Here is a 244,935-nt window from a genome sequence, read left to right as displayed (position 1 = left end):
TATGCCTATACCGCTTGTCAAGAAGAGTTCCCAGAACCGTTTACAGAGATATATAAACAGATAAAACGGCCATTCTTCATGAAGAGGGGGCTTCACGGGGGTGGGGACTTTTCTCTCTCCAGCACTTCTCTCTCACTCTCAGCCTGACCTTCCTCGCTGGATGGTCGTGAGGATAAACTTGATCATGCACGTTGCTCTAGGCGCCTTGCCGGTCAGGGTTATTGGAAGTCACACACCAACACGGAGGGGGGGGGAAGGGGGGGGCTCTGGTGACCAAGCAGCACGCTGGGCGACCTCGGCGAGTCTCTGGTCCCCACCCTAACCCTAACCCTGACTCGCAAGCCTCCCTGGCAGGGCCGTGGCGGGGCGGGCAGCTCCAAGTTGGGGGAGGAGGGGGAGCAGCTTGCGGAGGCCGCGAACCAGGGCCCGATCCTCATCCCCCGACGCTCCAAGGCAGGCCCCTGGGGGCCGAAGGCCGGGCGGCGGCACAGGGGCCCTGGAAGGGGCGAGGCGGCTGCTTGCTGGTGAAGCCCGACTCGGCCTGGCTTCATCGCGTCCTGCCAAGGCCCGGCGAGCGTCGGAGGACTGAGCCAGCCGCCGCGAAACCAACTCGGGGCCTGGGAGCGAGGCCAGCCCGGGGCTGCAGCCCACGTCGGAAGAGGCGCTCGGCGGGCGGGGGGCAGCCCCCTCCTGCTGGGGCGGCTCTCGGCGGGGCCGGGCGGAGCGCCGGCTTCGGGCAAGGCTGCGCGGGGGGGGGGGCGCGCTACCGGCTACAGGAGGACGGCGGCGCCCCCCCCCGCGCCCCATTGCTGCGATGGGCACCCTGTGGCGGCCGGGGGGGCCCGCGGGAGGAGGCGGCGGCGGAGGGGCGCGGGAAGCCGCCGAGGGCGGGGGCTGATGCTCGGAGCAGCGGGCGCTCTGACGGGGGCGGAGGGGGGTCCCCTTCTTCGGGGCGGGCTCCTGGCGGGGGGGGGGCTGCTGCTGCTCCCCACCCGCCCTTGCCGGGGGGGGGGGGTCTCCCTGCGGGCAGCGTCCGGACGAGCAGCGGGGCGCGGAGGCGTCCGGCCGGCCGGAGCGATACTTGGCGCGGGGGCGACCCCGGCGGCGGCAGGAGCAGCAGCGGCAGCCAGCGGGAGACCCGGCGCCGGGCGAGGGACGGGTGGGGGCAGGCGCGGCTGCTGCTGCCCGCGGCGGCTCCGGATAGCGCGGGGACACTCCGGGCCGGGAGGGTGGAGGACGGCTGCGTGCGCAGTGCCGCTCCGGGCAGCCTGAACCGCCACCGCCGCCTCCTCTACGCGCAGGGGGGCGGGGCCTGCCGCCGGCACCGCCCCCTCCCGGCCACATGCTCGCCATAGGGGCTTCCCCCGGAATCCCCTGAGGCGCGCATGCGCCCTTTCAGGCCCCCGCCGGCCTCCTCCCACGTGGGTACTCCGAGCGCCGCTCTCTGCCTACGTGTCCTTCTGCCAGCGTGCCCCGGAAGTCCCTCCCCCGCCGCTGCGACGTCTCGGTTTGAATACGCTCTATTCCCTCCACGGCAGGGTCTCGCCCCGGCGATTGGCCTTCCTGGAGCCCGGTGGGAGCGGCTCCGAGGACCGCCCGCCGATTGGCTCTCCCACGCGAAGGGCGGGGCTCTCTTGCGACCTACGCCTGCGCGGAGGGGCCAGGAAGCCTCAGGCCCCGCCCCCGCCCCGCCCCCTTCAGGAGCTCCAGGCGCCGCGCCGGCCTCTGCCTTCCTCCTCTTCCTCTTCCTCTTGGCCGCGAGAGACCCTCCAGCTGCCTCGCCTCGCCTCGCCATGGCCGCCTCTTCCTCCTCGTCCGCCGCCGCTGCCGCCGCCGCCTCCTCCGCGGGACCCTCCGGCGCCAGCCCGGTCCTGCAGCGCGGCATCGTCAAGATGGTGAGCGAGGAGGGCGCCCTGAGCATGTGCAGAGCGCCTGGCTGAGGGGAGGGGAGAGGAGCGCCACCCCCCCGCTCGCCCGGGGGAGCCCAGAGGCAGCCCGCGATCCTTGCCCGGGGGAGGGCGGACGGGCCGGCCGCTGCGCCCGCTGCCCCTTCTCTGCAGGGAGCTCGCTTTTCCACAGGAGCCAAATGCCTGGGCGCCTTCTAGGCAGCATAAAGAACGAGGAGCTGGTTCTCTGCCCCAGAGGGCCTGCAGTCGCCAAAGGGAGAGGGGTGTGTGATGTGCTGGGCCGCAGAGGGGCAGCTGTGCCATCCGGGCAGCCTCTGCTGCGAAGGGTGCCCCTCTTTCTCCTCCCCTTAGCAGGGAGACTGGGTGGGCCTTGGCGTGGCCCCAGGGATGCCCGGCAGCCGCCATGCTCTGCTCGCCCTCGCCCTCCTCCCGCCGTTGGCCAAGACTTGGGGCTGTGCCAGTGAGGAAGGGCTCCTGGTGGGGCCGCGTGGGGTCTGTGAGGTGCTGGGCTCCCCCGACTGGGGCCCCCAAGGCCCGGCTGCCCTAACTGGGCCTGGCTCTCTTGGCCTGCTGTGCCTCTGCGGGGCTCAGGGCAGGCTGCGGAGAGGCTCCAGACGGTGCAAAAGGGGGCAGCCCAGACGGTGCCCGGGACCTTCCGGCCGGTGTGGGGAGAGGAGGACATGCGCCCCTCTCCAGGGTGCGGGAGTGCTTGGCGGCCCCTTCTGCCTGGAGGGCTCAGGCTGGAGAGCCGCCTAAGGCCGCCCTTCTCGGGGGGGGGGGGCGGCTCCCCTCTTGCCTCGGCTGCCCATCCTGGCCGGGGTGGAAGAGCAACTTGGGAAAGGAGCCCAGAAGCACCGCTGCTCTGCTGGGCAGACTCAGCAGCCGAAAGAAGCCCTCTTGGGGCGGGGAGTCAGCAGCCCCTGGGCATCCCCGTTTCAGGGATCCCGGGCTGCAGCTGGATCCAAGCCCCTCCTCCGCCCAGGGAGCTGCAGCGGTGCCAGGCAGTGAAGGTGTTGGCCATGCTTTGAGGGCTCCCGTGGCCTACGGAGCTGGGGGGGGTGCTGGTGGGAGTCAGCCGTAGCCTCTGCCGCCACGGGGCATCCAGTCTCTTGCAGGCTGGGGGGGCCTTGCTGCAGGGGCTGTCTGCTCCGGCAGGACCTCCCTGTGTGTCTTTGCCAGCTGGGCAGCAGGGCAGCGTCCCCTCCAACTCCCCCAAGCCATTGCTGCTGGGGGGGCTGGGAGTTGGCGGCGGCGGCGGCAGCCTTGGGAGCTCCCTGTCCGAGGGAACCCTGGAGCAGAGCCTTTGCAGCAGGGTCTGGTGCCCCTGCGCTTCCCAGGAGGGCCGGGACTGCCCTGGCAGAGTCCAGGGCTGGGGCTTCCCACGAGGAGGAGGAGGAGGAGAAGGAGCCCCGGCTCGCGTGGAGGAGGACGAGGAGCAGCAGCAGCAGCAGCCAGGAGCTCTGCTCTGCGGGAACTGCAGCTTGGCATTGCTGGGGCTGCCCAGGCCGAGGAGGAGCCCATGGGGGCAGGGTGGGGGGGGGCGCCGGGTTGCTGTCCTGCCATTCCGCACGCCTCTCTCTTGCGCAGGCCGTCTCCTCCGGGAGAGCTCAGGATCCAGCTTGGCAGCTCCTGGCCCTCAACTGGGGGGAGCCGGAACATCTGAGCAGCGGCTTGAGGAAGGGCAGGAGGAATGTTGGCTGTGGGCAGCCAGCTGGGCTGACGGCAAGGAAGGCTGCCCTGGGCCCATCCTGGAAATCCGATTCGGGGGAAGGAGGACTTCGGCGGGTGGAGGTCCTTGGGTGCTGAGCGCTGCTGAGCTTGTCGGGCAAGTTCAAGGACTCTCCCCAGTGGGTTCTCTCCTCAATCTGTTCCGCGGCTGCGCTGCTTAGGTACTTGCAGCAGCCTTGAGCTTCAGCATCTGACAGCGCTCTGGGTGCTTCAGGCGTTGCAAGCTGAACCCAGGCAGAGCATGCTTGGGCTGAAGGGACTATCGGCAGTTCCGATGGCAGAAGTCGAAAGCCTCTGGCCAGCACTGGGCCTTCTGCTGCAGGGCCTGTTCTGTGCCATCCCCGCTGGGCTGGCAGGACACAAGAGGTCAGCCTGAGCAAAGAGGCAAAGAAGGGGCTTCATCCTTGTTGGTGTGGCGGGAGGGCCCGGCCTGCTATGCCTCAAGGCAGGGAAGCGGGAGGAAAGCCCATCAGAGAGAGCCAGCGTGGTGTAGCGGCTTAGAGTGCCGGACTCGGACCGGGGAGACCCGAGTTCAAATCCCCATCCAGCCATGAAACCAGCTGGGTGACCCTGGGCCAGTCACGTCTCTCTGAGCCTAACCTACTTCACAGGGTTGTTGTGAAAGAGAAACTCAAGGATGTAGTACACCGCTCTGGGCTCCTTGGAGGAAGAGCGGGATAGAAATGCAATAATAATAATAATAATAATAATAATAATAATGTAGGACTCTCTGCATACATGCAACACTTTTGACCAGCAAAGTGGCCAGATTTGCAGATGATACCAAACTCTTCCGGGTAGTGAAATCCAAAACGGATTGTGAAGAGCTCCAAAAGGATCTCTCAGACTGGGGGTGGGCGACAAAGTGGCAAATGCGACTCAATGTTGGCAAGTGTCAAGTGATGCACATTGGGACGAAAAACCCCAACTTCAAGTATACGATGATGGGATCTGAGCTGTCGGTGACGGGCCAGGAGAGGGATCTGGTGGGGGTGGGGGTGGGGGTGGGCAGCCCGTTGAAAGTGTCGTCTCAGTGCACGGCAGCTGTGAAAAGGGCCAATTCCATGCCAGGAATCATTAGGGAGGGGACTGGAAATAAAAACGCTGATACAATAATGCCCTGATGCAGGAGTGTAGCCAAGCTGGCGGTGGCCCGTGTGCGGCTGCCGCAGCCCGGCTGGCCCCTGCCCCCCGCGCCTGGCCTGACTCCCTCACAGCAGGGGCCCTGGTGCCCCACTGTTCAACTGTCCCAGACCAGCTCCTGTGCGCCTCCCATTCCTCCTCCCACCCTGACCAGCCCCAAGCACAGCACAGCGCCCCACACAGCAGCCCAAACCCACTTGCGTCCTCCACCCGGGCAGCCTGGCCCAGCCCCCTTCAAAGTTGATGGAGCCGCTGCCGGGACCGGAGGCAAGAGCCAACCCCCCCACCCGCCTGCCCGCCCGCCCCCTCCTGCTGGCCAGTGGCTCTGCTGCCGCCTGGGGGCCTCAGTAGCACAGGCCTGGGGGCCAGGGAGAAGTCCAAGGCTTGACTACAAGCCCGGCTAGTCCCAGGGAAATGGAGAGCACTGGACTAACTGGCTAGTTGGGTTGCGGCTGCCCCCAGCCCCCTTAGGAGCTCTCTTACCGCCAGAAGAGTAGGGAAGTCACGGATCAGTCCTGGGCTTACTCAGAAGTCAATAGAGCTTACTCCCATGTAAGTGCATACATGCAGCTTCAACTACATAGGCGTGGGCGGATGACGGCCTCCTCGCCTTTCCTGGGAATAATCCCTATTGAACTCGGTCAAACTTACTTCTGAGTAAACCTGCCTGGGACCGGGTTGCTGCTGGCTCCTTGCGGCCCAAGTGTCATCTCGCCTTCTCAGGATCGGGTGGGTCCTCCTCGCATGCCTGCCAGCTTCCCCCGCCCCTCCCCACCTGCCGCTGCAACCCCCTAGCCCCCCCACCCCATGTCTGACGGCAGACGCGGGGGCGTGTCTGGGGCCGTGCTCACGGCCCCTGATTGGTGGGCGGCCCGGGTTCTTTGAACCCTTTCGCCCAATGGTGGTTCCACCCCTGCCCTTATACAAACCTATGGTGCAGCCACACCTGGAGTACACTGTACAGTTCTGGTCATCATATCTTAAGAAGGACATTGTAGAACTGGAGAAGGTGCAGAAAAGGGCAACTAAGGTGATCGGGGCCTGGAGCCCCTTCCTTCTGAGGCACGGCTACAGCAGCTGGGGCTCTTTAGTTTGGAAAAGAGGCGACTAAGGGGAGACAGGATAGAGGTGTATAAAACTATGCACGGTCTCTCACCACACTAGAACCGGGGGTCATCCCATGAAATTGAAGGCTGGGAAATTTAGGACTGACAAAAGGAAGCCCTTCTTCACACAACACGTAATTCATCTATGGAATTCTTTGCCACAGGATGTGGTGACGGCCACCAGCCTGGATGGCTTTTGGAAGGGCTTAGATCAGCGTTCCCTCTAACAGGGAGTCCCAGATGTTGTTCACGACACCTCCCACAATTCCCAGCCGAAGGCCTTTGCAGTTGGGGGTTGTGGGAGTTGTCGTGGACAACATCTGGGACTCCCTGTTAGAGGGAACATGGGCTTGGACCAGTTCGTGGAGGGCAGAGCTAGCAGTGGCTACTAGTCGGGTGGCTATAGGCCACCTGCAGCCTCTAAAGAGACCTTTGAATACCAGTCTCAGGGGAGCAACGGCAGGAGAGAGGACAGGCACGTGCCTCTTGCCTGCGGCTTCTCAGAGGCATCCGCTGGGCCACTGGGGGGAAAGGATGCCGGACTGGATGGGCTTCCTTGGACTGGATGGACCTGATCCAGCAGCGCTGATCTTACGGGAGGCTGCTTGGGTGCCCCAGCCTGCAAACTCTTTCTTGGGCAGGGCTTCGTCTGTTGCCCGTTTGCCCTGAGACCCCTGGAAGTGGGGGGCAAAGGGCTCCTGGAACGACCCTCCCCTTCATTGTCTGGTGCTGCTGGCCATGGATGCCGCTCACGTGGCCAGCCCAGCTCTCAAGAGCCGGCCACAGCTGCTGCAGAACGGAGCCGCCCAGGGGGCGGAGGGGCCCTGCCACCTCCGGAAGCCCCACTCAGGTGCGGGTTCCCCCCTTACGGCCTCCCTAGTGGTGCTGCAAGGGCTGTTCATGGAGATCTCTGCGGCGTTTCTGTTTCCTCCAAGTCATCTTCCAGCCTGAAGTGCACCCGGTGAGTGTGTGGGGCTGGCCTCCCCCCAGGTGGCACCCAGGCTCAGGGAAGCCCCAGGAGGATCTTCCGGCCCCGTCCTTGTTGGGCCTTTGGAAATGGATGGGGATTGTCCTGTTGGGGGGCCTTTCCGGGTGGGCAGTTTGTGCCTCCTGCCCAAGAGGTTTGGGCTCGGCTTTGTGGTGTCTCCTGCTGTGTGTTGCTGAGCAGTTAGAGGAGGGGTGTGTGTGTGTGTGTGGTATTTTTAAATATAGTTGTGCCCTCTTTGGGGTGTGGTGCTTTGGGGTCAAAAAGCAACTTGTGCCTGGTGGCGCTCCCGGCTCCTTTGTGGCAGCTGCTCTTGCTGTCTCTCCTCCAGCCCCCCTGCCCCCCCCCAATCCAGCAGAGTCTCCCTGGGGAGGGGAGGGGCATGCCTCCTCCAGCGGCCACCTCAGGAGGTCTGGCCAGCCCCACTGATGCCCCTCAGACTCGTTGGCTCAGCATTTGGCAGAGAAACCGGCTCGCCTCCGTTCTGGCTGCTCTGACTGCAGCTCCGATCCCACTCTGGGGCGGGATTCCCCCCCACACAGCCCCAGCTGACCCCGGTGGCGGCTGCAGCCAGAGGCGGCTGGCAGGCCTCCGGAGAGGACCTCTGGCTTCCCACCCGGGTGCCCGGCTGAGGGGGTCCAGGGGAGGGAGCCTTGCCTGCTGCCTTCAAGGGGGCCCAGCTCCCGGAAGCGCTCCCGTCCCCAGCCCTTGGCCTGTCTGTGGTGCCGTGTGGTGGCAGGGGAGCCCCAGGCATCTGGCTCCGGGGGTCCCGGGCAAGGCCCCCTCCCAAGGCCAGGTCTGGGGGTGCAGGCAGTGGCGGAGGGCTGCTGCCTTGAGGCCCTCCTGCTGGGCTCCCCAAAAGCCTCTGGCTGGCCACTGCTGGAAACGGGGGGCTGCTAGACCTGCTGGGGCGCGGGGGGCCGGGGGTGGGGGGCACTGCTCTGGCTGTGCTTCATGCTCTCTCTCTCCCCCCCCGCCCGCCTCTCTCCACCAGGTTCTCTCGGGCTGTGCCATCATTGTTCGAGGCCAGCCGCGTGGAGGGCCACCTCCCGAAAAACAGATCAACCTCAGCAACATCCGGGCTGGGAACCTTGCGCGCCGGGCAGCTGCAGGACAGCCAGATGCCAAGGACACGCCGGATGAGGTGGGGCTGTTGGCGCGCTGGGCCCCCGTCCCTGGGCCGAGAGGCGAGAGCTGAAGCCCCCTCGTCTCCTCTGGCCCTGACCCAGAGGCTTCCAGTCTGCCTGGTCCAGATGCCCCCTCCCACCCCGTGGAGATCCCTAGGGATGGGGGGTGCCACCCAAAGCCAGCCACAGAATGGCGTGAAGCTTCTGCTGCCTGATCCAGTTGGGGTTGCCTGTCCTTGGCAAAAGAGCGACCCACGGTCTGCTGGGGGGAGTCGTGGTTGGGGCCGACTCCCTAGGCGCGGCTGCGGCTTGTAAATCTTCCCACCAGTTCTGTGAAGGTCGCCGGCTCAGTGTCTCTTCCGCAAATGCTGCTACTAAAGACATTCCCCGCTGGACTTGTGGTAGCAAGCATGCCCTGTCCCCTCTGCTTAGCAGGGCCCGCCCTGGTCTGCATTGGAATGGGAGACTACCTGTGTGAGCCCTGGAAGAGACTCTCCTTAGAGGAGGGGGCCATTCTGGGGAGAGCCCCTGCCCGCTTGCATGCAGAAGTTCCCAGTTCCCTCCTTGGCAGCATCTCCAGATAGGCCTGGGAGAGACTCCTGCCTGCAGCCTTGGAGAAGCCGCTGCCAGTCTGGGAAGACAATATTGAGCTAGATGGACCAAAGGTCTGACTCAGTCTATGGCAGCTTCCTGTGTTCCTCACTTTAAAATACAGAGAAGGCCCGAAAAGCTACACTCAAAGCAACCCCAGTCATGCTGCCAGAACCCTCCAGGAAACGCTGCCTTTTGTGCCTGCCACGTGGAGGGCTCCTAAAGCAACAGCCGGAGAGCAGGGACCCAGAAGCTGGGCTTGGGGCTCTGGCCGGCTCAGATGGAGACACGGGAAGTTGCCCTTCTGGGACCGGCCCCTCGGTCCTCCTGGCCCTGCCCTGAGCTTGGACAGGCCGTGACTCTTCAGGGTTTCCGTCAGAGGGAAGCCGTCTCCACCGTCTGCTCCGGGAACCCCTGGGGCTCTCTGCTCCCCCCTCCTGCTGCTCTGCCGTCTTGGGTGGCTGGTGGGAGTGAGGCACCCTCGTGTGCCGGTGAAACCCAGCCCCCTCCCCTCCCCTCCCCAGCTGACCCGGGGGGCACGGAGGGGCGGCAGCCCTGAAGCGGGATCCAGACCCGGTGGCGCAGCTGGGAGCGGGCGGCCCATCCGGCCAAGTTCTGGGGCCTTGGGCTGATCTCCCTTCAGGCCCAGGCTTGCAGCTTGAGGTTGCGGTTGGCCTGGATGGCTCCGTGGCCCACAGTACCTCCTGCATCGAGACCCTTGCCGTGCTCCGGGTCCCGTCTGCTCTGGCTTCCTGCTCTGTGTTCTAGTGGGGCCACCTGGGAAGACTCTCCGGGGCGGTTTCCGGGCAGAGGTCCACGTTCTGGCTCTCTCCGTTGTGAAGCATGGACCCGTTTGGGCTCCAAGGTGGCCTGCAGCTTCTGTGGAGACCAGCCGGTTTCCCGAGGTTCCTCTTGGTGGGGTGCCCCAGTTGTGGAACCCGTGTGATGCCCCCATTTTTAGGCACCCAGTCCAGACCGGTTTGTTCTCCCAGGCCTCTGAGAGTCTTGCCTGTTTTCGTGTTGCTTCGGCCTTCCAGCTTCGTGTTCCTCGCTGGTGCTCTTTGTAGCTTCCTGTAGCCGAGAGAAGAGAAGGGCTTGCCTCTCCTGCTCCCAGACCAGCGAGCTGCTCAGCCTCTTCTGGCCTGGGGTGTGTGCCGGGGGTGGGGGGCTTGTGCAGCAGCGCAGGGAGGGGCCGCTTGACCGGTGCGTTTCTCTCCACTTAGCCCTGGGGATTTCCAGCCCGTGAATTCCTGCGGAAGAAGCTCATCGGGAAAGAGGTCTGCTTCACAGTGGAGTACAAGACCCCACAAAACCGGGAGTATGGGATGGTGTACCTGGGAAAAGGTGAGGCTGGCAGGATGCACCTCCGAAAGGGGCTGCGCCGGAGGGGGGGGAGGATCCGAGGGGGGGCTGGAGCCCCTTCCCCATGGCAGGCTGTGGCGGAAAGGCTACCAGGGTGCCTGGGGGTGTGTGTGTGTGTGTGGGGGGGGGAGGCCGCCTCGAGCCAGGGGTCATCCCGCGAAACTGACAGGAGGAGGAGGAGGCGGCGGCGGCTGGCCGAAGGGGGCCCAAGGGCCTCTCGTGCCATCGCTGGCCTTGGGATCGACGCTTGGGATCTTCGGTGGAGCTGGGCTGATGGAAGAGTAGGGCGCAACTGGGAGTCTGTCCTCCTTTTGGGTTCCCAAGTTAGAGCGAAACCTGCCGAAGAAGTGAGAGGCAGTTGCCTAAGAAGCCCCTCCGGACGTCAGCGGGGAGCTGCCCGTCTTCTCGCCTTGGCTCCTGCGCGGTAACGGCTTCCAGCCTGGGGTCAGGATCTCTCTTTGGCAGGGTGGCCCGAGCCGCTGGCAGCCTCATGGAGACACTGAAGCCCTCGGCTGGGTGGGTGGCATCTCCAGCGTGCAGAGGAGGGCTGGCCAGCCCCAGCTGAAAGCCAGCAGACTGGCCGGCGTAAAGGGAGCCCGGAGGCACAGCCCTGGGGCGAGGGAAGTGAAGGCGCCCAGGTGCGGAAGCCTGGCCGCCAGGCGGAGCCAAGGGGCTTTTGGGGCTTTTGGGCGTTGGGGGGCCAGGCTTCTAGTCCTCTTTGCATGGTCTAAATTGTTTCGTTTTTGTTGTGTTTCTTTTTGTGAACTGCCTCGAGCCTGGGAGTCAGGCGGCATAGACACATTAAAGAAACAAATGTCTAGTAGTCTGCACAGTTGGCAGAAAATGCGCCCTGGCGTCTCGGAATAGAGGCCAGGAGGCAGCCCTGGCAGAGGAGTTAATAAAGGCTGTGCTCTTGGCTGAGATGGCGGTGCCTGCCGTGGGCCTTGGCCGGGCCCTGTGCTTGCGCCCTGTGCCACGTCGAGCCGGGGCTGGTGCGGTTCTGGGGGCCGGGTGCAGGTGTCCCTAACGGTAGCTGGTGGGTGAGGGTCCAGGCCCCTCCTGTGCCAGCCGCCTTGGGGGTTCGGGGAGGCGGGCTCTGTTCCTGGGGTCTTGCTGGCCCGCAGAGGCCACTGCCCTGGCAAGGCCTGGCGGCTCCTGGGCTGTGCTGCTGGGGAGGCTCTTTCTGGAGCACCCTGCCACCGCCCAGGAGCTTGCCAAGCAGGGTCTACCCTGCTTTGCATTTGCACAGGGGGCTCCATGTGTGAGCACTCGAAGATGCTCCCCTGAGGGGCTGATGGAGCCGCCCTGGGAAGAGCCCCTGCCTGCCTGCTTGCGTGCAGAAGGTGCCCAGCTCCCTCCCTGGCAGCAGCATCTCCAGATATGGCCAAGAGAGACTCCTGCCTGCAGCCCCGGAGAAGCCGCTGCCAGTCTGGGTAGACAATGCTGAGCTAGATGGACCACCAGGGGTCTGACTCGGTAGAAGGCAGCTACTTATGTTCCTCAGAGGGATGGGAGTTTCTGCAGCCGGAGGGAGGGTGGGCTGGTCGTGTGTCTGGTGCGTGTGCGCAGTATTAGCGTAGGGAGCCAGTCAGCAGGCACTTGATCTGGGGTGTGTGTGTGTGTGTGTGTAGCCAGCTTCCTTGGGAGGGAGACTCCAGTCTGCAAGTGGTGGCGTCTTCCAGCCATTTCTCCCAGAAGCCCACTCGCCAGAATCTGCCTTGGTTCCCGCAGTCTCCCCTGGCAGAGAGATCCCAGAGGCTCCCGGAAGGGCTGGGCCGCCGAGATAGTTGGCGGAGGGATTCTTCTCTTGCGGGAAGCCCTTGGCTCCTGGCAGACACAGACCAGCACCCTCCTTGGCTGAGGTCTGTCTGAGCGCCCGCCAGGCGTGCTTTGCTCCTTGGCCTGGGCATGTCTTCCTTCCCCTGTGACCAGTGGAGGCCCCGTCCAAATCGGGACTGACCCCGTGGCGGCAAGGGGTGGGCACTGAGCCCTTCAGCCCAGGCGGCAGTCCGGTGGCCCGACGGACTTGTCCTCTTGCTAGGTGGCCAGGAGCCTGTTAAAAGGAGCCTCTTCAACCTAAGAGGTTGGGCAGATCCAATCGGACTGAAATGAAAGGGGGCCATTTTTGTTTTGTGGGCTGGTTGGAGTGTGGCTGGGCGGGGGGGGGGGGCGCGGACTGCTTCCTCCCGCTGCCGGGAAAGGCTGCCTCTCCCTGCTGTGTGAGTCTTGGGGCCCCGTCCTCTCCCCCACCGGCTGCGCTGCTCCTCGGCCCTCCGTGGATGGAGGCTTGGCCTCCTCTGGGCTGGGGCGAAGCTGAGCAGCCCAAACCTTGTCCTGGGAGGAGGGTCTGGGACGGCCTGGTCTGCGGAGCAGCATCCGGCTGCGGTGAGGAGGGGCCCGGCGGGAGCCCAGGTCAGGCCGCGCCAGTGCCGGGGGCCGGGGCAGAGCAGGGGTTCCCTCTGTGGCTCCAGGGCCCCGACACTGCAGGCGCCTCCGAGCAGCTCTCGGGTCTGGCCTGGGGGCCGGTGCCGCCGGGCGTCTCCTTGGAGCAGGAGCCCAGAGAGAATCCCCCTCCCTGCTCCTGCTGAGCCCCAGAGTGAGCCCCTCCTGCCCTTTGGCTTCTCGGCCTTGTGGGGCCCTCGCTGGGGTCGTCCCGCTGCTGCTGCTGCTGCTGCGGCGCTTTCTGTCCCGGCCCTGGGAGTGGCTTTCTGACTGGCACACAGCATGGCTCCTGCTGCAGCCCAGGGGGCCTGTGGGGCGGGCTGCGGCTGAGTGGGGAGTGGAAGCTGGTGCTCTGCAGCTCTGTGGCTGCCTCTTCCAGAGCTGACGGACATCAGGACAGCCCTGCTGCAGGATCAGGCCCCCCTCCAGGAGGCCCCTCCAGGCCAGCCTCCTCTTTCCCACATGGCCCCCCACCAGATGCCGCCTCTGGGGAGCCCCCAGGCAAGAGGGGAGGGCAGGCCCCCTCCTCCCCTGCTGCCACTGGGATCTTGCCTTGGAGGCTGGAGGGGCCCACAGCCACCAGACCAGCAGGCATTGATAGAGCTGCCCGCCATGCATCCGTCTACGCTCCCTTTCACGCCGTCCTTGCTGGTGGCCGCCACCACACCCCGTGGCAAGGAATTCCTTAGATGAATTATGCGCTCTTGGCGGTCCTGAGTTTCCTGGCGCCCAACTTCCTGTTGACAAGCTGTGGCAAGCAGCCTCTTGGGGCCAGATGGGCCCCCGAGGGGTGAGTTGCTGATGGGCTGGGAGGCCTCTCCTCTTGTGGTGGCAGCCCCTGCCCCTGCTGCCTGGTGGCCGCTTCCCCAGAGAGGAGGGCTGCCCTCCTGCCCCCCCCCCCCCGTGCCCTTCGCCTGAGTGGCGGCAGCAGCAGCAGCAGCGCTTCCCGAGTCCCTCTTCCTGGCAGCCTCCAGGCTGGGCGCCCGGCTCCTCCGGTCTGAGCTGGGGCCGGCTGAGCGGTGGGATGCCTGGGGGGCTGCCCTCCGTGTCCGTGTCCCACTGGGTGGCGGGTCTGCAGATGGGCTTCTCTGACACGAGCAGAGATGACGGCGAAGCCGGCTGGCCAGCTGGTGCTGCTGATCTTGGGCGGAGGTGCCGGTTCAGGACAGAGCGCCAGAGTCTTGGGCTGAGGCCAGGGCGAGCTCCCAGTCCAGCGCCCCCGTCAGCCATGAAACTCACCGCGGGACTCTGGGCCAGTCACTCCTCTCCCAGCCTGGCCCACCTCGTAGGGCTGTTGAGGCTGGAGCAGCCTCTGGGCTCCTTGGAGGGAGAGCGGGATCCCAACAGAACCAGACGTGCTGCTAAGAACTTCTGCCTCCTTTCCTTTCACGGTCATCTGAAGGGCTAATGGCCGTCCGCACGAGTTGGCCCACTCCCGCCTCCAACTAGGAGAGGAGAGCTGGTCTGGTGGGAGCAAGCAGGACTTGTCCCCTGAGCTAAGCAGGGTCCACCCTGGTTGCATATGAATGGGAGACTTGATGTGCGAGCCCTGCAAGATATTCACCCCCTCAGGGGATGGAGCTGCTCTGGGAAGAGCAGAAGAAGGTTCCACGTTCCCTCCCTGACAGGGTTAGGGTTAGGGAGAGACTCCTGCCTGCAACCCTGGAGAAGCCGCTGCCAGTCTGCCTGCCCCCCTTTCCTACGCAAACCCATCGCTAGGATGGAATCCAGGAGGCAGTTGAGGAATTTGCAGGGGCCAGTGGTGGTGGGGGGCATTACGACTCCGGCCGCCAAGGGCCGCTTCCCGCCTCGCTCCCGTCTCTTGGCCGTGGATTGCTGAGGCCCGGCTGGCCAAAGGGCTCTCGCAGCCCCTCCGCTGCCCGGGGAGAAGCAGGCGGAGTGTTGGCAGCCAAGGGGGTGACTCAGCCCCACGGGCCAGCTGAAAGGCAGACACAAGGGCGGGCGGGCGGGGGGAGCCCTTGGCCTGCGCTGGGCAGCCCTGGCTGAGGACCCGAGGGCTTTCTGGCCAGGGCTCCTTGGGGAGGGTGCCTGCCTCCTGCCGGGGCCTGGCTCTTGCGGATCCTTGGCGGTGCTGGGCGGAGCCCTTGGGAGGAGAGGCCTGGGCCCTTGGACAGCGCCCAGGGAGCTGGGGCTGAGCCACCCGTGCCCCGCGGGAGGCGGTGGGGGCTTCTGAGCCGCCTTTGCTGGCTCTCCTTCCCCCCCTCTGAGTGCAGGCTGAGTTCTGCTCTGGGTGGCCGTCTCAGGGCAAGGCGTGCGCCCCACTGCTTCCAGAGAGGGGACACTGCTGGCCTGGCCTCCCGCCCAGGGCCCCTGGCACGGCGGCGGCGGCGGCGGCGGCTGCTGTCCCTGCTCTGGGCGGCCAAGCAGGGCAGAGGGGAGCGGAGCCCGCCGCGTCTGACTCCTGCCTCCTTGTCTCTCCAGATACCACCGGGGAGAACATTGCCGAGTCGCTGGTGGCCGAAGGACTGGCAAGTCGCCGGGAAGGGATCCGTGCCAACAAGTGCGTCTGCTTCCGCGGGGCTGCTGGGTCTCCCCGGCTGAGGGCTGGGGGCGAGGTGGCGGGGGGGGGGCGCAGCCTGCCCAGAAGGCTGACCGCTCCTGGCTGGCTCTGGCCTTCCAGGCCCTTCTCCCCGTTCTGCCCCGTGTCCCCTCCGGCTTGGTTCTCCGCCCACCCTCCCTGGCGGGGGCCGCTCAGTGCCGCTCGCGGCCTTCCTGGGCCTGAGGTGGCTTTGCCCAAAGCAGCTGGAGCGGGCGGGTGTGTGGCTTGCTGCGGCTCCGGGTGGGGGCAGGGAGTCTGGGGGCAAGGGGGCTCTGCTCGGCCTCACGCCAGCCCCGGCCCCCTTCCGCCCTCCGGGGAGGCCTCTCGGGGTGCAGCTGCTGGGCCTTCCTCTCCTCGCTTCCAGCCAGCAGCCCGATGGATGTGCTGGCCTGGGAAGGGCCCGGCAATCTCCTTGCCAGGCCTGCCTTCCGCCTGGGCGGGGCTGCCTCTGGCGGAGGTGCCCAGGCAGGGGGTGTGCGGCTGGGCAGCCCCTGTGGATCGTGGCCCAGCTCTGCAGGCCGGACGTCCAAGGCTGGAGGCCTGGCTGGAGCTGAAGCGCTACCCCGGATGCAGCCGCTGCTCCTTGCTTGCCCGGTGGTGCTGTTGGTATAGGTGGGGCTTCGTAGACGGGGCAGCCCCACCGCCTGCTTGAGGGAGGGGACATGGCAGCTCCCCAGCGAAAGCAGCAAGCGAACGGTCGCTGGACCCTGAGGAAGGCCGGCCTCTCCGCTGCCCGCCCCCCTTGCTGTCCTCCAGGGCCCCAGAAGGCCTCTTCCCGCCAGGGGGATGGAGAACGCGGCTTGCTTCCCTGTGTCCAGCAAGGGAGGGGGCACTGCCCGGCTGCAGGATGTGGGGCAGAGCCAGGAGAGGCCTTGCTGGAGGGGCAGGCCGGCTTCGGGCGGGGCTCGGGCCACAGCTCTGGGTTCCCAACGCGCTTCTGCCTCGGCCTCTTTCCTAGCCCCGAACAGAGTCGTCTGGCGGAGCTGGAGGAGCAGGCCCGGCTGGCCAAGAAGGGCATGTGGAGCGAGGGCACGGGCTCCCACACCGTCCGGGACCTCAAGTACGCCATGGAGAATCCCCGCCACTTTGTGGACTCCATGCACCAGAAGCCTGTGAACGGTGAGGCCTCTGCTGGGGAGGGGGGTGGGGGGGTGCCCTTGGCCCGGCCGGCAGGCTGTGAGCAGAGGCAGCTCTGGCTGCTGGTGGGGAGCTGCCCGGCCGCGAGCAACCCTCCCCCCCCCGTCTCTCTCTCTCTCCTGCAGCCATCATTGAGCACGTCCGGGACGGCAGTGTGGTCCGCGCCCTCCTCCTGCCCGATCACTACCTGGTGACAGTCATGCTCTCGGGCATCAAGGTGAGCTTCCTGGCGCTGGCGCTGCAAGGAAACCTGGGCAGAAGGGCTGGGCTCCCCCCGTCTCCCATCGCTGGGGTGGGCCTTGGAGCTGCTGGCGTCGCTGGCCGGCCTGTGTGGCTCTCGCCCCCTGGAGCAGCAGCAGCAGCGGCTGCGGGGGCCCCTCCCCCCTCCCCCCAGGGCCATGCATGCCTGTGTGGGTCCCAGCCTGCAGGCCTCTCCTCTCCACAGCGGGGCACACTGGCCGTGCTCCTGAGGCAGCCCCCGCTGTGTCCCTCCCTCAAAGGGGGGAGGGAGAGGGGTTGGCTTCCCAGTTGCGGCCCCCCTCTCCTGCCGGGGCCCCTGCTGAGGGGCCCCTGCCCTTCCTGCTTGTGCCTTTCCAGTGCCCCACTTTCAAGCGGGAGGCGGACGGCACGGAAGCCCCGGAGGCCTTTGCGGCAGAAGCCAAGTTCTTCACGGAGTCGAGGCTGCTGCAGAGGGACGTGCAGATCGTCCTGGAGAGCTGCCACAACCAGAACATCCTGGGCACCATCCTCCACCCGGCAAGTGGGGGGCGAGGCTGGCTTGGCGGCCATTGCAGGGCTCGGGGCTCCCCACGAGAAGAGGGCGGGCTGGGGAGGGCGCCGGAGCCTCGGTCTCTGAGGGTCTCCCTCTCGGTGCTTGGCTGCAGAACGGGAACATCACGGAGCTGCTCCTGAAGGAAGGCTTTGCTCGCTGCGTGGACTGGTCCATCGCGGTCTACACTCGAGGGGCCGAGAAGCTGCGGGCGGCAGAAAGGTAGCTCTGGGCTGCAGCCAGCCCCTGGCCACGCTCGAGCTGCCCCCTGGCCACCGTCTCCTCCGCCCGCCCCTTTGGGGGCAGAGCTGCCAGCCGGGCCCCCCCCGGCCGTGAACTCCGAGCCTCTGCCCCCCAGCTGCAATGTGGGCTCCCCAGAAGGCACCCCAAGGGCCCGGCCTGGCCTGGCGGAGGAGGGCCGGGCTGCTGGGCTCTGTGGCAGGAGGGCCGCCCTTGGCCTGTGCTGCTGCAGGGCGTGGGCAGGAGGCTGGGCTGGAAAGCCCGCGAGGGCCGCTGCTCAGAGCCCGGCCGGGCCCCAGGAGGGGCCCCTGCCTTCTTGCCCCGCGGCCTCTCCTGGGCACCAAGTCCTGGGGCATTCGGTCTCCCCAGAGGCAGGAGCCCAGCCAGCTGCTCTGCTCCCCTTCCTCGGGCTGAAATCTCTTTCCCGGGCCAGAGGGTGCCCAGCTGCAGACTTGGCAGTCCTCTTCCTCCTCCTCCTCCTCCTCCGCCACTCTGTGCGGGGAGGCGGGAGGGAAGGGGGGTCCCCCCGGAGGCCTCGTGGTCCTGCTGGTGCAACTCTGCATGCAGCTGCCTCTCTCTGTGTCCCCCCCCCAGGTATGCCAAAGAGCACAAGCTGCGGATCTGGAGGGAGTATGTGGCTCCAACCGCCAACCTGGAGCAGAAGGACAAGCAGTTTGTGGCCAAGGTAAGGGCGGGGGGGGGGGGCGGGCGTGTGTGCGTGTGTGTGCGCGTCTGTGTGTGCTGGGGCCGGGCCAAGCTGTGCTGATGCAGGGAGAGGGGTCGCCCCCCCCCCCCCCCCCGCGCCCACCTCCTGGGCCTCTTGCAGGCTGGCCCTGCTTCGCCTGCCACTGGATGCTGGTGGCTGCTTGGCCGCGGCGCTGCTCTCCCGTCGGCGGGCCTGGCCAGAGGACCCCCGCGGCTGGGGGCAGATGCTGGGGCTCTGGCCGGCCTCCTGGCCTGCGTCTGGGCACTGGGTTGGCTCCCTTGCTGCTCCCGACCTGCACCAGAGAAAGCCGCTGGCCTTGGGGTGGGTCTGCTTCTTCGCGGCGGGGGTGACTGCCGACGGGGCTGGTTCCCCCCCCCCCGTGCCTGGGGAAAGGGCTGGGGAGCGCTCTCTGGGTCCTCTTGAGGAGCAGTCAGTCGCAGGGGCCAGGCAGGGCTGGAGAAGGGATTCGCCCTCCCCTCCGCCCCACAGACTACAGGATGGCCTTGTCTGGAAGGGCCGGGTTTCCCTGCAGATGTGTATGCATTTTGGAACATGTAGTATTTCCCCTCGCTGGGAGGCTTTGTGTATTTGTGTAACGTCTGTTTTCTAATATGCACGTCAGTTCTGGGGTGTCTGTGGGTGCGTTTTGGGAAGAAGCTGTCATTCCGTCTCTGAAGTTCTGGTTCCAGAGGGGTTGGCTGTGTGGGGTGTGCAGATAGGAGCATAAGACGGGAAGTGGGTATTGGAGGGGTGTGTGTGTGTCTCCCAGCCTGTCCCGCCTCCCCCCCCCCCGGGGCTCTGGTTGCTGTGAACAGGCTGCCCGCCCACCCCCGCTCTTTGCAGGTGCACCAGAAGCAAAGGTAGAACGGAGGGTCCTCCAATCATGTTTCAGTTGGCATCTTAAAATTGGTTGAGGACCCCACAGCCTTGAGAGCTGTCCTCTCGCTGGCCAGAAGTCCCCTGCTAACGGAGCTAAGGGTGGTTCTTTCCGTTGAGCAGGGAGAGCAACCAGCCCTATCCAGCCCCAGCACAGCAGCCCTCCAGTGGCCGCTGCTGGTGGTTTGCAAGCCTTTTGGGGGAGAGAGCCATTTTACCCGCTTTATTTTGTTTGTTTACCTTCTTTCTATGTAAACTGCTCTGGGAAACTTGGTTGAAAAGTGGTGTCTAACCATTTGTGGCACTGCAGTCTCGTCCATGAGACTAGATGAGCCCTCTGCTTCTCCAGGTGAAAGTCCTGCAGCAGAGCTTGGGGGAAAGAGGCAGGCCTGGCGCTGCCCCCCCCCCCCCCCGAGCGAGAGCCCTCGGCGGGCAGCAGCGGAGCCTCAGCACCCGGCTCCAGGCCAGCCGTGGGCGTCTGCAGCGCTGCCCCTGCCTGCACATCCCACTGGGCACCTGCTGAGGCGATGCCGTCTCCGTGCAGCGGGAAGGAGGCTCACTTGTGGGGAATCGCCCCGCCTCACTCGGGGCTCCCCAGCTGGCTGGCTTTGCACCTGCATCTCCCCCCACCCCGCCCCACCCCGGAATTGGGCCCTTCCTGGCAGCCTCTCCAGGAAGGCAAGCTGGGCGGGGTGGCAGCCTGGCCTGGCTGTGGGGGTGTCCTGCCCAGCAGCCTCCCTTGGCGAGCGCTAAAGGCCAAGCCCGGCCTTGGGGGGGGGGGAGGGAGGGAGTGCAGACCCTTCTCGCTTCAGGACCAGGACTTGGCTGCCCGAGGAGGAGGAGGCGGCCAGTCCTGGGCGGGGGCCTCTGCGTGTGTCTCTGGCTGTGCGGGGGCCTCCTGCCGCGGCGGTAGCAGCTCTTCCTGCTGCCCAAGTCAAAGGGGGGGGGGCTCCGGGGCAGGGCTGGCGAGGCCCTCATGTGCGCTCTCCCTCCTCCTGGCCCGGGGCGGAGGCTCCCTCGCCTGTGCCCCTCCCCGGCTGGGCCAGCGAGGCTGCCGCTGCGCTGGGGCCGAGGAGCCCGGCTTGGAGCAGCCGAGGGGCTGGCGAGAGACAAGCTCCCCCCTGCCCCCCCGGGATGCCTGGGGAGCTGCAATGGGGTCCCCCCAGCCCGATGTCACAGGGGCGGCCCGAGGTGTGAGGGGACTCCCAGGAGCCACTGTGGGCCATCCCCGGCTGCGGCTGCCTGCAGTGGCCACCAGATGGCGGCCTGGGCCTGCCTGGCTGAGCGCTGGGACAGACCCCGGGCAGTGAGGGAGCAGGCGAGGTTGGGGTGCAAAGGCCCCAGCGAGAGGCAGTGTTGTGCGAGAGGGAGAAGAATGTATCTCTCTCCACTCTCTCCAAACCGTGCATGATTTTGTACACCCCTATCCTGTCTCCCCACAGTCGTCTTTTTTTCTAAACTAAAAAGCCCCAGGTGTTGTAGTCTTGCCTCATAAGAAAGGTGCTCTAGGCCTCTGATCATCTTGGTTTCTCTCTTCTGCACCTTTTCCAGTTCTACAATGTCCTTTTTGAGAAGTGGTGACCAGAATTGTCTGCAGTACTCCAGGTGTGGCCACACCATTGTTTTGTATAAGGGTATTATAATATTAGCCGTTTTATTTTCAGTCCCCTTCCTAATGATCCCTAGCATGGAATTGGCCTTTTTCACAGCTACTGGGCAATGAGTCAAAACTTTTAAGGAGCTGTCCACCACCACCCCAAGATCCCTCTCCTGGTCAGTCACTGACAGTTCAGATCCCATTAGTGTATATGTGAAGTTGGGGGTTTTTTTGCCCCAAATATTTATCATTTCACACTTGCTTACCTTGAACTGCATTTGCCATTTTGTCACCCACTCCCCCAGTTTGGAGAGATCTTTTTGGAGCTCCTCACAATCTGTTTTGGATTTCACTACCCTAAATAGTTTAGTGTCACCTGCAAATTTGGCCATTTCACTGTTTACCCCGACTTCTAGATCATTTATGAACAAGTTAAAGAGCATTGTGAAAACTGTCCATTTATTTATTTATCTCCTCTCCATGGGAGAGAAGAGTTGGTCTTGTGGTAGCAAGCATGACTTGTCCCCATAGCTAAGCAGAGTCTGCCCTGGTTGCATATGAAATGGAGACTAGAAGTGTTTGCACTGTAAGATATTCCCCTTAGGGGATGGAGCTGCTCTGGGAAGAGCATCTACATTCCAAGTTCCCTCCCTGGCAGCATCTCCAAGAGAGGGCTGAGAGAGATTCCTGCCTGCCACCTTGGAGAAGCTGCTGCCAGTCTGTGAAGACAATACTGAGCTAGCTAGACCAAGGGTCTGACTCAGGATATGGCAGTTTCCTATGTTTCCTATGTTCCTACTTTCTGTTTCCTGTCCTTCAACCAGTTATCGATCCACACATGAGCCTGTCCCCTTATCCCATGACAGCTAAATTTGCTCAGGAGCCTTTGGTGGGAAACTTTGTCAAAAGCTTTTAGAAGTCCAAGTATACTATGTGAACCAGGTTACTTTTATCGACATGCCTGTTGATAATCTCAAAGAACTCCAAAAGTTTAGTGAGGCAAGATTTGCCCTTGCAGAAGCCAGGCTGGTTCTCCTTTTCTTCTCTACTAGCTGACCCCGCACAGCACATCTGTGCATCAATACACTGCCCCCTAACCTCCTGCCCTCCCTCCCGCTGCCGCGCCTCCTGCCATCCCACCGCCATGCCTCCTCTTCAGCCCGCTGGCGGCCTCCCCGCCATTTTCGGGCAGCCACTGCCGCCGCCCCTCAGCCCGCTGCCCAACTCCCTCCCTCCCTGTCATTTTCAGGTGGCCATGGTGGTGGCTCCTTCTCAGCTCCCTCCCTCCCTCTCTCCATTTCCGGGCGGCAGCGGCGGCTCCTCCTCAGCTTCCTCTCTCCCTCCCCGCCATTTACAGGTGGCCACCGCTGCAGCTTCTCCTCAGCCCGCCGGCTCTGGGGCTGGCAGTTCCCCCTTCCCCCGCACCTTCTCGACCGCTCAGCTGCCCCCGTCGTCTCCTCTTTCTCCTGACCGTGGCCAGGTCCACCGCGGCAGGGTGGGTGGGCCGGCACCATTGCCACCGCTGCCTCCATTACCCCGTGGCCGGACCCGGCTGTCATCTTCCAAGGTCCTCCCGCCCAATGCCAGAACTCTTGCAGCGCATCGCGAGAGTTCCGCCGCCAAAGCCTGGGCATGCATGCTGGTTATGATAAATAAGTATATAGATAGATGCTTAATAATTTTGTCCTTAAGTATGCTTTCTATCAATTTACCTGGCACAGAAGTTAAGCTAATGGGCCTGTAATTTCCTCGATTCCCCCTGGATCCCTTTTTAAAAATCGGAGTTATTGGCTACTTTCCAGTTCTCTGGTACAGAGCCTGACTGTGTAAGGACAAGTTACACATTTTTGCTAGGAGATTAGCAGTCTCACATTTGAGTTCCTTCAGAGCTCTTGGGTGGGTGCCAGCTGACCCTGGCGATTTGTTAATTTTTCGCTTTTCAAGACAGTTTAGAACATCTTCCCCTGTCACTTCAAATCGGCCCAGTTCCTCAGCTGCTAAACCTGAGAAGTTCAATTCTAGAAAGGGTATATGGTCAGTATCCTCTGCCGTGAAGACAGATGCAAAGAACTCATTCAGCTTCTCCGCAATCTCTTTCTCAATAATCTCTTTTACACCCTCATCATCTAAGGGTCCAACCACCTCCCTGGCCGTTTTTTTTACTTCTAATATATTTAAAGACGTTTTTGCTATTCCCCTTGACACTTCTAGCTATATGCTCCTCAAACTCTCTTTTTGAATCCCTTATTGTCTCCTTGCATTTCCTTTGCCAGAGTTTATGTTCCTTTCTGTTCTCTTCATTTGGCCATTTTTACCAGTCCCCTCATTTTTGAGAAGCCTCCTCTTCTGAAGTCCAACGCATCAGTTTTGGACTTCCTTGGCAATGCTCCACTCACAGATAAGCTGGATTGGATCACACTATGCCTACTGTGCCCCAATGACTCTACAACTCTAACATCTTGCACCAGGTCCTGGGCACCGCTCAGGATTAAGTCCGCCATATCTCTGGTTGGTTCCGCGACTAACTGTTCTAAGGCACAGTCATTTAGCATGTCTAGAAATTTGGCCTCTCTTTCATTACCTGAATGTGAATTTACCCCAGTCTGTGTGTGGGTAGTTGGTCACTCATTATTACTGCCCTGACGCTCTTTGACACCTCTCTTATTTGCTTCTCCAACTCCAGGTCACACTCAGCATCTTGAGTCAGAGGGCGATAGCATGTCCGGAGACGCACATTTCCTTTCAGTCCTCGTGTTGTCACCCATAATGATTATGTGGAGGACTCTGGTCCGCCTTGGTTTTCTAGCTTGTTGGAATCTATACCTTCTTTGATGTACAGTGCTACTCCCCGCCCAATCTTCCCTTCCCTGTCCCTTCTGTAGAGTTTAGGAATAGCAGGAATAGTAGTGTCGCACTGGTTTTCACCATTCCACCAGGTTTCCTGATGAGAGGAGAGCTGGTCTTGTGGCAGCAAGTAGGACTTGTCCCCTTAGCTAAGTAGGGTCCTCCCTGCTTGCATATGAATGGGAGACTAGAAGTGTGAGCACGGCAAGAGATTCCCCGTAGGGGATGATGGAGCCGCTCTGGGAAGAGCAGAAGGTTCCAAGTTCCCTCCCTGGCAGCATCTCCAAGGTAGTAGGGCTGAGAGAGAGATTCCTGCCTGCAGCCTTGGAGAAGGTGCTGCCAGTCTGTGAAGACAGTACTGAGCGAGATGGGCTAAGGGTCTGACTCAATACATGGCAGCTTCCTATACTGCACCCACTATATCTGTATTTTCTTTAGTAACCCAGCACTCCAGCTCACCCATCTTTGCTCGGAGGCTTCTGGCATTGGTATGTAGACACTATATGCCAAGTCCCTCACCTGGTGTTGGCATATGCTGTCCCCCTTCCCATCCTTTCACCTATTTGGCAAGCTGCCCTCTGTTTCCTTCTGCTCAGCTCCTGGCTCTGCTCTGTCCCCTTCTGGTTATCCGAAACATGTGCACCTTCACACTTTAGGGGATTTTGCATGCCAAACCAGATACCACCCAGTTCCTGTTGGCAACCCCCCAGGTGTCATTTTAAAAGCTGCTCTGTGACCTTCTGGATTTTAAGGGCCAGCAGCCTGGTGCCATCTTGGCTCCAGTGCAGCCCGTCCCTTTTGCACAGGCTTTGCTTGCCCCAAACTGTATCCCAGGGCCCAGCAAATCTAAACCCCTCCTCCCGGCACCAACGTCCCATCCACGCATTGAGACCCCTCCGCTCCGCCTGTCTCGCTGGCCCTGCACGTGGAACAGGGAGCAACTCTTGGCAACTGAGCGCATGCCCAAGGATTCTGCCCCTCAGGCAGCAAATTTATTGTTGGTTGGTTGGTTGGTGTTAAATTTGTGTACGGCCTTCCATTAAAACAATCCCGTACATGCAACGCTCTCTGCAGTACAATAGGAAGCACCCCCTCCCCTGCTGGCATTCTACATTCATAATTGGTTTGACTGACTATTTAGAGTACCTAGGGCTTATTCACTTGAAGCGATGCACTGGTTGCTGTTGTAAGCTATTTAAAGGTTTTAAGCCTGTCCTCCAAGAAAATTACAAAAGTTGGGTAGCACTCACCTTTATTCTTGTGCTGGGTGTATCCTCTGATGAATGGGACCACAGAGTTCCCTGCCAATCTCCCACTAAACTACTGCAATGTTCCTTTGATATCTGTTTGCCAACCCCTGTTGGCAAAGTTCCTAGGAGCAAAGCGCCTTTGGTCTGAGCCTTGTATTGAAGATCTGCAGGCAAAATGACTGGCCTCAGGAATGTGACCCCTCCCTCGAGCTTGGGAGGTCACTCACCCAGAATGAATCCTCCACTCAGGTTTACTTCTCAGACAAACACTTCCAGCCAGCCAGAAATCAAACCCTAGAAAATTACTAGCCCTGACAAACTTAGCTGCTCCTTGCCCCCCCCCCCCGCCCAGCGATTGATTTACTTATTATTTATTTCCTTGCTGTGTTTCCTTGCTTGATATCTTCTTTAGGAGAGAAATCTCCTCTTTCTTCAAAATGACAGATCAGGCTTGGACTATAAGAACACAAGCACAGCCCTTCTGGATGAGGTTAATCTAGTCCAGCATCCTGTTCCCCACAGTGGCCCACCAGTTGCCTATGAGAAGCCCACAGGCAAGAGGGCGGCATGCCCTCTCTCTGGCCTTTTACTCCCCTGCAACTGGTATTGAGAGGCATCAGGCCTCTGAGGCTGAGGTTGGCCTATAGTCACCAGACTAGTAATCATGGATAGATCTGTCCTGCATGAATTTGTCTAAGCCCCTTTTAAAGGGGCTTAGACAAATTCATCCAAGCTAGTGGCCATCACCACACCCTGTGGCAGAGAATTGCATAGGTTAATTACGCACTGTGTGAAAAAGTACTTCCTCTTGTCGGTCCTAAATTTCCCGGCCTTCCGTTTCATGGGGTGACCCCTGGTTCCAGTGTGGTGAGAGAGGGAGAAAAATTTCTCTCTCCACTCCATGAATAATTGTATACACCTCCATCATGTCTCTCTGTAGTCTCCTCTTTTCCAAGGTAGAGCCCCAGATGCTGAAACCTAGCCTCATAAGGGAGGTGCTCCAGGCCCCTGATCATCTTGGTTGCCCTCTTCTGCACTTTTCCCAGTTCTACAATATCCCTCTTAAGATACAGTGACCAGAACGGTACGCAATACTCCCAATGAAGCAGCAGCAAAGATTTATTTAAGGCCATTGTAATACTAGCATTCTTATTATCCCTAGCATGCAATTTACCTTTTTCACCGCTGCCACACACAGAGTCGACAGTTTCAGTGAGCTATCCACTAGAACCCCAAGATCTCTCTTCTGGGCAGTCACCAGATCCCATCCATGTATTAGTGATGTGGGGGTTTTTTTTTGGCCCCATTGTGCATCACTTGACACTTGCCAACACTGAACTGCATTTGCCATTTTGTCTCCCACTCCCTCAGTTTGGAGAGATCCTCTTTGAGCTCCTCAAAATCTGTTTTGGATTTCACTACCCTGAATAGTTGGGTTCTCATCTGCAAATTTGGCTGCTTTGGTCATCCCAACTTCTAGATCATTTCTGAAAGAGCACTGGTCCTAGGACTGATCCCTGGGGGACCCCACTTCCTACCTACCTCCATTGTGAAAACTCCCCATGGGTCTCTCCCCTCTGTGTCCTGCCTTTCATCTAGTTACCAATCCACTTACTCCATGACTGCTAAGTTTACTCAAGAGCCTTTGGTGGATGATGCAGGTGTGGAGGAACCTCTGTCTGTCCCACTTGTGTGATGCCACATGTAGAGTATCCTTACTGATCTCAGCAACCCCTTGACATCAGTTCTTTGCCGCTGCCACCAAGTTAGACTTTACATTTTTCCTTGGCAGTGTCTGTTGAAACAGCCCTTCAACCTTTGCTGTAAGACCAAATCACAAAAAACCCATGCAGCAGAATCTTTTAGAAAACAAAACAGTTACTATTTGAGCATAAAGGAAGAAATAAAGGGGTGGGAGAAGCGCATCCAATGAAACCATCTAAAACCGGACCCTCGCTTAGAGCCGAGGCGCCTGTGTTGGGTGGCTGGCCGGTGCCACTGCCCTGTGTCGCTTCCGCCCCCGCCTCTGGGCACTCCTGGCCTTCCAGCTCCTCAGTCTTTGGGCCACCTTTGGGCTGCGTCTTGGGAGCAGGGTGGGCCATGCAAAAGAGATGCAGAGGGGCCAGGTGTCGCTTGGGCCTCCTGGGCTCACAGGCCCTCCAGCTGACGCTGCCTTGTCTTCTGAAGGTGAGGAGGGCGACACCGGCTCTCTGCGTGGCGCCAGGCACGAGCTCTCCCTGTCTCCTCGGCTTAGCTCAGCAGCCTGTTCCCTTCAGAACGATTAGCCGATCCCCTGCCTGGATCTTTGCTTCCTGCCACGGTGCGCCTGTTCTGCTTCCTCTCCCTTGTCACTTCTGCTGAGGGCGGCTCTTTTCTGCCATATGCTCCCCGGAGTCCGTGGCCAGCTCCCCCCTCCCTGGGCAGCTGCAGGGACTTGCCTGATAGGCTGGGGGGGCGTGCGCAGTGGGAGCACTGAGGGGCGGGAGCAGCCTGCGCCTTGCCCTCCATCCCGGTGGGGGTGCAGGGTGAAGACCTGGAGCAATCCATGATCCTAGCCCGCCGCGCCGTTTGTGGCACATGCAGCCGGGTGGCAGCCCCCCTCTCCCCTCCCACAAGTCTGAAGGCTCTGCATGGCCCTCTTGGGGGGGCCTCTCTCCCCTCCCTCCCGCCTGCCGCTTGGCCCCCCAGTGTGCCCCTCCTTGGCTTGCTTGCCGCACGTGACCAGAAGGTTCCAGGCTTGCTTCCGTGTGCCCTGCCGCATGTGCCCGAGAGACCCTTCTCTGCCGGGCCTGCTCCTGAGCTCTGCCTCGGGAGCTGCTTTCCTGCCTGTGCTGCTGGGGGCCGCAGGGGGGCCGGCTTCCCCTCTGGCCACGGCGGAGCATTTGGGCGGTGCTTGGGCGGTGCTGCCTGCTTCCCCCTTCGGCGGCTTTCTTGCCGTGGCTTTGCAAACGAGGAAAGGCAGAGGCCAGTGCTTGAGGAAGACCCCGTGCAAAGGCCCTGGGTAGGCCCCGGTTTGGCGCCGCTTGCGAAGCCGGGGCAGGCGTCACTGGAACCCTTGTCAGGGCGAGGGAGCTCTGCGGGAAGGAGCCTCCCTTGGAAGGAAGGGGCTCTGCCAGCCCTCCTCGCTCTCCATGGTCTCCTCATGAGGCAGATGGTTCCTGGCAGCGGGGAGGGCAGAGGACCTGCCCCGGAGCCCCCCCCCCCCGTCCTGCTCCCGACTGAGCCCAGCTGTGGGAGTGGAGGGGTTTGCTTTTGGCTTGGCTGTGACCCGCTCATGAAGCCGGACTCTTCCGCTATGCCATGAAGTGCGAAGGGGAGCGAGCATGGCCCCCCGACCCAGTGCTGCTGGGGAAGGCGGAGCACTCCCGGCAAGATCAAGGGGGCTCCTTGCACTGGAGGAGGAGGAGGAGGAGGAGGTTGCCTCCCTCCCTCGGCAGGAATCGGAGCCCCTCAGCTGCAGGGCAGTGCCACAGGCATGGGCTTGGGAATTACGGGCTTCTACGGTGTCGGTCCTTGGGATGATGGACGTGGATTGAAATCCTCGCTTGGGCAATCCAAGGCTGCAACGCCACCTCTCCAGCAATACTGCTTCTGAGCAAGCAAAGGCCATTGGACGCCTAGTGCGTATGACCCCGGGTCAAGCCTCCTGAGGTGATGGGTGGGAAGGAATAGCAGGGACGGCTGGGGGTGGAGGACTCCTCCCCAAGAGGGGCTTGCACAGCCAGATGGAATGTGGCAGAGCACGCCTGGCAACTCCTGCCTTGGCCGGGAAATTCGGAATTGGGCACAAGGGCTCTCGGGTCCCGGTGCTCTCCGAGAGGGAGAAAAGTTGCTCCTCTCGCTCCACGGCCTCTGCACCATGCCTCGTCTGACAAATCTGTCTCTCCCGTCACTGCTGCTTAGCTGCCTTCCCCCCGAATGAAAAAGCCCCGACCACGGCTGCCTTTTCTCCCAGGGAAGGCTCTCCAGCCCCCTTCTCACGCTGGCTGCCCCTTGGGACTGGGACGATGCGGGCCGATGGGCCACAGGAGGGGAGGGCATCGCGATGCTGGCCGGGGCTGGCTTTCCATTGGACCCCTAGCAAGGATTTTGCCTTCCTCGCTGGAAGCCGCGCACTGGGTTCACCCTTTTCATGGCGCGCTCTGCCAGGACTCCAAGGTCCTCTCTTCCTCCGGCGTAGTCTCTCCCTGCTCCAGATCTCCTCCTTGTCTCTGGGGAGCTGGGGTTTGTTGCCCCAGCATGCAGCGCTTGGCTCTCCTGCTCTGAGCTTGTTGGCCATGTGTTGCCCATTCGCCCAGTTGAGAGCCACCCTTTGGAATCATCCACAGCCGACCTGATGCCGGAGTCTTTATGAACAAGTTACAAAGCACCACTCCCAGTTTCGCTCCTGGGGAGGGGGCTGCTGCTGGCTTCTCTTGCCTGGAGGGCCCGGCCATTGGTTCCTGCTCTCCATGTGTCGTCCCGCCCCCCCCCCCCCCCCGTGGCTTATATGGAGACTTGTTTCATGGCAGGAAGGAAGGCAGGCGGTTTGTGCCAAGGGCCTAGGGCAATGGGTTCTCCAGCTGGCGAATCAGCCGGCCTGTTGGCTGTGCCTTCTTGTCATCCTGTGGTGTGGGGCAGCCCCTTTTTTGACTTGGGCTCCAGGGAGGCATAGCGCAGTGGCAGTCCTGTGCTCCCCAGAGGCATGATCCGGTGGGCCACTGAGTAAAACAGGAGGCTGGACTAGATGGGCCTCCTTGAGGGGCCTGATCCAGCAGGGCTGGTCTCAGTGGGGAATGCTGGTGCTCCCTCCTCTCCCCTGCAGTCTCCAAGGCCTGTCTCCCCCCCCCCGCCCCCGCCTCCACTCGGAGGCCATACTTCTGCCCTCTGCTGCAGTCTCATTGTGTGTATATGATAGATGGATTGATTGAATAGGTGCCGTCAGGTCGGTGTTGACGCTTAGCGACCACATAGATGTGTCCACTGACTGTGGGGTGGCTATTCCAGTGGTGGTGGGGAATAGAGGAAGTAAAGTGGGCAGGTCAGCGCTTCGTTACAGGGGAAGGCAAGTCAGAAATCTATTAGCTGTTTCCCCTTCTGGCTGCCCTGCAAGCCCCTTGACCTTGGGGAGCAGAGCCAACCTCCCACTGACTCTCACCTTGCTCCTCTGTAATGCCAGGTCGGTCCAGACTAAAGCAGAAACCAACTTCTCTTTTTTTTTCCTGTCTCTCTTTCCATCCTCAAGGTCTTTACAGATGTTATTGTAGTATTGCTCCTTGTCTCTTCTAACAGCTTCCTGAAATTCCCTATTAAGTTCCTTGCTGAGGTCTTTATCTTTCTTGACTTTGGTTTCTCTCCTCTTCTTGGTAATTTTCACCATCTGTACTGACATCCATTTTGCTTTCTTCTGTTTCTTTGTCTTTGGCAATCTCTTTTTACATTCGCCCGTAACAACTTCTTTGATTTCATTCCCCAGTTCTTCTGGTTCCCTATCAGTGAGGTTCAGAACTTCAAAGTGGTTCCTGATGCTCTCCTTGAGTACATTCAAGGAGAATGGTGGGTACATTCTCAAGATCATATCGTGGAAACTGGATAGCTTTGTTTTTCTGCTCTAGTTGTTGGGGCATAGACTTGAAGAACTGTCATGTTAAAGGGTTGTCCACGAAATCTAATTGATATTAGTTGGTCACTGACTGCATTGTACCCAAGTACTGCCATTGCTATATCCTTTCTGACTATGAAAGCAACAAGGTTCCTTCTTTGTTTTTTGTGCCCTGAGTAGTAAACGGTATGATTTTCTGACTGAAAGTGTCCAATTCCAGTCCATTTTAATCTACTGATGCCCAAGATGTCACTCTGTAGTCGATTCATTTCATCTTTCACTGTGTTGAGCTTTCCCATATTTATGCTTCTTACGTTCCACATTCCCACTGTAATTCTGTCTTTGCAGCTTCGGATTTTCTTTTCCCACATGGCAACATCAGCCGCTAGATGTCCAAAAGGCTTTAGCCTAATTGCATCATAAACACCACTGGGACTCTGAGAGATCCTCAGCTCTTCCTCAGTAGCATGTTGAGTGCCGACCTGAAGGGCCCATCATCCGGCACTACATCGACAGTCATTACATTTTGTCTGTCCATGTGGTTTTCTTGGTGAAATACAGGAGTGGTTTACCATTGTCTTCTCCTGCGCAATATGAAATGATGCCTTTGTCCTCACTAAAGTAACCATCCTTCTTATATCGCTGCTGCTCAATATAGGTGCCTGTTTGCTTTAGCTGGGCAGCTGGGATGACCTTCATGCCTTGGGTGATCCTACTGGGAGTATACCTCCTTGGTGTACTTCGCTCATCCCTCCTAGGAACACCCCCCTGCCACGAGGCAGCATAGCAGGACTTGGGGAGGGTATATGAGGGAGCATGAAAGGCAATTGGATTGCTGGAGAGTTTTCTTTTAACCCTCAGAGAGACTCATCATGGTGGTGCTGGAGTTCAAGAGAGGCAGTGTTGCAGCAGAGCCCTTTTTAAAAACTGGAGTTACGTTAGCTACTTTCCAGTCCTCTGGTACAGAGCCTGATTGTAGGGACAAGTTGCATATTTTTGCTAGGAGATCAGAAATTTTACATTTGGGTTCCTTCAGTATTCTTAGGTGGATCTCATTTGACCCTGATGATTTGTTAATTTTTAGTTTTTCAAGACAGTTTCGAACATCCACTTCCGTTATCTCAAATTGGCCCAATTCTTCAGTCTTTAAGTCTGAAAAGTTCAGTTCCAGTACAGGTATATGCACAGTATCCTCTGCTGTGAAAACAGATGTGAAGAACTCATTCAGTTTCTCTGTAATCTCTTTATCCTCCTTAATCATTCCTTTTGTGCCCTTGTTATCTAAGGGTCCAGCTGCCTCCCTGGTAGGTTTTCTGCTTCTGATATATTTAAAGAAGTTTTTGTTATCCCCTTGACCCTTCTAGTTATATGTTCCTCAAACTTTCTCTTTGCACCAGCTAAATCTGGGTCACTAGAAGGCTGTTGTCTTCATACCTTGCCTGTGGGCTTCCTGGAAGCATCTGTCTGGCTGTTCTGGGAAGCCAACCAGATGGCCCACGGTGGTCGAACTCAGCTGCAGGGCTCTTCTTCTGACCCAAAGGGGCAACTTGCATAACATACAAAACACATGTCCAGCTCGGCTTAAGTTTAGAGTAGATGTGCAATCAGACTGAAGTAGGCTGAATCAATCCAGCAGGCTTATCTTGCAGGTCATAATTTTGATACTCTGGAGAGAAACCCGAAGCCAGTCCTAAAACCCAGCTCTCAAGGACAGGCATGTGGCTTGTCGGCTTTCCTCACTTCCGGCCCTGTGCCCGAATATAGAAGGTCCCGTCCCCCCCCCCCCCCGCAATGTGCTGTACAATTGCGGGCACATGAATTTGAAATGTTTGGGCTAGTATCTAAATGCTTGACAGTTTCTGCAGATAATTCTAGAAGGGTGGAGAAGCAAGATTCCTCTTTGCTGAAGCCATCTGACTCTTGCTCTGTGAAGCTACTCGTTTTAGGTTTCTTTTAGCATTTACGTGAATTGCTCAGTCCGTTTAAAAACTTGTATCAGCTACACCCTAGTTCTCTGGTAAGGAGATGGATTTTAATGTGTTCTATTTGAGTCCAAAACTTTATCATTTGACTTTATCATGAGTTCTTTAGCTACTCATCTACCCTCAGTGCCTTATTAGTTTTAATTTGTCAAATTTAGTTCTGCCTTTCTCCCCAATGCTGCTGTTTGAGCAGGTCCTGGTACTTGGAGGAAGGAGGAGGTCCTGTCCTGGGCTGGTGCTTGCTGTGTGGTCTGGCAGCCCCACTGAGGCTGCCTCTGACCATGGGCTCTCTCCGCTCAGAGCCCATTCTGAGCCCATTCATTTTAGCCCGTTCCATCCCTCACAAACGTGCCTGAACTTTGCTCAAGCTATCAACAACAACAAACATTTATATACTGCTTTCCAACAACCGTTTCCAAAGTGGTTTACACAGAGAAATAATAAATGTTTCCCTTTCCCCAAAGGGCTCGCAATTTAAAAAGAAACATAAGATAGCCCCCAGCAATGGTCACTGGAGGGATGCTGTGCTGGGGACCGAGAGGGCCAGTTACTCTCCCCCTGCTCAGTAAAGAGAATCGCCACATTGAAAAGGTGCCTCTTGGTCCGGTGAGCAGGAGAGTCACTGCTTCTTGTTGCATTGTGTGGTAAAACAGGGACTCCTTCTTCCTCCCTGGCCCCAGCAAGTGTCTTTGGGTGACCCAGAATTCACTGGATCCCCAGACCCCCCAGAAGGGCCACGGAAGGACACCTCCTTCCCTGCACAGTGAAGCCGTCTTCTGGAAAGGCCTGCAGGCAGCTGCTCCCAGAGGACTGCTGGCTCAGGAAGGAAGGTGCCTCCCTAGAGATTCTTCTGGGGGGTGGGGGGGGCAGAGGAAGTGAGGCAACGGAGCCCCAATTGCTGGGCTAAACAGTGAAGATGTGATTTCAATTAGAGACGGTGCTTCACTTTAGAGAACTATTTGATGTTTTCAATTTCAAAGTGGCCTCTTAATGCTCCTTTTCCAATTCTTATCGCACCATTTTAAAATGCTTATGAAATGCTTTCTGAAAGCTTTTGGAATGACTTTGTTTTACAGTAAATTACTACAGTAAATTGCCACTTCAAAGTGTTCTCTTCAAAGTGCAGTCAGCTCTCGTTGCTTTCCTAGGCAGTGCAGATACCTCGGTGTGCTGACTGCCAGCCACAGGCCGATGAAGAAGGCCATGTAGGCAGAGAGAAGGGAGACCCGCTCTGCCCCCCCCCCCACATGGACCGCATCTCGTCCCAGGTGTCAGGGGGTGTACAGAGAACAGGAGTTGCCCTTGGCTCAGAGGCGAGGCTCATCCACCTCCATTAGTGGCCTTGGCAAATAAAACAACAACAACAACAACAAAACACAAACGGCCAGGTCTGGAAAGTGTTCAGCCAAGAGTTTGTTGAGAACTCACATGTGAAACTTGCTGATCTTCTAACCAAAATACAAAATGTGTCCCTAAAATCGGCCTCTCTACTAGAAAACTGGAAGGCAGCCAGTCTAACATTTTAAACAAAAGATTGGCTGGATCCAGAAACGCCAAGCCAGGTAGTGGAGTGTTGTGCAGTCCATCATTAAAGGTCACTTTGTTAAGCATATTGAAGAATAAGCCTTGCTGAAGAGCAGCATGGCTTCCACAAAGATAGGTCCTGCTCGACCAGTCTTTTGCAGTCCTCTTGAGTGCCAACAAGGATGTGGATGAGTGTGAGCCAGTTGACATTCTGCGCTTGGACTTTTTCAAAGGCTCCTTCGCCCAAGGTTCTCGAATGAACTTGGCAGCCATGGGATAAGGGGGTGTGTTCTCTTATTGGGTTAGTAACTAATCAAAGAACAGGAAGCAGAAAGTAGAAACAGACATCACTCTCAATCGAGTGGGACAAGAAATGGGGTCCTTGATTGCTTCTTGATTGGGACTGGTGCTTTGTAGCTTGTTAAGAACATAAGAACAGCCCTGCTGGATTGGGCCCAAGGCCCATCTAGTCCAGCATCCTGCTTCACACAGTGGCTCAGCAGATGCCACTTGGAAGCCTACAGCAGGAGTTGAGAGCATGTCCTCTCTTCTGCTGTTTCTCCCCTGCAACTGGTATTCAGAGGCATCCTGCCTTTGAGGCTGGAGGTGGCCCTCCAACTAGTAGCCGTTGATAGACCTTTCCTCCATGAAGTTATCCAAAACCATTCAGGTTGTTGGCTGTCACCACATCTTGGGGCAGAGAATTCCACAGGTTGATTATGTGTTGTGTAAAAAAGTACTTCTGTTTGCTGGTCCTAATTTCCCGGAAATCAATTTCATGGGATGACCCCTGGTTCCAGTGTCATGGGAGAGGGAGAAGAATTTCTCTCTATCCACTTTCTCCACACCATGCATGATTTTACAGACCTCTATCATGTCTCCCTGCAGTCGTCTTTTTTCCTAAATTAAAAAGCCCCGTTGTAGCCTTGCCTCGTAAGAAAGGTGCTCTAGGCCCCTGATCATCTTGGTTGCCCTCTTCTGCACCTTTTCCAGTTCTACAATGTCTGTTTTTAGATGTGGTGACCAGAATTGTACGCAATACTCCCAAGTGTGGTTGCACCATAGTTTTGTATAAGGGCATTATAAGATTAGCCGTTTTATTTTCAGTCCCCTTCCTCATGATCCCTAGCATGGAATTGGCCTCTTTCACAGTTGCCATATATTGAGTTGACACTTTCAACGAACTGCCCACCACGACCCCAAGATCCCTCTCTTGATCAGTCACCGACAGCTCAGATCCCATCAACGTATACTTGAAGTTGGGGTTTTTCGTCCCAGTGTGCATCACTTTACACTTGCCAACATTGAAGCACATTTGCCATTTTGTCGCCCACTCCCCCAGTTTGGAGAGATCCTTTTGGAGCTCCTCACAATCTGCTTTGGATTTCACTACCCGAAAGAGTTTGGTATCATCTGCAAATTTGGCCACCTCGCTTTTTACCCCTACTTCTAGATCATTTATGAATAAATTAAAAAGTACTGGTCCCAGTACAAATCCCTGGGGGACCTCACTTCTTACTTCCCTCCATTGTGAAAATTCTCCATTTATACCTACCCTCTGTTTCCTGTCTTTCAACCAGTTAGCAATCCACACATGTACTTGTCCCCTTATCCCATGACAGCTAAGTTGTTTTTCAAGAGTCTTTGATGAAGAACCTTGTTGAAGGCTTTTTGGAAGTCCAGGTATACTATGTCAACTGGATCACCTTGATCCACACACTTGTTGACACTCTCAAAGAACTCCAAAAGGTTGGCGAGGCAAGATTTACCTTTGCGGAAGCCATGCTGGTTCTCTCCCAGCAGGGCCTGTTCTTCTATGTGCTTTACAATTTTATCCTTGAGGATGCTTTCTATCACTTTGCCTAGAATGTATGTTAAGCTAACCGGCCTGTAATTTCCCGGATCGCCCCTGGATCCCTTTTTGAAAATCAGTGTTACATTTGCTACTTTTCAGTCCTCCGGTACAGAGCCTGATTGCAGGGATAAGTTGTACATTTTAGCAAGGAGGTCGGCAATTTCACATTTGAGTTCTTTGAGGACTCTTGGATCGATGCCATCTGGCCCTGGCGATTTGCTAGTTCTTGGTTGCTGACAGCCAGGGGCATCTCATTGGGTTATCCCTTCTAAGGAGCTCCAAGCTCCTCAGCGTTTTTTTGCTCTCCTTTTACCAGTTTTCCCTCTTTTTTCCTTACCTCTTCACTTTTTTACCTCTTGCCTTCTGTTTCTCAAAACAAACCAAAGAAAACCCACACAAAACCAAACCCTTTAACACTTCTCGCAGCTTCTTGCCTTTGCTTTCCACCTCCCCCCGCCCCACTTCCCTTCTTCGCTCCTCCGTTTATGGAGCAGCTGATTGGGGGCAGAGAGGCAGTTTTGGTCCCCAGGGGGCCAGCTCAGCAAAGCTTCGGTCTGGGCTGTTCCCGACCCTTCCAGGGTCCGCCTCTTCGGCCGCAAGCCTTGCCACCACCGCCGGACCCCACCAACTGGAAGCTGGAGCGCTCCCCTGCTGAGCAGCGCCTAGCTGTTCTGGACGCTTCAGAGCCTCCAGAACGCGCAGCTGCACAAACAGCAGCAGGAATCTCGGCCGCTATCTCCCCGCCCGAACCCCCTGCTGCAGCTGCGTGGGTGCCGGCCGCGAATCCGCCTCCCACGAATCCACCTCCCGCGTCCCACACTGTAGAGCCCTCTGTCCGTCTCCCGCCCCCAGGCCGCGAGATGCGCTCGGTAGCGGCGGCCCGCAGGAGAGCGGGGATAGAGTCTCCGAAGAGACTGGAGGAGATCTGCTTCAGGAGGCGTCCGGTGGCATACCCCCCACCCACTTCAGAAGAAAAAGGGGACCGGAAAAAGTGTGAAATCTGCTGCTACCTCCCCGAGCCTAGCTTCCGGGGTAGAGGCTGCCAGTCAGAGCCCAGTATGTTCTCTGCCCAGAACTATTCCACCCGAATGGCAAGCCTGGTTTAAAATCGCTATAAATGATACCGTACTCCAGGTTAGGCCACCCAAGAGACCTAAATCCAAGAAGTCTAAGCGCAAATCTAGAGACAGGTCACCCAGCCCTCAACCCGTTGATAGCGCATCCATTCCACCTCCGCCTAAGAAAGCTAAGACCAAGACTAAACACTTGGTACCAGTCATTGCCGTTCCCCAAGATACAGACCCTCACTCTTCTGAGGACTCTGACCATGAAGGGGAACCCCAGCGCCCTGACCCTGACTCAGATGCAATCCCAGACAAGGAGGAGGGCGAATGGTCAGAGGGGCAGGAACCCACATCGTGTCCCAACGACTATTTGTGGCAGAGGATTACTCCCCTCTGATGACAAAAATCATTAAGACAATTGGACTACAGGCCAAGCCCACACAAGAGCAGGAAACAACTAAGGGGGACTTAGTTTTTCCCAGTGCAAAGGCCAAGGATTTCCTCCTGCCTCTGCCTGAACTATTCTCTGACGTGGTGAAAGAGCAATGGCTTCTGCCCACTCAAAATCGCAGGCCCATGGCCACAGCCAATACATTCTACTCTTTCCAACAAAAAGCATCTGACGGGCTTAAAACGCCTAGTGCCGATGCGCCCATCGTACAATTGGTGTCCGGTTCCTTGGTGCCAAAGGACGGTGAAACATCACTTCAAGATCTAGGGGACAAGAAGGCTGAGCTTGCATTTAAAAGAGTACACGATAACTCAGCCTTGGTGACACGCGCTACCTTGACCGCCTCTATGGCAGCCCGCGCCTCCCTGCTATGGGTGGATGAGTTACTTAGTAACCCACCTTCTGATCCGGCCCGCATGCGCCAACAACTCTTAAAAATTCAGAAAGCCCAGGCATTCATGGCAGATGCAGCCTTAGATGCCATTCCTTTCTCTGCCAGGATATCCGCAGCCTCAGTGGTGGGCAGGTGACAGTTATGGCTAAAAAACTGGCAAGTGGACTCAGCATCTCGAATCAACCTCACCTCAGTACCCTATGACTCTTCTAAACTTTTTGGGGAATCTGCCTTGCAGGACGTGTTAATTGATAAAGCATTCAAGGATGCTCCAGGCCATTCAGCACCTCCTGGAAATCAAGGCCATCGAGCCAATTCCTCCTCAGGAGGAGGGCAGAGGGGTCTATTCTATTCTGTTCACCGTGCCAAAAAAGGATGGATCCACAAGGGCGGTCCTGGACTTAAAACGATTAAACAAATGGGTTCGCAAGGACCACTTCCGCATGGAGACCTTAAGGTCCATAGCAGAAGCCCTGCTCCGCCACGACTTCCTGACTTCGATAGACCCGAAGGAGGCGTACCTTCACATCCCAATACACCCGGACAGCAGAAGGTATCTACGGTTCAAATACGCGGGCCGGCACTTCCAATATACAGCACTGCCGTTCGGACTCTCGTCCGCCCCCCGCTTCTTCACAAAGGTCCTCGCCCCACTGATGGCACGCCTGCGCATGCAAGGGATCAGGGCCTCTGCGTATCTCGATGACTTGCTCCTGCAATCTCGCTCCAGGACAGATGTCCAGAGGGATCTAGAGGCCGTGCTCTTAGCCCTGGATCTCCACGGGTTCACCATCAACTTTGAAAAGAGCCACCTGACTCCATCTCAGCAAATCCATCATCTGGGGGTCATGATAGACACGGCAGTTGCCACCATCTCGCTGCCCACAGACCGGCGGTTAACCATCCTGACGGAAGTGAAGCAAGTCCTGGCAGCCAAAAGGACTCCTCTCAACACTCTGGCAAGACTTCTAGGCCTGATGGTGGCCACAATAGAGGCGGTGCTGTGGGCTCACTTCCACCTTCGCCACCTTCCGTGGTTCCTCCTTCCACACCAGCAGGCGGTCGCCCAGAAATCCAAACGCCTCCTCGACCTACCAGCTCCAGTCAGGTCATCCCTCAACTGGTGGCTGACTCCAGCACACCTCCTGTGTGGAAAACCGTTCCTGGACCCCCCCCCCAGGATCATCATATCTACAGATGCCAGCGACCGGGGTTGGGGAGCCTAACTTCAGAACCTCTCCGCCCAGGGCCTCTGGTCTCCAGAGGAAAAGGCCCACAGCATCAACTGGAGGGAACTCAGAGCCGTACGGCTAGCTCTCCAGGCATTCCAGCCATCGGTTCAAGCGAGGCACGTGCTGATAAAAACAGACAACACGGCAACCAAGGCCTACATCAGCAAACAGGGAGGGACTCGATCCCGCTCCATGTTTCAGGAGGCGACTCTCCTATTATCTTGGGCGGAACAACACCTGGGATCCCTGATTGCCCATCACATGAAGGGGGGACTCAATATGGTGGCTGACTGGCTCAGCCGTTTGGACATCTCTCCGGGAGAATGGAGTCTCCACTCGGGAATCTTCCAGCAGATCACGGAAAGGTGGGGTACCCCAATCCTAGACCTATTTGCATCTCCGACCAACACAAAACTACCAGCGTTCATGTCAAGGTTCCCATGCCAGGGCGTGACCGTGACCAACGCAATGTCAACTCCCTGGCTGGTAGGCCTATTATATGCCTTCCTGCCGACCCCGCTCCTGGCGAGGGTGCTACGCAGGATTCGCATCACCCGAGCGGAAGTCATTCTCGTGGCCCCATTTTGGCCCAGGCGTCCTTGGTTTCCAGAACTACTGCACCTGGCAACTGCTCCACCCTGGGAACTTCCTCCAGTTCCCGACCTGCTGTCACAAGGACCCGTCCTTCACCCAGATCCAGCCTGGTTGCGTCTTGCCGCTTGGAGACTGAGCGGTGCCTCCTCAGGAAGAAAGGTTTCTCTGACGTGGTCCTGAGCACTGTGCTGGCCTCCAGACGACCTTCAACGGAGAGGGTCTATCCATACACTTGGAGGATGTTCCTATGCTGGGCGTCTCGACATTCCATACCCAGGGGCTCAGCATCCATCAGACATCTTCTCCAATTTCTGCAAGACGGCCTGGAGAAAGGCTTACACCCTAACACTCTGAAACGTCAAGCGGCATCCTTACTCCCTCTTCTGGGGGGCACGGAATCCCAGATAGCCCAGGCACAAGCTGACCTTCGTCGCTTTCTGAGGGGCACCTCCCTCCTCTCCCCTCCTACCGTCCACAGGTTCCCATCCTGGGACCTGCATATAGTGCTACAGGCCCTCCAGTCTCAACCTTTTGAACCTATTTGCTCCATTCCTATACGAATACTGACTTTTAAGCTGGCCTTCCTGGTGGCCATCACCTCGGCCAGGCGAGTTTCGGAACTGAGGGCCCTATCTCTGAACAAAGCCTTCTGCATTTTCCTCGAAGATGCAGTACGACTCATCCCGGACCCCTTCAGGCGCCCAAAGGTGACATCCTCATTCCATCTCTCACAGGACATATTCCTACCTTCATTCTGTCCTCGTCCAACTCATCCCACAGAGAAGAAATGGCATAAACTGGACGTACGCCGCTGTCTCAAGGTTTACATCAGGCGCTCCGACTCATTTAGAACCTCAGATGCCTTGTTTGTCTCCTTCCACCCACGCTCTATGGCAGGCCTGCTCAACTTAGGCCCCCCAGCTGTTTTTGGACTACAACTCCCATAATCCCCAGCCACAGTGGCCAATAGCCAGGGATTATGGGAGTTGTAGGCCAACATCTGCAGGAGGGCCGAAGTTGAGCAGGCCTGCTCTATGGGCTCAGCAGTTTCGTCTGTGACAATTGCAAGGTGGATAAAAGCCTGCATCTCAATAGCTTATGAATCTCAGCGCATCAGACCGCCGGCATCCATAGTAGCGCACTCAACGAGAGCGGCGGCAACATCGGCGGCCTTTTCTACCAACGCTTCCGTCGAGGAAATCTGCAGAGCGGCCACGTGGGCCTCCGCCTCAACATTCACCAGGCACTAGAAGATTGATGAATATGCTTCTGCTAGAGCCGCCTTTGGGAGACGGGTGCTACAACAGGTCCTTCCATGATCAAAGGTCAGACCGCCCCCGCCCATATTGGCTAGCTGTGGTATGTCCCAATGAGATGCTCCTGGCTGTCAGCAACTGAGAACGGAGCGTTGGTTCCACTTACCGTGAAAGCTTCTTCTGGTGGTTGCAGCCAGGGGCATCTCGGCCCACCCGGCTATGGCGCTCTGACCTAGTATCGAACAAGGACCAGGGTGCTCAGTTTGCAAACTGCGGGGAGATCGACCTCATGACTCGCTCCCAGCTGCATGTTTATCTTTTTTCTTTCTTGAAATTCTCCTCAGAATGCTATCCTAGTCCGCCTCTCGGCCCGAAAGAACTGGGGAGGAGTTATCCCCCTCGGGCTCGGATAGGCGGGACTTGTTTTTTTCTAACCAATAAACTCTGTCCTGCCTTGGAGCTCCTTAGAAGTGATAACCCAATGAGATGCCCCTGACTGCAGCACCCAGAAGAAGCTTTCACGGTTAGTGGAACCAACGCTCCGTTTTCAGTTTCTCCAGACTTTTTAGAACATCATCTCTTGTCACTGCTATCTGACTCTGTTTGCCTCCACCCCTAAAAAGCCTGTTTCAGGAACAGGTATATGCTCAGTATCCTCTGCTGTGAAGATGGACGCAAAGAACTCATTCAGTTTCTCTGCAACCTCCATATCCTCCTTAATAATCCCTTTCGCTCCCTCATTGTCTAATGGTCCAACCGCCTCCCTGGCAGGTTTCCTGCAACTGATGTATTTAAAGAAGTTTTTATTATTCCCCTTGATACTTTTGGCTAAATGTTCCTCAAACTCTCTTTTTGCCTCCCTTGTAGTCACCTTGCATTTCTTTTGCCAGAGTTTTTGTTCTTTTCTGTTCTCCTCACTTGGCAGGCCTTCCAGTTTAGGAAGGAAGTCTTCTTCCATTTTATGGCTTCCTTGTCTTTACCTGTTATGCATGCTGGCATCCTCCTGGACTTTATTTATCTATTTATTTATTTTTGAAATTGTATACTGCCTTTAATTAAAAACAATCCCAAGGTGTTTTACAAAAATTAAAAAACATACAATAAAATGACAATAAAAATAATAAGCTAAAAATATAAAACAAATCTAATTTAAAATCTATAAAATACAAGCATAAAAACCATACATGGGTAAAAACACATAGAAGCAGCAATAGAAAACAATCATGTAAAAGCCTGGATAAAAAGCCAAGATTTAACAAGCTTTCTAAAAACTGTGATGGAGTCCGAGGAGCGAATGGCCACTGGGAGAGCATTCCAAAGTCTGGGGGCAGCAACAGAGAATGCCCTGTCCCGAGTGCACAACAGCTGAGCCCCCCTCATTGTCGGGACCCGGAGCAGAGCCCCCTCCGATGACCTCATCAAGCGGGCAGTAACTCTTGGGAGCAGGCAGTCCCTCAGGTACCCCAGGCCCAAACCATTAAGGGCTTTAAAGGTGAAAACCAGCACCTTGAATTGGACCCGGAAATGAACTGGCAGCCAGTGCAACTCTTTCAGAATGGGTGTGATGTGCTCCCACTGGGCAGCTCCCGATAAAACCCTAGCTGCCGCGTTTTGCACTAGCTGTAGTTTCTGGATATTCTTCAAGGGCAGCCCCACGTAGAGCGTGTTACAGTAATCCAGCTGTGACGTGACTAAGGCATGGGTAACCGTGGCCAGATCTGCCTTCTCGAGAAAGGGACGCAGCTGGTGCACTAGCCGAGGCCGTGCAAAGGCACCCCTGGCGACCGCCTCCACCTGGGCTTCCAAAAGCAGAGCCGGGTCCAGTAGTACCCCCAAGCTGCGTACTTGCTCCTTCAAGGGGAGTGCAACCCCATCCAGAACCGGTAAAATCTCCTCATCCCAATTGGCTCTCCTACTGACCAACAGTACCTCCGTCTTGTCCGGATTCAATTTCAGTTTATTAGCCCACATCCAACCCATCACGGTCTCCAGCCCCCGATTCAAGGAGAGATAGAGCTGAGTGTCATCTGCATATTGCTGACAACTCAGTCCAAGTGCCCGGATGACCTCTCCCAGTGGCTTCATGTAGATGTTAAACAGCATGGGGGACAAGACCGAACCCTGCGGGACCCCACAGGCCAGCGGCTACACAGCCAAGCAGTAGTCCCCCAGCACCACCTTTTGGACCCTCCCCCCAAGAAATGACCAGAACCACTGCAACGCAGTGCCTCCTACTCCCATATTCGAGAGGCAGCCCAGATGGATACTATGGTCGATGGTATTGAACGCCGCCGAGAGGTCCAGCAGAACCAACAGGGACACACTCCCCCTGTCTAGTTCCCGGCATAGGTCATCCACTAGAGCGACCAAGGCAGTCTCAGTCCCATATCCGGGGCGGAAGCCAGATTGAAAAGGGTCCAGATAATCCATATCATCCAAGACCCTCTGCAGCTGGGACGCCACCACACGCTCTATCACCTTGCCCAAAAAGAGCCAGCGTGGTGTAGTGGTTAGAGTGCTGGACTAGGACCGGGGAGACCCGAGTTCAAATCCCCATTCAGCCATGATACTAGCTGGGTGACTCGGCCAGTCACTTCTCTCTCAGCCTAACCTACTTCATGGAGTTGTTGTGAAAGAGAAACTTAAGTATGTAGTCCACCGCTCTGGGCTCCTTGGAGGAAGAGCGGGATATAAATGTAAAATAATAATTTTTAAAAGGGCAGGTTAGAGACCGGTCTATAGTTGTCCAGGTTGGAGGGATCAAGGGAGGGCTTTTAAAATAATGGTCTTACCACCGCCTCCTTGAGGCACGGTGGCATCCTGTCCCCTCTCTGGCAGCTTTTATTAGCCATGAAGGGCAAGGGTCAAGAGCACACGACTTAGTGGTACCTTTCCTCCTTTTTGGTGTACATTCTAACTGGGCTTCTAGTATTGTGGTTCTGTGTAAACTCCATGCATTCTGGAGTGAAGTGACTCTCCTGGTTTTCCCTTTCAGCTTTCTTTTCACCAAACTCCTCATTTGGGAGAAGTTCCCTCTTCTGCAATTCAGTGTTAGCCTTCTTGGGTGATTCTCTCCCCGCATGTATGCTGAATTTGATGGCCCTGTGGTCACTGTTCCCTAAAGGGTCGATGACACTGACGTCACCTACCAGGTCCTGGTGCCACTCAGAATTAAGTCCAAGGTTGCCTTCTCTCTGGTCGGTTCCAAGACCAGCTGTTCTAGGGCACAGTCATTCATTCAACGTATCTAGGAATCTGACCTCTTTGGCATGACCTGACTGTGAATTGACCCAGTCTATGTGTGGGTAATTGAAGCCACCCATGATTACTGCCCTGCTGCTCCTTGACGCCTCCCTGATTTCCTCCTGCAACTCTTTGTCACGGTCAGCGTTTTGATCCGGAGGGCGATAGCACCTTTCCCATTGTTCCTACATGATCTTGTGTCAGGGTGAGCAGTGACGACAGTAGCCAAGTCTGTGGATAATTCTCAATGATTCAGGACGGTGAACACCCAGGCAGGCTCTCTCCTAGTTGGGTGGAAAGGGGACAGAATGGGAAACGAAGGTCACTGTGCATGTAAAGATGCCCATTTGGGCCCAAACTCCTCACCTCACTTTGACGCTGATGGGGTGTGAACTAACCAGGCAAAGGAACAGCGAGTTGTGCTGGACAGCCCAATGAAAATGTCTACCCAGTGTGTAGCAGCTGTGGGGAAAAGGCAGATTCTGTGCTGGGGATCATTGGGAAAGGCATCAAGAATAAAATTGCCAGTATTGTAGTGCCCTTATGCCAACCTCCGCTGCATTTTTTTAAAAAAGGGGGATGAAGAACTGGCAGAGTGGGGGGGGGGCAGCAATGGTCAGGAGGCTGGAGCACCTTTCCTGCAAGGGAAGGCTAGAGTGTTGGGGACCTTTTGGCTTAGGAAAGGGGAGGGAGGCCTGTGAAACTCCACGCCTCCATGGTGTGGAGGGGCTGGACGGACCTTTTTCCTCCCCCTCTCATGGCATTGGAACATTCGCAAATGGATAGAGGGGAGATTCAGGACAGACAGGAAGAGCTCTGCACACAGAGTGGAAGAAGCCCAGCCGGGGATGTGGGGGTGGCGGCGGCCACTAGCTGAGATGGCTTTCAAAAAAGGCATGGGCTTGGGTGCCTGCACGGAGGAGTGTCATGAGGGCAATATGGAACCTCCTTGTTGAGAGGCACTCTCTCCCAGTTGCTGGGGGTGTCAGCGAGAGAGAGCTCTGCCTTCATCTCCTGCCCGTGCATTTCCCAGGGGCATCTGGATGGCACCTTGCTCTGCTCTTCTTCTCGTGGGGACTTCCGTGCTTTGGTTCTGGAGGCACTGGGTGTGGGGGTGCTGGCCCTGGCTGCTGCTGCTGTTCTGCCCCACAAATGGGCCGCTTTCCCTGCCATAGCAGCAGCCCAGTCCGGCCCAAACGCCTGTCTGAAGTCTGCCCGTCCCTCTGCCTAAGCACGTTGGAGAGATGGCTGTGCCTCCTGGGGCGCCAACACGGAGAGCTTCCGTCAGCTCTTCCGCTCTCCTCGCTGGCGGTTGTCAGAGGCTTGGAAGAGTCTTGAGCTATTTCTGGCACTGTGGGAGAGTGCGGAGGCTTGCCAGAGGGGCTGGCTTCTCTGGCCTGATGGGGAAGCGTCCTGCTAGGGCCGGGGTCTGTGCCAGCTCTCCGCACCTCAGAGGCTTCTTCGCCTGCCTGATCCCCCCCGCTGGCAAAACGTGGTGCTGGCTGCCTCCTCCTCCAAGGGAGCCGCTCGTGGGTTGGCGCTTCTGCTGGGTTTCTCCAAGTCAGCCTCAACTTTGCAAGCTCCGGAGAGTTCCTTCTGTGCTTCGGCCTTCACCTCGAGTGCTTTAGCCACCCCTCACGGGCCAGGTGCTCCTCCCCTGGAGGTGATCCCTGGCGCCTGGGAGTGAAGCCAGGCATGAGAAGGGGAGGTCAGTCGCAAGGGGCAGGCGAAGGAATTTGGGCCAGCCCATGGGCACGGGGGAGTAGCTAGTGCTGCACCTGCAAGCGGGGACCGTCACTGAGCCCATGTGTGTGTGTCTCTGTGTGTGTGTGTGTGTGTGTGTGTACACACATGTACTAGTGAGGCTCTGAAGTGCTTCCTGGGTTCCAAGATGGCAAGCCAGGTGCCCTGACTCAGTGAGCCTTGGGGTGGGGAGGGCGGGAAAGGGTCCTGAGCTTGGCCCCAGCTTGCTAACTGGGCTGCTTCTTGGGAAATGGGTGGCCCCTCTGGATCCTGCTGAAAGCTGTCCCAGGAAGAAGACACCCTGCTTCTGCCCTGAGTGTCCCACCCTCCAAGGGGCTCAAGGCGGCGCCTTCGATTTGCAGCCGCAGCTCTGCGGAGAGAGGGAGATGTGCCCCACCTCTGGCCCTTCTGCGCAGCACTGTCAGCAATTGCCCTCTCTCAAGTGGCATGGCGTTCCCTGGGAGGCCTGAAGGCTGCTGCTGCCACCGCCGCTGGGTGTGGGTGAGGGTCTCGTTCGCTTCACTGCTTCAGCTTGTGTCTTTGGGGATGCCCGTGGGTTCAGACCCACTCTTGTCGACCCAGGGCCTGGAGCTTTAGCAGGAGAGCACACCCGTTGCACACATCCTAGCTGCAGAGAGCTCGGACGGACTCCTCTGCCGGAGCCCCTGGAGGGATGCTGCCGGTCGGCACGGATGAGTCAGCCGAGGGCAGGTTCATTGAGTGTTCCAGCAGGCTTTTCAAGTCCACAGATCTCTGTCGTGTGGGACCTTCTGCCACTTAGGTGCAGCTCCACCTTGCTGCCTTACCAGGCTGTGGCCGGGCGGGGGGCCCGACTGGAGCTTTGGGGTCTGGGAATGCCTCTCCATGCCCATCAGGGCTGGTGCTCTAGTGTCAGCTGGTCCTGGAAGCACAGCTTCATGCCTGGCTCCTGCTCCTCTTATCTTCTCAGGTGATGCAAGTGCTCAACGCAGACGCCATTGTGGTGAAACTCAACTCTGGGGACTACAAAACGGTCCACCTTTCCAGCATCCGTCCGCCTAGACTGGAAGGCGAAGGCACCCAGGTGAGATGCCCAGCTGAGGGGTGTTGGGGGAGTGTGTAGGTGGTGAGTTGGGAGTGCCCTGTCCTTGGTACCCAGCGTGGGCCCTTGGCTGTTCCTGTGGTTTGCACACCATCCTGTCACTTCTGGTGGGGTGGCCACTTGGTGCCAGGTGGTCGGGCTGAGGGCGGTGCGTCGGTCGTGTGTTGCGTGTCGTCGTTGTGGGAACTGGCGCCTTGTCTTGGATCCCCCTCTTGTTCCGAAGCGAGTCTGTTTTCCGGTTACTGCTAACCTGGTTGAGGTGAAGGGTCCCTCGGCAGCGCCTTGCTGTGGGGGCCAGGGTCTGAGTCTGGCTTCGGCTTGCAAACACCGGGAGGTGAGCAGACCTTTCCGCAGCAGTCTCTTGTGCGTCGCGGAGCTGCGAATGCATGTTAAGCTCCAGGCCACATGGATGTTGAAACGGGGGATGGAAACTGGGAGGGGCTTCCCTGTGTTCAGTTCTCAGATTTTTGTTTATTTTGCATATTTATTTATAAATGGCTCTTCTGCAAGAAAAGGACCCATTGCGGTTTAAAATAATGAAACTACAGTAATAGATACACAAAGAAATAGGACTGCATAAAGCGTGTGTTGTTGTTGTTTTTTAAAAAGTCGGGGCTGTGTTGAGCGGCAGGAAGATGAAGCGGCTGCAGGCGCCTGGCAGGAGGGGGTGGCCGCTTCCCGGGAGCAGCTTGACGGGCCTTCTTGGGGGAGTCCCTTCGGCCCGTTCAGGGCCGCCCCGGAAGTCCTCCCCGCAACCTTGCAGCTGGCGCTGGGAGCAGGCCTGAAGGGCGGGGAGAGAGCTTGCCCTGCAGGGCCGCCCCTCCTCTCCAGGAGTGAGGCTCTCCCTGGGATGCCTGAATTGGCCTTTCAGCCATGGGGCTGGCGGGGGGCGGGGAGTGTCTGTCCGGCTCTTGGCAGCGCCGCACAGCCCCACGGTCCAGGATGGGCTTGGTAGCGGCTCCCGTGTCCAGTAGCATCTCTGGCCTGGCCTGGGGTGCCTCTTCTCTGCTCTGTGAATTCCCCTTGGATTAGGACCGTAAGGCTTTTGAAACCCAGGCCCCCCCGGGGAAGCCTCCTGTGAACCTGCAGTCCTCATGGAATGCACAACCGAGCGGTTTCTCTTGCCAGCTAACTCTGGTTCCCCTTCTTCCCCGGAGCGGGCGGTGGGAGGAGGGCAAGTCTGGCAAAGCTGGAAGGATGTGGCTCTGTCCGCCACCGCACAACGTTCGGTAAATAGCATCATGGACTCTCAGGAAGCTGTTGAGACATGGCTGGCTGCCTCTGGGTTGGCCAGCAGGAGTGCCGTTTTTATGTGGGAAGGGGCTGAGGACTGTATCCTGGGAGGGGCCGTGGCTGCTGCCAGCTGCTTTGGGGGCCGCGGTGGTGGAGCTGTGTGCCACTGTGCCTGGCTTTGGCCTTGGGGCTCTTTGCACCAGCTGGGGGCTGTGCCTGGACTGGACGGGCCTGGCGAGGCCGGGGTTAGCAGGCTCAGCCCCACTTGTCCTCTGGGATGTGGGGCTTTGTGAGTGATAGCCACGGAGAAACCTCCTGGGATTTTCCTTGGTGCAGACAGAAGTGGCCTCGGGCTGCCTGCCTTGATGAGACTCTGATTCTTGGCTCTGGTGGTGTGCACAGAACCGCGGAGGTGCGGTTCAGTGCCGGGAGCTGGTGGTTCTTTAAGGGCGGGGGAGGGTGCACTTACCCCTCCCACCGCCGTCCCCTTTCCGGCGCTCCGTTGTTAGTGAAAGCCATGGCGGGGGGGGGAGCGTACCTCCCTGCTGCCCCTTTCCCTGTTTGTGGCCGGAAGTAGCACCTGCGCTTGCGCCCGCGGCACCCCTCCATGGCGTTCACTAAAAACGGAGCGCCGGGGAGGGGACGGCGGTGGGAGGGGTAAGTGCACCCTCCCCCGCCCTTAAAGAACCCCGCCCCCCACCTTTGAGCCGGTTTGGAGGCCTCTAGAATGGCCTCCGGACCAGTTTGTGCACATCCCTAGTCGGATGGAGCAGATGGCGCCTGGGCACTGCAAGTGTGTTGGGGAAGAGCCCCCCAGGGCTCCAGTCCCCAGTGCTGCAGTTTCTTCTGAGGAGCGCGGAGGATCAGGTGCAGCTGTTTTCGGACCAGGGAGTTGAGGGTGGCATATGCCATTCAGGGGGGACTTGTGCTCCAGGAAAGAGTGGAGGGCAGGAGGGCAGGGCCACATAGTGTGAGGTGCTAGCTAGGAACATTGGAAGCTGCCCTCTACCGAGTCAGACCCTTGGTCTATCTAGCTCAGTATCGTCTTCACAGACTGGCAGCGGCTTCTCCAGGGTTGCAGGCAGGAATCTCTCTCTCAGCCCCACTATCTTGGAGATGCTGCCAGGGAGGGGGCTTGGAACCTCGATGCTCTCCCCAGAGCGGCTCCATCCCCTGCTGAGAGGAAGCGCTTCCAGTGCTCACACTTCTAGTCTCCCATTCAAATGCAACCAGGGAGGACCCTGCTTAGCTAAGGGGACCAGCTCTCCTTGGCAGAGGACAGCAGGACAGGCTACCTCTGGTTGTCCCAGATCTGCCTTGTTGTGGCTGTGCGGAGTGCACGGCGCACCCAGTGGTGTCTCTCCAGGGTGGATTCTCGCCCCTCTCATTCTTTCCCCAGGGGCCTGCCAGGATGCTCCTGCTGCCGGCAGCTCTGAGCCACTCCTGCTGCCCCCACTTCCGAGGGCATTTGGTGGCACCTGCTCCCTCTTGAAGGTGTGGAAGAGTAGCTGTCTATCCGCCCTGTTGCTCACACGAGAGACGGATCTCCCTGACAACTACTGCTACCACCAAGTAGACCTTTGGCGCTCTAGGCTGAGTCTAACACAACAGCCTTTCATACTTCTGTTGCAAAAACAAGCTTTGGGGGCGTGATAAAGCCTTATAGGCATGGGGTGGAAAAACAGAAGGTACAGTTTTTCTCTTAAAGATCATCAAGAAATTTTACTTGGTAATTAGTTCAATTAAAAGTTGGAGTTCAGTACTAACAACATCCACCACCATCAACCAAAAGAGCATAGGGACCAAACAACACGTGGTCAAAATTCACCCCCTAACCTGACTCCCTCTGAGCCCCAACTCCAGAGTCCTTGGTGATCACCTTTAGCATCGCTTTTCCTCAATTCAGCCTCCGATTCTGTTCTTTCCCAGTTCTGTGTGACTTCAGCTCTGCAGAGATTTCACCTCTCTCTCTGCCCGCACTTCTTCAGCTCTGTAGTCTCTCTCCTTTCCAGCTTGGACTGCAGCTTCAGCCGACTTGGACTCTCTTCTTCAACTCTTCTGGCTTTATCCAGGACTCTTTCCAGCTCCAGCTTCAACTCTGGCTGGCTGACTCTCTCTGTGTGTAGATACAGTTTTTCAAACAATCCAGTTAGTACAACTCCAAGTTCCCTCCATAGACCCTGCCAGTTAAAATAAATTAACAAATAAAAATACGTCGGGACTTGCAAGCACCCAAATCCTCTTTACAATCAGGAAGAGAGCCCTGGGCCTCATTCCTTCCCACGGGGGCTATTTGAGGACCAGGTGCATCCTGGCTTGGCTCGCTGGTGGCCGAAGCGCACAGTTGAGGGAGGCCGTCTGGACGTCCACCCGGGAGGCCTGGGTTCTCGGGCGGCTGCAGGTCCCCACCTGGGTGCCTGATGGCTGAAGCAGGGTGGCCTCGACCAGGCGGTCCGCTGGCACCCTGGCTGTGGGCCCTCGTGCCGGGGGACGATGGAGCTGTCGTCCGGCCAGAGCGGGAGGGCTGCCCTTTGAGGCCCCTGGCTGAGGCCTTGCTTCCTTGAGTGCAGCTTCCCCTGAGATGCAGAAGGCACACGTTGCGTGACCGCATGCCCAGCTCCCCACGTGGGTGTTGCTGGCCAAGGGCCCTTCCCTCCCGGCCCTGGCCTGATCCAGCAGGGATCTCTTCCCTACTGAGTGGTGCTTGCGTTCTCTCACAGAGGCTTGAAAAGCGGCGACAGGAACCTGTTCCGAGAGTGACCCCCTTCATGGCCTTGGAAGGTTCTAACTCTGAAAGGGGTGGAAGAAGCCCGGGTTGAATAAACAGAGCAGGGTCAGAGGACCGGGAGCTCCCCCACTTCTCCTGGGGGGAGGGGGGAGGGGCTTGGCCTGCCCTTGCCGGGGGTGGGGGGTGCCGTGGTCCTCCCTTCCTTGGGGCTCAGCAGCCGCCGCCTCTGGCAGTCAGAGTGGGCGCTGTGCCTGCGTGCACCAACCCCAGGAGCCGGAGAGTCATATTTCATCCAGACTCCATTAAGCTGCCGTCATGGCTGTCTATTCCCTGCTCTGTCATCTGCTGATTAGGGAGATATTGATGTGGGTCTGGGAGCGCCCTCCGAAGCAGAGTGGCACGTGTCGTGCCTTGCCTCGAAGGGCCGGCTCTCTGCTTGCAAAGCTCGGCCTTGGGCCGGTGGCTTCTGCTGGGCGCCCAAGTGCTGCAGTGATGTCCAGCCGCTGGCCGGCCTGGCCGTGCTGCTGGTGCACCGCGGTGGGCTCCTTTTGCTGGGTGCCGGGTGAGCGGGGGCAGCCCTGGGCTCTTTCCGGAGGCGGCGGGTGGGTGGGCGGGGGGGAGGGAGGGCACGGATGCCGGGCTGCCTGCCACAGCCTCAGCCGGCCGCTTCAGGGCTGCTTCTCCTGGTAGGCTTCGCTCTTGCTACGGAGAGAGCCGGGACTCCAGGAGGCTGGCTCCTTTCTCCAGCCACGGTGACGGCTTCCAGACCCCTCCCGTGGCTGGCTCTCCAAGCAGCGGGAGAGCAGCCTTCAAGCGGCCCCTGGGCCGGGCGCTGGGCTGTGTGCATGCTGGGGGTCTTGGCCTCCCTCGGCTAGCATCCTCACCTGGTAGCAGCTGCCGCCCCCCTCCCTGGTGCTGGCCGTTGTGTTGAACCCACGCTGAAGAGGAGGGTTGCTGCTCGGTGCTGTTGGCCTTTGTGCTGGCTGCCGAGTAACTGCCTTGGGGGCTCTGCCTCGTGGGGAAATGGCCGCCTGGGCTGGGACCTGCTGGCGGGGGCGGGGGGAGGAGGAGGAGGAGACTGCCGCCGCCCTCTGGCTTGGTGCCTGAGGACACCTCTGGGGCCTGCAGCACCACCCTGCGTCTGGCACGTGCTGCTGGGCAGAGAGCGGGCCATTTCTTCTTCTCCGGGTGGGTGTGGCTGGCTGGGGTGGGTCTCACGGTTCTCCCCGTGGGCACGAGAAGTGGCGGTGGCATTGGCAGTGGGTCGTCCGCATGGGGCTGGGGCTGGGCTTGGTCTTGGCCCTTCCCCAGCTCCATCCCCTCCTCAGCCTCGCTGCTGAGCCCATCCATGCATCGCCATCTTGTGGGCTTTGTGGTGCTCCAGCAGGAAGGCTTGAGGTCCTCTAGACAGCCTGATGGGCCAGGTGAGCCTCCCGCTTGGCTTCAAAGCGCAGGAGGGAAGGTTCAGCCTGGTGCCCCACGTGGTGCCGGCTGGGCTCCAGCACATGGGGCAGGCTGTCTGCTTGCTTGCTTGCTTGCTTGCTCTCCCGGAAGCGCTCTGGCTTCCTCTGTCGCCCTAGCCTGGCCCCTCCCTCCCCCCCCCAACTGGAGCTTTCTTGGAAGTTGGGGGGGGGCCCTGTTGCTCAGCAGTGGGGAGAGGGGCTGGGGAGCCTTTTTGTCTTTCTGCTGGGGGGGGTGCGCTGGCCCAGGTTCTCTCAGTCCCTCAGCGGGGCGCTGCCTTGGGAGGGATGCTGCTGCCTGTAGCTCCGTGTGACTTGTGTCCTCATTAGTCTCTTCTCTGAGGACAAAGCCTCCAGGCTTGGCGAGGGAGGGAGCCACTGGCAGGGGGAGGAGGCAGCATGGAAGGGGCATCGGGGCTCCCGTGCAGCCAAGATCAGGACCCCCCCACTCCCTGGGGGGGAGGAGGGGCTTGGCATGCGCTCGCCAGGGGCATGTTGCTGCGGCCCCCCTCTGGAGGCAGCTGAGATGCGGGGCGCTCTGTCTGTGTGCGGGGGGGGGGCAGCCACGGGTTCCGGATGATGAGCCCGTGTCCTCCTTGGGCTGGCTCCGTCTGGTCTCTGCTAACTTTCCTAAGTGGATCCCCTGGGAGGCCCTGCCTGGCTGCGTTCCCAGCTTGGCTGCCAGAGCCCTCACTCCCTCCTCCAGCTCTTGGCCGCCTCTCTCCTCGCCCGCTTGCCCTGTGCTTCCGTTGCCCCCTCTCAGATGGGGGGGAGGGCTAGAAGGCTGTGGGGCACGGTAGGACCCAGGCATCCAGTGGCCCTTCAGGCTGCTGTTGGATCCTGGGGCTGGCCAAAGTGGGGAAGGGGCAGAGGCACGGCAGGTGCAGTTCCATGCTGGCATGTGGAGAGAGTGATGCACGTGGGGGCAGAAAAGACCCCAACTCCACATGTATGCTGAGGGGGTCTGAGCTGTCGGTGGCTGACCAGGAGAGGGATCTTTGGCTCAACGTGCGGCGGCTGTGAAGAAGGCCAATTCCATGCTAGGGGTCATTAGGAAGGGGGTTGGAACGAAACATGCTTGTACCGTAATGCCCTTGTGCCAATCAGTGGTGCGACCCCAGCTGGAGTTCTGGTCACCGTACCTTAAAGAGGACATGGTAGGAACTGGAGAAGGTGCAGAAGAGGGCAGCCAAGATGGCCAGGGGCCTGGAGCACCTTCCTTCTGGGGCAAGACTGCAGCAGCTGGGGCTCCTTAGTTTGGAAAAGAGGCGACTAAGGGGAGACATGATGATGGAGGTCTATAACATTGTTTTATGGAGTGGAGAGAGATAATTTTTCCTCCCTCTCTCACAACACTAGAGCCAGGGGTCACCCCATGAAGCGGAAGGTTGAGACATTTCGGACCAGCGAAAGGCGCAACTTCTCCCCACAGTGCATCCTTGATCGATGGGATTCTCTGCCGTGGGATGTGGTGCTGGCCACCCTCTGGGATGGCAGGTCCATGCAGTCCAGACGCCGCCTGCCACAGATGGGGGTCTGGGCGGGTCTGGCACGGGGTCCCAGCGCCTCCTGCAGGCTGCCGCCGCCGGGGTTGCCTGTTGCTTGGCTGAGCAGCTGTTGCCCACAGCGGCATTAAGTGGTTTGCAGAGCAATGAAAGATTAACGAGATCCCCAGCCACGAGCGGATCAGCGCCTCGTCTTAAGTAATTGCGTTACAAGGATCACAGGAAGCCGTCTGTGTAGCGTGTAAGAGAGCTGATGGTTGCGGCCTCCGATCTGACACGCGGCGCGCCTCCGTTGGCGGAGCACCGCGCTGTGGCAGTCGGAGTGCTTCTCGCGCGCGCCGGCTCGCTCTGTGCCAGCCTGCCCGGCGCTTCGGGGGCAGAGGAGTGAGGCGAGGTGAGCGGCTCCCCAGCAGCAGCAGCAGCAGCAGCAGCATCAATATTTAACTGGAGGCAGAAGAGCTTTCCAGGAAGCAGCGGCACGTGGAGTCAGCGTGTTCTGGAAACCTGTCCGTGCCCCGGAGGCGGAAGGTTCTCTCTGGTGGAAAAACGATGGGCTTGCAGGACTCTCCGGCCGCCTCCCTCCCCCCTCCCTCCCCCTCCCCGTGGCCAGCTGGGGGGACTCTTCGGCTTGCGCCTGTGGCCTCTCTGCTGCCCGTGGAGCTGCCAGGCGGGGGCAGCTGAGCCCTGCGTGTGAGTTGGCCGCCCACTTTGCCCTTGGGCAGGGGAAGCTTCCTGCCCTTGTTGAGAGCCGCCTTCAGTCCTGGCCCCTGGGCCACCTCTTGACTGCCCCCCCCAGGCAGCCCTTCTGGGGCAGCGGCTGGGCTTGCAGAAGGCTGGGGGCAGAAATGCCCGGCCTCCAGCAGAACGCAGCCCTTGCGGCTCACCTGCTCCCTCAGGGTCTCGGGGCCACCCGAGCGAAGCACAGGGGATTCCCGCGGGGGCTGCGGGCCAGGGACCAGGGTTGGTGGGAGGGACCATCTTCTGGGATCATCGCCCGCCCAGCTCCGTCGGTGCTTTGGCACTGACCTCCTTCTTGGCAGTGGCTCCGAGTAGGGCGGGGCCGGAGTCAACCCCCTGGGTGTGTCTGGGAGGCAAAGGGCTTTGCAGCACCGCCTCCTGGTCTGCCCCCCGGCGCGTGCGCTGGACTGGCAGAGCCCCCAGGCGCCTTCCCTGCGGCAGACGCGGCTCTTCCATGGCCAGCGACCGGGGCACACAAGTGCTTGCCTCGGAGGGAGCCCTGCTTAAGAGGCTGGGAGGGCGCAGCAGCAGCAGCAGGAGGCCGCCGTCCGCCCAGACGGGCAGGCCTGGACCAGAGGGAAGCGGGGGGGCCCGGCCGTGCTGGCCGCTGGGGCGCAGTTGGAGGCTGCTGCCCCACAGGTGTCGGCCGCCGGCCCCTCTGGCCCCTGGCGTGGTTTCCCTGCAGGCAGCTGGGCGTCCGGGCCTCCCGGCAGCTGCTGCCAGATTCCCAGGCATCTTCTGGCCAGGCAGGCTGAACGGAGAGCGGGATGCCTGGGGCCTCGGGGAGGCGAGCAGAGGCAGCCAGAGGCCTGACCTACTTCAGGGGGAGGAGGGGGGAGCTGATCTGCAGGCTCAGCAGCCTCTGGGAGGAGGAGGAGGGCTGCGAGCCTAGTCAGGGAGGCTGCCTGCTCGGGGAACTGGGATTCCAGAACGGCGGGCAGGGGCTGCCCTCCCCTTCTTTGGGAGGACAGCCAGCGGGCACTGCAGGCCGAACAGCTCCAGGCGCTGGTGGAAGGCTGGCGCTGCCGGAGGGAAGAGAGAACTGCCCGCTCCCCCCACCCGCCCCCACCCCAAGCACCAGGCTTCAGCACACCGGAGGATGACAGTGGTGCCCTGGGGTCTCTGGGGTGGGGGCGTGTGTGTGTGTGTGTGTTTGGACACGGCGGGGGGTGGGGTGGTTGATCCTCCAGGCTGGCTAGTTCCTTGCTTCGGGCAAATGAACCTTTGAAGCTGCCTCCTCCTGAGTCAGGCATTGGTCCAGCTGGCTCAGGGTGGTCTGCAGTGAGTGGCAGCGGGTCTCCAGGGCTTCAGGCAGAGCAGGGGCTTTCCCAGCCCTCCCTGGCACTGCTGCCAGCAATTGGCCCCGGGGCCCTCGGCATGCCGATGCTCTCCCACGGCTTAATAGCAATAGCACTTACATTTATATACCGCTCTATAGCCGGAGCTCTCTAAGCGGTTTACAATGATTTAGCATATTGCCCCCAACATTCTGGGTACTCATTTTACCGACCTCGGAAGGATGGAAGGCTGAGTCAACCTTGAGCCCCTGGTCAGGATCGAACTGGCAACCTTCTGGTTACAGGGCAGCAGTTTTACCACTGCGCCACCAGGGGCTCTTAAAGACGCCTCCCTATGGCGCTGCCTGGTCCTCCTGGTCTGTCTGACTCAGTACGGTTCTGGTGCTCCAGGCTTTCAGCCAGGGGCAGGGCGGGATGGAGTGTCGCCTCCTCCTCCTCCTCCTCCTCCTCCCTTTTATTTGAAATATTTCCACCCTGCCCCTCCTGCTCAGGGTGGCTCACAACATTAATATACAGCAGATACAATATGAAAGAAGGCTAATAAAGTTAAACAAGTTAAGTTCAAACTAGCTTAACCCGCACAAAGCATCAGTACTTGATGGCGCCAGAGCCCCCCTCAGCTCAGAGATCTCCCCACCCCGCCTGAGCCCCACTCCTGCTCCTCCTCCGCCTCCCCCATCCCTTGACGCCACCCCCCCCACCCCTCTTGGTCGTGGCTGCTGCAGCGTTGCTGGCGCCTATTGGCCAAGCTGCAGCCCCCAATCCCCTGAGACCTCCCCACCCTCACCCGAGCCCCACTCCTGCTCCTCCCCACAGCAGCAGCAGCAGCAGCAGCAGCAGCACTTGACCGGGCCCTTCCTCACTGCTGCCGCCATGGCCGCTCGTTCCCCTCAGGCCCCGGACAGGCCCGGGCCCATCTCTTGCCCCCACCCTCCCTGAGGTAACAGATCTTGTTCATCGTGTTTCCTCATCTAATTCACACCACGGCAGCCTCCTTCTCTTGAAGGGGGTCTTTCCTCCTCACGGCCCATCTCTCCACAGACCCCTGCCCACTTTCCTTTTATATATACAGATAGATTCCTCTCCTCTACAATCAAGCACATCTTCTGCCCAGTAACAGTTACATTCCAACTGACCTGAACCATCACAGGCTCCTCCTCCCTATCTGCATATGGAATCTCCACTGCCCAATCACCACGGTGCTTCTGCTCTCACAGGCTCCTCCTCCCTATCTGCATATGGAATCTCCTCTGCCCAATCACGATGGTGCTTCTGCTCTCGCAGGCTCCTCCTCCCTATCTGCATAGGGAATCTCCACTGCCCAATCACCACAGTGCTTCTGCTCGTGAACTCTTGCAAGAGCTGCCACGCACGGGATTAGCCACGGGTACACCTTAGAGAATTATTGATAGATACCAGGCTAAAACCACATTTAAAATTATATATATATTTTAAAGTTTCAAATTAAAAAGTTAATCTTATTCCTCCTTGGAGAGGCTGGCTGGTTTGAATCTGGGGCCTGCTGCAGGCCAAGGAGGGTCTCTGCTACCAAACGGCGGCCCCTTCCCATGTGAGGAGAATGAGTGACTCCCTCAGCTGGCTGGTCAGCTGCTACCAGAGTGCTAGGCTCTCTCTCCACTTTGCTGCGGACCAGGCTGAACTTGCAGCAGCAGCTGAATAGCGAGGCGGGTGGGGTGGGGTGGAAGGCAGGCAGGCAGGCAGGCAGAGGTGTGTGTTGCGGTTCAGGGTCACAGGATCCTGGGGCAGAACGGGAGTGCGTGTGGGTCCTGGCTCAAGGGCCTGTCTTGAAACACCTTGGCTTCCCTGCCTTCTCTCGCTTGTGTGCTGGAGCTCTACGGATACTCAGTGCTTGTATTGATGGAAATCCTTGCCGTTTTCTGAAGGCGTGTTTCAGTTTTTCTTTGTTTGTGAGTTTTTAACCAGAAACTAGTCTCTAGTATCTCCAGAATTCTTTGTGTGTGTCTCTATGTGCCATCAATTTTGTGTTCAGTTTGTAGAGCTAATATTGAGTGGTTTGTAGGTTTTTCACATTAGAGTTGGTGAGCATTTTGAGAGGGAGAGGGAGAGGGAGAGAAAAGAATATTTTAAAAAATAAACCCAAGCCAGGGCCAAATGCACTCCTGCTCTGAAGGTATCGGGGAGGCTTGTGGCTCGTCCCCCTTAAGCATAACAGGGGGCTTGTCGTAACCTCTTCCCTTCCACGGTGGGCAGACCATGCTACTGTTTCTTTATGTCGGGCGTTTTTCCGAGAGAGCGAGATCTCAAAAAGTGCAGGATTTTTTAAAATTGAAAGCATTCCATAGATCTGGAATTGAATGCATACAGTGCCACGATCCCTCTTGACACCCTAAGGGAAGAGTAAGCCATTGGCTTCCATGCACAAAAAGCCAGGAAAGGGTGACAAGGCACAGCAGCAGCAGCAGCGGCAGTCGGAGCGGGAGGCAGAGCGCCCCCTTCCCTCCATGGCAGCAGCATGAGTCAGGCTCTTGGGCATCTGGGCCATAACATGCTGTCTGGGTCCTTGCTTTTTCTTGGCTAGTAACATGGGAGCCTTGGGAGGCCTGGCCTGGCCTAGCTGGCATGGTGGTCAGTGTCCGGCTGTGGGAGGGGCAGGTGCACACTGCTGGATCTTTCGGTACCATCAGTCATGGTGTCCTTCCGGCCCGCCTTTCTGGACTGGGGCTTGAGGGCTTTATTTCCCCTCTTAATCCAACCCAGGTGAGGTGGCGGCACCCCTGAGCAAGTCCTGGGGTTGGTAACGGGCAGGAATGGCATCCAGCTTGGCCCAGGCAGGTTAGAGTAGGTGATGGCAAGGAGACTGGTGGGCCAATGAGCTGGGGAAATACTCGACTTGGGCAGGGTTCACTCTGGGTTGGTAATTTGGATGGTGCTTCTGGATCTAGCACAGCTTTGGCGTGGCCATAGATGGCCAGTGGTCTGGAGTGCCTTTCCCCACCTTCAGTGGGATTATCCACTGTACCCAGCGCTAAAACAGAAGAGACCTGGCTGCTGCCATCACTGGTGCCTTGGTGGACCTCCAGGTATTGGACCAGATGGTTGGCATGTGCTCTAAGTGGGGCTGCTGTTGATGGTCTGGAAATGAGATGGTCCAGAAGGTTCCCAGAATCACATTACGTCTCTCTTTAAACCACTGCACTGGATCCTGGCAGGTTCCTGGGTTCAATAAAAGGTGCCATTTTTTAACCTAAAATGCCGTAAGTGGTCAGGGCACATCTCCTTCCCCCCACAACTCTTGAGACAGTCAGTGAGACCCCACTCATGGGACCTTCTTTGGGTGCCAGATGGGCATCAGCCAGGAGCAGGGCCTTGGTGGCTGCTCTAGGAAGTTCATTGACCACGTTCACCTGCACCATACTGGAGGCAGCTATTAACTTGATAATGTATATACTGCTTTTCAACAACAACAACAACAACAACAACAACAACAACAAGTCAAAGGAATTTACACAGCAAAAGGAATAAGATGGCAGTAAGAGATCTTGCCCCCCACCCCTTCAAAGACTTTGAGGAGCATATGGCTAAAAACACTTAGACCAACAATAAAGAGTTTTTTATATTGGAATCGAGAAACTGGCCAGAGAGGGAGTTTGACCACTGGATGACAGGGGAGTTGACAGTATGCCAAAGGAGGATGAGGAGATTGCAGAGAAGCTGAATGAATTATTTGCATCTGTTTTCACTACTGAAGATATAGGGCAGATACCTGTACCTGAAATGGCCTTTTTGGGAAGGGAATCTGAAGAATGGAGGCAATAAATGTCTTGATTGGCTTTCAGGAGAGCCCTCAAAACCTATCTGTTTGACCTGGCCTTCCAGGGTTTTTAAATGGTTGTGGATGGCTCTAATGTTGTAACCTGGTTTTTAAACTGTTTTGAATGTTTTAATTGTTGTTTTATGTGTTTTTATGATCTCTGTTTTTAACTGTTAATTGATTTTAATTGTTTTGTTTTAATGTAAATGTAGAGATGATAAAAGATGACGTTCTAGGTCTTTTTGATAAACTAAAAAGAAATCCACCCGGCAGTTCTTAAAGGAGTTCAGGGTGAAATTGCTGACTTCTTAACTATGTAACTGGTCCCTAAAACCAGCCTCTGTATCTGAGGACTGGAAAAAGGCCAGTGAAGTTCCAGTTTTTAAAAAGGGATCCAGAGGGGATCTGGGTAACTACAGGCCAGTCATTTTAAGGTCTGTTCTGGATAAGTTGATTGAAGGCAATATTGAAGAGAAACCTATCAAGCTTATGGAAGGGCAGGCCAAGCTGAGGAAGAGCCAGCAGGGCTTCTGCAAGGGTCAGTCTTGCTTCACTGACCTCCTACACAGACTGGCAGCGGCTTCTCCCAGGGTGCAGGCCGGAGTCTCTCTCCGCCCTCTCTTGGAGATGCTGCCAGGGCGGGAACTTCGAACCTTCTTCTCTTCCCAGAGTGGCGGCTCCATCCCCTATAGAGGGGAATCTCTTGCAGTGCTCACACTTCTACTCTCCCATTCATATGCAATCAGGGCGGACCCTGCTTAGCTAAGGGGAAAAGTCATGCTTGCTGCCACCAGACCAGCTCGTCCCAGCCTCAACGGGCTTGATCCGGCCAATGGGCTGGCAGTTTGATGCCTGGGTCCTACACTTTTAAAAAAGTGTCTATAAGCATATAGATGGCGGTGGTCTTGTAGACCCTGGAGACTTGGACACTGAAAAAACTTTTGACAGCCTCACCTGAGGCCCCTGAGCAAAACTCCGCAGCCATGGGAGAAGAGGGCTGGATTGGCCACAGATTCAAAAGCAGAAAGCAAAACATAGCAGCCAATGGGCATTTTTCTCATACATGGTCTGGAGTTAGGCTTGAGCAATCAGGTGGCCAAGTTTGCTGATGACACCAAGTTATTCTGGGTGGGAAGAACTCAATAGGATCGTGAAGAGCCCCCAAAGGATTTCTCTTACCTATGTGAACAGGCTTTAGAACGGCAAAGAAGATGTAAAGTGATGCAGATTGGAGTGACCTGCCAGGAAAGGGATTTTGGAGTCATGGTGGAGAGCTCACTGAAAATGTTGACCCAGTGTGTGGCGGCTGGAAAGAAGGCTGATTCCCTGCTAGGGATCCTTAGGAAAGGAGCTGGACATAAAACTGCCCATTGAGTCATGCGCTTCCACAAATCTATGGTGCCACCTCACCTGGCATCCTGTGTACAGTTCCGGTCACTGCGCCTTTCGAAGGCTATTGTGGAGCTGGGAAGCGTGCAGAGAAGGGCAGCCAACATGAGTGGGAGGCTGGAGTGATAAAAGACCAGAAGGTTTGGGTCTTTTTCGTTGGGGAAGTGGGCGGGTAACGGGGGCACGATAGAGGAGTATAGAATTATGCACAGTGTGAAGTTTTTCTCCCCCTCTCATAATATTAGAAGCTGGGGTCATCTGCTGAAGTTAAATGCTGGGAGACTGAGGAAGTAATTCTTTTGACGCGTAGTTAAGCCGTGGAGCTGGTTGCTGCCAGATGTGGTGATGGCCGCCAGTCTAGATGGTTTTACGAACATAGCCCTGCTGGATCAGGCCCCTCAAGGAGGCCCATCTAGTCTAGCATTTTGCTTCACACAATGGCCCACCAGATGCCTCTGAGAAGCCGACAGGCAAGAGGGGAGGGCAGGGGGTGGCCACTGATAGACACAGTCTCTATAATTCATAGTCCATGAATTTATCCAAGCCTCTTTTAAAGCCATCCAAGCTAGTGGCCATCACCACATCCCATGGCAGAGAATTCCATAGATGAATTATGCGCTGTGTGGGGAAAGTATTTCCTTTTGTTGGTCCTAAATTTCCTGGCTTTCGGTTTCATGGGGTGACCCCTGGTTCGAGTGTTATGCCTTCCAGCAGCTTCCTATATTGCTGTGGCCTGATATAGTACCTGAGGAGATTCAAACTGGTAACCTTCTGCTTGTTAGTCAAGCATTTCCCTGCTGCGCCACTCTCTCCACTCCATGCGTAGTTTTATATACCTCGGTCCCGTCTCCCCGTAGTTGCCTCTTTTCCAAACTAACCCCTCTTAAAAGAGATTAGACAAATGCATGGGCGTTAGTCAGTGGCTAGAGAGCGGTCTATTTCCATCAGGGTCAGAGGGGGCATGCACCAGTGGTAGCGGGCAGCTTATCTTGGATCTGCCTGATTGGCAGGATGAGGGATGTGCACGGAATGGGGTTTGTGTTCCGTTCCGGGATCTGAATGGGATGCAAATGCCTGGAACATCCTGTCGGAACAGCTGGGCCAGCCGGTTCGGACAGAACGAGCTTGGAATGTTCCTTGTGTTCTCAGCACCACTTTTGACTCCCGGTGAGGGGCAGTGTGGGAGGGGAGGTCCCTTCAGGAATCATGACCCGGCTACCGCTCGTGCCTGCCAGTCCCTACGAGCACCGGTGCCCGACCCGGCATCTCACGCCAAGGCTCTCCTGACCTTTGGCGTGGTGGTGCTGAGCATGCCAACGGCTGCCGCGTGTCTGCAGAGGCCAGAGGGGCGCTGTAGGAGAGCGAGATGCTGGGTGGGGTGGCCCTGCTTGCTGGTGTGAGCGGTAACTAGGTAATTATTTTGAGAAGTATCTCCTGCCGCCCCTCGCTGGGAGGGAAGACTGGCACTCGGGACACTCGGCACGTGCCAGGCTGGAGCGGGGTGGCTCCGTGCTGTGCTCGAACCAGACCCTTCATTTGGAGGGCGTTCTGTCTCCAGCTCAAAGCACTCGACGTGGTCCGTCTGCGCGTCGGCATGTCTGGAGCTCGCGACCTCCTGCCCCTCCCTAGGCAGGATGCTGGGCTAGGCGGGCCTTTGGCCTGATCCATCCGGGCTCTTCTTCTGTCCTTCTGGGTCTCTCCCCACCTCAAAGGTCACCCGCAGCAGCCCCCGGGAGCCGACACTCTGCTGCGTTTCGGAGGGACCTCCAGCTCCACGGATTGACAGATGGCGCTTGGGTCCGTTGTGCTTGGAAGTGTGTTCTGCTGCTGGTGTGTGTTGTGCTTGTGCTTCAGGTTTTTAAAAATTCTTTGTAGTGATTTGAATTAAAATTGAGTTTCAGGATTTGATTATTGCCATCTTGAGCAACTGTTCAGGCGGAGTCATTCCATAGCCGAGCGAGAGCGCGTGCCAAGCCCCGTCCAGATGCAGGGCCAAGGCATGGCTGCCTCCTCGGGAAGGAAGTGGCCCTGCCTGCAGCAGAGGTGGAGCTGGGCCCTGGTGTGGCTGGGCCTGCTGTGCTTGGAGCGTGGTTCGTGGCTGGTCGGAAACAACCGCTTCCTGCCTCTCCCTCTGCTGCGCAGGGAGCGTGTGAGGCGCCCTGGACTCTTGGGGTGCTCAGCCGTGCGTCGGCGCCTCATCTGAATGGGGCCTGACTGCCTTTTGCTTGGCAGTCCATTTCCTCGGCTGTGGGAGCGAGACGGCCATCCTGTCTGCCACTCTCTGCTTTCTGCGCTGGGACTTAATTTTCTCAAAGGATCAGCTTGTGCCTTCCAGCTTCATCAAAGTACATCCATCCCTTTTCGGGAAAGGCTGAGAGAGACTGGGAATTACAAGCTGCAGTTCCAGAGGTGACCTGGCCGTGACTCGGGATCAGCAGCGCTCCGCCCGTTGCCAGCTCGGAGCCAGGAGGGGAATCACGCCGGGCCCCGGGTGAGCTCGGGGCCTCTTTCCGCTGCCCTGACCTCTGCCAGCGGAAGGGGGGGCTGCAGTCGGCATGGGTCAACCGGGCGGGAGGGGCCGAAGTCCTTGCGCTCGCTGGCGGTCCCGCTCCAGCGCTTGGCAGGGCTGGCTGGCTGGCTGGGCCCTGCTGTGCGTGTCCCAGGGAGGGAGGGGTGGCCGCTGTCGCTCTGCCCCCTGCAGCCTGCCCTCTGCCGGGACGCTGGAAGTGGGCCCCAAGGCTCGGGCAGTTCAGGCCCGCTGCTTCCTGAGGCACCTTTGACTGAGCGTGGGGGGGTGCTGGGGGGGGGGTGACTTCCCTGACCCCTGGGCTAAAACAAGCCGTCTTCTGACTTTGTAACTGCTGGCCTGCGTTCAGCGTGCTGAATCCCAGCCCCGCCACAGCCCAGGTGTTCAGGGCCCGCTGGTGTATCCAGGGGCCCCGCTCTGGGCCCTTCCTGGCCAGGAGGGCTGTTGCAGCCCATTCCTCGGGGCTTCCAGAGACCAGAGAGCCAGCCTGGGGGCGCTTCCTGGCTGTAGGAGCCGCGGAGTCCCGTCCCCCCCCCCGGCCCCCATGCTGAGGCCAGAATCTCCCAGCTCCGGGCTGAGGCTGGCCACGTCCGGGCGAGAGCGAGAGAGACGGCCTGATCCTGTGCGGGGCCCCAGCTCGGGCCCTGGGGGCGGAGTTCCATGGAGAGTGGGGGGGGGGTCAAGCAGCCGCAGGGCTGTGCCCCCCCTTTCCATATGGCAAGACGCTGCTCCCACCCCCCACCCCCACTTTTGCCTGGAGTTCAAGCCAACCAGAGCAAAACCAAGAACTGCTGCATTGGGGGAAAGATGTCAGGTCAGCGGCAGTTTTCAAAGAAGCCCCCCTGGACCTTGAGCTTGGGCCAGTCGGCCGGGATGAGGTGGGCTGGTCGCTCCGCGGAAGCGCCTCCGCTCCACTTGTGGGAGCCCCCGGGCTCCATCCCTGGCGGCAGCATCTCCAGGAGGGGCTGGGAAAGGCTCCTGCCTGCAACCTGGGGAGCGGCTGCCAGTCGGGGCGGACAGGACTGGGCTGGACGGGCCAAAGGCCGGGCTCCGGGCTTGTCAGGCCACTTCCCCTGTAGGCTGCCATGACCTTGGGAGGAAGAGCGGCTGGCTGAGGGCCGTGCTTGGTGCTCCTGAGGAGATGGGCTGGACGTGCCGGAAGCTTCTGCTCCCCACACGCAGCTGGGTGTGCATGCGTGTGCGTGTGCGTGCGTGTGCGTGTGCCTTTCCGGTGCCTCATGGCCCGCCCACCCCGGCCTCTGGGAGTGTGTTTGCCCTGAGGGGAGCAAGGTGACCACAAGGACCTTTCCCGAGGGTTGGGAGTCTCGCTCCCCTGCCTGCCCCCCAACCCCTCCGTTGACGCTGCTGAGCCACAGGCAGGTCAGGCCAGGTGCCGCCGCCGCCGCCGCTGCTCCGATGCGCAGTGATGGCCGAGGCGTGGCCAAGAAGCAGCCCAGAAGAGCCTCTGGCGGTCCCCAGAGGGATGGTTGGCGGCAAGCGGCGGAGCCACAGGGGCGGCTGCTTACAAAGCCCCGAGTCCACCCCGCCCAGGAGCTCTCGAGAGCGTAGCTCCCAGCCCCTGCAGAGCCACAGGGGCAGACCTCGGGGCCCCCACGGAGCCCCTGTCCCTGTCCCGGGGGGCTGGCCCAGCACCCACCGCTCGTCTCTTGGGGAGAACCTGGGTGGCTTTACCAAGAAGTCCAGGCTTCCGTCCACCCCCGGCCCGCTTCGGACCTTTGGCGATTGCAATCAAGTTGTCGTTTCCATCTTGCTCAATCACTGTTTCCTGCCAAATTGATTTCCGCTTGCAGGTTTCCTGCAACTGCTTCTTCTGTGTTTCACAAGATGGCCCGCTGTGTCCACGGGGCAGCTCTTCCTGCTTGCTCAGCCTGGCTGCCAAAAAGATCTGAGCTATCTATTCTCCTCTCCTCCTTGTCTGTGTCAGCTCCTGCCGTGGCTGGTGAGCAGAAGGGATCTCTGCCAGAGATGTGTGGCCAGCGAGGAGGAGGAGGAGGAGGAGGAGAGACTGCCAACTGGTGCTCCTAGGAGCAAGGGCAGAGTCCCTCCGCCATCGGAGGGTGGAGGCCCTGCTTCTCTGGAGAGAGGCAGTGAGGCGTGGGAGGAGAAGCATCACGTCGGCATGGCTGCTTTGTCCGCTGGAAAACACACTGCAGTTTTGACACACTTCTGTCTCGCACCAGAGTTGGCCTTTGTTTTGGGGCAGGCAACCTGCACTCACAGGAGTTCAGCACATGCTCTGGATCTGTGCTAAGCCAAGGGTTGGGCCGCCGGGAGCCGGGGTGTGTTGCTGGTGCCTGTGTTTCCTCGAGTTGTGGGTGCTGGAGTTTCTGCCGGGCAGAAGGGGGCCGTCCCTCCGGGCCAAGCGACTCGCCTCACAGCCTCTCCCCAGCGGAGGCACGTTTCTGTTCCGCTTGACGATGGCGCTCGTCTCCGATGCTGGGCTGTTTCGTCGGTTGCACTGAGCCACCGGGCGCACATGGCCGCCTTCTGGAGCTCCCTGCCCCGCCGTCTCCCGCTGGGTCCTCTCGCTTGTCCTGGGGCGGGGGAAGAAGGCGCCCGCTCTCGGAAGTGCTGGGGCTCCATGAGGCCTGCTCCCAAACCCTGCCGCGCTGATGCTGCCCGGTGCCGGCAGCCACACCACCACGTGTCCTGGGTCCACGGTGGCGCCGGCGTTTTCCTCTTGGCTGTTGCGTCTCCCACAGAGGGCTTTCCTCACTGGTGGGATGGCTTCCCGAGTCCGGCTGCTGTCCCTGGCCTGGGCTCCCAGCTGGCCCGTGTGGGGGCTGAGGCTGCCAGGAGCTGTGCTCCTCTGCTGCCAGGGCTGGCTGGTGGCTTGGACGGGTGGGCGGGCGGCGGCGGCGGCGGCGGCTGCTACTAGAACAGGCTTGCACGGCTGCTCCTTTCTGCACGTCACATTGGCTGGTGCGCGTGTCCTTTCCTCCTCCTCGCTGCTTCCCTGAGAGCGGCCGGAGTGGTTTTCCAGAGAGCAGCTGAGCCGTGCGAGCTGCATGCAGATGTCAGCCGGGCCAATTAAGAGACCTCCGAGCCTGGGCTGCGAATTGGCCTTTCAGTTGTAACTAACACACTCAGCTCAGCATATGGCCGTGGACTCGGCTGCGTGAGAAGACCGGCGGGGGTGTGTGTGCGCGTTTGATCTGGCTGCCCCTCCCCAAAGTTTGCTTTGGGGTGCTGAAGGGAAAGAAGGGGGGGGCTTCCCAGCAGTTTGCAGAGTTTTGCACGTGCCCCGCCACTCCCCCCCCCGCTGTGGAGGCACTTTGGGTGTCCCCCTCTGCTGTCGTAGGCGTGCTGCTCCTCTTCATATTGAGGGGTGTGGGGGGGGAGGTGGTGGTGGCTTGGGGGTCTTCTAGTCCAACCTCCTGTTCCGTGCAGGGAGATTCCTCCCCACCCCCCACCAAAGTGTCCACAGGCATCTAGATGGGGGTGATCCAGTAGACACTGGCGACCTGGACGCTGGAAAAGCTTTGGTCAGAGTCCCTCACCTGAGGCCCCTGAGCAAGCTTAGCAGCCACGGGAGGAGAGGACCCGTCCCCTCGTGGACTGGCTGCAGATCCAAAAGTAGAAAGCAAAGCATAGCAGTCAGTGGGACTATTGATCGGGGGACCCCAGGGATCAGAATTGGGACCGGTTCTTAGCTTACATAAGGACCAAGGAGGCCCATGTAGTCCAGCCTCCTGTTTCACACAGTGGCCCACCAGGTGCCTCTGGGAAGCCCACAGGCAAGAGGGGAGGGCCTGCCCCCTCTCCTGCTGTGGCTCCCCTGCAACTGGTATGTAGAGGCATCTTGCCTCTGAGGCTGGAGGTGGCCCACAGCCACCAGACTAGTAGCCATTGAGAGACCTGTCCTCCATGAATCTGTCTAAGCCCCTTTTCAAGCCAGCCAAGCTGGTGGCCATCACCACGTTCTGTGGGAGAGAATTCCATTGATTGATAAAGCGAATGCCCAGCCTTCAGTTTCATGGGATGACCCTTGGTTCTAGTGTTGAGAGAGGGAGAAGGATTTCTCTCTGTCCTCCCCCTCCACTCCATGCATAATTTTATGCACCTCCATCATGTCTCCCCACAGTCACCTCTTTTTCCAGGCTAAAAAGCCCCAGGTGTTGTAGCCTTGCCTGCTAAGGAAGGTGCTCCAGACATACCTGATCATTTTGGTTGCCCTCTACTGCACCTTTTCCAGTTCTACAATGTCCTTCTTAAGATATGATGACCACAACTGCACATTGTACTACAAATGTGGCCAGACCATAGATTTGTATAAGAGCATTATAATGCAGGAGAACCTTGTTAATCATGGGTGCAGCACCTGCAGTTTCATGTATCCGTGGTCAGGTAATGGACACCAGACGGTATATGCAAAAACAAAACAAAAAACCCAGCAAAAAAGGGTTAAACCCGTGTATCCGTGGGTTGGGGGTGGCCGGAAATGACCTCAGAGGTAATGTCCGGACACCATTTTGACTTTGGGAGCCATTTTATGGCTCATTGCTTTTTTTTAAAAAAAAAGGGGGAAAAGCCATTTCCGGCTGATTTTTTTCCTCTCTTGGTGGGCATCTTTGGACTCCTTCTGGGCAGTGGAGCAAACAAGGGCACTGTATTTGACCCGTTTTGTCCATTTTGGGGGGTGATTTGGGGTGGTGTGGGAACCTAACCTCCAATTTGCATTCACTAATGCCCCGTTATTCGTGGATTTGCTATCCGCACCCCCCACCCCCGGAATGGAAAACCTGCGAATAGTTTCCGTTCTTTTCCAGTTCTGAGTGATTTCAACTTGGTGCCAGCAATTCTTCAGATCTGTAGTCTCTCTCCAGACTTCACCTTCCAAATGGAACTGTTGGACTCTCTTCTTCAGTTCTTTCTTCTTGATACGGTGACCAGAACTGTATGCAGTACTCCATATGTGGCCACACCATAGATTTCTATAAGGGCATTATAATATTAGCATTTTTATTTTCAGTCACCTTCCTAATGATCCCTAGCATGGAATTGGCCTTCTTCACCACTCCCATGCACTCAGTCAACACTTTCAACGAGCTGTCCACCATGACCCCATGGTCTCTCTCCTGGTCAATCACTGGCAGCTCAGACTCCATCAGTGTATATGTGAAGTTGGGTTTTTTTGCCCCAATAAGCATCATTTTACATTTGCTTACACTGAACCACATTTGTCATTTTGTTGCCTACTCCCCCAGTTTGGAGAGATCCTTTTGGAGCTCCTCACAATCTGTTTTGGATTTCACTACCCTAAATAGTTTAGTGTCATCTGCAAATTTGGCCACTTCATTGTTGACCCCAACTTCTAGATCATTTATGAACAAGTATAAGAGCACTGGTCCCATGACTGATCCCTGGGGAACCCCACTTGCTACTTCCCTCCATTGTGAAAACTGTATTTATACCTACCTTCTGTTTCCTGTCCTTCAACCAGTTACCGACCCACACATGGACCTCTCCCCTTATCCTATGACTGCTAAGCTTACTCAAGAGCCTTTGATGGAGAATTTTGTCAACAGCGTTTTGGAAATCCAAGTATCCTATGTCAACTGGATCCCATTTATCCATGTGCCTGTTGACACTCTCAAAGAACTCCAAAAGATTAGTGAGGCAAAACTTGCCCTTGCAGAAGCCAGGCTGGTTCTCCTTCAGCAAGGACTGTTTTTATATGTTTAACAATTTTTTCCTTAAGTATGCTTGTAGTTTCCGGATTCACCCCCTGCCTCGGAACCTTTCTTGAAAATGGGAGTTCCATTAGCTACTTTCTAGTCCTCTGTTACAGAGCCTGATTGTAAGGACAAGTTACCTAATTCTGTTAGGAGATCAGCAATTTCACATTTGAGTTCCTTCAGAACTCTTGAGTAGATGCCATATGGCTCTGGGGATTTGTTCATTTTTAGTTTTTTGAGACAGTCTAGAACTTCCTTTCTCGTCACCTCAAATCTGCCCAGTTCTTTAGGCTCCAAGCCTGAGAAGCTCAGTTCTGGAGTGGGTATATGGTCAGTATCCTCCGCCATGAAGACAGATGCAAAGAATTATTTCTGCTTCTCTGCAATCTCCTTATCCTCCATAATCCCTTCTTCCTCCTCCTCCTCTGTGACGGCCCTTCAGATATTTGAAGACAGCTGGCATCTCTGGGATTTTCTGTGTGCCAAGCAGCTGCTGTTCTGCCGCTGAGCTAAAGGCTCTTCCCACTTCATGGGCACCTTCTGTCAGGATGCAGTCCCAAATGCTGGCTTGGCATTTGCTTGGTCATGTGTGCAGCCCTCACAAAAGAAGTGCTGGATAGGGCTGATACTCTAAGATGATTGTGCTGGGGAGGAAATAGATTCAGGGCAAAGCAGGGCAGCAGAGGGCTTTGAGCAGGTTTGTTTCTTGGCAGTAGAAGGTGGCCCTGGTTCCCTTGCAGCGAGCACGTTGGGGGCTGTGGAGGAATAGCTGTCCGTTCCACTGTTTGCCACCAGATGTGGAGGATCTGCCCACACTTCCCCCATCTTTCCCCAGGGGACTGCCAGCATGGTCCTGTTGCTGGCAGCTCTGAACAAGTCCTGCTGCTACCATTTCTGATGACATTCGGTGGCATCTGCTCCCTTTTGAAGGATAGCATCCTGTGGTAGGGTGTGGAGGAATAGCTGTCTATCCCACCGCTTGCCACCACATGTGGAGGATACAAACATGAGACATGGATCTCTGACAATTAAAAGTTTAACCACTGCCAAGCAGACTCTGAGGCTTTTGGCTGCGTCTACTTTCAGACCTCTGTTGCAAAAACAAACTTTGGTAGAGTGGTCAGGCCGATAGGCCTGGGTTAGTGTAAACAGAAGCGACAGTTCTGTCTTTTAAAGATAAACAAGTAATTTCACTTTGCTAACAGTTCAAATTTAAATCAGAAGTTGCTTCACAAGTTTAGTTCAAGGCACCATTAACCAAAAGAGCACAAGGAACAAACCAAATATGGTCAAAAATGCACCCACTCGACTGAGCCCTAACTTAGAGCCCTTGATGATCACCTTTAGCAACTCTGGCTTGTTCTTTCTCTTGTCCTGGTCGCAATACAGGCCTGGGGTTCAATCCAGCCTGGTTCTTCTGTGATCTCAGCTCCTGCTGCAGCCACAGCTCTGATTCTCTCAGCTTGGACTGGCCTCAGCTCCTTCAGCTTTCTGACTCCTGATCTCCAGCTGCACAGCCCTCCTGACCTCTTCCAGGCTTCTCCGAGTCCCACTGCTGAAGCAGCCCCCTATATAGACACATTTTTGCCCCAAAAGTTTTCCAAACAATCCAGTTAGTGCAACTCAAAGTTCCCTCCATTTTTTCAAAATTTCTCTTCCCTCCAAAATTTAACCGCCAAACTGAAATTCTAAATGTGAAACTAAAAAACAGCAGGCCTGAACTTCTTTTTTTCCCCCCATGCATAGGGATTTGCAAACACAGAAATCCTATTTACAATAATGCAGAGGTTTTAGGAATATCACTGCAATTCATGTATAACACAAGGGTTTGGGCATATTCATGCAACTTCCCGTACTGGGGCTTCTTTACAGAAGACCGAGGTCTAGGCTCCGTCCCTCTACAGGGGCCTGGCGGGGACGGCTTTGCCATCTGGCCAGAAACCGCTGCTGATGTGAACAGACAGCTGTGCCCTGTGAGCCACTAGGTGTGGAGGGGGCCCGGGCAGGGGGAGAGGCTGCCCCTCTCTTGGCAAGGACAAGGGAGGGAGCTGTTGACCCTTGCCCCATCCCACTCCCGTGGGGTGGGCCAGATGCTCTCCTGAGCAGCAGGGGGCCTCCACCTTCCCCGCCGGGGAGGGTGGGTGGGTTGGTTGGAGAGGCAGCCTGGGCACCATGGGGTCCGGGCTGCGGAGTGCGCCTGTGCCCGTCCCTCTGTCTGGACTGTGCAGGAGGAGGACAGAAGAAGCCCAGCCGCCCTCTTGGAGGGGGGGGGGGACGGCTTTTCCTTCAAGCTCCTGCCTGCGGCTCCAGATCCCCCTCTTCCTTCTGCGGCGGTTGGAGCCCCTCCAGGCACTCTGTGCTTGAACCCAAGAGACGACAAGCCTCTCCTCCTCCGGGTGGCCCGATGCCATTTGTGGCAAGAGGCTCCTGCTGTTCCCAGAGGCCTTGCCCGCCTGGCCTGGCCTGGCCTGAGCAGCGCAAACCTCCACCCCTCCGGCTGCCAGGCTGAGCGCCGCCTCTGCCCCTTCAGGCTCCCCCTTGCAGGGGAGAAACTGAGCCCTCTCCTTGCCGCTCTTGACTGCCTTCCTGCCAGCCTGCTTGCAGGGGGTCCCTCCAGTGGAGCCCTTCACAGTGGAGTGGGAAGCAGTTTCCCGACTGGGAGGGCCTTGGCGGCCGGGGACCTTTCTCAGGGAGGTCTGCATCTGGCAAGCAGGGGGGGCCCCTTGCGGGGTTGGGGGGGGCTGACCCACGGTCTGTGTGGGGTGCGCTTCCTCCACTGCCACCGCCGCCTCCTCCTCGCTTTGCTGCTCCCGAATCCCCGTCCCTGAACTCCCCTTAAGCAGCTCAGGCAGTTCCCAGAAATGTGGCCACGGCTGCACCTCACTCTCCACGGTCATGCCGCTTGCAAACTCATTATCTTAAGCTCCCTCATCCTGCCAGCTCATCACACGCCCGGTGCTGCTGCTGCTGCTGCTCCTCGGTGTGCCGCTCTGCTGTGACGTGAGCGGAGCTTCCAGTAGTCTGGAGAGGAGGAGCGGATGGCGGCGGCGGGGGGGGGGGGGGGAAGAAGAAGTATCTGGTGGCTGCTGCTGCCGCTGCCGCCTCGGAGTGGTGCCTCTTGAGCCTCGGGGAAGGGGCCCGGGCAGGTGGGGTGGGGCAGGCGGGTCCCCGTCCCCCTTGGGGCTGGGAGCCTCTGTGTGATTTCTCTGGCCCGGGAAGGAAGCTTGGCCGGCGCTTTTGCCAGGGGGCTGCACTTGGACGTTGTCAACATCCATCCATCCATCTCTCTCTCCCCCCCCGCCCCCTCCTCGTAGCTGTCAGAGACTGGAGGTTTTTCTTGGCCTGCGGCTCAGCTCTGAATTGAGTTGGGGTGATGTGTGTGTGGGGGGGGGGGGGAGAGAGAGAGCTGGATTTGGAATGGATGGTGGCAGGGGGAGCTGAGCAGCGCAGCCTGGGCTGGGGATGTTGGGAAGCCAGGGTGGCCGCAGGGTCGGAGGGCAGCCAGCCCTTCCCTGTGCCTGGCGCTTCCCCCAGCACCTCCGACATCCCAGGACGGGGCCCTGGCTCCTCGCCTCCTACAGCAAAGCAAAAGGGGCGGGTGGGTGTCGTGATGGTCATCGTCGCAGTGGCGGGCTGGACTGGCTTGGGCAGCGGATGTGGCCGGGGCGGAGAGAAAGGGGTTGTTCTCTGAAAGGCAGGTGGGGCTCAGGGCTGCTTCCTAAGGGTGTGTGCATGCACTTGTGTGTGTGTGTGTGTGTTGATGCGCACTCAGTTACTTTTAGCTCCCGCTCAGGTTGCATCCGGAAGGCCCCGCTCGGGCTGCACAGGGGACATGCTCACGGCTTTCATGCTGCTGCCGCTCAGCACAGGACGCCTTCTGCACACAGCTGAAGGAAAGAGGAGAGGGCGCGCACGGGTGGGGGTTGGCTTCCCAAAGGGCTTCTCCCCCCTTGTGAGCGAATTGCGGGCTTCTTGGAGACGGAGGGAGACGCCCCCGCCTGCCCCACCTGGATGCAGGGAGCCCATCCTGCGGAAAGACCCAGCGGCTGGGAGTGGGCTGGGCTCTGCCAGCCCGTCTGGCTTTCCTGTGCAGCTGGCTTGTAGTCCGCTCGCTCTTTGTGAAGTGGAGGTGGCCCCTGGGTGGGATGCCGGTCTGTTCTGGGCAGCCCCTCAGCCTTCCTGGGCTTTGGGGAGTCTCCCCTCTGGGCTGGCGGTGCTGACGTCCCCAGATGGGCCACGGGGTTGCCGGGGTCGGAGCAGAGGGAGGCTCGACACGGCCGGCCGGCTTGGGGGAGCAGCACTGAGGCTGGCCTGGGCCCCCCTCGGCTGCTTGTGCTGCTGCCGCCACCGCCGCCGCGTTAGCCCTGGGAGGCCGGGAGGCCACCCGTGGCGCCCGCATCTCCTTCCGGAGGCCCTGCCCAGCGGAGGCTGCTGGCTAATTGGCTGCGGTGCTTTCCCTGGGCGTCCGCCGAAGTGGCGGGCTCTCTGGCTGGCTGGCGGGCTCCCTGTGGGATAACGAATTGTCATGCCTCTGCTGATTATCTAACAAGTTGGTACAACGTGTAAGGCAAGCTGACAAGACAAACAACTCCATTAATTGGAGGCGGCGGCTGCTGCTGCTGCTGCTGCTCAGGCCCTGGCGGGAGGAGGCCGCGGTGGACACAGCCGCCAGGGGGCCCGTTGCTGCCAGGACGTGGCAGGAAAGAGCAGGGCAGGCTTGGCGTTGGTGGCAGGTGCTCTGCTGCCCACCAGTGCCTTCCTGGTGCTGAAGAGGGGAGCTCCGGCCCTCCCCTTGCCCTGGTGGGGGCCGTGCCAGCTTGCCTGGGCCCCGTCTCTTGGGGGTCCACTCTGGGTGAGCGCGTGTGTGTGTGTGGGGGGGTGTCCCCGCTTGCTCATCTGACCAGTCTCGGCCTGCCTGGGCGCAAGGGACCCCACCCCCACCCCCACCCCCGGGGGCTTGCCCAGGGTGACAGTGCCACGGTGTCCCGCTGCTCCTTTGACTTGGCCTGGTGGCTGGGGGGGGGCACTGGTGAGCGGAGCCCCTGGCTCCCTGGGGGGTCCGCTGGTTGCTGCTGTCCCCGTGGAAGGGCTGCCGGGGAGGTCTCCCTCCAGCCACTTGCCGCGAAAGGAGCCCCCGTCCTCCGGCTGGCTTCTGTGTGGCCCCCTCTGGCCTCCTTAGCCGCACGAAGCCCGCTTTGGGGGGCGGGGGGGGGCGGCGCAGCATCCCGAGGCTCTGCCAGCATCAGAGAGGAGCCTCCCCGTCGGACGGGCTGCGTCTCGTCCTGGCAGGAGCTGAAGGGCATCCGGGCCCTGCTGGGTGGCTTGCTGGCCTTCGGCCTGCTCATGCCTGCTGCTTGGGATGACTAAACGTGGTGTCCAGTGCAGTGGCCCAGAGGCCCTTCCTCGGCCAGCTGGCATGGAAATCCGGGCCTTGCGCTTCCACCCCCCGAACTGGCTGTTGCCGGGAGGGTGGAGACCAATGGCCTGTGCAGGGCGGGGGCTCCTCTGGGCCTTGCGCTTGCCCCGGCAGCCAACCCCAGAGCAAGGCCGTGGCCCCGCAGGAGAGCGCCAGGACTGGGAGGCGTTGGGGTGCCGATGGGTGGGGGCACAGCAGGCGCTGGCACCAGCCCTGCCCAGTGGGAGGCGCCTTGGCAGTCTGGGTGGCAGCCCTTGCCTGGGCCTGGGCCGGGAGACTGGCCGGCAGGGCCTCCGGCCAGCGCCGTCCTCCTCGGACTCGGCCTAGGCTGCCCCGGCCCCCACCCAGCGCTGCCTGGCCTTCCCCAGGGGCCAGGCCTGCTTCCCTGGCTCTTCTGGCCGCTGGGCTGTCCAGGAGGCCTCTCCTCCTTGGCGTGGGGAGGTGCTCCTGGGGCCGGCCGGGGCCGGGCAGCTCCTGGGCCCTCCTGCCTGACAGAGGTTCTGGGCCGCTGCCCGGCCCCTGCCTGCCTGCTTGCTGCTCTCTGCGGGGGCCGCACAGGCTGCTAACATGCAAATCTTGTTAAAATGGCCGGCTTGCAATTAGCAGACTCCGGCAGGGAGCCTATTTTGATAATGAAAGAGATTAAGGTGGAAGTTCTGAGTTTGGGGTTTAGCACAAGCAGCTGATTTTCTGCTTTTTAATTGGACTTTGCTAATGAGCTTCTAATAAGTCCCGAATGTGAAGCAATCTTTTAGTTTGTGGACATTGAATCTCAGAGTTCCGGAGTGGGAAGGGGTCCTCGGAGGCCATCTAGTCCAGCCCCCTGCTTGATGCTGGGAGTCCAGGGCTAGAGCATCATCCCCCGCAGAGGGCTGTCCAGTGGGGGAGATTTCCCTCCGCCCCTGACAACTGGGATCATTGCCAAACTCTTCTTGCCATCAGAAGATTCTCCTCAGCTGCAATCTGCATTTCTGCCACTTAAACCCATTCTTCGGTCTGGTCTGCAGGCTAAACTGTGCCCGTTCCTTCAGCCTTCCCTCCGAAGGGCTGCCTCTCGCCTCCCGAGCCGCCTCCGTGGCCGCCCTCCTGACCCTGCCCCAGTTTGTGTCTCCTTCTCAAAAGGCAGCGCCAGAGCTGGCAAAGGGGAGAGGAGGCCGACTCGTGAGCTGGGAGCTCTTATTCTGCCTGAAGTCACAGGAGGGCGACTGGTGTTGATATGCTCCTTTTCAGCAACCAGAACGGGTTTTCAAGCAGTTTACACTGCTTTATCGGAAATGGTTCCCTGTCCCAAACGGGCTCTCCGTCTTTCTCTTCAGCACCCCACTGGGCCCATGCGTGCTCTCCTGGACCCGCGAGGGACAGTTGCGTTCCCCCCACCCCCCCAACCTAAGAGGGCCCCCTCTTTTGAAAGGGCCCCCCCTCCAGCTAGCAAGGGTCAGGCCACCCTCCTGTGCAGCTGCTGCATCGCCCTGCTGTGACTCAGGCTCACCTTGTGGTCAACTCCAATCCCATCATCCTTTTCACATGTACCACTGCCAGGCTAGCTCTCATCCTTCTCAACCTGCACATTGGGGTGCTTTTTGGGTTTTTTTTTGCAGAACTCTGCATTTGTCTCTGCTGAATTTCATTTTGTTAGCATTTCAGCCCAGTTTTCCATTCCATCAAGGCCATTTTAAATGTTATCTCTGTCTTCTGAAGCATTGACTCTCCCTCCCAGTTTAGTGTCGCCTGCAAATTACACAAGAATTCTTTCATTTATTTATTATTTATTTATTTGATTTCTGTTCCGCCCTTCCAGAAATGGCTCAGGGCGGTTTACATTAAAACAAAACAATGTTACTTAACAATTAAAAACAGAGACTATAAAACACCATAAAACAATTAACAGTTAAAACATTCACAACAGCTTAAAAACCCTGGAAAACCAGGTTACAGCAAGTTAAAAACATTTATGATAAATTAAAAACCCTGGAAGGCCAGGCCAAACAGATAGGTTTCGAGGGCTCTCCTGAAAGCCTATAATGAATTCAAAGTACGGATTTCTGCGGGGAGTGCATTCCACAGCCCAGGAGCAGCTACAGAGAAGGCCCACCTCTAAGTCGCCACCAGACGAACCAGTGGTAATTGGAGATGGAGCTCTCCAGATGACCTCAACATGCAGTGGGGATCATGCAGAAGAAGGCACTCTAAGGTAGCCCAGACGCAAGCTGTTCAAGGCTTTAAAGATAATAACCAGCACTTTGTATTTTGCCCGGAAACATATCCGGCAGCCAGTGCTACTGTTTCAAAACAGGCATAATATGGTCTCTCCGGGTTGCCCCAGAGACCCAATCTGGCTGCCGCATTTTGAACTAACTAAAGTTTCTGAACTATGTACAGAGGCAGCCCCACGTAGAGCTCATTGCAACAGTCAAGCCTGGACGTTACCAGCTGATGCGCCGCTGTTTTGAGATCGTTCTCTTCAAGGAATGGACGCAGCTGTCGAATCAGCCGAAGCTGATATAAAGCACTCCTGGCCATGGCCTCCACCTGAGATACCAGGGTGAGGCCTGGGTCCAGGAGTACTCCCAAGCTCCATACTTGCTCCTTCCAGTGGAGTGTAACCCCCTCCAGCACAGGAAGATCTAACTCATCCCTTAGTTTCTGAACCCCTACAATGAGCACCGTCTTGTTTGGTTTCAGCCACAATTTGTTATCTCTCATCCAGCTCATTACCGCCAGGAGGCAGGCATTTAGGGAATGAATGCCATTTCCTGTTGATGAAGATGAAAAGGAGAAGATGATTTGGGTGTCATCAGCTTACTAATAAAACGCAGCACCAAATCTCCTGATGACGTCACCCAGCGGTTTCATGTAGATATTAAAAAGCATCTGTGACAAAATGGAGCCTTAAGGGACTCCATATAACAGCTCCCGTTTTGAGGAGCAACTGTCACCAAGCTCCACCAACTGGAATCTACCCGAGAGATAGGAGTGGAACCACTGCAAAGCAGTACCCCCTATCCCCAACTCCCTCAGGCGATCCAGAAGGATACCATGGTCGATGTTATCAAGCACCGCCGAGATCCAAAAGAGCCAACATAGTCACATTCTCTCTGTCAATTCCACAGTACAGGTCATCCATCAGGCCGAACAAGGCTGTCTCAACCCCATAGCCAGCTCTAAAGTCAGTCGGAAATGGGTCTAGATAATCATTTCCCTCCAAAACCTCCTGGAGCTGGTTGGCCACCAACCTCTCAATCACCTTGCCCAACCATGGGAGATTGGAGATTGGCCTATAATTATCCATTGCCAAGGGGTCCAGGGAAGGCTTCTTGAGAAGCGGTCTAACCATTGCCTCCTTTGAACATGGAGGCACCCTTCCCTCCCCCAGCGATGCATTTATGGTATTAACTAGGCCACCTCCAACAATCTCCCTGCTAGATAGAAGCAGCCAAGTTGGGCTGCTTCATCTCAGTTAATTGAGAAAAATGTTGAGTGCTCAGTGCTGGCTCCAGGACAGAGCCCACCCTACTCAAACCCTCCCTCCAGTTTAATGAGGAGCCACTGATGAGCCCATCCTCCCTTCTCCCACCTTTGGAAAGAGGAGGTTGGCTGGAAATCTGATGCTTCATGGCATTTGTCTCCCAACACACCTTTCAGGGTTCCTTGTCTTCTCTTAGTATCATTTCTTGCTTCCTTTTTACTTGTTTATTTTACTGTCAAGATTTGTATAGTTTTAATGCATTTTATTAAAAACAAACAAACCCCAAGGTTACAGTATCTTTAAAACAATACAAATATTAAATTTCAAAATTAAAAATAGTACAAAGTTAACAGTCACCTTCAGTGGCACAGTAGGAAAATGCTTGACTAACAACAGAAGGTTGCCGGTTCGAATCCCCGCTGGTATGTTTCCCACACCAGCGGGGCAACAGTCCTTTTCTCATGAGTAGGCAATGGTAAACCCCTCCTGTATCCTACTAGAAGAAAACCACAGGGCTCTGTGGGTGCCGGGAGTTGAAATCGACTTGACGGCACACTTTACCTTTACAAAGTTAACATATGCATAATAAAACATAACAGTATTTTTTTTTTATTTTTGCATTTTTATACCGCCTTTCATTAAAAAATAACCCCAAGGCGGTTTACAAAAGTTAAAAACATACAATAAAAACATCATGCTAAAAGTATAAAAACATATAAAAACAGGCATAAAACAATACAACAGATAAAAACACCCACAGCAGCAGTAAAAACGATTATGTAAAAGCCTGGGTAAAAAGCCAAGTCTTTACAAGCTTTCTAAAAGCCGTGATGGAGTCTAAGGAACGAATGGCCACTGGGAGAGCATTCCAGAGTCTGGGGGCAGCAACAGAGAAGGCCCTGTCCCGAGTGCACGACAGCCGGGCCTCTCTCATTGTCGGCACCCGGAGCAGGGCTCCCTCAGATGTCCTTGTCAAGCGGGCAGCAACCCTTGGGAGCAGGCGGACCCTCAAATACCCCGGGCCCAAACCGTTTAGGGCTTTAAAGGTCAAAACCAGCACCTTGAATTGGACCCGGAAACGAACCGGTAGCCAGTGCAGATCTTTCAAAATGGGGGTGTATCCAGAGCAGCAGTAACACAGAACATAACACTCATCTAAAAGCCTGGGTAAAACCCCATATTTTTATTGGCTTTCTAAAAGCCATTATGGAGCAAGGGATGCCCGCCTGGAGAGCATTCCCACATTCTGCTGCGGGGAGACCTGGCAGAGCTTAGGAGAGCGTTCCAAAGCCTGGGGCAATGACCGAGAAGGCCCTGTTTTCCTCATCGACGGCACACGGAGCAGAGCCCCTCCAGATGACCTCACCAAGCAGGCAGCAACCCTTGGGAGCAGATGGTCCCTCAGATATCCTGGGCCCAAATCGTTAAAGGGCTTTAAAGGTCAAAACCAGCACCTTGAATTGGACCTGGAAACAGTGTTCTCTCTAAAGAGATGATAAACTGTCCGTAAAAACTGAAAACTAGCAAATCGCCAGGACCAGATGGCATCCCTCCAAGAGTCCTCAAAGAACTCAAATGTGAAATTGCCGACCTTCTTACTAAAATATATAACTTTTCCCTGCAATCAGGCTTTGTAACACCGATTTTCAAGAAGGGATCCAGGGGCAATCTGGGAAATTACAGGCCAGTTAGCTTAGCGTCCATTCCAGACAAATGAATGGAAAGCATCCTCAAGGATAAAATTGTAAAGCACAGAGAAGAACAGGCCCTGCTGGGAGGGAACCAGCATGGCTTCCACAAAGGTAAATCTTGCCTCACAAAGCTTTTAGAGTTCGTTGAGAGTGTCAACAAGTGTGGATCAAGGTGATCCAGTTGACATCGTATACCTGGACTTCCAAAAAGCTTTCGACAGAGTTCCTCATCAAAGACTCCTGAGAAAACTTAGGAGTTGTGCAATAAGGGGACAAGTACATGTGTGGATTGCTAACTGGTTGAAGGACAGGAAACAGAGGGTAGGGATAAATGGAGAGTTTTCACAATGGAGGGAAGTAAGAATTGGGGTGGTCAGCTCGTTGAAAGTGTCAACTCAATGTGTGGCAGCTGTGAAAAAGGCCAATTCCATGCTAGAGATCATTAGGAAGGGGACTGAAAATAAAACGGCTGTTATAATGCCCTTATACAAAACTATGGTGCGGCCACACCTGGACTGGAGTACTGCGTACAATTCTGGTCACCACATCTAAAAAAGGACAATGTAGAACTGGAGAAGGTGCAGAAGAGGGCAACCGAGGTGATCAGGGGCCTGGAGCACCTTTCTTATGAGGCTAGGCTACAACACCTGGGGCTATTTAGTTTAGAAAGAAGATGACTGTGGGGAGACATGATAAGAGGTCTTTAAAATCATGCATGGGGTGGAGGAAGTGGAGAGAGAGAAATTCTTCTCCCTCTCACATAACACTAGAACCAGGGGCCATCCCATGAAATTGATTGCCGGGAAATTTAGGGCCAGCAAGCAGAAGTACTTTTTCACACAACACATCATCAGCTTTTGGAATTCTCTGCCACAAGATGTGGTGACAGCCAGCAAGCTGGATGGCTTTAAGAGGGGTTTGGATAGCTTCATGGAGGAGAGGTCTATCAACGGCTACTAGTCAGAGGGCTATAGGCCACCTCCAGCCTCCAAGGCAGGATGCCTCTGAGTACCAGTTGCAAGGGAGTAACAGCAGGAGGGAGGGCCTGCACAGAGCTCTTGCCTGAGGGCTTCTCAGAGGCATCTATCTGGTGGGCTACTGTGAGAAACAGGATGCTGGACTAGATGGGCCTCCTTGGGCCTGATCCAGCAGGGCTGTTCTGATGTTCTTTCATTTTTGTGTGGAAGGAGTTTTGTTATGGGTGGCAGTTTCAAGGCAGTGTGGGCGCACATGCAGTCAGAGTGGGGCCTTCCTGATTTCACCTGAGCAGGATCTAAAATGAACTGTGCGGACCTCCAAAAACGTGTGAGTGTGTGCACGCCTTGGAGGGAACATTGCCTGGAAACCAATTGGCAGCCCATAGAGCTCTTTCAGAATGGGCGTAATATGATCCCAATGGGGAGCTCCGGTCAAAATTGTTTTACGGTTGTTGTCGTCGTTGTCGTTGTTTATTACCCAAATTCATATGCTGCTTTCCAACCAAACAGTGGCTGCTCCTGTACTGTTCTGTTTTTCTTAAAGTTCTGTTGTGTTGTGTCCGTTTTAACTAAATGTTGTCCCAAGAGTCCTTGAAGAGTGGGAGCTTCATTCACCATTCTGAACACAATCGATCCGTTGCACCCAGGATCTCTTGTGGTGGGCTGAACATTTTCTCTCTCTGCACACACCAGGCATAACTGAATCGGCCTCTGCCATGCCCGTCTCCTCCTCGGCTGCCTTTCCCCTCAGCGCTTTGGCTGCCCCTTGTAGGGGAGGGGGCTGCAGCCTCCGGGGCTTTTTAGAGGCTGTCTCTGAATTGTCTGAAGCAGGAGGCGGATCGGACAGGTGGGCCTTGGAAAGGTGCAGAAAGAGGCCAGCCCTCTGGGGCAGCCCGTTGACCCCCGGGCCGAAGGCTGCCCCTGAAGATGGGGCTTGGGGAGAGACAAGCAGGGCTCCCCTCTCCCCTCTGCTCCCTCTGGGGCGCCCTGGCTCTACGCCGGTGGAATCCTGGGTGGCTGCTGCTGCTGCTGGTGCACTGGGTCAGGAGCGTGTGCCTTCTGTGGGCTGGCGGGGAGGGGCTGGAACTGGCCACCAGTGCCTGCTCAGGTGATGGGAACAGCCCTGGCCACCTTCGGGGACTGCTGGCTTCTCCGAGCTGCCTTTTGTCTTGCTCGATGGATCGCTGTGGCTCAGTCCAGAGCCACCCGGCTTCATCCCTGCTAAGTGGCCTGGAGGGCAATCTCCCGTTTAATCATGACAGGCAATTCATATCCCCGTTTAAAGTGAGCTGGCTTGTGGGAGTCCCTGTTGGCAGAAGCAGAGAGGAACCAGCTCCCCCCACTACACACACACACACACACACACACACAGAGCCCGCCCGCTTGTGGCTGCAGCATCCTTGGCCTCCATCGGGCGCTGCCTGGCCTGGCTTTGGTGCGTCCTGCCCAGTAATGACTGCTCTGAAGGGCAGCAACTCCCCAGGGTTGAGGGGTCTCTGTGTGTGTGTGTCCCCCCATCCCATTCCAGTCCTCCTAACTGGAGATGCGGCTGTGTGTTGAGCCGGGAAAGACCTGCTGGTCCCGGGCCAGGTGCGCTCTTCTTCCAGCTGCAGCTGCCGCTAGAAGTCAGACCTAGGTTTGGGCGGACTGGATCCTTGCGGGTTCTGCTCGTGGATGGCACAGGCCTTGGTGTGGCCTTGGTGACTCTGGCTGGTGATCAAACCAGGGTCTGATTGACAGAGATTCTCGTCCTCCGGTGCTTCTCTTTCTGCACGTAGGTTTGGATGGGTGTGTGTGTGTGTGTGTGTGTGTAGGAGACAGGACTTCCCTTAGTGTCGCCTTCCTCGCAGGAGACAGCTGGAGACCCCAGAACAGCTTCTGAGAGTGTTTCCGAGCTCTGTGAAGACCTTTGCTGGGGGTGGGCTTGATGCCCCGTGAGAAGAATGCCGCCAGTGAGGGGATCTCTAGAGCCCTTGAAGCAAAGATTCTCTGGGAAGTTGTGTGTGAAGGTCTCAGGTCTGCTGGCTCTCTTGCCGGAAAGGTGCCACTAGGCAAGCCTACTCATGAGTAGTCCCATTGACCTCGGAGGGCTTGCCTCTGTTGGGGCCCCCAGGGCTGGCTCTCTCTCTCCCTCCCTCTCGGGGGATTTGCAGCCTTCCACTTGAGCGCAGTCTGTGCCGCTGGTGCCAGGTGGGAGCATAGCCTCCTGCCCGCAGCGCCTGTGCCGCCTCTTTCTTCGCCCTCTGCGCTTCCCCTGAGCCAGGCAGGGAGTCCTGCTCTGTGAGGGGCCCGCCTGCGTGGGAGGACTTCCTCTGAGCTGCCTCCAGAGCCGGTGGCGGGCTGGATAGAGACCCAGGCCTGGAGTGGGGGCCCTGGGGCAGCTGAGCGGGGGCCAGTTGGCCGGCTGGCTACGGCAGCGCATTGGCCTGAACAGAGGCCCCTTGCCTGTGGGGCGCTAGTAGGGCCAGAGAGAAAACCGAGGAGGAGGAGGAGGAGGAGGAGACAGGCGGCTGGGCCTGGCCCCAAAGCCGGGAGCCGGGGGTGGGTGGGTGCCGCTGGGTGCCCTGCAGGGAAGCAGAGGGAGGGGCACACTTGCCAGGAGGGCGGCGGCGGTGGCGGCAGCGGCAGGGGTGGGGAGCTGGGGTGCCCCCCTGGCGGCTGGCCGTCCTCAGAGGAGTCGCGCTGCCAGGTGTGCGCCGGGGACGATGCGCTACAGCCAAGCAGCGGAGGGGATGGAGCCTGCTGGGAGGGGGGGCCCCTCGGGGAGCCTGGAGGCGGCAGCGGCGTCTGGAGCAGGCTGAGCCCCGAGAGAGCCCGGGAGGAGGGAGGGGGTGCTGGGGCCCACCCCCAAGGGGCTCCTGAGGGTGCCAGGAGGCAGCGCTTGGGCCTGACTGGCGTGGCCTGTGTGCCAGGCTGCCAAGAGCCCTCCTGCCCAGCCCCGCCGGCTTGGGCTTTGGTCCCGCTCCTCCAGGAGAGCCCCCCCCCCCGGTAAGGCCAGGCTCTTGTTTCTTGGAGCCAGGCTCCTGCTGTGGCCTTGTGAAAGTGGAGGGTTGCTGTGGGGCTGCTCCTTGGAGACCAGGCACTCCTCCGGGGGTGTGTGTGTGTGTCTGCCTCCCCCCCCCACCGCCCGCTACCCCCAGCCTGCCAGGTTGCCTCTTTCTGCTGTCTCCTCTAGGCTTACATCTTCATCTTGTCACTTTGAGTTGATTTGTTATGCTAATTACTTAACCACTAATGAGCATCCTAATTAGCTGGTGTGCAAGATGGGGAGCTCCCCACCTGCAAGACAGCCTGCCAGCCTCCTCAGGGCCGTCTCTCCCCTTTGCCCAAAGCGGGTGGCGGGCAGGCCCAAGGCAGAAATGCTCCTGCCGGCGCTGATGGGGCATTCTTTGGGCATGGCGTCTTCCGACAGCCCTGTGAGGCCAGGAGCACGCCAGGAAGAGCTGGCGGCTGGATCGGGCCCCACCCCTGCCCCCCTTTCTCACCCTGAGCCCCCGGCCGTGCCCTTGCGGCTGCCTCTGTGGTGCTTGGGGAGGGGCATGGCTGGCACTGGTGGTGGGCACTGCCCTGCTCTCCGTGGGGCGCGGGGCTGGCTGGGGCGGCAGGGGCGGCGTGTGCACAGGGCCTGGCGGGTGCTAGCCTTCCACCCCCTGTGGCTCCACGTGGCTCCTCCTCCGGCAGCCCCCACCCAGGCCACGGGGGGCTCAGCGGAGGCCACGCCTGGGCCGGCTTGGGCCCGGGAGACAGAGGAGCAGCTGCCTGCCTGCGCTCGAGTGCCGCTTGGGGGCCCTGGTGCCCCCCCCCCCCTTCACGGGGAGTGCTGCTGGTGCTGGGAGTCTCCAGAGAGGCTCTTCCCGGCCGCCTGCCTGCTCGGGCTAATCTTAATTGGATCGCAGGCCCCTCCAGCCTGTGAAAAGAGCCCTTCATAAGCTGCATCTCCTAACTGTTGCTTTGCCTTGGACATAAAACACCGCCATAAATTGGGTGCTTGGGGGGGGGGGGGCGGGTGGAGAGGAGGAGTGCCTCAGTTCTTCTCAGGGAGGGGGGGCGGCATTTGCAGGGGGCCTGGCGCAGGATCTGGCCTTCAGACCACCTCACACCCTGAACTGTGGCTCAGGGTCCCCCTTGTCCCCCTACAGGCACCTCAGACGCGGGGCCTTGAGGGAGGGCCCTTGGCCAGGCCAGGGAGAGGTGGCTCAGGGGATCCAGGAGGGTGCAGAAAGGGCCGGCCGCGCGTCCCCCCACGCTTGCAGCCCCTGAGCTCAGGGCTGGTCCTTCTCCCAGGAAGGGGGCCAGTGTTGAGAAGCAGCCGGCTGCTCCCCTTCTGGTGGGTGTGAACTCCCCGCCCCATCATTTATGTGGGTTGGGGTTGAGCCTGCCCAGCCGGCCACTGGGGCTGCCCTCCTTGCCCTGGCTGGAGGGAGACAGAGAGCCACACGCGGAGGCCTAGCCCACTAGCCGGCCCTTAACTGTGGTGGCCACCAGCCCCCTCTCTTCCCTCAGTGGTCCTCGTCTGGCCCCCAGGCAGAGGGCTTCTTAGGAGGGCGAGGGTAAGAGACAGCCGACAGCGCCAGCCCCCTTCCCCCCCCCCGCTCGAAAGGAGACCTCCACTGGGGAGGAGGAGGAGGAGGAGGAGGAGACCTGGGTGGGGCTGGGGCACCTCCTCGCCAGAGGACTGGCACAGCTGGCCAGTGGGTTGGGGGGGGCGGGGGGGGGGAGGCCTGGCCTGCTGCTGCTCCCGGAGGCCACTTGCCGGTCCCTTTCAGAGGAGAGGAGAGAGAGAGAGGCAGCACCAGTCACGGGGCCGAGGGTGTGGCGTGGCGCTCTGGACGTGCTCAGAGGGGAGAGCCGCCTCCTTGCAAGGCGGGAAGCGGAGGGCCTTGGACCGATAGGGGGGTCTGTCTGGTGGCAGCGGGGGGGGAGGGGGCTCATTGCTGTGAGAGTCCCCGAGGGGCTGTCCTGGTGCTGGAGCCCCCCCCCATTGTGGCTCTGCGGCTGGTTGGCTGTGCCCGCCAGGCCTCTTGCCTGGTATGGGGCGGGGCCCCTCCCTTGCTGGCTCCTGCGTGGGGGTCCTGCTCTGGGCGCATGGCAACCCCGTGGGCGCCTGGGTCCCAGAGCGGCATCGTGTCCCTGGGTCGGGGCTTCTGTCGATGTGCTGCTGCCTGCATCCTCCCCCCCCCCCCCCGCGAGTGAGCAGGCCCCATGGATCTTCCTCCCGATAAAATGTCTGACAACGCCCCCCCCGCCCCCGCCCCCGCCCCACTTCTAAATAAAACTCCTTTGTTAAAGTGGGTCGTTTTCCTCCTCCCAGCCAGTGGCAGCGCAGGCTTTCGGAGTGGGGGGGGGGGGCGGGCGATGCGTTTGCTTTCCCAAATGGCCGCAGAGGGCCCGGGAGGGGAGGGTGGGAGGGCGGGCGGGCTGCACCCCTCCTGCGGCCGGCTCCCCCTTGGGCTGCGCTGGGCGGGGGGAGACACCCCCCCCCCCGCGAGGCCTGGCAGGCAGAGATGTTGGCTGTTCGGGGAATGGAGTCTGACAGCGGCTGCCTCCCGCCTCCCTGGCAGCCCGTCCGCAGCATCGGAGCTTGATGAGAGCTGAGCAGTTGCCACCCCGAGGAGACGGGGGGGGGGGCGCTCTGCGGCTGACGCGTCCTTGGCCCGGGGGCCTCGCGCCGTGCGCAGACAGGCCTCTGCCCGCACTGCTGCTCTTCGGCCTGTCGCAGCCGGGCCGCTGGGCTGGGTGGCCCGCTGGCGGGAGCAGCAGGCTTCCGAGGGGCGGCGCCCAGCTCCCCCTGCACAGCCACCCCTTGGAAACGGGGGCTTGGGGGGCGGGGGCGAGGGCAGCTGGCCAGGCTGTGCCCCACCCCCTGCCCCAAACGAACCCAGGATCCAGCGGGACTTGGGACTCGGCCGCCGCCAGTTCACTCTCCCCAGCCCCCCCCCCTCCTCCTCCTCACGCCTGCAGCCTCCCGGCCGGAAGAGCCGCTCGTCAAGGGGCTGCAGCGCCTGGTGCCTAGTGGGCGCTCCTGGCATCGGCCACTCCAGGAACGTGCAGCCCCTGAAGCCCAAAGGAACTGCATTTCCCACCCACTCCTGCTGCCTTTGGGGGCGGGCCCAGGCCAGCGGGAGCAGCTTGAGGAGCAGGCTGCTCCGGCCAGTGAGAGCCAAGCAGGAAGTCAGGGAGGGGCGGGGCCGGGCGGGAGGAAGCTCTCAGAACCCCTTTTTGTTTGGGGTCGAGGGGGTGGGAGAGGGGTGGAGGGCAAGGCTTGGCCAGAGAGAGAGGGGGGGAAAGCGGGAGGCTGGGGGAGAGAAAGAAGGCGGTCTGGCAAGGGCTGGGCAGGGCGGGAGCGGGAGCCCACCATTGGCTCTGCCTCTGCACATCCCCTGCCTGGCCTCCCCGCCACTCTCGGGCGCCACCAGCCGCCACTGGACGCTGGTGGCGGCGGGGGCGGCAGAGCCAGCTGCCCCTTGCTGCTCTCCCGACATCTGGGTGGCGAGGAGCACCGGGTGGCTGCAGGGCGTCACTCCCCCGATTTCCGGGAGCGGAGGGAAGCCTGGAGGTGCTTTCCAGCCAAGGAGCTGCAGAGAGACCCTCCCTCCCTCCCTCCTTCCCTCCCTCCGGGGGCAGCGTTTGCGAGAGACCCGCCTGGTGGTGCGGCCCAAGTGCTCTCCACGCCCAGCTCCTGGCTGCAGACCTGAGTCTTGGCTGCCACCCCTTGGCTCCTTCCTGGCCGCCAGTCCACCAGCACAGGGCACGGCAAGCCCCGCAGAGGGCTAGTCGCAGCCCTGGCTAGGCCACGGCCCGGTCTGCAGAGGTGTGTGGCGGTGGCCGGGAGCCATTCCTGGCGGAGGCTGCAGCCAAGCTGTGAGGTGGAGGCCTCGCTTGGCAGGCAGGTGCGGAGGGCGCTCTGGAGAGGTGGGCGGGCGGGCTGACGGCATCCTTGCTGCTCGCCCCCGCCCCCCCCCCCGCAGCAAGCTCCCTTTCTCAGGACCCCCAGTGTGCAGTACATAAGGAAGTTTCCAAGCTGCTGGGGGAGCTTCCCTCCCTACAAAATGGCGCCATTGAGAGCCTGGATGGAGCAGTTGAGCAGCCCGGCTGGTCCGGCAGCCGCCAAGGAGAACGGCGACTCGGCTGTTGCAGCACCCCAGGAGCAGAGGGCGGGCACTGGGCCCCTGAGAGAGGGAGAGGCCACCTGTGTGGGTCCTCCACCCCATTGCAGACCAGGTGCGCAAGGGTGGGTACAGCCCTGCCCAAATTAGGGGGAGCCCCCTCCCCCCCCCCGCGGCAGCTCTCTCTCGCCTGCTCTTTGGAGAGAAGACTTTGCTCCAGCAGAATGGCGGGAGAGGAGAGGGAGAGGAGAGGCCTCCAGCCTCCTGTGTCAGCTCTGGGCGCCAGAAGCCGCCTCCAGCAAGTGGTGTAGCCAGTGCCCATTGGCTGCCTAGGGCTGCTCGAGGCGGAAGGCCGCCAGCCATTGGCTGACGCCACCCTGCCCCACCTTCTGGCCTCTGCTTGGCGGTGCGGGTGGAGTCTGCCTCCAGTGGTGGCCTCTCCTCTGGCAGCCGCAGCTCCCTGGCACGCGCTGGCTCTCGCTCTCTCGCTGGCGCGCTCTGTCTCCTCCGGCATCTGACTCGTCCGCTCTGCCTGCTGCATTTGGGCAGGACGGCTGGGGTGTCCGCACTTGCCGCCTGAGGCCGTTGGCTTGCCTGGCCTCCCGAGGGAGCCGCCCCTGAATGCAGCCTTTGGAGAGTGGTGGGATTCTGGCAGCTGCCTGGCTGCTCGACTGGTTCTCCGTGTGTGCTTGCGCAACCTAAGCACATGCATCCAGATGCTTGAACAGCTGCCCAGAACGCTGCCTTGTGTGTGCTGCTGCCCCCACCCACCCACCCCGGATAGGAAAGATCGTTTTTGCCGGCCAGCAAGAGCGTCTTGAATGGCGGCTGACAGGGAAGCAGTTCAGGGCAATCTGTGCTGGACTCTGACATGTCCCTCTTACCTGTCTGCTGGCACAGACCACGGAGCGTTGCCTTCTTCTGGGGACCACGGAGGGCCTGCTCTTGAGAAGCCTCCCGCAAGGCTGTTGCCCTGGCCTGCCTGCTCTGGGCGCTGCACCCCGCCTGCCTCTCGGGACTTGGGGAGCACACACTGCGTGAGCTCTTGCGGGAGGCGCGCTCTGGCAGTGGCCGGAGGCGGCTGTGTCTGCTCGGCAGAGCGTTCCGTTCCCAGGCACTGGGGGGGGGGTGCTGCTGCTGCCGCCGCCGCCTGCCTGGCTGCTGGATCGGGGCCATTTCGGGAGTTGGGGCTTCTTGGTGTAAGGGTGCAGGATGCTGCTTCCAAAGTGAGTTCTGCGCACTGCTGAAGGCTGGCGGGGGGGGGGGGGCGGGGGAGGCGGGCGGGCAGCGCCACTTCTGGGGCGGACAGGCCCCTTGGGGAAGGGGGCTTGGGAAGGAAAGCCCAGCGAGGCGGGCAGGGCGCAGGGCTGTCTTCCCAGGCTCCGGACGGCAGCAGGACTCTTCTTTGCAGAGGGGGGCGCCTGGGTCACTTCCGCGCCGGTGCCCCTCGAGCATCTTGGTGGCACTGGGGCCAGGCCCAGCCTCTCAGCAACCTCCTTCCCGCTGGGTGAGGGTGAGGGCCGGGCCTGGTGTGGCCCTGCCCTGGCTGGCCGGCCACAGTCCCCAGAGTGACCCTTGTCTGGTGGTGCGGCCCGGTGCGCTGCCTCCGCTCGGCAGGGCAGCAGCACAGATCTGTCCGGCCACCTCCAGGGACAGGGGAAGGTCGCTGGTGCTGAAGTGTGGCCTGCAACCTCTCTTGGATTTGGGGGAGAAAATATGTGCCGCCTGCGAGAGGTCAGCGGGGAGGCTCTGCGTCTGGAAAGCCCCGGGAGGCTGCTGCTGCTGAAGGGCGGTCTCGTGCCTGGCAGCAGCATCACCCAGCCTTGCTCAGCGATGGATGGCCTTCTGGGGCGGGGGGGGGGGGGGGGCTTGGCAGCCGGCTGGAGAGCGGAGAGGCTTCCGCCTTCCCAGCCAGCCTGCGGAGGATGCAGGAGAGCGGGGAGGGGAGCAGCTGGCCGGGGGCCTCCCGCAGGGGTCTCCAGCCAGGGCTGGGTGGGCTCAGCTGGACGATGGGGGCTTTCCCGGGCAAGAGGCCTGGCTGGGCCTCTGGGGCGGCCCCCATGGGAGCGGGGGCAGGAGCAGGCTGCCTGGCGCATTGGCGCTTCGGCAGAGTGGCCCTCCTGGGCAAGCAGCCGCCCCCCCTCTTGGCCCAGGCTTGGCAGGCATGCAAAGAGGCTTCTCTGGAGCGGGGTGTGTGTGTGTGTGTGTGTGTGTGTGTGTGTGTGTGTGTGTGTGTGTGTGCGCTGGCGGGGAGGAATTGTCTGTCTCCTCCTTGCTTCTGCCGGTTCGCCTGTTTGTCTTCTAAGCAAACTGGATCTCCGTTTGGGGCAGGTCTTGGTGAAGCATGAAGGCTTTCGAGTGAGCGTTGATGGAGGACACCCAGGGCCCCCCCCCCCTCCCCGCCTGCCTGGCTCTCAGGACCGTCTTCTGGAGGCAGCAGCCAGGTGGGGGCCTTTGCAGCGGGCAAGAGGATCCTTGCGGGAGCTTTGGGGGTCCACGTTTCCTGCTGCAGAGGAAGCTGCCTTCAGAGCCCGGCCTGGAGATGCTGCCACGTTGGGGACGAGCCAAGCTAGGCTGGCTTCTCCACGGAGGGGTGCAAGCAGGACTGGCTGGACGGGCCGGGAAGGGGGAGTCCCAGGGAGCCTGGCTTTCTCCCCCTCACTCGCTGCTCCTCTGGGGCTCGGATGGAGACTCTTCCTGTGCTCCCGGGGCGGGGTGTGTGTGTGTGTGTGTGTGTGTCACAGGCAGTTTGCTCCCAAGGTGGGCTTGGCCCTCCAGGCTGGGAGAGGCAGGAGTGGCAGGTCCTGGCTAGGGGGGCCTCCTCCTCCGCCTCCTCCTCCTGCTCCGCTCCTGCCTGCCTGGTGCTGGGGCCCTGTGTGCTCCCAGATCCTTGGGGTGGCCCTCCGCTGGCAGGCTCTCTCCCTTGCAAGGGGGCTTCTTGGCTGTGCAGCCATTTCCCGGGGCCGGCGGCCTCCTAGTGTCCGAGCTGTGCAAAAGAGCAGCTGGGCCAGGGCCCTGCCTGTGCCCGGAGCCAGTCCCTGGCTGCCGAGAGCCCTTGCCACGTGGCTCATGCGGAACTGGCGTGTGTGGCGCACCAGGGCCAGGGCCCCCCCCTGCGCCTGGAGGCTTCCCGTGGGAAACACAGCCACAGCCACAGCCACAGCCCCCCCCCTGCATCCAATGCCTTGCTTTCCACCTGCAGCATGCAGAACAGGAATAAAGAAAGGAGGGCCCTGCTGGACCCCCGCCCCCCACCCCAGGTGCACCCAGCAATCTGTTTCCAGCAGTGGCCACTCAGAGGTTTCCAGCACCCTCACCGGCAGGGCACGGAGACAGCAGCTCTCTGCTGTGTTGGGCTCCCAGCCTCTGGCATGTAGTGGCAGACATCGCACACACAGCCCAGCAGTAGGCTTGTGTGTGAATTTGTCAAATCCCATTCTAGCCATCTGAAGTATAGGCCGCCACCTCTTCTTGTGGCAAGGAGTTCCACAAACGAAATCTGCCTGTTGTGAAGAAGGGCTTCCTTTTGTCTGTCCTGAACCTGCTGGGAGTTATTTGCACATGGCTTCATGCCACGGGAGTGAATCTGCTTCGCAGTAGATTTGAGGCATGTTGATTCGTGGGCTCCACTTGCGCTCTAGTCGCCCACCCAAGCGCTTCAGCCCCCGCAGCTCCTCAGGGGCCCTTTGTGCAGCAGGTCGGAAGGGACGCTCTCAAATTGAAGAAAGTAAGTGTACAAAAGCGAGAAGCAGCCGGCTGCTGGCTGGTCCCCTGCAGGCCTTTGTGGGGATGCTGCCGCCTGTGCAGCAGAGTTGGAAGCTTCTCAGAGGACCACTTGAGGGCCCGGGATCTGCCCGTGCAGAGGGAGGCGGGGAAGCCGGCCTTCTCGGGGGGGGGGGGGGTCCGGCACGGGCTGCATGCTGCCGCTGCCCCATGGGGCAGATGCTCGGCAGGCTTCCCAAGGCGTGGCTGGCAGCACGGAGGGGTGGCCTGGGTGCCTGGCGTTGTGGCCCGCATCGCTTTCCAGTGGGGCATCCTCAGCCGTGCCCACTGGCAAGTGCCGCTCCAGAGCTGGGCCTGGCTTTGGCTTTCTGGTGCAGGGCTTCCTCTCCCCCCCCCCGCCCCCGGAAAAGAACAGCAGGTGGGGCTGAAGTGCAGGGGCCCGCGGCATGTGACGGGGCGTGGCAGGGCCTCCAGCTGTTAGGGAAGGGGGTGTGATGGGGGGGATCCCCTCAGGAATTGTTCCAGTGGCAACAACTGCTTGAAAAGAAAGCCCCCTTGGAAGCTCTTTTCGCTTTCCGCCCGAGAAGCTGTTGCTCCTCCTCTCTGTGCATCTCCTCCGTCCAAGACTCCCCAGTATGCAGGTCAAGAGAGCTTTGCCTCTCGGCCGTGTGTGCCTGAATTACCAAGCAGGCAGCCTTCCCGGGACTTGGCACCGGGCATCGGCTTCCTGCGCTCTGCAGCCGGGCGCTTGGCTGCTCCTGCCGCGGGGGGGGGGGGGCGAGGCTGCCGGCTGCCCGGGGACCCGGGAGGCCCTCGCAGCCCCACCTCGGGGGTGGGTGTCCATGCCCATTGGACTGGGGCCCCCGTGCCGGGGGAGCTCCCTCAGCCCACTCCCGCCCTCCCGTTTCGCTCCTTGGAAAGGGCAAGCTGCGCTTTGCTCTCCTGCCGGAGTCGCATCCGTGTTCTGCGTCCAGCGGAAGGGATGGGAGACACACACGAGCAATCAAGGGACAGACAGGCTGAAACCTGCTTTCACTTGGTGCAAGTGCGGGATGGGATCTTGCGGACTCTGACGGTGGCTGGGGAAACCGCCCCGTGCGGCTCACACGTGCGAGGAGGCTCTCTTGGCCGAGCCCGCCTGGGGTGCGGAGGAGTCCGGCTTGACGTCCTCTGCAGCCGCGCTGGCCCAGCTCTCTGGGACGCTCCCCCCCTCCTGGGTGCAGAGGACGGAGGACTGCGCCTGTCCACACCGGCGAGCTGAGCGTGGGGCGGGATTGCCGCTCCTGGGGCCTGCGGCAGGACTGCCTCTTTTGCCCGTCTCCTGAAGTCTGCCCACCCTTTCTAAACGCCGCTGGCATGAAGCCAGCCTTTGCGTTGCTAGGGGGCCGCTGGTTTGTTCTCTGCCTCTGAAGGATACCCCCCAGCCCCGCTCCGTGTGGGGAGACTCCGCCAGACCAGCAGCCCTCCGGTCCCCCTCGGGGCTTAAAGCAGGAGAGTGAGGAAAAGCTTCCTTGCAAACGTATCCCGCCCGCCCCCCCCCGCCTGCGCCTGGCTGCTGCCTCCCAAGCCCGAGGGGAGAAGCAGGGCTGCTGGCCCCCCCTCTTGCTTGCGTCTGAGGCTAGCCGTGGGCACTGCTTCAGCTTTCCCGGCCCAGCCGGGCGCTGGGACGCCTTTCCAGGTTTCGGCAGCCCTCGGGGTCTTGGGAGCTGCTGTGCCTGGAGCCCTCTGCTGCCGGGGCAGGGCTGGCCTTCGGGCGCCACGGAGCTCTGCCGTGGCCTGGAGTTCAGCCTGCAGCCCACTGGAAGGGCCGCTTCCCCTCTCCTGGAGGCCTGCCTGTGCGAGGCGGAGGGATGCAGCAAGAGCGGGGATGGGGGGGGCAGCCCGGAGGGGAGCTGGCTGCTTCAGTGGGCTGAGGAAGGATTCTGCCTGCCGGGGGGGCGGGGGGGGCTGGGCCAAACTGGGCCTGTCTCAGCCACGCTGAGCGGGCGCAAAAACCCACCGCCGCCTTGCCGATGGAAATCCCAGGGAGACCTGCCTGACGCCAGCGGGCCTCCAACTAGTGGCAGGGTCCTGCCCCTGCCCGGCCACTGCAAAGAGCTGGGGGGGGGCCTGAGGAGGGCTGGGGGGCCTCTCCTCTGCCCAGGCAGGGTGCCGTGGTTTCGAGCTGGGGCACTGAAGTGGGGTGGGGAGGCGGAAATGCATCGGCCCTGGCGACACGCACCCGCCACCCAGTTGGCCCCCGGTGGTCTTGATGGAGAGGCTCCTGTTGGGTGACCACAGGCAGGGCCACGATCTGTGCTGCGTCTTCATTTGTGTCCTTGTCCACCTGTGAGGGAGGCTGGGCTGGGAGAGCCAGGAAGCACAAGCTCCGCACTAACCACTGTGCCACGCTCTCCCGTTGGGCCTTGCGGCTGACGGCATCTTCTTGCTTCCCCTGCCCCAGGACAAGAACCGGAAGCTGCGCCCGCTCTACGACATCCCCTATATGTTTGAGGCCCGCGAGTTCCTCCGCAAGAAGCTCATTGGGAAGAAGGTGAGCAGGGGGGTGGGGGGGTGGGTCTGGGGGCTGCCGGGGAGGGCTCATTGCAGAAGGGGGGGGGGAGGAGGAGGAGGAGGACGTGTGTGCGGCTCCTGGAACGGCTCTTGTCGTTCCTCATTAACAGTCCGTGGGAAGGCGATTAGTGATAAATATTTCAGTGCCACGAGGTTTCTCTGTGCCGCGGAGTCCGTGGCGCAGTCAGCAAACGGGCAGCCCAGCCTCTTTCTCCCAGGGCTTGCCGGCCTGTCCTTGGCGTGATGCTCCTCCCGTAATCTTCCCTGGCAGCTCAGCTCTGCCCTCCGGGGCTCGTGTCTCTCCCGGTCAGTGGCAGAAGCCACGTGGCCTCTTCCTCCCCTCGAGGGAGTGGAGGGCCGGGAGGGGTGGCCCAGGGAGCGCTGGCCCCCGACCCCGGGCCGTTGCTCAAGCAGCCTGCCTGTGAGGACTTGGGTGGGCCCAAGGGGTCAGGGACCGGTCCCTGCGGACTCCCCTCGGCCCCGCTTTGGGCAGGGACTAGTTGAGTAGATCCCGCAGACATCGTGTGTCCCCAGCTCAGCAAAGCGGTGGACAAAGCCCACCTTGTTGACAAGCTGCTGGAGCAACGGGGGCCTGGTGAGGCTTCTCTTGGGTGGATTCACGGCTGGTTGAACGAGGGCGGCGGGGGGGGGGGGGGCTGGATGGCTGCAGGACCTCCTGGAGGGAGGTGTCGAAGTCGAGGGCGGGGCGGGGCGGGGGGGCCGCTGTCCTGGGCACTGTGCCGGCCAGCATTGTCATGAAGGACTTGAGGAGGGGGTAGAGGGGATCCCTTCCCGAGCTGCAGCTCTCGTGCAGCTGGAACCGGGGAAGCGAAGACACAATCCCGATTGAGTCCCATCTGGAGAGGCTCAAAACTGACCAGATGAAGTTCAGCAGAGGCCAGAGTCAAGCCCCGCCTCTGGCTAAGAGGCATTAAGTGCACAAGCGCCGGATGGGTTGCAGCTGAAGGTGAGCCGGCAGCGTGACGCCGCTGCGAAGGAAGCCAAGGCAGTCATGGGCTGCATTGCCAGAGGCACGCGGGCCGATCCCGAGAGGCGACCCCTCCGCTCTCGTCTGCACTGGCCAGACCTCCCTTGGAGTACGGAGTGGCCTGCCGGGTCCTGCGTTTGAAGGAGGACGTGGCTGAACCGGGTCGGGTCCAGAGGAGGGAGGGCAGCCCCGATGGAGGAGGGGGGCTTGGAAGCCAAGGGCTGAGGGGGCTGGGCGTGTTCAGCCAGGAGAAGAGAGCAGGCCCTGTGAGTTCAAGCGCACGAAGGGGGCTCAGCTGCCTGCAGAGGTCCGAAGGGTCGCTGCCGCCGCCGCCGCCGCGCAGGAGGGCGAGCTCCCTTGCTCCGGAGGGCTGGACTCGGCCCGCTGGGCTGGAGCCAGAGAGCAGATCTGCCCCCTGCACCGGGCGCTCTCCTTGGCTGGGCTGGGAGACAGTCAGCCCCCCCCCCCCCGCCCTGTGCCTCAGAGGGGTGTGTGTGTGTGTGTGTGTGTGTGTGTGCGTGCTGCGGGTAGGGGGAGGTCCTCTGCCCTGGATCCCTCCGGGGGTCTGAAGGTGGGGGGGGCCCTGGGGGCAGATTCCAGCCACTGCTCGGGAAAGAGCGGCAAGGCTGCTTCCCGCGGTGGGTGGCCGGGGCAGTGCTGAAGGGGATGGCTGGGGGGGGGTGTGTGTGTCTGTGTCTCTCTTGGTGACGGTGGGCTGCCGCTGCCCGCCCCCTCCTTTCCCAAACGTGCCCTCAGGGCAGGAGGCAGCCCCAGCCCCCCGGCTTCTGAGGGGCAGGCGCAGAGCACGCATGTGTGTGTGTGTGTGTGGGGGGGCTCCCCGCCTCTTATCGGGGCTTCTTGGCCTCCTGCCTCCGCCTTTGCCCGCCAGGCTCAGGGCCGGGCTCCAGCCTGCGGCTGTCCTGTTGGGTGCCTGGGCCAGACACCATGGCTGCCTCTTCGCCCCCCCGCCCCCCCGGGGCTTCTGCTCCTGGCATGTCGCTTGCTGCCCCTCCCGGGCGGGGTGTGTGTGCGTGTTGGAGCTCCCCCCCCAAAAAGCCCTTGGCGGGGGGCGGCTGCTGCTGCTGCTGCTGGGGGTCTGGCCGGGCCGGGGGCGAGAGGCAGCCCCCTCCGCCGCCACCACCGCTGCCCTTCTGGCGGATGACCTTGGCGGGAGAGGCGGGCCGGCCCTTCCTGGCAGAGCCAGCCTGGGGGGCCGCCTTGGAGGCCGCAGGCCTTGCTCCAGAAAGACTTCCTCTGTCAGCACCACGTTCTTCACTTCAGATTAATTTGATTGAGTTAAGCGATGAAAAAGCCCTTTACGCTAATGATCAAAACGGTCCCCGGAGGCCGGGGCTGCCTTCTGCTTGGCAAGGACAGGCTGAGGCACCCATGGGGGGTGGCGGGGGGGTGGCGGGGGGGGCTCCTCCTTGCCATCTCGCTCTCTGCTGCTGCTGCTGCTGCTGCCGCTGCTGCTGGGATCGATCTGCCCCCTCCGGGCCAGAGTGTGGTTGCTGAAGCCGCGGCCCTGAGCCCCACTCCTTCCCGTGGGTCAGGCGGCCCCTGGGAGGCCCTTCCTCTCCCCATGCAGGGCTGGTGGCTGGGAAGGCCGCCGGGCCTTTGGGCGCTTGCCTCCCTCTGGGGTGGGGAAGGGCTGGCTCTCCCGGACCCAGCAACGCTCTCCCGGCATCCTGGACTTCCTTGCCGCTTGGAGAGGCAGCCCCCCTCCTCTCTCTCCCGCAGTGGTGGCTCGGCAGGGCCCCTCCCAGGCTGGGCAGGGGGCTGGCTTCTGGCCCCTGGCCCCGGAGCGTGTCTGTGGCCCTGCGCAGTCAGCCGCTTCCCCTGACTCGGGGTTGGGGGGGGAGAATCAGAAGCAGAGCTCCATGCCCTGCCAATGCGGATGGTGCCGCTGAAAGCGAGTGAGTTTCTGGGCCTCTCAGGTGGAGGGTTTGGCCGCAGCCTGACAAACCTGACCGAGGAGGGGCCTGGAGCAGCCGTCCTGGGCCGGAGGGAGGCGGAAACCCCGAGGGGGGCCTGCAGGCAGCGGCTGCAGGAGAGCCTCTGGCTGGGGCTGCCCCTGCGCTCAAGGCCGCCGGAGCGTGGCGAAAGGGCAGGCAGGGCAGTGCCGCAGGGCAGAGACGGCTGGGGCCGCCTGGGATGATGCCCAGGACTGGGAGCTTGCAGATCAAGCCGGGAGCTCCTTCAGGAAGGACAGATCCAGCGGGAGGCGGAATCAGTGCTGCCTGTCAAAAAAGTGCCCACCTGTGCAGAAACCCAAGAGAGTGAATTGTGCTAGCCCCGTGGGGAGCATCGGGGTGAGAAGACGGGGAGCAGGCAATAAAAGCCACATTGCCGTTGGCGCCTGCCGGGAGAGGATCTGGACGGCTTCCGGGAAGCAAGGGCGGGCTCCAGCTGCCCTGCCACGTGTCGGGAGAGACACAGACGCCACGAAGCCCCGGGGCTCCAGCAGACTCTGGCAGGCCCTGCTGGCAGCGTCCCCCTTCAGCAGGTGGAGGGAGCAGTGTGCCACTGGCAGCCCTGCCCTGATGCTCAGTCCTGGGACTTGGGCAGGGCGGTGGGGAGTGGCGGTAGGATGCCGCCTGGCCAAGCAACGGCTTGCTTCATGCCACCGTCGTGGCCACGGGCGGGAGTTGTCTTCTCTCGGTCTTGCTGAGGGGGTGGGGGCAGCTGGCAAGTCTGAAGGCCAGGTTTGGCGGGGGGGGGCAGGAAGTGGGCGCTGCCGTTGCGGTGGGGCCCAGGCAGGCAGGCTGTGTGCAGCCAGGAGGCTGGTGGCTTGCTTGCTGCCTGCCTGCCTGCCTGCCACCCGGCCTGGGGACGTGGTCCCTCCTGCAGCTGCTCTCTCTGAAGCCACGGCCCAGCGCAGGAAGCCGGTCCTGGCTTGAGCGGCTTTTCTTTGTCCTCAGGACAGGCTGCCGCAGGCAGGGAGGGAGGTGCAGAACTGGCTGGGGAAGCGGGAAGGGTGAGACCAGTGCAGGATGCGTGCCCGGCTCCTGGCCGGATGCAGTCTTGGGGTTTCCCAAATGCTGCCGCCCTCCCGCTCCTGCTCCCGCTCCGGCTCCTGCCTTGCTTGTGGCTTGCAATGAGGAGACTCCTCACCCCGCCTGCTGACGGCACCTCAAAAATGCCGCTCTCTATTCGACTTGCTGCTGGAGAGCAGAGCAGCGACCTCCCCCTAGAAGAGCTTCCTGGCTCCTGCCACCTTCCTTCCTTCCTTCCTTCCTTCCTTCCGTGTGTGTTTGCATGCACACGCAGTTTCTGTTTGTTACTGACAGTCTGCAAACTTACTGGCAGTTGGCAGAGCGAAGCGCAGTTGCTCTCGTCGTCGCCGCTGAATGCCGAGGCTCTCCCTGCTTTCTGCAAGCCGGGCCCTTCTCCTTCTCCTGGCCAGGGCCGCCTGGGCTTTCCCCCTCGGCCTCTCTTGGCAGAGCTGGGGCCGTCCTTGGGGATCGGGATCCTGGAGGCAGCAGCGCCTCGGAGGCCAAGAGCCGGAAGCGGAGTCCTTAGACGGAGCCTCTGCTCCGCGGCTTCACTCTGGTTCCCAGGCCCGGCCTGCAGAGGAGTCCATTCCTCCTGGCCAGCCGGCAAGCCGGGGCCTCCCTGGCCACGGAGCCCGGGGCTTTCTTCCTAGCACAGGCGCAGCATCCACGGGGTTCTCCGCCGGGCTGTGGGCAGGGGCGGGGCGGGCGAGGCCGTGCCCATCAAGGGGGCGGTGGCTTGAAGCCTGGGGGGGGCAGCATGGTAGGAGGCCTGCGGGGCCGGGGGGCAGTGCAGAGGGGCAGCCGGGACTTGACAGGAGACGGCCTCGGAAGTGGTAGAGGCATCCCTTGCTTAGGGCTCACTCAGGGAAGAGGCTTGCCTGGTCCAGAGTGGCAGGCAGGGAGAGGAGGGCGCTGAGGAGACGGGCGGCAGGGCAGCCAAAGGAAGGCGGAACTGGTGGCAAGTGGGGCGTTGGGATGATCCCACAGAGCAGCGCACTTAGATGGTAATGAATTCTTTTTAAAAAGGTGAATGAGGCCTTGATTGCTGGCACTTGCTCCTTTGGGCTCCTGTTTGCTTGTGATCCTGCTTCCTGTTCGTCTTCTCAGCTCTTGACTGGGCTGCATGGCTGGTGCCTCTAGGAGCCCTCTCTGCGTCTCCTGTTTAGGTCTCCCTTTGGAAAATTCTGCCTGTTGTCATTGGCTCCAAGTTTGCCAGGTGAATTGACTAACAGGAGAGGAAAAAAGAGAGGCCTTTGTGCCCCCAAAGCATTTTACCCGTTCAGAGGCATCTGTAGGATATTGGCACGAGGTCAGAAGTGCCAAGGGGTCCAAAACGAGATTGGGAAGCAGCAGCAGCAGCAGCAGCAGCAGCAGCTCCGACTTCCTGGCTTCTTTGGGAAGGGAAAACATGAAAAAATCTTGGGGCACCCAGAAGAGCTGCGCCTGCGCGGGCTCAGAAGCGCCTCTAGGCTGCTGTCTGCTTCCGCAGATGCGCGCATGCCCTGCCCTCCTCCTGTGAAGGGAGATGGTGACTGATCAGTCGATCAATCGGTGTCTCCCGAGGGTCAGACACAGACGGGTGCAGAGGCGAGCCATCGAAGCCGAGGTCAGCTGGCCCTTCCTTACCCACGCGGGTGTGCAGCCAAGGCACAGGACCTCTGTGGGGCACGGGCGGTCCCGGGAGCCCCAGTGCAGAAGGGGCGGCTGCTGCTGCTGCTGCTTCCGAGTGGGGCTTCCAGGCCCTCCCTCTGGAGTCCCTGCACCAGCGGGGTGTGTGTGTGTGTGTGTGTGTGTGTGGCTGGGAGACTCGGGCAGGGCAGGGATTGGCCGGGATGGGCCGGAGGGCCCCCCGGGGGCGGATCCCAGGCCCTTCCTTTTCCGGGTGTAGGGCCGAGAAGTTCTGGGACCCGAGAGAGCAGCGTCCCTGATCATGGCAACGATGAAGACGCCACTGCGGCAGGGGCATAGATGTCGTAGGGCCAGGGGAGACCGTTGTCTGGGGGCCCACCGCCATGGGGGCCCCCCCGAGGCAAGTCGCCTGACTGACTCCCCCAGCCGCTCCCCCGCCCGGGCTTCCTTCCGTTGTATTCATCCTCCGAAATGGATGTGAGTGCTGAGACCTGGAGCCACCAGAACAGCCGGCCTTTCTCCAGGACCGTTCAGTGACTGGCACCGTCCACAGCCCTGGCCGTCTGCTTGTGTGCAGTCGGGCATCTGGGGCGCCACGTTCCGCCTTAGCTGCCAGCCTGCCCTTCACCCAGCTCCGCTGCCTTCTCAGGGCGGGGCTGCCTGCCTGAGCTGGGGAGGAGCTCTGTCTCATCCCGGCTCCCTGCCCTGAAGGATGCCCCTTGTCTGGTCCCGGGGGGCGCAGAGGCAGCGCAGGGTGGCGGGGCTGGACTCGGAGTGCGCGCTGGAAGCCGGTGGCCTCTCCAGCCTCCCCTCCCCTTCTGTCCGGAGGGCAGCAGTGGCCGTCTCCGGCACCTCCGCGGGGCCCTGCCGGCTCAGGCTGGAGGGCCACCACCACAGCTCGCATCCTGCCTTGCACAGCAGCAGCCGCCACCATGGCCAGACCTGCCCTCTGTGACCGGGTCCCTCTTGCGCCGCCAGGGGGCGGGGCGGGGGGGAGGTTTCTCCAGTGAGCGGGAGGAGAGGCCGGAGTGGGGAGCCACGGGGCCCGGGCCCAGTTCTCCTCGGGAAGGGACCCTCATCCCCTTGGCCCCTGACGTGAGCCTGGGAGGACTGAAGCCAGCCCCGTGGCCTTCACCGGCTTCGGCACTTGGGCGCCTCCCCTTGGTGCGATGGCAACCCCTCCTCTTGCCGTTCTGGGTGTCGGCCCCGAGCGGCAGCGGCAGCGGCAGCCGAGCTTCTCCTCCCTCCCTGAGCAGAGGGGCTCCGGGCAGGGCGCCCTCTGCTTGCCCCCGTGGGGCTCAGCCCCTTGAGCCTGGGACCTGGCAAACAGAGGAGGTCCCCCAGTGGGGGCGGCTTTCTGAGCAGGGAGCGAGCTGGGGGCGGGGTGGCGTCAAGTGGCAGGTGGGGCCGAGCCCTCCCACCCGCAAGCCCTGCAGAGCCCGCTTCCCCCAGTCAAGGGGGCCGGGAGCGATGGCGGAGGAGGAGCTCTCTCTCCACCCCCACCAGCACAGCATCCGTCCAGGGGCACGTGGGTGAGCCCTTTGGGGACAGGAGACCCTCTTGCTTGCTGGTCCGTGTTGGGCGCAAGCTTGGGGGCGGCCTCTCTGGCACAGCCAGCCCCACTCCCTCCTTGCGGGCCGGGATCCACGGCTCTCGCCTGTGGCTGTGGCAGCGGCAGCAGCAGCAGCAGGCCACAGGCACATCGTCATCAGATGGGCCGCCAACCCTCCGCCTCCGGGCAAGATGAGCCTGCGGTGCTTGGGCCTTGCACACCTCCTGCTCTTGGCCCCCCGCAGCGTCCACTTGCTTGCGGCCGCTGCGTCTCCCCCCCCCCGCCGCCGGATGTGATGCCCGTGGGAGGGGGAGGCTCCGTGGACATCCCCTCTTGGGGGTCCTGGCCACACCCCTCCAGGGCTCCCTCTCCGGCTCGCCTCCTGCCGCCTGCCCGCTTCCGGGCTGCAGGTGCCCTCACGCCTGGGGCCGCTTTGCTCAGTTCCTGCCGTGGAGCTGTGGGGCCGGCAGGAGGCATTGAGCCGGGTTGGGGTACTCCTGGGCAGCTGGCTGGCAGCAGCCTGCCCTTGCCCCCCCCCCCCGTGCTGGGGGGCCAGCCCCAGTGACTCTGCTCTTTGCTTGCAGGTGAATGTCACCGTGGACTACATCCGGCCAGCCAGCAGCGCCACGGACACGGTCCCCGCCTTCTCGGAGCGCACCTGTGCTACGGTCACCATTGGCGGCATGTGAGTCCTGGGTGTGGGTCAGCTGAGGCCAGGGTGGTGGGAGAGGAGGGGTCCTTCTCCTCAGGCAGCAAGGCGGGGTGGGGGTGGCGGGATCCGTTGCGGGGCCTTCTTGGTCGTGGCCTGCTGCCCTCACTGTGGGGTTGGCTCCTCCCAGATGGATGCCAGGCAGTGGCGGCGGCGGTGGTGGTGGTGGTGGTGGTGTGGCCTCTCCGAGGACTGCTGGCTGCCCTCGAAGGGGTCAGGTGGCTCCAGTGACTTGGTTGGCTTGTGAGGTGCTGGGTGGCGCTCAGCTCCTGCAGGGCCCTTGGCCTCCGAGCTCTTCTCCTGGCAGGGCTGAGGCCAGGCAGAGGCCGCCGCCCTGGGGGGACCCGGAGGTGGGGAAGGGCTGCGCTCGCCTCTGCAGAGGCCCTTCTGGGTGGGAGAGCAGCTCTCCTGCCCTTCCTCCCCCCCCGCCCCCCCGCTGGGGGCTGCCCTGAAGCCGCCAGGGATGGGGCTGAGGCGCCCAAGAGGCCCTCTGGGCTCTTGCAGGCAGATGGGGGGGGGCTCTGGTGCCCTCAGTGGGGCTCCCCTGTGCGGGGTCTCTGCAGCGGGGCAGCCCTCAGGTGCTCTGCAGACAGCCCCGGGCAGCTGAGGTGTCCCTGGGTGTCTTTGGAGCCCCCCCCCCGCCCCGCACTCCCCTGCAGATTAAGCATCCTGCTGCTCGGCTGGGCGACCACACAGCCCCAGACCCACTGAGGAGGATGCGGGGGGCGGGGGGGGGGGCTGTGCAGGGGGCCCTGGACTTCGGCCTGGGTCGGGGCGCCCCTGGCCCTGAGGGGTCCTTGGCTGCAGCAGGTGCCCCCCCCCCGCCAGTAGCGTGGCTCTCCCTCCCGGCCCCACCCCGCCTTGCCCGCCTGCCTCCTCTTGCTGTGCCCCTCGCCCCTCCCAGGCCTGGTTTCCCAAGTCAGCGGAGGGAGGGCCTCCTGGCTGAGCACTGCTCTGGGGCTGCCCCCCCCCACCCCCCACTGGGGAAGTGCTGCCCCCACCCCCTTCTCCTCCTGCTGGGGGGGGGAGGGCGGAGCGGCTTCCCCCCCCCCCCGCTCCTGCCGAGTTTCAGCTTTGAGCATCAGCACAAACTCAGGGCAGAAAAGCTCCAGGAGCTGATAAGCTGCAGACATCACTTTGCAAGCGGGAAATGTGTCATACTTCAGCAAACAGCATCCAAAGTGCCTGGAGAGCCTCTGCGGCGGCGGCGGCAGCAGCAGCATCTCGCTGGGAATGGAGACTCAGCATTCCCCCCCTCCCTCCCCCCCCCCCCCGCAGCTCTCCTGTTTGCTTAGCGTATCTGCAGACACCGCTAAAAAGCTTTTCTGCTGAAAAGGGGGAAAGGCAGCCCCTGGGGGGAGGGGCCTCCCTGGCCACCCCGCCCAGTTGCTAGCCACCTGCCCGGCCCTCTAAACAGGCTCCAGGTCTGGATGGGCAGCAGGGCCCCCCCCGGCAGGGCTGGGGCTGCCTTGGCGGGGGCTGTCCTGGGCCAGGGTGGCTCCAGAGGTGGGGCGAGCGCCCCCTCCCATCCTGCCCTGGTGCTTGCCTTCCTGTTTGGTGTGTTTGGCAAGCAGGCGAGTCTGTCTGTCTGTCTGGGGGGGCGGGGGCGGGGGCAGTGATTGGCGGCTGCCCCCCTCCGTGCCCGGGCAGGCTTCCCTCCCGCTGCCACATGGGGGCTCCCAAGGGCCCAGCCGCTTCCTGGGGGGTGCAAGGCCTGCAAGCCGGCCTCTCCCCCTCTGGACTGGGGGAATCGGCAGGTCCTGCCCTGGTGCCCCCAGGCCCATCCTGCAGGCCGAGTCCTCGGGGCAGACCTCCAGGACCCAGGTCAGGGGAGCGCTGTCTGAATGGCCACCCTGCCTGCCTGGAGGGAAACCTGCTTTGAAGTCCTTGGATCTGGCAGCCCAGAAGGCCACCTGCCTGGCGAGGTCCTGGGGGTGGGCATGGCCAGCTCCCTCCCTCGGGGCCCCTTTGTCCTGCCCCCCCCCAGTGCAGGGGACTCAGGTGCTTCTGCAGCCTCCCTTTCTGGCCGTGGCTCCCCCGCCCCCCCCCCCCGCCGCCCGTGCACAGCTTCCGAGCTCAGCCCAGTCTTGGCGGCAGCTGGCCAAGGAAGGAAGGAAGGGAGGTGGGGTGGCCCCGTGGGCTGCCGGTGTGAGGCCGCCGTCTGCCTCCCGCTTGCCTGCAAGAGGAGGCGGCTGCTTCTTCCTGCCTGCCTGGCATTTTGCTTGGCGCCTCTGCAGCTGCTGTGCGCTTTCTCTTGGCCGCGGATTCCCTCCTTTGCTGCTGCTGCTGCTGCTCCTCCTCCTCCTTCTCGCCCGTCTTGGCCCAGCCTATTTCTGGCTCCCGCTGAGGCCCCTCGTGTGGGTGTCTGCCGGTGCCACCAGCCCTGGCTGCCCCTGAGCTGCTGCAAGCACAGAGCCCCTGGCAAAAGCAGGCCGGCAGCGGGCCTGGCCTCCAGCAGGGGAGAAGCCCCTTGGCAGGGCGGCTCTTTGGGCTGTCTGCTTCAGCTTTGGGGCCCCTGCAGGGCCTGCAGGTTGTGCTCCCCTATAGTGGAGGGCAGGTGGGCTAGAACCAGCGGCCATCCCACAAAACTGACGACTGGGAAATCTAGGACTGACAGAAGGAAGAACTTCTCCATCTAGCCCGTAATTAATCTACGGAATTCTTTGCCGTGGGATCCGGTGATGGCCACTAGCCAGGATGGCTTTAGAAGAGGCTTAGACCCAGTCATGGAGGACAGGTCCATCAAGGGCGACTAGTCTGGATGCCTCTAGGGCACCTCCAGGTCCAGGGGCAAGATCTCTCCCCATCCCAGTTGCAGGGGAGAGAGGGCAGGCCCCCTTCGGCTCGTGCCTGTGGGCCACTGTGCAGAGCAGGTTGCTGGGCTGGATGGGCCTCCTTGGGACGGATCCAGCAGGGCTGTTCTGCTGCTGCTGCTGCTGCTGCTCTTGCAGTCCTCTGGGATGCGGTGGCTCAGCTGTGGAGCACCGTGCCACCCAAAGGCAGGGCTGCCAGGAGAGGGGCGCTATGGGTGGTGTGCAGCAGACCCGGGGTGGATTCTGCAGAGTGAGCAAGGCTTGCTGGGCAGCCAGCCCATCCCGGCTCACCCAAACTCTCCAGGCGACTGGGGAGTCCTCCCCCAAGCCCCGGGCGCTCCTCCTTCTCCCGCAGGGTGAATGGGGCCAACTGGGAGTGGGGCGGACTGTGTGGGCCCCCTCCAAGTCCCACGGCTGCAGTCCCGGAAGATCCTGGTCTCTGAAGGCTGTCGGGGGCTGGCGGTGGGGCAGTGGCCAAGTTTGGGGGCCGGGGAAGAAAGCAGCTCTGAGAACCTCTGGTGGAAGCTGCTTCCAAGGCCACAAGGTGGAGAGGGCAGCTCCCCCGGAAGTGCCCTGCTACAGGCCCCCACACTGTGGGGAGGCTCCCCAAGGCCAGCCCCACTGTCTCCCCTGCAGTTGCCTTGCAGAAGGGGGCCTGCTGAAGCATGTGGAGGCGGTGGGGGGGGGGCAGGGCCGAGGCTCAGGGGGGCCGGGGCGCTCTCTGCCTTTCCCCACCTGGAGCTCGGGGGTGGCCTTCCAGCCTGGTGCCCCTGCTGCTGCTGCTGCTGCTGCCACCAGGGCTGCTCACGGCCTCTCCCCTTGCCTTGCAGCAACATCGCCGAAGCCCTGGTCAGCAAAGGGCTGGCCACCGTCATCCGCTACCGCCAGGACGACGACCAGCGCTCCTCACACTACGACGAACTGCTGGCTGCTGAGGCACGGTGAGTCTAGGGGTGGGGTGGGGGGCAGGAGGGGCCTCCGTGGGGCCAGGCAGACCTGCTGGCTCCCAGCAGCCCACTGGCCTGAGTAGGCCTTCTCTCTGGCGTCTGCTTCTCCTTGCCACGGCATGTGCCTCAGGGGGATGTGCTGCTCAAAGCCCCAAGCAGACCCCTCCCAGCAGTGGGTGCTGCTGCAGGGGAGCCCAGCCTCTCCCCCAGGAAGTCGGGCAGCAGGGGGGCAACAGAGGCCCAGACCCAGGCCCAAGCCAGGCTGTTCTGGGTCTCTGGCGGCTGGCACTGCCGGGGATCTCTTCCCAAATCCTGGTGCCCCCAGTAGGCAGGCTGTGACTGGTCAAGCTCCCTAGGAAGGAAAATCAGGAGAGTCACTTTGCTCCAGAGTGCATGGAGTTTACTCAAAACCACAATACTAGAAGCCCAGTTAGATTGTATACCCAAAAGGAGGAAAGATACCACTAAGTCCAGCAGGATGCCAGCATGGCTAACGGGTAAAGTCAAGGAAGCCATAAAGGAGAAGAAGACTTCCTTCCAAAATGGGAAGGCCTGTCCAAATGAAGAGAACAGAAAGGAACACAAACTCTGGCAAAAGAAATGCAAGGTGACTATAAGGGAGGCAAAAAGAGAGTTTGAGGAACATTTAGCCAAAAGTATCAAGGGGAATAACAAAAACTTCTTTAAATACATCAGTTGCAGGAAACCTGCCAGGGAGGCGGTTGGACCATTAGACAATGAGGGAGCGAAAGGGATTATTAAGGAGGATATGGAGGTTGCAGAGAAGCTAAATGAGTTCTTTGCGTCCATCTTCACAGCAGAGGATACTGAGCATATACCTGTTCTTGAACCAGGCTTTTTAGGGATGGAGGCTAAAGAACTGAGTCAGAGAGAAGTGACAAGAGATGATGTTCTAAACTGCCTGCAAAAACTAAAAACTAACAGATCACCAGGGCCAGATGGCATCCATCCAAGAGTCCTCAAAGAACTCAAATGTGAAATTGCTGACCTCCTTGCTAAAATATATAACTTATCCCTGCAATCGGGCTCTGTACCAGAGGACTGGAAAGTAGCAAATGTAACACCCATTTTCAAAAAAGGATCCAGGGGCGATCCGGGAAATTACAGGCTGGTTAGCTTAATGTCCATTCCAGGCAAATTGATGGAAAGCATCCTCAAGGATAAAATTGTAAATCACATAGAAGAACAGGCCCTGCTGGGGGAGAACCAGCATGGCTTCCGCAAAGGTAAATCTTGCCTCACAGACCTTTTGGAGTTCTTTGAGAGTGTCAACAGGTGTGTGGATCAAGGTGAGCCAGTTGACATAGTCTACCTGGACTTCCAAAAAGCTTTTGACAAAGTTCCTCATCAAAGACTCCTGAGGAAACCTAGCGGTCATGGGATAAGGGGACAAGTACATATGTGGGTTGCTAACTGGTTGAAAGACAGGAAACAGAGAGTAGGTATAAATGGAGAGTTTTCACAATGGAGGGAAGTAAGAAGTGGGGTCCCCCAGGGATCTGTACTGGGACTGGTGCTTTCTAATGTATTCATAAATTTTCTAGAAGTTGGGGTAAGCAGCGAAGTGGCCAAATTTGCAGATGATACCAAACTCCTTGGGGTAGTGAAATGCAAAATGGATTGTGAGCAGCTCCAAAAGGATCTCTCCAAACTGGGGGAGTGGGTGACAAAATGGCAAATGCGGTTCAATGTTGGCAAGTGTGAAGTGATGCAGACTGGGATGAAAAACCCCAACTTCAAGTATACGCTGATGGGATCTGAGCTGTTGGTGACTGACCAGGAGAGGGATCTTGGGGTGGTGGTGGACAGCTCGTTGAAAGTGTCGATTCAATGTGCGGCAGCTGTGAAAAAGGCCAATTCCATGCTAGGGATCATTAGGAAGGGGACTGAAAAGAAAACAGTTAATATTATTATAATGCCCTTATACAAAACGATGGTGCGGCCACACCTGGAGTACTGCGTACTTACCACATCTAAAAAGGACATTGTAGAACTGGAAAAGGTGCAGAAGAGGGCAACCAAGATGATCGGGCCTAGAAGTACTTTTTCATACAACGTGTAATCAGCTTGTGGAATTCTCTGCCACAAGATGTGGTGACAGCAACAACCTGGATGGCTTTAAGAGGGGTTTGGGTCATTTCATGGAGGAGAGGCCTATCAACAGCTACTAGTCGGAGGGCTACGGGCCACCTCCACCCTCCAAGGCAGGACGCCTCTGAGTCCCAGTTGCAGGGGAGCAACAGCAGGAGGGAGGGCCTGCCCTTAGCTCTCTCCTGTGGGCTCCTCAGAGGCATCTGGTGGGCCCCTGTGTGTGAAACAGCATGCTGGACTAGAGGGGCCTCCTTGAGGGGCCTGATCCCCCAGCAGGGCTGTCCTGATGTCCTTATGGAGGGCTGAGGCCTGGCTCCTGGGGCTGAGAGCAGTCTCTGGCTCCTGGCCGCTCCTGACGGGGCCTTTCTGGGGGTGGGCGTGGGGTGCACAGTCCTGCAGCCAGCATGGCCCCCCAGCTGCGTGCTCCAGACTGCTCTCCTTCCCAGGTGGGTCCCCAGCTGTGGGGGGTGTGTGTGCGCCTCTTTCGGTCTTGCAACAGGCAGGCAGGGGCCCCTCTCTGGGCTCTTGCGAAGCGTTGGAGGCGCTCAGGAAGCAGCTCAGGGCCCGCTCAGGCGGGGACGGATGGAGACCTTTCCCCCCCCCCTCTCCCTCCTTCCATCTGACTCCAGTTTGGGTTGCCTGCCAAGGCCGGCCTCCCATGGGACATCCACGCAACTAGGGCCCTGTGGTGGCTGCAGCTCCTGCTGTCTTGGGAGGCCTGGCCGTGAGGCTGGCCGGAGCGGCTGGGCCTTGCAGCTGGCTGAGCTGGGGGGGGGGCTTGCCCTCTCTCTCTGGGCCCCCCCCCCGCCAGCTCCCCTGCAGGTTCTCAGCCAGCGGTGTGCAAAGGGCCAGGCACCCCCTCCTCAGTAGGAGCCCCGGTAGCCACGTGACTCTGTTGATGGCTCCGGCCTGCAGCTCAGAGCCAGCGCCAAGGAGGCCCCCGCCTGTCACGGCTGGCGTGGGGGGCAGCGTGCCAGTCAGCAGGGCTGGGGGGATGCTGCAGGCGGGGCAGGGCCAGGCCAGGCAGAGCCCGGCCCGGCCAGACTGGCAGCCTTCCAGCCAGGCCCGTGCAGCGGGCTCCTTGCCGCGGAGGCTCTGCAGAGGGAAGCCGGGTGTCTGTGTGCAGCTCAATGGGCCTGCGCCAGAGGAAACCGCCTCCCTTGGCTCTCCTTGAAGCATGAACACAGCCCCCCGCCCAAGGGCAATATTGCACAACACGGGGGCGCTGGGATTTGCATGAATTATTCTGGTTGCAACAGGTGGGGGGGGGTGTGGGGGGGTGATGCAGCTGGATGAGGCTGGTCTGGCAGGTCTAACCCGTTCCTGGTCTAACCCGTTCCTCTCCTCTGGGCTGACAGAGGCCTTGGCCAGGCCTGGAAAGGCCACTTTTTAACAGCAGCCGCCCGAGCAGGATGGGGCCTTCAGGCGCAGGGCTCTTTCCCAGCCCTCCTGGGAGATGCTGCCAGGGAGGCTCCTCCCTAACCGGCTTATTCTGCAACCCCTGCTCGTGGCTGCTGCTTTCTACAGGGGCTTTAGCCTCCAAGGCAGCCTCCCGGGTGGGGTGGGGTGGGGTGGGGTGGGGTGGCATTGCCTGCCTGTACATATTGCCCGGTGGGGAGAATGCTTTGGGCAGCAGGGACTTCCGTGGTGGCGGGAGGCGGCGGGCAGGGAGAAGGGCTCCAGCTGCCTTGAGCTGCACATGGGGCGGGGGACGGGGAGAGGCTGTGGGTCTTTGCAGGGCTGGTTTCCCTTGTAAAAGCCCTGGTGTGTGGGTGTGTGTGTGGGGGGGGTCCGGAGTGAGAGGCTGGGGTCCACAAACCCTGGGCCCTTACTGGCAGGGCCTTTGGCGGGTGCAGAGGGGAGGGGGCAGAGGGGGCTTGCAGGTGGCGGGTCAGTGGCGCTGGCCAATGCCTCCTGCCCTCCAGGGCCCTTCCTGAACCATGATGCCGCTCTTGCTTCCAGGCTCCATCTCACTGAAGAGTATACCCTGGAAGGAGCACATTTCCATGAGAATTGGACACGCTGCATTTAAATGTTTCATGCAATTGAGAAACGTTTCTTGCTTTTGAGTCTCCCTGTCCTGTTAATTCCTCCTTTTTTTGTCTGTCTATCCATCCTATTTCTCTACCGCCCGACATGTGCATCTCTAGGTGGTGTACATAAGTTAAAATACAACAAATATAAAAACCAGATAAAATGATTAAAACAATTACGACATAAAACCAATTAAATGTAGTTAAAAGCCTGAGAAAACAGGTGCATCTTAAGGCATTTTTTAAAAACAGCCAGAGATTGAGAAACTCTGATTTTAACAGGGAGTGCATTCCAGAGCCCTGGGGCAGCCACAGAGAAGGCCTGGCCCCAAGTAGCCACCAAATGTGTGAAAGTAAACCCATCCAAAACAGGCAGATTTTAATTCTCTGTTGCGTTCCCACAGTCAGTACCTCCATCTTTGTTATCCTTCATCCAGCTCATTACTGCCTCTAGGCAGGCATTTAGGGAAGTTATGCCATTTCCTGATGAAGCTGACATGAAGAAATAGATTTGAGTGCCATCAGCATATTGATAACACTCTGCACCAAACCTCCCATGATGATCTCCCAGCGTTTCATGTAGATGTTAATCAACATCGGAGACAGTATGGAGCCTTGTAGGACTCCATACATCCGGGAGGCCCCACTGCTGCCCCCCCCCGCCACCTCTGACATTTCGCCACCACTAGAAGGATACCATGAGAGCCAAAAAGATCGACCGAATAACGGTCCCTCTGTCAATTCTCAATTGGAGATCATCCATCAGCCGACCAAGGCAGTCTCCACCCCATAGCCCACTCAAAAGCCAGTTTGAAATGAGTCTAGATAATCTGTGTCCTCCAAGACCGCCTGCAGCTGAGTGGCCACCACCCTCTCAGTCCCCTTTTGTGAAGAGAACAAAGCCATGTAATTTCCGGGCCTGTGTGGCACTCAGGAGAACAGGCAGATGTTGCTAATTGGGGTGAACAAGCCCCAAGGAGGGAAGGGGGCTGCTGCTTCCACCCCGGGCAGCTGGGGGTTGGCTTCTGGCCCCTTCTGACCGTGCTCTTGCTTTCCCCCCGGGACAGGGCTATAAAGAATGGCAAAGGATTGCACAGCAAGAAGGAGGTCCCAATCCATCGGGTAGCTGACATCTCTGGGGTAAGGAGGGCTTTTGCCCAACCACGCCTGGCCGGTGGGTTGCAGATCTCCGGAGTCTGCAGAGGTGTTTGAAAGGGCAAAGGGTTGTCCTGCTCCGAAATGTGCCCGGGGTGGGGGTGGGGGTGGGGGTCAGTGCACCGCCCCCCAGTCAGATCTCCAAGTACTAGATTCCAGCTGTGACTTGTCCTACCAAGTGGGTGCGGATGCCTCTCAGACTGTGAGTGCCTTCCCGTGTTGGGGTTGGTGCTTTGGGGCGTAGACGCTGGAGCGGGTGGGCATCGCCTCCTGCTGGCCTCCCTTGTGGATTTCTGAGCGCCGCCTGGACTCTTGTCCTTGGTTCTGGGCTTGTGCCTCCCCCCAGGTAAAGCCCCCTTGAGGAGGCTGGCGAGGCTCCTGCTGAACCCAGCCCTGGCGAGGGGCACCCATCTCTTGCCAGGAGTCCTCCGTGCTGGTGGCGTCGGCCGTGGCCCGAGAATCCGAACCTCTCTCGGCGACCTGGTCTTGGCTGCCAGCGGGCTCCTTCCGGTCCCTGCCTTCCCTTCCTGGGCCGGGGTGCAGGTGGGGTTTGGGGGAGTGGGGTGGGGTGCCCCACAGACCCGGCGGTGCTGCTGCCCTGCCCTCGGCGCTTGGGTGGCCGCACGGAAGCCCCTCTGTGCCATGCCCTGGCCCTGGCCCTGCCGGCTGGGGCCGGCTGCTCCCTCAGGGCCCAGCCAGCCATGGCCGGCTGCTCCCTCAGGGCCCAGCCAGCCATGGCCGTCTTGGTTGCAGCATCCTCTCTTGGGGCGCCCCCTGGGCCAGGGCTGCTGGCTGGGGCCGGGGGGGGGGGGGAGGTCTCAGGCACTGGTCCCTGCAGTCAGCTGGGGGGGGCGGGGAACCTCCCCATGGTTGGTGTGTTGTGTGCACAGAGGCTGTGCGGCTTCTGCTTCTCCCTGGAGTGCTGGCATGGATGGGGGGTCGCATGGGTGGGCCTGGCACGGCAGCTGCCCCCCTGCCGGTGCTGCCTCAACCTGGCCTTTGGAGCCAACGCTTGTCCCTGGGGGGGGGGGCTCTCGCCTGGTGAGCGGCCCCCGGCGGAGCCTTGGGGGGGGGAAGGGGCAGAGGAGCTGCAAACGCTCCTGCCCGGCTGGCAGGTCAGCAGCCCCTGCTCCCTGGTGGGCCCCCTGGTGACCCCGCTGCGGCCCCGGAGGCGACTGGGGCGCTGAGCCCCGGCCCGCTTGGCGTCGCCTGGCAGGCCTGCGGCAGCTGAGCTCAGTCGGAGTGAGCACTGCTGGGGGCGGCTTCCCCGCTCGCAGACGGAGCTTCTGGGCCTCGTTGGCAGCAAACCAAGCCCGCCCCCAGCGCCTTGAGTGGCGGCGGCGGCGGCCGCTCCCTGCTGACCCCTCTGCCTCTTGTGGCCACGAAGGGGAGGGGCCGCCCGCCTGGCCGGTCTCAGCGGCCGCCCCCCGAAGGCCTGCTGGCCTGCTCTGGAGCAACGGGCTCAGAGACTGAAATCCGGGCCGACTGAGCTCAGCCCCCGCCTGGCTTGCCTCGCCAGCCCGAGGCTGCTGGTTCTCCGAAGCCCCGCTGGTGTGTTTCCCAGACCGGGGGAAGCCCCTCCTGGATCCTTCCCAAGACAACTCCGGGCGCTCGGTGGGCGCCAGTCGGTCGCTGATGGCGTGACGGCCGGTCTGCCCGCGGTTGCTCACGTCCCGCTGGAAAGGCTGCTCTTCCTGGGGCAGCTGAGCGAGGGCCGCAGTTGCAGGGAGAGGGAGAGGGGCCCGGAGCGCACGCCCTGCCCGGCCCCAAAGCCCTTGCATCCTTGGCAGGGCGCCACAGAGGAGTCAGGTTCGGGTTCTGACCCCCACTCCCTTCCGGCACAATGTCCTTTCCCTCTGCAGGCTGAGAATGGCGAGGCTGCCTTGTGCCTCCTGGCGGCGCCCCCATTTCCCCGCCAGCCTCAGGGGCCCCCGCCGGCCCAGCGGCCTGGGGCTGGTGCCCCCTGCCCGCGTGCGGTGCTGCCTTGGCTTTGTGGCCCTGCGGTGGGGAGGGCCGCTTGCTCCCACTGGCCGGAGGGAGCAAAGCGTTCTCTGGGCACAGAGCTGCTTGCCCAGCAGGACAACCGCCTGGCTCCTCTGCCGGATTGTGCCCACAGGCTGGAGCCCCCAGGAGCCCAGAGATGCCTCCCGGCCGGGCCGAGCAGCACCCAGCCGCCACCTGCCCCCTGCCCTCTTGGCAAGAGGTGTGGCCCCAAGCAGGGGGCCTGGGGGCGGCGCTGGATCTGGGTCGCAGTGCAGGGCGGGATTGCCCCCCCCCGCCTGCCGCTGCTGCTGGGGTGGGAGGAGCCCAGCCGGAGCCTGAACCTGCTGGCTGCTAGATCAGCGCCTGGAGCTCCCCACGGCCACGCTAGAGCCTTGGTCTGGGGGGCGGGAGGCTCTCTCCCCTTTGGGGTGCAACCCCCACCTCCCGCTCTGAGCTGGGCCCTTCGGCGTGCCGAGCAGGGGCTCCTCCTGTCTGGCCCCCCTTCAGCCCCCAGGCCTGATGGGGGGAGCTCTCTGGATACCCTGCGCTGGGCCCCCCTGCCAGAGCCGCAAGGGACGGGGCAGAGGCGCTTCTCTCCCCCCCCGCCCCGCAACCGCTCTTCTCCGTTAATCAAATTGCGACTGTGTGGAGGTTGCCACTAATTAGGAGCCTTCAGCAGCCCCCCCCCCAGTTTTCGCTTTGCATATGTAAGTGGTTGCTGGTTGAGCAAGGCCCCCGGCCCCCCGCAGGGCAGAGGGCACCCGCCACTGGCTTCCTGCAGGCCTTCCGGAGGGGCAGCTGCCTGAGGCAGGGCTGGAGGCTCCGGGGCAGGAGGGGGCGGGCTCTCCGCAGGGGCCCCGGGGCCACCGCTGGGCCCCGCAGAGGAGCAGCCATCCGGCGGGTCCTCCTCCCACGGCACCCCCCCCCGCGTGGGGGTGCTGAGGTGAGCGTCTCCTAGGGCGGCCCCCCTGCTGCGAGGCCGGCGGGCCTTGCCCTCCTTGGGGGCTGCTGGCCTCCGGGTCTCTTCTGCCGGCTTGCCTCTGGCTTCCTGGACCTTGGCCTGCGGCGGCAAGACCCTCGTCCCTGCAGAAAGGCCCGGCTGGTGTGGCTGCTGAGGGCAGCCGCCCAAGGGGGCTGGCCCCTGGGGTTGGAGGAGGGGCTCTGCCTGGGCTGGGGCAGGAGCCCTTCTCTGGCAGAGCTTGTGGCCGGGCTTGGAGGGGGGCGAGGGGGGGTGCAAGGCGGCCTGCCAGCCCAGGCCCGGCCCCCCACTTCCCTCGCCGCAGGCCGTCTGGTCAGGGGTCCCTCCGGGGACTGGAGCCAGCCGGCCTTTCGGCAGAGGCGGGCCAGTCCCTGCGGCTGCAGCCGCTCTCTCTTGGCTGGCTCCCCTTTTGCCGTCGTCGGCGAGAGCCAGGCCAAAGCCCAGCCAGGAGGCTGCCCGGCCCTTCCCGGCTCACCCCTGGCGGGACAAGCCAGCAGCCAGCACGACCAGCTGGCCATCTCGGTCCCTGGGGGAGAGGCAGGGCCTGGCTGCCCTCTAGAAGTTGTGGGGGAGAGGAGTCCCCGGCGGGGGGGGGGGATGCCTTCCAAGGAGGTCCTTCCTGGGCCGTCTGCTCGGTGCTCTGACTGGGGGGGGGTGCTCTCCCCCCACCAGGAGTGGGGCAGAGTGCTGCCGGCCCCAGCTTGACGGTGTTTGCAGAGCCCTCTGAGGAGGCAGGCTGTGGGGTCCTGCTGGGATGGCTGGATTGGGGCCGGCACAGGTGGACATCCCTCCCTCAGTGGCTGATCAAGCTATGGCGGGCATGGGAGGGGGCCGCGGGGGCCCACGGCGGAGTCTCCCCCCCCGCCCCGCCCTGCCCTGCCCCCATCTCATTGGCCGTTTCCACTCACGGGTGGCACAAAGGGGTCAGCCCCAAGAAGAGACCCCGCCAGGGGCAGCTGGTGTCTGCTTGCGTGGCGGCTTTGGGGAGGGGCCTGTCGGCTGTGCCCACGGCAGTGGGGAAGAGCTGGGCATGGGCCAGCTTGGGGAGCAGGCCGGCTCTGCAAAGGGCGTCCTTCTGCTCTGCCCCGGACTGGGGCAGACGGAGGCCCCTCGGCGGGTGTAGTGGGCACCGTCCCAGCCAGGGCCCTGGCAGCCAGCCGGAGCCATTGCGGTGGGGTGTGGGCCTGGTGAGGGGGCCTGGTGAGGGGGCTGGCAGCGGGATGCCCCTGACAGCTCCCCCTCTCCTCCCAGGACACACAGAAGGCCAAGCAGTTCCTCCCGTTCCTCCAGCGGGCCGGCCGCTCAGAGGCGGTGGTGGAGTACGTCTTCAGCGGGTCCCGTCTCAAGCTGTACATGCCGAAGGAAACCTGCCTGATCACGTTCCTGCTTGCAGGTGAGCTGCCCGCGGCTCTGCTGGTGGGGCGCCCCACGCCGTGTGGGGAGTGTGCAGGGCCACGGCTTTCCCTGGCAGTGGGAGTGGCCCACAGCTCCCCTGCCGCCACGGCAAATGCCCACGGGAGGGAGGGGGTCATTCCAAGGGAGCAGGCCACGTGCCTCTGGAAGGGATCTGCTCCCTGAGTGCCCAGCGGGGTTGGCAGCCAGCCGGGGTGGGAGCTTCAGGGCTGGGCTTCCCGCGTCGCTTCCTCAGGAACAGGCTCCGTCCCACGCACACACAGGCAGCTGGGCAGGTGGCCGGGGGGGGGGGGGGTCCCGCTGTGGGGGCGAGAGGGAGGTGCCGGAAGGGGCACCGGGGAGCATCTGGGGGCAAGCGGGGCCTGCACGGGGGGAACGGCAGATGCTTTGCCGCAGGCGCAGGAAGCCGCTGTGAGCAGCCACGAGCTGGAGAGGGTCGGGGGCGTCTCCTGGCGGGTTGGCCGATCCCTGGATAGAGACCCGGTGGGGGGAACTGGCCTGCAGGGCGGGGGGGGGGGCAGCGGCCTCTCTCCTCTCCTCCCTCTCCGGGCGGAATGTGTGTGCTTCTGGGCGGCGGCAGTACCCGGGCAGGGCCCTGTGCGCCCACCCTGTGCATGCCGAGGGGGCCTTCCTGGTGCGGCCGGAGCGGGAGCCAGCATGAACTATGCGCACGCCGGAGAGGGGACCCTGGGGGTGTGGTGGTGGCCCGGGTTGGCCGATGATCCCAGCCCCAGACGGGAAGTGTCAGGAAGCTCCAAGGAGGCCCCCCTCAGGCTGGCAGGCGGGGCTGGACGTAAGCGCCAGGTGAGGGCCGCTGGCCGCAGAGACACCCCACCGGGGGGGGGGGGTCCGAGGAGGCAGTCACTGGCCAGGAGAGGGTCTTGGGGCTGTGGCGGGCAGCTGCGGGGAAGCCTCGGCCCAGGCTGTGGCGCTTGTGGAAGAGCCACCTTCCATCCCGCGAGGGGTGGCTGGGAAAGGAAAGGAAAGGAAAGGGGTGGGGGAGAAAGCACCCCCACCCCCCCGTCCTGCCCTGCCCTGCCCTGCCCTGCCGCCAGTGCCGAGTGGGGTTCTCTTGGTTGCTCTTGTGGCGCTGGGAAAGGGGCAGAAGCAGGAAGCCGCCCAGGCGATGGCAGGCGGCCAGAGCACCCCCTTCCCCTTGAGGAGAGGCTGCAGCAGCATCGGGGGCTGAGGCTGGTGGACGGAGAGGCGGCCAAGAGCAGGTGGCTGGGAGGAGCCGCAGGGCTCAGCTGCGGACGCTGGCCCAGGGCGTGAGGAGGGCGCGGCTGAGCCATCCCTGGGCCAAGGCCCGTCCAGGCCAGCAGCCTGCGAGTGGGGGCAAGAGGGCCCCCCCGCTCCCTGGTGGCGGAGTCTGCCCGGAGTGCCTGGGTGGGGCGTTTGGCCAGTCCCGGTCCAGAGGAAGGGAGGTCGGAATCTGCCTTCTGCCAAGTCGGACCGTTGGCCCAGGGGTCCACCTTGGCATCCGGGGCGTAGCCAGGTAGGCGTGGTGGGCCCAGAGGCAAGGCTTTAAAATGCCCCCCCCCCCCCCGCTCACTGAAGCTCAGCTCATGAAGTCAAGAAATCTCAAAGGAGGCTGAAGAGTGGTCACCAAAAGCATAGTAAATACACACACACACAACACCTATGTGCCACAACAGATCATCCTAAATTGTTTTTTAAAAGGTTTTGTAAATGGTGGACAATGCAAGTCACTGAACGGTCCTGGAGAAAGACCTGCTGTTCTGGGAGCTTGCCGTCGGCGAGAGCCAGGCCAAAGCCCAGCTGGAACATAGGAACATAGGAAACTGCCCTATGCAGAGTTCAGGCCATTGGTCTCTCTAGCTCAGTTTTGTCTTCACAGACTGGCAGCGGCTTCTCCAAGGCTGCAGGCAGGAGTCTCTCCCAGGCCTATCTGGAGATGCTGCCAGGGAGGGAACTGGGAACCTTCTGCATGCAAGCGGGCAGGGGCTCTTCCCAGAGCAGCCCCCTCCTCTAAGGAGAGTCTCTTCCAGGACTCACACAGGTAGTCTCCCATTCAAATGCAGACCAGGGCAGACTCTGCTTAGCAAGGGGGACAAGCCATGCTCACTACCACGAGACTAGCCAGACACACCTGGCCCTCTGGGGGTCTGTGAGGTTCTTGGGCCAGTGCTTGTGGAGGGCAGGGCAGGCCTCTGCCCCGCTCCCCAAGTCTGGCACAGCTCCCGCTTGCCCATGTAGCCAGATGCAGGCCATGGCCTGGCTCCTGTGGAGCTTCCATGGGTGGCCAGCCATGAGTTCCACCCCCCCTCCGCTGTTGGTGGGGGTCCTCCCTCTCCTGCAGCCACCGGCCACTTCCCGCTGGGCTCTCTCCCGGGCTGGCTGTGGGTGTGCTGAGATTGCAGGCAGCCCGTCCCGAGCCTCCCTGGTTCTTACCAGCCATGTGTGTAATGTGGACACATCATCCCGGAATCTTATTTATAATTAACTAGTCCTAAAGTCAGCAGCAGAAGACAAGAAAATGAGACTCCTCGTTCCAGAGCCTCTGATATTTTAAAATTTTAATAAGCACTAAAACTCCCACTTAAGGTAAAAAATAAATAAGAGATGCTGCTGCTGCTGCTGCAAAAGCAGGGCAAACTCCGGATGCCTCTGGCCGGGGAGGATTCTCCTGGCTTCCCTGCGAGGAGGAGCTGCAGAAGCACACAGTCCTTGTGTGCAGGCAGCTGCAGGGCTGATGTTGCTATGGGAGGGCGTGTGTGTGTGTGTGTGTGTGTGTGTGTGTGTGTGTGTGTTGCAGTGCTGAGCTGGAGCTTCCCCACTTCGTTTAGGGGAATTTGTGCTGCTCTGTCCTTTGAGTGCTGGGTGAATGTGTGTGTGTGTGTGTGTGCGCGCACACTCGTGTGGTGCTGCTGCTGCTGCTGCTGCTGCATTTCTGCACGTTCCAGGATCCCCTGCAGGAGAAAGTGGAGGGGGGGCCGCGAGGAGGGGGGGCCCGCCTGGTCTGGATCAGCTGCTGCTCCAGGCAGGAGGTTTGGGGTGCGAGAGAACAGCCTCTCCTTGTGTCTGAGCCTCTGGGCTGATTCCTCTCCCTCAACAAAGGGGCACAATTAAGGACCCCATTTCTAAGTGGGAATCCCACTTGATGATGATTGGGGGGGCAGGGGGGGCACTTAACGACACAACCAGTGAGTGTAATTGCGTTTCTGGCGTCCTGGTCCTTAATTATGCAATTAGTGGGGCTGTGGAGACTTAGGAATTTGCCTTGCTTTTGTAATTGAATTGCAGTTTTATGGAGATCCAGAAGGGATCGCCCCCCCCCCCGCCCCATCCCACACACTCCCCACCTCTGCATACTTTCTCATGCCAACCGGCCCCAGTCCCAGGATGGGGGGGGGAGGAGAGAGGATTGTTGCAGCCCCGAAATAAACGGGAGGTGGGCTGGGCTGGGGACACGGTTTGGTCTTCAGTCTGTCCTTCCTGGGGAGGCCGCGCTGGGGAGAAAAGTGTGGTGCAGCTGTCAAGGAACAGCGTGTGTGTGTGGGGGGGGGGCCCTCCATGGGGAGGGGGCTCTCGGTTTCCCAGCCCCGGGGTGGATAGGGGCTAGGCAGGGCCCCGCTGACGGAGGAGGGGCAGGGGGGCAGGGGCAGCTTCCCCATACGGAGGAGGAGGAGGAGGAGGAGGAGGATGGCGGCGGCCCTGAGGCCTCCTCGGCTGGCTGGCTCCCCCCTGCCCGCTCCGGCCCTCCTGTGGCCTTGCCCACTGCCCAGCCGCCTCGCTCAGACCCCGGGAGGCTCCTGCTGCTGCCGCCGCCGCTGCTGCTCCTGCTGCCTCTCTCCTTGCTCCCCGCCTCCGCCTCCCTGCCCAGCCCTGCTGCAATGAAGCTCAAGGCCAGGCCACCGAGGCATTTGCAGAGGCTTCCTCTTGCCTCTGCTGTGTCCGGAGCTAGACTGTGGGCTTCCTGGGGCAGGGACCTGTGTCCTCTTCCCTGGAGCTCCTCACCAGCGGTGCCTCCCAGGGCCCCCCCCCGGACCTCCGCCGGGGGAACCCAGGCAAGGGGGGGGGTTGCAGCCGGGGGCCCTCTCAGCGGACACGGCCTCCTGCTTGGCTGGGTGCTGCTTTGGCCCTGCCTGTGCAGGGCCTGCCCGCGAAGCAGCTCCCCACACAGCAGGCGCCGTGGGGGCGCGGAGGTGGCGCTCGCCGCCTCTTGCGCTGTGGGGCTAATTTTGGGCTTGGGGAGCGGCAGGGGCTGCCCCCGGCCCTGGGAGAGGCAGCTGCCGGCCGGGCTGCCGCCGGTGCTATTTCAGTCCCGTTGCCATGGGAACCGGCTCTGGGCCCTGCTGCAGGCCTGCCTTCACCTTGCCGATGACGGGGAGGTTGGACGGGGGTGTGTGTGTGTGTGCGTGCACGGGGGGGGGGGGCTTGCGCTCCCCCCACCCCTCCCTGCCAAGAGCGCCCTTGGGCGGTAGTTTAGCCTCACGACCTCCCTGCAAGGTAGCTTGGGGGAGCCAGCCGCGGTCCAGCTGAGCCTGCTTGCCAGGTGCCCCTCCTCCTCCTCCTCCTCCTCCTCCTCCTCACCCCTGCGGTGCAGGCACCGTGTGGCCTTCATGGGGGCGGCAGTGGCGGCGGCGGCAGCAGCAGTGTGAACCCCCCCCCCATCCCAGGCAGTGGGGTGAGCGCAGCCCCGCTGGAGCCCTGGGGTGCCTGCCCAGCCTCCCTCCGCGCAGGGAGCTCTGCTTCCGGCCCGGCCCGGCGGCTGGGGGCAGACGGTGACTCCAGAACCGGCTTCTCCTCCGTGGGTGGAGAGAGCCAGGCTCACCTCCCTGCTCAGCCCCACAGCTCACCGGGGAGGCCGCGGGCCGGCGGTGGGTCTCCCAGCATGAAGCCGCCTTACAGGGCTGCTGTGAAGATGATCGGGGGGGGGGGGGCGGGGGGGAGGAGGGCAGGACAAGCCTTGTGTCTGGAGGGAGGGAGGGTCCCATCTGGCCTCCTCGCCGCAGGCTCCCTTGGGCTGCTGCCTGGGATTGGGCGCCTCCAGTCCTCACCCCACTGACCTTCTGGGGGGCCCTATGCACCCCTTCCTCCTCCTCCTCCTCCTCCTCCTCCTCCTCGTCCTGTGGGGCATTGGCCTGTGCCCCCCCCCGAGTCCGGAGCAGGGCCAGAGATGGGTGTCCAGGAGGCGGGCCGGCCGGCAAGCATCCCATTCCCCAGCATAGGGGCTGCTGGCTGGGGGTGGGGGTGGGGGGGGCTGAGCAGGCCCATTGCCAGCCCCCCTCCCCCAGCGCCTTCTCTGCCCACCCCCACACTTCGCCCGAGGCTCTCTAATCAAGCTGTAGCTGCCAATTATGATCTGAAGAGCAGGTAATGAGCCCGTTAGCACAGCAGGGAGGGGAGGGGAGCTCCGCTGTTGGTATGGGGGGGGGGCGGGACTGCTCCTGCCTGCCGAGGGCCCCAAGGGGAGCCGGCCTGGTGTCTGCAGGCGCCCCCGCCTTCTGGCCCCCAGCGGCCCCCTTGTGGCAGGGCCTGTCTGGGGGGTGCCAGCCTGGCTCCATCCATCCTCCTGCTTCCAGGCCCGGGGAGCCCCCTCCTCCTGATGGCCCGAAGGCTCCTGGCCTGTGGGGTGGGAGGGTGCCGGCGGCCCCCGCAGCAGGGCTGGCGGGCGCGGGAGAGAGGGGGCCCTCTCCGGGTGTGCCGGCTGCGGGGCCCGGGGAGAGGCTGGGCTTTGAGCCTGCTTCCAGACCAGGGGCCCCGGGCTCTGGGAGGGGAGCCGGGGCCCCGGCAGCAGCCAGGCATCCGGGCCTGGCGAGGTCTGAGCAGTCCAGCCACCGCTCAGCCCGGGCCTGGCCACCTGCGATGGCCCTCCGCTCCATTCCAAGGGGAGCGGAGGAAACCCGTCTCCTTGACCGCTCTCGCTCCAGACCAGACATCACGTGAGAAGTCTCTGCCGCATCCCCCGCGGAGCCAACGCCCTCCCTACGCGCAAGACCCCAAGCGCAAGCACCGGAGCCTTCCCCTCGCCGGCACGTCCGCGTGCTCTGCAGGGTGGCTCTTGAGATGCACCACCCTTCCAGACGGGGCCGCACCGCAGACGGGCATCCGGGCACTCTGGGCTGTGCCGGTGGGGGGCCTCCGTCCCCTTTCCTGGTGATCCCAAGCAGGGAGTCCGCAGCTGCCACAGTCGGGGTCGGGATTTCCACTGTGCTGTCCATGACCCCTTCGAGCACCTGCCTTCTGGTTAGTCCCCACCAGCTCAAGAGGGCAGCTGTGTGGGTGTGAAGCTGGGCTGTCTTGCCCAAACCTCCATCCCGTGACGCTCACTTCTGCCGTGTTGCAGCTGCCAGCATTTCTGCCCCGTCGGAGACACCCTTTCGGGGCTCTCTGCAATCCAGTCTGGTGTTCAGCACCCCAACGCGTTTGGGATCACGGCCACTTTCCTGCCTCCTCTGGCAGTGGGCACCTTTCAGGGGCTGAGCAGTGTCACGGTGGGTTCCATCGCTTGCCGTGGTGATCGGTGCACCCCCTCAGGGTGTGCAAGAACTGAGGTCTGAGCACAGGTTTGATGCCAATCTGGTTCGGCGCCATGGGGAGGGGAGGGGCGAGCAGGAGCTTTGAGGAAGAGGAGGCGGCCAGGTCTTTCCCGGCTCTCCGCCACACCATGCAGCTTCCTGTCCCAGCACACGTGCATGGTTAGCATGTCGGTGTCATGCGCGGGTACTAGGGACGTGTACCGCCCGAGCAGGAAGCTGCAGGGGGCAGCAGAGAGCAGGTAAGGACCTGCTCTCCTCTTCCTGAAGGCCCCCACCTGCCCCTCCCCTCCCCATGGCGCCTCTGCGGATCCTGCCCACCCTTATGCGCCCCCCCCCCGGGCCCAGCCATTGTCGTCTCGTGGTCTTCCCACGTGGACATTGAAGGGCTGGGGAAGCTGCTTCCAGGCCACACCTGGTAGAAATAGATCCAAAATAAAACCCTCTGTCCAAAGAGGAGAGCTGTCTGACTAGCCCCCCCCCCATCTCCAGTGGCCAAACTTGCATCACACAAACTGAAATGCGTCTTGCACATTGTGAGCCGCACAGCAGGAAGGGTGGGGCAGGCCAAGGAAGAGCCCCCTGGGTGCCTGCCAGTCTCTGCGCCTCTGATGGCCCACCGGGTGGCTGCTGGAGGGAGCCGGGGGTCTGCCTTGCTGCTGTTGACCTTGTCCCCAGGTAGGGATCGTTGGTCATCCCTACCATCATTGACCATCATTGGTCATTAGGTCACTGATGAATTGCCCAAGTCATTGTGCATCCTCTTGCCGTTAGCCAGTCCTGTGGGAGCTTCTGGACAGTATTGATTGGGGGGGGTCAGCCAGAGGCCTTTGTCAGGGAGTGGGAGGGGGGCCTCCCCGCGAAAGAGCCCCTCCCACCAGAGCCCTGCTGCTGGCAGGGTCTGGAGGGCAGAGTCCAACCATGGCTGCTAGTCTGGTGGCTCTAGGCCATCTCCAGGCTCCGAGGCAAGGAGGCTCTCCACGCCAGTTGCAGGGGAGGGGGCCTGCCCTCTCCTCTTGCCCGTGGGCTGCTTCTCGGAGGCGTCTGGGGGGGGGCACTGTGGGCCTAATCCAGCAGGAGGGCTGTTCTGGTGCCTGCTCTCTCTCCCCCCTCCCCCCTTGGGGCTGGCTTCTGTGCCCCACTGCCAAGCCCACTTGTGGCAGAGGCACTCCGCCTGTCCCTGCTTCTCCAAAGGCCCTCCCTGGGCTTGCTCCGGCCAGGCTGGCTCTCTGCAGCCATTGGAGCCCCCACCTCCCCAGGTTGCTTCCCTGGCTTGGTGGGGTCGGGGAGAAGGAGGCGGCGGCCACGACACCCTCCCGCTCCAAGCAAGAGGGCATGGCGGGCTCTACCCAGCCGGGTGGCTTCTGTGTGTGCCCGGAGGAGCCGGTGCCTCTCTCTCTCTCTCTCTCTGGCCTGGCTCTGCCGTGACCTGTGCCTCAGTGCCTGCTGGACTGTCAGGGCCCGTTCTGGGGGCCGCCCCGCTCTTGGCCGCCCCCCCGGCATCGGAGGGCCTTCCAGCTGTGCAGGGCCAGGTCAGCGTGATGCCAGAGCCCAGCCGCCTCCTGCCGAACGGAGAGCAGCTGCAGCCCAGCGGGGTGGGGGTGCAGGGGGGTGCCACACGGGAGTGGGGCTGCATCTGCCTCCAGGGCCAGCACCCACTGGCGGCAGGGGCCCCGCGGGCGCCGTAGGAGGCCAAGAGGGCAGGAGCGCTGGGTCCAGGCAGGCAGGCGTGTGGGAGAGTGTTGCTGGGCTCAAGTGCCCAGCATCCTGCTTGATGCTCCACACCCTCCCGCTGCCCCTTGGTTGGGGGCTTGCCCGTTTCCTGCAGTTGGCAGGACAGTGGCCCTGTGACCCGGAGTGAGGCTGCTGGGAGCCAGCAGGCTCTGAGTGTGCCAGGCGAGGGAGGCGCCTCGCTGACCCGCACATGTGCTTGGCCGGGCAGCAGCAGCAGCTGGCAAGGGTGCCGTGGGTGTGTGTGTGTGTGTGTGTGTGTGTGTGTGTGTGTGTGTGTGTGTCTGGCTGGGGGGTTGCGATGGTGGGGGTGGCGAGGCCGCCTGGCAAGAGCTCTCCCGCTGCCTCTCTGCTCTTCCCACATCTCCTGGGACTCCAGCACTTTAGAATTTTGCTTTCCAGGAGAAGCTGTAACGTTCCTGGCAATGTGGAATCTTGGCACTGGGGGGTGGGGGGGGGGAGCCACTTTGGGGGAAGAAAAGGCCAGAAATATTGGAGAAATCCGAAATAGCTGTGCAATGCTTATTTTCTTGTTGACTCTGAACATTAATACTTTGAGAGTGTAAAATGTCTTTTATGTATAGCTTTCATTAGCACCTGAATTGTACCATTTGATTTTGTCATGACATTTGAAATTTTAGTGCTTTAATTTTAGTCAGACAATAATACACTTTGTATTGGAGATGGAGCAGCAAGCTCCTGTCGCCAGAGACAGCTGGGCACCCCAGTTTTTGCTAGTTCGGGAAAGCGGGGAATCCCCAGCAGGGAGAATGGAAGCCCTCCACGCCGTAGGAAGGGAAAGAACAGGCTGCAGGGAGGCTGCGCGTCTTCCCAGGCAGCAAGCGTCTCCCGCAGCAGCTCCCACCCCAAGTGTCCTCCTGCTCGCTATGAAGAAGGAGCCAGGGGCACCCACCTCCTCTCCCTGAAGCAGGCGGCTGTCTCATCTGGCCGCGTCCTGCCATCTCCGGGGCTTCTCTCTAGTGGCAGTCGCTTCCTGCCGAGAGAGCACCGATTGCTTCTGGCTCTGAACTTGGCTTCTGCTCCAGGCCCCTCGTGCTCTTGTGGGCTTAGACAGACCAGTTTCTCTCGTGTTTTGCAGAAGCCAGAGGAGTCTGAAGTGAGCAAAATCATTGGGGAAGAGAACCTGCCTATTGGATGCAGTTGTGTTGATTGCCTAAAACCGTAGATGGTCTTGCGTAGCCTTCGGAAAGCATTCGGAGGGCAGCTAAAAGCATATTTGAGAACTTTGCCTTTTAAAAACATGCACATGCAAACCCCACTCACCATTCCAAAAGAGAGAATATTGCATAAGGGGATTTGCCCTGGGGCTTCCCAAAATGTCTGTTTCCCCCCATTAGAAAAATGGAAAAAATGCTTTGGGGTGGGGAACTCCCCCACTCGGCTTTTCTGTCTGCTTTCCCTCCATCTCTAGTCCAGATAGAAGCTTCCCGAAGCCAGCAGGGTTTTCTCCCAGTGCGGCCACAAAGTGAGCCACGAGTGGGGAGACCGGGGATTGCCCCCAGCTTCAGGGCCTTGGCCTCAGTGATGGAGCCCTCCTGGTCTGGACGGGGAAGACGGTGAATCTTCTGGGGGGGTGGGGTGGGGGGGCAGAGAGAGGGCTGGAGGGAGCCCGGCTCCGCTCCCCCATCCCAAGGGCACTTGGAATGGTCTCACTGGGCAGATGAGCCCAGCTTCCTGTGAGCAACTCCTCCTCCTCTGCCCCAGGCTTGTTTTCCGGCCACGCCCGCTGCCTTGTGAGGGATGGAGGGGGCAGGTGGGAGCTGCTCCTGGCGGCGTCCTGGAGTCGTGGCCGCCTTTGTCGTGAGGCGCTGGCTGTGTGGCCAGGTGGGAGCTGCCTCCTGCGGAGGGGCCGGGGCGGCAGACGCTCCCCTCCCTCTGCAGTAAGACCTGCCCGCAGTGGTCTGGCTGCCCCTCCAGGAGCCCTGCCTGGCCGCACCTGAGCGCGGGGCCTTCGGGCCAGTGTTCCTGGGCAGCGGAGGGGGGGGCTGGCCGGCCCCTGCCCCCCGTCTCCAGCAGGGAAGCTTTCGGGGCAGCAGCCCCCTTGCTGGCCGGCTGGGCTCTCTGTCCTCCCCCATGGAGTCCACAGAGAGCCCCCTGCCCCCGAGGGTGCCGTGCTTGCATGCCTGGCCGCGGAGCTGGGAGCAGGCCGGTCTGTGGCGGAGTTGTCCCGAGGGCCAAATGCGCTTGACTCCTGGGCCAAGCGGAGAGGGGAGCAGCGTGAGGCCGCCTGCCGCTCTCCGTGATGGGGAGGGGGCCTCGCCTTGAGGGCTGCCTGCCTGCCAGCTGCTTGCTGCCTCCGAGATCACTTCATGGTGGGGGGCTCAGCGTTTGGTCCAATGGCCCTGCTAATCTTTTTCATCGGTGTGCGGAGTGAGTTCTGTTCTGGGCGGCAGTCTCCGGGCAAGGAGTGTGCACCATGTGCCTCCAGAGTGGGGCCTTCCTCATTCAGCATCGGAAAACTTGTGAGCGCACGCACGTGCACACGCCTTAGGGGGAGCAGTGGGTGGTTCTCCCTCGCACAAGCACATGTCCCGGCCAGAGCCGGAGGGGCCCCGAGCAGCCCTTTCCCAGACTGCAGTGCAGCCTGTACAGGCGTGGGGTGGGGTGGGGTGGGGTGGGGTGGGGGGCGGCCGGAGGCGGCAGAGGCCTGCTCAGACTCCGCCAGACGGTTTGTATTTGGCTTTTTGCTTCAAATGCTTGGATTTGCTCTCAGCAACTCCCAGAGATCGCTCTGCATTGTTCTCTTTACAAGCCTGCCATTGTTAGGACCACTTCAGAGCATCCAGCTATTACTGCAGCAGCAGCAGCAGCAGCAGAAACGGCAAAAGTGCCCCCCCCCGCGTTGGTCCTGCCCAAATGGTTCATGTGCACACTTCTGGGGAAACCCCTAGCATTTCCCCAGGGGGGTCCTCAAGGGGGCTTTGGAAGAGGGAGGCACAGGGCGCCACGCCTTGGAGAGCAGCCGGATTCTCAGGCCTTGGCAGCCATTCCGTGGCAGCTCCCCACGCGCCCCCACACCCCCGCGGTCAGGTTGGGGCGGTGGCTTGGAAGGGGGCTGCACTCCTCGCGGTGCTGTGCTTCCAAGGCTGCCTCGTCACATCAGGGCCTCCTGGGGAAGCCCCGGCGCACCCCTTGCAACTGCAGCCCCCGGCTCCTGCCGCTCAGCGCCCCTCCCAGGACCCCACCGGGCTGGATCCTTCCCACCCAGTGTTGCTCTCCCCCGCTTGAGGCACGCAGCGGCCACCCGGAGGCCAGCGATTTGCTGAGGAGGCGGCACCAGACCCTCCCCGCTGCTGGCACTGCAGCAGGCTGGGCTGCTCTGCGGACGGCTTCCGCCGGAGACGTCGCAGGGCAGGTGAGCCGGGCTGGGCCTGCCGGAGCTGCTGGCGCCACCGCCCACCAGGGTGTCCTTGTGGACCGCCTGGCAGGGGTGGGGTTTGTAGCACCCGACTTCAGTGCCTCTGAGCCTTCCTGGTGGCAGGGTGCCGGAAAGTGGCGCTGGAGGGCTCTTGCTTGACCCCCTGGCCGCGGTCTTCTGGCGTCCGGCAGGGTCGCGTCCTCCGGTCACCTTGGCATCTACGCTGTGCATGAAACTGCTTTCGGAGGATGTTGCCCACGTGCCGACCCCACCCAGTGGCATCATCTCGTGCCGTTCCTCGCTGGAGAAGTTGGCCAAGCGCCACCTCCAGGCACGATGACCCTTGGCCTTTGCTGCTGGCCCTCCTCGGGGGGGGGGGCAGGATGGAAGTGCCTCAGGGCTCTGCCTGCAAGAGGCTTCTTTCTCCCATTTGGCTGGGCTTTTCCTTGCACTGCTTGGAAAGGGGCTGAGGCCTGCGGTGTGTGCGCACAGCACACAAGGCCGTCTCCTCCTTGCCGTCCAGCGAAAATGCTCCCGCCTCCACTTCCCCCACTCGCGGAGTCGGTGCCTCCCGGCTGCCCCTCGGAATTCCGCTGGGCAAGTCACTCCCGAGGCTGGGCAGGTTCTGATGACCTGCCCACAGCTTGCGGGGAGATCCCAGGCATTGAGCCATGCCCACTTCCACGAAGCATGCTGGGAGAGGAGAGCTGGTCTTGTAGAAAGCTTGACTTGTCCCCTAGCTAAGCAGGGTCCGCCCTGGTTGCATACGAAAGGGAGGCTAGAAGTGTGAGCACTGTAAGAGGTTCCCTTCAGGGGATGAAGCCGCTCTGGGGAGAGCAACCAGGTCCCAAATTCCCTCCCTGGCAGCATCTCCAAGAGAGGGCTGAGAGAGATTCCTGCCTGCAACCTTGGAGAAGCTGCTGCCAGTCTGTGAAAACAATACTGAGCTAGATAGACCGATGGTCTGACTCAGTATATGGCAGCTTCCTAGGTTCCTATGAGGACTCAGGGTTTCCCTGACGACTGCAACACTCTCGTGTTGATCTGAGATCTGAACTCCGGTTGCTTTTGTTTAACTGTTGGGAGTTTGCAGCACTGAGCTGGGAACAATGAAGATGTCTGGCGGCAGGGGAGCTGGGGGGGGGGGTGTCGGTTGGTTGCAAGAGCCCGCCCACTGGCTTTGGACTGCTGATGCCCTTGCAGCGGTTGGGGAGGCAGAGTTCCCTGCGCTCACCTATGGACCTGGTGAAGCCATCTCATCTCCCTTTCTGATAGCGACTTCTTTAGTAGATCATCGGGATGCTGTGGACATCGTATATCTCGATTTCAGCCAAGCATTTGACAAAGTCTCCCATGGTAGCCTTGCTGAACAAGCTGGTAAAATGTGGGCTAAATGATGCTCCCGTTAGCTGGATGCCCAGCTGGTGACTCCTCACGAATGGCTGTACCTCCCTCCCTGGAGGCAGGCAGGAAGTGGACCTCCAGGGGACTCTGTCCTGGGTCCTGGGCTCTTTATCTTTCATAAATGACTTGGTGGAGGGGGGCGGGGCTTGACACATTTGCCGAGGAGACAAAGCTGGTGGGGGCACAAGACAGAATTGAGATCAAGCTGGACAGGCTCAGATATTGGGCTAAAATGAGCAAGATGAAGGTCAGTGGAGATAAAGTTCTGCTTTGGGGTTAAAAAAAAAAAATTAGATGCACAAGTACAGAATGGGGGAGGCCTGGCCTGGCCTGGCCGGGCTAGATGTGAAAAGGCTCTTCTCTTAGTGGACAACAAGTGAACACGAGCCAGCCGTGTGATGCAGCTGCTCAAAAAGCCAATACAGTCCTAGGCTGTATTAACCAACGCATTGCGTCCAGATCTTGAGAAGTTGCTGTACTGGCCCGCCCTCACTTTGGAATATTGTGACCGTTTCTGGGCAGCACATTTTAAGGAGGGGGGGCCTTGGTATACTGGTTTGAGAGGAGGACGGTCTGGAAGCCCAGCACTGTTGGGCCGGGAGGAGGGGAGAAGACTCCGGGCAGAGGGACAGCCGCCTTCCCACCTCGGCGGGGCTGATGCGCAGCAGGAGGAGGAGCCCGCTGGTTCTCACGCTGCTGGGGGGGACGACGCAGGCTAGAGAAGAGGAGGAGCTGCTGGAGAGAGGCCAGGCGGGGCCGCCCCTCTCTGTCCGGGCTGGGGTGGCTGCTGCCCCTCCCCGGCCCGGCCCGGCCCCAGCCCCGGCCGCCCATGTGCTGGGGGGTGCTGCGCAGGGAAGGCCGCCCCAGCCAGGACCGCCCCCCACCCTCCCGGCCATTCATATGTGGCAATGCTGCGGGTTGCGGCATTTCTGCTGCACAAAGCACTTTCCCTCTGATTTATTCACCTCTTTCTTCCCAGTGCTCTTTTCTCTCTCTCTCTCCATCCAGTCCAAGACAACTCTGTGCTATATATATCCCCAGCTCAGAAGCAGCAGTGCTGTCTGGCATGTGTGCATGCGCCCCCCCGACCAGCCGTGCAGTGGGATATGCAGCTCTGCCGGGGAGGGTGCTGAGTGCACGGAGGGAGCCCCTCTGTAGGGCTGCTCCTCCGGATCTGGGCCCCCGGGCTGCTCAGAGCAGCTGCCCTCCCCGTGAGCCCCCGCCTGGCTCTGAGGACAGGGGGGGCTGGGGGCCGCTGGTGCCTGGCTGCCTTGGCCACGGGCCTCCCCTGCCGCTTGCTTGCTCGCTCTCTGGGCAGAGCCACGGCCCTTCTTCCAAGGAGAAGGGGAGTCGCTGCCTGGAAGGGCCAGAGGTCTGGGCTCGGGGCCTCCCCGGGGCGGTCTTGGCTGCTGCGCCCCGCTCCTCCCCCCGCTGGCCCCTGGCCTGCTCCTCTCTGCGGCCTGCTCCTTGAGGCCCTCCCAGGCCAGCCTCTGGAGCAGGAGGGTGGGAAGGCGAGGCTTCTCCAGGCAGAGGAGGGCCCCGGGGCGCAGGCCAGGCTCCGTGCAGTGGAGACCCGCTCCGGTTGAGTCGGGAAGGTCCCACTCCCGAGGCGCAGGGCGTGCACACACTGCCCCGATCCTGCCGCCCGCAACGAAACTCCTTCTGCACGAGCGCGAGGCTGAAATGACCTGGCAGGCCCACCCGCTTCCCAGACCGGGAGCCTCTGCCTGCTTCTCAGAAAAGCCCCTGAAGACACACCTGTCTTCTCAGGCTTTGCCTGCAGATTAATTCTACACTCTTGAGAGCTTTTTCTCCCGTGAAAGTCTTTTGTTTGTTTCCCCTTGACCTTGTCATTTGGTTTGCGTTCACCGCCTAGAGGTGCCTGTATCAGGCGGCGTACAAATGTGATGGACGGATGCCCAGCAGGATGAACCGCAGGCAAGGTGTGTGGGGGGGTGTGTGCTTTGCTGGGCGGGGCCAAGGCTGGCCCTGATCCATCCACAGACAGCGGGCGCCTGAGGTGGCCTCGCCTCCTCCCATGCAGGCCAGGCAGGTGGAGTGCTGGAGCTTGGCCTGGGTCAGGGGGGCGAGGGGGGGTCCTGAGACATGAAGCATTCCCTAAGAATCCTGTGGGCCAGCCCGCCCCGAGCAGAAGAGGGGCGGGGTACCAGTACTTGGCATGCAGAAGTAAAAGAGGACCTTTGCGGGAGGGGCTGCGTCAGTGCACATCTCCGCCCCGGAAAACCCCCCTGGGGCACCGGGAATCTGGACACCCCCCGATTGACAGTGTTGCCCAGTCCCGAAAAGTAGGTCAGAAGCCAGAGAGGGAAGTTGCGGCGATGCCGGGCAGCCCCGCCAGTGACCTTGGGGGGCAGAGCGGGCCCCTTTGCCCGGCCGGTCGCCCAGTCATCTTTGTCTGTCTCCTGCCCAGTGTCCTCAGTCTCTCCTCTTCTCCGTCTCTGGGCGGAATGGGCTTTGTTCTGAGCGGCAGGATCCAAGCCGCGTGTGCGCCTCCGGGGGGCGGGGGGGGCGGCCTTCCTGGCTCAACCTGGGGGGGGGGTCTCAGTTGAACTGAGCGGACACCCAACCGCCTGGGAGTGCGCCTTCGAGGGAGCACGGCTCCTGCCAGGTGTGTCTCTAGGTGGTGCACACAACTGAAAACACAACCAGTTTTGAACAGTTCCACAGACGAGAAGAGTTCCAACTCCCACGTGGGAGAAGAGCAGCCCTCGTGGCTGGGCGGGGGTGGGAAGCAGCCCTGGCTCTGGACGGGCCTCTGGGAGACCCAGGTTGCCCTTGGCGCCTCCACCCCCCCCCCCGCCGGCTTCTAGCCCTCCCGGAGACTGCAGCTCAGCGCTTGCCAGGCTGGGCGCCATACGCCTGGCGCCGTTCTCTGCAGGGGCGGGGTGTGCTGCCAGCAGGGGCTGGTTGGGTTGTGGAGGGGGCTGAGGGGTGTGCCCTTGTCTGGCCTTTGGGCCCCAGGCTCCCCCTGCGTGGCTTGGCCTTTCAGCGCGGGGCAGGCAGGCCATGGGCAGGGTCTGGCCCCCGCTGGTCACACACCGCTCTCCCCAGCCCCCTCCCTAAGCCCCGGGGAGGCTGACACCGCCTCTCCCCTGCCGCCTTTCCGTGGGGGGGGGAGGAGAGGGGGCTGGCATGAGGGCTGTGCCAAGGCCTCGGAGGCAGCCCTGGAGGCTCCAAGTGGCTCCAGATGGCCCCCCCGGGCGGTGGTTGCAGCAGGGGCCTGCCCTCCGGACGGAGGCTGCCCAGAGCGCTCCCCGCTGAGCCCAGGCACTGTGGAGAGCGAGGCAGCCCGCTGGGCCGCGGGGCTGAGGCTGCTGCGGAATGGGCCGCTCTGTGGGCAGGGGTGGGAGGCGGTGAGCCCTTGGCCCGAGCCACGCCCAGTAGGGCCCACCGGGTGCCGTGGCTAGAGTGCCGGACGGGGAAGAGCCGAGGTCAAACCCCTGCGCAGCCGTGAAACCGGCTGGGGGTCTCTGGGCCAGTCACTTCTCTCTCCGGGGGGCTGTGGGGAGAAACAGAGCCTCACGCCCTGCTCTGGGCCCCGAGGGGGAAGAGCCGGGATACCATGGGGAGAAATCCCGAAGGAGATGGGACGGGGCAGTGGGCAGCCTGGCCAGAGAGGGCTTGGTGAAGCACCCAGCGCTGAGGGGTGGGCAGGGCCCTGGAGGCACTTGGAGGGCGGTGGCGACCGTGGGCACCCCTTGGATTCCTGGGGGGTGGGGCTGAGCAGGGCCACTAGAGGCTAGTCCGGGAGTCTTGGGGGGGGTGTCTGTGAAGTGGGTTCCCACCCACCCACAGCAAGTGGCAGCCCCCCCCCCAATGCCTGGGTCTTTAGGGAAGGTTTGTTGGGTCAGGGAGGCCACTCCAGGCAGGAGGGCTGGGCTGTCCGTTTCGCTGGCCTTCATGGTAGCCCCTCTGAGGGCGGCTGGGAGCAGATCTCTGAGGGCAAGCTCTGGGTGTTGGGCCACAGTGTCCTGTCTGGGGGTGGACTAGATGCTCTCCTGGGGTGCCTCCTCCTTGCTGATTCTGCCGCTCTGGGCTCTCGTTGCTGTTCTCCCACCACACTGGAGTCACATCTGGGGGCCAGAGGCCGAGGCATGGAGGGGCCTCTGCGGAGGCAGGGGTGCCCCCCGGCTTGCCCGTGCACGGAGGGGGTGCTGGCACGTGGCTGGCCCACCGGCAGTGCCCCCCCGCCCTGCTGGCTGCCGTGGGGCGCCTCCAGCCTCCGAGGCAAGAGGCCGCTCCGTCCCAGGGGCAGGAGAGGGGGCATCTGCTGGGGGGCCACTGGGGGGGCGGGCAGGAGGGCCTCCTTGGGCCTGGTCCTTGCGCAGGGCTGTGCTGACGCTGCCTTCCCTCCACAGGCATCGAGTGTCCCCGGGGAGCCCGGAACCTGCCCGGCCTGGTCCAGGAAGGGGAGCCCTTCAGCGAGGAGGCCATGAGCTTCACCAAGGAGCTGGTGCTGCAGCGAGAGGTAGGGGGGGCGGGGGCGGGGGGGAGGCAGGCGGCCTCTGGGGCCCGCTCTTCTCGCTCGCTCCCCCCCCCAGCTGGCCAGTTGTTTCTAGTGCTGTTTCTGTGCTCACACAAGGCCCCGGAGGGAGGGAGGGAGGGTGGGCCTGTCTCCCCCCCACTGCTGGGGGGCTCTTGGGCCCTGCTCCGCGGTGGGCTTTTAGTGTCTGTGGGGCAAGAGGGGAGGGGGTCTCGTTGGGCTGGGGCTGGGCCTGACCCGCCAGCAGCCTCCGATGACCCAGGCCTGGGCCCCTGACCTCCCCACTGAGGAGCAGCCCCCCACGGGCCGCGGTGGGAGGGGCCTGGCGCTGCTCTCTGCCTCTTGTGAGCCCTTTGCATGACTCGGGGAGGGTCTGCTGGCAGGCCGTGTCTGGCCATTTAGTGCTGGGGGGGCTCAGCCACCCCCCTTCAGGGGGTCAAGGAGGCCTCCATGTCCTGGTTCCCTGCCCCCATTGGTGTGTGTGTGTGGGGGGGGCACATTGCCAGGATGCAGACCTGCCTCCCCCACAGGGCTCTGCTCACCTCTGGGGGTGGAGGAGCAGATGGCCCCACCTTTGCTGCTGCTAGGAGGGAGGTGACACCCACATGCTGAAGGGCTCTGGGGGCTCTCTCTCTTCCCCCTCTCCCCACTCTGCCTGAGACCGTGCAACTCTACCTGAGGAACAGCCAGCCTGCAGGCAGTGCATCGCTCAGGCAGGGTGGGGCGGGGAGAGGGGGGGACCCCCCACCAAGCTGCCTCCTTTGGCGCCCCCCCGGCTCTTCAGGGTGGGCTGCTGCTGCTGCGCCCAGCCCCTTCCTGGGCCGAGGAGGCGGCTGGAGGGTGGGGCGGCTTCTCCCCAGAGGCAGACGGGGGGGGGAGGCCCCGGCTTCTTGTGTTCCTGCTGCCGCCGCCGCCTCTGGCTGGTGGGGCACAGTGGGCCCCCAGGCAGCCCTCCTTGTGGGGCGGGGTGTGTGTGGGTGGGGCAGGGGGCCGGCTGCCTGTGTGTGACCGAAGGGGCCTTCTGCTCGCCCGTCTGCCCGCCTGCCCGCCCGCCACTGGTGCTGACCCGGTCCGCCTCGGCTTGCCTCCGTCTCCGCCGTCTGGGCTGCCGTGGCTCCGTCGAAAGCGCCGTGCGCGGCTGTTGCTCGCTGGCCGTGTTGTGCTCCCAGCTCCAGGCGGGAGAACATTTCGGGCGTCCTTGCCGGTCTCCCTTGCCCTTTGGAGCCCTTCTGGCCGGCTGGTCTGAAATGGACTGTGGAGCCGCTTGGCTCAGTCAGGAGTGGCCGGCTGCCTTCCCCAGCACTCTGCCCGCCCCCCCGTGCCCCCGTGCCAGCCTGCCAGGCCCTCTTGGGCGGCGTGACATTTCCAGCCGTCACTCACTGTCCAGCTGCTGGCTGCCCGCCTTGCCCAGCGGGGGGAGGGGGGCACTCTTCGCCCAAGGAGGGCGCCCAGGCCAGTGGGTGCCTCTGGGGGGGGGGGCGCGGGGGGGGGCTCAGGCTTGCTTCCAGCCACGGGCCGCTTCTCGGAGCCCAGGCAGGCTGCACACCCTCCCCGGAATTGGTCCCAGGTAGCCGGGGTGGGTGGGGTGGGGGGTGGCCGCTGAGGCACCCCCCCCGGGTGTTGGCTGCAGGGGAGGTGGTCTGCCTGGCCAGTCAGAAGCGCGGCTCCGAAGGACGGCCGGTGAGAAGCCATCAGTGGAGCGGGGCGAGGGGTCCGTGGCAGCGTGGGGCTGGGGGCAAGAGGGCCGGTGCCGGGGGGGGACTGGGTTGCTTTGGGGCACAAATGTCGCTCGGTCTCCTCTGCCCCAGCCTGGGAGGAGGTGGGGAGAGGATGCTGGGCCAGGCCAGGCGGGGGGGGGGGGGCGCTTCTCTGTGTGCCTGCCTGTTGGTGGGAGAGCAGAGCCGGGGTGGTGGTGGTTGGTGCCCCCCTCCGGCGTGCAGAGGCTCCCGGCTTGCTGCCTGTTCTGTGTGGCAGCGTGTGGGGAGCGGCTGGCTGTGGAGAGTCACTGATGCCTGGGCTGGGAGGGCTGGTGCGCAGTGATGCTGTGATGCTTGATTTCAGCATGGGAGGAGGTGTGCCCTCCCCGGCCTGGCAGGAGCAAGTTACAGGAGGCAAAGAGGATGGGGGCTTAGCCGGCATCATCGGGGGGGGGAGGTGGGGCTGCAGCCCAAGCCTGCCTGCCTGCCTGCCTGGCGGCTGCACGGTCCATCCACCCGTGGGGCTGGGTGGGATCGGGGTGGGGCTTGTGGTGCAGGACATGCTGCCTCTCCCCTCCCCTCTGGCCCTCCTCCCCTGGCGGAGCGTCGCGTGGCCTTCTTGCTGGTGCCCCCCTGGCCCTCTTCCTGGGAGGGAGGCTTGCTAGGCCCCCTCGCTTGCCATCTCTGAAGAGGCATCTTTGCCCCAAGGCCTCCCCCCCCCCCGCCTGGGGGTCAGGGCAGCTGCCACCACTTCATTCCTTCTGACGGCTGTTTTGTGTTTGCAGGAGTTATGAAGATTTATGGTATTTGTTTTAATGCTGTTGCATAAGCCATTAGAGAGACATCAAATATGCGATATAAATGAGGCACCTTCTTGAAAAGAGAAAGCTTCTTCGTCCAGCAATGGGGCCCAAGGCCTGGTCATGCGCCAGGATGTGTGTGCGTGGGGGGAGCCACGGGGCCCCAGGGGTGGCGGCACGAGCCACTGGCTCCTTTTCCTGCCCGCCATGTAGCAGAAACACTCGGCAGCCGGAAAACCAGCTCAGCGGGCAAAGGGCTGAGAGGAGCACCGAATACCCGCCCCCCCCCCAAAAAAACCCAACCCAGCGGCCACTTCTGTTGCCCGGCTGGGTGACTCCCTCCCTGGCCACCCTGCCGGGGCTTCTGCCCAAGGCCGCCAGCACCCAGACAGGGGGAGAGGCTCTGGGGCCTGCAGGCTGGCCCTCTCTTTAGGGACCGAGGGGGCGGCAGTGGGGAAAGAAACGTGTGGGGTGGGAATCTGTTAAGTTGTGTCTTGAAATGTTTCTGGGTGCTTGCCTGAATAGACCTGTGTGTGATATTCTTACATCCTTGTGAGTTCAGCTGCTGTTTGTGTTAAAAAGACTGCATTTGTCATGGGGTGTTTGTCTGTAGGGGGTGATGCTGAACTTGCAGGCGGGCGGAGGGGTGGCGGTGGGGCTCCCAAGGCCTTGAGGTCCAGGCTCCCCAGTCGCCCAGGAGGTGCCCCTCTGCCTGCCTGCCTGCCTGCCTGCTGGAGGTGGCTCTGCAGGCAGCCCAGGGGGTGGGGGGGTGTCCTGGGCGAGGAGGTGCCTGTCGTGGCTGATCGCCAGGAGCAACCGCTCAGGGGAGAGGTGGGGAGCAGGAGGCCGGCACTCCTGGGGGTGGCGTCTCCCTGCTCTTGCACTGAAACCTCACCCACAGGGTGAGGTCATGGGGGTCATCAGGATGTGGGGGGAGCAGAGAGGCGTGTGAGGGAGGCTGTGTCTGGAGGCTGCATCAGCCAAAGGCTTCTCTCTCCGGTGTACCAAAGAGGGCCTCTCTGGAGGGGCCCCGATGCCATATAATCGTCTCCTGTCCCCACCCTCCAAATGTCCAGGCTGTCCTAGCAACAACCTGCCCAGTGGGCACTGCAGGCAGGGCCTTCTCTGAGGTGGCACCACCTCGGGGGAGGCTTTCTCTCCTGCTCGCTCGCTCGCTCTCTCCCTGTTTTTAAAGGGGCAGCTGCAGATATTCTTTTTTTGGCTGAGCCTTTGAAGTCGGATGTGCTTCCTTCAGTGACGCTGGGAATGGCTGCTGCTGCTGCTGCTGCTGCTGCTGCTCTCAGACAGCTTTGGTTGGGCTCTGTGATGGCTGTGGCTGCGCTCACTGGCTTCTTCCTTGTCATAAATGGCCGTCTGCTTGCTTTCCAGTGGGAAGGCCGGGAAAGACTCCCTCAGGGAGCCGCGGAAGGAACTGGGCAATTCTGCAGGGAGGCTGGAGATTGGGGGCCATCGGTTCCCGGCTGGGGCGTCCAGGAAGGGGCACTGTGGGGGCTCCGCGTGGGGCCTGCCGTGGCCTCCTTTCTGCCTGCCGAGGGCCCTTCTCAGCTCCAGAGAAGCCTGGCCCCTCTGGGCCCAGCAAGGCCCCCGTTCTCCGGGCCCCGCTGCTGCCCCAGTCGCTGGCTGGGCGTGAGAGCTGTTCCTGGAAGTCCTGGGGCTGGGGTGGGCAGGTGGGCAGCAGTGCCCCTGTCCCTGGTCTGCGCTCGTCCCAGCAGCTGAGGGCCCCGCCTGGCTGCTCTGGCCCCACCACCCTTGCTCTGGGGCACCTGGCCAAGACCCCCCCCCTTCATGGGCAGGGTGGCACAGATGCCCGCTGCAGCCCTTCTGGCTGCATCGTTCATTGTGATGAATGCGGTGCCTGCCCAGGCGCTGTCCCTAATGGATTTCCGGCTGCTGCTGCTGCTGCTGCTGCTGCCATCTCACTGCGCCAGTCTTGGGAGCAGGACAGCGGCTGGTGGGGGTGGGGGGATGCCACCAGCAGTGTCCTCCCAGCTGACGGGCTGGCTTGTCCGTCCCCGCCCACCCGCCCACCCCCCGGCTCCTGCCAGTGCTGAGTGGTAATTTGAGAACAGAGCCGGCTCTTCTGAATTCCCGGTCTGGACTCCCCCCCCCCCCCCGCTGCCGGCTTGGCCACTAATCCGCCCGCAGCTTGAGGCCCTCCTGCCGCCTTCTGCGCTCCCTCCCAGGCGGCCCAGGGCACGCTGAGAGGCTTCCTTGCGGCCACCTCCTCACTCCAGCCTGGGCCAGGTCAGCGGCTTGGCAGCTCTTCCGCTCACGGCCGGCTCCTCCAGGAATCGGGCAGAGAAGCTGCTCTTTCCTGTGGATGATGTCTTGTCAGAGTGACGCCCGGCTGGCTCCTTGCGGCAGAGGCTCTCCCAAGGCGCCCCCCCCCACTGCCCAGCCCCCCTCCTCCCTCAGGCTGCCCCACTGCCAGCCCTCCTGTGCTGACAAAGGGTGCTCAGGCGGTGCAGGCTCAAGGCGGGCCAGGGTGGGCAGCCGCGTGGCCTTGGCGTGGCGTCCTGGGCAGGGGGCTGCTGCAGCTGCATGTTGGCTGTGCCCCCTTGTTGCTGGGGCTCCTTGTGGCGGGCAAGGAGGGTTCGAGGCCCACATGGGGGCGGGGTGGGGGCCATAGCCCCCTAGCAGAGGCCCTGCTGGGCATGGAGAAGGCCCCACGTCCAGCCCCTGGCCGCCTCTCCAGGCCGGGCTGGGAAGCAGCCTCCCCTGCCTGAGGCCAGGGCTCCCTCCCACTGTGTGTGGGCTGCGTTTTGTTCGGGGCGGCCCTCTCAAGGCAGTGAGTGCGCCCACCAGCTGCATCCAGGGTGGGGTCTTCCCGATTCCACCTGAGCGGGATCTCAAATGAACTGAGCAGACATCCGCATCGAGGCTGCATGCGCACATGTGCACCCCTAGGAGAGAGCACGGCCTGGTACCCTGCTGCCAGTCAGTGTGGACCGTCCCGAGCAAGATGGCCCCAAATTCCACCGGTGCTGTAAACCCCCTGGCACTCCAGACGGGCAGGGCCCGGCGCCCCCCAACCGAGGCCTGAGCAGGCACTCTGAGGAAGCCGCCTTGTGGGCCTGGAGCCCAGCAGACTCTCTTGGCTGGCAGCTGGCTGGCACTGCCCAGCTTTGCCCCCCCCCCCCGCCCCAGAAACTGGGGCCAAGTCCTCGGCTGCCTTGCCTGGGCCAGAGAGAGCCCCCGGCCGCCTTGCACCCCTGGCAGCCCCTGGACGCCTTTGGCGGCAGCTGTCCGCCCACAGAAGACAGATGGACACCGAGTCAGGGCTGCTTCGTCTCTGGATCTGGAAACGGGGGCAGTGGATGTGCAGCGAGGGGCGGAGCGGCTGCCTGCTTCTCTTAGCCAGACTGCAGCCAGGCACATGGCTGGGCCTCTTGAGCAAGAAGCTGAGGGCGGGGCGGAGAGGCAGGGGCCTCTTAGCCCTTCCATCTTGGGCTGGAGATTGCCCCCCACCCCATGCCTCCATGGTTGCCAGGCGTCGACACTGACCCGACGGCTCCACTTTACCTTTACCCAGCTCTGTTTCCCTGAGCAAGGGAAAAGATGCAAATCCCTGGAGAGAAAAGCTGCTGAGCTCCTGCTTCCCACCTGCCAGTTACCGGCCTGGAATGGTCTCTTTCACTTCTAGGCTATGAGCCAGACCCGCACATCTTGGGACGAATGCGCGTGGAGATTTGGGGCAATGGCTATCCCCCTAGAGATGGAAAACAGGCAATGTCATGGTTGCACTGACAGCTTTCTCTGTATGATCATCCCTTCTTTATCCCTGCCCCCAAACGATTACAGTAAAATTGCAGTCATTTTTGCACAGAGCAAAGACAACATAAGAACATAAAACAGCCCTGCTGGATCAGGCCCAAGAAGGCCCATCCAGTCCAGCATCCTGTTTCAGACAGTGGCCCACCAGATGCCTCTGGGGAGCCCACAGGCAAGAGGTATGTGCCGGCCCTCTCACCTGCTGTTGCTCCCCTGCAGCTGGGACTCAGAGGCATCCTGCCTCTGAGGCTGGAGGTGGCCCACAGCCACCAGACGAGTAGCCACCGATAGACCTGTCCTCCATGAATTTGTCTAAGCCCCTTTTAAAGCCAGGCAAGCTAGTGGCCATCACCACACCCCATGGCAAGGCATTCCTTAGATTAATTATGCGCCGTGTGAAAAAGTACGTCCTCTTGTGGGCCTAAATTTTCCAAACTACAGTCTCATGGGATGACCCCGGTTCTAGTGCTGTGAGAGAGGGAGAAACATTTTCTCTCTCCACAGCATGCATGATTTTATATACCTCTGTCATGTCTCCCCTTAGTCGCCTCTTTTCCAAACTAAAAAGCACAGGTGTTGTAGCCTTACCTCGGAAGGAAGGTGCTCCAGGCCCCTGATCATCTGGGTTGCCCTCTTCTGCACCTTTTCCAGTTCTACAATGTCCTTCTGAAAATACCCTGACCAAAGCTGTACGCAGTAGTCCAGGTGTGGCCGCACCATAGATTTGTATAAGGGCATTATAATATTAGCAGTTTTATTTTCAATCCCCTTCCTAATGATTCCAAGCACGGAATTGGCCTTTTTCATAGCTGCCGTGCACTTTCAATAAGCTGTCCACCACAATTCCAAGATCCCTCTCCTGGTCAGTCACCGACAGCTCAGATCCCATCAGCATATATGTGAAGCTGGGGTTTTTTGCCCCAATATGCATCACTTTACACTTGTTTAGATTGAACCAAGCAACCAACCAACCAACCAAAAGATTGAACTGCATTTGTCACTTTGTCACCGACTTCCCCAGTTTAGAGACATCTTTTTGCAGCTCCTCACAATCTGTTGTGGATTTCAATACCCTAAATAGTTTAGTGTCATCTTCAAATCTGGCCACTTCACTGGTCACCCCAGTTTATCATAAATGATCTAGAGATCATTTCTGAACATGTTAAAGAGCACCGGTCCCAGTACTGATCCCTGGGGGACCCCACTTCCTACCTACCTCCATTGTGAAAATTGTCCGTTTATTCCTACCCCATGTCTCCTGTCCTTCAATCAGTTACCGATCCACACATGTACCTGTCCCCTTATTCCATGACTGCTAAGTTTACTCAAGAGCCTTTGGTGGAAAATTTTGTCAACAGCTTTTTGGAAGTCCAAGTATACTATGTCAACCGGATCACCTTTATCCACATGCCTGTTGACACTCTCAAAGAACTCCAAAAGGTTAGTGAGGCAAGATTTTCCCTTGCAGAAGCCAGGCTGGTTCTTGTTCAACAGGACCTGTTCTTCTATATGTTTAACAATTTTGCCCTTAAGTATGCTTTCCATCAATTTGCCCGGCACAGAAGTTAAGCTGACTGGCCTGTAGTTTCCCAGATCCCCCCTGGATCCCATCTTGAAAATGGGAAAGTTACATTAACTACTTTCTGTAACTACTGTAATGTAACTACTGAAGTTACATTAGCTACTTTCCAGTCCTCTGGTACAAGTTACCTATTTCTGCTAGGAGATCAGCAATTTCACATTTGAGTTCCTTCAGAACTCTTGGGTGGATGCCATCTGGCCCTGGCTGTTTGTTCATTTTTAGTTTTTCAAGACAGTTTAGAACATATTTTCTTGTCACCTCAAATTGGCCAAGTTATTCAGCTGCTAAACCTGAAAAGCTCAGTTCCGGAGAGGGTATATGCTCACTGTCCTCCGCTGTGAAGACAGATGCAAAGAACTCATTTAGCTTCTCTGCAATGTCCTTATCCTCCTTAATAATCCATTTCACACCCTCATCATCTAAGGGGCCAACCGCCTCTCTTTTTGTATCCCTTACTGTCTCCTCTTGCTTGTGTTCCTTCCCGTTCTCTTCATTTGGGCAGGCCTTCTATTTTCTGAAGGAAGTCTCCTGTCCTCTTAAAGCTTCCCTGATTCTACTTGTTAGCCACTCTGGCATCCTCCTGAACTTGGTGTACCTTTCCTCCTTCTTTGTAAAGGGTTATGGTAACAGGGTCAGGGCAACAGTGAACCAGTTTGTCAACTCTCTCCATGGAGTAATCTTTGCAGGACATTTGTGCCAATTTTCACTTCCATTCGTCTGACAACACTGATAAAATGTTGTAGTAATTTTGTGTGTCTGTTAAAAGCTTTTAAACAATTTAAAAACACCGCTGCAAATGTGGCAGCTGCATGCCTGATGCAGAACGCCCTGAAAGCTGGACATCTTGCAGTGGCCTCTTCCCCCCTTCCAGGGCTGTAGACTGTGAGCCCGCCCCCAGCATGGCACCGGCTGCCCCCGCAGGCTCCCGAACTGCTAGCCCCTTTCCCCCAGGACAGGCGAGTGGGCTGCCTGCCACCCAGTGCTGGCTCCTGCCCAGCAGTGGTGGTGGGCTGCCCAGCGCCCCCCCCGCTCTCCTGCACTTTGTGCAACAGGGCTTGGGGGTGCTGGTGGGCCAGTAGCGATTCACCCTCTTCCCTTTGACCTGCTGGCCTGGCTCTTGGGGAGGGAAGAGCCAGGAGGGGGTGGGGCGGGGCGGGGGCTGGCAGCGGGGAGACCGGCAGGCTGCCAGCCATGGCCATGGCCTTCCCGGTGCCCTGTCTCTGGAAGCAGCCAAGGGGGCCCTGGGTGAGAAACTGCTGGGGCTGAGCGGGGGGGGGGGGGGCTGGGATCCCTCTGCACAGCAGCAGCAGCAGCTCCGGCTGGCAGTGCCTGCTCTCCTCCACCCCCGCAGCAGCAGCAGCAGCAGCCAGGCAGGCAGCCAGGAGCATGCCAGGAGGGAGCAAATGTCTCGATGGGCTCCGAGGAGGACTCCTTGCTATGGTTGCATGGCAGCAGTGGGGGGAGGGGAAGTTTTGGCATTCGCCAGGAATCCGCGGCTCCAGGCAGAGCGTGCAAAGGGCAGCTCTGCACCTCCCGAGGAGGAGGCGGCTGAGTCGGGCTTCCCCAGATCAGAGTCTTCACCGGCAAGGCTGAGATTGCCAAGGAAGCGATCCCAGTGCCTGCTGGCTGGCACCTGTCAATTCCCCCCTTACCGAGAAACCCAGCAGCTGATGCTGTGGCTGCTGCCCCCTGACTGCTCCAGCCGCGATCCGAGGGAGGGGAGAGGCTGGCTTGCCCCGAGGTGGCCCGCTGGCTCGCAGCGACACCTCTTCCTTCCCTCCCCCCCAGCAGACCCAGCAGAGGGGGAAGCACCATCCGGCCAAGCCCTCCTCCTTATTTCCTCCGGTTCCTTGGGGTGGGATGGGGAGCCCAGGTGGGGTCTGGTTGGCTTTGGCGTTGCCCTTCCCTTTGCAGAGGGCCAGCCCTCTCCCCAGCTCTTTCCAGGGGGCTGCAAGCCCTTCTCAGGTGAGCTCACCCCCCCCCCCGATGCAGGGCAGGCCGCTGCTCTCTGTGTGGGCTCCCTGGGGCTGGTCCGTTCCCCGCAGTGCCTCCATTCTGGGCAAGCAATCCAGAGGCCAGGGAGGGTCCAAAGACACCCCCAAGGCAGCAGGGAGAGGGGCGTGGCACAAGCCAGACCTGCCGTGGCCGCCACCAGCAGGGCTGGCTCCTCCCCCTCTCACGGGCCGTGGCCAGGGCTGGCGTGCACACGTGCGCCTGCTCCCCAGTTTTCAGATGTCCGCTCCGTTCATCTCCGATCCCACTCCGGCTGAACCAGCAAGGCCCCCCCCGAATGCACGCGGTGCGCACACGGCACTGCCTGGGTACTGCTGCCAGCCAGGCCAGACTCATTCCGCGCAGAGAGGAAAAAGATGGGAGAGAACGCTGCCTCCTCCCCCCCCCTCCGACTGGGGTGGCCGCACCACCAGATCCTCCCCTCTGCCCTGGCAGGCCAGTCACCTTTCTCCGCACTCCCCGCTGCCGAGGGCCTTGCTCCCCTGGCCAGGCAGCACCAAAGGGTTAGGGTTAGGGTTAGGCCTCACTGCCCCACGCAGGGAGGGGCGCGTCATCCTCCATCTACTGAGGGGCGTCTTCTGGCCCGTGGGGGGGGGCCTGGCCTGGCCGAGAGGCTCCCCGTTCTCCGTGGCCCACTTGGGCTGGGCTGGGCACCTCTCTGCCTGGGCTGCCCATTGGCGGGGGGGGGGGGGCGCAGGGTGCCACTGGATGCAGCGGCCCCTGGAGCTGGGTGGCCTTCCCCGCGGCGGCTGTGGTGTGGTGGGCAGGGCATGCCCGCCGGAAGAGCCGTCTCTCTCCTGGGAGCAGCTGCAGGTCGGAAGTTGCCTGATAGGATGGCGTCCGGCCCTTGGCCCATCTCGCTCCGCCAGATGCCCCGTGCTCTCTGGCAGCGGCTCGGATGCGAGATCCCGCCAGGGACTGGACTGGGGCTCCTTCTGTGGGCCAGGCAGGGGCCCCTCCCCAAGCAGAAGCCCAGTGGGGTGTGCCCAGAGCTGGCACAGCAGGCCCTTCCCGGCCTGGGGGAGCAAGAGGCAGCGTGGCAGCCACCCCGGGGGGGGGAGGGCCAGGGATGTGCCCTCTGGGAGGTCCGCCCAAGCCAAGCACTCCCCTCTTGGCGGCCGTCCTCGCCCAGGGCCCCTCTGCCTCTTCCGGGCAGGCTGGTCTTGGGCTCTCCTCTGTGCCTGGAGCTTCCCAGCTCAGCCCGGTTTCTGCACTGGGGCGGGGGGGGGGGCGTGGCGGGGGGCTGGCTTGCCCGCCGGAGGCCAGGAGTCTTTGCCCCCCCCCCGCTTCATCTTTCCTGAGCAGGCCCCTGAGCTCCACTCCAGCCCTTCGCCAGCTCCTGGGCCCCACAGGAGAGCCTGCAGGGCTTCGGGCTGCTGGCCGTGGCAGGCGACCCTCTCCGTGCGCGTCTTGAGACTGCCCGGGCGGGGGGGGCGGGCGGGGGGGGATCTTCCGCTGCTCCCTGGCGCTCCCTTACATAATCACTTATCCACAGTTGACCAGCGCCTGGCCCGGGCCCAGCTGTGCTGCTGCTGCTGCTGCTTTGGACGGGCTGCTCCTCCGTGGCTTTTGTTCCCAGCCTTGTTGCTTGTGGCTCTGGCACCGTTGTGGGCCCTGCTGGGATGATTCATCCGTGTGGGCGCGTGGAGGCGGGGCTGGCCGGCGGGGGCGGGGGGGGGAGGCGGCGGCGGCAGCAGCTCCTGTGCCTCTCTGGCCACCCTTCATGAGCGAGCGAGCGAGCTGGGCGGCTGGCCTGCCTCCTTCCCCAGCAGGGAGAGGCACCTAGCCCTGGGCCAGACCCTGGGGCAGCGGGGGCTGCTGGGACGGGGGCAGCTTCCCAGTGCAGGGCACACACACACACACACACCCTCCGCGTGCGCAGGCCAAGGGCTTCAGCAGGCCTCGCCACTCCTCTTCTGCAGCCCGTCCTGGGGCGAGGTCTCCCACGGCCGCTGTTGGCCACCCCTTCAAGGGCAGCCCGACCAGGACGCCTTGGGGGCCCCCCCCACCTGCCCGCTCTTTGTGGGTCATCCTGAGGCCTGCTTGCATGCACCCGAGCGGGCCTCTCCAGCGCCCCCCAGCAAGAGAGCCCGGCCGAGCGGAGCCTGGGCGAGCCCCTGACTCTCTGGGCGCAGCCCAAGCGCCCCCTCCCCAGCTCCAGCGAGGGAGAAGCAGGCCTCGCCTGCCTCCCTCCGGCCCAGTGGAGGGCTTGGCTGAGCCGGCTCTGGAGGCCCTTCCTCCCAGCGAGCGGCTGGTGCCCGTCCCGTGGGGTGTCATTGGGGGCAACATTTCTCTCTCACGCTTCTGGGCGGCCCCAGGGGCAATTTCTGGGCGGCTTACAGATTGGGAGGGCAAGCGATGATGGAAGCATCACACCATGGGAAGCCCTTCAAAATAACTCTCAATACAACGTGTGAAACATGCTGTACTCAACGCCCAATGAGACAGGGGCATTTTCAGCTGCCCCTTTAAAACAGCCAGAGATGGGGAGGTTCAGACTCCGTGGGGGAGCATGTCCCAGGCCCCAGGGAAACCCGGTCTAGGGCCATCACCAAGCAGCCCCAACCAGACCTGCCCCGGGGATCTGAATAGGTGAGTGCAGGGTCCGCGAAGGAGGCGTGCCGCGCTCTCTGGAGTCCCTCCACCCCGGGGGGGCAGGTGCCTCCCTCCCGCCCTGCTGCCAGGGCTCCGCAAGTGGTCCCCATAGCACCGCCCCGCCCAGCCAGGCCTCGGCCCCCAGAGTGAGGGCAGTGTCTGCTCGGCACCACGGGCTCTTGCCCGCCAGCCGGCTGGGTCTCTCCTGCTTGTCAGCCCAGGGGCTGCGCGGCAGTGTCCGAGGGAGGCCTTCAGCGGACCTGCTAAGACGGAGGGGACGGCTGGGCGTGGGGGTTCCTCCGAGGGCCTGACCCTCGGAGGGTGGAGGTGGAGGTGGAGGTGGGGGCCTGGACTAGCTTCTTGGGGGCTTCCCTGCCTGGACTCTGACCTGGGGGCTCATGGCCCTCACCGGTGGGCAGAGGCACTCTTACCCCTGGACTTCCAGGCCAAGGTCCAGGGCTGCCACACCCCGTGGGGGCCCCCAAATCCTCCGTCGTCTGTCCCAGGTGGTGTGGTCATGTGGAACGTGTGTGTCTAGAATACTGCGTGTGTGATGGGGGAGATGGTGCTTCACTTGCAGCGGGGAAGTGGGTGGGTGTGGGTGTGGGTGTGGGTGGGGGCCCCCCCAGGCCTTGAGGTCCAGGCTCTGGAATGGTGGCCGAGGTCTTCCTCTGCTGATGGCCACTCTTTGCGCCTGTGGCCAAGATGCTCCCCCTCGAAAGGCTTTGGCTGCTGCCGCTGAGCCTGTCAAGCCTGGCAGTGCTGCCGGTCCATGCTGGCCCATGCCTCTCCCCGCCCGAGAAGGTGGCCCTGTGGCCGGATCCTTCGGAAGGGGAATCCCACTTCCCGCCGACCTTCTCCTCTGAATCGGGCTGCCTGGGTCCCGAGCCAGCGCGTCCTCCCTAGTGCCAGTGGCTGCAGCTGGGTGGGGGCCGGGCCCTTCTCTTGGGCTTAGACGGGACCAGGAGTCGGAAGCCCTGCCGGTCTCTTTCCACGAGGCAGGAGCGGGCAGAGGGGAGAAGCCCTTGTGTGGGCCTAGAAGGCGCTTCAGAGGGCCCCCCCCCACCTGGGACATGGCAGCCCATCCTTTGCGGCGGGCGGGGTGGCCCAGTCGCCCTCCTGCGTGGTGAGATCTGCCGGTCCGTGAGGGAGCGACAAGGCGCCCTGCAGGAGACCCCCGACCCCTCGCCCACCTGCCCCCCTTGGGGGGAAGAGGAAGGGGCACTTGAGGCAGGGGGAGGGACAGGGTGGGCCCCGGAGGGGGGTGTGGCAGGCCCCCTCCTCCTTCCCGGCCAGGGGCTCCGTGAGAGGCAGGGAGAGACGGGCCTCTTCCCCATCCTGGGCGCCTCGCAGTGGGCTTGGCTGATCTGGCAGGTGGCGAGTGGGCATTTTTTACTGGGGCGACTTTTCTTTTATAGGAGGGCCCCCCCCCCGCCCAGAGGTGCTTGGACCCTGCCTCCGGGTGAGAGTGGGAGGGCTCTCCTGAAAGGCAGTTCCTTCTCCCTGCTAGCCCGGCCTCCTGCCAGGAATTCAGGGCCGCAGCAGTGCTCTCTGCTCTCCCCCAGGGCCGGGCTCAGTCTAATGGGCCTCATTTACGGGGGGGGGGGATTTTGGTGGAACTTTAGGAGAAGCATCTTAAGAGCAGGTCGCCCTGAGGACCACAGGCCTGGGGGCAGTGGGCTCTCCCTCCCTGGAGGGCTGCAAGCAGAGCCTGGCCAGTTTCCTGCACGGGACGGGGTGGACTAGATGGCCTTCAGGCGACCCCTCCCACCCCAGCCCTGGGTTTCTGGCCCTCTGGAGTCCAGCACCAGGCAGGGCGGGCTGCAGTGCTCTCTTCTCCCCGCCTCCTTGTCATGCGGGCGGCTGCCCCAGGGGCCGGGGGGGGAGGAGGGGCGGGAGCTGGGCCGGCCCCCAGGCTTGGCGTGGCGCTGAGCGCTGCTGCCCTCCCGGCTGGCTGCCTCTTTCCGCTGCTGCCGCTGCCCAGGAGCTCGGCCTCCCCTGCCGGCAAAAGGCAGCGGCGCCGCGGCTCTAGCGGCTCCAGCCCCCCCCCCCTCGCCCCGCTGCAGCTGCCTGCAAGCCCCTCCTCTCCCGGCAACGGGGTGAGGAGAAGGGGGCCCTCGCGGCCCTGCCTCCCTCTGCTGCGCCCCGAGCTCTCCTTGCGCGCGTCGCTCCCCTTTTCTTCAGTTCTGTGCCGGGGGAGGGGGGTGCAGCGCAAGCACGCGCCTTTGAGTCCAGCTGCTGTAGTAGCAGCCGGAGCGCAAATCACAAGCACGCGCCCCGTGCATTCTTGGCCAGAGTCCTGCCCCCCCCCACCCCCCCCCCAGCTCCCTCAGGCCGAGGCAGAATCTGGGGCCCTGGCCGTGCAGCCGGGGCGACTCCCGCGATGGCGCCCGGCCCTCTCTGGGCCAAATCAGGGCGGGGGGGGGGGCGCTCCGGATCAAGGGTTTTGTGTGTGTGGGGGGGTGGCTCCACCAGTTCCAAGCGGCAGAAGTAGGAGGGGAGGCTGCCCAACATCCACTGCCCCCCCACCTTGGCGGGCAGGCAGGCAGGCAGGCAGGCAGGGTGCCCCCCCCTCCCCACGGCCAGCTGCTGCTGAGCCCCCAGCTGGCAAACAGCTCTTCCCGCTGGGCAGGTGATGGGGCGGGCGGGGGGGGGAGGCCCAGGGCGGCAGAACCCAAATGCCTTCTCACTTTGGTAGTGGGGGGGGGCGGGGCAGGGCGGAGGAGGCAGCTGAGGCTGGGAGCGAACTTGGGGAGCCTTCTCTCTGCCAGGCAGCAGCTGACTCACCCAGCAGGTGAAGCCGCCAGCAAGCCCATGACTAACTCAGCATGGGGGGCGGGGGGGGCGGGGGGGGACCAGGCCTGGCAGCACTTAATGGGAGGCGTTCAGGAGCCAGGAGGGGATGGCTGGGCGGGATGGACTCCCCCCCCGCTCCCAACCAGGGCTCCCTGCCCCAGCAGGCATCGGCACCCAGGCCAGGGCGACGCAGACGCCAAGGGCTACGCAGACCCTGTGAAACGGGCACCTGCCGCTCCTCCTTGCCCAGCGCTGCGCTTTCCGGGCCAGCCCAACTGCTGCGGGGGTCGGGGGGGCGAGCTCTCCTGGCATCTGTGCAAGGGGTGCATCTGAAGCCCCCCCCCCGCCTGTGCCAGGTGCCTCCCCAAGCAGTTGGCCTCAGCGGAGCACACGCCGGGTTTTTGGACCTGCCTCGTTTATGCAAATGAGGCAGCTTTGCATATCTTGCTTGTTTTGCATAATGTTCTCTGCTTCTGCCAGTCACAGAGAGTTGGAAAAGGCTCTGCCAGCTGAAGCCTGCCCCCCCCCCCGGCCCCATTCCTGCTCCCCCCCATTGCCTAGACGCTGGAATCCCACCCAGGGTCCTCCTCCGGCTTGTGTCGTGTGGCCGCTGAGAAGGCATCGAGCAGACAAGTGGCTTTTTTGGACTCAAAGGCCGGGGGGGGCGGGTTGCATTTGCTTTGTGGCCTCTCCCTGCGCCCCCCCCCCGGCTCCAAGCCCGGGAAGGCGCTAAGGCTGCTGCGGGGAGTGAGGGACCCGGCAGCCCGGAAGAGCCCTGCCTGGGAGCCCAGAGTCAGCCCTGGGGCGGGGTCTTGTGGAAGGGACCCCCACCCACCCCGGCCAGCCTGCTGCAGCTGCAGGATAGTCTTGGCTGGCAGAGCGGTGGGCCCGCTTCCTTGGACCTTTGCCCCCGGGTCCTGGGGAGGCCTCTCGCCATGGCAGGGGGCAGAAGCCCCCCCCGGGAGACCAAAGGCAGTGCTCTCCCCCACTCAGGTGCTCTCCTCTGGCTCGTCCTTGTGGGTGGGGGCAGGGGGCGTTCTAGCAGCCGCCTGGGGCTTTCCTTGGGGGTGGGTTTGCCACCATCGATGGGGAGGGGCCCTCGGCTTGCTCTCACGAGTGCTCGCCCCTTCCTCGTAGCCCAGGGAGGGGCCCCTTGAGAGCCGCTGAGAACATGCAGTTCGGGGCGGAAACCTCTGCTTTGGCCTGGGCTGCCAGGAACGGGGGGGCAGGTTTGGGCCCCTGCCCATAGATGGTGGCGCCAAGGAATCCCTCCGCTCCTGCCTGTGGGCTCCCCAGAGGTGGCACCTGGTGGGCCCCTGCGTGTGGAACAGGATGCTGGATTAGATGTGGGGCCTCCTTGTGGGGCCGGATCCAGCAGGGCTCTTCCGATGTCCTTGCGTCAGGCTCCAGAAGCAAGACCCTGGCGGTCACGGAGAGCCCGTGGCGGCTGCAAGGACAGCCCCCCCCCGCGAGCAGCCGTCCTCGTGGAGGTTCGCCCGGCGCTGCTAGTCTGAGGCTGACGGGCTCTCGTGGCTGGGTCTGGCCGCCCTTCCCTCCCGTCTGGCTTCTCGTGGCTGTGCACTGCCTGGGGCTGAGGAGTGGCCCTTGGACTTGAACAGGGATTCCCAAGCTTAGGTCCCCAGACGTTATTGGACTCCAACTCCCATCATCCCCAGCGGCCTTGGGTTGGGGCTGATGGGAGTTGAAGCCCCTCAGCAGCTGGGGACCCGAGGCGGAGAACCCCTGGACGAGGAGCCCGCCACGGTTCCTCTGGGCTCCCGGGGCCTCGGACTCCCTCTCCGCCAGCGAGCGGCCCGCCTGGGCTGGCCTGTGGGAGCTGGTGCAGCCCGGCCATGAAGAGGGTGAGCTGAGAGGGCCCTCGCCCAGCCTCCCCTCTGCCACTGATGCCCTGGGCGGCCTCGGGCAAGCTGCCAGCCTGGCCTGAGCCGCAGGGCTGTGGGGAGAGTCCCTGGCGGGCGAGGTGCTGGGGCCGGGCCTCTGAAAGGCACCCTCTCTTTTGCCCTGCCAAGCAGCAGCCGCAGCCGCAGCCAATTCTGCCACCCGTCTGGACTGTGGCTTCGCGTGCCTCAGTGGGCCCCCCCCCCCCCCGATATACTGGCCATCCTGCTGAGCCCTGCTCCAGCTCCTGGGTTAGGCAGACGAGGAAGTTTGCTTCTCCCCCCACCCGGCCCCCTGGAGCTTCTGGGCAGTGCTGGCCTGGACGGGACCCCCTCCTGCCGAGTAATCCTGCCGACCGCAAGGCCCTGATTACAATCCACGTTGTGCAGCCAAGAGAGGAATCGGGAGAGGCCGCCTGGGGGGTGGCGGGTGGGGGGGGGTGGAGAAGCAGCAGCAGCAGCTTCCGAAAGGGAGCCCAGGCTTCTTCGGCGGGGTGTGTGTGTGTGTGTGTGTGTCTCTGCGCGCGCTGGGGGGGGAGTCTTGCGGGTGGGGTGTAGGCCTGCTCTAGGGACCCTGTCTCTCCCCCCAGTGCACACCTGGTGGACCCCGTCCCGGAAGCCCTGGCCATTGCCCGAGCCTGCCGGGGAGTGGAGGGGACCTGGCGCTAAGGAGGAACTCATTAGCACTGAACTCTGCTTTAAAACGGAAATGTGCAAGCTCATTACTGAGGCTTGGTCTTTTAGCAGCTAGCCTGCGAAACAGGACCTTCGTCAGGCCGCGCGCGCGTGTGGATTCATATTTCTGTTACTACTAATTAAAGCACCAGCTACATCAACAGGGCTGGGGAAGACACACATAGCACGGGCTGCCTGCTGGCCCTCGTGGAACGTGCCCGCCTGGGCGCTGGGCACTGGGCGGTGGCGGCAGGAGAGGCAAGCTCTGGATGGTTGCAGACCAGTTCCTCCTCCTTCCTTGGTGGTGCTGTCAAGGTAGACAAGAGTTTAAGAAGAGGTCTCTGCCCCGAGGAACTGACAGTCTGGAAACCAACATGAGGGAGAGGAGAGAGCGCCTCCAGCGCACAAGAGACCCCGCTGGGGTCCCTACAGGGAAGAGAGAGACTGCTGGGGTGGGGTGGGGTCCCGCGGCCCCTGCCTGTGGGTCAGGGGAGGGCTCCCCCTCCCAGTGGCCAAGGGGGCAGGGGAGGGAGGGCGGCCCGCAGGCTGGCTTCAGCCCTGAGGCCCCGCTGGGAGGAGGCGCTTGCTGGGGAAGGACTGAGCGCACGGAGCGTGGCCAGGGGGCTCCAGGGCGGGGAGGCCGGCCGGGGCCAGGGATGTGGGGAGGGAGGGGAAGGTGTGGGGCAGGGCAGGCTCAGCTCACCCGGGGGGGGGGAGTGTTCCCGAGCGCTCTCTGCCAGCAGCACAGCCCCTCCTCTGGGGCCGTCCACTCCCTTTGCTTTCCGTGGGTGCCGCCTGTCAGGCGTCCCGGTGGGAAGGGGAGGAGGGGTCCTCCTGGCTTCTCTCCACTGAGACCAAGTCAGGAGCAGACAGTGGGGGGCCAGGACGCCCCCCCGCAGGCAAGCCCCCAGCCCCGCCGTCAGGCAAATGGGGATGGCAGTCCTGGTCTGCATGGCAGGGCTGTTGTCAGGGTTCGCAAGCTAGTGTCTGTGGGGCGGGTGGCCCAAGTCCCCCCCTCCCCCCCCCAAGGCTGAAGTGTGTTGGTGGAGCCTTGCAGGGTCTGGCTCGGGGCCCGTCTAGGCCAGCCTGGTGCCCCCCAGGAAGCTCTCTGTGGGGCCTGAGAGGCCTGTCCTCAGCACCTGAGAGCTGGCAGGAAACCACCGGGTTTCCCCTGCAGGGGGGCACCGTCCCCTTGCTTGCCCCCCCCCCATCCCCGTCCCCGGGTAGGAGGCTGCTGCTGCTTCCATGGCCAGGTGAGCCCGTCTGCTGTGAGACCATCAGCTGGAGCCCCTGGCCCTCCTGCAGGGGCCGAGGCCCTGATCCTGGCTGCGCTTCTCCCCCCCGGCTTTTCTCCTTGGGGAGCCCCAGTGGTGTCCACCCCCACCTCACTCCTCACTCCTACTCCTTGATATTCTGCTCCCCCCACCCCCCGCCTCCTTCCCCCCCCCCCAAATCCTAAGAGCATAAGACAAGCCCCGCCGGATCCTGCCTGCCACCTGGGAGAAGCTGCTGCCAGTCTGTGTAGACAACACTGAGCTAGATAGACCAAGGGTCTGACTCAGGAGATGGCAGCTTCCCATGTTCCTATGATCGGGCCCAAGGAAGCCCATCTAGTCCAGCCTCCTGTTTCACACAATGGCCCACCAGATGCTGCTGGGGAGTAGCCCCCCCCCCACTCCCCTGCAACTGGCATTCGGAGGCATCTTGCTTCTGAGGCTGGAGGTGGCCGATAGCCCTCTGACTAGTAGCCTTTGATAGACCGTTCTCTATGCATTTATCTAACTCTCTCTGCAAGTCACCCAGGCTGCTGGCTGTCACCACATCTTGTGGCAGAGAATTCCCTAGGTCAGTTATGTGCATTTTGTGGAAAAGCCCTCCCTTCTGTTGTTCCTAAATCCCCTGGCCTTCAGTCCCATAGGATGACCCCTGCCTGGTTCTCGGGCGGTGCGAGAGGGAGAAGAATGGCTCTCTCTCCACACCATGCATGTTTTAATAGACTTCCGCCTTGTCTTTCCTCGGCTGCCTCCCTTCTCACCTAGAGAGCGGCAGATGCTGTAGCCTTGCTTGCCTCCCACGGAAGGTGGCCTGTTTGTCTGGGCTGCCCTTTCCTGAGTCTACGAGGTCCCTTTGGCGACACCACGGCCAGATCTGTACACGGTGCTCCCCGTGTGGCTGCACCCTGGATCGGCAGAGGCCGCCTCGTGTGAGCTGTGCCTCCGAGCTTCCTGAGGCCCTCTGGCTGGCCGCGAGTGGACCCCAGCTGGCCTGGCCCCCCGGGGGGGGGTGCTTGCCCTGGCCAGCAGAAGCCCCGTGGCAGGCCGGCTGCTCCCGCCTCTCCCTCCCCCTCCCCCCCCGGCGGACTCAGTTCTTCCCGCACTTGCTGATGGAGGGGGACCAGTGGCCCACAAGGGCCACGGAGGGGAGGGGGCGGTTTGGGCGTGCTCAGCCCCTCTGGAAAGTGAGCCCGTCCCAGCAGCAAAGGGGCAGAGCAAGCCGCTGACCCTCCCCGGAGGAGGAATTGCCTCGCTCTTGCCTGCTTGCTTCCTGTGCCGTGGGGTCAGGCCGAGATTGGGGGCGGGGGGGGGTGGCGCGAAGGAAGGTTGCTTGAGCAGCACTTGGCACTGGGGTGGCCTGGGATTCACGGGGCGGGGGGGGGGGGGCAGGCAGTGCTGCAGTCCTCCGACTGGGCTGCCGGCTCAGAGCAGGCCTGTGCCTTGCTCCGGGCTGGTGGAGACCCAGGGCCCAGGCAGGGCTGGGCTGGGCCAGGGCCTGGCGGAGGGACGGCGGGCTGGGACCAGCTTCCTAGCCATCCCCCGGAGTGCCAGGGACTCCAAGGCACTCCCCCGCCCCCCCCGCCCCCGCCCTATGGGTCAGCCTTTGTATTGGGTGTGGCAGGGGGGAGGTCTCCTTCTGGGCAGCTCAGCTCCTGCTTCTTGCCTCAGTCCCAGAATGATGGCCTGGGGGGGTGGGGGGCCTCCGGGGCCTGCTCGGGCGTGTGCAGCGCCCATCCCGCGCAGGGCTCCTCCTGGCCTTTCCTAGCTCTGCTTCCCAGGATGGTGAATGGCCCGAAGGTTGGGGGCGATTCCATCGGTTCCCCCCCTTGGGGATGGCAGAACCATTTGGCAGAGAAGGCAGGGAGGGTGGGAGGGGCTGCCCAGGCCTGCGTCTCTCTGTGCCCAGCCCCTGGGGATGGTGGGCCCCCAGGACCCCCCAGGAGGCCGCTCCGCCCCCCCCCCCGCTGTCCCCAGCAGGTCTGTCCTTGGTTGGGGTCAAGCTCTGCCGCCTGCTCCGGCCGCCTCCTTCCCTGCTTGCCCCCTGCATTCGCCAGGCCTCTGCCAGACCGGGGGGGGGGGCTCCTGTGGGGGGGGTGGGGGCAGAGGAACCCACTGGGGGGGGGAGGCAGCTGTTCATTAGAGATCCTTCCCCGCAAGAAAAGCCAGCAGGACAGATAAAATCAGACACATGTTTTCATAGAAAAGCTCCTGAGAGCTCTGCCTTCCACCCTTTGGTGTGTGTGTGGGGGGGGGAAAGGACCCCCCCAGGACAAGAGGGGGTCTGAGCAGCCACCCCACCTGCTGCAGGCCACATATGTGGCTGGCACAGGCCTGGTGCTTCCCGTGCGGGTCCCTCCACCTCCGGAAGCCCCCGGCTGGGCTGGCCCCTTGCCCTCCACGGGAAGGGGGCCCCTGGCAAGGCGGGTGGGGGGCAGGCTGGGGGGGAGGGGCTCGGACTGGGGAGGCCTTGGTGCCTGCAGCGCTCAGCCTGCCCAGCCGCTAAAGACTATTTTAAGCTGGATGCTTTGAGAAGCAGCAGCCGCCCCCCCCACCCCCCCCCCGCCTGCTTCCAAACTGGGTTTTCGGAGCGATGCTGCTGCAGCGGAAGCATCCTGGTCTGTGTCCGGAGAGCAGGCGGCCTAGAAAGGGCCTCCATCTGCGGGGAGAAGCGCCCCCCGCCCCCCCCGGCCTGTTTGCATGGCATGGCTTGAGGCAGCCAGATCAGGCTTGGGGCTGGGCTTAGCCTTCATTCAGTGGGGCAGCCAGCGCAGTCTCCCCACCCCCCTGCCCAAACAAAGAGGCCCTTTCTGCAGGAATGGGGAGCAGGGGTGCCCTGGGGGCCTCCAGCCCAAGACCGCTCCCCCAGGGATGTCAGCGGAGAAGCCAGAAGCCTGGGGGAAGAGCAGAGTCGGAGGGCAGACCAGGTGTCCCCCCCCCCCCGCTCCTGCAGTGGCCTCTTGTCTCTCGGGAAACCACCTTGCTTCTCTGCCCCCTTTCCTTCCTGGCGCCCCCCCCCCCTTCAAGGGCAGCTTGGCTGTGCCCTCCTGGGGAGCCGGACTGCAGACCCCCCCACCCCCTTCTACTAAACTCCTCCCGGCCCAAACATATTTGTCTTCTCCACAAAGTGTCTGTCTCCACCCGCAAGACAGCTTTTGAGTTGCTGCCCACTCTTCCCCCCCCTCTGAGGTGGGGCTGGGGGGCCAGGCCAGGCCTCTTTTGCCCCCCCCCCGCAGCTGCCACCCCCCACCCCCGCTCTCAAACTGCAGGGAGGCTCCAATGGCTGGCTGGCGGGGGGGGGGTTGGATTTGGGCCACTGAAGGTGCAGAAATGATCCCAGAGAGGGGAGGGGGGGCCCAGGCAGCTGCAGCGAGAACGGCTCCCCTGGGGCGGAGGGGGGGTCCCCGCCTCCCCCATGTGCGCAGAGGAAGGAGGTCCCCCTCGGCAGGCTGACCCCAGGGCCAGGACTGTGGCCTCCAGCGGGGAGGGGGCCGGCCGAGGAGGGGGCCGTTCCTGCCTGCAGGGGCCCTGGGCCCCGGCCCCCAGCTGCTGGGCTAGCAACAGACTGGACGCGGGTGGCTGGTTCTGGCACTCGACCTGGCTTTTATTTGATTCAAGGAAAGGTTATTTGACAGTTTAAAAAATATTAAATACTTATTGGAAATGTACCTTGTAGGTTCCCAGTTCTCCTCCCTCTCCCCCCCCCGCCGACCCCTTTTGAATGTCAGCTCTGCAGGCCCTTTTGGGGTCCCCAGACCTCTGGAAAGGGGTTTTTCATCCACCCCCACCACCCCCGGGCCTTGGCATTCAACGTAACCCTTTAGGGACTTCTGCATTATTAAAAATTTCAACAATATTTATTAAAATACAAAAATACACTTGTCTCAGAGTTACAGTCAGATTATTCGGGTTTTTGGATTGTTGTCCTTCCCCTAAGCGCCCCCCCCCCCTTGTCCATCCTCCTCCAATCTTTGTCCAGATCTTCTTCAGCATTAAAGCTGGAGCCCAGCAAGCAAAGCCATGACAGGGATGGTTTCCGTGGACCGAGAAGGAACAGACTGTGCCCAGCCTCTCCCCCCCTTCTCCCCCCACCCCATAGTATGTGGGAGGGGGCGGCACTATCCCCCCCCCCCGCTGCACAGCAGTGCCCGGCTCCCTGGCTCCCTGGGGGCATCTGCTTGCATTCGGAGCAGCCAGCCAGCCAGCCAGCGGGACTGGGGGGTCCTGGGCTGGGGCGCGACAGCAGCCTGTCCATCCCTGGTCTGAAGCACCACAGGGAGGGATCCGAGAGCCCCGTTTTTTCTCCCCCCCCCCCTTAAGGGAAAAAACGAACAAAAAGCACAGAATTGGTTCGTGGTTCTACAATCATATGTCAGCCCCCAAGCCTGGCAGGCCCGCGAGGCGAGGCGAGGCTCTCCCCGTGTCGTCCTCCTCCGTCCAGGTGCCCCAGCCGCCCCAGCCCCACACCCCAAAGTCAGCAGCTGCTCTGTGCGCCTGGCCCCGTCCACACAGAGCTAAAGGGGACTGCAGGAATGTGGTGCAGTGGGGGAGCAGGCCGGCCTGCACACAAAAGAGCTCTTCCGGGCGCGCGCGGGGGGGCACGGGGGGCACGGGCATGCCGACCAGCCAGCCCACCCCACCACCATCGGGGGGGGGGGGCTCTGCTGGCACATGGTCGGCCACACATCCTCCTCCTCCTCCTCCTCCTCGTGGAGAGGAGAAGGCAGCACAGACTCCTGCTGGTTTGGATTTTTTGCAGTTTGGTACAAGTATTTAACCCCCTTGTGATCATTGTCTTGTTTTTTTCTTTTTTAAAAATGACTCTTTTATTGCATTTGCAACATTTTGGCACAGTACAAACCCTTAAGTGCGCCCCCCCCCCTTTCTGGAAATAAGACAACTCTGTAAATACAGGGAGTTTTCATTTTTCCTGGGCTTTAAGAAAGAGCGTCTCTATAGAAACGGGGCTGTTTTTACTGCATTCTAAGTAACGTCTTCTCAAAAGGATAAAGCCCACCTCTGCTAGTCCCTGGTTTTGAGATTTCCCTTTATTATCACCATCTTTCTTTTTCTTTCTTTCTTTCTTTCTTTCACTATGAATAGGTTTCATTTCAGAAAGTCACAATAGCCATTCCTGCCTCATTTTGGAAGGGGTGGGGTGATAATTGCTGCCTCCTTTAAAATGGAACTTACAAGTTAGAAAATAGGGAGGTTTGTGGAATTTTTTTTTTTTAACATTTTTAATGTAATCTGCTTCTCTGATCTCAGCCCATAGTCTTAATATATTAGCATATACAAGGAAAAAAACTGACCCACCCCCACCCCACCCCATCGCTGTACAAAAGTTGACGTCTGTTTCTGTTTTGTGCATTCTATTGCATTTTTTAAAATAATTTCTTGGGGAAGGGAAGGAGTCAAATTTGCGTCTCCTGCACTTTCTCCTTGGGGTGGGTCTGAATTATGTAAGGTTCAGCAATAGTAGTAACTGTGGGGTGCAGCGAGTTCCCCAGACAGTTTTCTGTCCAATGGGCCCCATGTGACGATTTGTAAGTGTTGTAGTTAATGTGGTCGTGAATAGCCGGCAGTACAACTGCCCCCTCACCTGAGACGCCTGATGGGGCCGCGGTGGTGGTTGCTGTTGCCGCCGATGCCGGCGGAATATCCTCGTCCACTTGGATGATCTCCACAGTCCTGGCGGCTGTGACGGTGCTCCGCTGCTGGTGCCTCTTGCGAAGTTTGTAAAAGACAATCAACATGGCCGCTGCCAGCAGCGTCACGGCCACAAAGCAGCCAATGATGATCTTGGTGGTCTTCATCACCTCATCCAGGCTGGTCTGCATCTTGTCGTTGTTGTCCAAGACGGGGTCCTGCTTGGGCGTCTTGGTTGTCTGGATGAGCACGGTGGTGGTGGTGGTGTAGGCCGGCTGGTAGCCCGTGGACGTGGTTGGCACTGGCTTGGTGAACTTGGGGTAGAGGTCCTCTGGCGACGTCTCCGTGGTCTCCACGGTGACGGTGGTGAAGAAGCTGTAGTTGGAAGTGTTGAGCTCGGCCGTGCTCACGTTGAGGTAGGCCGAGGCGTTGGAATTCCCTGCCACATTAGTGACCATGCAGGTGTATACTCCAGTGTCTGTAAGGAAAACCTGGGAGAAGTTCAAGGTGCCGTCATTGAGGACGGCTATCCGGGGGTGGTTGGAAGCGTGGCTGAGCACGGTCCCATTGGGCAGCAGCCACCTCACAGAGGACATGGAAGGCGTCCGGCACTTGAGCTCAGCCACCCTCCCCTCGGAGATGTTGAGGTCCCGCGGGGCATCCATGATGAAGGGGGCCGAGCACTGGAAGGCGGTCTGGTCCACTTCCACCAGGAACTTGCCACGCATGTGTGCGGGGGCATGGCAGCGCCCGCAGCAGCTGGAGTTGGTGGGGATGTACTCCCGCAGCCACCACGACAGCCACAAGATGTCGCAGTCACAACTCCAGGGGTTGTGGTGCAAGTGGAGCTCCACCAGGTACCTCAGGGGGGCAAAGAGGTCGTGGGGCAGGGAGGTGAGGTTGTTGTGGGCCAGGTTGAGCTCCACCAGCGCCGTGAGGTCGTCGAAAGCGTTGCGCTCAATCAGGCTGATCTGGGAGCTCATAATCCACAGCTTTTTGAGCGACTTGAGCCCATGGAAGGAGCCCGGCTGGATGGCGGGGAAGTTGTTCCCAGACATCTCCAGCTCCTCCAGCCCCACCAGAGGGGTGAGGTTGGGCATGTCCTGGATGCTGCACATCCCCAAGTTCAGGTACTTCAGGTTGTACAATCCCTCGAAAGCCCCCTCGGAGATGTACTTGAGCTTCTTGAGTTCGCCCAGGTCCAGGCGCATGAGGGAGGGGACGCGGTTGAAGGCGTAGGAGGAGATGCTCTCGATGGGGTTGTTGCGCAGCCAGAGTTCCCGCAGCTTGGAGAGGTACTCGAAGGCCCCGCTGGGCACGACTGTCAGCCAGTTGTCAAAGAGCTCCAGGGTGTTGAGGCTGGCCAGGCCGTTGAAGGCCCCCACCTCGATCTGCCGGATGGCGTTGCGTCCCAGCTGAAGCACCTCCAGGTGGTGCAGGTGGCGGAAGGTGTCGGCCTGGATCATCTTGATGTTGTTCTCCATCAGGTTGAGGTACCGCGTGTTGGAGGGGATGCCCTGGGGCACCTCGGCCAGGCCCCGCCGCGTGCACACCACCTTGCTGAACTGGTTACTGCACGAGCACGCCGAAGGGCAGCTCTGCGGGCCAGCCACGGCCGCCACGGCGCAGGCCAGCCACGTTTGCACCATGAGGTAGACGACAGCGAGCGGGGCAGGCGGCGGCGGCTGCTGCTGCTGCTGGTGGTGCACAGTTGCCTGCCACAAGAGCTTCATGATGTGGCACGTTCATAATTCACCATCGTTTGGGACTGAGCTTCGGAGGGCGAAGAACTGGCCACCGGTCCCCTCAGCCGGGCTGGAGCGAGCTGCCGCGGCCTCTCTCCATGGGGGGCGGGCGGGGGAGAGCGCGCGAGCCAGCAAGGGCAGCCAGCGGCGGGAGTCCCCTTCGGCCGCCTCGCCTCGCCTCGCCCACCTCACGCCTACCGGGGCAGTGGCGGCCGCGGCGGTGGCGGGGCTCAGTCCGTCCTGCCCGCCAGGCGCTCGCCAGGCGGCAGCTCCACTGGAGTTGGCCGGGCACACGAGGGGCCCGGAGAGAAGACGAGGAGAGCGGCAGCGGCGGCGGCCGGCGGGCGAAATGGTTCCGGAGCGAGGCCTGCTGGCTGGCCGGCCGAGGGGCCGGCTGGCTATGCGGGTCCCTGGCTGCTGCCTCCGCCTGCCCCCGCTGTGCGGGTGGCGGCTGCCAGCCTGCAGGTGCGTCCTTGGGCGCCGGGCGCGACGGTAGAGGCGCGGGGCGGCTGCGGCGGCTGCTGCTGCTGCTGCCGGCAGGGCTGCAGCTCCATGGCCGGCTCCCGCGGCCCCTCGCCCAGAGTGCCGAGCCCGGGAGGGAGCCTCACTGGCGGCCGGGAGCCGCGGGCTGCGCGGCGCGGCCCCCCCGGGCGGCGGGCGCGGAGGCGGCGGCGGCGAGGAGTTGCGGCACCACCAGCTCCTCCCGGCCCTGCTGCGCGCTCCTGCCGCGGCCGCTCCTCCTGCTCTTGCTGCTGCTGCTGCTGCTGCCGCCTTCAGCGCCTTTGTTGCTGCTGCTGCCCGTCGACTGCGGCGGGGCGCGGGGGGGCGGCGGCGGCGGCGGGCGTGGAGGAGCCCCGGACCATCTCGCTGGGCTAGCGGCCCCCCTGGCGCCTCCTCCCGGGGCTGGTGCAGGCAGCAGCCGCCCGGGCTCCTCTCGCATCCTTTTGTCCTTCAGTCAGAGCGAGAATGTGCCGCCGCCGCCGCTGCCGCTGCTGCTGCTGACGCATCGTGCGCTGATGCAGCCCTCCGAGCCAGCAAGCAGCGAGCGAGCGAGCGAGCGAGGGACGGACGCCGCGGCGCACCCCCCCGCCTCCCTCCCTCCCTCCCTCCCTCCAGGGGTTAATGGGGAAGGAGGCGTCCAGCAGCCAGCGCTTTGCTGAGCTCAGCTGCCTTCCCTTCCGCGCGGCTCCTCCTCGGAGGCCGGGCCGGGGCCCCTGGAGAGCCGCTCACGGCCATGCCGAGGCCGGACCACGCCGGCCGAGCTGCTGCTAATGCTGCTAATGCTGCTGGAGAGGGTGGGGTGGAGGGGGCCGCCGCCGCCGCCTCTGTGGCGCTCAGCAGTGGGAAGGGGGGGCGGCGGCTCTGGGGCTGCCTGCCTGGGGGCGGGGGCCCGGCAGCCTCCCCCCTCCGCTGGGCCAGCTGCGGAAGTGCGCGCGCTGGGCGCCGGCCCGGCCGTGACCTTGAAGGAGCCTCTGCCCGGCTCCCCGTTTCCTGAGCACGATGGGACCCGCCTCTTTGGGGCCCGGCCGCTCCGGGGCTGCTGCTGCTGCTGGTCCGGGCCGGGGCTCTTCTCCTGATTGCCCAGCGCCCTGTGGGGGGGGGGGTCCAGCCTGCCTCTTTCCTGCGCGGGTGCCGCTCCTTGCCACCCTTGCTCCTCCTTCCATGGTGGGCACTAGCAGGGGGCTCGGTGGGGCAGGGAGGAGCAGGCATGGCGGGGGGGGGGGTCCCAAGAAGGCCTGGGAAGCAGGCACTGGGCCGAGGGCTGGAACAGGCTCCCAATCAGTTCCTGAGCAGCTTGGCACAAGCCCCCCCCACACACACACACACGCAGGGAGCCCTCTCTGGGCTGCACTTGCCCCCCCCCGCCATAGGTGGGAGGGGCGCTGGGGTGTCTGCAGGGTGGGAGGGGTCCGTGTGAGTCGCTGGTGCCCAGGGGAAGGAGCATGTTCAGAGGCAGCGTCCCTTGGGCTGCCGGGGCGAAAGGGCTGCTGCCTGCCTGCCTGCCTGCCTGGGGGCGGCTGCCTCTGCTGGGACTAGGATGCTGGCCTGGGGGGGCCCGCCTGGCCCTGCTCCAGTGGACTCTGCCGGGGGGAGGGGGCGGCGGAGAGGGACCGGCCCCCTGGGCTCGTGTGGGCCTGCCCAGGTGGGGACTTGAGCTCTCGCCTTGGCCAGGCTGCCTCCAGGGTGGACCTCCCGGGAGTTTGAGAAGGCAGGGGCTGTCTCCAGGGGACCCTCAGGTGAGGTGTGCCCTTGGGGCATGTGCAGAGTGTTCTTCCGTCAGGACTGCCTCTCCACGCCACTGCTTTTCTGCCAGCAGCACCAGCCCCACAGTGTGGCAGGCTGGCCGGCCAGCAGGGCGTGGCGGCCTTGTGCCCCAATGGGGAGACAGCCGAGAAGCACCCAGCCCCGGTGACCCCGGCGGCAGCGGCAGGAGCTGCCTCTCGCAGGAAGCAGAATGGAGGGTGGGAAAGGGGGCGATCCGGAGCCGCCGCCGCCGCCTCCTCCTCCCTCCCCCGCAGATGAGGGAGCTGGGCCACCTCCCAGCGTGCAGAGTGCCTGAGAGGGTGGCTTTGCACCTGGGCACAACCCCCGGCCCCCCCCCCCCGCCGGCCCCCAGAGCGCTTCCATAGCCACTGCCTGCTCTGCTCTCCCTGCCTGACGCCTCTCACGCCGCGGCGGCTGCAGCAAGCAGAGTGTGGCTAATCGGAACTGATTTCTGGAATTAACATTTCCTGGGACTCGCGAGCTGCTTTTTCTCTGCCTGGTGCTTGTACTGGCGTCTCTGGCCAGGCCCCTGGAGGGGAATCTGGCGCCTCCCTCTGCCCCGGGGCAGCGGGCACCCTTTCAGAGGGCAGGCCCAGCTGCCCCCGAGAGGCGTCTCCCTTCTGCTGCTCCCGCCCCGGTGCCTGGACTGGGCTGCTGCTGCTCGGGGCTCCTTCCGGGCCTGGGAGGAGGAGGAGGCGGGGGGGGCACTTGGACCCAGGCCCTGCCCTGCCCCCAGCTGCCCGAGGAGGTGCAGCTGCCTCTGCTTCCTGGCGGCCGCCTGGGTTGCTTCTCAGCAGGCTGCCCTCCGTCGGGCCGAGCTGTGCAGTGAGCTGCAGGCCGCACGGCTCCCGTGAGCGCTGGGCGGGGAGAGGGGAGCCAGCCCAGCAGCCTCCTTGGGTGCCGCCCCCCCCCGGCCCGTTAGGAGGGGCCACTGCTGCTGCAAAGCGTGTGGCGGGGGGGGGCTCCTTCGGCCTCTCTTGCTGCTGAGTGCTTCCCAGCAGTGTGACCCCCACCCCACCCCACCTGCTGCCAAGGGCCACCCTGGGCGGATGCAGGGCCCAGTGGGGGGGGGGGCAGAAGCTCAGCCAGCAGCTCTGCTGGCCCCCCAGGCACTGCCTCGGCCCTTTCCGCCTGGCCTGAGCCTTCCCCAGCCCGGCTTCCCGTTCAGCTGCAGCGGAGCCTGGGACCCCCTGTGGCTCTTCCCGGTGGGGGGTGGGCAGAGCTCCTGGCCTGCACTAGCGAGGGAAGTGGTGGGGCGCCGGGGGGCGGGGTAGAAAGAAGGCCGGGGGTGCAGGGCCCTCTGGGGGTGGGGGGCAAAAAGGGGGCAGTCCAGCCAGCACCCGGCCTGCCCTTTGGAGGAGGCCGCCTTGCTAGCCGCCGGCCGGCCTTCCTCCTGGCCCAGCCCAGCCCAGCCCAGCCCAGCTGTGCCCCAGGAGTAAGTGGGGCTGGGCCAGCAGCTCAGTCTCCAGGCCGGCATTTCCACTCTGGAAATCAGAGAAGGGAGCAGGGAAGTCTGACCCGCAACTTCAGCTGACTGGGAATCAAGACAATTTATGGGCTCTCGGCTCGCCTGGGTGTCGTAACTCAGCCGGGCACACGGCCGCCTCTCCTGCCGCCTGACCAGGGCCGGGCGGCCAATTTCTTCCTGGGCATCGAAATCACCTCTGCCCCCCTGGAAGAGCCCCAGCCCCTGGAGGGAGGGGTCGGGTGAGTGGGGAGGCTGGTTGGGGTGGAGGAGGCTGCTAGGATGCTTCTCTTCCCCCAGGAGGGAGGCATTGGGCCTCTTGCCACCTCCACCAGGAGGCGGCCAGCTGCGGTTGCTCCGGGGTAGTGGTGTCACACTCTGCGCATGCCCTGGGGCACTCAGCCACAGGGTGCTTCTCTCCGGAGCCGCCTCCAGGCAGGCTCCGATTCCCTCTGGCTGCTCTGCAGAGAGATCACCCCATCTCCTGCCTGTCTGCCTGGAGGGGCCCGGCCAAGAAGGGGCTCTGCCCTGCCCAACATGGCGGGTCCCTGGTGGGGTCTTGGAGCATTCAGCAGAATCAGGGTGCCAGAACGGCCCCTCTGGGGGGAGGACTGAGTCACAGGCTGGGAGTGGAGTTGGAGGGGGCCCCCCATCCCCCCCCCCGCACTCCATTCTGGGCTCTTGGTTAGTACTTCCCTGGCCGGCTTCAAGTGGCTGGACTCCTCTAGCCAGGATGCTCCTCCCAGCCTGGCAGCAGGTCCAAGTGAGGTGAGCCGGTGGGGGGGGGTGAGCAGGGCTGCTGCCTCCACCCCCCACCGCTGCCGCCTCTCTGCTCCAGCCCCCAGCCGGCCGAGCTGCTCCGGGTGCCGCCACCTGCATGCCTGGCCGCCTGCCACGCTGAGCTGGTGCTCAAAGGGCCCTTTGTGCAGGCCCCTCCAGCGGGCGGCCGCCTTCTGCGGGTCCCACCTCCTGGCAGGGCTCCGTGGGGCGGCCATTTAGCAGAGCAGCCGGGGGATGCGGGGGCAGCAGCCGACGAGGGGGGCTTTCGTTCCCAGGGCTCTGGGCCTGCTGCTTCTCTTTGCCTCCACTGTGTGCCCCACTGGCCCCACCGCTCCTCCGGCCGGCAGGTGGGGCAGGCCTGGGGGGCCTCCTGCTGCATCTTTCCTTGGGGGAGCTGCTGCTGCTGCTGCTGCTCAGCCAGCCCCTCTCGGGCATTTGCTCCCCGGAGCCTCGGGCTTCCTCACCCAAGCCATCCTTCTTGGAGCCCCAGCTCCGCTGGCTCCTCTCTCTCCCGCCCCCCCCCCCACTGCCTGGAGGCTGGCCCTTGGTCAGCAGGTCGAGCTTGGCGGAGGCGGGAGAGAGAGGAGCCAGCGCAGCTCCAGGAAGCAGAGGCAGCTGCGCCTCCTTGGGCCTCTCCCCCCACCCCCCACACCCCCCACGCTGCTGCTCATCCTGCCCGGTGCTCTTCCTGGAGCCAGGCTCTACACACACAGACACACACACACACACACACGTGTCTCTGCTCTGTCACAGTCTCCTTGCTCGCTTGTCTGATCAGCAACCTTGACGGTCTCTTCGGCTTCCCGGTCTGTCCTGATAAGATAACAGCCCGATAGGCAAGGGGCGCCGCGTGGAGACACGGACAGGAAGAATCAATCATTTGTCCCTCACCGGCGCACGGGGGGTGTGTGTGTGTGGGGGGGGCTGCCTCCCGTGCCTGTGATCCGCCGGCAGAGAAGCGCGCTTGCCTTTGGGCTTCCGGCCTGTGCCGGCAGGAGGCGCCTGCAGTGCTGATCCCTTGTTGGCAAACCCCCAGACCCACCTGGGAGCGGAGCGGGCCGCCTTGGCATCCACGTCCGCACAAGCCCGGGCTGGCCTGCCCCTTCCTGGAGGCCTCTGCATTGGGGGCCACACTCCTCCCTGGGGCCTGAGCCAGAGGTGGCCTTTCTCCTCCTGGGTCCTGGCCGGCCCACACCAGCCTGTGCACCTGGGGGGCCACGGACAGGGCGGCAGCTCCCCAGGATGCTTGGCCTGCTGGTGGCTGCAGACCCCCTTGGAGGGCAGTCCCCAGCTGCAGCCGCCGCCCCCTGAATGGGGCTGTGAGACGGCACAAGCGGCCACATTCTGACATGTGGCCGGTGTGGAGGAAGCGGCAGGAGGCTGGCCAGAGCCTCATGGGCAAGATCCGGCCCAGGCCTTGTTGGTCCCGACTGCAGGAAAGCAGCCGCCTTCGGCCTCTGGCCCCCTTGCCCCACACCCCGTCAGCAGATCCCCACTGCGCCCCCCACTTCCTGGCGTTCCGTTTTGTGATGTTCCCGCTGGAGCAGAGAGGGGCGCCAGCCGGGGCTTGGATCACAACCGCCCCCTTTGGGACTCCCTGCACAGCAGGGCTGGGGTCAGCACGTGATGGGGCCTGGGTCTTTGGGGGCCCCTCGGCTCAGCAGCCAGCAGGAGTCCTGGCAGTGGGGCTGGGTGTCCTTTGCCTGCCCGTCTGGCCTGGGTCGCTCCCTCCCTTGAGAAGAAGCACGGGCTCCGCTTCCGCCTCTCCTGTGCTGGTGCCGTCGGGCTGGGGAGTGGCTCTGCCTGTGGGGCCGGGCTCCGGTGGGGTGGCTGCTGGTCTCTCCGGCCCTGGGAAGCCTGCCCCAGGGCGCGCACCGTGTGCTCCCTGCTCGTTCCGGGCTGCTCTCTGACGGGGCGGGGGCGCTGGCCTTGCCCGCTCCGGACTCCGCCCCCCACCGCCCCATGTGCTGCTGGGTCTCCCTTGGTTGGAGCAAGGCTGTTGCTGCCGGGGCGTCTGTGTTGCGGCTGGATCACCGCCCCGAGGAGCAGGGCACAGGGGGCTCGGGGGCTGCTGGCCCTGCTGGTACTTGGGGGGGGCGCTGGGCAGGCAGCCAGGGGGCATGTGCCTGAGGCCAGCAAATGCCAGCCCTTGGCTCTGGTAGTGTGTGTGTGGGGGGGGGCGCAGCCTGCAGCCTTTCACCCACCCCCCTCTCAGTAGGCTGGGGGGGAACCCACTCAACTCCCTCCTGCGCGGGCTCAGAGGGCCAAGGCATTGCCGAAGGGCTTTTCGTGAGGCGGGGGCCAGGCTGAGCAGGCCCCTTGGCAGCCCGGAGCCTGCTGCTTCTTGTCATGGCCTCAGCAGGCAGGGAGAGAGGCTGCCTAACCCTCATGAATCTGCCCCCGCCCCGGCTCTGTTCAGTGTCTGAGGCTCTGCTTTGCATCCAGTTGGCGGGGGGGGGGGGGTGCAGGCAGGGCTCTTTCGGTAGTGGAGCCCTGCCTTTGGAACTCCCTGCCACTTGAGGCCTGCCTTGTTCTGGTCCTGTTGGTGGTGACTTTGACCAGGCCTAAGGTGGGGGCTTCTTCTCCCCAGGTGCTTTGGCTGCAGGATGGAACTTGTTGCCAGAACCTAAGGGGTATACCTGTGGGTCAAATGGGCCGTAACCCCAAATTTGGCTTAGAATAAGCCAAATCAGGGCATTTTGCTTTTTCTTCTCTGTGTGTATGTCAAGATAGATAGATAGATAGTTGTTCTTATTGGACTGTCTTAATTGTTGTGAGCAGCTTTTGGGGTGAGGAAGTTGCTAAGACTATAGACAGACTCCAAAGAGCTGAGCTGGCTTGTGGGCCGACTAGGCCAGCCCCCCCTGCCCCCCCCCCCCCGAGGCAGGATGTCCAGAGCTGGAGCCCGTAGCAGCTTGTCCTAAGGGGCCCGGCCGGGGGGGGGGCGGACCAGAGGAGGCCGCTCGAGTGGCTCCTCTCCCCCCCCCCCCGCTTGAGAGCCAGGCTGCTGCGTCCTCCGTCCTCTGGTGGGGCTGTGCAGTCAAGGCGGCCTGCATGACTCAGGGCAGGGCAGAAGAGGTTGGGGCCAGCCGCTTGAGCGGTGGCTGCGCCTCTGCGGGAACGCTGGGCCCGGAGTCTAGCTGGGGAGGGTCTACTCGGACTGGCAGCAGCCACTCCTGGGAGAGGGAGGGGGAGGGGTGGCTTGGCTCAGGGCTGCCGGCCAGTAGCCCGTGGAAAGAGGTGCTGGCCTCCCGGGGCCTGTTTGCCCAGCCCGGCCTGGCCCCCTTCGGGCGGCTGCTGTGGGGGGACTCCTCGTGCCTCCTTGCCCTCTGTGGGGAAGTGCTGCCTGCCCGCCCCCTCCCGCTGCCGTGGGGCTGCCGTGCCCGGAGCCAGATCACTGGGCCCAGCCGCCTGCCAGGAAGCCGGGCTCCTCTTGCGCCCTTGTCTGGAAACCTCATCAAATTCGGGGATATTGAGACATCCATTTGATTGCTTAATCGAGCTTGAAGCAGGCTTAAATGAATACAAGTGTTTGTAGTCACGAGGGCGGCGGCGGCGGCGTTGGCGTTTTATGGCCTCGGAGCAGGGCCTCTCCCCGCCACTCGCTGCGGCCGCGGCCGCGGCCAGAGCAGGGAGGGCCCTTGGCCTGGCTGGGCCCCCCGAGTGCCGTGGCCAGGAGCCCCGCTGAGCGCTTGCCCGGGCAGTGGCAGGCAGGGCCCCCTGCCCCCAGGGAGAGGGAGGCTTCAGGGCTGAGCACAGCCCCCCACCCGCCCCATGCTCCGTGTGGGTCGGCGCCTCCTCCCAGGAGCGCCAGCCAGCCAGCCAGCCAGCCTCTCCAGTGGCCTCCTGGGGCAGACCGGCCAGGCAGGGTAGGCTGGGTGGGGGCGTCAGCAGGCGGCTCTCTGGCCAGGCAGGCTCCAAAGCCACCTCGGCCCGGGAGGGTGAAAAAAGGGGGAGCAAGACCCATCCTGGCCTGAGAGGGGCCCCGCTGGCCGCTGGGCAGTCGGAGCCCTGGGGGCCGCCTCTGGGCTGGGCTGCTGCAGACGGGGGCTCCCTGGGCCCCGAGCCTTCCCGCCTGCCAGCTCCGCTGACAGATGCCAGCCGCTGCGCCCTCCGCTCCAGCGCCCGCCTGCCTGCCTGCTTGCCTGCCGGCCGCTGTCCGTGGTGCCGTGAATGAGCTTCGATCTCTCTGCCGGCTCCGTGGCAAGGGCAGCCCCCCAGCAAAGTCGTCCAGCGCCTGATCCCAGGGACCGGAGAGCCCATCGATTTTGAATCTGCTCAAACGCTGCTGCCCTTGGCAGCCCGGGGGGGGGGGGCGGGGCGGGGCGGGGGGAGAGGCTTCCCATCGGTCTGCGAGGCCGGGGGGGGGGAGGAGGGTGCTGGAGCACTTGGGAGGGGGCGGGGAGGAGGGGCCTGACTTGGAGGGGGGTGGGGGGCAGCAGCCTCTCTGCCTGCCTCTCTGCCTGCCGCCGCCTCCCCCCAGCAGCCCCCCCAGGGCTCAGCCCTCCCTCTCCTGCTCTCCTTGCTCTGCTGCAGGTGGAGGTGGAGGTGGAGAACATGGACAAGGCCGGGAACTTCATTGGCTGGCTGCACATCGAGGGCGTCAACCTCTCGGTGGCCCTGGTGGAGCAGGCTCTGTCCAAGGTGCACTTCACCGCCGAGCGCAGCGGCTACTGCAAGCCCCTCCTGGCCGCGGAGGAGGCTGCCAAGCAGAAGAAGGAGAAGGTACGGAGCTGCCCCGTGGGGTGGGGGCTGGAAGGGGGCTGCGACCCTCCCTAACTTCCCAACGAAGGATCTGCGGGGCGGGGCGGGGTGGGGTGGGGGGGACCTGCCCTTGTTGGCCCCCTTGGATGCCCAGCAGCAGGGGAGGCCCCCCTCCCCCCAGGGGCTGAGGCAGCCCTCCTCCTCCCTTCCTTCCCTCCCTCCCCGGGGCCTTGTTGGCACTTCTCAGTGCCCCCCCCGAAGAGATGAGCCAGGCTGTGCCAGGCCGAACGCCCCCCCCCGCACCAAGGGGCATTTCCTCCTCAGGCGAGGCTGCCCAGGCAGGACCCTCTTGCTGGTGGAGATGCCCCTTGGCTGCCACGCCTGGCCCTGGATGGAGGGGGCAGCCAGGCAGGGCCTGAGGCAACCGGTCGGGGTGCCCCCTGCATGGCCACGAGGCGGCAGCCGAGCCACGGGCTCTGGGCGGAGGTGCAGGGGGCTCCACCGGCTGCCGCTGGGCCTGGCTGCACCCCTCTCCTCTCCCCACAGCCGAATGGCCGGCAGGGCCAGGACTTCAGCCCCAAGCAGAGCTCACCCCTCTGAACTCCAGGAAGGGCGAGGGGCGGAATGGCCGCCCCACTCGCAGCTCCTCGTTCTGCCTTGCGAGGGCTTAGGGGGCCCATGTCCGTCCCCCCCCCCGCCCGGCCCAGCTGGAGCCCCTGGAGTCTGGGAGGGGCTGTCCTCTTCCCAGGCCATTTCTGTGGCCTCCTGGGGGCAGGCCCCTCTGTGCTGGGGGGGCCTTTCTGCCCTGCGGGGGCTCCTTCCTTTTGCTCTGAGCCGGAGCTGCTCGTCCGCCCAGAGTCTGGGGAGAGGGAGACTCGCTGGCGCTCGGGGCAGCCCCAGCTGGAAGCGGAAGCGGCCTGGGCAGCCCCTGAGACCTCCAGGGGAGGGTCTCCTCCCCGCCACCGGCCTCGGGCTCCCTTGGGTGTGGCTGGGTGAAGGGCACGGGGTGGCGGGTGAGCCAGAGAGGCCCGTGGGAGTCCCGGCCCGCCTTCCTCGCTCCCCAGCCCGGCCGCCTGGCTTGTCTCCGCGCCCGGCGCTCAGCCGCCCCCCCCCCAGCCACTCGATTGGACCTGACAGGCTGTCGCTTTGCATTAGCGCCCGCCCGGGTGCCGCACTCCTGTGGCACAGGGCTGGGCTGAGGCTGCCACCTGGCGGGGGGGCGGGCACATCTCCTTCTCCCTCCCAGGGAGCCCAGAGCAAGGCAGCCGGGAGGGGGCTTGCTCCTCCACACGCCTGGGCCGGGGGCCCGGGGAGCCTCACCCACCCAGGGGGCTGCTTCCCGCTCCTGGGGCTTCTCCCAGGTGTGGCCCCCCCACCTCCTGGCAGGCTGAGCACAGGGACAGGCAGCCGTGGCCCCTCTGGGACGAGCAGCTGCAGGCCACCAGTCCCTGTGAACCGGGCAAGGAGGCCCCTTTGCAAGCAGCGGATCGGGGCTAGCCGCTGCCCCTCTGCACACCGGCCTTTCCGCCCCCCCAGCGGCAGCGGCTGGGGTTTCCTCTAAGCCTGGGAGCCCTTTGGGCACGAGGGACCACCTTCTAATCCTTTTGACTTGGTAGACCACTGGGGCGGGGGGGGGGGAGTTGGAAAGCATTGTACAGTGTGTTGAATCTCAGAATGTTGTTGCTCATTAGCTTATTTATTTATTTACGGCATTTATTGTACACGGTTATGTTTCCCCCCACAACCCCCCAGTGAGGTAGGTTAGGCTGAGAGACAAGTGACTGGTCCAGGGACACCCTGTGAGTTTCCTGGCTGAATGGGGATTCGAACGCAGGTCTCCCCGATTCTAGTCCAGCACTCTTAGCCACTACACCACACTGACTTGCCCACAAAAACAGGTCTCAAATCAGTTTCCATTGCAAAAGGAACGAGAAGATGGTTTCCTCTCTCGGAGGGCCATCAGAACGCGAGAAGAGCCCGGCTGCTGGATCAGGCCCGAGGAAGCCCGTCCAGTCCAGCCTCCTGCTCCCCACCGTGGCCCCCCAGATGCCTCTGGGCAGCAGCCCCTGGGCACGAGCTGAGGAGGGCAGTCCTCTCTCCTGCCGCTGTGGCTCCCCTGCCACGGGTCTGGGGAGGCCCCTGAGGCTGGAGGGGGCCGAGAGCCCTCCGGCAGGCAGGCGGGCAGGCAGGCGGGCAGAGCTCCTAACCCCAGGGCCCTCTCCTTCCTTCTCCGCTCGCCCCAGGTCTGGTCACAGTATGAAGAGGCCCCTGTGGAGGACGTGGTGATGGTTCCCGAGGAGAAAGAGCGCACGGCCAGCTACAAGCCCGTCTTTGTCACGGAGATCACGGACGACCTGCACTTCTACGTGCAGGATGTGGAGACAGGTCAGCCGGCGGGGGGCGGGGGGGCCGAGAGAGGGGAGAGGAGCTCTGCTGGGCTCTCTGGCCATGAGACGGCGGGTGAGAGAGAGAGGCCCCGGGGCTCCTCTGGGCTGAGGCTGCAGCCAGGAGAGCGTCCATCGCGGCCCTTGCTCCACCCCACCCCACCCCACCCCGTGGAGCTTTCCCGGGTGGGCTGTGGACTCCCCCACTGCCGGGCCCACTGGGTTAGTCGGAGGACCCCTCTGTAGCCTGCTGGGACCAGTTGGCTCAGCATTTCGCAGAGAAGACCATGCGCACCTGGCACGGCTTGGACTCTGCCCTGGCAGCAGGACCTGAGGAGCCACCAGCGTCTGCTTCCTGGTGGATTCTTCTCAGCTGTTCAGCCTGAGGATGTGGATCGGTCCCTTGGAGCACAGGCTCCGTCCACAGGCAGGCTCAGCCCTTGTGCTCTGTGGATCATCTCAGCTGCCCTAGGAGGACTGGGTGGTCCCACCGTCCTCTGCAGAGGACTTGCTTCCTCTCTGCCTGGAACTGGCCCCCTTGCCCGCCCTCTCTGGAAGAAGCCCTCCCGGGGTCCAGCCCAGACCTGTTTCTGTGCAGGTGCCAGCCCCCCCTCGCCTCCGCCGGCTTAAAAGACCACAAAAATTAAGATACAGAAAGCTGAAAAACAGTGCAAACATGGTAACTCTACTGAAAAATTAACAAGCCAGGTTTAACAGGTGCATTTTGAGCCGTTTTCTAAAGGCTGCTAGAGATGTTGAAGCTCTTCCTTTGACTGGGAGTGGCTTCCAAAGTCTCGGAGCAGCCTTGGAGAAGGCCTGGCTGCCATATTTTGCATCAGTTGTAGTTTCTGGACTGTGTACTGAAGCATCACCACACAGAGCACATTGCAATAGTCAAGCCTGGAGGTTGCCAGCATGGGCACCACTGTTTTAAAGTCATTTTCTTCTAGAAATGGACGCAGCTGGAGTATCAGCCTAAGCTGATAAAAAGCACTTCTGGCCACTGTGCCTCAGTCTGATGAACCAGAGAGAGGTTTGGGCCCAGAAGTGCTCCCAAGACTGCATACCTGTTCCTTCTGGGGGAGTGCAACCCCATCCAGGACAGGCAGCTCTAGCCCATCTTCCTGAGATGCCCCCCGCCCCACAATAAGTACCTCTGTCTTGTTTGGATTCATCCTCCGCTTGCTATCTCTCATCCAGCCCATTACCATCAGCAGGCAAGCAAGGGAAGTTATGGTTGATGGGCTCCTTGGAGGAAGAGCAGGATATAAATGTAATAATAATAATAATAATAATAATAATAATAATAATAATAATGCCATTTCCCGAGGACTCTGATATGGAGAAATAGATTTGGGTGTCATCAACGTACTGATAACACCCTTCACCAAATCTCCTCATGATCTCTCTCAGTGGTTTCATGTAGATGTTAAGAAGCATTGGGGTCTCGGGTGCCAAATCTCTGGCAAGTGGTGTGGTTGCTGGTGGCATCCTGCATCTTGCTGTGAGGGCCAGTTCTTGCTTGGAGGGGCAAAGGGGTACTGCTCCCGCAATCCCTGGATCTGCCCCCATCCCGAATCTCCTCCGAAGGATGTGCCTTTTGTTGTGGGGCTTCTCCGCCACCTGCTCTTCTGTTCCTGCCCTTGAACGATTCCTGGAGCCCCAGCAAGGGAGGAGCAGCCTCTGCTGCAGGTCCTGGCTGTTCTGCGGGGTGGAGTTCCCTGGTCTCCTTCATCCTACCCCACTGTGACTGCTGCTACCACCACCAGACTGCCCGAGGGGGGCTGCACGTGGGCACGTGGCTGCTGCCGCCTGGATGCTGGCACAGGGATGTGGGGGCGGGGGCAGCTCCAGGGGGGGGGTTCCCTTTGGCTTGCATGGAGCAGGTCCCAGTGGAGACAGACCTCAGCTGAAACCCCAGCAGGCTGCTGCTGCCACCAGTGCTTGGCCCGAGAGCCGGTGGGCCTGACACAGTCTGACAGGCCACTCGGAGGATCCCGTGGCAAGAGAAGGCCGGCCGCTAGGCTGGCTTGCTTGCTGCACAGAGGAACTTGGGTCTACTCGGCAAGGCTCGGGAACCCTTTCCCCTCCAACCTGACCCACGCGGTATTTGGGGGAGGAGGGCTCCTCAGAGCAGACTCCTCCCGGGCCCCCCTCTGCTTACCTGGGGCCTCTCCCCCCTCCCTCCCTCCCTCCCGGCCTGCAGGAGCGCAGCTGGAGAAGCTGATGGAGACCATGCGGAGCGAGATTGCTGCCCACCCTCCGGTCGAGGGCTCCTACACGCCACGCCGTGGGGATTACTGCATCGCCAAGTTTGTGGACGGAGAATGGTAGGAGGATGGATGGCGGTTCCGGGAGACACGCTGCATTGGGCTGGGTGTGGGTGTGGCTCGGATCCACAGGCAGGAGCAGCTCGTCCCAAAGCACCGGGGGGGGGGCTGCTGCCTCTGCTCCCTGCTGTTCCATTTGCTCCTCTTCCTCCTGCCCTGCCCAGTAGTGGTCACATTGCCTGCAGGCTGGCCATTTGTCAGGTAGAGCTGGGTGGTTAACTGAGCAGCCGCGCGGAGTGGGAGAGAGAAGTGTCAATGGGACTCTGGAAAACAGAGGCAGCTGGGCCTCCTTTGGCGCCCTGCCCTCTGTGGTCCTTAGGATGAACCACTCCTGCCCCAAGGGACCAAGTCTCGCCTCATGACCCTTAGCTCCCCATCAGAGGCAGGTGTGTGCACAAACTAAACAAAGTGGTTCGGTTTGGATTTGCATCCATTTGAACGGAACCATGTTGTTAAAAACCGGTTTGGCCGAGCCAACCAGGCCAGCCTGGTCCGTTTGATCAAACCCGTTCAGCAGTTCAGACAGCCCATATACTTGTGAGGGGAATCCCCAGTTGCTTGGGGCCCTGCACGAGAGCGAATCCGCTCCTTCCCCAGCTGGTGTGATTGCCAGTGCTGCCTCTTGCCCTCCCAGCGTGGCCCCAAGTGCGCTCCTCTACCGCCTTGCCGGCTCAGCGGCAACTCAGGTCTGGCTTCAGCTTGGTAAAGGAGGGAGGAGCATGCCTGGGGCCGTGCCGGGAGGGTGAGCGGCAGTGAGTGGCGGCTGTGCTGGCCAGGCAAGGAGCTTGTCAGCTCTCTCACCGCCCCTGCCCAGCCACCCCTTACCACTGAGAACCCGTTCGCCCGAACCGGGCCTGGTTCGGTTTGGTCTGCGATTGAACCTCCCAACCGGCCCTGGTTCAAGGCAAAGTGGTTTGCAATGAACCGTCCGTGCACACCCCTCCTGAGAGGAAAGGGCTCTCTTTGAGTCCCTCAGTCGCCCACTGCTGGAGTCAAGGAGTCTGCCCTTCCCTTTTCTCTGCTTCGCCTTCTGGAGGCTACCCCCAGCCTTCAGGGCACTTTCCTTTGGCGTGGCTCACAGGCATGGGCTTAGCTTTTGCTCACCACCCAGCCAAGAAGAGCTGGAGTCCAGGAGGTGCTTCTCCCCAAATGCAGCTGGCCTGAGCCCCCACCCCCCACAGCATGTGGCTGGGCTTGTTTGTGCATGCTGCATGGAGCAAATTCCCCACTGCTCTCCGTCTCAGCAACCTTCAGCCTCCCAGGTCTGCTCCTGCCCAGGGGCTCAGCATCCTGACAGTCCTGCAGAGACTCACCCCACCTCTGCCCAGTGGCTCCATTTCAAGCTTGATGGTGCCTGAGATTCCTGCCCGGGATTTATGTGATGCTTGATGGTAAATGGGTGGGAACAGACCTCTTCTCCCCCAGTGTCGGAGGGTATCCATTTATATGGGTTGTCACACCTACATACTCCCAGCAGACAGGATCTCATGATGCAGTCTGTGCCTCGGGTCAGGACCCTCCCAGTTTTGATCCTGTCTGGCTCCCGGGCACAGGTTCTGCAAAGAGCTCCAGTGTTTCTCTGCCTATCAATATGCTTACCTCGTCTTTTTACTTTGGATTCTCTTCTCACATGCCTCCTCCTTCCTCCTCTTAGCCTTTTACACCAGCAAACCTTTTAAAGTGTGTGTGTGTGTGTGTGTGTGTGTGTGTGTGTGTGACCTTTTCTTGAACCTTTCCCCTCTCTACCTCTTGTTCTGGCTTTTCCTTCTCAACACACTATGCAGCGCACCAGCATCGGATTCCTTGTCCGAACTTCCTGAGGCTACCAGGGAAGCCCTTCATTGCCGGGCCTTGCAGTGTGGTCAACAGCGTGACCGCAACCATACAACCCAGAAGCACACACATGGTGCCTTGCCCAGAAAACAAGATGGCGGCTGCCACAACAAGTGGACCTGCTCTGCTGCGGTGTATCCAAGGAGGCTCTGTTGCTACCCGGTTGCATCGAGGAGGTGGAGGAGGACCCAGCATCAGCTGAATTGCCGCCTCAACCGGGCTCTTCTGCGCCGGCCCCAGCCGCGATAGTTGTAACGGCAAGATGTCTCAGCTTTGGCGGGGGCTGCCAACAGCCTTTACGCGGCTACTCTGCAAAAGCCTCTTGATGCACTCCTGGATCTGCCCAGCTCTTTGGAGCAAGGGGATCATGGGATCTGCTGGAAATGAGGGTGTGGGGACAGTCTCTGGAGGACGTTCAGACTCCCCATCCTCCAACTACAGGGAAGCTGGGCACCCAGACGGAAATCTTGAGTACCTCTCTCCCCACCAGACCCCGCTGCGCGCCTGCAGCACCACTGTTGCTTACTCCTCAGACCCAGGGTGCGGCTGTACCGGATGAGTCTTCACCTGTCCCCCATCCCCAGTGGAGAGAAATGACCTCCTGACTTACCCCAAAGGACAATAGATTTAGGGAGAGGGAGGCCTCAGTACCAGTAGCACCTGTCCTTCCACAGCAGTCTGCCTTACCAATCACACCAGCCCTGCCAGGTGAGCCTGCCAACTTGCTACCAGCGGCTCTCCCATTGTTACTAACAGGCCACCTCACAGTAGGAGGGAAAGTTCTCAGTCACTGGTATTATAAAGTCCTGCACACGCGGCCATAACAGCATGTGAGCATGTGATCCTGCCCAGATCAGCAGCAAGGAGACACCGCCCTCGAGCTAGGTCCTCTGACAGTTACTCTCTCTTGCGCTCTCTAGATCCCCATGATCACGCTAGGGGCTCTAGATGCAAGCAGAGAAATAGATCGCCTATCCTACTCTCAGAGGTGGATTCGCCCTCACCTGCCCCCCGCCGGCCCAATGGGGCTCAGAGTGCTCACCAGGTCTATTTCAGTCCAATCTTTAACAGGGGGGCCTCACAGCCTCTGGTTACTGAGGAACTACCTCCTCACAGACCACTCAGTCAAAACCCTCCAAGGCTCAACTTCTCAGTTTTATTATTTATTTATGTATCAGATTTGTACACCACCCCAAACTTCCGTCTCTGGGCAGTTAACAATAGTTTTGCCAGATAACGCCGGTTCTCACCATTCAGGCTCAGGCAGGTACCAATCACCTGTCACTCATCATAATGTCCTCTGAATCTGAAGTCCAAGGGCCACCATCCAACAAGGGGGAAGGCAAATGGTCAACAGAGGATGACAACAAATCAGCCAAACTGGCTCCTAGATTATTTAAACATGAGGATCTTGAGATATTGTTGGCAAAGGTGTGTTAAACTCTCCAAACTAACCCCGGGACAAGGGGCACACCTAAAACCCACCCCACAGCAACTGAGGTCTTCCCCTCTTAAGCATCTTCTCAATCAAAGCCGGTCATTCCTTTTCCACCCTTGATTAGGAAGGTCCTGAAGGACAAATGGGACTCCCCACCATCAGCCAGGAGTCTAGGCTCTGCCTAAGCATTTCTACAACCACCCCCCTTCCCCACCGACATCATAGCCAAACTCTCCGTCCCTCTGGTAGATGCCCCGGTGGCTTCTCTGGTTTCAGGCTCAGTCTTGGCAAAAGAGGGAGAAGAATGCCTCAAATTCCCCGAGGAGAGGAAATGTGACCATCTATTCTATAAATCTCACAAGGCTGCCACCCTCTCCATTAGGGCTTCAGCTGCTACTTCCATCTTCATGAGTGCTCTGTTTGATGGACAAAAGAGCTTGTAAAGGAGCTACCAGAGGGCCATACTAAACAAGCAAGGGCTAAACAAGCTGACAAAAGCTGCTGCCTTTTTGGTGGACACCAGTTTGAACAGCATGCAGTTTTCAGCCAGGGTCTTAGCCTCCAATGTGGTCATGCAAAACAGTCTCTGGCTTAAGGCATGGAATGTTGATTCCAAATCAAAAGATTAGCCTGCCTTTAAAGGTTCAAAATTGCTTGGAGACTCCTTGGACCCCATCCTGGTAGAGACCCACGCGAAAAAGAAAGTCATGTGAACTACTAAAAGGGACAACAGAAGGATGTTTAGACCTCCCCAGTCTAATTTTCATACCAACAGAAGCGTCTTTCCTCACAGCAGAGATAGCCAGACGTCTAGAACAGCATGGTGTCCCTCCTGGAACATCAGACCGAGACAGTAGTTCCGTCCAGGGTGGCCCAACTTCAGAGCCTCACAGTTCCCCAGGAACACCAACAAGAAGGCTCAACAGCAATCACTACAATACCCCTCCTGTGGGAAGCCATTTCACTCACTTCCTTTCAGCTTGGTAAGGGTCAATCCAAGACCAGTGGATGCTTTCCACTATCCAAGGTGGGTATTCCCTAGATTTTTCGGCCTTTCCAACAGATGATTTCAGGATAACCCTAACCCTTCTCCAAACAAACCAGCAACCATCACCTCATGAATCTGGCTATTCGACACCCTATAGATGCATGCAGTGGCGTAGCAAGACCCTCGGGGGCCAGGGGACAAAATCTGGGCAGGGCCAGGGCCCCCCCGATGGTGCGCGCAAAGCACATGTGTGCCCAGTGCCCTAAGCCATGCCCCCTGTGCCTGACGTCAGATGCAAGGGGTGGAGCAACCAACATCTCCCCATCATTGCCCCACCTCCTCCTTGGCCACCATTGCCCCACTGCCACTTCTAAGCTTGGCCTCTGGGGGTAGGGTTTGAGCCAAGCAGGGCAGGCCACCCCCTGTGGCGGTGGTGGGAGCTGTGGCTGGCGGGCTTCTCCGGCCGGTCTGCACACCACAGTTCGAATATGAATGTTTCATGCCCATGACATCATAGGCATGTGGTGTCCATAGTTGAACTGCACCTGCCGCCACCCCAGGGGTGGTGACCTGCCTCACTAGGCTCACCCCCCGACCCCACCCCGGAGGCCAACATATAAGAAATAGCGGCAGAGCAGGGGTGGCAGCAGCAGGGCAGCCTACTTGGGGGGGCCCTGAGCCTCTGGGCCCCGGAACATTTGTTCCTGCTTATCTAATCGATGCTATGCCATAGAGTCAGTACCTTCAACATATATATGTCTAGGTGTCTATTCTCTTCTATTTCTGGTACCCAAAAAACACAGTTCCTGGAGGGCGGTGTCAGACCTCAAACAACTGAACAAATTTATCCAGAAGTGCAAATTTAGAATGGAGACCTTGCCTCCCCACGCATCTTTGGTTCCTGCACTTCTCCTATGTGAACCAGCACTTCCAGTATTGAGCTCTACCTTTCAGCCTGTATTCGGCACCCAGGATGTTCACAAAGGTGATAGTCTCACTAGTAGCATACATGAGAGTCCAGGGACTACATGTGTACCCATACCTGGACAATATCCTTATCAGATCTCCATCTCTACAGAAAGCAGAATCTAACATACAACTGACCATCTCCATATTCGAGAACCACAGCTTCCTAAGAAATCTCTTGAAAAGTTCTGTCATGTCCTCGCAGAAGGTAGAGTACCTCGGGGTGACCATAGTTACGACCCATGGGATTGTGACCCTCTCACAAGCATGCAAGGACAACACATACAACAGACTCAGCTGCATCCGGTAGCGGACCTCATGACACTACCCCAACTGCTCAGATGCATGATCTCCTGCCTGGATACAGTTCCGTGCTTACGGTGGCATTCCAGACCTCTCCATTGATTCCTTCTGCCTCATCAAGATCACATTATGGCATGCTTTTTAAAGTGGCGATTCTCTTGTATTTAGCAGCGGGAGAGCAACTGGCCCGATCCATCTCTAGCACAGCATCCCTCCCGTGGCTGGTGGTGGTGTCTATCTTATGTTTCCTTTTTAGATCGTGAGCTCTTTGTTGTCAGGGGGCCATTTTCTTTGTTTGTTTCTATGTAAACTGGAACTTTGGTTGAAAAGTGATATATAATTATTATTGTATGCACAAGAACTTCAATTTGCCGACCTGCCTTCAGGCCAATCTCAGATGGTGGGCATCACCTGCAGTCCATTGGGGAATCTATCTCAAAGAACCAAAGTGACTACAAGTCATTACAGATGTCAGCATCCTGGATTGTGCCACACACTGAAACAACTTGATTGCCCAGGACACATGGTCCATCCAGGAATCTTCCCACAGCATAAACTGGCGGGAACTTGGAGCAATCCATTTGGCTCTTCTCCGGTTCCAAGAGAGAGTGAAAGGCTGCCATATTCTGATCAGGATGGACAGTGTGGCAGCCCAAGTACATATCCACAGGCAGGGTGGCACCCATTCCCTCTCCCTGGCGACGGAAACGAACAGGCTGTTCCACTGGGCAGAGTCACATCTGGCCTTCATCACGGAAGAACACCTTCACGGCATGGACAGCGTGGAAGCCAACTGGTTGAGCCAGCATCACATAGACCAGGCAGAGTGGCCACTGCACCCAGAGGTATTCCCTCAGATGCCTAGCAGGCTCGATCTGCCAGTTCTGGATCTCTGCATGCTGCCCACCAATCACCAGGCACCACTCTTCTTCAGCCACTGCCATTGTCCTCAGGCAGAGCGAGTCGGTGCGCTGACATCCCCGTGGCCCAGGGGTCTCCTGTATGCCTTCTCCCTGTTTGCCCTCCTGCCATGAGTCATACAGAAGTTCAGAGGAGAAAAGAACAGTCTGCTCTTGGCGGCTCCCTTTGGCCCAGAAGGCCTCAGTTTTCTCATCTCTGGACCTGACAAGCAGACCACCACGGCTTCTTCCAGCCTGCCCAGACCACCACACACAGGACCCCTTGTGCGGGAATGAGGCCTAGACTTCTTGGCTTTTGTAAATTGAATTGATATTCCCAAACCTCTTTGTGTTGTAAATAAGCCCTTGTAAAATTGTATTAATTAGCTGGACCAGCACAGAGCATCTGCACGCTAGTTCTCCCTGCCTCTTTCCCTTGTAATTTTTGGCGAGATCCGTGTCTCATGTCAGCAGCAGGGTGCATCCTCCACACGTGGTGGCAAAGCGGTGGGATCGGCAGCTCTTCTACCACAGCCCTTGTGGCTGTGTCTCCACGCCTGGCGGCTGCACGCATGCTCCTGGCATCCAGGGGCTCCTGCCCCAGCCAGTCTACTGTGCGTACTTAGCAGAGGACCTAGACGGCCTCCTTACGATGGGCCGATAAGCACAAATTCCAGCCACTGAAGGTCTCTGTCCCACATCATCTGGCCCAGTACTCTGCGGTGGCCGGCATTAGCACTTTCCTCGTTGACCTTGAGGCCCTCTTCCAAGATTTCACTTGCCTCCCATCAAGTGGTTTCTAAAAGGGGCTTCCAACCTGACACCACAACCTTGGCACAGATTCCCAACTGGGGGTCTGAATCAAGTCCTCAGTGTACTCACTAAAGCCCGATTCAAACCCCTCTCCTCGACAGCTCTTAAACGTTTATCTTTCAAAGTATTATTCTGGGTGTCAATTCTATCTGCCTGCAGGTCTTGGAGTTGTGGGTTCTTTCAGTGAGCAAACATCTCTACATTTTCCAGCCGGATTCTGCGGTGCTCAGACCAGACCCCACGTTTTGCCCAAAGGTTAATTCTGCTTTTCACAGGGACCAGGACATTATGCTGCCCTCCTTTCATCTGGCGCCCAAGCACCCTAAAGAAAAGATATGGCATATCTTGGCTGTTGGCTGGATGCTCAAAATGTACCTACACCACACCAAGGTCAGATGGATGCCTTGTTCATGTCTTTCCACCCAGCGGCTGTCAGGGCTAAGCCCTCCCAAGCCACCTGCATTTCCTTTGCGTATGAGTCTCTGCATCTTCGACCTCCTCTCCGTATCACAGCACACTCCACATGGAATGCAGCCACGTCAGCGGCCTTTTCAGCCCATTTCCCCGTGTCAGAGATCTGCAGGGCCGCCACCTGGTCCTCGGTACCACCATTTGTCAAACACTCTAAGCTCCACGTTCGTCATTCAGCACAAGCAGCCTTTGGCCGCACGGCTCTACAGCCAACAGATTCCATGTAGGCACTATCTCTTTCTCTGTCCTTTTTCTGCATAAACCTCTTCCCTCCCTGACAACTACTGCTTTGGTATGTCCCGTATAAATGGATACCCTCCTACACTGGGGGGGAAAGAAACGTTGGTAGACTTACCGTGAAGGTTCTTTCTCCCCAGTGCACAGAGGGTATCCCTCCCACCCTAGGTTTATGGGTGCGGTGGCTTATGAATCTATGGCTAATGGTTATGGCTAATTTGCTCCTTCCTAGTCCATTTTTTGGGGAGGAAAATCTTCTTCCTTTTTCACAGTTTGCATGTTAATGCTGTTCTTGTTATCTAGTATTCTTTGATCATTGTTCTATTGCCTATTCCTTGTTTATCTTCTGTTTTCTGCTGGAGCCTGTGCCAATCTAGTTGCTAGATGATCTCGAAACTGGGAGGGTCCTGACCCAAGACCCCATGATGGGACTCCTCAGATTGCATCGTCAGATCCTGTCTCCTGGGAGCATGTAGACGGGACAGCCCGTAGAAATGGATCCCCTCCGTACACTGGGGAGGAAGAACCTTCACAGGAAGGCTACCCATGCTCCTATTCTTGTCTGCTCCCTTCCAGGTACCGGGCCCGTGTGGAGAAGGTTGAGTCTCCAGCCAAAGTTCACGTCTTCTACATTGACTATGGCAACGTGAGTGTGGCTTCTGAGGCCAAGGGGAGGGCACATTGGCACCCGTGGCCCTGGACATGCCCCTCCCCCGTGCCTTATTGTGGGCCCTCAGTCTGCCTGCCTGCCTGCCCTCCTGCTCCTCCATGGTCAGAGGGTTCTGAGCATGAAGCACATGCCTCCGGAGCAAGGGGGCCAGCCGTGTGCGGAGTCCCTTGCCCCAGCCAGCCGGTTCTGTGGTGGTGCCTGCTTCGGCTGCGGGGAGCCTGGCATGGGTTTGCTTCTTGGGGGGAGGGGGCAGGCATGCACTCATCATGGTGGGGGGATGTCTCAGGCCTGCCTGGGGGGGCACACATGTGCACTTGGTGGCTACACTTAAGAGTGTTGTAGTGCAGAACTTGGTGCCTGCAAAATTCTGAGTCCAAGGACTCTCACTAGAAACCAAAGAGACACAGCAAGTTCCTGGCCCTCATGGGTGCTCTGCTCAGCCTGAAAGCAGGAGGTCTCTGTGCTGACGGGCATGTGGATGCCGGCAGAACTTCCCCCCCCGCCCGCTGCACATGTCCACCTCTGTATTTATTGTGCAGAAGCCTGGTGGGCCACTATGTGAAACAGGATGCTGGACTAGATGGGCTTCCTTGAGCGGCCTGACCCAGCAGGGCTGTTCTTAGGTTCTTAAGCTACGCTTCCTCCGAGAGGACAGAGGAGTCCCACATGGCTTGGCAGGCCATGAAAGGCAGCAAGTTGTTGACTGCAGGTGCCCCGAACCCCCCCCCAGCCCCTGGTCCCTGCTTAGCCCAGGGCACCCCACATCCACCTCCTTGGCGGCTGCCCCGATCGCCAGCCCTGCAGGCCAGCCAGACGTGGCGCTGGAGCTCCTTCCCAGCAGAGGGGGCGGGGGGGTGGCCCTCTGGGTGTTGCCAGGGAGAGGAGCCAGACTGCCACATGCACTCCACTCCACCCAGCTAGCAGTGAGCATTGCTTCCTGGGGACTTGGGCCCCAGTGGGTGGCCGCACAGACAACACCCCTGGAACTCACTGGCACTGGCGGTGCTTGCTTGCAGCTGCCTATGACCAGGAGCCAGAGGGCTGAGTGAGGAGCTCTGTGGGACAGAAGCGCCCCCACCTCTTCCCACCGGCCCCTAAGATTTCCCAGGCCTGGCCCGAGAGCGCACTGCCAAGCAGAACTCACAGCCATGAGGGCTGGGAACTTGGGGCTGGCGGTGGTTTTGAACGCAAGCTGAGATTCTCGGGAGCTGAACCCTCTGCTCCCTCCCACGCCGGCGTTCCTTCTGCACTCGGGCCACGTCCTCACTGTCCTGGGCATCACCTGGCTGGAGCCAGCCCCTCCGCAGCTGTGTGTGTGTGTATGGGGGGGGGGCACACCTCCCTCTGCTACCCCTCTGATTCCCCCACCCTGCAGAAGGAGACGCTGCCCTCCACCCGGCTGGCCGCCCTGCCGCCTGCATTCAGCACCCGCATCCTGCCCGCACAAGCCACCGAGTACAAGTTTGCCTTCATCCAGGTGCCCCAGGATGTAAGTGGCCGGGGGAGGGGCGCTGCGGGGGCCGGGGGGGGAGAGGCTTGGAGCCACAGGCCGGATCCAGGCCACAGGGTGGGGGAGGGGTGCGTGGGCAGGGCAGTTCCCTCTGCCCCAGAGCCGACCCACTTCCCCCTGCTTGGGAAAGAAAAGAGCCAGTGGAATGCCGCAGCTGGGGGGGGGGCTCCAGTCCTGCTTCGGCCTGGGGGGCAGCCTTGTTGCTCTTAGGCAAGAGGTGCCCCGCGTGGGCATGTGGAGAGGATGGGCAGGGAGGAGAAGGGAATCCTGGCCAGAGTGTGGAACTCACTGCCACAGGGTCCGGAGAGGTCCACCAGCTCAGATGGCTTTGAAAAGGATCTAGAGGTCGCCTGAAGCCCGCCCACCGTGATCGCTAAGCAGACCCTCCACGGGGCAGTCTACCCCTGAGGCCCGGACGCTGGGGTCTCCTTGGGGGGGTGGGTAACCCTAACCCTGGCGGGTTCCTAACCCTAACCCTAACCCTGGCAGGAGGAGGCCCGGGCGGACGCCGTGGACAGTGTGGTGCGGGACATCCAGAACACCCAGTGCCTGCTGAACAGGGAGCACGCCGGCCCCAGCTGCCCCCACGTCACGCTGCAGTTTGCCGACTCCAAGGTCGACGTGGGGCTGGGGCTGGTCAAGGAGGGGCTGGTCATGGTGGAGCCCCGCAAGGAGAAGCAGTTCCAGAAAGTGGTGAGCCCGGCCACTGGCCCACTGCAGGCCCCCTGGGAGTTGCGCGGGGGGGGGCAGGGGGCGGGCGGAGGGCGGGCTGGGCCCCAAGCGGGCTGTGATGCTGCTGCCTCTTCCCTGCAGATCACGGAATATCTGAACGCCCAGGAGGCCGCCAAGAGCGCCCGGGTGAGTCCGCAGCCCTCTTGGGCGTCTCTGGGGGGGGGGCGTGGAAGTGGCGGGGCTGGCGGGTGGGGAGTGTCCTCCGTCCGGGGGGGGGAGCCAGCCGCCTCCCTGCTCACTGCTTTCTCTGCTCCCCACAGTTGAACTTGTGGCGCTACGGAGACTTCCGCGCTGATGATGCCGACGAGTTTGGCTACAGCCGCTGAATGGCAAGCCGGCCAGCCCCTCGCCCCCCCCCCGGCCTCCGCCTGCAGCTGAAGATGGAGCAGGCCTCAGCTTGACTTCCTGGTCTGAGCAGGGGGGGCAGTCCTGACATGCGGTGCCGGGGGGGGCCCCTCTGGCTCTCCTTCCTCTCTGCGGCTCCCGTCAGCCAAGCCTCCCCCCCTTCCTTCCAGGCAAGCCAGGAGGGCGGGGGGGTGGGGGGTGCTGGTGGTGACACATGTGACGCTTGGGAAGTAAATAAAGGTAGTCCGAAGCCAGGCCGGACTGGGCTGTGTGTGTGGGGGGCATCTTCCCTGGCATGCAGAGCCGCGTGGACTAAGGCCTCCCTCCCTCCCTCCCGCCCCGCCCCGCCCCGCGTTCTGCTTTGACCACGACGGCTCTTCAAACAGCCACTTCTCCCTGACCCCCAACACAGGCCACAGCCAGAGAGCCAGCCGTGCCAGGGACAGGCGGGGCAAGGAGGAGGTCTCTGTCCGTGGCGAGAGCACCACAGCAGAACGGAGCCAGGAAGGGGCCCAGGTCCGGTGCTCCACTGGAGAAGAGCAAGCCCTTTTCGCCAAGCGGGGCCCGAGAGCAGTCAGTGGGCTGGGCACAGGGGCTGGGCACCAGACCAGGACTGGGGCATGGGCTCAAAGGGCAAAAAGGGCAGGAGAGCGAGGCAGAGACGTGGCACGGCTGTGGGAGTGAGCTACAGACCACCGGGCCAAGTCAAAGGCACGGGCCACGCGTCCCTTAGACCAGTGTTTCTCAAACTTTTTGGAGTCAAGGACCGCTAAATTCTTCGTGCAGAGTTTCAAGGACCGCTACATTCTTCATGCACAGTTTCCCGGACCAGCAGTTAGTAAAGGGGTTTCAAGTCTGTCTATCTGTCTATCTATCAGACTTCTGTACTGCCCAAAACTTGCATCTCTGGGCAGTTTAGAATGAAAATAATATAAGCATTAAAATAATTAAATTTGGAATCTTTTGCAAACATGGAATATTAGGGGTTCTTAACCTTGGGTCTCTCAGTTAAACTCCCATAACCCCCAACAACAATGGCATTTGGCCATTATGGCTGGGGATTATGGGAGTAGAAGTCCACCAACGTCTGGGTACCCAAGGTTGAGAACCCCTGAATCAAAAGCCTGGGTGAACAAATTTGTCTCCAGTATGTCTGGAGTGGAGGTGCTTGTGATTACTCAATGGAGAGGGGATGTTGGGCCATTAGAAAAATTCAAAAGCTACATGGGGCCAATGAAAACAACATACAAGCAAGCCCCACTGATGCAAGAGGGAAACAGTGTTCCCTCTCAAGGCGCCTTGATCACAACAGGCAGCTGGGTTTCAATCAACCAACCTTTGGCTGCAAACAATGAGCATGCAAGAACCAGCAGCCCTTCAAGTGGCGCCCACTGCCATACTTTTTCCTCCATGCCCCTGCACCGCATACAGTTTGAAGCTGTAAAGATAGGGAATAAGATAGCTGTAGGAAGATCTCAGCAGCACGTGGAGGCAAGGCACAAGAAGGGTCCCATGCCTCCGTGATACTCTTCCTCTTCCGTGCCATGTGTAAAATTGAGGAAGTGAGTGCCTTGATTTCAGTTGGGGGGGGGGGGTTGACTCCCAGTCAGGGACCGGCACTCAACCCTTCGGGGACCGGCAGCGGTCCATGGACCGGTGGTTGAGAAACACTGCCTTAGACAGATCACCAAACGTTCAAGAGGGACTTCAGCTCTCCTGGCGTCTCCTGGCTGCAAGGCCAATTTGGACCCGAGTGGTGGCGGTCTAAGAAGCAGCTTCATCCTGTGAAAAGCAGAAGGTGGCAGGAGGAAGGAGGAGGTCAGCTACTCTGGCCGTAGGCCCTGCCCAAAGACGTGACAGTGCGGGAGGGGGGACCCTGGAGGAAGGTGGCCATCATGCCATCTTGGAATCCAGGATATCATGGGAAGGGGAAACGGCCGGAAGGCAGACGGGTACCCTGGGCTGCAAGTAAGCGGACTTCAGTGAATGCAGAGGAAAACTAGACAGGATCCCATGGCTAGAAATCCTGATGGGGGGAAGCATCGAAGAGCGATGCAAGATTCTGAAGCCACGGCCACAAAACCGAAGGGGGGTGTCCACGACAAGAGGCAGAGCAGGCAGGGGCCTGGGGAGCTGACCGCCATCTTCAAATCTCCGAAGGGCTGCCTGCCACACGAAGGAGGGCCAGACCTCCTCTCTGATGCGCCGGAGGGCCAGAACCAAGGGGTCGGCATGGCCAGGAAGCCGAGGGAGACGGCAGGCAGGAAGAACGCCTTCCTTGCAAGAGCCCCCTGCAGTCACGAGGGGCTCCGCAGAGGCTGGGCAGCCCTCCGGCCAGGGCCACCAAGTGGCTGAAGCCAGCGCCGGCCTCGGAGGAGTGCTTTGAGGGCCGCCTCGGCCCCTACACTATGGTGTGCCAGGCCCCTCCCTCCTCCCCAGGCCAGGCCCTTGCTAGCCCCGCCCCTCCTCCGTGGGCACCCCTTTCTCCTTCAGAACGGCCTGGCCTGGCCACTTGCTCCCCCCACCTCACCATGAACTTGACTTCCGTCTGAAAGAACAAGCCCTCTCGGGTGGCCCAAGGAAGGGCTGTTGGGCACACAACCCACTTGCGGGGCGGACTCCTCTCTTTGGATGAGGAGTGAATGGAGGGCCACATGCACAATTGGGCCTTTGTAGGCATCGCCAGGCCACACACCCCCCCACACGGGCTGGTTCTGCACATGCTGAGGGGGGCGGCCGTGGGGGGAGCAGCCCTGCAGAGGAGGCCTGGCCTGCAGCTGCCTTCGGCTCCCTCCTCCAGCTCCAGTTCTGACCCACCTCCCCAGATCCGTGTCTTTCCTTCTCAAGCACCAGGGCGGGTGTGTCTTGCCCCGTGCCAAGGCCAGCCTTCCGCCAAAGGGAAAGAAACCTGGCAAAGGGGGCCGGGAGGGATCTCTTCCGGGCTGCAGCGCAGATTCCAGGCTGCCCTTCGTGGCCGTGGCCTCCCTCTGTCCGGCCAGCCTGTCTCTCTGCCCTCCGTCCCCTGGGACTCTGCTCCCCGCCCCGCCCGCTGAGGGCTGCCGGAGAGGCCTTGCACAGCTCCTCGGGAGCCAGCGGGGAGCGCAAAGGCTTGCAGCTGCCCTGGGCCAAGGACCCCGTGGACGGCGGGGCTGGAGCGGGCCGGACCCCGGGACTGCTGCCGCCAGGGCTGCCCACGGGCCCAGCCAAGTGCGGGGAGGCAGCTGTGCTGCTCTCTTCGGCTGGGCGGCAGCCTCCTCTCCCCTGCCTGCCCCTCTGAGGCGGGGGTGGTCCAGACCCCCCCCCCGGGAGCCACAACAGCAGTTCAGTCCAGGCAAGAGGAGAGGACGCCGAGGGGCAGGAAGCCGGGGGGGGGGGGCGGGGAGGCCCCAGAGGCCACGGCCGGGGCCGAGGGGCTTGCCTGCCTGCCTGCTGGCCACCACACGGGAGGCCGGCTCCTGGTCGCTGTCCCTGGTGCTGCTGGGCCAAGGTCTGCCCAGAGACGAGGGCCCCAGCCCAGGTTGCTCCCACTCCTGCCCCCAGACAAGCGCCCCCCCCCCCCGGCTCCCCCTCCCCTCCCCACTGCCAGGCACCTGCTGCCTCAGGAAGAGGCCCTGTCCTCGGAGAGGAGCCCTGGTGCTGCAGGGCTGTTGCAGCCTCAGGAGCCCAACTCTGCCCCCCCCTCTGGCTTCTGCAAGCCCCCAGGTGGTTGCTCCTGCTGCTGCCGCCGCCGAAAGGCCTCTCTCCGCGGGAGAAGCCTGTGTTGGGCTGGGTGGACCAGGCAGCCACTTTGCAGCAGCAGGATGAGGCCCCTGGAGAAGGCCCCCTTGCGACTTCCTTGCCTGGTGGACAGGCACTGCCGGCTGGTGCACGGGGGGGGGGGGCTTGGGGGGGGGCCCTGGCACAGGCTCCACCCACTCATCCTTTCTGGGCCCCACCCACCCTGCGGCCTGGAGGCGGGCTGCAACCCCCCCCCCTCTGCGGCCACCTTGTACGCAGCGGCTCTTCCAAGGGTTTTGTAAATATTGTTCTAATTACAATTATTTGATCCCATTAATTATTGAAACATGCCACCCAGTGCACTGTACTGTAATTATGTTCAAATTAAATTAGCCTAGCCCTATAATTAGCACATCAATAACAACAGGCCAGGCCACCAATAGCCTCTCTGCGCTGGCACCTGATATGGCCCCCACACAGGCACGGCTGCAGCTGGAAGGTGCGCCCCCCCCGCCAGTCAGTCACTCACATCAGCCAAAGGCCCCCCCCCACATGCTCTCTTCGTGGGGGGGAGGGGGCACAACAAGGAGAGGCACCCACACACAACCCTGGATGCCAGTCAGAGCTGGCGTGGATGTGGGCTGCCACGAGGGGGGGGGCACATGCCTTGCCTTCTGGGCTGCTCGCCACGTGTGCTTTGTGTCCGGGAGCTCCCTCCCACCCCCAGGAGCCTGCTGCACACCGACCGCTCCGGCTAGCCCCCAGTTCTTCTCTGCCCCACTTTCCTAGGCAGGAAGCAACTTTTGTGTGCCTTGCAGTGGATAGAGGCAGCCAGAGATGCTTGTCACAAAGCCGCTGCCCCTGTCCTGCTCCCACCTTGTGTGACCAACTGGGGGCCACGTGATGGGCTGGGAAGTGGGTGCCAGGGCCGGGCCAGTCAGCTTTAAGGAGGCCGGCCGTGGAAAGAAGAGCCGCTGGGGAGGGAGGAGAACTGGGAGGCAGGGTGGCCCTTGGGAGGCTGGTGATCAGTGGCACTTCCAGCAGCAGGGGCAGGCTACCACGTCCATGCCGAAAGACGTGGGCTTGCTTCCCCTCCTCTCCCCATTCCGATAAGAGCTTCACCCCCACCCCCCCTTTCCTTGTGAGTTCCCAGAGGCTTCTGGCTGGAGCCAGCCTGGCAACTCTCACATCAGCTGCTGGTGGCCCTTGAGGGCCAGGGAGCAGGAGAGAGCCGGCCTTGCGGCTTCCTGGGCAGGGGCTGGCCTGGCCAGAGAGACCCAGCAGGAGCCCCAGAAGGGCGGGGTGCCGAGCGCGGGGCGGTGTACCTTCCCAAGGGACCTGGCAGCCCGGGGCAGCCACCCTCCTGCATGGGTCGGGCGGGGGGGGCACCTCTGTCCTTCCAGCCCCCTGATGCAGGGCTGGGTGTGTGTGTCTGTGTGTCTGTGTGTGTGTGTGTGTGTGTGTGCTGCTGCCGCCTCTCCTGCAAGAGGATGGAGGCTCCTCCCGGCAAAGTGCCCCACCAGCCGACTTTGACCTGACAATGAAGCCGGCCAGCGTCCCCATGAGGCGGGGCTCCCTCGTGGCCAGCTGCAGCTCTTCGGAGTGAAATGCAGCTGGCAGACAATAGAACCTGCCCTTGGCAGCCGGGTGGGCGTGGAGCCCCCCCCCCGGCCCGTCTCTCCCCTCCCTGTTGCGGACAACCTTGCCATGGCTCCTCAAAGGCACCTCCAAGGTGGCCGCCCCGGCTTAAGCGCTGCTGCTGCTGCTGCTGCTGCTGCTGGGTTCGCAGGGGCTGCTGGGAGGCGGGGGCTGGCCTGGCCGGGGGGCTCCAGCAGCCCAGCCCAGCTTCTACCCCCCCCCCCTTTTAGCACTGATGCTGTGACAGAGAGAGAGAGGATGTTTCGGGGGGGGGGTTGGTATTTTAAATGGAGAAGGGTTCTGCGGAGGAGGAGGGGGGGGGGAGTCTCGATGGGCCTCTTGGTCCCTGCAAACCTTGGGCTCCGTGGGAAGCCCAGATGCTGCTCCTGGTCCTTGCGGCAGCCAGGCCGCTCCAGCACCCCGACCCAGACGGGCAAAAGGGGCCGCCACGTCAAACGCTGCCACTGCCCTGCGGAAGGGGAGGCTTCCCAGTGGAATGGGGAACGGAACGACGTTTCCCTCCCAGTCAGGATGCTCATCGAGCTTTGCGGGCCTTCTTGGTTTCTTTTTTCCAAAAGGCAGTCTTGTCAAGTGTCAGATAGTCATTCTTGTGGCAGCTCAAGCAACAAGCACGGGACTCAAGCATCACATGAGTGGTGTCACACACAGATCGCCAGTGTTTGCTCCAGGAGTCACAAATATTGGGAGCATATTCTCAACTGAAATGCATCACCATGCGTTTCGGGCATGGCCTTCTCTCCCAGCTGGAGCTCCTCTGCCCCCGTGGCACCAGGAGCGCCACGGCCTAAGCAGCTGGGGTGGGGGGCACCCAAGGCTTCTGCCTCTCCTTCCTGGCACCCCATTTGCTCCTCTCTCCCATCCCATCCCCCCCCCCGGCTCAGGGTGGCCTTTCGTCGGGTAGAGCTGAGTAGTTCACTGCACAGCTCTACCTGACAAATGGCCAGCCTGCAGGAAGCACGCAGGGCAGGAGAGAGGAGCCAACGGGACTCTGGGAAGCAGAGGCAGCTGCCCTAGGCAATGTGCCCCCCCCCAGGCTCCATTCACACATCTGGCGAAGAAGCTCTTGCCCACAGCCGCCTCTCTCTTCCACACGCCCCCAGGACAGACTGCCCCGGGCTTCCTGCCCCAGCGGCTCCTCTGGGGGCTGGCAGCAGGCCCTGTGCTTTTCTCGGTTGGTTCTCCGGAGATGGTTCCCAGTCAGGCGTGCTCAGAATGGGTCAGGGTAGAAATGTCAACAGCGACCTTAATCACATAAAGCGGAACGAGTCAGAGCCTGGGTCCATCTAGCTCAGCCCTGTCGACCCAGACTGGCAGCACCTTCTTCAAGGCTGCAGGCAGGAGTCTCTTTCAGCCCTCTCTTGGAAATGCTGCCGCCACGGAGGGGGCTTGGATCCTTCCACATGTAAGCAGGCAGATGCTCTTCCCAGAGCGATGGCCCCATCCCCTAGGGCAGAGTTTCTTAACCTTGGATCCCCAGATGTTGTTGGACTACAACTCCCATCATCACCAGCCACAAAAGCCATGGCTGGGGGTGATGGGAGTTGTCATCCAACAAAATTTAGGGACCCATGGTTAAGAAACCCTGCCCTAAGGCAAAGATCTTACAGTGCTCACACATGTAGTCTCCCATTCAACTACAAACCAGGGCAGATCCTGTTTAGAAAAGGGGGCAATTTATTTTATTTTATTTATTGTTAAATTTCTATACCGCCTTTCATTAAAACAATCTTAAGGCAGTTCACACAAAAGTTGAAACGACTGCAAAAATTGCACAATTAAAATATTAGCTAAAATATAAAATATATAGATTTGATTAAGAGATTAAAACCAAGCACAATATCATCACGAAAGATACAAAGCTGCAGCAATAGAAACCATCAAATAAAAGCCTGGGTAAAAAGCCAAATTCCACACGCTTCCTAGAAACTGTTTCGTTTTTAGAATGCATGCTGGCTACCACAAGGCCAGCTCTTCTTCTCTCTCCACTGGCCCTCTTGCCCTTTGTATTCCGCTCAGCAGAGGCCTCTCTGGAAGTCTTGGGGTGGGGTGGGGGGTGTAGAGGACCCACCCCGCTGTGCGGCCACAAGACAAGGCTCTCCCTGACAATGACCAGTTCAGCCGCTGCCACCAAGTAGACTTGGGTCTACCACAACAGCCTTTCAACTTCTGTCACAAAACAAACTTTGGTAGAGTGGTAAGGCCTATATCCGTGGGGCTGAGAACCAGAAGCTGCAATTCTCCTGTAGAGGTAAACAAGAAATTTTGCTTTGCAAATAATTCAATTAAAAGCGGCTTCACAAGTTTAGTATATATAAAACAAAACCATCAACCAAAAGAACACAAGGAATACATGGAAACAAAACATGGTCAAAAATGCATCCACTAACCTGACTTAGAGTCCTTGGTGGTCACCTTTAGCAACTCGGCTTTTCCTTTTCCTGGGTTCAGTCTCAGGTCTTGTTCTTTCTATTTCCTCGTGATTTCAGCTCTGCAGAGATTACACCACTCGGTCAGTGATTAGACAGCTCTGTGCCAGCAATTCTTCAGTTCTGTACTCTCTCTCCAGACTGCCTTTCTTCAGGTTTTCAGCTTTGACTGCAGAAGGGTTCTCTTCTCTTTTCACTCTCCAGCTGACTCTAACTCTCGTCTCACTTGGACTCCAACTTCCACCTACTAACTCACTGGACAACCCTTCTATATACACAATTTTTGCTCCAATGGTTTTTAAACCATCCCAATCAGTGTAACTCAAAGTTCCCTCCATGTTTCAAAACTTCCCTTCCCTCCAAACCCAAACTGTCACACTGATACTCTCAACTAAGGTACAGCAGGCATGAACTCTGGGCCCAGCCAGTTTTCTTTGCAAGGCGAATTACACATACAATCCCATTTGCAAAATAGAAGAGTTTTAGGAAGATCAGTACAATAATACAGGGACTAATTTACAACAAGAAGAGGTTTGGGCCAAGTTTCTCCACGGAGTGGGGGGGTTATCACTGGGGGCAGAGTCCCTGCAATAAATGCCGAAGGGTTCTCATTCCATCCTTGGCTTCATCTGCCGCTACCCATATTTATATCCTGCTTATCAGCAAAAGCTCTCAGTGCAGTTACACAGAAGAATCTATATCTATTTCTGAAAGACGTACCCGTGGCTAATCCCATGCGTGGCAGCTCTCACGAGAGTTCACCAGCAGCTGCCAGATAGCCACGGGTAAGGGGAAAGAAAATGGTGTCACCATTGTGTCACCAAAAATGGTGAGGGGAAGTGCCCGCTGCAGGGCCAGCCGGGAAGGAAAGCACCCGCTGCTGTGCTGGCTGGCCTGTAGCAGAAACCCCCCCGGTTCTGAGTGAGAGATTGACACCAGCAATTGAGAAAAAGTAGATTTTTATTGCTAGCAAATTGATCTCAGTGGAATAGATTCCAAAGCCTGAGGTCCAGATTACATCGTGACTTCAGCTTTTATACTCACATTAATTTACAAACAGTGGATACAATCCTCATTGGTTAGCATCACTTAATCGTCATTTTACAATTATTACCAATCAGACAATATGGCATACTAACTATTATTAAGCATCCCTCCTCCTCTTTTCTTTGCACACAGTTAAACTATTTCACTCCCCTTTCCAGATGTGTCCTTGAAGGTGCGTTAGCTAGCGCCTTGCTATCTAGCGATAACAAAAGGGCCCCAGCCTGCATTCCACAGTGAATAAGAGTTGTTGTGCTTTTTTGCAAGTTTGCAATTAGAGCAGCTTGCAGACCCTTTTAACCATTTCTTGACCAGGACAAACCTGAGTCTGCCTCAGGCCGGGAAGGAAAGTGCCCCCTGCTGGGGAAGGAAAGCACCTGCCACCAGGCCAGCCAGAAGGGAAGGTAAGGGGACTGGGAGGGGGAGAACAGACTGGGGCTGAAGGGAGGGGGAGAAATGAACATGGGGAGAAGAGACAGGGAGAACTAGGGGCACAGATGCTCTGCACCAGGTCAGCTAGTAAATAAATAACGACTAAGATGCCTCTCTCTTCCAAAAGGGCTCACAATCTACATAAAAACGTAAGGAAAGCCCGGATCCCGCTGGATCCGGCCCAGGGGCCAGTGGCACACCTAGGTCATTGACTCATTGATGAGCCTGGACCTGAAGGGCTTTGGAAGCCCGCTCCTCCCCTCAAGGCCCACCCCCAGGAGGCCCCCTCCAAACTTCTTCTTCTTTTTAATGTCAGAAGCCTGCTCACTCCCCTGCTGTGCTGATCTTTGCCATTTTCAATGCTGTTTGTGTGGCCGGGGGTGGGGTGGGTGGGTGAGCCAAAGAGGCCTCCCCCATGGTGGTGGCGGCGGGCGCAGTGGCTTGTGGGCCTGTCCATCCGGGCGCGCCTGCGCAGTGGCGTATCGAGCTCCACAAGCTTGCAGTGCTCAATACTCTCACTGCACAGACACGCCCAGACGGGCAGGCCCACCAGCCGCTGCAGCCATCGCTGCCACTACCACGGGGGAGGCCTGCTCAGCTCACCCCTACCCTGGGGCACAAATGGTGGAGAAAATGGCAAAAAGCGGCAGGGCAGCGGCAGGGTGGCAGCAGGCCTCTTGGAAGCCCCCCCCCGGACACCCCCCCCCCGAAGACAGGAGGCCACAGACCAGATCCCAAGGCCTGTGAAAAAGATCGCCTCTGCCAGGGCCCCTCTAGTCCAGCCTCCTGTTCCCCACCGTGGCCCACCAGATGCCTCTGGGAAGCCCACAGGCAAGAGCGGAGGGAAGGCCCTCCCTCCTGCTGTGGCCCCCCTGCAACTGGGACTCAGAGGCATCCTGCCTCTGAGGCTGGACTAGTAGCCGTTGATAGACCTGTGTCCTCCATGAATTTGTCCAAGCCCCTTTGAAAGCCAAGCAAGCAGGTGGCCATCACCACATCCCGCGGCAGAGAATTCCATAGATTAATTATGCGCTGTGTGAAAAAGGACTTCCTCTTGTTGGTCCTAAATTTATTGGCAATCAATTTCATGGAGTGACCCCTGGTTCTAGTGTTGTGTGAGAGGGAAAAGAATCTCTCTCTCTCCACTTTCTCCACACCATGCAAGATTTTATAGACCTCTATCATCATGTCTCTCCGCAGTTGTCTTTTTTCTAAACTAAAAAGCCCCAGGTGTTGTAGTCGTGCCTCATAAGGAAGGCGCTCTAGGCCCCTGATCATCTTGGTTGCCCTCTTCTGCACCTTCTCCAGTTCTACAATGTCCTTTTTAAGATGTGGTGACCAGAATTGTACGCAGTACTCCAGGTGTGGCCGCACCCTAGTTTTGTATAAGGGCCTTATAATATTAGCCGTTTTATTTTCAGTCCCCTTCCTAATGATCCCTAGCATGGAATTGGCCTTTTTCACAGCTGCCGCACATTGAGTCGGCACTTTCAACGAGCTGTCCACACACTCCCCCCGCCCCCGCAAGATCCCTCTCCTGGTCCGTCACTGACAGCTTAGACCCCATCAGTGTAGATGTGAAGTTGGGGGGGGGGTTGCCTCAGTCTACATTAAACCGCATTTTGTCTCCCACTCATCCAGTTTGACGAGATGTTTTTGGAGCTCCTCACCATCCGTTGGGGATTCCACTACCCTGAATGGTTTAGTGTCATCTGCAAATGTGGCCACTTTTGACGGCTCACCCCAACTTCTAGAATCTAAAAAGAAGTGCCAGGTGAGGCCAGCAAGGGCCATGGGGTGTGTGTGTGTGTGTGTGTGTCTCCAGCACAAAGGACCAAGCCCAGTAGCCCGGAGGCCCACTACAAAGAGGCAATCTTTTCCCTCGCCCACCCCATGGGGAGCCACTGGGAATGGAAGGGGGTGCTTCCCTTTCCCTGCCCACCACCCCCTGCTCCCAATGACCCCCCCTTTGCATTTACAGCCCTGCAGGGGGGGAGCTAGTGTGTGTGTGTGTGTGTGTGTGTGTGTGTGACTTCAATGAGGAAGGCAGCAGGCAAGGGAAGTGCCTCCCCTCCCCACCGCCGCTGTGGGGCTTTAAATGCATGGGGGGGGGGCTGCAATTGCAAATGGGCCCAGCAGGTAGGGAAGGGGTTCTGTGCCCTCCTCACTTCTCTGCTCCCAGTTGCCCCGCAGCTGGGGAGGGGGGCTCTTCCTCTCTTGGATCACGGCCTGCAGGGCTCACTGGGCTGGTTCCTGGCTGGGAGAGCCACTCCCCTGCTGCCCGCCAGAGAGGGAGCCACCCTGGCCTTGCTGGACCACAGGGGAGGCGGCGGCAGCCGAGAAGCCTCACCCTTTCCAAGGGGAACAGCCTGCGCTCTGTGGATGGAGATGAGCCAGACAGGTCACCCAGCTTCTGGAGAAGCCAAGCCAGGCGTCTGTTCTCATCAGTGCCGCTTGTACATTGGAGGGACCCCCCAGCCCTGTGGAAGCTGCACTTCTGGAAATGCCGCCTGATCGCCCACAAAGAGCAGCTTTGAGGGAAGCAGCTGAGCCTGGCTTTGGTGCCTCCGAGAAGGAGAGTTGGTCTCGTGGTAAGGAGTGAGCATGAATTGCTAAGCAGGGTCCACCCTGGTTTGCATTTGCATGGGAGACTACTTGTGTGAGTACAGCAAGCTATTCCCCTTGGGGAGATGGGGCCACTCTGGGAAGCTCACCTGCCAGCTTGCGTGCAGAAGGTCCAGGTTCCCTCCCTGGCTGCAGCATCTCCAAGTTGGGGCTGAGAGGGACTCCTGCCTGCAACCTTGGAGAAGCGGCTGCCGGTCTGGGTGGTAGACAATACAGAGCTAGTTGGACCGATGCTCTGACTTGCAGAGAGCAGCTTCCTCTGTTCCTCTGAGGCTGCAGGAAGGGCTGAAAGGCCAGGAGGACTCTCTGCTGGGTCGCTGCCGCCTCCCCCCCGCCCCCCGGGAGAAAGGAGAGGGCAGCCCATTTGCAGCAGCACCAAAGGAAGCAGCCTGGGTTGCTCCTTCTCTCTCTCCTGCCCCAGCTGAGAGCCGTCAGGTAGCCACGCAGCTCTACCTGACCAATAGCCAGCATGCAGACTGCGTCCCCCCCACCAGCCCTTTAGGACAAGCTACTCCTGGCAAGTGCACTGGATAGCCCCAGCAGCAGCAGACGCCTGCCCCCCACAGCCCAGAGCCTTAGGAACATAGGAAGCTGCCATATACTGAGTCAGACCATTGGTCTATCTAGCTCAGTATTGTCTTCACAGACTGGCAGCAGCTTCTCCAAGGGTGCCGGCAGGAATCTCTCTCCCAGCCCTTTCCTGGAGAGGCTTCCAGGGAGGGAACTTGAAACCTTCTGCTCTTCCCAGAGCGGCTCCATCATCCCCTGAGGGGAAGATCTTGCAGTGCTCACACATCAAGTCTCCCATTCAGATGCAACCGGGGCAGACCCTGCTTAGCTAGGGGGACAAGTCCTGCTGGCTACCCCCAGACCCGCTCTCCTCTTTCACCTTCTCCCTGCATCTGGCCCCTGAAACCCACCAGCAGCATCCCCCGCCCCGCCCCCTCCAAGGCAACATCTCTGTTTCTGCATTTTTTAAAAAATCTTTTGGCTTCATGAGCAGTTTTATGAAGCTCCAAAGCTCATTAAGCCTGCTTAATCCCCTCAGCCGCTCACTGCTGTGAGAAGCCGCCCAGGCTGGGTCAGGCGCCTGCTGCTGGCCCCTCTGCCTCGCCCTCCTCTTCTCCCCACGGACTGGGACTTGGCTTGGGACAGGGCCGGCCTTGCCATGGGGCCACAGGATGGAGGTCCCTCACGCAGCGGGCAGCGGCAGGGTCATTTCCAGACAGCGAGCTTCGCACTGCAGAACGTGGTGTCAACCGTGACGTTTGACAGCGGGGCCCAATGCAACCTGCAGTTGTAAGGTCCGTTGTAAGGCCTTACGGGCATAGACGGCTTTTCCCCCCAACGCAGACGCGGCGTTATAGGGCTGTAACGCAGCAGCACGGAAGGAGGCATCGGAAATGTGAACAGCAGCTCGCTTGCAGCAGCTCAGGGGCCGTGCTGCCAAGACACGGGCAGTGCGGAAGGACACTCCAGGGATCTGCCCTGAGGAGGAGCAGCGTGCCGTCTGGGAAGCGGCCAGGAGAAGAGGCATGCCAGGCCTGGGGCCTGCTGCAACCCTGCTCAGCGCCGCCGGGGCTGGCCTAGTGCGGGGGGGGGGGGGGCGCGTGCTCTGGCCCAGGAAGGCCTCCGCTCAAGTCTCGCCTCTGCCACAAGCCCACACGGTGCTCCCCCCTCCCCGCACAATGCAGAGGATCACCCGGACCGGACAGTGCCGTGAGGCCGGAGCTGCTCAAGGGCTACAGCCCCCCCCCCACCATGCAAAAGAGGATTGCTACCAGCTGGGTTGTCCCCCCCCACACACACACACACGCTGCCCACTCCTGCCTCAAGAAGGAGTCGGCTTCGAGGTGTGCCCTGGTCACACCTGCTGAGGTGCCGAGTGTGGTGATGGTGATGATGATGATGATGATGATGTGTGTGGACTGGGAAGAAGAGCTTGGCCCACCCCACACCCCAGTGAGGCGGCCAGGGGCAGCTGGGGGAAGCAGGCCTTTCTGTGGGGGGTGGGGTGGGGTGGGGTGGCCAGCCAGGACCCTGCGGCTCTGGGGCCCCCGCACTGCAGCACAGCAGTGGGGATTCTCCTGGGCCCAGCAGGGCTGGGGGATATTGATGCGTCACGGGGGGCTGCGTCCTATTCGTGCCGCCCCCACATAAGCGAGGAACAGTCCTGGCAGAGGAGACGGGCGCCTTGGCCCCATGTGGCCACAAAGAGGGTTAGGGTTAGGGTTCGCTGGCAAGTGCAGGCCTGTGCTGAGCCCCCCCCCGCCCCCCCGGGCTTTTCCTCTCTTTCCCCCCCAGATGCTTTTGCATTGGCAGGGCGGACGACCTTTCCCAGCTCCAGAAAAATCTGCTTCTCATCTTCATGCAGGTAACAAGGAATGAATCATGCCATAGGGAAGCAGCGGCGGGCGGGCGGGGGGGCAGGGGGCGCTCCTCTAGCAGCTCTAATCAGAGTTACGGGGGGGGGGCGTTTGAATAATTTGCCGGAGAACGAGGCAGAGACGGAGCGACAAAAGGCCGGTGCGGCAGCAGGTCAGGACTCCTTCGGCCTGCAGAGAGAGAACCGGCCCCTCAGACCGCAGACCCGCAGAGGCCTCCCGGGCACAGCCTGCAGATTAAGATTAAGGGGGGCCGGAAAGAGGAGGGGCGTGGGGGGCTGCGGCTGTTCTTCTACACGCCTATGAAGGCCACAGGGGCACACGCCTGCTCCTTGGCTCCCCCCTCCCCCTCCCCCAATGTGCAACTCAGTCCCCTGGCTCTGTGTATCCCCCACCTCAAGAACCCCCCCCCCATTGTGGCTTGATGTCTCCTTGTTGCCACTTGCTTCGGAGTAACGGTCCATTGAATCCAGCTACAGGGCGGCCCTTCCATGAGGCAAGGTGAGGCGGTTGGCTCAGGCAGCAGACGGGGTGTGTGCGTGTGTGTGTGTGTGTGTGTGTGTGTGCGCGCGCACCGGCAAGGCAGCGAAATCCCCCCCCCGACTGCTGCCGCCAGAGCGGCTCTTTGGGACTGAACTGGCCCTTGCAAGGAGCACCTTTGAGGCTCCAGGAGGGAAGGGGGGGGCTGCTGCCAACCTGCCCTCCTCCCCAGGCCACTTTCGGCCCTTGCAAGGGTTGGTTTTTAAAGGGGGCTGACCCGCAATCCCGGGTTGTGGGGCAAGGGTGCATTTGGCTCTGCAGTCCTTGGGACACCCCATTCAGCAGGGACTTCCTTCCAGGTAAAGAGGCATTGGAGCTGGCTGTCGGATGCTGGGCACACCATTCGCAGAGATTGTGGAGAGGAGAGCTGGTCTGGCGGCAGCAAGCAGGACTTGTCCCCTTAGCTAAGCAGGGCCTGCCCTGGTTGCATATGAAGGGGAGACTACATGTGTGAGCACTGCAAGAGATTCCCCTCAGCAGGGGATGGAGCAGTCGCTCTGGGAAGAGCAGAAGGTTCCCAGTTCCCTCCCTGGCAGCTTCTCCAAGATAGGACAAGGTTGTTGTTGTTTTTTAAAATAGGACAAGATTTTTTCATTGAACCAACAAACTACCAAAGCATACAGTACGCTGCCAAAGCACAATTATATACAAAGCGGTTGTTTGTACATGATATATCTACAAAGATTTACACACAAGGATTTGGAAACCCACAAGGTTATGAAGTATATGCAGGGAGTACTGTAACTCGGGGGTGGGGGATTACAAGGCACATCAGGTAATCGGGGGGGGGGGTTTACATCCGACGTCCATTTCCACAATTTGTCCCATTGCTGTTTAGAAGAGATACTCTTGTCTTTTTGCACATAACCATACAAACTTTTCCAGAAGAGATTTACTGTCTCATCTGTGTGAACCTCTTGGTCGCGTCTTCCCTCCTTATTCCTATGCAGGAGCATTGCATAAATGACATACAGGTTTACTAACCTGATTACGAGGAGGGGAACATTCCAGTTCCCTAGTATGAGAGCACCCGTTCCGTCCCGTTTCCTTGAAGGTTTCTTTCTGGGATCTCGATAAGAGGTTCTGTTGCTCAAACCCGAGGTTAGTTCTTCCCAAGTCTGTTTTTCCAAAGCAGGCCACTCTAACAGCTTGCTTACTCCCTGCCACACTTTTGGCTGAGAGAGATTCCTGCCTGCCACCTTGGAGAAGCCGCTGCCAGTCTGTGAAGACAATACTGAGCTAGGTAGACCAAGGGTCTGACTCAGCAGATGGCAGCTTCCTAGGTTTCTATGTGCCCTTGGTTTCCCTTGGGGCCCGATGCAGCCACTCTCTTCCCTGGACTCCCCAGCTCCCCTCCCCCAGCTGCCCACCTCCTTCTGATCCATCCAGGGCTAGTGGGGGGGGGTTCCTCTGGAGAAGTCTTCTTAGCTGCATTTTCTCTGTGACTTCCCAATAAACTGCCGCCTGTGGCTTCCAATGTGGCCGCAGGATGATAAGGGAAGGAGGGTGGGTGGGTTTCACATCCAAGCTTCATTCCTGGCCCTGCATAAAGAAGTCTGAAGGGAGGGGGAGGAGGAGGGGGAAGGGGGGGGCACAAGTGACGGGGGGGGGGACTTGGGAAGAAAGCTGAAGGCTGTCAGTCGCAGAAGCCTTTGCTCTCCGTTTTCTCCTCCCACCCCCACCCCCCAACCCGAGAGCCAGCAAACTCTTACAGTGCCTCTCTTGGCTGCTGCTATGTCTGCGTGTGGGTTTCATAGAGCCCCAGAGATGGTGGGTCCTGGGAGGCCATCTAGTCCAGCCCCCTGTTCAGTGCCAGAAATCAGGATGCAACGGAACTGCACCCCAAAGTAAGAGGGCCGAGGGTTGCTGAAGGCCGTCCTGCCTCTGCTTGAAGGCCTGCCCGTGTGGGATGGAAGAGCCCGCCCCACCTCACTGGTCCTGGGTCCCTTTCTCAAAATGCCCTTACCATTTAGAAGTGGTCCTAATGTTCAGTCCAAATCTACCTGCCTGTCACTCATGCCCATGAGGTCTAGTCCAATCCTTTGGGACAGTAGCGACCATGTCTTAGCCCTCTGGCATGTGGCAGCCCTTCAGGACATGAGTGCCTCAGTCTTCTCCTTTCCGAAGGCAATGCACCCACTTCCTTCCACTTTTTCTCATAAGGATGATTTTCTGGGCCCTTGACCGTCTCTGTTGCCCTCCGGCTCCTCCAAACCCGTTCCAGTGTGTTGCATCCTACTTACAATGTGCTGTACCCAGAATGGAATATTTTATAGATGAGGCAGATTAAAGTGGAACTATTCTTCTCATAACTTGGAAACTTTTGTTCTATTAATGCAGCCTAAAATTGCATTCGCCTTTTTTGCAGCTGCATCACGCTGCTGGCTCCTGTTCAGTGTGTGGCCAACTGCAGTCCTGAGATCTTATTCACATGTATGACTGTCAAGCCAGACGCCCTCCACCCTGTACCTGAGCACAGGAATTTCCTTGCTGAAGTGCAGAACGTTGCTTTGATGCGTCATGAATTCCATGTTGTTAGTTGCAGTCCAGTTTCCTATTTTGTCAAGATCATTTTGAATTGTATACATATCTTCTGAGGCAGCAACTATCCCTCCTAGTTTTCTGTCTTCAGCAAATCTGATGAGTCTTCCCACTAACGCTTCATTAGAATGTAAGAACAGCCCTGCTGGATCAGCCCCGCCAAGGAGGCCCATCTCGTCCAGCATCCTGCTTCACACAGATGGCTCTGGGGAGCCCACAGGCAAGAGGTGAAGGCAAGGCCTCTCTCCTGCTGTGGCTCCCCTGCAAATGGTGTTCAGAGGCATCCTGCCTCTGTGGCTGGCCTATAGCCACCAAACTAGTAGCCACTGACACACCTGTCCTCCATGACTTTCTCTAAGCCCCTTTGAAAGCCATCCAAGCTAGAGGCCATCACCACATCCTGTGGCAGAGAATTCCCGAGGTTAATTATGTGCTGTGTGAAAAATACTTCCTCTTGTCAGTCCTGAATTTCCTGGCCTTCAGTTTCATGGGATGACCCCTGGTTCTAGTGTGGTGAGAGAGGGAGAAACATTTCTCTCTGTCCACTCTCTCTTCTCCATGCATAATTTTACACACCTCCATCATGTCTCCCTGTAGTCGCCTCTTCTCCAAACTAAATAGCCTCAGTTGCTGTCGCCTCATAAGGAAGGTGCTCAAGGCCCCTGATCATCTTGGTTGCCTTCTTCTGCACAGTGGTGCAGCCAGACCAGTGGTGGTCCGTGTCCAGCTGCTGCCGCAACCCCACTCACCACGCCCCCTACATCTGACGTGGGGTTAGCCACGCCCCCAGCATGTGACATCACATGCGGGGAGGGGCCGGTCTGGCTCCCGATTGGGGCTGCGTGGTCCCATTTGGGAGTGAGATTCAGGACAGCACTGCATTCGCAGCATGCCCAGGAGCTGATCTTCCCTGCCTTGATGGCAGAGAGAGCCTCTCCTGGCCTGGTGCGAATGCAGCACTGACCATCTAACTCCCGAATGGGGCTGCACAGCCCCACTCAGGAGCTAAACCAGCCCCCCCCCGACATCAGATGTGGGTGGGTGTCGGGGCTGTGCGGCATGGTGGCCCCGGGGTCTTTGAAGCCGGTTGCCCAATAGTGGCTACACCCCTGGAGAGCTGGAGAGGAGAGGGGAACTGGTTTTGTGGTAGCAATCATGACTTGACCCCATAGCTAAGCAGGGTCTGCCCTGGTTGCATCTGAATGGGAGACTAGAAGTGTGAGCACTGCAAGATATTCCCCTTATGGCATGATGGAGCCACTCTGGGAAGAGCATCTGAGGTTCCAAGTTCCCTCCCTGGCAGCAACTCCAAGATAGGGCTGAGAGAGACTCCTGCTTGCAACCCTGGAGAAGCCGCTGCCAGTCTGTGAAGACAATACTGAGCTAGATAGACCAAGGGTCTGACTCAGTAGATGGCAGTTTCCTCTGTTCCTATGTTCCCTGCTTCTGCAGCTTCTCCGGTTCCACAAGGTCCTTCTTAAGATACGGTGACCAAAACTTCACGTGCAGTACTCCAAATGTGGCTACATCATAGAATGATATGAAGGCATTTTCAGATTAGCAGTTTCAATCTCCTTCCTAATGATCCCTAGCATGGAATTGGCCTTTTTCACAACTGCTTCACACTGAGTCGACACTTTCAACGAGCTGTTCCACCACAACCCCAAGATTTCTCTCCTGGTCAATCACCAACCGCTCGGATCCCATCAGCGTATACTTGAAGTTGGGGTTTATTTGCCCCAATATGCATCATTTTACACTTGCTTACATTGAACTGCATTTCCCGTTTTGTCACCCGCTCCCCCTGTTTGGAGAGATCCTTTTGCAGCTCCTCACAATCTGTTGTGGATTTCACTACCCTAAATTGTTTAGTGCCGTCTGCAAATTTAGCCGCTTCACTGCTTACCCCAACTTCTAGATCATTTCTGAACAAGTTAAAGAGCACTGGTCCCAGTACCAAACCCTGGGGGACCCCACTTCTTACTTCCCTCCATTGTGAAAACTCTCCATTGATTCCTACTCTCTGTTTCCTGCCCTTCAACCAATTACCGCTCCACGCATGAACCTCTCCCCTTATTCCATGGCTGCTCAATTTAGGCAAAGTTGAGCCTTTGATGAGGAACTTTGACAACAGCTTCATCTAAGCCATGGATCAAAATGCCGAAGAGTGCCAGGCCCAGGAGAGAGCTCTGCAGCGCCCCACTCAAAGTCCTTCCAGTTAGATGAGGAGAGATTTAATCGGGTCTTCCCACCAGCCTTCTCATCCAGCCTGCTAACCAAAATATTAGGGGGAACTCTGTCAAGAGACGCAAGTTTGGGGCAGCATAAAAATAAATAAATAAATGCTGTCATGACTCCAGAGGATGTGGCGGTGGTGGTGGTGGGAGTTCACTGGGGTGAATCCTTGACTGCAAGAGATTCATAGTTGGCTGCCACCATCCGCTTGATTTTAATGTGGGGAAACCCACTCTTTCCCCATAAGATTCCTGGAGTGGGAGGTAAAGTGGCAAAACACTCCCTGGGGGGGCTGAGAAGTCCTCGGCCTCCAAAGGCATGTGACTAAGGCAGACACAGAATGAAGCGTTCTCTGTCCCCGCATCTGGAAGGTGACATACAAAGTTGATACAGGCCACTGCTTGTGGACAGTCCTTTTTAGGGTGCCCCCCCCGCATCTGAAACATCAAGGGGGAGATGTATCTGCAGGGCAGCCTCCAGGTGGTGGTGGTGGGGGGGTATGGTAGGGTGGGCAGAGGCCCCTGACCTGGCCTGGCCCAGAAATTGGTCTTCCTGATACACAAAGGGTATTGGAGAGTCTCTTGAGAGGATGTTCTGCACAGACCTGGAACTTAATTTAGCCTCAGCCAGGGATGGAGCCACCACTGGGAAAATGGGTTGAAAGAACCCGGGCCTGCGTGCTGCGCGGCCCCGACACACCCCTCGCGTCTGACGTCAGATGCAGGGGGTGCTGGTTTAGGTGCCGAGCGGGGCTACACGGCCCCATTCGGGAGTTAAATGGCCGGCGCTGCATTCGCGGCATGGCCAGGAGCAGAAGAGCCGCTCCTGGCTGCGCTGTGAAAGCAACACTGGCCCCAATCTAGCCCCCGAACGGGGCCACACAGCCCCATTTGGGAGTTGGGCAGCCAACGCTGTGTTCGCGACGCGGCCAGAAGCGGCTCTCGCCTGCCTTTAAGGCAGCTTCCGGGCCACACTGCAAAAGCAGCACCAGCCACGCAGCCCCATTCGGGAGCCAGACCACGCCTCCCACGCCTCCCACGCCTGACGCAGGGGCGTGGCTAGCCCCCACATCTGATGTCAGATGCGAGTGGCGGGGTGCGCGGGGCTGCCACGGCGACCGGGCACGGGCTGCTCGTGGTCTGCCTCCGTCACTGGCCTCCGCAAACCTTTTGGCCCACTCCCCTGCTTCAGGAATGGTCTTTGGAGCTCGGTTGACGAGTTGTTGGTGGAGTGAATCTGGAAGTTGCCGAAGGAACTGCTCAACTTGTTTAAGGTTCGCCATGTCCTCTAGAGTCTTCACCCCGGCCCTCTCCATCCACGCTTCACTTGCCCTTGGTAGCTGATGTGCCAAGGTCTGCTGTGTCTCGCTGAACTTTTTCAGGAGGTTACAGAACTTTCTGTGGGCATTCTCAGGGGTAAGCCCCAGGCTGGACTTCACTCTTTGCCGGAAAAGCAGAGGGACCTCCCTCTCCTCCACTTTCATCTCAGCAGACACAGCCCGCAATACCCCACTGAGGTGCGGTCTCAGGTAGTACATGTACTGCGCCTCCGGTATTTTGGAGCGAATGCATGTTTTCTCAAAGTGGGCCAGGTATGCCTCAGCCTCCTCCCCTCCCCTGTGTTCAGGGAACTTTCATTTTTCTGTTGGTGCTGCTGGGGTGTTCGGCTGGGGCATATTAATCCTTGCCATCTCAGCCTCATGGGCCAAATCAGCTTTCCTCTGTTCCACAGCCGGTCTTTTCTTTTCCTATTCCATAGCTAGTCTTTGCCTTTCCCTTTCCATCTCCATTTTCTTGTGTTCAACTTCAACTTGGTACTTCCAATATTCCAGGTTTCGAGGAGTTGCCTCCGCACTTCCATATGGCCTTGATCAGGTTACCAAGCCAATTGTGGATCAGGTTACCAGCACACTTCACCAACAAGGTTTTATCATCACATTTAAAAGAAAAACAAGATTATGCAATAAGATCAATGGTCTCTTCATAAACCAGATAGTAAGAGAGAGAGAGAGAGAGAGAGAGAGAGAGAGAGAGAGAGAGAGAGAGAGAGAGAGATTTCATTAAACCTGGCAACTCAGATTCCAAGCAATATAGCAAGGGGTGGGGGGAGACAAGTTCCCTCACACATCTAACTGAACTGGTCCTAACCTGTTACTCACGGGCTGCAGCCTTCCCACATCCCCAGCAGCTCTCAGCCAGCTGCTTCCAGAACTAACCAACAGAGCAAAGCTTTCTCCTCTTCAGTAGGTGGCTGAGTGTGTCGTTCCCTCCCAGTCCTCTGGATGGGTCCTTCTGCTTTGAATTTTCCAGGCTTTCCCCCTAGTTAGGAAAGCCGTCCCCCCCACAGCCGTTGCTCTCAGTGAGGCCGCATCCTCCCTCAAAGCTGTCCCATCGCTACAAATGCTTTGCTGAAAACAAGATACACGGTGGTGTTCATAGCATCCCCGCAATCTACCAAGCTGGTAACTCAGTCTAAAGCAGGATCCAAGAAGTGTGAATCCTTGGTGAGTCCAGTGGGCTGACTTCTTCTAATAGGACACTTGAACTTGTGTTGGGCAACTTCTGTTCTTCAGTCCTGGGGAGCATCCCAGGATGTCTCAGGGATGATTTTGAATTTAAGACGACCCCCTTAAAAGGTAGAGGTTAAATACAAGTTATACCTCCAGTTACTTGAAAGGAACAGGCCTCTGGATTTAAGACAACCTTCTGATTTCTGCTATCAAATAACTGGGGGTGGGGTGGGGGGAAACCTAGTCTTGGATTCTGAAAACTCCAGTATCATTGAGTCAGGCAGAGATGCCTGCCCTAATTGCTCAAGCGCCCCTCGCTGTGCATTCCTGGGGGTGTTTTAAGTAGTGGTTCATCCTAAGGAGAGGGTGAGAGAGAGAGAGCGGGGGGGGGGGGGAAGGACACACAGCTGCCTCTGCTTCCTGGCAGCTCAGTTTGCTGCTCTTTCTCCCGTCCCACCCAAGAGCTGTTCTGACTACAGGCTGTCCATTCATCAGGTAAAGCAGCAGCTCTACCTGATGAATGGACAGCCTGCAGGCAGTGCAGCTATCAGGTGGGGTGGGGGGCAAGGCTCTCTTGGCCTGCCAATGGGCCTTCTTTCTCCGTGAGGGAAAGAGGCAGCCTGAAGGGTGACGGTGGTGTGCCAGGTCGCCTCGCCTCGTGCGCAACAAGAGAGCGGGCACTTCTGGGGCGTGGCAGGGCAGAGCGGGAGGAAATGCAGCTCCCTTCAGGGCAGCGAAAGAGCTTGGCCCAGCCCTGGAGCCACTGAAGATTTGAGATGGGCTGAGAGCATTGGCGGGGCGGGGCGGGAGATGAAAGACTTGCTGGACTGCCGGCCACACGAGGGGTAGGGTGCCTGCAGGGTCAGCGCTTTGTCGGATCCAGGCCAAGAGTTCAGAGCAGCAGCCAGGCTGGGCTCAAGGAAGGGCCCCTGCATGTGTGTGTGTGTGTGTGTGTGTTGGGGGCCACACAGAAGGAAGGGAGCCAGTTCCACATACACACACACACACACACACACACCCATCATCATCGCTCCAAGGAGGAGCTCAGGCAGAAGGAAAGGGACCAGAGAGCCACCCTGGAGAGCAGGGCAGCTTCGCTGGAGACCCCTCAGTTGTGGTGCCCAGCACGGGGGGGGGGATGTTGCCAGGAGCCGGCCGCCCTGCAGGGGTAACTCAGTGGCACCTGCCCCAATTCCTCCTGAGCAGGGTGGCCCTCTCTTGCTACGGGCCGCCTGCCTGGAAGCGGATCAGAGGCTGGGCGGGCGGGGGGCGGGCATGCAGGTGGTAGCACCGACAGTCCCCTTGGCTAAGAAGGGTCTGCCCTGGTTTACATTTGAATGGGAGACTACATGTGTGAGCACTGGAAGAGATTCCCCTTTAGCAGAGCCTTTTGGATGGGGCGGAAGACAAATGTAATAAATAAATAATAATAATAATAATAAAAGATAAAATAAGGTCCCTCTTATTTTGAGAAGCTTGTGTTTGAAACGTGGCATAACTTGAATATGTTCTAAAGAATAACAATGCTGGCACTAAGCATATAATTCAGTTACATAGACGTCAATGACACTCTGCCTCCCCCCAAACTTGTGTCCCTCTTTCTGGCAAGGAAACGGTGCTTATACCACCAAGTACTACCACTTAGCGCGGCTAAGCCATGGCTCCCAGAGGACCAGCAAGAGTGCCCTAAAATCACCTGCAAACAGAAAGCTAGTGAGCTGGGCAAGACATTCAGGGAAACCCATTCACATTTCTTAAAGGAGTGTGTGGTAGCCAAAAGAGTGTGGCAGGGAGTAAGCAAGCTGTTAGAGTGGCCTGATTTGGAAAAACAGACTTGGGAAGAACTAACCTCGGGTTTGAGCGATAGAACCTCCTTTCGAGGTCCCAGAAAGAAACCTTCAAGGAAACGGGACAGGACGGGTGCCCCCATACTTAGGCAGTAACGAGAATTCATCAGAATGTCTTATTGTAAACCAGAATCAGACCAGTTTCAGGCACAGTAGATCTCTCCTGTGTAGAGTTGATGGTGGGCCCGTCTGAGGGCTTGAGACTGAGAGAGGGTTGCCTCGCACAGGGATTCCCAGAGTTTGTTGACTACAACTCCCATAATCGCCAAGCAAAGGCCGTTGTAGAAGATGGCTTTTGACACAGTCCGATACGCTACAGAAACGATTGCTTCAGGCAGTGTCCACATGAGCACTTGCGCATCACAAACAAGGCCGTCCGCTGCCCACAATCAGATCCCCGTATGGTCCCAGTCGGATGCACAGCTGTCTTGGAAGTGCTCAAGCTGGCCCAACGCACCCCTGGGGCCCAGAAGCGCAGCCCTCTTTGCCACATGCGGAACAAACGCCCCACAGCGAGGGCAGCTCCTTTCTTTCCTTCCTGCCACTTGGCGCCATTGACTTTGTCGGCGAAAAGGAGCAGGGAGAATCTGTTCCAGCCTCACTTCTGCAGAGCTACTGAGTGGATCTCAGCAGTTCCCATAAAATCAGAGTTATTCGACATGAGATGCTCAAGGACCCTCTTCATTCTTCTCTGCCTGAACAAGCAGACTGAAGAGTCTTGTCGAAAATGCAGCATCAAAGGGACACACATTCGGGGCAAGCCCGGTCCTGGGCAAGGTCCAGCATGCAAGCCTGGAGGACTCTGACAGAAGCCCTGTTTGTGCTTGGAGGAATCCGTGAGCCTGCCCCCCCCCCCCGGACAGTGCTTCCCTCGGCTGCCCCCCCCCCCTCTGCTGGGACAGACCTCTCAGCCACTCCCCTCCCAGACCCCTGAGCAGTCTGAATGCCAGCCAAGTGCCCCATCCCGGCTGCTAGATCCCCACTGCCTCCCAGAAAGGACCCAGATGTCCTGGCCGCCCCATGCCAGCACCCCACAGAAGGAACGCAGGGCGGCTGCTTCTGTCCCTCTCGAGCACTGCCTGCGTCCAGGGCAGGAGCCGGAGAAGATGGAGAGGAATCCCTCCTCTGGCGGAAGGGATTCTTGGGGGATCCCTGCGAGAGGGCCCGGGCCATCCAGCCAGGTTAGGGGTGTGTGGGGCTCAGGGCGATGGAAGGGGGTGCAGCAGGGCCGCGGTGAGAGCCCTCAGCATGGAGAGGCAGCAGCAGCAGCAGCAGTGGGGCCCCTGCAGCAGGGAGATTCCTGCCTGGAATCTCCACGCTCCCCCCACCTGCCACTGCAGCTGCCCTCTGGCTCAGCCAGCCCCACAGCATATCTCCCCACAGCAGCTGAGCAGATGCTGGCGGAGGGGGGCTGCAGGGGGGGTCTCAGCGCAGGGCCCTCCCAGTCGCCCTCCTGCCCAGCCCCCTCCTGGGTCGCTGCCTCGGGCAGAGCAGTGGGTGCAGCCAGCCAGGCCTCCTGGTGGCCCAGCTTGCTGCCCCCTCCGCCCTCCGCTGGGCACCCCTTCGGTCTGCTTGGCCGGCTGGGGACTAGCCGCTTGCCTTCCAAAGAGGAGCCCGCGCCTGGCCATGCTGAGGGAAGCCCCCCCCCCCACTGGCTGGCGCCTCTGGATCCAGCAGCTCCACGGAGAGCCTTGAGCTGCCATCCCAACAACAGGGGCCACATCAAGAGGCCCTCAGCCGACAAGAGCAGCTGGGGGAGGAGGCGCTGGAGGCCCCCCCGGCAGCTGGAGCCCAGCTGGGGGGTCTCTGCGGATGGCTGTCAGCAGGGGGGAGCCCCCCAGGTGCCGGTCCTGGGCTGCGGCTAGGAAAGCCTTCCCTGGGGGCGGGCAGCCCCGTCCTCCCGACAGAGATGAAGGGCAGGAGGAGAAGGGCCCCCCACCCGCCCAGGCTCTGGCGGGGGCAGCCGCCGCCTCCTCTCTGCTGCAGGAGAAGCGTCCGTCACTTGCCCCGTCAGGAAGGATCCCCCCACCCCACAGCAGCTGCCCAGTGGGCACTCTAGTGTGGGGCAGCCCAGCAGAGCCCCCTCTCCAAAGCAAAGGAGGGCTCGGAATGGGGCGGGCTGGTGTGCGCTGAGCCCTGGGGGAGCAGTGGGCCAGCAAGGGGGCCTGGAGCTCCTTTGCCTCTCTGGGGCTGGGCCGCCCCCGCCCCCAGCAGCAGCAGCAGGATGAGGATGAGGATGGTTTCCCCTTGCTGTGGGGCTGGGCAGGCTGCCCGCCCGGCCGTGTGGGCCCTCGTCCCTTGCTAGGAGGCCCAGCATCCTGGAGAAAGAGGGGATCCAGGCAGGCCAGGCAGGCAGCTTCCGAAGGCGCCTTCATATTCCAACTGGAGGTTTGTTTTCCCCTTTTAAAATCATCATCCCCACAAAGCTAATAACTTGAAAAAGTCTAATTAAGAAAGCCAGGCGCCTGCAGCACTCGGGGCTGAGCGGAGACACCAGCTATTTGCATTTCTCCGGGAGTATAATTGAGCTGTAACAGAGCCCTAATAAGCCCGCACTCCTCCAGCGTCCAAAATGAATGCCAGGCAGGGAGGGCGAACAAGCAGCAGGCAGGCAGGCAGGCAGGCAGGCAGGCAGCAGAGGGCTTCTGCACCGCTTGGGGGCCTGCTGCCGCCCGCCCGTGCCGTGGCAGCCATCTTTGGAGCCCCACCCCTGGGGCTGGCTGGCTGGAGAGGAGGAGGCCTCCCCCCTCCTCCCCCCCCTCCCCCATGGGGCCCCCCTTCTCTCCCCAGGGAGGCCCACCTGGTGCCCTCCTTGTGGCCTTTTGGTGACAGGCACCGGCCTCCGGCTCCTCCCAGCCCTCTGAAGCCGTGCGGCTCCTTCATTCTTGCCTGGCGGCGTGAGGGTTCTTCTTATGGTTTCCCTGGCCGGCGCTGGGCATCCTGCTGCACCAGGCGCCCTTTGCGGGGAGTGCAGCTCCTCCTCGCGCCTGGCTGGCCCGCTCTCCAGGGCCATCTCCACCCGCCTCAGGAGCACACTGCACTCTGCGAGCTGATCAGTGGCGCCTTGCGGACATCCGTTGCCACACCTGGGGGAACAGGAGACAGGCAGCTGGGTGCGGATGAATCCTCACTCCCAACCCATCAAGGGATTTCCCGTCAGTTCCCAGAAGGCAGCCAAGGCTGACTGTCCAGAAGAGTTAACAGGGTTTCAGGCTGGGCTGGGAGCCCCATTGCAATGGGTACAGCTCGCCCAGGTCACCCAGAAATGCACAAAATGGGGCTGCTGCCCAGAGGCGTAACTAGGGAAAACGGCGCCCAGGGCAAGCACTGAAATGGCGCCCCCGCCCCCCCAACATACTACATTATACTTAGGTTTTTCCTCACAAGCGCCCGCTGCCGCCGCCAAGCCAGGCCACTGACTGGCCGCCAGGCGCCAGCAAAGCAATGGGGGGGCGCGGGTGGCACGGAAGGGACCGCTTGTGGGGGAGGGGGCGCCAACGCGCTCCCTTGACTGCTGCAGCGCTGCTGCACTGAGCAGGAAACATTTGTATTAACAAAAAAATTTAAAAAAATTGTCATGGCGGCGCCCCCCACGTGACCAGAAAATATGGCGCCCGGGGCATGTGCCCCCCCTGCCCCCCCTATAGTTACGCCTCTGCTGCTGCCCAAGGTGGGGCGGGGGGCAATGGGCATCCGGCTGGCTGCTGCTGGGGAAACAGCCGGGGTCCCCCCAGGAGAGATCCTTCAGGAGCCGCCTCCCAGCCCGGCCCGGGACCCAACTGGCCCTGGGCAAGGAGCGTCCAGGCGGGAGGCCGCACCTCTGCAGACACCCCGCCGGCAATCTCTGGGCCGGCATCCACAGCGGCACTCAAGCAGGAGTGGACGCGCGGGAGGAGTCCGTCTTTCATCCACGTCAGTCTTCACACGAAGCGCAGGGTGTAGGCAGCCTTTCCAGGTCCTTCCCCAGAAGAATCACCCCCCCCCCCCCGGCCCACAGACAGAGAATAGCTCTGGTGGACTGCGTGAGGCAGACCCAGCCATGGCGGAGATGAAGGAATCTCTCCCCCGGCTATCCAAAATGGGCTACGGCCTGTGTTGGGCTGGCCCCCCCCCAAGACCTTCTCCGCCTGCTTCCCAGCAGTTCTCTTCTGCCCCACTCTTTCGCTCTGCAGAAGGGAGAGGACAGCAGGGCCCGGCCAAGTGGGTTTCCTTTTCCATTAGGCGCTGGGGGGGGGGGATGACCCCTCTGCAGAACTTCCCAAGAGATGGTTTCCGGATCCCATTAGCTCCCTGAAAAATAACGTCTCGGGCCTGATTGGTGGCTGCTCACACCACCCGCTCTGCTCTCTGGGCTTGGCAGCGGCTGAGATGCCTGGACAGGCCCAGCAAGAGGCTGGGATGGAGGCAGCAGGGCCGGGGGGGGGGGGGAGTGGAAGAGGAGGAGGAGGAGGAGGAGGCGGCGGCCCAGAGCTAGGAGCCCTCCCCTCCAGGAGAGAAGTGGGGGTTCAGATGCAGCCGGGCGTGTGTGTGTGTGTGTGTCTCCCCAGAGGTGCCCCCAGGTAATTCTGGAGCCTGGACCTCAAGGCCTTTGGAGGCCCCCCTCGGCAAGCTGAGCATCATTTTTTAACATGGAGGTTCTCGAGGGCACAGACCACACCAACCAGGGGAGACAAAAGAGGACTTGGGGGCCCCAGGGAATGTGGAGGCAGCCCTGGACTTCAGCCCCCAAGTCCAGGGCTGGTCAGAGCGCCTTGGTGGGTCTCAAGTGGAGGCCCTGGCTAAATCCAGGCCGGCTCATGTAGGGTCTGTGGAGGGCAGATTCAGGCTGGTGCCCACTGCAGGAGCCTGCCAGCCCGCCCTTCCACCTATCACAGCCCAAGGAGGGATGGGGCACATCAGCAGGCCTGCCTGAGCAAGGAGCCCACCAACCGGGGAGGGCAGCAGCCCCCTGCCCCAGGTCACCCTGGTGTCTTGCACTGCAGTGTGTGGTGTTGGCAGGAGGGAGGGACACAGGCCCCCTCCCTGTCCAGATGCACAGCCCAGACCAGCACCGCTGGGGCCCGATTCTCCCTGATGCCTCCGGGACTGCCCTCCCCCATCGGCCCCTGCCAGCCCGCTTGCTGATTTGTTCAAGAGTCACCCCGGCCATGATGCTCTGCTGTCGGTCTTCAGGCCTTTCTCCTCCTGGTTGCACACGGAGCTTCCCCCAAGGAGCACCCCCCCCCCTCGGCATGCTTGTGCACAGCACAGAGTGCAAATCTGGAGTGAATTGGGGAGGCAGAGCTTGCCACTTTCCAAACAGGACCTTGAAGAGAGCAGCAGCCGGGCTCTTCTCCTCCCCCTGCAACAGGCACCACCTTGTGGCCGGCCTGTGTTTGCAGAGATGATGCCTCAGGATGTGGCCTGCCATTGTCTCCAAGGCCTCAGCACCAGGCAGAATGAATGCTAAGCACTCCAAGCACAAACCAGGAAGACGCCCCTCCACATGGTCTGGGGCCAAGACAAACTTGGACTAGCTTTGAATCAAAACCACCCCCACCCCCAGCAAGGGAAGCCAGCTCAAAACCAGGAGCCAGAGAGGGGGGTCAGAGGCGGCCTCCTCCACGGCCTGACTAACGCTGCTGGGGGCTGGACTTCCTGTCCTGCTGAAGGGGAAGGGTGGGCCCGGCTCCGACAGCTTCGAGGGCATTTTGGAGGCAGGGGTGGGCGGGGGGCTCTCTTGAGGTGCTGCAGTCAGACCCCCAGGCATGTGCCAGCAGGCGCCTTCTGAAAACCCAGGGCACACTCTTGTGCATGGCCCCCTTCCACACCAGTGCCCCTCCCACCGGTGGGGCCACAGGTGGTGGTGCGTGCATGGCCTCGTTCTGCTCCACATCGCTCGCCATGTGTATGGCAGAGGGGCTCCTTCTCCTCCTCCCAAAGACCTGGTTTTGTTCTGATGAGCCGGGTGCAAAGGCGTCCCTTCCCTGACGCACCCAGGCAGGACTGTCGGTGGGTAGATCCTCTCGGCCTGAGCTCTCTTTCTGCTCCGAGGGCAGAGGCCTCTTTGCCTCCGGAGGGATGGAGTGATGTCTTCCAGTCGGTTATAAGTTTGGGTGTTGGTTTATTTTTAACACAGACACCAACCAAGACGAGAATCCATCCACTCGCCAGCCCGATGGCTATGAACAGCTTTGCAGAGATCCCGAGCCTTCCAGCTGCCCGAGACACCGGCCCGGCCTGGCAAGTGGCGTCTGCAGGGCGGCCACCAGAGGCCTCCGGTGGGCCCGCCCCCTCCCCAGAGGCCTCTGCCACCCCATGGTGCTGCCGGCCCCGGAGCCCTGGTTGTGCCTTCAAGGTCTCCACGAGAAGAACTGCAGGGCAGGTGACCTGGGAAGGTGATTCGGCCGCACAACCACCACCCCGTGATTCAGAGGCTGGGCTGCTTGCCAGCCATCTCCTGGGCTTCTGAAGAGTGCAGCCTGCCAGCCCTGGCTTCCTGGGCTCCTTGTGGCTGAGCCGACAAGGGCAATGCCGTCGATTACAGCAAAGAGCTTCCAGCCCGCCTCTCTCCATTCTCCTGTGGCATCCTTCGAAGAAAGCCTGAGAGGACATGCAGGCAGGAAGAAGGGCCCGGATCTCGGGTTTGCTCAAAGGAGAAGGCGTGTGGCTAGCCAACGCATCACACGCAGGCCAGATGGTGACTGCCAGAGGTGGGTTCCGAGCTGCTTTGGAAACAGGAGTGCTGCAGCACAGCTCGCCAGGGGCTCCTCCCCAGACTGCAGGGAGGTCTCCAGTGAGGGGATGCTGCCCCCCGCCCCGGGCTGTGTCCTGGGCCTGGGGCCCTTCAGTGTCTTAAAGCAACCACTGAGATGATGAAAAGGTGGAGGGAATCCTGGCAAGTCGGCCGATGACATGGAACAGGGAGAGAAGATCACTACCCTCTCAGAAGACAGGCATGACGTTCAAAATGGCCTTACGAGACAGGGACACTAGGCGGAAACCAGTGAGATAAACCCATCAGAGATAAAACCAAAGTAAGCAAAAATAATAACCAAATGCACAGATACCTGGTGTGGCAGAAGCACATGTGAAAAGGATCTCATAGTGACAGTTGCTCACAAACTGACCAGGGTGCTTTCCAAATTACACCCTGCAATAGGGTCACACTCCCTGTGTTGTGACACCACAGACCCTACGTGGACAGCAGGGTGCCGTTCACATTTCCGATGCCTTGTTTCGAATTTAATTGCTGCAATATAGTGCTATGACGTTGTGTATCCGGCATAAAAAGGTTGCTGTTTTTCTGGGTTGTTCGTTTCCTCCAGGCTGCTCCCCCTGCAGTTTATGTTTTGAAAGTGATTTGACTGAATGGAGGCATTTTGCTGCTGTTGAGCAGCTTGGCTGGAAAGCACCCAGAAGTCTGCAGTGTGTGATACAACTGCAAAAAAGGTGGGCGCTACATTAATCGAGCCATGGTTTCCAAAGCACAGACAGTCATCCTTTCACTGTATTCCATACTGGTCAGACCTCATCTAGTGTCCAGCTCTGGACTCGGCATGAAGAAGGATATAGCCAAATTGGAAGATGGGAAGGAAGAATATGGATGAAAGATCAGGGGTCTGGTTGATGAAGCCCTGGGAGGAAAGATAGAAGGCCTGGGCATGACTAACCTGAAGAGAGGGAAGCTGCGGGTGGGGGGGGCACACGAGAGCACTCTTCTTTTTCAGGTCCCTGAATGGCTGCCCTATAGACAGGGCCAATTTGTTCTGTGCTGCACACCCCTCCCCTCTGTAGAGGGCAGGCATAGATCTGATGGCCTTAAATTGCAGGGGGCGGACAGGTTTGGGTTGAACATTAGGCACGGCTTCTCCATGGAAGGAGCAGCTCAGTCATGGCATTGGTGGCTTAGGCTGGGGGGGGGGCGTTCCCCACCTGGGGGCTTCCAGAGATTGCTGAACTACAATTCCCATCATCCTCAGCCACAATAAGCAACCTCTGGAGGCCCCCAGGTGGGGAACCCCTGCCCTAGAGGAGGGCTCTCCCTGGCTGGCCAGCTGTCTGCTGGGGCTGGATGCCCTGCATTGAGCTGAGGGCTGGTCTAGATGGCCTCCAGTAGACCCTCCAGCTCTGCTGCCGTTCTATGTAAGCAAGCAGTCAGTTGGAAAGGGGTATTCAGGGGCACTGAGTCAGAGCTGGGCTTGGCACCATCCAAGTTTCTGTAGTCATGAATTGGAAGAAGGAATAGAGAGAGCCCATTCATCCAGCTTGTGGGTGATACTGGAGGAGGAGGAGGAGGAGGAGGAGGAGGAGGAAGAGGAGGAGGGAGGGAGGGAGGGAGGCTTGCAAGTACTTCTGAGGACAAGCTAGATAAGTGTATTTGTTTATGCTATAAATGTATTACCCTGCGTTCTCTTTCAGAAGGACTCAAAGAGGCGAACCACAACCAACATGTTATTAAAGCAGTAAACGCCAAGACAATAAAGAAGAAAACAGACAACTGCAAAGGACAAAACCATGACATCCAGAGGCATAGCCGCCTCCCCCAAACAAAGAAGCAGCAAAATAAAATAAAATAAAAATCAGTAGGATGGATGGGGGGGGAGGCAGTCCACCCACCCACCCCCCTTGCTGGAGAGGCAAAGAAACAAGCCCCCCAGTACCGGTTCCAAAAGTCTCTGCAAAGCCAGGGTTTGTCAGAGGCCTGGAAGCACTCGGTGGGGGGCAGGGGGGCGGGCAGGCAGGGCTCCCGGCATTGGCTTGGGGGGGGGCAGGCGCAGGCGCAGCCCACAGAATCAGCAACATTTCTGCAAAGACACCCCCCCCGTCCTCATGGGCACCTGCCGGCCTTCAAGAGGCAGTGGGGGTGGAGTGGTGATGTCGGGTTGCCAACTGTCCCTCATGACGCAGGATCATGTCCCTCATTGCAGGGATGAAATGTCAGTCCCTAGAGGGACAGCATTTGTCCCTCATTTATTCAATAGCATAGAATTCAGTTACAGATACATCAATGAGACTCAGGCTCTTGATTACGACTGCATACACCTCCCAGCCCCCCGCCCACCCGCCAGCCCCCACAAACTTGTGTCCCTCATTCTGGCAATGAAATGTTGGCAGCCCGAGGTGGTGGAGACCCATTTCTGTCTTGAAGCGACTTCTAGGCTGCTTTCCTACTTACTACATATGCTAAGTGACAGTCAGTAAAAACAACTGGAATGGCCAGAGGCGTATCAAGGGAAAATAGCGCCTAGGGCAAGCATTGAAATTGCGCCCCCTGTCCAAACATCTGACACCCATCCTTCAGATAACTTTACCATAATACCAGCGGAAAAATACAAGTCTGAAGATCACATACAAGTCACATATCTGAATATGTGTACAGTGACTTATATTATATAATTTTTTTTTTAAAAAAAAATACCTGTAGCCCCTTTGGGGGGCTTCCTAAAGGCTGGGGGGGGGTCTGCAAAGGTTCTCCCTCCCCCCTGCTGGCCTCTAGGGCCTCACAGGGACCATTTAAGCATGTTCAGTGGCCATTTTTTTAAATATATTTTTTTCAAAAAATTGCAGCTGAAAACAAAATGGCCACCACGAATGCTCAAATGGCCTCTGTGAGGCCTGGTATGGCCTAGGGCCTCACAGAGGCCATTTGAGCATGCATGGTGGCCATTTTGTTTTTGGAAGCTTTTTTTAAAAAATTAATTTTAAGAAATGGCGCTCCCCCTTCAAGTGGCGCCCGGGGCACGTGCCCTGCCTGCCCCACCCTAGATACGCCCCTGGGAATGGCTAAAGCAGCAGAGAAACAGGATTTGTTCCTGCAGAAAAACTGGCAAACATCTTGCTCCGTGAAGAAAGCTGCAGGCGGGGAGACCAGGCCTGGTCTGGAGAAGGACGGGTTACTCAAGAACAGCCCTGCTGGATCAGGCCCAAGGCAGTCCATCTAGTCCAGCCTCCTGTTTCCCACAGTGGCCCACCAGATGCCGCTGGAAGCCAGAGGCAAGAGGGGAGGGCAGGCCCTCTCTCCTGCTGTGACTCCCCTGTAGCAACTGGGATGGAGAGTTACAGTTCTTTGCATGGTGGGTGTGTGGTGTGATTTTCACTGATGTCCCAGAGGGTTGGTTTTCATGGGCAGGGCCTCCCCTCCCTCCCCTGAGTGCCCCCCTTTGCCACCTAAGCGACTTCCGGGCATTGTCCGTGGGGGGGGGGGAGTTTTTTGCTGTTCCAGAACAAGGACCCTCTGAGCCCTGCTCACTCCCATCTTTTGCTGCCCCTCCTCCAGGCCTCAGCAGCAACACTGCCCTTCTGTCCCTCCAGGCAAGTCCTCTCTTATTTTCATTTTCCTGATCAAACCCCAGAGGTACTGAGGTTATGTGCTCTCTCTCTCTCAAATGTAAATTGTGGGGCATCAGGGAAGAAGGGGCACCACCAGGTGAACCTCCCTGGGGGAGAGAAGGCCCACAGGTGAGGTGGGGAAGGTAGGCCCTCTCTCTGCCCCCTCCCAAGGCAGGCACACGGGGCGGCGGGGGGGGGGATGCCAGTCAGAGGAGCAGGCAGCCTTCCTTCCGCTCCCTGCTGGCAGCACCTTGACTTGGGCCCCCCAGCATGGGTCTGGCAGCCAGAAGCTGCTGCTGCTGCTGGTCCTTGTGAACAGGGCAGCAGCAGAAGGCAGCCCCACCCGGGCAGGAGGGGTCACAGCCATCAGGCCTCCAGGTTACCAGCATGTGGCTAGCTGTGGCTTGGCTGCTCCTGGCCAGGATGGAGAGGCCACGGGTGGCTGGCCAAGGAGAGGCGGAGGAGGCAGCAGCAGCAGCAGCACCAAGGAGGGCACCACCGAGAGAGGGAGGCCTCCCTGCTGCCGATCTCTTCCCTGGGCCCAGCACAGTCGGGACGCAGCCCTTTGTCAAGGGCACACTGCAGGAAGAGCTGCCCGCCTCCGCGGGTGCCAGAGAGGCCACTTGGCTCCCCAGGTCTCCAGTACTGGACCTCGGGGGCCATGGTTGGGGGGGGGGGTCAGCCAGGCTGCGCAGCGGATCCTTCAGGGAGCAGAAGCCTCCGGAGCAATCCCTCGCTTACATTGGGGGGTGGGGGTGAGTGGGGGGAGAATAGAGATGTCTGGGGGTATGTGTTGTTAGGTTTGGCAGGGGAGTTCAGTAAAATGGGGGGGCTCCTCAAAGGCTTGGGGGGGATCTGGACCCAGGGATCCTTTACAAGGAGTGCAACCCCATCTAGAACCATCGGCCAAGCCCGGAACCAGCAACTGTCCCCAACATCTCTTCCGTCTTGGCTCTCACCCAGCCTGTGATGGCCCTTCATCCTCTGCCCCTGCCCCCCCGTGTGGTTTGCAAAGCAGGGGGTGGGAAGGACTGGAGGAGATTCCATGAAGAGACCGTCAGGCAAGCAGGAGGGTTCCCACCCTCCCCGCAGTCCATCAGAAGGCTCCTCGGCCAGGGGTGTAGCTAGGGGAGAGGGGCCCCCGTGTCCGTCCCTCTCTCTGGGGGAGACAATGAAGAAAATAGGGAGGGGTGGAGCTGGGGGGCCCTCGGGAACTGGGGGCCCGTGTTCTTTGAAGCCTTGCACTCCATTCTAGCCACGCTCCTGGCCTGGGCCTTGCTTCAGCGCTGGGTGCCCCTGCTCTCCTGACCTCCTGACCCCGGGAGGAGCAATCCAGCTCCATCCAGTGGGAGCTGGGAGCAGGATGTCTGGCTGGATGATGCCGAGCGAGCGCTGAGCACAGGCAGGCTGGTGCCTGGGGGAGAGTTTTCTAACATTATCTCTATTGATCTGCACAGGATTTTTAGATTAAAGAGCGTTTTAAACAGCTCAGGCTGACTTTTTAATATCAGGTCAGCCAGAAGCCCATTATCTGTCTGCAGGTGCTGCTTGCTTGGGCTTGCTCAGCTGCTGCCTCTTCCACAGCTCAGGATGTCTGCAGCAGGGGCTGCGGGCGGGGCGGGGTGGGGGGGGCTGTCCTCTACGGAACTGAATCCAAACCCCTTCTGCGGGTCCAGGCTGAAGCCCACCCAGCAAGGGACCAAGGGCCCCGCCCTGGCTAGGCGGCAGGGAAATCCCCAAGCTGGCGCTGGGTGCTGGGCCATCTGCAGTAGAAATACGGAGGCCGGGTCTCTGAGCACGTGCAGAATTAATTTATCCAGACTCTGAGCAACTACAGTGAGCCTAAACGCATGTAGAATGGGGCTGGGGGGACGGAGCAGAGGCTTGTTTGTGTCCTGGCTCCGCCACGCAGTCTCCCTCTTGCTAACTTTCCTGGCAGGATGGATGGAGGGTTGCAAAGCCCTCCTGACACTGAACAGCATCCAGGGATGGGTCCTCTTGATTCAAAGAATGCTTAATCGTGCCGCTCCCTCTCTCAGAGTTGGGGAAGGGCTCCCACTGTTCTCGTGCCGCCATCACCTGCCCCGTCCTGCCCCCTGACAGCGGCCATATCCCAGCAGCAGCAGCAGAGAGGTGTGGGGAGCCCTCGGAGGGTCTGGGGCATTTGGCCCCTTGAGGGAGGGCAGCCGCTGGGTGCAGGAGGCGCAAGCGGCCAGGGCTGCTTCCCCACTCACAGCATTCACCACGGGGTGGGGGTGGGGACACAGGAGCCTCTCCCTCCCCCCCCCCGCAAGAAAGGCAGCCCAGCAGAGCAGCTTCCGAAGCGGAGACTGGAGACTGGGCCAGCGGGATGCTTCCTCCACTGTGCCCACCTGGCTGGCTGGAAGGGGCCGGGAGGCTGCATGATTGAATCCTGCCCTGCTCAGTGGCTAGAGGCTGCTAATGTGGTGGGTGTGGGGGGGGGGCAGAGAAGGCAGCATCTGTGCAGGAGGCTGCAGAGGAGGTGGGCTGCTGAGGCTGCCTTGGCCTTCCGGGGAGACGGGACTGCCCCGGGGAGCCCCCTCCCTACAAGCGCTGCCCACCCTCCCCTCGCCTTGGTGGGCTGGCAGAGTCTGGCGCTGGAGGCCCTTGATGCACTGGGGGGGGGGCAGGGGGCCCACCTTCTGTCCCCCCAGAACCAGGGAAGGTCCAAGACATTTGGCTGCCTGAGGCAAAGGGCAATATGGTCCCCCCCCCGGCACGGGTGGCTGCTCAGCATTCTCAGGCCACGCTGCGGAGGCAGCCCTGGGGGCAGGCAATGCGTGTGCTCTCGGACTAGGCCACCCCGCTGGGCCGAGGGCGGGCGGGCGGGCAGGGAGGTCCAAGCAGGAAGGGCTCCTGTGTCAAGGGGGGGGAGGCAATGCTTGCTGCTCTGCACCCTCGCCCCCATGCCTGAGGAGACCACCTCCCCCTGCCTCGCTGAAGGGGCACCCCTGCCAAGGCCGTGGACAATCTGCTGCCTGCCAGGAGATCCCACTGCTGCTCTGTCAGCACCACTCCTGATCCTGCCATGGGCGGCGGGGGGTGTTGATGGGGGTGTCCTTTCCTTCCGGGTGAGCACGGCCAGCTTTCCTTGCCTCTCACGGACCGCCGTGCTCCCAGCCATCCCCCTCCATGCAAATGCTGAGGAGCCTGCTGCACTCTGAATGCTCAGAGGCTGCTGAAAGTCCCGCAGTTATTTTGGACTCCAGTCCTTGGAAGGGGTGGGGGCCAGAGCTGTGGGGGGCTCTGGCTCATCCGGAAGAGGATCCCTCTTGGCTACTGGTCTGAGGGTTTCAGGCCACCTCCAGCCTCAGAGGCAGGTAGGGTTGCCAACCGCCCCTCATTACGTGGGACGTCCCTCATTGCAGGGATGAACTGTGGGTCCCTCTAGGGACAGCCTTTGTCCCCCATTTTGGTGGCGGGGTGAGGAACCTCTTATTTTGTGAAGCTTGTGCTTGAAACGTGGCATAACTTGAACACGTTCTAAAGAGTAACAATGCTGGCACTATTCAATAGCATATAATTCAATTACATAGACGTCAGTGACACTCTGGCTTTCGATGACCACGGCATAACCTGCCGGCCCCCACACCAGCCCTCCCCCGCCAGCATCCCCCCAAACTTGTGTCCCTCTTTCTGGCAAGGAAACGTAGCTTATACCACCAAGTACTACCACTTAGCGTGGCTAAGCCACGGCTCCCAGAGGACCAGCAAGAGTGCCCTAAAATCACCTGCAAACAGAAAGCGAGTGAGCTAGGCAAGACATTCAGGGAAACCCATTCACATTTCTTAAAGGAGTGTGTGGTAGCCAAAAGAGTGTGGCAGGGAGTAAGCAAGCTGTTAGAGTGGCCTGCTTTGGAAAAACAGACTTGGGAAGAACTAACCTCGGGTTTGAGCGATAGAACCTCCTTTCGAGGTCCCAGAAAGAAACCTTCAAGGAAACGGGACCCTCATACTAGGGAATTGGAACGTTCCCCTCCTTGTAATCAGGTTAGTAAACCTGTATGTCATTTATGCAATGCTCCTGCATAGGAAGAGGGAGGGAAGACGCGACCAAGAGGTTCACGCAGATGAGACAGTAAATCTCTTCTGGAAAAGTTTGTATGGTTATGTGCAAAGAGACAAGAGTATCTCTTCTAAACAGCAATGGGACAAATTGTGGAAATGGACGTTGGATGTAACCCTCCCCCTCACCTGATGTGCTTTGTAACCCACCCACCCACCCCCAGTTACAGTACTGCGTGCATATACTTCATAACCTTGGGGGTTTCCAAATCCTTGTGTGTAAATCTTTGTAGATATATGATGTACAAACAACCACTTTGTATATAATTGTGCTTTGGCAACGTACTGTATGCTTTGGTAGTTTGTTGGTTCAATGAAAAAATCTTGTCCTATAAAAAAGTCTTGTCCTAGAGGAAGGTGCCTCTGAATCCCAGTTGCAGGGGAGCAGCAGCAGCAGGAGAGGGGGGGGGCGGCCCTCACCGCTTCCCTGTAGGCTTCCAGTGGCATCCGGTGGGCCACCCACTGTGCAAAACAGGATGCTGGGCTAGATGGGCCTCCTCGAGGGGCCTGATCCAGCAGCAGGGCTGTTTTGATGTTTTCCGGGAGCAGGACTGGCCTGGAAAGGACCTCCTGGGACAGAAGACCCAGAGAACTGCTGCCGCCTCCGCTGCCGCCCGTCGGGCTCAGGGAAAGGCAGCCTTGCCTGGCCATGTGCTTTGGTGAGCCCAGTGGAGCTGGAGGCCAGGCTGGGCGGGCAGAAGGAGGTCCCAGAACACTCCGTCCCTCCCTCACACCTCCGTTTTGAAAAGGGCTTCAGGTAGGAGAACTGGGGAAGGGGCGGCCTTGGCAACCCACCACCCGTCCGGTCAGGCAGCAGTGCACGAATTGGCCCCTGGATGGGGGGTGGGTGGGTGGGGGTTTGTGCGGGCTTGCTTCTCTGCCTTGAACAGAAGTTTGGTCTGCGGCAGGCAGACTCTGCACAGGCTGGAGGCAGAAACCTGCTCACCTGCTGCCAATCTGGGCATATCCCGCTGCTGGTAGAAGCTCGCTCGGTGAGAGGGGCGGGCTCAGCAACTGGCAGCCTTATGGGCCAACGGCCGGACTCCCTGTGTGGCATCTTCCTGTGACCTCCGCGGGTTCGGCTTGCATGGATCATATGGGCTACTTGACGTGGGAGAGTATTTAGTACCTGACAGTCTCTGTGAGTTGGCAGCTGAAGAGATTTCACAGGGGATGGCTGCCAAAATCAAAGCCACCCAGATATGCCTAGAAGTCTAAGGCTTATGGATTTCAAGCCCGGGAGGTGAAACTCCATCCAGAATGTGGGTTGCACGTGGGATGTTTCCAGTGCCGGTTAGGGTGGCCTGGACTTAGGTGGCTTTACAGAGGGATTAGACATTGCATTCAGGGAGGAGGTGGCGGGCGCGAGGGGAGGGCTCCTGACTCCCACCTGCTTCCTGGAGGCATCTGTGTGGCCACTCGGAGGAGGGGCAGGATGCTGGGCAAGGCTCCCCCCCCCCCCCTCCGCTCCAGCTGTGGTGGGTCCAGGGAGCCCTTTGCTGCTTCTGCTCCGCTTCAGGCTCTTTATCCAGCAAGCAGCCCATAACAGGTTCCAGGACTGGCAGTTCAGGTTTCCCTTGTGGAGGGCTTTGGTCAAAGCGTCTGCTCCAGCCTCCTGGATTGCCCCTTCTGTTCTCTCCCCCCCCCCCCATGCTCACCTTGGCCAGGAGAGGTGGGTGTGTGGAGGGCCCGCCCTGCTGTGCTACCACGAGAGACATGGGAGCTGCCTGACAATTGTTCGTTTGTTTCTTTGACATATTTCTATACCATCCAAAACTTGCGTCTCTGGGCGGCTTCCTATTAAAATCTTTTCAACATTAAAATCATTAACGTTAAAATCATTTAAAAATCAAAATTAAAAGTATAAATCTAACCAAAAGCCGGAGTGAACAAATATGTCTTCAGTGCCCTTTTAAAAGTTGCCAGAGGTGGGGAGGCTCTTATTTCAACAGGGAGCGCATTCCAAAGCTCAGGGGAAGCAACGGAGAAGGCCCCTCCCCAAGTCACCACCAGATGAGCTGATGACAACTGTACACATCCCTCTCCAGAAGATCTCAACAGGGGATGGGGTTCATGGCAAAGAAGACGCTCTCTTAAAAACTTAGGGCCTAAGCCGCCTAATGGCACAATGGGGAAATGGCTTGACTAGCAAGCCAGACATTGGCTGGTTTGAATCTCCACTGGTCTGTTTCCCAGACTATGGGAAACACCTCTATCGGGCAGCAGCGATACAGGAAGATCCTGAAAGGCATCATCTCATACAGCGCGGGAGATGGCGATGGGAAATCCCTCCTGTATTCTACCAGTAAGACAACCACAGGGCTCTGTGGTCACCAGGAGTCGAAATCGACTCAACGGCACACTTTAGCTAAGCTGTTTAGGACTTTATAGGTAATAAACAGTTCATTGTATTTTGCCCAGAAACTTATCAGCAGCCAGTGTAGCTCTTTCAACACAGGAGTAATATGGTTTCTCCAAGATGATGAGAGGAGAGCTGGTCTTGTGGTAGCAAGCATGACTTGTCCCCATAGCTAAGCAGGGTATGCCCTGGTTGCATATGAATGGGAGACTTGATGTGTGAGCACTGTAAGATATTCCCCTCAGGGGATGGAGCCGCTCTGGGAAGAGCAGACGGTTTCAGGTTCCCCCCTGGCTTCTCCAAGATAGGGCTGAGAGAGATTCCTGCCTGCAACTGTGAAGAAGCTGCTGCCAGTCTGTGAAGACAATACTGAGCTAGATAGACCAATGGTCTGACTCAGTATATGGCAGTTTCCTATGTTCCTCTGTTCCTATGACCCAGAGACCAACCTGGCTGCCTCATTGTGGACCAACTGCAGTTTCTGAACTATGTACAGAGGCAGCCTCATATAGAAAACCTTGCAATAGTCCCACCTGGAGGTCACCAGCACAAGGACCAACATTCTGAGCTGGTTCCTCTCAAGAAATGGGCACAGCTGGCATATCATCAGTTGAAGCTGATAGAAAGCCCCCTGGCCACCACCACCTCAACCTGGGACACCAGGGAGAGGTTTGGATCCAGAAGCACCCCCAGACTGAGCACCTGTTCCTTCCGGGGGAGTATGATTACCCCTTTAACCACTGTCACCAAGTAGACTTTTGTGCCCTAGGCACAAAAGTCTATCACAAGAGCCTCTCAACTTCAGACTTGTCAACTTTGGTAGAGTGGTGAGGCTGTCGCCTTGCCTGTCGTCTCTTGCCAGACTGCCTTTCTTCAGGTTTTCAGCTTTGACTGCAGCCCGGACTCTTCTCTTTTCACTCTCCAGCTGACTCTAACTCTTGTCTCACTTGGACCACAACTTCCACCTACTAACTCACTGGACAACCCTTCTATATACACAATTTTTGCTCCAATGGTTTTTAAACCATCCCAATCAGTGTAACTCAAAGTTCCCTCCATGTTTCAAAACTTCCCTTCCCTCCAAACCCAAACTGTCACACTGATACTCTTAAAATGAAACTAAGGTACAGCAGGCATGAACTCTTGGCCCAGCCAGATTTCTTTGCAAGGTGAGTTACACATACACACCCATTTACAAAACAAGAAGAGTTTTAGGAATATCAGTGCAATGATACAGGGGCTTATTTGAGTTTGGGTCTCATTCCACCACAATGTGACTGCGGCACCCCCCACTGATACCCAGACTAGCCAACCCCCCAGCCCCAGGGATTCAGGGAAGGTAACACCAAGTGAAGGGCTGCACACTTTAAACATATAAGCAGGCAGAACGTGGTTAGCTGTTCAGGACAAAAACAATCACACCCTCCACTGGCTTAGCTCTGGCCACCCCAAGCATGCAGGGTGGGGGGTGGGGAGAGAACAGGGCTAACAGCTGCTCAGACTTTGGTGAATCTAGCAGAGGGGAGTTGCACAGGGAGCCATGATGTCTCCTGGGCTTGGAATGGGCACATCCTCTGTAAGGCTATGGGAAGGAGAGACTCACAGCCAGGGACGAACAAGCAGCAGCTGACAGAACCGCCCTCTTTATTCTGACACTCTGCTGCACTACATTCCTGTGCACCAGAGCAGAGCCCAGGAACACGAGGACTTCAGCCATACATCCCAAAGGAGTCTTCACACATGTGCAGAGGGCACGTTTCCCACCAGCAGGTAACCACAGCTGCTCTGTTCACGCCTGCATGGTGGTGTGCACCAGAGAGGGTCACCCGAGAGGGTCACCGCTCAGGGGAACATGCAGTGCCTGGCTTCCTGCATCAGATTACCTTCACAACGACCCTGTAGGGCAGGTTAGGCTGAGAGGTGACAATTGTCCCAAGGGCTGGCTTGAGGTCTCCCCACAGCCACGCCCACGCCCCACCCCTTGGCATTCTCAGGGACCGGAGGCCAGAGGGCTTGAGTCAGGCAGCCCCTCTGCTCATGCCCCGACTCGGCCATGGCTGGTGGCTGCTGCTGGGGACGGAGTGTGCTGGTGGTGCCACAGGAGCAGCGGCGGCGGCGGCTGCTTTCTGTCCTCACTCTTTTGCTGGCAAGATATTCCATTGCTATGCAACAAACAGAATAGCCTTTTGCAGCCTTGCGAAGTTTTGTGGGGGGGGGGGAGCTTGTCCAGATCCTTCCACGGAGCTGTGTTAACAAGGCCGCGTGGCCTGATCGATGCAGCCCCCGAGAGCCGGCAGCCATAAACAGGGCAGTAAATCGCCAGCCAAGCAGGGTGCTGGAGCCTGATGGATGGGCCCTGTCCACGCTCTGTGCAGGGACACGGCGCAGGGCTCTCTCTGTGCCACGTCCGCGCCCCACGGGCAGGCCGGCTGGGTGGCTCTGTGGCACCAGAGGGAAGGGTGGCCTCTCCATGACTGGGGGTGGCTCGTTCTTCCCCCCCCACTCTGCCCGTCAGCAATCCCAGTGCCCTAAAATGCACCACACATCACGGACTCCAGGGATGAGGAGCAGTTCTCGGCGCCCTGGCCCACCCCAAATATGCTCTGTCTCAAGCACCAGGGAGGGAGGTCAGAAGAGCCCAAAGGGCCGGCTCTCTCTCTGGCTAGCTCAGCCTGCCTGCCAGATGCTGCGGTGAACAGCGGAGAAGAGATAGTCCCATCATGCTTTGCTTGTGAACCTCCCCGAGGCAGCTGGCTGTGCTAGTTGGACCTTTAGTCATTCTTCTGCCTTCGTATTCTTGCAAGTCAAGGCAGCTGACGTCCATCAGATTCAGAAAGGTCCCTGACGACCACCCTTCCCGCACCCCTCCGCTCTGTGGCATCATGAGTGGGCTGCCTGCGGGGTCTGAGGGTCTCCTGAGCGCCCCACAAGTCCGAGGCTGGTTCAAGTGTGGCACGGCCCACACGCAGACGAGGCCAGGTGGGGCAGCCCCTCAGGCAGCCGACTATTGGGCAGCCACGGCTCATGCTGCCCACCAGCAGCGGGCACGGGCGTGGGGGGGGGGCAAACCCCCAGGGCGAGCATGAGCAGGTCCTGCTTCCAGGCTTCAGGGCACCTCGGACGGCAGACGCTCCCCTTGGACCTTGGCGGGAAGCACCCCAGCCCTCCCGATACCCCTGCGAGGGCGTCCGGAGCCCCTTCGGATACCGGGGGCTGGCATGGCAGCCCCTCTCTGCTGCAAAATGACCGGGTGGGTAACTCGCCCCCCCCGCCCCGCCCCAGGAGCCGAGTGGTGCCTTCGTAATCCTGGCGGGCGTCGTCGTCGTCATCAGTGGGCTGGCTTCTGCCTCCTCCTCCTCCAGGAGGGAAGGGAAGCCTTCTGCTTTCGCGGCCTTCAGGCGAACTCTGGTTGCAGATTGCCTCACGAAGCGGAGCCGGGCCAGCTCCCGCTGCTGCCGCAAGCACAGAGCCACGCTGTCCATGGATGGTTGCCATCACAACCGAGGATGCCGGCTCCTTCCCCGCTGTGGTTTACCACCAGCCAATCAAACATCCAGTCCGAAGGAGCACGTGCCAGGCGTTTCTCTAAGGCAAGGTCTTTCCCGAGGCTAAGGGCGCCTCCAGACACAGAAACCAACCGCAAAAGCCCAAAGCTAAAGGTGCTGCAGCAACCGGACGGACCGTCAGCAGCAGCAGCAGCAGCAGCAGCAGCAGCAGCATCCGTGGCCAGGAGAGCAGAGGCACCCCCGCAACAGTGAGGAGGACTGCTGTGCCAGCACTCTACCTCGGCAGCGTGCACTTTGCGGGAGGAGGGCAGGCTCTCCCCAGGCGCGGCGGAGCAGCCATCAGGAGGACTGTCACCGGGCGCCAAGGAGGGGCTGCAGGAGCGCCCGGCGTCCCATCACCTGGCCACCGTCTGCCTTGCCCGGGCCCTTCCCGCCCCCCAAGTCTGCACGGCCTGAACTGCTGTGTGGGTGGAACCAGTCATGGCAGCTGCTTAGAGAGAGCCCGGAGGAGCCAAGGAGGCATTGATGGCAGCCCTCTGAGGAGGAGCCTGTGCACAGGCAGCAGAGGCAGGCAATGGCCGGCCGGAGGGGCTCGGGGCAGGGGAAGAGGGCAGCAGCAGCAAGCCACGGGGAGGCAGCGAGAGGCAGAGGGCACAGGAGGGCACATACGGGGCGCGCGCGCGCGCGCGCGCACGCACCGCACCTCCCCCCCGCCCCCGCAGGCAGAGCGCTGGCTGGGAAAGTCAGGCGCACACAGCCCCTTGCAGGCAGGCTTCCAAAAACGGATCTGCCCCCGGGAGGGCTAGGAAATGGCTCACCCTGGCTGGCCGAGGCTCAAGCCACCCTCCTCCCTCCTGCTGGGCTGCCCTGAGCCACACGCAGCCCTGCACAGCCTGTCCGTGGCTGGCTGGCTGGCTGCTGCCACAAGGGACACCCTCGTGGTGGCTGTGTGTGCTGGCCCTGGCCCTTGCCCCCCCCCCCCCGCCGCCGGCTTGCTCGCAGGAGAGGGAAGGCAAAGGGAATACACACACACACACACACACACACACCCCGCGCCGCCGCCGCCGGAACTGGAGGCGGGCTGTGAGTACTCGTGGGACACTGTCCAGGGACCAGGCCCTGCTGCCCCCCAGCCCCCAACCCCCCGCTTTGGGAATGGCTGGAGCCCTGAAAACAGCCCGGGGGGGGGCGGGGTCATGATAAGCTGCACAAACTGGGCATCCGGATTCAAAGGCAGCAGCGGGGAGGCGAGGCCAGGTGCAGGCTGCTCAGCTGCCGGGCTGGGGAGAGGCAGTGCCCCCCACCAAGGAGAGAGCCAGGAGCAGGAGCTGGGGGGGTGGGGCAAAGAGGCAACTCAGCTTTCTCTCTCTCGCCCGGCCCAAGAGCTGCGCTGCCTGCGGGAGAGAGAGAGAGAGAGAGAGTTTTAACAATAATGTAATAATTAATACCAACTCATGGCTGATTCCAGCCCACCGAGGCATTAGAGCTGTGTACCCCTGCTCTAGGCCATGGGGAGCTGAATCAAATTAAGTCAGCATAAGCTGGGGGTGGCCGGCCTGAGATCCTTCCATCACCCCCAGAGACCATTTATTGCAGCCGGGGACGCTGGGATGCTGTCGTCCAACAATAGCTGGAGTGTGCAGTGGGGAAATGCTTGACTCGCAAGGAGAAGGTTGCCGGTTCAAATCCCCGCTTCTACTGTATTGGGCAGCAGCAGCGGTATAGGAGCAAGCCGAAAGGCATCACCATCTCAGACTGCGCGGGAGGAGGCAACGGCCAACCCCTCCTGCATTCTACCAAAGACAACCCCAGGAAGGCTCTGTGGGCTCCAGGAGTCACACCGACTGGACGGCACACTTCACATTCACCTCCGCCCCCTGCCTCTGCCGTAACTGCCTCTGCAGTCCTCCTTCAGGCCAGCTCCTTTCTCTCCCCTTTTGCTCTGCTCGACATTTCGCCTGACGAAGCGCTCCGGAGGACTCCGAAGCTTGTTCCTCAAGAGTGTGTCATTTTGGTTGGTCCTGTTAGGAGACTGTGGCTTTGTGGGTTTGTTGTTGTTGTTGTTGTTGTAAGGGCAACAGCAGGAGAGGGGGCAGGCACATCCCTCTTGCCTGGGGGCTCCCCAGAGGCAGCATCTGGTGGGGGCCACTGTGGGAAACAGGAGGCTGGACTGGATGGGCCTCCTCGAGGGGCCTGCTGCCCACAAGGGGCCCTTTCCGGAGGAGGGCCTGGCTTGCTGTTCCACCACAGAACAGCAGCACCCTTTCCTCGCGCTCCTCACAGAAGCAGCCATGCAGAGCCCTCATGAAACTGCCCCCCCTGCCCCCCACCCCCCGCCGCAGCCCCACAGAGCATGTTCCTCCTTTTATTCACAAAATTGTCCAGATCCTCACTCCGAGTATCACAGCGCCAGCAAACATATGGCACGGGGAGGTCTGCCATGACAGGCATTTTGGAAGCCTTTTCGTTCTAATTAAATTGCAGATTCCGCCTCCTGTGTCTCCCTGACAACACAGTGCCGGTGCCAAGTGTGAGCCGTGGGCCCGGCATGCAGAGGCGGCTGGACAGGAACCTGCAAAAGCATGAGGAAGTTGCGGGGCGGAGAGGGGAGCGTGAGGCAGCTGGACGATGGAGTGGGGGCCTGCCCGTTGCAAGGGGGGGCCTGCCCCTTCTCTGGCACTCCCAGGATCTATATTTCATGGCAACGACCTGTGAAGACAAAGCAGAGGAATTCTCCCCAGGCCAGATTAGCCAGAGATTCTGCCAGGGTGCCGGAGAGGGTGACTTCTGCTTGCTTGTGTGCATTATCCTGCAGACTCTAGTTTGGCTCAATTGTGTGAGGAGGACCACAAGTTGAACATGAGCCAACAGTGTGATGCAGCTGCTGAAAAGGCAAATGCAGACTTAGTCTGCATTAACAGGGCATACTATCCAGATAGCGAGACTGTAGGCCCATTCACACAAACAATCCTCATCGGGGCAGAAGGAGTGCCCAGCCCGGGAAGAAAAGACTCAGCCACACAACCCAGCTCCTCTCGCCTCCCACACGATCGCTCTCCTGTCCTCCTAGCTTGAGTTTGGAATTCCCACAACCGCCGGTCAGGGGCTTGCCCAGTTCTCCTACCCTTTGTATTTAATTAAATACAAATTTTACATAAAATTAAAACATTGTGTATGTTTTTTAAAAACTTTTAATTAGATTTGTATTTGTATATTGTTTTGTAAACCGCCTCAAGGTTGTTTTAATGAAAGGCGGTATAAAAATCTAACAAGAAATAAAACAAGATAAATTAAAAGGTGGTGCAGGGTCTGGAAACCGAGTCCTGTGAAGAACAACGGAAATATGTTTAGCTTGGAGAAGACTCCACCAGGGGAGGTGTGATGGCTGTCTCCATCCATCTGGAGGGCGGCCTGCCACATGGCAGGAGTGGAAGTGTTCTCTGTTGCTCTTGGGAACGTAATGACAAGGAAGCTGCTTTAGACTAGAGCTTGGGAGGGATTTCCTAAAGTGTGGGACAGCGGAACAGTCTGCCTCATGCAGTGCCGGCTGGAGGCTTTTAAACAGAGATTGGGTGGCCGTCCGTCACAGCAGGGGTGCTGCAACAGCAGGGGTTGGGCTAGAAAGCCTCAAGGTCCTTCCAAGCTCGGATATTCTCTATGTCTCTGACCTTTGGCACTCTTTGCTCTACTTTCTGTGTCTTTTGGCCACACGGTACATAGCTGTGGTTTTTTAAATGGCCATGATGCAAGCTGTAGAGGACGTGGACAGAGACTTCTCCCCACCTTCCCTTTCCTGATATTAGAATTCCAGGTCACCCCCTGAGATTGATTGTCAGAAGATTCTGGACAGACCAAAGGAAATCCTTCAAACACAATGCATAGCTTATGGAATTCCCTGCCACCAGATGTGGTGGTGGTGCCCAGCGGCTTAGATGGCTTCAAAAGGGTTTCAGATGGATTCATGGAGGAGGAGATGGCTGCTAGTGGCTGCTAGCCATGATGGCTAGTCATGATGGCTAGATGGAACCCCCATGATCAGAATTAGAATAGCTCTGAATGCCAGTGGCTGGGAGACAGGCAAGCAGCGGCTGTGCTCCGCTGCTGCCTTTGGATGTCCTGGGCTGGAAACAGGACGCTGAGCAAGGTGGTCTCATCCAGCAGGGCTCCGGCTTTGGCCCAGCTGTACCCCTGAAGTATGTGCCTGTCCAGCCAGCTTTCCAGACCACTTCACTGGGTTACAGCTTGCAACAGTTTGTGCCATCATCAAAACATGCTGGTCTGTGCAGTTTGTGCCAGGGGCGCTTTCCAGATCAACCTTGCCCCAGGGTCACTACGGATGCTGCAAAGTGTACTTCCATACTGGTGACACCGCAGTTCCTGCACTGCTGACAGCAAGGGGCTGCTCTCATGTGTGATGTGCCTCCCTTCGGATTCTATCTTTGCGATCTAGTGCTACAGCGTTGCAAGTCCGTTGCAGAAAAAGAGCTGTATTTTCCCACTGTAGCAGCTGGAGATTCTGGGGGTCATTTCCAATACTTTGGAATGCACTCCCTGTTGAAATAAGAGCCTCCCCATCTCCGTCAACTTTTAAAAGGCACTGAAGACACATCTATTCATCCTGGCTTTTAATTAGATTTATAGTTTTAATATTTTAATACTGGGTTTTAAATGATTTTAACTGTTAATTGATTTGATGTTTTAAATGATTTTAATTGTAAACCACCCAGAGATGCAAGTTTGGGGCAGTATAGAAATATTTTAAATATAAATCAATATGATCTTGCCAAGCTGAAGCATTTTACCCCTGTGGTAGCGTGCGCTTTGGAAAGCGCCCAGGACAGATTAAGGCTGCAATTCTGCTCTACTAGAGGGACTAGAAGCCCAAAGGGGGCAGGGCTGACCCCCAACATAGCGACGGGTTTATGAGCCACTGCAGACTAGAGCCCTGGGCCTTGATCCATCCCAAATACCTGACAACTAACGAAGTCCCACTGGAACCGATGGAGCACCACCGCCTGACTCACTTAAGCCTTCTGGGTTGACTAACGGCAGCTGGATTGGGGCCCCTGCAAGGAATAGGTTGGCAGGATGTCTGGTTACTGGACAACCTCCTGAAGGCTGACCAGGCAGCAGGCTCTGGGGCCCCACCACTCCAGCCCAGGAGGGAGGAGCACAGACAGAAGAGAGCGCCCCCTCCCCTCGGCCCGTTTGTCAGAAGCAGCTGCTCACACTGCTGGAGTGGGTGTGTGTGTGTGTGTCATGGTCCGTGGAAGGAGTTTGAGGCAAGTGGCAGGGCAGCTGCCATATACAGAGTCAGACCCTTGGTCCATCTAGCTCAGGATTGCCTACCCAGGCTGGCAGCGGCTTCTCCAAGGTTGCAGGCAGGAGTCTCTCCCGCCAGGGAGGGAATCTGGGACCTCTTTGCCTGCACATTTTCCTGGCTTGGAGACACCGCCTTCAAAAGGGCCCACGAACAAGAGAGAGCAAGCGGCATGATGTGGGGGGGTGGGGGCAATCCCGAGCCAAAGGTGAGAGGGTCCGCCAAAGGGAGGATAGACAGCAAGAGAAGAGGCCCTTGGGGGCCAGGAGTCCGGGGGCGACGGCGGCAGGGGGGGGGGCCTTCCGATTCAGCCAAGGGCCTTTGGAAGAGAGTGTGCAGACCGGGGTGGTGGGGGTGGGGGTGCTGCGGAAGAGAGCAGCAGCCTCGGCCTGCAAGGGAGGGGTGTTGTGGCCCTGGAAAGCCTGCAAGGAGAGACGGCCCCGGGGAAGGGGGGGAATCCTCCTGGGGCTGCTGTGGAGGCCTTCAGTTCCGTGCCCAGAAGGTCACGAGGTGGGAGTTTCCATGATCGGAGGGGAAGACCTCTGGGTGGGCAGGCAAGTGGGCAGGCGCTGTGGGGGCTTGTCCAGACCTGAACCTCCATAATATATTAAGATATCGATTCCCCCCTCAGGGGATGGAGCCGCTCTGGGAAGAGCAGAAGTGTCCCAGTGCCCTCCCTGGCAGCCTCTCCAAGAGAGGGCTGAGAGAGATCCCTGCCTGCAGCCTTGGAGAAGCCGCTGCCAGTGTGGGTAGACCAGGGCTGCACAACTCAAATGCCCTACTGGGCCGGAACCATCCACAACTTGGTGTGCAGGGGCCAAAGTCAATTTTAGCACATTACATTAAAATTAAAAATATCATTAGGTACTTGTGGATCTATTCCCCCTGTCAATGGACCCCTAGTTTTAACCCAAAAATAGTGGCCAGAAAATAGGTCCTGTCCCTGCTCAGTCAGTGAGCTCCCTGGAGTGCAAGCCAGCCCAGAATAAATGCCAGCGCCTCTCCCCTCCCTAAACAGTCATTGCTTTCAGGCTACAGTCCTAGGCATGCTTTCATGGGAGTAAGCCTTGCTGGGAACACCACGGAACATATTGATTAAAAATACATGCACAGGATGGCGCTATAAGGCAGTTCCCAGCTCCTGTGTTGCTGCAGGATTCCTGGGGGCCAGTAAAACAGCCCCTGCGGGCCGAATCTGGCCCCTGGGCCTTATGTTGTGCAGGCCTGGGGTAGACCATCCTGAGCTCGACGGACCAAGGGCCTGACTCAGTAGATGGCAGCTTCCTGTGTCCCTATGGACCTGAGCACAAAGGAGTCTGGGTGTGGGTGTACCCACTGCCAGCTTACCAGATGCTCACCTTGCCCAGCCTGGCCATCCTATTTGCATACATTTGCATGCCATCCATGTGGCATTTCTTCCAGCGGTTCTCTCTGGATTATTTCCATTTTAAAAATAACAATTGCAGCATGCTGAAGTGTAAGATGCAAGGTACCGAGAGGCCTTTTTTACAGACAGCGTCCTCCTCCCAGCTAGAGGACGCCCCTTCCTTGCCAGGCTCCCTGCTCTTTGCCACAGATGAAAGGGCCACATTCTCATGCCAGGACACAACTGAGTCTTGCGTTGACTGAACCCGTGCATCGTGCCACTGATTTCATTTATTTCAGATTATAGGAGGCCCTTCACCTGCACCCCTTTTCCTCTTCGTGAGGCACCACCGGATGGGAGAAGGGGACATGGAAACTGGGATGTCAGATTTCGGCACTGAGGAGCAGCTGCAGCTCAGGATTCATGACCACTCAGATGTACTCGAATTGCCACTCCACAAATCAGCACATCTGGAAAGAGGTGGGGGAACCTCTCCCCTCCCCTCCCCACCCCTATGCCATTCTGTAGATGTCTCAAATTGGGAGTACAAGAGTGGGGTGGGTGGCACAGTGGGCAGAGGCCGCCCATTGCATTTAGGGCCCTTCAGCAGAAGGCTGCTTGGGAGCAGCCTTGTTCCCTGTTACTGGGATTCCCAAAGCCCATTGCTGCTGGGGATTATGGGAGTTGTAGTCAACAGCATCTGGGAACCCCTGTTACGGGAAACACTGCTTGGGAGTGGTCTCTGCTTCCCACACCTCGCCCCCAACAGGCCAGAGTCTGCAGCCCAGCCACACCCTCAGCAGGATTTGACCAGCTGACTTTGAAGGAGGGCCCCCCCCCCCACCCAGCAGCCTTGTTCTTCTGCTGAGCCGTGTGTCAAGTGGGTGTCTCTTCTTCCTCATGGCAGCATCTGGGAGCGTTCCAGGCGGCTGAGATGCTCAAGGAGCTGGCAGTTGGAGCCAGCTGTGCTCTCCTTTGCACACATGCACAGGCATGTGTGAGGGAGGGTGTGTGTGTGTGTGTGTGTGTGTGCGCTGTGCATCATGCAGCCACACACATGCTGGCCAGGCTGCTCCCCCAGCCAGCCTCAGAAAACAGAGGGGCTCTCCGGGGCAAGGGGCTCCACCTGCTGCTCCCTCTCCGCTGCCGAGGCCGGAAAAAGGCACCTTGGCCAGCAGGACAACAGTCACGAGGGCAGCGACTGGGGCCTGGAAGCAAGGACTGGACGTGGAGGGGCGCTGCTGCCCGCCTGAGAGGCCTGCCCAGCAGGCGTCGGTGACCACGCCAGGGCTGCTTTGGCCTCGGGGCTGCAGGCCGGCCATGAGCCTCCTCACCAGCCTCTGCTCTTCTGGAGGTCTCCATTTCTCACCCGCAGCCCCACTTCTGTCCCGAGGAGGGTCCGCCCGAGAGCCTCTCCGAGGAGCCCCCCAGCCTGCACAGGGTTCCTTCCTTTGGCAGGTTGCTGCTTTCTGGGGAACATATGCCGCCTGTGGCTCTGCCTCGAGGCCTTTTCTTTCTGAACCTCTGAATCCCACTAGGACACAAGCCTCCTTTCCAAGGATTGGCTGTGTGTGTGTGTGTGTGTGTGTGTGTTCATGCATGTGTGTGTGTGTGTGCGCACACACACACACACACACACACACAGACACACAGAGAAAGGCTTCTAAACATGGGAAGCCACAGAGCCCAGCATTCACGGGGAGGGTCCTGGGAGCTTTCCAGGCAGACCTACTCGGGCCATTCTGTCTCTTGCCACCCATTCTTTGCAGCGGGGTTGCTTGCTGATGCCATCCTCACCTGCCCTGTGTGGATATGGTGGGCTTCTTCTTCATGTCAATACAGAGGCCAACGAGCCAGCGAGGGCTGGATACAGCTCAGTGGGGCAGCCCTCCCTCTTGGACAGAGACTTTCAACAAACCCCTCACTCTCCCAGGAGCCTGGGGGGAAACCCCACCCAGGAGAAAGAAGGGGACCATCCTGGTGCAGGAGGAGGAGGAGGCCCATCCGACAGCCAGGAAACAGCCCCTGTTTCGGCGTAGGCCCTGGATGGCCAAGGCAACGTCCTGAGCAAAGGTCCCGGGAGGCCTCTGGCCACTGCAGAGAGCAGCTGGTTGGCCAGGCCAGAGGGACCACCTTGGCTCGAATGCTTTGGTTTCCAAACCCTTGTGGCACAACAAGACGGTGGCTCAGGGTCCGCCTCGAAGGCAGGGTTCCCAACCTTAGGTCTCCTGCTGTTGCTGGACTACAACTCCCATCATCCCCAGCCATGATGGCCAAAGGGAAGACGACATCAGGGGACCTGAGCTGGGAGGCCCTGCTCTAAGGGGCAAGCCAGACATCCTTTGCAGCAAGTGTCTGGAACAGAGGGAGCATGCTCCAAAAGCCATGGAAAGCAGTCCCAGGAGGCAGCTGTGGTGCTGGAGGGAGGAAAGGGGGGCTTCTTCACTCCGCCCCCCCCGCTCTTCTGCCCCAGCTGCTCCTCCCTCTGCTGGGCTCCAGATACAAGTTAAAGACGAACCCCACCCAGTGAGGGGGCATGGCTTTGAGGGGGGAAATGGCCAGCAGTTGGGAAAGGGCTAAGCCCCCCCACCCCCCGCCTGCTACCACACTGGCCACCCAGCCTCCAGAAGCCATTTGCCAGGGGCTTCATGTTATGTGCAGCGCGCCCCCCCCCCCCCCGCCACTGCCCCAGATCTTCCTGCCTGGAGCTGAAACAAATTTCAGGAAATAAACCTCAGGGAGGTTGTGATAATTTGCATTTACTTCCCCTCATTCAGTTTTTTAAAGCCACATTTCCCGGTTATGGATGCTGTTAGATTTTAGTGCTTGCGGGCGGGGGAGGGCAGCACACGACGCAAAGTTTGCAATTGTCAAGGTGATACTTAACATGTTTGTCTTGCAATTTGTCTGCAAGACTGAAGAGCCTTTTAAAATTAAACTTCAAAAACGACAGCGTGGAAATCTCAAATTTGGATGCTGAAACATTGCCCCCCCCCCAGGCTGTGGGCATCGGAATGGCTTTTCTCCGCCAACCAGGCCCACCTGGGGACCGTCCCTCACTGGGTCTTCCGCCAGAGCGGCCACTGCGCTTTTTGCCATCCGGTGGGAGAGCGAGGGGGCAGCCGCCAGCCCTGCTGCTGCCGCCGCCAGAGGCCGCCCGGTGCTCCGCCTGCAGGCGGGGAGGCTGGCTGAGGCTGAGCCGAGGCGGGGGGGGGGGTTATGGGGCTTGTTGCCCTTGGCGCTCCCAGCAGAGTCTGGCGCCTGCTTGCGCTGGGCTGAAGCCTCCGTCCCACTCTGGAGTGCACGGACTAATTTGGGGCGGGGGCGGGGGGAAGCAAGCTCCCTTAGGCTGCCTTCTCATCAGGGCTTGCTTGGAGACTGATATTTTCTTATGAGTCGGAAAGCGGCATGCCGAGATCTATAGTCGTAGGAAAATAGTCGTGTTTATTAAATTTTTATGCTGCCTCATCCAGGTGGCTCTAAGGGATTCTTCACGTAAATAAACAGAGACAAAACCAAGAGAAATAACCTCTTAACACAAAACAGCTGAAACCCCTCCCTCCCTCCCTCCCTCCGTTTGCTGCTCCTGCTTCCCTGCTCTGCTCTGGCGTTCCCAGCAGCCTGGGAGGGATGGATGGTGGGAGCTGCTAGGAAGGGGCGGGGCGGGCACGGAGGGCGGGCACGGGGCAGGCAGGCAGAGCAGCAGCAGCAGCAGCAGCACAGGCCCAGGCTGGCGGCAGGAGGCCCCGAGGCGGGTGTGCAGGTCTTGCTGGCGGGCAGCCACCAGGCCAGCCGCCAGGCCAGGCCGAGCCTCAGAGGCAGCCACTGCCCGCGCCCCCCCACCGCAGCGGGCTGGCCAGCTACTCCGGGGCAGGGCGTCCTCGGGCCTGGAGGAGTCCTCTGCTCCTGCTTCCATCGCATCCCTGGTAGTCCCGCCCGTTGCTGGGGGAGCGCAAGGCGCTTGGTGAGGGAGGGGCCGGGCCGGGGCTCATCAGCGCACAGCATTGGCGCCGGAGCCGGCCCTGCTCTCCTGCCCGGAATCGGGGCCTGCTGCTGGATCCAAGGCTGGCGGTGCCCCCTCCCCAGGGCCGGACTCCGAGTCGTAGAGGAGCTGCCAGTCGTGGGGGTGTGGGAGGTGGCGAAAGGGGCCCCCGGAGGATCGGACGGGCCCCCTCGAAGGCGGCGGCGGCGGCGGCGGCAGCAGCAGCCATGCGACCCATCTTGGCCCATCCGCCCCGCCGACCAGCAGCAGACCCCTCCCCGTCGTCGAAGGGCAGAGCTGCTCCGCTGGGATCATCATCATCAGGGTGCGAGCGAGGCGCCTGCCGCCGCTACCTGGAGCTCCCCAGACGAACCGGGGAGCCGGCAGGAAAGAGAGCCGGGGCCCTCTGTGCCCCTCACCCGCCCGCCGGCCCACCTTGCCTCCCCCTGATCCCGCCACTGACTCGGCTGCTTGGGAAGGGTCTCCACTCACAACAACTCCGCCTCCTTCAGAAGGGAGGAAACCGCCGAAGCTGCTGCTGCTGCCGGCGGAGGCGGCAAATGCACAGCACGTGCACGACGCGGTGAGGTTCGGGGGGGGGGGGGCAGGAGGGCTGGTTGGTAAAAGGCAGACTTGCAACACTGGGCGGGGCGGATATTCAGGCCATGCTTGCGCGGGCAGGCGAGACGACCCCGGCGGCCACCGCTTGCAAAGCGGAGGGATTTGGAGAGCAAACGACTTTCAGCCCGGGGGGGGGGAGGAAGAGGAGGACCCCAATACGTCTCTCCTGGGGGAGGGGCCGGGGCCAGGCTGTCCAGCAGAAGCCCAGCGCAGGCTACCGCGGCCTCTCGCGGCAGCAGCCCAGAGCACCCGCCCCAGCCTCCTGCCTTCCTCCTGCCCGCCCAGCGGGAGCGGAGCTGCAAGGCTCCCCCTCTCCCCCCCAACCCCCCCCCCCCCACACCTCCCAGCAGGGGGCCTGCTGCACACCAGCGACTCCCTTTGGCTGCCAGCCCGGACAGGGACGCCTTGCCCACCCGTCTCCTGGGGCCGACCGGCCGGCCGCGCGTGACCCAAGCCCCACCCACGCAGGGGCGCGCCGCCGCGTCAGTGCCTGCCTCAGAGGGCAGCAGCAGCAGCAGGCGCGCCCCCCTTCCCAGTCCCAGCCTCACCCAAGCAAGCCCTTGTCACTCAGCGCAAGAGGCTAAGCCAGGGAGGGGGGAGGAGGAGGAGCGGGCCGGCCGCCCTGCTGGTCTCAGTCAGGCCCCTTCCCTGGAGCAAAGGGTGGGTGCTCGCCGCCCCCCCCCAGCGGGCGGCTCCTTGGGCTGCTCAGCTGCCTGACAAAGAACGCGCAGCCTTGGGCAGAGAGAGGAGAGAGGGAGACCAGTCCCGAGCAGCAGCTCTCGTGAGGAATCAGTGATGGGCCGAGATGGCGCCTCCCCCGAAGGGGAGGTGTCAGCCCCAGCAAACCCCCCCCCCGCACTTCTGGGTGGACTCCTGCTAGCCCCGGCCCTAGCCTGCCGCTTTCCTCCTCTGAGCCGAGCTCTTCTGGGGCCTCAGGGCAGGGGTCCTCCCAGGGCTGGGCTTGCTGCTCCCCCCAAGCACTGCATTTCCAGAAGGTCAACACCCCCCTTTACAGCCATGCTTGGGGAACACATGCCCCCAGGCGGAGAAGCAAGTGACCCTGCTTCCCTCTAGAAACCTCCCAACTTCCTACCACCACCAGTCTGACGGCATCTCCCTAACCGGACCCCACAGAGAAGAACCCACTCCAAAGTCCAGGCTCTGCCAAGCTTCCGTCAAGACACTGCGGGGCTCCCTGGAATCGACCTGAGAGGCCCTGAACGAACCAGACTGTCCCTCCCTGGGAAACTTCAGAGGCAGCAATGGGGCCACCGCAGCCCTCCCAGTCTTCCCTCAGAGGATCCGAGCAGGTTCACCCTGGAGGCCTTTGAATCCCACTCCCTACTCAGCGCAGGAATCCAGCGCCGCGATGTCCCCAGCAGATGACGGTTCAGTCTCCATTTGAGATCCTCCAAAGGAGAGCCCTGGGTGGCTCCCGTGTTCAGACAGCTCTTCCCGTCAGGAAATCTCTCCTCCTCATGCCCGGCCTGCATCGGCTTCCTTGCCATTCCAACCCATCATGGGCTCTAGTGCTGCCCCCCTCAGGAGGAGCCACGCAGAACAAGGCCACCCCTTTCCCTCTGGGGCAGCCCTTCCCATCTTTCAAGATGGCTCGCTTCTCCCCCCTTTGTCTTCTCTCCTCCAGGCTAAATGATCTGCCCAGGTCCTTCTTCAACTGTTCCTCGTAGGACTTGGTTTCCAGAGCCCTCGCCATCTGGGTCACCCTCCTCGGAACCCATTTCAGTTTCTCAACATCCTTCTTAAAATGCAGAGCCTGGGACGAGACACAGTCTTCCAGACGAAGCCGGACCAGCACAGGGCAGAGTGGAAGACTTACGTCTTGTGGACTAGACACTATGCTTCTCTCAGTGCAGTCCAAGATTGCCTTTGCTATTTTTGCAGCTGCATCACACGCTTGGCTCCTGTTCAAGCGGATCCCCGCTAAGATACCGCCTAGGCCTTTTCCCCATGTCCTGCCGGTCTCTCTCCCCCAGCAGTGGGTGTTTCTTGTGTCTCTGTGGAGCCTCATCTTGTTGGCTTTGGTCCCATATTTGACTCTGTCCAGATTGTTCTGAATCTTGATTCTGATTCTCGCTCGTCTGCTTTCACAGCACTCTTGAGTCCCAGCTGTTGTTGGGATCATAGCTGTTTTGTTCCCATGCAGGAGGGAACAGGAGCAAATGGCTTCCCCAAGACCAGAACACAAATCCACGGCAGAGAATTCTTCATTCCAGCTTACTGGGAGCAGCCATGCACTGTTGGTGGAAGGCACGGAATCTGAGGAGCATGAGGCCAGAAGGGTCCCAATGGAGCATGGAGGCAGTCCCAGAGGAGCCCCCCAGAGGGGTCTGTGTGGCCTACTATGCTCTCTCTGAAAGGACTGAAGCTCTTTGCAGCTGTGTCAGCAGGAGGGAGGACACCCCCCCAAAGTTGGCCAAATGGGCACCAGCACGATTCAAGCCCCCCACCCCGGCCACTGGCAGAGATCCCTGCCCTTAATCCCCAGTAGCAAGGACAGGCAGTCTGCACGTCCTTTCAGAGGGCTGTCCTTTAGGTCCTGGGAGTCACAAATGAAAAGGCATTTGCCTTTTGCCTGGGAGCCAGAGGTGGGGAAGAAGCCGGATTTACCAGGCAGCATACTGAACATTGCAGAGGAAGAGTTGGGGGGGGGGGAGGGATTCCGCTGAAGAAAAAGTAGGGAGGGAGGAAAGGTGAGTGGAGATCAGCCGCCCAGACTCATCGGTCAGGGCACTCCCCAAAGCCTCTGCAGCGCCTGGCTTGATGGATTCCCTAGCAGGCCTGGACAGACTTTTCCTGGTGGCTGCTGTGACTGAGGCCAGATCAGAGCAGAAGGTGGAAAGGAAATTATTTGCTTCTGTCCGGATTATTGTTCTGGGAGAAGAGATCCCGCCCAAGTGCATTTCTACACCAGCCAAGCAGGGAGGAAGAGCTGGCAGCAAAGGTGGGCCCCAACACCCCAGGCCCTGCTGCCCGGCCAGCCGTCCTCCTCCCGCCAGCCCGGGCTGGAAGGAGTTCCTCAGGGAAGCAGCCGCTGCCTTCCAAGGACCCCCCCTCCTCTCTCTGCCCACCCCGTGTTTGGCAGGACTAGTGGGAAGCAACAGGCTGGATGCATCCAGGTGCACAAGGCACCAGGCCAGGGCAGGTCTCTTTCCAAGGGCAGAGATGCCGCATGGGGCCACCTGCTTGGCTCAGCCAACACACCTTCAGATGCCTGCCTGGAGGAGGACAGGAAGTGGCGCCTGCTTCCGAAACCGGAGCGGTGCCAGGCCTGACTCTGGGCCCCCCCTCTGGCCTTCCAGGGCCCAGCCACCATCCTCCCTGCTCCCCCAAATGCCTCATTCCTCCACCCAAGTCTCCGTTGGCCCCCAGCGACTGCCAGAAGTCTACAATGGCTGAGCCATGGGGCCAGCTGCGTGGCGGGTCTCTTTCCTCTGCTGCCCCCCTGCTCCCTGGCCGTGACCTACACAGACCAGCTGCCCCCAGGCCCTCCACTCGCTGCAAATCCACCTCCAGGCGGGAGATCCGGGGGTGGGGGGGGGCATCAATTGTGCCATCCTGCCAGAGGTGGGTGTGGAGAGCGCCTTCCAGGGGTGTCAGCTCTGCTGACTTCTGACCCTGAAAATAGATGCTGGGTCCCAAACAAGAGGTCAGGCACCAGGCCCTCCAGGGTGATTTGGACAGAAGCATTCGGAGGACGCTTTAGGGACGCGATGGCTTTGCCTCGGAGGAATGCCCCAAAGGAACGCTGTCGGGCTCTGGCCCAGGAGCTTTCCCCTGCCCTTGAATTGCAGGCATAAGCAGCTGCTTGAAAGGGAGGGGAAGGCACTCTGCATATGTGCAGAGGCATCCTCTTCCTTATGATTACCATGTCTTATGTTTTGGCTCTGCAACAGAGTCTGGGGCTGACTGAGCACAAGTCTGAGAGGACTGGAGACTCTGAGCCAGGCACCACCCTGTGAGGAGGAGGAGGAGGAAAGGAGGGGGCCTGTCCTCCAGCAACCACGGGGGCTCCTGAAAGCGGGGGACATCTTTACAGCTGCCCCCAGGCCCTGCACTCGGGCCCTGCACCAGAACCCTTGACACATTTCCAGAAAGTGTTAAGGCAGGAAGAAGAGGGCGGCTGAGCATGTGCAAAGAGCCTTTCCTCCACCCCAGAAGAACCACAGTCTGCCCAAGCACATCGGGAAGTGTTCAGGCCTCTGTGCACCTAGGACAGGATGCCCCCCCCATTCCCTCCTCCTTTCTCTCTTTTTAAAAGGGGGGATGTGGGAGGGCATCTCGCTGCCTCACTGGCACCCCCAAAACCTGCTACCTGAGGCGACTGCCTCGCCTCACCTGACGGAAGGGCCACCCCACCGAGGAGCTGGAGCCCCAGCAAGCTCTGCAACCTCCCCCCCCCGCCCCCAGCCAAAGAGGCAGCTGCTTGACTAGGCTCTCTGGATTCCCACATTTCAGAGGGGAAAGTGCCACCTACTGGCCTTCAGAAGCAGCCCAAGAGCCCTGAGAAGGAGGTGCCCGGTGGGCCTCTGTCGGCAGGCAAGGGGTGTCCCGCCACCGCCTCCTGCTGTGGACTGCCTGGCTCCCAGCCAGGAGGGCCTCTTCCTAACAAGCCGGGGATGTCGAAGGCGGTCCGGCTGCTTCTGCTTCCCAGCAGTCCGGGTGGCTCCCCTCTCGCTCCTGCCCTGCTCAGGAGCTGCGTGCCTGCAGGCTGGCCAGTCGTCAGGAGAGCTGCTGCGTGGGTCATGGCCAGCCTGCAGACAACACAGCTGTCATGAACGCGGGAGTGGGAGAGACCATGGTGGGTTCACGGCAACATGTGAGCAGCAAATTTGGACCCTCTTCCAATTTTGCTGCCCCCCTCTGTGGGCAGCGGCAGTTGCAGCAAGGGTGGAGTGGGTGAGGAGAAAGGCCCCCACTTCACCTGGTGACCAAAAAAGGCAACCCTTTTTTGGTTTAAGGTAAAAGGGTGGCAAGAGCCTTTTTGCCTCTGGGCAGCAAAAAGCTCAATCCACCCCTGGGGAGAGAGGAGACACCCCAGCCAGCTCCTTACTGCTCCCAGCCCTGGGGGAGCCCCCACCCCATTAGGACAGGGGACTCCTGCAGGCAGGCCGAGAGACCCTTCTCCTCGGGAGCTCCAGTCAAGTCTGGCAACTTATTCCAGATGAAGACAAAGGGACACGTTCCCATTTGGGGCCGAGGGTCATATCCTGCTTTGTAGGACACAGGCCGGCTTTCTAGGTTGATGTGGAAAGAACATGT

At 60.5% G+C, this 244,935-nt stretch overlaps 4 protein-coding genes across 5 annotated transcripts; 1 reads left to right on the top strand and 3 right to left on the bottom strand.

Moving 5' to 3' along the window:
- The first annotated feature begins 1,540 nt into the window (after window positions 1–1,540).
- Window positions 1,541–184,377, top strand: SND1 (staphylococcal nuclease and tudor domain containing 1). Its single transcript, XM_053253263.1, has 24 exons — window positions 1,541–1,895; window positions 7,864–8,013; window positions 9,811–9,931; window positions 14,834–14,912; window positions 15,910–16,070; window positions 16,214–16,305; window positions 16,686–16,844; window positions 16,973–17,079; window positions 17,692–17,782; window positions 46,239–46,352; window positions 93,563–93,652; window positions 101,422–101,522; window positions 105,190–105,300; window positions 110,519–110,591; window positions 114,820–114,961; window positions 132,375–132,484; window positions 168,059–168,247; window positions 170,470–170,611; window positions 172,817–172,940; window positions 181,465–181,534; window positions 182,934–183,047; window positions 183,558–183,761; window positions 183,882–183,926; window positions 184,061–184,377. Exons 1-24 carry the CDS (start codon window positions 1,794–1,796, stop codon window positions 184,124–184,126), a joined length of 2,757 nt encoding a protein of 918 aa, XP_053109238.1. The 5' UTR covers window positions 1,541–1,793; the 3' UTR covers window positions 184,127–184,377.
- Window positions 43,735–51,857, bottom strand: LOC128326447 (poly [ADP-ribose] polymerase tankyrase-1-like). Of its 2 annotated transcripts, XR_008308049.1 has the most exons (3): window positions 51,216–51,857; window positions 49,483–49,719; window positions 43,735–43,830 (listed from the first exon to the last, which is right to left on the bottom strand). XR_008308049.1 is itself a non-coding variant. In XM_053253266.1 (2 exons), the coding sequence occupies exons 1-2, from the start codon at window positions 51,679–51,681 to the stop codon at window positions 49,562–49,564; spliced, it is 624 nt and encodes a 207-aa protein (XP_053109241.1). In that variant the 5' UTR covers window positions 51,682–51,857; the 3' UTR covers window positions 49,341–49,561. The 2 variants fall into 2 exon arrangements, 1 of the variants encoding a protein (XP_053109241.1); XM_053253266.1 differs by lacking the exon at window positions 43,735–43,830 and having other exon boundaries at window positions 49,341–49,719.
- Window positions 57,194–71,715, bottom strand: LOC128326446 (uncharacterized). Its single transcript, XM_053253265.1, has 2 exons — window positions 70,082–71,715; window positions 57,194–57,352 (listed from the first exon to the last, which is right to left on the bottom strand). Exon 1 carries the CDS (start codon window positions 71,635–71,637, stop codon window positions 70,639–70,641), a length of 999 nt encoding a protein of 332 aa, XP_053109240.1. The 5' UTR covers window positions 71,638–71,715; the 3' UTR covers window positions 57,194–57,352; window positions 70,082–70,638.
- On the bottom strand, window positions 155,924–160,004 carry LRRC4 (leucine rich repeat containing 4). The gene has a single exon (XM_053253264.1). It carries the CDS (start codon window positions 158,998–159,000, stop codon window positions 157,033–157,035), a length of 1,968 nt encoding a protein of 655 aa, XP_053109239.1. The 5' UTR covers window positions 159,001–160,004; the 3' UTR covers window positions 155,924–157,032.
- Window positions 184,378–244,935: the final 60,558 nt, after the last annotated feature.

The sequence above is a fragment of the Hemicordylus capensis genome, chromosome 5 (assembly GCF_027244095.1).
Source record: "Hemicordylus capensis ecotype Gifberg chromosome 5, rHemCap1.1.pri, whole genome shotgun sequence".
Taxonomy (NCBI): Eukaryota; Metazoa; Chordata; class Lepidosauria; order Squamata; family Cordylidae; genus Hemicordylus; species Hemicordylus capensis.
The sequence above is the reverse complement of the archived record's forward strand: the minus strand, read 5'-3'. Positions and strand labels throughout refer to the sequence as shown.

Bases quoted from the DNA above. Each gene is read 5' to 3' on its own strand.
- SND1 (XM_053253263.1), top strand. From the start codon at position 1,794: ATGGCCGCCTCTTCCTCCTCGTCCGCCGCCGCTGCCGCCGCCGCCTCC. The intron at 16,306-16,685 runs GTGAGCTTCCTG...GTGCCTTTCCAG, and splicing joins TCATGCTCTCGGGCATCAAG to TGCCCCACTTTCAAGCGGGA. The intron at 93,653-101,421 runs GTGAGCAGGGGG...CTTTGCTTGCAG, and splicing joins AGAAGCTCATTGGGAAGAAG to GTGAATGTCACCGTGGACTA.
- LOC128326447 (XM_053253266.1), bottom strand. From the start codon at position 51,681: ATGGATGGGCTCAGCAGCGAGGCTGAGGAGGGGATGGAGCTGGGGAAG. The intron at 49,720-51,215 runs GTGAGGATGCTA...ATCTACACACAG, and splicing joins GGGGCGGCAGCTGCTACCAG to AGAGAGTCAGCCAGCCAGAG.
- LOC128326446 (XM_053253265.1), bottom strand. From the start codon at position 71,637: ATGACCGTGGAGAGTGAGGTGCAGCCGTGGCCACATTTCTGGGAACTG.
- LRRC4 (XM_053253264.1), bottom strand. From the start codon at position 159,000: ATGAAGCTCTTGTGGCAGGCAACTGTGCACCACCAGCAGCAGCAGCAG.